Genomic DNA, 286284 nt, shown 5'->3' with positions numbered 1-286284 from the left:
CAGCTCGTAAGAAACCCTAAGTATAAGGCCCCTTTCACACTGGGGAGGGAGGCGCGGTGGCGGTATAACGCCGCTAAAAATAGCGGCGCTATACTGTCGGATTTGGCCGCTAGCGGTGCGGTATTAACCCCCGCTAGCAGCCGATAAAGGGTTAATACCGCCTGCAATGCGCCTCTGCAGAGGCGCATTGCGGGCGGTATTACCGCAGTTTCCCATTGTTTTAAATAGGAAGGAGCGGTATACACGCCACTCCTCTTACCGCTCCACAGATGCTGCTTGCAGGAGATTTTTTTCTCTCCTGTCAGCGCATCGCCTCAGTGTGAAAGCCCTCCGGCTTTCACATTGAGGTTGCTGGGCAGGAGTTTTTCAGGCGGTATAGCAGCGCTATTTTTATCGCTGTACCGCCTGAAAAACTCCTCAGTGTGACAGGGGTCTAAGTAGAAAGAAGCAAGGAATTGAAGAGAAATAGAGAAAAGAGGGGTAGAATTGTAGGGAAGGAGTGGGTTGTGGGTGCACCAAACAGATCTACCATTAAAGGAGCAGTAAAGGAAATTTTTATTTTTTGCTGAAATGACTGTTTACAGGGTATAGAGACATCATAGATAACTGATTCCTTTTAAAAATTATTAAAAATAGATAAAAATCAATCATATAATGTGCCTGCAGTTTAGTTTCGTTTTTATGTGAAGTACAGAGACACACAGAACAAAAACAAACAAACACAAGGCAGTGTTTGTTTTTAAAATGAATCTGATTGGTTCTGAGGAGTTTTAGACACACATAGCTAGATTCAGGTATAGTTAGGTCGGCATATCAGTAGATACGCCGACCTAACTCAGAATCTGCGCCGACCTATGTTTAAGTGTATTCTCAAACAGAGATACGCTTAAACATATCTAAGATACGACGGCTTGCGCCGTCCTATCTTAGGTTGCAATATTTAGGCTGGCCGCTAGGTGGCGCTTCCATTGTGGTCGGCGTAGAATATGTAAATCAGTAGATACGCCTATTCACGAACGTACGCCCGGCCGACGCAGTACAGATACGCCGTTTACGTAACGCTTTATCAGGCCTAAAGTTATTCCAACAAATAGTTGGAATAGTAATGTTAAAGTATGGCTGCCGTTCCCGCTTCGAAATTCGAAAATTTTACGTCGTTTGCGCAAGTCGTCCGTGAATAGGGATTTACGTCATTTACGTCCACGTCAAAATCAATCGGCCCGTGCGGCGTTCGTTGCCGCAATGCACACTGGGAAATGTAGGCGCACGGCGCATGCAACGTTAAAAAAAACGTCAATCACATCAAGTCAAGCTCCATTAACATAAAACATGCCCCCTTAGCTGAATTTGAATTAGGCGCGCTTGCGCCCGCCGCATTTACGCTACGCCGCCGTAAGTTAGGAGGCAAGTACTTTGAGAATACAGTACTTGCCTCTCTGACTTAAGGCAGCGTAGCGTAAATACGTTACGCTACGCCGCCTTAAAGTTGTGGCGATCTAGGTGAATCTACCTAACAGTAATCACACCTTCTTGATCATGGACCACAGTGAGAAGCTTGCATGAGTTTTTTCATAAGGAGCCCGACAAGCAGGAAGTGTGGAGATCAGAGAAGGATTACAGCTACTTCAAAGCAAAAACGAACAAAAAGTACATGAAACCAGGACTGCAGTAAGGTAAAGGAAGCTATTTAGCTAAAAAAAAAAAATCCTTTAGTGACCCTTTAAGGGGGTCTCAGATCCTTGTGCCAAAGGTTCTTAATGTGCATTCCCTCATTGAATAATCCCCCAAATGGGGATTTAGGCTGAACCATGGAGGGTCTTGCAATCAGCTGAGGTGATAAGCTCTCCAGTGATGACAGATAATTGCGGAACTCCTCCAGTCTCCTTCTGAGTATGTTGACTACTTCCTCATTTTTCCCCTGAGTCCATCAACCACCGTCTTCAAAGTGTGACTCAGACTCGCAGCATTTCCTATGCTCTGAAATCTAATATGCTTTCTACCTGAATGCCCTACAACAACCATTTCAAATGTAAGCATGTTCTTTAATCAGCATAAAGCGGAAACACGCAATAATAACAAACACCTGTGAACACACGGAAACATCACAAAATTGAAATTCCTTGTGCTAGTGGCTTAGTGAAAGCTTTTTCTCCTAGACACTGTATTAGAAAAGTCCTTTTAATATTAGATAATATGGATCAGTATAGATTTTATACAGTTGGTTAAAAGAATAAATAGCCAAAGGCAAGTGAAAAAAATACATCTAGCCCATAAAATGAGCTAAACAGATTACATAAAGTAAATTTTGTTATTTTCAGGTTAATTTCTCAATCAGCATTGAGTATTTTTAATCCTCATGCTGCCAGCATTAGTAAATTGATAGGAAAGCATATTATGTAGCACTACCCCCGTAGGAGCTGCTGATTTAAATTAGGGCCTGCCGTTACCTCACCGTTCACCACGTTCGTCTAAGGCTGCATTCACACCTAGGCGTATATACGCCTGAAGCGCGACGCCGCAGCCGCCCCTAATACGCTGGAGGGGTGATTTTACATGGTCGGCTATGGAGATGGTTCACATCTCCACGCCGAACGCCGAGACGCCTGAAGCTCAAAAGAAGTCCCGGACCCTTTTTTTCGGGCGTCTTTGGCGTTCGGGCATAGCCGACCATGTAAAAAATCACCCCTCCAGCAAAAAACAACGTCGCGTTTTGTCGCCGCAAATCGCGGGACAAAACGCCTATTTGATATCGCCGCAATACGCGGCAGATCACCTACGCTGAGGTGTGAATGGAGCCTTAGGGATCCTCCTTGAAGAGTTATTCACAAATGTCTGCACCAACACTTAAGCCTCGTACACACGATCAGATATCTGATAGAATCTTTTTTCGTCGGATATCCGATGAAGCTGACTTTCATCAGTCTTGCCTACACACCATCAGTCAAAAACCCGACCGTGCCAAAACGCGGTGACGCACAACACTACGACGAGCCGAAAAAAAATTAAGTTCAATGCTTTCGAGCATGCGTCGACTTGATTCTGAGCATGGGTGGATTTTTCTCCGAAGGAGTTCCACACAGACGATCAGATTTTTTTATCTTTTTTTTTATCCATAGGAACATTTTTAAATATGTTCTATTTTTAACCACTTAAGCCCTGGACCAAAATGCAGCTAAAAGACCAGGCCAGGTTTTGCGATTTGGCACTGCGTCGCTTTAACAGACAATTGCGCGGTCGTGCGACGTGGCTCCCAAACAAAATTGACGTCCTTTTTTTCCCACAAATAGAGCTTTCTTTTGGTGGTATTTGATCACCTCTGCGGTTTTTATTTTTTGCGCTATAAACAAAAATAGAACGACAGTTTTGAAAAAAATGCAATATATTTTACTTTTTTCTATAATAAATATCCCCCAAAAATATCTAAAAAACATTTTTTTCCTCAGTTTAGGCCGATACGTATTCTTCTACATATTTTTGGTAAAAAAAAATCGCAATAAGTGTTTATCGGTTGGTTTGCGCAAAATTTATAACGTTTACAAAATAGGGGATAGTTTTATTGCATTTTTATAAAAAAATAACTTTTTTACTACTAATGGCGGCGATCAGCGATTTTTTTCGTGACTGCGACATTATGGCGGACACTTCGGACAATTTTGACACATTTTTGTGACCATTGTCATTTTCACAGCAAAAAATGCATTTAAATTGCATTGTTTATTGTGGAAATGACAGTTGCAGTTTGGGAGTTAACCACAGGGGGCGCTGAAGGAGTTATGTTTCACCTAGTGTGTGTTTACAACTGTAGGGGGGTGTGGCTGTAGGTCTGACGTCATCGATTGTGTCTCCCTATAAAAGGGATGACACATTCGATGAAGCATGGGGAAGCCGTGTTTACATACGGCTCTCCCCGTTCTTTAGCTCTGGGGAGCGATCGCGCGGGGGGGTGGCTAGAAACGAATAGCCGCCCCCTCATCCTGGATCGCTCCCAGACGATTACCGACCGCCACATGTACCGGGGGGGGTCCCGATCGCACCCACGACCCATCTGCCTGTACGTGTCATTCTAGGGACGTATATGTACATGCGGCGGTCGTTAAGTGGTTAAACACCGATGGAAAAAAGACCGATGGGGCCCACACACGATCGGTTTGTCCGATGTAAACAGTCCATCAGTCTGTTTTTATCAGACAAACCGATTGTGTGTACACGGCTTTAGTCTCGTTTTCTTCAAGGTTTTATTAAAAAAACTCAGACAGAGGGATGGAGGGTTAGAAAAAGGTTCCTGTACGACTTCGGGGGCGGCTCGGGGCGACCTGCATTGACTTCTATACAGAAGTCGTTTTGCAAATCGCCTCTGAAGTCGTCCTCAGGACGACTTGCAGAGTCGCCCCCGAAGTCGTGCCGCTGCAGTGTGAACCGACTCTTAGGCAGTTATTGTAGTAGTTAATCCACAATGTTTTTATTAACTAATCTACCAATCTCTATTTTAAATACAATAACAGAAAAAAGGAAGAAGAAGCATGTAAATGTTGGTTCAAAATAATTTGTACTTGCTAAAAAATCCCTAGATTTAACAAGAATTTAACCCTTGGAGTGTAAGGGGATCCCCACTGAAAGGATAGTTTTTTCATGTTCCTGGCACTCATTTGTAATGCCGCGTACACACGATAATTTCTCGGGATCTAAAAAATTAAGGTTTTCAGGCTCTAGAAAAAACTATGTTTTTTCATTAAAACGGCCTTGCCTACACACGATCGTGAAAAAAAAAAAGCTCTAGCAAAGCGCAGTGACGTACAACACATACGACGGCACTATAAAGGGGAAGTTCCATTCCGATGACGTCACCCTTTAGCTGATTTCATGTTAGTAAAAGATGATTTGCGCTTTTCTGTCTGTTACAGCGTGATGAATGTGCTTACTCCATTACGAACGGTAGTTTTACCAGAACGAGCGCTCCCGTCTCATAACTTGCTTCTGAGCATGCGTAGATTTTTCACGTCGTTAAAGCCCACACACGATCATTTTTTACATCCCGAAAAACGACAACGTTAAAGACGTCGTTAAAAAATAGAGCATGTTCAATTTTTTTGGCCCGTTTTTTAGAACCCCGAAAAATGCTCCGAGGCCCACACACAATCGTTTTTAATGACATTAAAAAAAAAAACTGCATTTTTTAGAACCCGAAAAATGATCGTGTGTACGCGGCATAAGACAAACACTTTACTAACAAATATTTGATCCTGCATTTTTCTTTAAAAGGAAATTTATTTTTTTCTATTATCTCTTAGATATACATTTAAAAGAAATCAGACTGGTCTAACTAATCTATGAATCTACTGTATGTTAACCTTTCTTCTATGTATAGCTTGTAATTATGTTCCCACATTATATACACAGATTCCACTTTCTATAGGTGTCCCCTGCATTTCAAGGATTAAATGCTTGTTAAAGAGAAAGTAAACCCTGATGAGTTTTACTTCCTCTTTTTTTCCACTGCAAAGTCAAAGCATAATGGGCTTGTATGCATCGCATTCTAGCCCATTATGTTGCACTTACCTGCAAACAAAGCTTGCGAGGTCCCATCGGTTGGCCGCATCTGTCTTCACCCCTCTTCCTTCCGGGGGCCTTGGACTCCGGCTCTGTGACTGTCCGGAGGTGCGTGACGTCACTCCTGCGTGCAGGGACTGCCGGTCATGGCCACTTTAGAAACGACACAATAGTGCCATTTCTTCAGTGCGAGCCGGGATGAGTAGGAGGCACTCTGCGGGAGCAGTGACACTGGATATCAGATGAGGTGTAGTTCCTGGAAGACTTGTAGCAGGAAGTCGCAGGATCAAGTCGCAGACACTGGGGGGTTGCCAGGGCCCAGCACAGGAAGCAGATGCGGGGTCATACAGAAAGCCGGATCAAGTGGAAGGCGGGCAGCGAGGTACCAAGCAGCAGGCGGTAGCAGCGTCAGTTGAGTAGCCAGGATCAGAAACTGGTAGTCAGGGAATAACAGAGTTCAGGAACAGGGTCAGGGCAAGCCGGGTTCAGCAACAGGAGATCAGCAAGGTAACAGCAAGGTTCAGGGTATCAGGGTACAAGCTGAAGACCAGTCAGCGCCGCCTGATGGTCAGAGCTGTCTTTAAATAGGCATCAGGAAGGATCTTCCTGTCACATGATGAGCCTATGGCTCCCATTTCTTCTACTGGCAAGATTGCCAGTACTTCTTCTATGGCCATTTCTTCTACTGGCAAGATTGCCAGTACTTCTACTACGGACATTTCCCTGACACTCCGTCCTTTCCTTACACCATGGGAGTTGCCTAATACCAAAATCTTGCGATATTTCCTGATTGGAAATTACGCGAACAGGAGGAGTTGCTATGACAACGTGTCAGGAGAAAGGAGTGCGAAAGGAGTGCGAGGTCAGGAGGTGCATGCTGGGTAGCCAGCTGCGCCAAATCCCAGAAATAGATACAAGAGGGCTTCAGTTGCCCACAGTGGACATGGACCCTGATAGCTTCCGAGATCCAGGTAGTTTTACTTTATTTAAACATAAATTTAAAGGACTACATTATAAATTCTATCTAAATGTTGCATATAAAGTGGACCAAATTACAGCGGAGTAAAAAATTTGACTTGGGGGACTGGAACTCGCTGTAATGTGACCACTGGCTGGAGCGCCTTAGAGATTAGGCTTCATGCCATGTGCCCATGTAAGGTCATATTAGGGCAATAATGTCACGCGCATCCCAGCTCCTTTGTGTACCTCAGTTGCAGAGTGGGGAATTTCCCGCCCAAAGCTCATTGGCCCAACAATAACAGCTAACTTCCAGATTTGGACCAAACCCAAATTCATCCCTAGCAATTAGCATTTTCAGAAGGAAATCATCAATGGCAACCTCCATATTTCTTTCACCGCAGGTTACCTTTAATTTGAAAGTTTCACTAATAGAAGTGTCTCTGTTTAGTATACATTACATAAGCAGGTATGTTTTTATTTAAAAAATTCCTTTAAATGTTCCATTGAACCACATGACCAAATGTGGGATCTAACCAAGAGAACACTGCAGCAATTACGTAAACATTAGCGCAGTCGGTACATGTAATTAAATGCAGCTGAGGTAGAGACCTGATTTCAACAAACTCTCCACTCTCCCAGAATGATGTCAGTGCACTGACCTTGCCTTCTGCTTCGGATTAATGGTGACTTATTGAATTACTATTCCACTCTACACTGGAAAGGCACACCTCCTCGACTGAGGAAAACACGCATCTGGATGGCTCTTTCTCATGACTTTAAAACTGACAACTATAACTGATGGGAAAAATTTGTGCTTGCAGTTTTTTTTTTACATTTTTGCTTTTATACTTGTTGACATTGCTGAATTTCACACTGCTCTATTCTGAGAATGTTTAGTGCAGACCTTTCACGTCTGTAGCAAGGTCCATGAATTCAAGGTGCCCCCTTATCCTCGCTAAAACGCTGCCTAAAAATATCTTTGTAGGAAAAAATTGGTAGATAATATATTTTCTTTTCCGGCTTCTATAATGCACTTGGGGACTTCCTTCTCCTGACGATAAAATCCTGGGAATGCTGAGTAGTCCAAAGCATGCAAGATGTGGCCAATAGAAAGCTCCTGACATTTAGAGACGGTTCACACTGCGGCGGCACGACTTCGGGGGCGACTCGGCAAGGCGTCCTGAAGACGTTTTCAGAGGCGACTTGCAAAATGACTTCTGTATAGAAATCAATGCAAGTTGCCCCGGGTCGCCCCCGAAGTCGTACAAGAACCTTTTTCTAACGGTTCTGTTGAATAGAATGGGACGCGACTTGTCAGGTGGCTGAGTCGCCTGACGAGTCACCCCAGTGTGAACCGGCTCTTAGCAGTGTGTCCCATTGCCCCTCTCTGTGTCCTTTCAGCCTGCAGTGTTAGGTAGCACCCTCCCAGATAGGTGCTAGGTTAGGTACATTTAGTTCTGTATCACTGTAAAAAAAAACAAAAAACACAACAGTCACTGCCCCTACCTATAACTGGTCTTCACAGCAAGGAGCACTGGAAGGGGCGAACGCATGTAAAAAAAACCCACAGAATTTCCAAGCTCAACTTACCAACCAGTCAGCAACCAACCAAATTCACCTGTCTAACAGTGTGTTTAAAAATCAGAGACCCAGCTAGGCTAACTGGGGTCGCTTCTACTGAAAGTTGTTGAAGCTGACTGAGAAATTTTCATCAGGGGATCTAGTCTGGTACCATTGGGAAAGTGGTTGGAAGGAGGCAACCAATTAACCAAGGACAGTAGAGAGTACAGGCTGGTGTGAGAGATCCTCTTGAGGATGATGCCTACGGCCATCCCTCTTTTGCCAGTGTTATTCAAAGGGGTCATTGTCTATGGTGTCCTGAGGAGCTCAATCCATTACCTACTTGTAAAAGCCTGCCAGGCTGCAGGTCACTGCCCGAGGTCAAACCCACTTTTTGAAACCACCACTGAAGCTGCCTCCAGGCCTGTTCTAAATGAACACAATCTTCTACATCACCAGGCAGAGGGGTGAAAGGACTGGCATGTTAATCTGGTGTACCGGCTAATTGCCCTTCCTGAGGGACGTTAATTACTCCCTGAACAGCGTACTATGCATCAACGTTCTATATCTTCTACTGCTTACCATTGGCCAATAGTAAACAAGGTGTCTTTCTAGTAATTGTTTTTCTACCTCCTCATACCTGTGTTTTTATGGTAAGTTATGGTGTGCCCAGTTGGCACAAGTAATCCTCCCAGAGCATGCGGCTCCAGGGTGCAGAAGGGGAATGTCCTACTCCAGATGATGTTGGAGTCGCTTCCTGTACTCACTTCCAGGCTCGAAAGTGCTGTTTTAGTTGCACAAAATAGTTTATTACCTGTTACATAACTTTCTCTAGTGTATTATATCAACCAGAGACACTAAGACTCGGCTTTGTTTTTGGACACTTTAAGACTCCCATTTTGTAATCTGTATGAATCCTCAGTTTGCGTCCAGGCCAGACAGGTTAAAGTCCCCTAGATGAGGGAGTTTACATGCGGGATCAGTTTTACTGAAACCCCTTGCTGTACATTTTCTCAATTTTTGCCATGGCTGATATACCTTTGGTGTCCTGGAATGTTTGTGTAATGCATGATGCATTGAAATGTACCACGATCTCCTCCTGCATATGCAAATTTCCCCTCGGCTGTAAAAAGCCTTCAGGAGACTCATGGGTTTCCTAAAATACTCCTGGGTTGGTAAAACATATCACTCTACCCACACTCCCTACTCCGTTGGATGAGTGTCCTGATTAATAAAACATTGGCATGCCAGGAACTGGATTCCATGGTGGACTCGTGTGGACGCCATGTTTTTCTTTACTCTTACTATGGTTCTGGCATGTGTCTATATACTTCCACCGTTTTAGAGAGAGGTGTTGCAACTATCATTGTTGTACTTGGCTGTTAAACCTGATATCCCTTTATTGATCATGGGGGATTTTAACTTTTATCTTGAACCCAGTTTGGACAGGCATCCTCCAATCATTTCTCTTAAGTGGGTATTGCTCACCTGGCCTAGCAGCTGGGACCATGCACGGACAAGAATAATCTCAGTCTCTGCTACAGACTGGTTGCAAGTTCAGATGAGGGATTCCGGAATCCTCTGCCACAGGTTTTGACACCCGGAGATCCAGCCTTACAGTTCTAGAGCCTTTAAGCCAACCCGGCACTCTGTGAGGTACTGTAAACTACTGTGAATCCTTCAATAGGTTACCAGGCCTCTCCCAAAGTTCCAACCTTCCGCTCGGTCCTTTCCGGGACAGATCTTCCCCTAGTTTCCTCCATTGAGTAGCTTCCTCCCGCAGGACAGACAGCACAGGATCACCTCCATGGCATAGGCCCCAGTCAGGGTAACTGGGCCTACAAGGCCGAAATGCAGCCTCGGGCCAGCATGGTCCCGAGGCTAAAAAAATCACACGACACATACCTCGCGCCAAGAGGGCCACGAGGCGAAAACCCCCGAAAAATGGTGTCTGCCTCCTAAGTATCATTCCCCAGAATGCCCAGCGGGGAGACCACTCCCACTGGGCTGTTTCTGAGGAAAGACACCCAAAACACCATGACCTGCCTTAGTTCCAACAGTGGCCTGTGGTGGTACCGCCACCTACAGGAAAACAAAGGGAAATCCCTCCAGGCACAGCCATAGCAGGAATAGGCTGATCTGACACCAATTAACAAAGTCTGAGCTAAACTACCAGCTCAGACACCCTCTAAATTTGACATAGCGCCTGGTCTTTGGGAGCAGGGGGCTACACTAATGCCAGACAATTTTCCTGTTTTTCCAAAACTCATGGCCTCTCACAGATAAACCTTTGTATTGGTACCTCTCAAATCATCATATCGCTAATCTAACATCCAAAATCGAGTGCTTGCCCCGTGGGGTGTCATACCACTCTCCAGTGGTTCTTTGACTGATGACTCGGCCTTCTTTATCCCTGCCCAGAGCCCCTTGGAAGCTCAAAGCTTTCTGGTTACAGCTGTTTTCATGCCATATACACATAAAGATCCAAATTGACAACTTTTTTTTCAAAATCACTTGCATTATGGCAATGTATTAAAGAACGCATGTCACACCAGTGTGAACCGGACCTAAGATATAGAACTAATCAGAAATGACAACAGAATGTATAAAGCAACTAAATGCAGAAGGTACATAACAGTAGAAAAATGACAGCCACTCAGCAGATGCATCCGGTAAGCCTGCGGTCACACCGGGTACGATTTAAAGTGGTGCGATTTAAAGCCAGAATTTAAAGGGGTTGTAATGGTTCATGTTTTTTCACCTTAATGCATTCTATGCATTAAGGTGAAAAAAAATCAGACGATTAACGAAATGAAAAAAAATCAGACGATTAACGCCCTCCCCCCCCCCAGCCCCTCGTTTTACCTACCTTAGCCCTGGAAAGCCCCGCGTCGAGAACGCGCTCTTCCTTTGCCTGGGGTTCTCGGCCCTTCATTGGATAGATTGATAGCAGTGCAGCCATTGGCTCATGCTGCTGTCAATCAAATCCAATGACGCGGGCGCCAGGGTTGGGGCCGTGTTCTGCAATCGACAGCTATGGATGCGGAATGCAAGACTCGGAAGCACGCCCACAAGGTAAACCCCTTGGGAGAGCGCTTCCCAGAGGGGGTTATCTGAAGAGGGGAGGAGCCAAGAGAGCTGCCGAGGGACCCCAGACCCCAGGGGCCACAGTGGAGGTAAGTATTACATGTTTGTTATTTAAAAAAAATTGAAATTGAACTGACCCCTTTTACACTTATACGACTTGTCCCAGATTTGTGATGGAAAAGTAGCATGACAAGTCGTTTCCCATGATTTCCAGTGACAACCATTCATATTAGGACGACTTTAAGTCGCTCCGACTTCATAGTCCCTGCACTACTTTGGTCCGATTTTGATGCCACTTACACAGGCATTCCCTGAAATCGCGGATTCGAATCGGTGTGACCGGGGGCTAAATGCAAAACTTTCAAGTCTAACTGCAGGTAACCAATCACCTTATTCTGCCAAAGAAAATGTAACATATAATAAAGTGACATACAGTGTCTCATATAGGATTTCAATATATTCTGTAGTCAGAATTAAATTTAACCACTTCCGGTCCCGCCCATAGTCATATGACGTCCACAGATGGCATCTCCCATCCTGAGTGGACGTCATATGACGTCCTGGGCTTCCCGGCTGTCTAGGGGGTGCACGCGTGCCGCCGGCATCGCTTGGGACCTGGTGCGCGTGCCCGCAATCACGGCAGGACCGTGGATCTGTGTGTGTAAACACACAGATCCATGTCCTGTCAGAGGTGAGGAGACTGATGTGTGTTCCCAGTACAGAGGAACACACATCGGTCTCCTCCCCTTGTGAGTCCCCTCCCCCTACAGTGAGAATCACTCCCTAGGGAACATTTTAACCCCTTAAGCGCCCGCCCTAGTGTTAACCCCTTCCCTGCCAGTCACATTTACACTGTAATCAGTTCAGTTTTATAGCACAAATCACTGTATAAATGTGAATGGTCCCAAAAATGTGTCAAAAGTGTCCGATATGTCCGTCGCAATGTCACGGTCACAATAAAAACCGCAGATCGCCGCCATTACTAGTACAAAAATAAATAAAAATGCAATAAATCTATCCACTATTTTGTAGACGCTATAACTTTCACGCAAACCAATCAATATACGCTTATTGCGTTTTTTTTTTTACCAAAAATATGTAGAAAAATATGTATCGGCCTAAACTTTGGAATTTTTTTTTTTTTTTATAGATTTTTATTATAGCAAAAAGTAAAAAATATAGATTTTTTTTTTCAAAATTGTCGCTCTATTTTTGTTTATAGCGCAAAAAATAAAAACTGCAGAGGTGATCAAATACCACCAAAAGAAAGCTCTATTTGTGGGAAAAAAAGGACCTCAATTTTGTTTGGGAGCCACGTCACACGACCGCGCAATTGTCAGTTAAAGCGACGCAGAAAAGTGCTCTGGTAAGGAAGGGGGTAAATTCTTCCGGGGCTGAAGTGGTTAAAGTGAAATATACTTATTAGCAAAGAATTTATCATCTTGTTTTAACTCTTTTGGTACCACGGGAAAGCATTTAAGCAGATAAATTATGCAGGACAGTTGCCAGCATGGGTATTGTTCCAATGCACATTTTTTGGCCTATTTCCCACTTTGCAATAGGAAGGCAGCTGTATTCCGGGTGCAGAGGGGGAGGGGAAAGGTACAATGAAGGATTTAGCAGTAATTATTCATCAGTAATTCACAGGAAACAAATGGAACTCTTCCAAGAGCTGATAGAGGAAGTGTTCAAGTACAAGACTCATTTTCAATATTTCACAGCTATCTACACTTGTTATGCCCGTCTGTCATACATATAATGTACTGCTCCTTATTCGTTTCTTCTCGTGAACTTTTCTCGAGGTCAAGTTTTAAAATTAGTAAGCCAGTCCATTGACATATGAACTGGATTAAGCACATTCACAGATATCTGATACCTACAAATAAGGAGGGGCTCTCTAAGGACCCTGATGTAAGTGGGGGGCTCTCTGGGGACCCTGATGTAAGGGGGAGCTCTCTGGGGACTCTGATGTAAGAGGAGGCTCTTTGGGGACTCTGATGTAAGGGGAGGCTCTCTGGGGACTCTGATGTAAGGGGGAGGCTCTCTGGGGACTCTGGTGTAAGGGGGGCTCTCTGGGGACCCTGATGTAAGGGGGGCTCTCTGGGGACTCTGATGTAAGGGAAGGCTCTCCGGGGACCCTGATGTAAGGGGAGGCTCTCTGGGGACCCTGATGTAAGAGGGAGGCTCTCTGGGGACTCTGGTGTAAGGGGGGGGGCTCTCTGGGGACCCTGATGTAAGGGGGGTCTCTCTGATGTAAGGAGAGGCTCTCTGGGGACGCTAATGTAAGGGGAGGCTCTCTGGGGACCCTGATGTAAGGGGGAGACTCTCTGGGGACTGTGGTGTAAGGGGGGGGCTCTCTGGGGACCCTGATGTAAGGGAGAGGCTCTCTGGGGACCCTGATGTAAGGGGGGCTCTCTGGGGACCCTGATGTAACGGGGAGGCTCTCCGGGGACTCTGGTGTAAGGGGGGGGCTCTCTGGGGACTCTGATGTAAGGGAAGGCTCTCTGGGGACCCTGATGTAACTGGAGGCTCTCTGGGGACCCTGATGTAAGGGGGAGGCTCTCTGGGGACTCTGGTGTAAGGGGGGGGGCTCTCTGGGGACCCTGATGTAAGGGGAGGCTCTCTGGGGACCCTGATGTAAGGGGGAGGCTCTCTGGGGACTGTGGTGTAAGGGGGGGCTCTCTGGGAACCCTGATGTAAGGGGGAGGCTCTCTGGGGACTCTGGTGTAAGGGGGAGGCTCTCCGGGGACTCTGGTGTAAGGGGGGCTCTCTGGGGACCCTGATGTAAAGGGAGGCTCTCTGGGGACCCTGATGTAAGGGGGGGCTCTCTGGGGACCCTGATGTAAGGGGAGGCTCTCTGGGGACCCTGATGTAAAGGGAGGCTCTCTGGGGACCCTGATGTAAGGGGGAGGCTCTCTGGGGACCCTGGTGTAAGGGGGGCTCTCTGGGGACCCTGATGTAAGGGGGGCTCTCTGGGGACCCTGATGTAAGGGGGGCTCTCTGGGAATCTGATGTAAGGGGAGGCTCTCTGGGAACCCTGATGTAACGGGAGGCTCTCTGGGGACCCTGATGTAACGGGGAGGCTCTCTGGGGACCCTGATGTAAAGGGAGGCTCTCTGGGGACCCTGATGTAAGGGGGGCTCTCTGGGGACTCTGATGTAAGGGGAGGCTCTCTGGGGACCCTGATGTAAAGGGAGGCTCTCTGGGGACCCTGATGTAAGGGGGAGGCTCTCTGGGGACCCTGATGTAAGGGGGAGGCTCTCTGGGGACCCTGGTGTAAGGGGGGCTCTCTGGGGACCCTGGTGTAAGGGGGGCTCTCTGGGGACCCTGATGTAAGGGGGGCTCTCTGGGAATCTGATGTAAGGGGAGGCTCTCTGGGGACCCTGATGTAAGGGGAGGCTCTCTGGGGACCCTGATGTAAGGGGGAGGCTCTCCGGGGACTGTGGTGTAAGGGGGAGGCTCTCTGGGGACCCTGATGTAAGGGGGGCTCTCTGGGGACCCTGATGTAAGGGGGAGGCTCTCTGGGGACTCTGGTGTACGGGGGGTCTCTCTGGGGACCCTGATGTAAAGGGAGGCTCTCTGGGGACCCTGATGTAAGGGGGAGGCTCTCTGGGGACTCTGGTGTAAGGGGGAGGCTCTCTGGGGACCCTGATGTAAGGGGGGCTCTCTGGGGACCCTGATGTAAGGGGAGGCTCTCTGGGGACCCTGATGTAAGGGGGAGGCTCTCTGGGGACCCTGATGTAAGGGGGAGGCTCTTTGGGGACTCTGATGTAAGGGGGGCTTTTCTGGGGACTGTGATGTAAGGGGGAGCTCTCTGGGGACTCTGTTGTACAGGGGGGCTCTCTGGGGCCCTGATATATAATGAGGGGCTCTCTGGGGACTCTGATGAAAGGGGGGCTCTCTGGGGATTCTGTAAGGGGGGCTATCTGGGGTCCCTGATGTAAGACTGAGACTCTCTGGGGACTCTGATGTAAGGGGGGCTCTCTGGGGACCCTGATGTAAGGGGGATCTCTGAGAACCCTGATGCAAGACTGAGGCTCTATGAGGACTCTGGACCCTGATATAAGGGGGGCTTTCTAGAGTCTCTGATGTAATGGGGAGGCTTTTTTTGCGTAATTGCGTATAGTTTTTGTGCGTTTTGCAAAATTAAAGTGGGCCGGTCTGGATGAAGTCCAGGGCAAAATTTTTGTCCCAGTCCAGCTCTGTCTGTTGCTCATCACGTCTACTTTCTTTTTTTTCTTCTTTTTAAGGCCTCTTGCCCACTGTAGCTTGAAAAAGCTAGGTACAACTTTTTATTTTTACTGAGCTAAAATACAGTCCATTAATTGTAATGTGTCTATGCACACATGCGCGTAAACAAACACTGTGCATTCTTCAGTAGAAATAAATAAATATAAACATAATTTTTTTTTGGTAAGTAATTTACGCCTCATGCACGCAGATGCCCATTTACATACTGTGCAGAAAAAGAAAGCAATAATACGTTTTTGATATATGCGAAAATGCACGTAAATACTCGCAGATGCATACAAAAGAAACAAAGTCTGAAAAAGTAGAAGTTCAAACAGCAGTACCATGTTCAAGAGGTCTAAAAGGGAGCCTGACAGCATTTAAAATTTTGTTTTAAGGTCAGGCTACCAAAAGCACAGATGTCCTCTAAATTGTAGGCAGGACCGCCATCAGGGGGGTACAGGCAGTACACCTGTAAGGGGCCCGGTGGTCCCCAGGGGCCCATATGGCAACCCCCCCCCCTTTTATTTTATAAAAAAAAAATATTTTTTTTAATATATTTTTTTTTTATTTTTTATCAAAGGGCCAATTTTTTTTTTTTGTAGGTAAAGGTATTTTTTTTGTTTTGGGGAAGTTTCAGTAAGTCAACCACTTCTCCTTAGGTGGACGTCATATGATGTCATGAAGTTTGTGGTTAAATCTGCATGATGCCTGAAGATTTCACATATCATTCTTTATAGACCCCAGATCTCCCTGTAAAGAGGACCTTTCATGCCCTATTCCTATTACAAGGGATGTTTACATTTCTTGTAATAGGAATAAAAGTAATCAAAGATTTTTTTTAAAGGTAAAGTGTAAAAATAAAAAAATTAAAATTAACAATAAAACAATTATAATTTAAAGCACCCCGGTCCCTGTGTGCTCGCACACAGAAGCAAACGCATACATAAGTCGCACCCGCATATGATAGGTTAATTAGCTTCTGCCTAAAATTGGCCCTAGTATATGAATGTGAGTTAGGGACCTTAGATTGTAAGCTCCTTGAGGGTAGGGATTGATGTGAATGTACATTGTATATGTAAAGCGCTGCGTAAATTGACGGCGCTATATAAGTACCTAAATAATAATAATAATAATAATAATGTAAACAGCGTTCAAACCACACATGTGAGGAAAGCTAGAGCGAGAGCAATAATTCTAGCGCAATACCTACTCTGTAACTCTAAACTGGTAACCGCATTAACTGAACTGAACTGAACGAACTGAATAACTCAGCAGGAATACACAACACAGTTTTTCTTGTAGTTTACTTGAAGAAAAGTAAAATTCAGGTTAACATTAGTCAGCCAGGACCTGTGTAAGTACCCAGGACTTGGTTGAAACAGTTTAAAGAAAACAGTCAGGAACACTATGCAATAAACAAAAGCAATAGGTAACAATATGTACAGATTAAATAGACTCTCCAATAAATTTTGGTGTGTGTTGGATGCTGTGGCTAAAGGGGAACCCCAGGCCGGCCTACGATACCTCTAGTACACACCCAGTGACATGATATCAATACCCGTGGTGTGTCCCCTTTAAGAGCAACCACGGTAATGTCCTGGAAGCAAAGCTTTGCGCTTTATTATCTTCACCGGCAATGTAGGAGCTTTGTGGACAATATTTGGATGTGGTATTCTATGAAAGCATTAAAGGTTCCTGGGCAAAGCCCCCTCACCAAATCCTGTACACAGTCAGCGGTCCTCCCCTGAGCGATCAATCGATCTTAGATGCAGGTGTGTCGCAGTGGCATTCAGTTCTTGAGCTGTTATAGGGTGTCCTTCTTTAGCATGGACAGTCTGTTCCTCTGGGCTGGAGCTGCATGAACAATCTGTTCCTCTGGGCTGGAGTTGCAGGCTGTGTGCCCCTTGGTAGGCCGCGATTCCACACACACATAGAATGCAGGAGATGTTCTCCTGATGGGGTGCAGGCACAAAGAGGCTCTGGCCTAGTTCCTCTGGCTTTTTATCTCCTCCCCCACAGTTCTTTGCTGCTGCCTGATGATTGGCTCAGGTTCTTCCAATAGGGAGTTTACAGACAACTTCCAATAGGGAGTTTACAAACAAGCAGTTCTGAGAGTCTGTGTGTGAAGAGAGAAAGGGGGGGTGAAGAAGCCCCCGCTGCTGCAGCAGACAGCTGTCCCCTAATAGATTAGATCAGTCTGGAGAAGTACCTGCTACATAAAGTACCAAAGTTTGGTGCCATGCACAATTTTAAAGCATGACATGTTAGGAATCTATTTACTCGGGGTAACATCATCTTTCACATTATACAAAAAAATTGTGAAAACTTTAGTGTTTTTTTTTAATTCATGAAACAGTTTAAAAAAAAAATCATGTTTGAAAACTTGTTGTGCAAATACCGGGTGACATAAAGAATTGCAACGAACATTATATTCCCCAGGGTCTTTGATAAAAAAAAAATACATTTAGGCCCAGATTCTCAATGGCGTTACGACGGCGCAACACTATTTGCGCCGTCGTAAGTCCTAATCTGGCCCCGGGTATCTATGCGACTGATTCTTAGAATCAGTTATGCATAGATACCCATTAGATCTGACAGGCGTAAGGCTCTTACGCTGTCAGATCTTAAATGCAATTTTTTTTCCCGCCGCTAGGTGTCGCATCGTCGGTTTCCCCGTCGTCTATGCAAATTAGGTAATTACGCGAGATTCCCGAACATACGCGCGGTCGACGCTGAGATTTTACGACATTTCCGTAGCTTAAGCGACGCGTAAGGTTGCCCCTGCTATTATGAGGGGCAACCAATTTTAAGTATGGCCGTCGTTCCCGCGTCGAAATTTTAAAAAATTACGTAGTTTGCGTAAGACGTCCGTGAATGGCGCTGGACGCCATTTACGTTAACGTCTAAGCAAATGATGTCGGGGCGACGTCATTTAGCGCAATGCACGTCGGGTAATTTACCCGACGGAGCATGGGCAGTACGCTCGGCGCAGGAGCGCGCCTAATTTAAATGGTGCCCGCCCCATTTGAATTTGGCGGGCTTGCGCCGAGCGCTTTTACGATACACCGCCGCAAGTTTCCAGGTAAGTGTTCTGAGAATCAGGCACTAACGCTGTAAACCTGCGGCGGTGTAACGTAAATCACATACGTTACGCTGCCCAGGAGCAACGTAATTGTATGAGAATCTAGGCCACAATGTTTGGGGGTTCTGAGTAATTTTCTAGCCAAATTAATGATGATTTTTAAATATAGAAGAGGAGTGGCAGAATTGGCTCGGTGCCTGAAAGTGGTTACATTTTTATTAGGTTTTATGTCCCTGATGGTGACATTCACCTTCTTTGTTTTTTTTTCTGGCGACTATTGTCAATGGCACAGAACATAATGAGAATTACAATCTTCCAGTTAACACTGGAAGAGGCAATGAAGGGAAAGATCTCCCCTCACTTTGGAAACGTATTCTTTTCTTTAATTTCCTGTTCCACAAAGGCCAAAAAGAGAAAAGAAAACTGCCAGGGATTCCTTACCATATCTATATATATCTATAACACTTGGCCTTAGATACCCTTTAATGCGATCCTGTCACTAACTTAAAAAACTGCAAGTAAAAGCACAGAAAAATCCAGTATTTTACATTCTCGCTTGCAGTGTTTTTCATTTCCTCCTTAAGTGTCTAATTACTATTTGTGCTGGCCCAGCTCTTTTTTCCTTTCACGTCCCTTCTTACCATTTTTATAGCTGCCAGGGGAGGAATGAAGGGGAATACTAAAGATTGGTACTTGAGTGACAGCTCTGAGTCTGCTGGGACTGCTGACATCGCATCCAAGATGGCGGCACCCAGCAACAGTCTCTGGCTTTTGGATGTCAACACAAGGGAGGCTCTAATGCCTCGTTGAGAAAAATGCTCTGGAGCCTACACACGATCGTTTTTTAACGACCAATTTAAAAAACTAGAAAAATTCCATTTTTGAAATTGCTCGTTAAAAAACGATCGTGTGTAGGCTCCAGAGCTTTTTTCTCAACGAGAAAAATGGCCATTAAAAATTCAGAACCTGCTCTATTTTTTTTCTAAGTTTTTCACGTCAAAAATGGTCGTGTGTAGGCTTTAACGACAGGGAAAAAACGCTCATGCTCAGAAGCAAGTTATGAGAAGGGATATTTGCATAATCAGCCCAAAGGGTGGCGCCATTCGAATGGAACTCCCACTTGATAGTGCCGTTGTACGTGTTGTACGTCACCACGCTTTGCTCGAGCATTTTTTTTCACAATCGTGTGTATGCAAGGCAGGCTTGACAAGAATCACGTCGAGAAAAACATTGGGGTAGATTCACATACCTTTTGCAGCGGCGTATCTCCAGATACGCCGCCGTAATTTGAATTCCGCGCCCGCGTAGCGTTACACCGATTCTCAAAGGCAGTTACGCTGAAAAAATAGGCTTCCTCCACTGAGGTAACTTGATTGCGGCGGCGTAGAATTGTGTGCAATATAACTTTGTCCGCTACGGGCGCTTTCGTTGTTGTCGGCGTAGAATATGCTAATTTCCTAGATACGCCGATTCAGAAACGTACGTGCGCCCGGCGGTAGTTTTTTACGTCGTTTGCGTAAAGGCTTTTTCCTCGTAAGGCTGCTCCTGTTATTAGGAGGCGCAGCCAATTTTAAGTATGGACGTCGTTCCCGCTTCGAAATTTGAATTATTTACGTCGTTTGCGTAAGTCGTTCGCGAATAGGGCTGGACGTAATTTACGTTCACGTCGAAACCAATACGTCGTTACGCCGTACTTGGAAGCAATGCACACTGGGATACTACGCCGCCGTGACTTACGGAGCAAGTGCTTTGTGAATACTGCACTTCCTCCTGTAAGTTGCGGAGGCGTAGCGTAAATACACTACGCTGCGCCGCCCTAAATTATAGCGTAGCTACCTGAATCTACCCCATTGTTTTTTTCCATGACATTAAAAATGGTAGTGTGTACGTGGCATAAGAGATAAATAACGTGAATAAAATATCAAATGCACCTAGAATCTCATGGGAAAATGTTCGTTGAAATGGTATGGTGAACTGTAGTCAGACAAATTAAAAAGCCTTATGCCCCGTACACACGATCAGATTTCTCGTCGGAATAAACTCAGACGGAATTCCGCTCAAGCTGTCTTGCATACACACGGACACACCAAATTCCGACCGTGGAAAACACGGTGACGTACAACACTACGACAAGCCTAGAAAAACAAAGTTCAATGCTTCCGAGCATGCGTTGAATTGTTTACAGACAAACTGAATTTCCAGTGGAAAAAAAGAGAACATGTTCTCTTTCTAAAGCCCTGTACACATGATCGGTTTGTCCGATGAAAACAGACCGATGGACGATGGCGAAGTGGGCGTGAGCCATGCAAATGAGGCGTGACCCCATGCAAATGATGGGCTGAGTCTCAGACAGATACGTATAATGAACGGCGCATGCGCCGTCCCATGGACGCATCCCAGTGCGCATGCTCAGAATCATGTCGGATCTACTCCCTAAGATACAACAGATCACTGCCTACGGCGTGAACGTAACCTACGCCCAGCCATATTCACGTCCAACGTAAACGACGTCAAATACGACGGCTTGTGTTCCCTGGTGCAGCCCTTTGCATGAATGCTGCTGAGTTACACCTCCTTTATGAGGCATAACTTTATGCCGGACGTATGACTTTACACGCACTGCGTCGGACGGACGTACGTTCGCGAATCGGCGTATCTCCCTCATTTGCATATATGAATAGAAAATCAATGGGAGCGCCAAATACGTCCAGCGTAAATATGTGCCCACTCTATGCTGGCGTAGGCAAGTTACGTCGGTCGGATGAAGTCTATTTTCACTTACGTGGCGTATCTCGAGATACGTCGGCGCAAGTGCTTTGTGAATCCGGGCCATATTTTTTACATTTTATTTCATATGTTTTATAGAAAGTAAAACATTTTTTTAAAAATATTTATATATATCTATATCTATCTATCTATCTATCTATCTATCTATCTATATATAATTTTTTATTATTTTTTTTTTTATTGTCAGTCTATATTTGTTTATAGTGCAAAAAAAATAAAAACACAGCGGTGATCAAAAAACACCAAAAGAAAGCTCTATTTGAGGGGGAAAAAAATACATACATTTTGTTAGGGTACAGCGAGCATAACCGCGCAATAGTCAGTTAAAGTGATAGAGTACTGTATCGCAAAAAATGGCCTGGTAATGAAGGGGGGTAAATCTTACAAATCTGTTTTTATAATCAAGCATCACTGGGGGTTTCCTTATTTCTTCACTTTACAAGAAACAAGAAATGTTCCTGTTTTTTTTTTTTTTTGGATTATTCAGAATCATTTGACTACTAAACCACTATTCTTCTTATTATTAAAGGTAAGCCTCTCATTTATAGGAAAAGGGAAATCATTTTACTTGGCATCATGTGTTTTATGTAGTTCCCTAAATAACCAATGTATTTGTAACATTTGTAATACTAAGTCATGTGACTTCCCAACCACAAAGACATGTGAAATGACCACAGATTTGTTTGGGGAAAAAAAAGCTGTTTCCACGTGAGTTATGCTGAAAATAATGGTCAAAGGCTATTTTTAAGTTCTCAAAGGACATTTTAAACAAATGTGCAAGTGCGCAATGCGCTATTACAAAGGTAGCAGTACTTATTTAACCAGTAATTCTGAAATAACAAATACAAATCAGGTTTTGTAGAGGCAAGCTCCTAACCAGAAGCCTCATGCCCCGTACACACGATCGGAATTTCCGATGGGATAAAATCCGATGGAATTTTCCATCAGAATTCCATTCAAGCTGTCTTGCATACACACTGTCAGACCAAATTCCGAACCGTCCAAAACGCAGTGACGTAAAACACTACGACGAGCCGAGAAAAATGAAGTTCAATGCTTCCGAGCATGCGTCAACTTGATTCTGAGCATGCATGTTTTTTTTCTCTGTCGAAAAAATAAAACATGTTCTTTTTCTAAACTCCGACGTAAAAAAGTCCAATGAGGCCCCCACACAGTTGAAATATCCGATGAAAAAATTCCGTCTGACTTTTTTCATCGGAATTTCCGATCATGTGTGCAAGGCATTATTAGTGTGTATTCCTACCACGCTCCAAGCAAGAAATTTAAATTGAGAGAGATGGCTAAATACAGACAAAAGCTGAAAACATTTCCTTCAGGTTGCATGTCTTTAAATTAAACATGGAGGCCCAGATTCTCAAAGGCGTTACGATGGCGCAACACCATTTGCGCCGTCGTAAGTCCTAATCTGGCCCCGGGTATCTATGCGACTGATTCTTAGAATTAGTTACGCATAGATACCCATTAGATCTGACAGGCGTAAGGCTCTTACGCTGTCAGATCTTAAATGCAATTTTTTTTCCCGCCGCTAGGTGTCGCCGATGTCGTTTTCCCCGTCGCTTATGTAAATTAGCAAATTACGACGATTCCCGAACGTACGCGCGCTCGACGCAGAGAATTTACGACGTTTCCGTAGCCTTTGCGACGCGTAAAGTTGCCCCTGGGGTCTATGAGGCGCAGCCAATGTTAAGTATGGCCGTCGTTCCCGCGTCGAAATTTAAAAAATCTACGTCGTTTGCGTAAGACGTCCGTGAATGGCACTGGACGCCATTTACGTTAAAGCGGGAGTTCACCCATTTATTTATTTTTTTACCTTTTCCCCTTAGATTCCTGCTCATTTTGTCTAGGGGAATCGGCTAGTTGTTTTAAAATATGAGCATTACTTACCCGTTTTCGAGATGCATCTTCTCCGTCGCTTCCGGGATATGGGTCTTCGGGAGCGGGCGTTCCTTCTTGATTGACAGTCTTCCGAGAGGCTTCCGACGGTCGCATCCATCGCGTCACTCGTAGCCGAAAGAAGCCGAACGTCGGTGCGGCTCTATACTGCGCCTGCGCACCGACGTTCGGCTTCTTTCGGAAAATCGTGACGCGATGGATGCGACCGTCGGAAGCCTCTCGGAAGACTGTCAATCAGGAAGGAACGCCCAGTCCCGCAGCCCATACCCGGAAGCGGCAGAGAAGATGCATCTCGTAAACGGTAAGTACAGGCCATATTTTAAAACAACTAGCCGATTCCCCTAGACAAAACGAGCATGAAGCTAAGGGGAAAAAGTATATTGTACGGGTGAACCTCCACTTTAACGTCTAAGCAAATGACGTTGGTGCGACGTCATTTAGCGCAATGCACGTCGGGTAATTTACCCGACGGAGCATGCGCAGTACGCTCGGCGCAGGAACGCGCCTAATTTAAATGGTGCCCGCCCCATTTGAATTGGGCGGGCTTGCGCCGAGCGCTTTTACGATACACCGCCGCAAGTTTACAGGTAAGTGTTATGAGAATCAGGCACTAACGCTGTAAACCTGCGGCGGTGTAACGTAAATCACATACGTTACGCTGCCCAGGAGCAACGTAATTATATGTGAATCTGGGCCGGAATGTATTGCATGTAGGTGCTGAAGCTGCAGTCCCCACCCACCAGGACTGCTTTCCCTTTCTATAGTGCATATTGAAGTGCCATGAGACACAGCGATAGATAAATGTCTACATGCAGGTGGTCTATCTACATAACCTAACTGAAAAATAAAAATGGAAAGGGAACTGTTGATGTGCAGAATGTGGTAGCCCATAGCAATCAGGGCATTTTTTGTCAAACAATAGGTGCTGGAACTTAACCACGACCCCAGAAAACCCCTCCCCCTACACACACCCTCCAAATCACATCAAATAGTGGGTGTGGTCAGTCAAATTTCACGAACAGTAGAAGGGTCTTAAAGGGACATTAAATACCAGGATTGCATTACATACAGAGTGCAGAGTTCAGGGGGGTTACACACAGAGTGCAGAGCTGTCACTTGTAAACACAGAAACCAGACTTCTGTGTTTACAAGTGATTGTGGTGAGCAGGCCCCAAAGGGGCTGAGCCAGAGGGGGTGGAACTGAGTTCCACCAAGTTCCCCCTGAAAAAGAGCCCCCCGGTAGCAATCATTCTGTAATATTAGTAGTAGTTTGTCACATTCAGCTAAACTTGTTTTGTAGCTCCTCCAAACCCCTTCCTCAGACCCAACCTATTTTTGGATAATCAACATTTACAAATTCTATGGTGATCGGATTAGGGGGTCTGTGCTATCTGTATGGATATAAATACAAGGCTTTCTTCCTGACGCTCACTGAAACTGAAGAAGTGACCTGGGCAAGCTATGAAACGCCAATCCAGCGCTGAGCAATCCTCTTTTTTTATTTTTCAGTGAAATAAAACAGACTTCCAGATAAGGACCAAAGTCCTTGCTTGAGTGACAGGTTATTTACATATCTTGTGCACTAGCTTGCAGACATGCACAGCTTCTGTAAAGTGCACAATTCACATCCCCCCTCCCCTCTCCTCCTCTCCTGTCCAGCTCTCCCAGGATTGACTGTCTTTCCTGTGTTTTGATAAAATGTTTTCAAAATATGGGGTGATCCACAGTTCAGTGTAAACAGCCATCAGAATATACATAGACAAGAAGCTGTGCATGTCTGCAAGCTAGTGAAATTCGGATGAAAATGCATTCGGACGAAAACTAATGCACATGTCTAATGTGGATGTCCATTCGGAAAACCACCTCTATGTCTAGGATGCTATCATTGAGTGGCAAACTCAAAAACGGGACAACCCAAAGAGAAAAGAGTATCGAAAGAAGAGAGAGAGAGGGGGAAAGGAAAAAAGGGACAAGGGGAGGGAACTTGGTCACTGTTTATAGGAGGGCATGTGCACATAACAGGATCCTGGAAGTAAGTGCACACTCAAACAGTAGTAGAAATAAAAGTCCACTGTCCACAAACTGTCCACATGATTCTGTGAGATTCAGATTTGTCCTCGTCTCTGGCAACCATGCTCTCCATATATTCAATACTGTTCATTTCACAAGACAAAGCGGCCAAAGATGGTGGTTAAGGCTGACGCTAACATCTAGCAATGATAGATCGGCCTGCTGTCAGGGAGTGTCTAGTCAGACTTTTCTTAATTTGTTTGCAGGATCCCGTCAGCATAGAGAGTATCGTGATTTGGGGTTGATTTGGGTATTTAGGGAGTCAGGGAGTCATAAAAACATAGGGCCAGATCCACGTAGAACGGCGTATTTTTAAGCAGGCGTAGCGTATTGTAGTTACGCTACGCCGCCGCTACTTTGTCAGGCAAGTGCAGTATTCTCAAAGCAAAGTTGTGGCGGCGTAGCGTAAATAGGGCCGGCGTAAGCCCGCCTAATTCAAATATGGAACATGTGGGCGTGTTTTATGTCAATGTATGGTGACCCCACGTAAATTACGCTTTTTACGAACGGCGCATGCGCCGTCCGTGAAAGTATCCCAGTGCGCATGCTCCAAATTAACCCGCAAAAAGCCAATGCTTTCGACGTGAACGTAAATGACACACAGCCCTATTCGCAAATGACTTACGCAAACAAAGAAATCAACGGAAAATTCGAGGCTGGCCCGACGTCCATACTTAACATTGGCTGCGCCTCATAAAGCAGGGGTAACGTTACGCCGGAAAAAGCTTAACGTAAACGGCGTATCTGTACTGCGACGGCCGGGCGTATGTTCGTGAATTGGCGTATCTAGCTGATTTACATATTCTAGGCGTAAATCAGCGTACACGCCCCTAGCGGCCAGCGTAAATATGCAGTTAAGATACGACGGCGTAGGCGACTTACGCTGGTCGTATCTTGTTTTCTGAATACAGAAAAAAGATACGCCGGAGCATCCTAGAAGTTACGCAGCGTATCAATAGATACGCCAACGTAACTTCTTTGTGGATCTGGCCCTCGGTATTTCAACCCAAAAAGGAAAGATGCATAGACTTGTATCCTAGATATGGAGCATCGTGCAAACAACGCTCCATACAATGCTATATCGGAGACAGAAGGGCCAATTTTGTGAAGGGTGGTAGGACAACGATACCAACAATTGCATTTAAATGTTACCAAGAGCGGCCATACATGGATCGAAATTCAGCTGGTTCAACAGGGACCAATTGAGTTTCAATCCATATATGGGCAGGCTGGTTATACAGCAGTTGATATACCAATCAACTGATGTACAACCAGCCTGTTGGGTTTTCCCGAATGGTCAGTGCTTCCAGCTACAGCCAATGGCACTGATCAGTGTATTCTGATGACAGGGAAGTCCAACCACTGTCAAAATACAATAGTACAGTGGGGGCAATTCCCCATCCACCTTGAATGTGTGGATGGGGGAACCGGGTAATTACTTTTTTCTTTCAATACGCTGGTTAAATGAAAAAAATAAAATGATTAATGTATGGCCAGCTTAGCTACTACTAGCTATACTATGCCTTGAATAAAAGAGAATCTTCACAGGCAATCCAGATTGCACTAAACAGATTACATTAAACTGGAAACTAGAAACCTAAAGTGTATGTCCAAGCATTACCCAGATCACCCATTACCCCCAAACCTCCCTATCCCCTCTAGATCATGTTCCAGCATATTTTTATATTCCTTTTACAATGTTCCTGCAGGAAGAAACAGCTTTTATTATTCCCTGTGGCATTATCAACAGGCTTGTAAAATTATTCTTAAAGATATCGCCATACAAACACGTTTTTTTGGCGTGGAAAAGGGAGAGAGAACACAGAGGTGACTGCTCTGTAGTATCATTTTGATTGTAGCTAGAGGATCGAGTAAAACACTAGGGATTTTTATTTTATTTTTTTATATGTGTAGCGCCCTGCTCCATATGGGTGGGTCACTACTCACATCTGTGCAGTTACTTAAAACCATGTAACGGTCTGCAGCTGCTAGTCATGCTTTTGGAGTATAAATATGTATTTCCATGCAGACCTTTTAGTGGATCGCTCTCAAGACTGTTTGGGCCCGCAGACCCCTTCAGAAGAAACCAATGCTGTGCCCTTTCTCTACTTTGGCCCAGGTACTCTATTGTAGTTGGATGCTGAAATATAGGCCCAGATTCACAGAAAAAGTACGCCAGAGTATCTGCTGATACTCCGGCGTACGCCTTCAGATCTTAGGATGCAATACTTCGGCGCCCGCTGGGTGGAGTTCGCGTCGTTTTCCGCGTCGGGTATGCTAATTAGCTGTTTACGGCAATCCACGAAGGTACGCGCGGTCGTCGCATTCTCTTACGTCATCGCTAGTCGGCTTTTCCGGTCGTAAAGTTGCGACTGCTATTTAGGTGGTGTAAAAATAGACAGGCCATGTTAAAGTATGGCCGTCGTTCCCGCGTCGAATTAATTTTTTTTTTTTTTTGCGTAAGACGTCCGGGAATAGGAAAGGACGTAACGCACGTCGCCGTTCAAAAAATTACGTCGGTGCGACGTCATTTCGCGCAAAGCACGGCGGGAAATTTCAAAACGGAGCATGCGCAGTATGTTCGGCGCGGGAACGCGCCTAATTTAAATGATACACGCCCCATTTGAATCAGGCGGGCTTGCGCCGGACGGCTTTACTCTACGCCGCCGCAAGTTTACAGGCAAGTGCTTTGTGAATCAAGCACTTGCGCTGAAAACTTGTGGCGGTGTAACGTAAATGACATACGTTACGCCGCCGCAAATGTATGTGAATCTGGCCCATATTTTTTAATGCAGTACTTTAGGGACCAAACAATGCATTTATTTTGATGAATTACAACACTTTAAAAGCCCTGAATGGGCAAAGAAAAGCCAATAGCAGCACCATGGCTAAAGGGTTAGTACAGGGGTCTTTATACTACGGCCCTCCAGTTGTTCAGGAACTACAATTCCCATCATGCTTAGTCATGTCTGTGAATGCCAGAATTTACAATGCCTCATGGGACGTGTAGTTTCGCTGAAGAGCCAAAGTTTGAAGCTCCCTGGGTTAGCACTTCCGCCTGGCAGTACTAGGGTTGTTGGATGATCAAACCACAACCACAGCACTACCTGTGCCTGCCCCACTAGGTACTGATGTGCATGTACAATATACAGTGTATATATATATATATATATATATATATATATATATATATATATATATATATATGTGTGTATGTATATGTAAAGTACTGTGTAAATTGTTGGTTCTATATAAATACCTGTAATAAATAAGAACATGTAATATATTGCAGCTTACAAGTTATGGGAAGTGGTGGCTGCATTCATTTTCTCTTTTAATTTTTGAAGCCAAGTACATTATGTGTAAGTATCAAAAATATCAGTTTATCCTGTCAGAGGCCCAATGTCCATGTAGTTTCCTATAAACTGAACAGAAATCTGAAACCTAAGTATTTGTGAACTACAGCACACTTCCTCCTATGTTATAGCAATGAAGAGTGGGAAAGCTGTCCAGGAAAGCAGCCTACTGTGACAGCACTGCTTCTCTATAGATAGAGTGCAGAGAGTGACCCTGATTGTAACCCTAACCCTAAGGGTGCATGCACAATTGTGAATTGTGATTACATGTGAGAACCTAAGTGGGGATTCCTGTGATTATCTGCGAGTAGGTAGCCCCATTCAAAGCAATGGGAGGCTGAAACTCTCGTAGCTAATCCGTAGCTAATGTAATTGTTCATGGTGGGATCACATGTGAGTGATCGGCTCTGGACTGTTGGAACTGTTGTTTGAACTGCATGGACTTTTTCAACCCGATTAAAGTGTTACTAAATCCACAACAGTAAAAAACAGTCTGTATGTGCAGTAAAGTATGCTAATTATACTCACTGTGGTACCTAAGGAGTTAATCCTCCACATTGTGTAAGGAGGCTGTATGATCATGTCTTCTTTGATTCTCCCCTTTTTTTACTGTCCCCAATCCATCTCCTGATAAGACGGAACCTAAAGCCCTGTACACACAATCGGATATCGGATGGAATCTAATCCGATAGATTTTTTCGTTGGATACCCGATGAAGCTGACTTTCATCAGTCTTGCCTACACACCATCAGTCAAAAATCCGACCGTGCCAAAACGCGGTGACATAAAACACTACGACGTGCAGAGAAAAATGAAGTTCAATGCTTCCGAGCATGCGTCGACTTGATTCTGAGCATGCGTGGATTTTTGACCGATGGACTTCCACACAGACGATCGTTTTTTTCTATAGTTTTTTTATCCATAGGAAAAGTTTAAAACATGTTCTATTTTTTTTTCACCGATGTTTTCATCGAACAAACCGATCGTGTGTACAGGGCTTTAGAGTCACTCTGCACATGCTCAGTTTGGTGTGTATTGCTAGAGAGTTTTTTTTTTTTTTTTTTCTTGGGAGGGTGAATGTAATTGGCACAGGGCCAATCAGCACTGTCCAGACAGAGGGTCAGGGGTCCTGCAGCCTTGTAGGACAGTCAGAGAATAATGAAAACTCCTACAAGCATTAACCAGACACTGACTACTATATACTGCTGATGAAAAAAGGTATTTAGCAGTTTATATTTACTAAAAACAACTATATACTATACTATAAACTTTAACCCCTTCCCGACCGCCGCATGTAAATGTACGTCCACAGAATGGCACGTACAGGCAAATGGGCGTACATGTACCTCCTTGCCTTCTAGCAAGGGACCCCCCCCCCCCCGCTACATGCGGCGGTCGGATTCCCGCGGGGAGCGATCCGGGACGACGGAGCGGCTATTCGTTTATAGCCGCTCCGTCGCGATCGCTCCCCGGAGCTGAAGAACGGGGAGAGCCGTATGTAAACACGGCTTCCCCGTGCTTCACTATGGCGCTGCATCGATCGAGTGATCCCTTATGTAGGGAGACTCGATCGATGACGTCAGTCCTACAGCCACACCCCCCTACAGTTGTAAACACACACTAAGTGAACACTAACTCCTACAGCGCCCCCTGTGGTTAACTCCCAAACTGCAATTGTCATTTTCACAATAAACAATGCAATTTAAATGCATTTTTTGCTGTGAAAATGACAATGGTCCCAAAAATGTGTCAAAATTGTCCGAAGTGTCCGCCATAATGTCGCAGTCACGAAAAAAATCGCTGATCGCCGCCATTAGTAGTAAAAAAAATATTTTTATAAAAATGCAATAAAACTATCCCCTATTTTGTAAATGCTATACATTTTGCGCAAACCAATCGATAAACGCTCATTGCGATTTTTTTTACCAAAAATAGGTAGAAGAATACATATCGGCCTAAACTGAGGAAAAAAATAAAAACCGCAGAGGTGATCAAAAAGCACCAAAAGAAAGCTCTATTTGTGGGGAAAAAAGGACGCCAATTTTGTTTGGGAGCCACGTCGCACGACCGCGCAATTGTCTGTTAAAGCGACGCAGTGCCGAATAGCAAAACCTGGCCTGGGCATGGAGCTTCTGATTTTTGGAACCCCCCACCCCCTCCCTGGTGTCACATTTGGCACCTATCAGGGAGAAGGGGGGTGCAGATAGGTTTTTGCACCCACTTCCAGGAACAACCCGTGCGGCAGACACTCCCCAACCCCGCTGTCTCCTGGGAAATACACTGTTCCCAGGAGAGAGCGGGGACCAGTCAGGCGCAGCGTGCTACTCGCGAATGCGCAGTAGGGAACCGGGCAGTGAAGCCGCAACTCTTCACTTCCTGATTCCCTAACCGAGAATGGCGGCGGGTGCAGTCTAAGGACGAGTGATTGCTTGTCCTCGGCTGATGACATCGCGGGCACGCTGGACAGGTAAGTGTCCTTTTAAAAAAAAAAAAAAAAAAGTTGGCGGAACCTCCGCTTTAACTTTGTGGCTATGTGATTGCAACATGAGCGATTATATGTGAGTGATCGCGATTAGCTGCACGAGAAGGCAGGCTCATATCGCTTTCAATGGGGCTGCCTACTTTCAACTAATCGCAGGAGCCTCCAGTGGGGTTCTCACATGTAATTGCGGGCAGGGTGCATTTACAAGTGTAAAGGCACCTTTAAAGGGTCACTAAAGGATTTATTTATTTTTAGCTAAATAGCTTCCTTTACCTTACTGCAGTCCTGGTTTCATGTCCTCATTGTTCGTTTTTGCTCTGATGTTGCTGTAATTCCTCTCTGTTCTGGACACTTCCTGGTTGTCTGTTTCCTGATCACCACAGTACTGGGAGATTTCTCACTGTGGTGACTAATCAAGGAGGTGTGATTACTGTGTGTCAGCACCAATCCAGTTTCGTTTTACAAAGCATCACTGCCCTCTATTGGCTCTCTGGCTCTGTACATCAGAGAACCAGGAAACAACAGCAAAAACAAAACTAAACTGCAGGTACATTATATGATTGGTTTTTATCTATTTTTAATCATTTTTAAAAGGAATCAGTTAACTATTATTTCTCTATACCCTGTAAACAGTCATTTCAACAAAAAAAACATTTCCTTTAGTGACCCGACAGGAAATTTCCACCACATCTAAGGACTGGTAAGCTACCCTATAACACATTTTCTTCTTTGGCTTGTGAATACATTATGTTTAATAGCCTTTATATTTGACTGTTGTGTAGTCTGATAAGGTAATCCTATGTTTTATATGACGTGATCTAGTAATATATCTGTTTTATAACCAGTTTTTTGGTGTGGATCTCGTGCACAGTAAATGATGACACGATTGTTGCAGATTCTCGGGCAGAAGTATCTGAGCTGCTGTATGAAGTTACAGTTTGTGGTTATAGCACCTGCTTATGAATTAATAGACTCGGATGAAGTGACAGACACCATACATCACTGAGACATGGCAAATTACCAGAATGGCTTCTCTGCTTCTCCGCTAGGCAGCTTTTCAGTGTAGTGTAAAATCAGCTGCATAAACTCTTTTATGGTGAAGTTATATCACACTGATATTTCAAAATGCTGAAAGATACCCTAAAGATGGCGGTACACAGGGGAATCTCATCTTTCAGAAACCAACAGACCCTTGGATAAGCTTCTCTGCATCCAGGAGATGCATCTGCTATTCACTGATGGCCAAGTTTTGATGCATTACTCTGGAAGTAATCTGGAACACCGTTTTTTTCCCCCTGCCATAAAGGAACACTATCATCATTTTACATTAGACTGGCAGAGGCATACAATTTTTATTTAGTCAGGTAAATATCTATGTGTAGCGCTACCCCCGAAGGAGCCGCTGATTGATTTGGGATCGGCCTATTTAAGTTACCCTGGCGTTTGTCTAGGGGTGCAATTGTAGAAACAAACAGTGAGCGAAGGTCCAGACAGTGAATAAAGGTTTTTTTCCAATGCTTTATTTTCCAGGCCAACACTGCCAACATCAACATCAATTGGGAAGGACAAAGTTGATGAATAGAGAGAGAGGAAGAACCTTGCAGTATCAGGCCTGGATATTAAATAGAGCAAATCAGTACTGCTCTGCGTAGTACCAATTTGTAACACGTCGCCACTCCAACTGAGTGGGTAAAGTGCCCCCAGACCAGGGCTCAAGTCCTGCGGGAACGCGTGGGAACGGAGTTCCTGCACTTTTTTCACAGCAGGAACGCAGTTCCCTTTGCAGGACTAGAGCAGCCGAGCCACCCGAGCCAATCCTTCACTAAGAAGCGATGCCCAGCTCGAGTCACTGTCAGGGGCAGGCGAACCTTAGTAATCCTTTATGTTACTGGCCGCTTCCTGTATATGGATTCATCATTTAGTGTGCGGGTATTCCGTCACTTCCTCGATGCCGAAATGTCTCCTGGGAGCTTTTGTCATTGTTCCCAGGAGACATTGCGGAGGTCTGCCGCGAGTTATCGCGGGATTTAGAAAGAACATGCGGTTTAGTAATTATGCATATGAGCGTATCATTTTTTATTTTTTTTGGTAGGGGAGTGGATTTTGGGTGGGTGTTCCCACACTTTTTACCCCAGGACTTGACCCCTGCCCCAGACAGACCTCTCTTTACAGGCCTGGCAGCCGAGACGCCACTTAGGATTTTCTGGGAGGAACAGGCCACTCTCACAGGCCCGGCTCGGGCCTCTACCACAGGCCAATTACAATAACTGAGCTAGATAGATAGATGGAGCGAATCCTCCCAGTAGATTTCTGCATTGGTCACCAGATGACAGCAAACATACCTGTCAGTACTCTGGTCACCGGATGCCCAATTGGTTTGTTCAGGCTCTGTTGGACGACCTGCCTCCGGGTCCTCCTCAAACCGACTCCCCAATCGAACGGCACCCAGCCTGGGATCCTTTCAGTGGAATCGGGAACCCAGCCAGTCGCTGGGGTCCCCTGGTACCTCCGGGTGAGGTCCCAAGTAGTCTGCAATCATGGCCAGGTGGGCCACGCCGGCGGGGTCCATGGATGTGCGCACCCTGAAGGTGGATGCCACACCTGGAACGGGATTAGAACACATGACACCTGTCACAGATATACTCCTCCCCAGCACGCCCCGCGAGGTAAAAACTCCTCTGATTGGCTGCTGGAGAAACTTACTCTGCCAGAACCCCTCTGGCGCTAACTGCTGGCCAGGGATGATATTGCATCCCTGGACCACAGACTGACCCAGTGGACATTTCTGGAATGACAGAAGTCCCAAAATTTAAAAAATTGTGAATGGGAGCAAGGTAACTCTCCCATTCCCCACTAACTTTAGCATATTGCCCATACTGAAAGTAAAGGGGCGCTACATATGTATTTTAAAGGTATGTGTGTATTCTATATCTTGTGGTCTATCATTAAAATCAAAGACATTACGAGGCTTCACAGTAACATCTTTTTAAGGCTAAAATAAGGAATTGCACCCATATTTGCAGCAAAATATGTGCATTTATCCTTTTTTTGTTGCAAATCAGCCTGCCTCCTGCAACCTATGATCAATGGATCTTGGGAGCAATGCCAGCCTTCTGCAGACTCTTCCCTCAGCTCTATGTCTGAAGGTTCTGACTTTCAGTTAGAGAATAGGCATGTGCAATTCGTTTCGGTCCAAATCTAAAGTCGGATGAATTTTTTATTATTCGGAGATTCGGATGTATCCGAACCTCCGAATGAAATGGTAACAAATTTTGCTGAGATTCATTTATTTCATTTTATATGCTCGTTTCCTAACAAATGCCATATTTTCGGGAACAATTTGAATTTAGATTGGTCGAAAAATGATCGATGGACAGGCAAGTGTCCATCAGTGCCACCTCATCAGTGTCCACCAGTGCAGCCTATCAGTGTCCATCAGTGCCACCTCATCGGTGGCCCCCAGTGCGGCCTATCAGTGCCACCTCATCAGTGCCCACCAGTGCAGCCCATCAGCGCAGCTTATCAGTGCTGCCTCATCAGACAATCCACAGGCAGCCATCGCATTGGGGAGAAGGACCTACCTGCCAGTCAGCTCACTCCACATCCGATCCACGCTCTGGGGATGTCAGTGCTGCCGCTCTCACTCCCTGTGGACTACAGCTACCTCAATGATAGTGGCATTGTGGGTTGGCCCCCAATGTGCAGGCAGCATGGGCTCCAGGGGAAGCTCTTTTGGGCCCAAAAACAGTGCTGTCTGGGTCCCATGGCCCCCGAGGGACCCATGGTATGGCCAGCCCTGTCAGTATAGTATCAGTATAGTATCAGTATAGTATCCAGGGGAGGGCTGGCAGGGGGGGCAGGGTGGAAATCTCCCCCCGGGCTGGTGACACTATGCACAGCCACCGGCCGTCACTACCAAATGCTGTTTTTGCAGAGCAGGAATATGCCTGCTGGAGCTCTGTTAACACAGGTCACGGCCGCTGCTCACCTCTCACTGTGCAGCCGTGCCTGTGTCAGCTCCGAGGTAGATGGCTGCAGAGCTGAGCTATGTCTCGTCTCACACATAGCTCAGCCTCAGCGCACACCAGCGCTGACATCCCCTTCTCTCTCTGCACAGACACGAGGAGAGATGGAGCTCATCTGCTCCTCCTCCTTCTGAGTCTGCTCTGCCCACACTCCCCGGGCATGTGTGGGCACTGGACAGGAAGTTTGAACCCAAAAAAGCATCACACAGCATGCCTGCGCCTCAGCCTCCATCCTGGTAAGCTCACCCTCTCTAGTCTCTCCTGCCTCCCAGTGTATAAAAAGGGGTGCTCTGTGGACTTTGTTAAAGGGGAGGGGGGGCAGGCTTTGGTGAGCAGAGACCCTCAACACAACACAATAGTCCACAGCATGCACCCTTAAATCAAGTTTCCCAGAACACCCCTTACATCAGATCTTATATATATGGGGTCTGTGCGGACTCAGATGTAAGGGTGGCCTCTGTGCGGACTCTGATGTAAGGGGGGCCTCTGTGCCGACTCTGATGTAAGGGGGGCCTCTGTGCGGACTCTGATGTAAGGGGGGCCTCTGTGCGGACTCTGATGTAAGGGGGGCCTCTGTGCGGACTCTGATGTAAGGGGGGCCTCTGTGCGGACTATAAATGTAAGGTGGGCCTCTGTGCGGACTCTGTTGTAAGGGGAGCCTCTGTGCGGACTCTTGTGATCATGAAAAATCTTAGACTGTTTTCCTCGATCCATCACTTTTTCACGCTCTATGGGCCACTTGACTGGACTTGCCCCCCAGGCCTAAAGCTGCCAGCCCTCCCCTGATAGTATCAGTATAGTATCAGAAAGCACAGCAGTGACTTGTTGGCACCAATGAACGTAAAGTAAAAAAGAAAGAGGGAAGTAAAGAAATAAAAGAAAACAAAAGAAAAATGAGGGGGAGAGAAAAGGAAAGAAAATAAATCAGAAATAAAAAAAAGATGAAAGGTTCATTTAAAAATCTTTGAAGTGTGCAGTCATTAGTCAGTAGAATGCGCAGATCTCCTCAGCATGCAACAAGTCAGCAGGAATTTCTCCCTAATAAGTCAAACACTTATGATGACTTTATACTCTGCTGCTGAAGTGCGTCAGCGGACGGCTGGTGGGAGGAATATTGCTTTTTACATGTTGTCACACTTGTTTATACTTCCGAAAGGGATTACACAGATTAGAAGGGTGCTTATTGTAGAAATGAGTAGCAAATAATTGCTTAGGTGTGTTATGGATGCTGTGCAGTGTAGGATGGGAGGTTGGAATGGGTGTATCAGCCCTTGAAAATTCTTAACTGAGATGTTACCTTTTAAGTAAAACTGTGCTTTGACCATGGAGACAAGGCAGTGGATTCCCCTATTTTTTGCCCCCAACTTAAAGTGGAAGTCAATGCAAAAACTAAAATCCCTGCATCCATAGCCACCGACATTCTAACACTAACCTCTCTAGCCCTGAAAAGAAAAAATCTGTATACATACCTTTTCTGCAGGTGATCTGACCCAATCTCCAGTGGTGGAAGCTCTGCTGAGTACACGTCCGACAACGGCCTGTGAAATTAATGGGAAGTGACGTCACCCATAGACTTACTATGGGGCTTTCGTTTATTGGACGTGTCATCTGCACCTGCCTACACAGCGAAGCCCCGGCTCACAGCTCAGCGTGGGATCAGAGCTTTCGCCGCTGGAGATCGGGTCGGATCGATTGTAGAAAAATGTACAGTATGTATACTGATTTTTTATGTATACTGATTTTTTCTTTTCAGGGCTAGAGAGGTTAGTGTTAGAATGTTGGTGGCTATAGATGCAGGGATTTTAGTTTTTGCATGAACTTCCACTTTAACCACTCTATTTACCCACCAAAGCAAATATATAAAGACCCATGTAAGCTCCAATGCAGTCTAAGCTTACACAGAGCTATAAACGCTCTCACCGTTTCTAGTGATGGTTCCACAGAAAGGGACATCAAATGGTATCCATACCGGTTTACCGGGATTATGGCTGAAGATATCATTTTTTTCAGCAGGCGGCTGGCTTTCTCATGAAATCAGCCAGAGCGGCTCTTGAGCTGCTGGAATGGTTTCCGAAGTAGCGGAAGGGGACGCCCCCTCCTCCCACAGCTCGCCCCCCCTTTTTTTTTTGGGCTTACTGTTTCCGCCTGTTCACCCGAGAAATGATCCGACGGTACGGCTGGATGCTCTCATAGTCGATCAAAGACCACATAGCGTTCTTTCAGCAAAAAGTGCCGAGAGTATTTGTTCCATGTTGAGCAACCGACGGAATCTCCCCTGAGTACTGGGTGGATTGGGTCGCTGGAACAGTGACTGCGGAAGAAGAGGTTCCCTGGCCTGTGCCTACTTTCACTACTACTGCGGCTGATGCTGATGTCGTGACTGTCTCTCCTACGATCACCATGGCATCAGCTTTTACTCCGATCGTGTCACCCGAAGTAAGTGACTCTAAAGGCTAAAGAAAGTTTGCCTGCTGTGAAGCTGGATGCTGCCACCGAAACCGTATGCATTGCGGTGGTCCCTGCTTGGATCACCTTTGGAAAAATGGGCCCTGTCAAGGTCTCCCATGGCTGTGTATTTGTAGCGGAACGTGTTTGTCTGCCTGCAGAAGAATACAACACTTCTGAACTCTTCCTCTGATGTGGACCAATGGTTTGAGCCGGAGCTGCCCGAGTCACAGTGGGGCAGAATCTCCCTTGCTTCCAAACCCCGCAAATCTAAGAGACGTTCCAGGGATGCCGCGCCACCGGCGGACGTCCCGCAGCTAACCTGGGGAGTTATGGTGCCAAGCACCAGTAATGCTAAAGAGACTGCTCCCATACCAGCTGCATTGCCTGTTGTGAAAAGAGCCCCTGATGCAGTTGTTATGCCAGGACTTGGAAACCCCCATACCCTGCCGAAACTGGCATGCCTTCAACGCATTGTGATGAAGAAGGTGGCCTGGGACTATGGGTGGGAATTCCCCTATGCGCCCCCAGCTCTAATGATGCTGATTTGAGAAAATGAGGGAGGAGTGGTGCAGGAATGCTATTTGGTAATACTTGGAAGTACCAAAGGCCGATCGTGGCACCGAGTATGATTTTATTTGTACTGGCCACCGGTTTGAGGGTTGCCTGAAGGAATGGAGCCCTGATCGGTACATCTATAATGACAGAGTGGTCATCAAGAGTCCCGGAAAGGTGGATCGGGTCTATTCAGTTACTACATTGAATGACCAAGAGGACGTTATTACTCTTCCCAATCCCAGATTTTACATGTAGGACCAATGCCTACGGTGTCACTTTTGTTTTTGATGCTATTTGAAGGAATCAAGGACAGGAACGATCACCACTCCTTTTCAGTTTTTTTTTGTTTCCTTCTCCTGATCCACATTTTGCAGTGATGTGAAGAACTTCGGGGAGAGGGAAAGATAAATTAGTAAGATTAGGGTCCTGCGGATTTCATCACGGCAAGAAGAAAAAAAAAGAGAAGAAAAGTTTTTTCTCTCTCTCTGATTGCTCTATGTTTGAGTCTGGACTGCACTAAACTGGTAGTAACATCGCACTGACCACTAGGGGCAGTGTTCTGCAGCTTCTACCACTGCAGAAAGACAGTTTCAGAAAATCTCAGCACTTATTTCTAAAAGTGTCTCTTTGGGAGGAAAGGAGGCTTTGCCTTAGTTGGCAGAGGTGCAGCTTCATTTCACCCTCAGTGACTGTAATGTATATTTTTGTGTGTGTTCTTCCATTTTTGTTTTGCAGGTTGATTGATCATCTATCAAGACTGTCGGAGAATGGGGCAGGATAGATAGACAGGAATGTTTAATGTCATAATGTACCACTGTGAATATTGCAAAAAGTAATGGTTCATATTTTTATATTTCTTTATCTTTTCTATTTCTCCACTTTACTGTTAAAGTAGATTCAGGTCAGGTGTTCAGGCTTGAACACCATTTGTTCGGACACTGAGGAAAGTGTTTATTTAAGTGGGGGAGAGTGTGTAGCGCCTGGTTACTTCTAAGAACCAGTGCTAATTTAAATTTAGAGGGGGTCAGAGAGTTAGTTGGCTCTGACCAGGCTGATTTGTTTTAATTTAGGTCACTGTCTCAGCTTGGCTGTGCTGTGGGCTCATTCTGTCGCTGCTGGGGGGCTGATCCCACCCCAGGGCGACAGGTGGCAGCAGCGGAGTCGAGGTTTGGGTGCTTTTCCCCAGCAGCCTATCAGGAGGGGTTTTCCTCGCTGTGCATGCTGGGGGAGGGTATTTATGGGACAGACGCAATTTGGTTTGGGTCTTCTTCCAGTGTTGCGCCCACCTTCAGGGTGACCATACCAAGGCGCCCCGGCGAAATGGCCTTCCAGGCTGGGGTGCACGTGCCACGCGATGTTCCTGGTTTCAGGACCATGTTGGTCCGGAACATTTGAGCTGTGGCGGGGCCCCAGTGATCAACTGGGTCCCAACTCTTAAGAAGATCCCAAGCGTTGTTCCTTTGAGAGGAAGCTGTTCGTGGGGAGTCTGCCTGAGGAGAGCCAAGAGAGGCTGGCAATCCAATAGGGTCTCGACCATCCACCGGGAATCAAGGTAGCCAGGTACTGTGAGGTTGGACGTCGGTCACCTATCAGTCGGTAACCTAAAACTATCAGAAGGCGATCCAGGCATAAGGCCTATTAAGGAGGATTATCTCCGCTATCTCAATTCTAATGTCGGTCGTTTTTTGTGATGAAAAAAAACCGACGTTTTAAATCATGAAATAAAACGACGTTTTTGAAACATCATTTTCAAAGACGAAGTTGCCTACACACCATCGTTTTTTTTCACAATGCTCTAGCAAAGCGAGGTTACGTTTCACCACTTTTTTCCATTGAAGCTCGCTTCATAACTAGCTTCTGGGCATGCGCGGGTGTAAAAACGTCATTTTAAACATAGTTTTTTGCTACACACGGTCAATTTCTGTGAAGTAAAAAACGACGTTTTGAAAAACAACACAAAAAATTCAAGCATGTTCGAATTTTTTTTGTCGTTTTTTTGAAGACATAAAACTACGTTTTGCCCACACACTATCATTTTAAATGACGTTTTTTAAAACGTCGTTTTTTTTCATCACAAAAAACGACCGTCTGTATGCGGCATAAGGAGGGTCTGTGGCAGAGACTTTTCCCTACGTTCCTAGTGGCGAAGAAGAAAGTGTTATTGGAAGCAGGACTGTTTCCCTATTGCTACGCCTAAATCTGCTATTTCTCCTTCTTCTGAATCTTTACTCTTCACCACAAGTTTTATTGTTTTTACCCGGCTGGGTAATAAAGAGCACAGAAAGAGACACCTGTCGTGGACATTCCGTTACAACTACTTTCACCACACACCCCTAGATGGCGGAGGAGCCACGAGGTAACATGCCACCCAAAACAAACCAGCAGCTCCTTCGGGGGTAGTGCTACACTTACATTTAACCCTTTCTATGGAGGATTGATTGACCAATTTGTTGGTTTGACTTGCTGTTGTGGACAATCTGAACTCTAGCGCAAGGACTGCACTTATTTATGATTTGATCAAAAAGTTAACACTCTTTTGAACCCTATGGCTTTTTTAGGACCGGAGGGACGTTATTATGTCACTTCCGGTCCAGGCTGGAACGAAAATATATGTATATATATTTTTTTTTTCTAAAGCAAAAGATCAAAACATTGCTTTCAAATGTTAAAAAGAGATTTAGGGTCTTTTTGACCCCAGATCTCCATAAAGAGGAACCACCATCCTTATTTCTACTACAAGGGATGTTTACATTCCTTGTAATAAAAATAAAAGTGATAAAAAAAAAGATTAAAAATATTAGTGTAAAATTAAAAAGTAAAATAAATAATAAAAATAATCCTAAAAATAAATATTTAAGTGCCCTCATCCTTCCATGCTTGCGTGCAGAAGTGAATGCATACATAAGTCGCACACACATATGTAAACAATATTCAAACCACACAGCTATATTTTTTTATTTGTTTATTTCCTCAGAAAAAATACGTTTGCAAAACCGTTGTGCAACTACCGTGTATATAAAATAGCAACAAATGCCATTTTATTCCCTAGGGTCTCTGCTAAAAAAATGTTAATGTTTGGGGAATATAAGTAATTTTCTAGCAAAAAAAAATACTGGTTAAACTTGTAATCAAAAAGTGCCAGAAAAAGCCTGGTCTGTGTTTCTTGCTCTCATACAACTCATTCTGTACTCAAAGTATTTTTTAATATATGGCTGGTAAAAAGGGGCTGAGCAGTTATGTTGTGGGCACCTTAGGCTCCAATGCCCTGTTACAGCTGCTGCTGCACTCTCTGTTCCCTCTGTATTTTAAAGGCTTATGTGTAGGCAGGTGCAGTTAGCCTTCCCAGCTACAGAAAGCCAAGTGTCATTATTGAATGGGAAGGGGAGTCTCATAAGGGAATTATTCCCTTATGCTAGGTACACACGGGGAGTTTTTATTTACATTAACTCAGCAGGCTGAGCGAAAGAAAACAGAGAGGTTGCCATACTTGCTAAGTGATGTTAATGTGGCAATCTCTCCCTGCCCCTGCCAGAACACATTGACTGCGAGCACTGGTCAATGCTGTTTTTTCAGCATACCTGTTCGATAAAAGCCAGTTGTTAGATCGACTTCTGTCGGTCAGGCTGCTGTACACATGGGCCGAATGTTGGCCAGTTCAACAGAAAACTGGCTGGTGTTCAGCCCATGTGTGTACCAGCCTTTAAAGATTCTAAAAAGTACCTTGAGAGGTTGCTTTTAAAGGTTAAAACGAGTCTGATTGGATGCTGAACTCTTGAGAGACTTTGGAAGCCATCTTGGGTGGGGGAACCTTTTCAATAAGGGACCCACGTCATTTTGGGGTGCTTCCGGTGAGTGTGTGGTAGGGAGAGGAACCCACTTGTGAGGGATAGTTCTTAGCATAGGGTCAGGTCCCAGATGATTATGGATATCTCAGGGAAAGCTATTTTTTTTTACTTCAAACAGTCAGGTAAGTTACACAAAGGCATGGAGTCGGGTTAGACTGTAGAAACATTCTCTGCCTAATCAAAGAAGGGACAATTGGTAATGGAAGCTGTCCTCCTGTAACATATACTGTAAACACTGATGTAGCGCTCACCCCCGAAGGAGCCGCTGGTTGATTTGGGATCGGCGTATTAAGTTACCAAGTTCTTCTGTCTAGGGGTGATACTTGTGAGTGTGGATGAAAGAACAAGTGTCCAGCCAGTAGCGTGATTTTCCAATGCTTTATTCCAAAGCCAACAAGGCCAACATCAACAGGACACACAGTAGAGAAAAAGGTTGATGAATAGGAAGAACTTGTAGCATCAGGCCTTGGATATCAAAAGCATAGAGAGCAAGCCAGGGGTCAAGTCCTGGGGAAAAAAGTGTGGGAACTCCCACCCAAGATCCACTCCCCCGCCAAAAAAAAAAAAAAAAAAAATGATACGCTCATATGCATAATTACTAAACCTCAAGTTCTTTCTAAATCCTGCGATAACTCACGGCAGACCTCCGTAATGTCTCCTGGGAACAATGACAAAAGCTCCCAGGAGACATTGCAGCATCGAGGAAGTGACGGAATACCCGCACACTACCCGATTAATCCATATACAGGAAGCGGCCAGTAGCATAAAGGATTACTAAGGTTCGCCTGCCCCTGAGCTTGACTCGAGCTGGGCATCGCCGCTTAGTGAAGAATTGGCTCGGGCGGCTCGTCTGCTCTAGTCCTGCAAAGGGAACTGAGTTCCTGCTGTGAAAAAAGTGCAGGAACTCTGTTCCCACGCATTCCCGCAGGACTTGAGCCCTGGAGCAAGCCTGCTCTCGGCACAGATAATTCAACACGTCGCCACCCTCGCCAGGGTGGGTAAGTGCCCTTTGGACAGGCAATTAACTCGGACCTGGCAGCCAAAGGGTCGCTCACAATAATCAGATCACTGGGAGGGAACAATGCCTCTGCCACAGGCGTAGTAAATTTTCTTAGTATAATCGGAGTATAAGGATACCAAATCCTCCCAGTAAGTCTTATTCTGTAGGATCACCTACTGACAGCAAATATAAGGTACCTGTCATGTAGCGTGGTGATCGGATCCCCGCTGGTTCGTCCAGGCCTCGCAGACAACCTCTGTACTCAGGTTCTCCCGAGCCAATCCCCCACCGTTCAGCCTCCAGCTTAGGATCTGGAACCCAGCAAGCCGCTGGGGTCCCTCTCTTCATCAAAAGAAGGCTCCGCAAGGTGCACAGCCTCAACCGGGCAGGCCATGAGGATGGGGCCCGCGGATGCGCGCACCCTGAAGGTGGATGCCGCACCTGGATCTTGGGCCCCGCAGACTAACCAAGAAAAATGGCCGGTGCCCCAGATATACCCCTCCGCCAGCATGCCCAAAGAGGGAAACTCCTCTGATTAGCTGCTGGGGAAGGGTGGTTCCGTCAGAACCCCTATAGCGCCAACTGTCGCCCAGGGGTGGCAGCGCACCCCTGGACACACAGACTGACTCAGGAGGCAGTTCTGAACTGGCAACAGCACAAACTAACAATTAGTGAATGGGAGCAACTGAAATCTCCCATTCCCCACTAACTTTAGCGTAACGTCCCACTTATTTTAAAGGGGGGGCGTTACATACTCCCCCCACTTGAACAGACACTGTCCCAAGTGTCCTAAAGCATTCGTTTTCGAATGCAGGCCTGACACTAAACCAGACAGAAGAGATAAGAAAGAAAAGAAAATACACTTATCAATGTTATAACATCTCTATATATGACATACATACATACACAACCCCGCTATCTGACTGCCCATTCTCACAGTTATCGAAAGCAGGTGGGTCCAAAAAAACAACCTGTAATTGAAAAATATAAGACATATATGCAACCCCCAGTTTGGGGCCGAGACTGTACGCTCAGGCCTGAACGCAAAGTCTCCCTCCCTCGCCAGGGTGGATTCAAATTCAAGTGCAATAAGGAGAGAAATACTTAATGCAAGAAATATTCAGTAAAACCACGATACCATTCCTAGAAAGTCATGATGCAGAGCACTGCCCCTAGCCGTCAGCGCGCTGGTACTGCAATTAAGTACACACCAAAAACTCAAAGGTGTGGAAGTGACAGTAGAAGAAAAGAGAAAAAAAAATGATTTTCTTGATCAGTTCTCCTGATGCCAAAACGAAAAAAACGGCAATGAAAATAGTTCTCCTTCCTGATAAATCCCCCTAACTGACTGAACCCACCCCCCAAAGAGTCCTGCACATTAGTTCATGTGGCTATTGAGGAGCAGGGGGGAATAGAGAAACTGGGGAAGGAAATGTAGGAGGCAAAGTCCACGCCTCTTGCATAAAAAATCAACAGATCATGCAGAGTCAATAGGTAGTTCATTTATAGAATCGGGGGTCAGGCAACCAAATTGTCTCCCCCTGGGGTGTAGTAGATTTCACTGCGAAGGTCTGGTCTGCGTGTTCGGGGGTCCTTAACACAACCCGATCCCGGTAGATGTGTCGACCCTGGCTCCAGTCCCGATGACAATGTCCAAATCGCATCTTCAAATGGGGCACCCATGGGTTTGTCCCTTCCAATGCGTGGGGAAACCCCAGGTGTATCCAAATAGCTCTTTGGCACCAGGCTTCCCTCTCCAGGTCAATGTGAGAAAGGAGGGGAGTTGGTACATATGGGTATTCATACCCGTAGTCAGCAGCAACCCTCTGGTCCACCACACACTGCAAGTGGGCCAGTCTGGGCAAGATGTGCAGATCCCCGCATTCCGGCAACACTAGGGCGTCCGATGCCCTTTTCAAGGTCGGTGTAATGCGAAACAATGGGGCAGTAAGCATAATGACAAACACAGGATTTGACTCACTGTCTCCCCTGGTCAACTTTTGAGCATCTGCGGATGACGGGCAAACTTCACATAGTTTATGTAACGAGCCTTTCCCTTCTGAGTGTTTTCGGAATCATCGGATCCCTCAAAGTTCTGCGACCCCAAAGGACTAGGTTCCAGAGGGCGATCAGCGAGGTCACAGTCAACAACCATGGATTCATTCGGTAATAGGTCAAAGCCCGTTAGACGCCCCCTTCCGGGGGCGAAAAACCACAAGGCACAGTCGACGGGGAGCCCCCCTGCCTTTCTGACGAAACATACTTTACAGGTAGGCCTCTACCACGTCGGGAAAAGGCCGGAGTAGGTCCCTTTTTTCAGGGGTTATGCCACACGGAGGTCGCTGAAGGAGTCTCGGTCATCTCCGAAAGTGTGTCGCCCTGAGTACAGGTCACATCCGAAATCACCACGCCGGACAAAACGCTTTCCAAATCCGGGCTTTCCCCACGGCTTACCTCCAGTGAAGTAGGTGGTGAGGCAGCCGAGGGTAAGGTCAAGGTGGACGACACCGAAACTACGTCCCAATCCTGAGATTTCGGCTCCACAAGTATTACTGAAGGAGAAGGTGCTGGCCAGGCTGGCTCTTCCTCCGCGGTGAGAGTGGTGGTGATGAGATTCACCCTGTATTCCTTTGGAGCCTGTATGGGTGACATGGCCACAAATAAGTAAGCCCGACATCGTTGGCATCGGGCGAAAGGTTGAACTGTAACAGACAGGTCCCCACAGCGGGGACAGATCAAGCCCAACATCTCCGTTCCTCGACTAGATAAAAGGGCAAACTGTCCTTGTGCAGACAAACGAACACCCGTGTCAGTCACCGACACCCCAGACGGTGCAAGTATACTGAAAGCCCCCGCAGATGGGGTCGGTGACCTCGGTTGCGGGATAGCACCCCCTGATTGCAGGAAGGCAGACATTGTCATGTGGTTCCCCCTCTCGTTAGTGGGAGAGCGGTATTTTGCAGTTTGGCACGGAGTCACTCTGTGGATGTGAATTTTTTTGACCAGTTAACAGGGTTTTACCAATGTAGACGGTGTAGGGTTTGTTCCAATAATTCATGCAGGAGTAGACGTACTACCACGTTTGAATCTACTGTCACCAGGAAGGAACATTCTATAAAGCCTTTTATTACCTGTCGGACCACAGGTGTTGTCTATTTACTGCAGTGCCCATGTGGTCTGCAGTATGTGGGCCATACCAAGCGACCATTACGTGTCCGTTTGAACGAACATATCACCAATATAATCATGGGTTTTAAGAATCATTCGGTGTCTAAGCACTACCTTTTGAAACATAACAAAGACCCATCGAATACATTATTTTTGGGTATAGACAAATTTAAGCCCAATTGGAGGGGTAGCTCTTTGGTGAGGGAAATATCAAAGCTAGAAATGGCTTGGATACATTGCCTCAAATGCTACACACCCCACGGTCTTAATGTAGACACCGACGTTAATGCGTTCATTAACAATGCTTGATGGTATGTTTTTAACGTATCTATTGGTGTTTGTTTATTTAATGCCCTTTTAATGTATCTATTGGTGTTTATCTATATTAGCCTTGCTTTCGTCACACCAGGATGTGAGCCTTTTTTGTTTCATTACTTAATTGAATTTTCATTATTATTCATATTTTTTCCCTTTATATTTTTTATTTTTTTTACATATTTTTATATATATATATTTTTTATATATATTTTTATATAATTTTTTTATTAGAAGGCTTACTACTGTGGCCTAATAGCCGTATTAATAGTAATCTAATTCCGTTAATGGGTTAATACCCATTTATACACTTATTTTTAGCATGCTGTTCCTTTCCTTGCCAGGAGGGGGACTGATTGCCCCATGTCCGTCATTGTTACAGGCATTTTCTACACGTTTTTGGCTTTATTATAATGTTAATAATTTATGACACATTTATAATTTACTTTCGTAATCGATTTATCTTTCAAATAGATTTTTTGCAGTATTCCAATTGTCTGTGTCATTTTCATTTGGCATGGATCTCCCTGTCTTCCAGCTGTAGAGACCTACGTCTCGTTATGCGGCTGTATCATAGTTTCCCATTCTCAAAATGGAGTTTTTGTTATTTCCGGTTCCTGGCGATGAAAGCGAGGCTTGGTTATTTAAAGCGGTGAATCACTGCAGAGCCCAACCCCATTGAAAACGTCAACGTATGACGAAACGCGCCTGGGACAACGGCGTGCAGTGACGTCACCGCGTTCGTACGAGGAGGAAGGGCTCCTGTTTATGCCGGCCGGCACTTGTTCTTACATGCCCGTGTTACACTTTATTGATGTAAGTAGGGTTTTTTACTGTTTAATAAAATCTTTTGGACGTATTACGCTATGTTGCGGTTCTCTTCTTTATATGGCATATCGTTGGGCTCCTGATACGGTCTAAGAGGATCCTTCTATGCCAAGTCTGGTATATCCCTCCGTGGATTCTATGGTTTAAGATCTATGCTGCATTTCTGATCCATCCTGTGCTGTGACTACATTTTCCTTGATATCCTACTGTGGAATAATAGATAACGCTGTTATTTATTTACCTTCTGGTAAGCCTCAGTCCATGTGGTGGTGGCTCACTCAATCATCAGTGCACCGGGTGTTGTTTGTTCCAGAACTTCATTTGCTTTTTGGACTTTATTATCACAATTAATTTGTGTATTCACAAGGACTTGATTGTCGTTTAATTAGTTGGCGCGATTTTTTCTTTTTTCTTATATGCTTGTGTTAGGTCAAGTTATTGATGCCTCCTTATATATTCACTTATTTAATCACAATTGTTTTGGTTAGCGCAATTTTTTCTTTTTCCAAATGCCACTTACTCCCCCAGGGGCATGCAAACTGTAAAGATTATGTGGGTGGGAGCTGTTCAGCTTCCAGCATGTTAGGACTGTGGGAGGAAATCAAAGTATTCCTAGGAAACCTACAAGGACACAGGAAGAACATAAGATTGTGTTACACACAGTAAATGCACAACCTGCTTGTTCAGGCCATAATAGTCAGACATACAGCTATTAACAGTTCTTGTAATGATTTTAAAGAATAACTAAACCCAATATATTGCATTTTGTCAGTACTTATTTAGAGTCCACATTTTGCAAAAATAAATAAATGCACAAGTATTTGCAACAAAAAATGTGCAAATGAGCCTGCAAAGCATTGTAATCACTATCAATGGATCACAGGTGCAACGCACAAGCTCCTAAAGATCTTCTTCCAGCTCTTTGTCTGTAATGAGGTACTTCCAGGTAGGGAGTGAGAAGAAGTGTCAGTGGACTATGAGGGCGGCACTGACTGCACTTCCATTGGTTGCATTCTTGTGGTGGAAGACGGGACTTGTAGTCCACTCATTAACAGTGAATGAACAACATGACTGTGCAGCAAAGCCATACGTTCATTACAGCCTTTGTTAGAAACTGTTTCAAGATTGTTGCCATAGGAGACAGCGATCCTACTCATACAGATGTGGTGTTTCTTGCTGGATGCCTTTCCCTGCATGGCTGTCTACCTATAGATGTCTCAGAGTCTTCTAAATTAACATTGCAACTACTAAAGGGTGTCCTGGCCCTAAACCTCTCTCTAAAGCCCTGTACACACGAGCGGTTTTCCTGCCAAGAAAACTGCCACGAGAGCTTTTGGCCGGGAAAACCGGACGTGTGTATGCTTCCTCGCAGTTTTACCCGACAGCAAAACTGCCGGGAATCCCGCTCTCTTAAACCCGGCAGTTTTCCTATGAGAAAACACTGTGAGGGAGCATACACATGGCCGGGATTCCCGGCTAAAGCTCTCCCCACAGTTTTCCAGACGGGAAAACCTCTCGTGTGTACATGGGGAAAGGTTACAGAGCAGGTTCTCGGTTTTCCCGTCGGGATTCCCGGTGGACTTTATACCGCCGGGAATCCCGGTCGTGTGTACAGGGCTTCACAGTTCTGTTTAAGAGACAATAAATATTTCTGAATTCAAGAAGTTGCATTACATTACATTACACCCACCATGCCCCGTAACCCACTCTACACAGAAGGATGTTGGCTGTCCCCAATTCGGGAGGTCACCATTAGGCCTGGAGATGCCCGGGACTTTGCTACTCTACATACTCTAGTAAAGTACAAATTAGACCAATAGGATGATTGTTGTGCATGCCCAGTCAGTTTTGTATCTGTGTTTCATACAATTGAAATCACTGCTATTTGAATGATAACAGCCATTAATGTGAGTCAATATATACACAGTACGGCCTGGATGTGCGGGGAAAGTGTGAATTAGCAATGCTGACTGATGTCTATACAGGATGATGGGTCTTTCAGCAAAAACACAAAAACACGGGAGGGAAATAGGTCATGCTCCAAAGCAGACACACTCCACAGAAACAATATTTGTACGCTGGGAATTGTGAGTGGGATAACGCTCCAAAGGCCTTGAACAAATATGGCTTCTGTTTGGTTCACCTCCTTCACCTGAAGACAGGCTGAAGACATGTATTGATGTAAAAGTAAATTATAATGGTTTGGGGTCAAGTTTTAATCTGTTGTTTACTCTAAAACTGAGGTTTGTATCTTTTTGTACTGTATATGAAATCCTTATTTTACAAAAAAAATGTAATACAAGGTTCCCCCAGGCCACAGGTAAATGAAGCATAAAATCCAAGAGAAGCGCTAAGTCCCTACAGTGCCTTGAAAAAGTATTTATACCCCTAAAAATTTTCCACATTATGTTATGTTACAACCAAAAACGTTAACGTATTTTATTGGGATTTTATGTGATAGACCAACACAAAGTGGAACATAATTGTGAAGTGGAAGGAACATGATAAATGGTTTTCACATTTTTTTACAAATAAATATGTGAAAAGTGTGGTGTGCATTTGTATTCAGCCCCCCTGAGTCAATACTTTGTAGAACCCCCTTTCTCTGCAATTACAGCTGCAAGTCTTTTTAGGGATATCTCTACCAGCTTTGCACATCTAGAGAGTGACATTTTTGTCCATTCTTCTATGCAAAATAGCTCAAGCTCTGTCAGATTGGATGGAGAGCGTCTGTGAACATGAATATTCAAGCTTTGCCACAGATTCTCAATTGGATTTAGGTCTGAATTTTGACTGGGCCATTCTAACACATGAATATGCATTGATCAAAACCATTCCGTTTTATCTCTGGCTGTATGTTTAGGGTCATTGTCCTGCTGGAAGGTGAACATCTGCCCCAGTCTCAAGTCTTTTGCAGGCTCTAACAAGTTTTCTTCTAAGATTGCCCTATATTTGGCTCCATCCATCTTCCCATCAACTCTGACCAGCTTCCCTCTACCTGCTGAAGAAAAGCATTCCCACAACATGATGCTGCCACCACCATGTTTCACAGTGGAGATTGTGTGTTCAGGGTGATGTGCAGTGTTAGATTTCCACCATACACAGTGTTTTGCTTTAAGGCCAAAAAGTAAAATTTTGGTCTCATCTGACCAGAGCACCCTTTCCACATGTTTGCTGTGTCGCCCACATGGCTTCTCGCAAACTGCAAACAGAATTTTTTATGGCTTTCTTTCAACAATGGCTTTCTTCTTGCCACTCTTCCATAAAGGCCAGATTTGTGGAGTGTGCAATTAATAGTTGGACAGATTCTCCCACCTGAGCTGTGGATCTCTGCAGCTCCTCCAGAGTTACCATGGGCCTCTTGGCTGCTTCTCTGATTAATGCTCCCTTTTCACGGCCAGTCAGTTTAGGTGGACGGCCATGTCTTGTTAGGTTTGCAGCTGTGCCATACTCTTTCCATTTTTGCATGATGGATTGAACAGTGCTCCGTGAGATGTTCAAAGCTTGGGATATTTTTTTTTATAACCTAACCTTGCTTTAATCTTCTCCATATCTTTATCCCTGACCTGTCTGGTGTGTTCCTTGGCTTTCATGATGCTGTTTGTTCACTAAGCCCAGGTTCACACTGAAAGCGGGAATGAAATCGTACAAGTTCAGCTGAACTTGCACAATTTCATTCCTGCATGTCAGTCCCAACTTCAGAGACATCTGTATGGGTTGCTGCACAGATGTCAGTTGAAATCCCACCCAGAAGTCACCAAAAGTAGTACAGAAACTACCTTTGGGAATCGGTGTGGCCAACCAATCACCTGGAAAGTTAAATCCAGAAGCTCCCACTGTTTTATCAGCGTTGCCGTATGTCTCCACTGTGTTCTCATCTGGCTTTCTGCTCCCTGCTCCGCTCTGCTTTTACTTAAAATGTTCATGGGCCAGGTGCATTTGAATTAATCACGTGCACCGAAGGGCCGAACATTTAGTGGCAGCGGGCCAGGTGCGGGCCATAGGTTGCTGACCCTGTTGTAGAGGCTACACGACTGAGTCAGAGCATCTCCAAAACTACAGCTCTTGTAGGATATTACAGGTCTGCATTGGTCAGGACCTACCAAAAGTCATCAAAGGAAGGAAAATTGACAAACTGGCGTGGAGATCATGGATAACCAAGGCTCCGTGATGCATGTAAAGAGCAAATGCCGGCCCTTGCAGTCCAATCCAATAGAAGAGCTACTGTAGCTCAAATTGCTTAAAAAAATAATGCTGGCTATAGCAAAATATCAGAACACACAGTGCTTCCCTGTTTGTTGCGATTGCGGCTGCCTAGTCGCAGACCGATCAGGGTGCCCATGCTGACCCACGTCCACAGCCAAAAGCACCTACAATGGGCATTTGAGCATCATAACTGGGCCACAAAGCAATGGAAGAGGGCAGCCGGGTCTGATGAATTCAAGAATGGTTTGAGGAACAAAAAATCAAGCTTGAGGTGTTACATAGTTAGTCTGGTTGATAAAAGTCACAAGTTCATCTAGTTCAACCAATAAAAGGGAAAATATCTATATACACAATACTATACCCACAGTTGATCCAGACAAAAGCAATAAACCCCAGCAAAGCATGATCCAGTTTGCTCCAGAGGGGGAAAATAATCCTTACAGATCCCACAAGAGGCAATCAGATATTCCCTGGATCAAATCATTAATATCCAGTTATATTATGTACATTTAGGAAAGAATCCAGGCCTTTTTTAAAGCAATCTACAGAGCTGGCCAGAACCACGTCTGGAGGGAGTCTATTCCACATTTTCACAGCTTTTACTATGAAGAAACCTTTCAACATTTGGAGATTAAATCTCTTTTCCTCCAGATGTAAAGAGCACCTTCATGTTCTCTGTGATGACCTTAAAGTGAAGTTTCACTATATGGGCCACGAATGTTTTTCACATGTTTATCATACCTCCCCTTAATTTCCTAAAGAGAGAATACATTCAGTTCCTCTAACCTATCCTCATAGCTGAGCTTCTCCATGCCTCTTATCAGTTTGGTTACCCTTCTCTGCAGTTTCTCCAGTTCCCCAATATCCCTTTTGTGAACTGGTGCCCAAAACTGAACTGCATATTCCAGGTCTTACTCAGTGGCGTCACTAGAGTTGGTGTCACCCATTGCGGTAAAACATGGTGCCACCCCCCAGCAGGACAGGTAGTAGAGCACTGAGCAGGCTAGCGCATTGCATGCCTCTCATGCTACTCCAAACACCTCCCTCAGCCTGCCACAGTGCTATTTGATAGTGTCAGGTGGGTGCAGAGTTTAGGTGGGTGCAGGGTGCAGAGTTTAGGTGGGTGCAGGGTGCAGAGTTCAGGTGGGTGCTGGATGTAGAGTTCACATGGGTGCAAAGTTCAGGCGGGTGCAGGATGCAGAGTTCAGGTGGGTGCAGTTTGCAGGGTGAAGAGTTTAGGTGGGTGCAGGGTGCAGAGTTTAGATGGGTTCAGGGTGCAGAGTTTAGGTGGGTGCAGAGTTCCACCCCCAAATCGCCATCCTTGACAGGACTGTCTGCTCTCTCCCAGCACAGACACCCATCCCCTTTCCTATACAATTAGCATCCTTTAAAATCTGCCCTCTGAACCTCAGATACAGCGCGGATTAATGCAGTGAGTGAGATGCCCCTTCTCTTAGGCTCCTCCTCATGACCTGTAAGACACATCAGAGCCGAGGAGGAACTGCCTAACAAAAGCTTCACCTCCCTGACTCTAGTGTGATAGGCGGTGGCAAACGATGCTGCGAGAGTGTGGGCGGGTGCCCAGAATTCTTTGCCAGCATTAGTAGTTCCCCGTCCCCAGCTGCTTCCGGGGGTTCAGTGCAGCGGCTGGTCAGGAGCCGACAACAAATTCCAACAACAAATGTTCGATGTGAGCTTTTGGTCGGTTATTCCGACCGTGTGTACGCTCCATCGGACATTTGCTGTCGGAATTTCGGACAACATGTTTGAGAGCTGGTTCTCAATTTTTCCAAAAACAAAAGTTCAGAAATTCCGATTGTGTGTATGCAATTCCGACGCACAAAAATCCTACGCATGCTCGAACTTTTCTTGGCTCGTTGTAGTGTTGTACGTCACCGCGTTCTTGACGATCGCAATTTCCGTCAACATTTGTGTGACCGTGTGTATGCAAGACAAGTTTGAGCCAACATCCATCGGAAAAAAATCCACGGTTTTGTTGTTGGAATGTCCAATCGTGTGTACGCAGCATTACTGGTCAGATCACCAGTCGACAACAGAGGGGAAAAAAAGGCTAAAAAAGAAAACATCTAAAGCCTCGTACACACGACTGATTTTCCCGGCAGGAAAACTGCCAGGAGAGAATTTGGCTTGGGAATCCCGGCCGTGTGTATGCTCCCTAGCAGTTTTCCCATCAGGAAAACAGCCGGGAATCGAGGCGGGAATATAGAGAACCCTGCTCTGTATTTTCTCGTTGGATTTCCTGGCAGAATGTTTCCTGCCGAGAAAAACCACGCATGCTCGATAACACTTTGACGCATGCGTGGTAGCATACAAGGTTAGTGTGGGGTGTAGCGAGATGGCGGCGACGGCATCGAATGAGACGTTGTAGTCGATGACGTCACTGCGTTCTTCCCATTCAAAAGAACAGCGGGATTTTGTAAGGCCGTGTGTATACGTGGCTTTTCAAGTCAAGCCTGCCAGGAATCCCGTCGGGAATACTGATGTTTTTTTTCCCGACGGGATTCCCGATCGTGTGTACAGGACTTTGGGATTGGTAAGCTGCAATATATTATATATTTTTTTTTTTTTTTTTTTTTACTGCTTTAATTCTAAACTGCATGTTAAATATTAATCCCATGCTACTAAGAAAACGGATCTTTTGTTGACAATTGCTTTATTATATAATAGTCTATCTAGGACTATTACTACACCATGAATTTATACTTGACAAAGCAGGGCCAATGTTTCTTTAAGACAGCTACCATTAAATCTAAGCTGTATTGCACAGTATTGCTTTCTTCCAGAGTCCCTACCTACTGTCCCTTTACCTTTTCTTCAGCTGTCACCACGGTCTATGTTTTGCATAGCAATAAGTGTAAGGCATAGGTGTCTAAGTAAAATGTCATACACTTTAGATTGCATTAAACATGATGAGCTCTTCCCCAGTGATCTGAACTGTGTTCATCTCTGTCATCCCTTCAGCAGAAGCGGAATCTCGTTTCCTCAAACTGTAGAACAAAGAAAATCAGCACCGCCGGTAAGAATGAGATGATTGGTCCGTTTCACAGCTGGGTCTGCATCGCTGTCAAATATGGTGATAAAACGTACTAATTAATCTTTGAGGAGCTATGAGCACCTGGAAGGCTTATTAGTAATGTGACTAGATAGGTGGCACGGGTGTGAACTCAAAGGGACTTTGAAATCGGAAAGCCCTAAGGAAATACTGTATGTGCTCTGTTGTTCCTTGATATGTACACTGAATCTGGTGTATCTGCTGAATTCTGAGCTCATTGCTTTCATGTGGAGCATTAAAGAGGTTGTAAAGGTTTATTTTTTATTTTCTAAATAGGTTCCTTTAAGCTAGTGCATTGTTGGGTCACTTACCTTTTCCTTCCATTTCCCTTCTAAATGTTTTTTTTCTTTGTTTTCTTTGTCTGAATTTCTCACTTCCTGTTCCTCCTCAGTAAGGTGTTCAGTAAGCTGTTCTGGCTGACTTTCCACCGCTTGGATGATGGTGGAAAGCTTACTGAGGAGAAACAGGAAGTGAGAAATTCAAACAAAGAAAAAAAACATTTAGAATGGAAATTGAAGGAAAAGGTAAGTGAACCAACAATGCCTAGCTTAAAAGATATTTAGAAAATAAAAGACGAACCTTTACAACCCCTTTAACCACTTGAGATCCGCGCTATAGACAAAAGACGTCCACAGCGCGGCTCTCAAGTGCCGAGTGGACGTCTTTGGACGTCTTTTTCTGTGCATTACCCGCACGCGCCACTGGGGGGCGCGCAGCGGGTAAACACTGTGCCGGCGCATCGCTGGCAAGCCGATGCGTGTACCTGGCGGCCGTGATGTCCGCCGGGTACACGCGATCGGCGGTGACAGCAGGTGACAGCAGGGACTTGGAGCTCTGTGTGTAAACACAGAGCTCCACGTCCTGTCAGGGAGAGAGGAGACCGATCTGTGTCCCTTGTACATAGGGACACAGCATCGGTCACCTCCCCCAGTCAGTCCCTTCCCCCCACACAGTTAGAACACACCCAGGATACACATTTAACCCCTTCCTCACCCCCTAGAGTTAACCCCTTCCCTGCCAGTCACATTTCTACAGTAATTAGTGCATTTATATAGCACTGGTCGCTGTATAAATTTGAATGGTCCCAAATTTGTGTCAAAAGTGTCCGATACGTCCGTCGCAATATCGCAGGCCTGACAAAAAATAAAAATAAAAAAAATCGCAGATCGCCGCCATTACTAGTAAAAAGTAAATCATAAATCTATCCCCTATTTTGTAGGTGCTATAACTTTTGCGCAAACCGATCAAATACGCTTATTGCGATTTTTTTTAAACAAAAATATGTAGAAGAATACGTATCGGCCTAATCCGAGGAAAAAAATATATATAAAAAAAAAAATTGGGATATTATTATAACACAAAGTAAACAATATTGTGTTTTTTTTCCAAATTTTCTGTATTTTTTTGTTTATAGCGCAAAAAAAAAAAGACGCAGAGATGATCAAATACCACCAAAAGAAAGCTCTCTTTGTGGGAAAAAAAATGATAAAAATATAATTTGGGTACAGTGTTGTATGACCGCGCAATTGTCATTCAAAATACGTCAGCGCTGAAAGCCGAAAATTGGTCTGGGCACGAAGGGGGTTGAAGTGCCCAGTAATGAAGTGGTTAAGGACCTCAGACAAGGGAAAACAGTTAGGCCCCTTTCACACGATCGGACCGTTCAGGTCCGTCTGTCAGTTTTGACGGCGGACCTGAACGGCTGCTCCATGCAGGCCTATGGAGCATCGGATGTCCCCATATGTCCCCATCCATCCATGGCGGATCGGATCAGGTGAGATCTGATGAAAACAGACATGTTATCCGTTTTCATCAGATCTCCCCAGAGGAGACAGCGGCGCTGCACAAGCCCCACCCCGCTCTGTGAGCAGAAAGGGACTTGTCATCCGCCGGCTCAGCGGAAATCAGCAGAGAGATCTCCCGCTGAGCCGGCGGACTCCGTAGCGACGAAGTCTGCCTGTGTGGAAGAGGCCTTAGGCTGCATTCTCACCTGAGCGTATAGTTTTCCGGCGTTTTTCTGGTGTGTTTAATTTTGTAGACTAAAATATTTTTGTTGACTAAATAATACTATTTTAGTCGGCTACAATACAACTAAAACAATTGAGATGACTAAAATACAGCTAAAACTAAAATGGCATTTTAGTCAAAAGGCTATAACTAAAACTAAATTGAATTTTGATATCAAAATGAAAACTGCACTACCACATAAGAATATGTAGGGGGCATCTACTAAGCTGCTTAAATAAGAAAAAGGTCCCCAGAAATGTTATAAATTGAGTTTCAGTTCAGTGAGTAAAATAAGTGGTTGATCCCCAAGCAAAACATGACTTAGGATTAAGGTCTGGAGACTGGCTAGGCCACTCTATGTGCTTCTTCTTGAGCCACTCCTTTATGGCCTTGGCGGTATGTTTTGGGTCAATGTAATGCTGAAAAACCCATCCATGACCCATCTTCAATGTATTGGTTGAGGGAAGAAGGTTCTCATCCAAGATTTTACAATACAAGGTCTCATCTATTCAATGCGGCAAAGTCGGCCAGTACCTTTAGCAGAGAAACAGCCCCAAAGCATAATGGGGGAGATCCACAGAGCAAGTACGCCGGCGTATCTACTGATACGCCGGCGTACTTTCAAATTTCCTGCGTCGTATCTTTAGTTTGAATCCTCAAACCAAGATACGACGGCATCTGGGTTCGATCCGACAGGCGTACGGCTTCGTACGCCTTCGGATCGCAGATGCAATACTTCGGCGTCCGCTGGGTGGAGTTCGTGTCGTTTTCCGCGTCAGGTATGCAAATGAGCTTTTTCCGACGATCCACGAACGTACGCGCGGCCGTCGCATTCTTTTACGTTGTCTCTAGTCGTCTTTTTCCGGCGTATAGTTAAAGCTGCTATTTTGCGGCTTATAGATAGACTTGCCATGTTAAAGTATGGCCGTCGTTCCCGCGTCGAAATTACAATTTTTTTTTTTTTGGCGAAAGTCGTCCGTGAATAGGGATGGACGTAAGTCACGTCTAAGTTAAAAAAAATGATGTCATTGCGACGTCATTTCGCGCAAAGCACGGCGGGAAATTTCGAAACGACGTATGCGCAGTTCATTCGGCGCGGGGACGCGCTTTATTTAAATGAATCACGCCCCATACCCGCCGATTTGAATTACGCGCCGAGAGATACACTACGCCGCTGTAACTTTTCGCCGAGCAAGCTTTCAGGATTCGAACCAAAGCCGGAAAAGTTACGGCGGCGTAGCGTATCTCTGATACGCAGCGCAGGTGTAAAGGTATGTGGATCTGGCCCAATGTTTCCACCTCTGTGTGTGACTTTAGGGATGGTGTTCTTAGGGTCATAATCAGCATTTTTCTTCCTCCCAACACAGTGAGTCCCCCTCCTCAAGAAGGCACAGTGGTTCAAATGGAGTTTGCATGCTCTCCCTGTACCTGCGTGGGTTTCCTCCGGCTACTCCGGTTTCCTCCCACACTCCAAAGACATGCTGCTAAGTTAATTGGCTTCTATCTAAATTGGCCCTAGTATATGAATGCGAGTTAGGGACCTTAGATTGTAAGCTCCTTGAGGGTAGGGACTGATGTGAATGTACAATGTACAGTATATGTAAAGTGCTGCGTAAATTGACGGCACTATATAAGTACCCTAATAATAACAATGTACAGTCATGCCAATGAACATCTAAATCATTCAGAGAATTATTGGGAGAAAGTGCTGTGGTTAGATGAGACCAAAATTGAGCTCTTTGGCATGAACTCAACGCCTTGTATTGTGAAATCTTGGATGAGAACCTTCTTCCCTTAGTGCCCATTCACACCTAGGCGTATATACGCCTGAAGCGCCACGCCGCAGCAGCCCCTGATACGCTGGAGGGGTGAGTTTACATTGTCGGCTATGGAGATGGTTCACATCTCCACGCCTAACGCCGAAACGCCTGAAGCCCAAAACAAGTCCCGGGCCTTTTTTGCAGGTGGCTTTCGGCGTTCGGCCATAGCCGACAATGTTGATCACCCCTCCTGTGTATGTTACCGCGGCGTATTTTACCGCGTTTTGTCGCGGCAAATCACGGGACAAAACGCCGCAATTTGTCGCGGCAATTTGCGGTAAAATACGCTGCGTTGTAGTGTGAATGCAGCCTTAGCCAGAACACTGAAGATGAGTCATGGATGGGTCTTGCAGCATGACAATGACCCAAAACTAGGGGTGCACCAAATGGAAATTTTGGTGCCGAAAAGGAAGGATGTACTGAGCTGAAAACCGATACCAAAAATGACAGTTTTAAAAAATATATATATATTTTTATATATAATTGTATTATATTCAACTTTTAAATTAATATCATCAATTTAAATTAATATGAATTTATTGTTGGCCATTATTGGCACCTTAAGTGCAAGAAAGGTCAAGAAAAATGTCTGCAGTCTCTGACCATCTCTTGTATCATGTCCTCAGTCTCTGACCATCTCTTGTATCATGTCCTCAGTCTCTGACTGTTAGATGCCGGGGGGCAGGGGAGAGAAGAGGTGACAGAGATAGAACAGAGAGGACATAGTGGACATATGCCTCTAACAGGTGTCATGCGATGTGTCAAAACCTCTTCCTTCTCCAGGCGTTCTCTTGGTTCCAAAATATTCAGACATAGGTTTATTTCATTATACGATGTTTTATTCTTTCTACGATATGACAGCAAGATAGTTTAATGCTTACGTTGTTACGTTGTTACAGACATCATGGCAGGTAGGCAATTCAGAAACAGGAATTAGATGTTACATCTTTGGGTTCCAACTCCCATCTCATCTGCAGAGTCCGATGACCCCGAGACCCCCGTGGGTCGGGTGACCCTGAGGATTCCTCCCCACTATGCTTACCACGTGTACATTTATACAGGTTTAACAGCTAACTAAGCACAAATCTAGCTTTCCAAACAAGGTTGCGATGAGCTTTAACGCCCAGTTATGTATTTTTAAGTAACATCTTCAACCTTCATAGATGTGGCCTATGCTATAACAGCTGTTCTGTCGTCATAACTAACCTTGTTTGCCCTCAAAGCTACCATGTCTAAACCAAATGATTCAGAGACATTTATAACATAAAAATATTAATGAATTTAAAATCTAACACTGACCATCTCTTGTATCATGTCCTCAGTCTCTAACCATCTCTTGTATCATGTCCTCAGTCTCTGACCATCTCTTGTATCATATCCTAAGCCTCTGACCATCTCCTGTATCATGTCTGCAGCCTTTTGCTTAAACTTAAAAACATTGCTAATAGTATTAGCAACATTTTCATTTGGTGCACCTCTAGCAGACATGATACAGGAGATGGTCAGAGACTGCAGACATGATACAAGAGATCAATGCAGCCTCTCCAGTGCCCGTCATATGCAGCCTGTCAGTGCCCAGCAGCCCCACCAGTGCCCATCATATGCAGCCTGTCAGTGTCCAGCAGCTTTACCAGTGCCGTCATATGCAGCCTGTCAGTGTCCAGCAGCTTTACCAGTGCCGTCATATGCAGCCTGCCTGTGCCCGCATCAGCGTCGATCTCCGATGGTCACAGAGCTGGATTTGAATTGCACGGGCCGCAGTAACAATGTCCCTCCTCCTGTAATTACGTCACACTGATTTAATGTCCCACTGGATCACTGTGACGTCTATCACAGGAGGTGGGACACTGTTACTATGGCTGGGCAATTCAACATGAAACACAGAGATCGCAGCAAGGAGAGGAAGAGGAGGAGGGAAGGGAGGAAAAGGAAGTGGAGGATTGGGCGCTACAGGATCACCAACTACAAGAAATCTAACGTCTCTTCTTGTCAACAAGGATTTCTCTACCAAGTACTAAGTCATGTTTTGCTTGGGGATCAAATACTTATTTTACTCGCTGAACTGCAACTGCATAGCATTTGTGTTGTGTGGTTTTTTTTCTGGATTTTTGGATGATATTCTGTCTCTATCATGTAAAACACATCTATGATAAAAAATATAGACCCTTCATTTCTCTGTAAGTGGGCAAATTTACAATCTGCAATTTGAACTAATTGAAACTTTAAATAAAAATACATATTTTTTTAGACTCTAAAATTCTTCCAGCAGATTATTTACATGCTGAACTTGCCCAAATTCTTTAAAGAACAATTCCAAGCAGTAAGTTAAATAAATAAGTGAGTTGTAATCCGGGAACATTTCAATTTTGCTGTAGGTCAGAAAGTGCATTCAATGTACCTTAATCTGTACTTATACCCCGTGAGGCTCCCTATGACTCCAATACTAGGGCAGACAGACTGTACTTTACCACATTTCACCTTGTAGCAAGAGTTCATGAAAACAAATACAACTTGCAGGTCAGTGACTAATAACTCACAGAGCAGATAAAAAGCCACAGTCAGCAACACAACATAGAAAAATAGCAATGATTCATGTCTGGACGTAAACCTTACCGTAACACTGATGTCTCATATCTTACTGAAATAAAGGAAGGTTGTACAAGCAAACAAGACTGTGTTACTGAAGCCTTCATACACCGACCTAGGAATACCTCTGATGATCCTAGCTGGTTACACAAGGTCACAATGGTTGGAGGTATCAGGAATATCCATCTGTCCATTCTATGGTGACCACGTGTCCTGGATTGCCCGGGACAGTCCCGCATTTTGCAGGTCTGTCCCGGGCACATTCATTCCAGGACAATACAATCCCGGAATGAAACTGACACAGCCACCCCCCTGGGCCAATCTGATGCCCCCAAAAAAGGCCGCCGCATCACCGCTTTACTCACTGACAGTACTTGTCCTGGCCGGGAATGCCTGGAGGAGAACAATCCCCGCCCCCTGCTTGTGATTGGAGAAATCATAAATCCCGCCTCTTGTGTCCAATCACTGTGCTGTGATTCGTTACAGCACAAGCTGATTTTTGGGAAGGGAGGGTGTCCCTGAATGGTAGTTTGGAAATGTGGTCACCCTAGTCCATTCCCAGCAGCCCCCATCCTGATTTCAAGCTTTTGTGACCCCAAATATAACCTTTAACATGTTAATGTAATTTATAGCGGGAGTTCACCCTAAAAAAAATGTTTAACATTAGATTGATGCTCATTTTGTCTAGGGGAATCGGCTAGTTTTTTTTAAATCGAAGCTGTACTTACCGTTTTAGAGAGCGATCTTCTCCGTCGCTTCTGGGTATGGGCTGCGGGACTGGGCGTTCCTATTTTGATTGACAGGCTTCCGACGGTCGCATCCATCGCGTCACGAGTAGCCGAAAGAAGCCGAACGTCGGTGTGGCTCTATACTGCGCCTGCGCACCGACGTTCGGCTACTTTCGGAAAATCGTGACGCGATGGATGCGACCGTCGGAAGCCTGTCAATCAAAATAGGAACGCCCAGTCCCGCAGCCCATACCCGGAAGCGGCGGAGAAGATCGCTCTCTAAAACGGTAAGTACAGCTTCGATTTTAAAAAAACTACCCGATTCCCCTAGACAATCTAATGTTAAAAATGGTCATTTCCAGTTGAACCTCCACTTTAAAAAATAGTAATCAATTTATTTTTATATTTGAAGTTCTCTTTAATTACTTCCTGTCCATAGAACATATAAAAATGTGCCTGATTGAAGTGATTAAAACAAACTCATAGCTGACGCCATGAGCCTGGTATTTTTTGCCAGCTTACAATTGTTCAGCTGGCAATCTACAGCCACTCGATCACATTTACTATGGTAAGAAGGGGTGCCATTCCCCCCTCCGGGTCTCTTCTGTGCCTCTAGGGAACAGCCAGGATAGCGAGATACAGGGAAGATCAAGAAACATCCATTCCCTAATCTCCTCTGTGATTAGTGAATCTGAAAGCGATGATGATTTCCGTTTCAGAGCTGTCATTCCAAGACTACTGTAGCCGAGGATACAGCTAATCAAGCACAATCTGTGCTTGATTAGATGCAATGGAGGACAAGGGAGACATTACTTGTTAGCCCCATTGTAATAGAAATAAAGTAAAAAATATATTTTTTTTTAAATTAACTAAAAATGATAATAACTAAATGTAAAAGCAACATCCTGGATTCCATGCATGCTTTTTAGCTTCTCCTCTGCAGTTTACATTCAATTTCTAAGAATTATGGGCCAAATCCTCAAAAGGGATAGGCAGGCGGAACTGCTGTTCCGCCTGCGTATCCCTGTGCCTATCTTTGGAACTGATCCTCAGAAGCAGTTTTCCAAAGATAGGCAGAAGATCCGACATCTGTAAGAGACTTACACTGTCGGATCTTAGGATTCAGTACCGCATCCGCCGCTGGGGTCATTTCGAGTCGAAATGCCGCTTTGCGTATGCAAATGAGGACTTACGGAGATCCACAAAGCTTTTCAGCTTTGTGTTTTCTGCGTAAGTTTACGTTTGCATACGTAAAATTAGTTCTGCTTTTACAAAGTGTAAGCTAGTAACACCTTGTAAAAACAGATCTTTTTTTCGATCGCCGCGTTTTTTTTAAAATTTTTTATTTTTTTTTCCGGCGCGTAACTTTTTTTTTACCCGACGCAACTTTATTGTCCCGTCGCAATCCACAAAGCCCGACGTAACGTAATTTCGCGCGCTGCCCGTCGGGAAAATGACGTCATGAGCATGCGCAGTACGGCCGGCGCGGGAGCGCGCCTCATTTAAATTGTCATCGCCCCCTGCAGAAGAGGACCGCCTTGCGCCGGAGACATTTAAGTTACACGGCCTGAAATTTCTAGGTAAGTGCTTTGTGGATCGGGCACTTAGGTAGAAATTTTAAGTCAGTGTAACTTAAATGGGAAAAGATAAGTTAGGCAGGATTTTTGAGGATTTGGCCCTATAATCCCATGACCTTGCTGCCTGCACAGTGATACCTGTGTTTACTCCTAATTTTAGCACCTCGGTAGTTTAGAAGGCAGGCTCTGTGAAATGTATAACACAGCAGTGCCTACTCCACAGGTCATAGTAAATACACATGTAGGGATCTGCTGTCCTCTACTGTCTCTATTTTTAAATGCTTGGGCTACTAATAAATTATGTCAACCCTTCCTGTTTCTGGGTTGTTGAGTTAAAAACCCCAGAAGGAGAAAGTGGAGACCACATGCCCCCATGGAAGAACTGTTGCTAACCTAGACCAGAAACATGGATTCTATGCAAGTGTTTCTATAATTAATAGTTTACTATTGCTGCCTATAGCTTCTGTATATATATATATATATACACACAGATAGCCAGATTCAGAGACGTTTACGCTGGCGTATCAGTAGATATGCCGTCGTAACTCTGAATCTAAGCCGTCGTACATTTAAGTGTATTCTCAAATTAGGATACGTAATTTACATTCACGTCGAAACCAATACGTCCTTGCGGCGTACTTTGGAGCAATGCACACTGGGATATGTCCACGGACGGCGCATGCGTCGTTCGTTAAAAACGTCAATCACGTCGGGTCACGCGTCATTAACATAAAACACGCCCCCCTGTTCCTCATTTGAATTAGGCACGCTTATGCCGGCCCATTTACGCTACGCCGCCGTAACTTAGAAGGCAAGTGCTTTGTGAATACAGCACTTGCCTCTCTGACTTACGGCGGCGTAGCGTATATGCGTTACGCTACGCCGCCTCAAAGTTAAGCCAGTCTTTCTGAATCTGGCTAAGAGTATCTCACAAAATTAATTACACCCCTCACATTTTTGTAAATATTTTATTATATCTTTTCATGTGACAACACTGAAGAAATTACACATTGCTACAATGTAAAGTAGTGAGTGTATGGCTTGTATAAAAGTGTAACTTTGCTGTCCCCTCAAAATAATTCAACACACAGTCATTAATGTCTAAATGTCTAAGTGAAAATGGCCATTTTCCCTCCTCGTTGTCATGTGACTCGTTAGTGTTACAATGTCTCAGATGTGTTAAATTGGGTCTTATCGCTCTTACTCTCTCATAATGGTCAATGGAAGTTCAACATGGCACCTCATGGCAAAGAACTCTTTGAGGATCTAAAAAAAATAATTCTTGTGTAGCCCTGTTGTGATTTTCAGCCATTTAAGAGGATGTAGATATATATATATATATTGCAGCAGGTGGAGCCAGAGAGCACAGATTTGGAGGCTGCAGTACAGAACAGACATAGAGATACATTTCTACACCAAGGTGCTGGAGAACTGCTTTTCCCAGGAGGCTGTGAGACAGGAAGTTCCGGGAGAGAGGAGAGGGAGTCTGGAACAGTGACCAGGGAACACAGATCTGCATCACAGAGTGATTTAAGACAGCTTGTGTCAGAGCTGTGTGTTTGCCACTGAGACACAGGCTCTATGCAATAGTTCTTGGAGAGACTGATGTTCGTCTACTGAAACAGAGAAAGACTGTGTTTTGAGCGATCGAACTGAGGCCTGGTCGCAGGGCCGATCCAGCCACCGGAGTAATCCAGCCTGCCCAACTGAGTGAGTACAGCTGACGGAGGTTATTGCCAGATTCCCCAGACGGCCCCTAGACGATCTGAGATGTCCTGCCGGAGGCTTTAAAAGACTGCATCCATTTCACAGACGTCGGTCTGAGGAAAGAGGGACACTCGCTTGCGCAGACAACCATCCTCCTTCCCCAAAGAGACATTGGAAGTGGTGAGCGGCCTTTGGCCATTGCAACAAGTGTATTTCCTACATCTGTCATACATCCAGGGCCCCAACGTTGGCTAGCCTAGGACAGTACTACTGGCCAGTAGTTTAGGGTGGGGTCGATACTGCTAAGTATATAGATATATTACTGTTCATCGCATTCAATCTAAACGTATTATCTCATTCTGTTATTAGTTGTATTATATTAGAGTGGGGAGACATTAAGGGCTTTTGCTCTATCCCACAGTCATTAAATCTGTTATAAAACTTCACAAGGTGTGCTGGTGTGCTGTGGATTCATTGTTTGTGGTGTGTCACAGAGGTGAGACAGAAGACCCGATAATTCAGCGGCTCCTTCGGGGGTGAGCGCTACACTTGCTTTACATAAAGATGAGCTAGGCTATAGGAAGATTGCCAAGACCCTGAAACTGAGCTGCAGCTCGGTGGCGAAGACCATATAGCGGTTTAACAGGACAGGTTCTACTCTGTACTGGCCTCACCATGGTCGACCAAAGAAGTTGAGTGCACGTGCTCAGCGTCACATCCAGAGGTTGTCTTTGGTAAATAGATGTATGAGTGCTGCCAACATTGCTGCAGAGGTTAAAGGGGTGGGGTGCCAGCCTGTCAGGGCTCAGACCATACAACGCACACTACATCAAATTGGTCTGCATGGCTGTGGTCCCAGAAGGAAGCCTCTTCTAAAGATGATGCACAAGAAAGCCCGCAAACAGTTTCCTGAAGACAAGCAGACTAAGGACGTGGATTACCGGAACCATGTCCTATGGTCTAATGAGACCAAGATAAACTTATTTGGTTCAGATGGTGTCAAGCGTGTGTGGCGGCAACCAGGTGAGGAGTACAAAGACAAGTGTGTCTTGCCTACAGTCAAACATGGTGGTGGGAGTGTCATGGTCTGGGGCAGCATGAGTGCTGCCAGCACTGGGGAGCTACAGTTCACTGAGGGAACCATGAATGCCGACATGTACTGTGAGATACTGAAGCAGAGCATGATCCCCTTCCTTCAGAGACTGGGCCGCAGGGCAGTATTCCAACATAACAACAACCCCAAACACACCTCCAAGACAACCACTGCCTTGCTAAAGAATCTAAGGGTAAAGGTGATAGACTGGCCTAGCATGTCTCCAGACCTAAACCCTATTGAGCATCTGTCGGGCATCCTCAAATGGAAGTTGGAGGAGCGCAAGGTCTCTAACAGCCACCAGCTCTGTGATGTCGTCGAGGAGGAGGGGAAGAGAATTCCAGTGGCAACCTGTGAAGCTCTGGTGAATGCCATGCCCAAGAGGGTTAAGGGCAGTGCTGGAAAATTTGGACATTTTCACTTAGGGGTGTATGCACTTTTGTTGCCAGCGGTTTAGACATTAATGGCTGTGTGATGAGTTTTTTTGAGGGGACAGCAGATGTACACTGTTATACAAGCTGAACACTCATTACTTTACAAAAAAAAAAAAAATACATGATACATAAATTGAGTTGCAATTCAGTTCGAAATACGTATTTTGCTAGAAAACTACTTAGAACCCCCAAACATTATATATATATATATATATATATATATATATATATATATATATATATCCTGGGTGGAAGCGCTGTCCTGTCCTAGGTGGAAGCACTGTCCTATCCTAGCTGGAAGTATTGTCCTGTCCTGGGTGGAAGCACTGTCCCGTCCTAGGTGGAAGTACTGTCCTGTTCTGGGTGGAAGCACTGTCCTGTCCTGGGTGGAAGCACTGTCTAGTCCTGGGTAAAAGCACTGTGCTGTTCTGGGAGGAAGCAATGTCCTGTTCTGGGTGGAAGTACTGTCTAGTCCTGGGTAAAAGCACTGTCTTGTCCTGGGTAAATGCACTGTGCTGTTCTGGGAGGAAGCAATGTCCTGTTCTGGGTGGAAGTACTGTCCTGTCCTAGGTGGAAGCACTGTCCTATCCTAGCTGGAAGTATTGTCCTGTCCTGGGTGGAAGCACTGTCCCGTCCTAGGTGGAAGTACTGTCCTGTCCTGGGTGGAAGTACTGTCCTGTTCTGGGTGGAAGCACTGTCCTGTCCTGGGTGGAAGCACTGTCTAGTCCTGGGTAAATGCACTGTGCTGTTCTGGGAGGAAGCAATGTCCTGTTCTGGGTGGAAGTACTGTCTAGTCCTGGGTAAAAGCACTGTCTTGTCCTGGGTAAATGCACTGTGCTGTTCTGGGAGGAAGCAATGTCCTGTTCTGGGTGGAAGTACTGTCTAGTCCTGGGTAAAAGCACTGTCTTGTCCTGGGTAAATGCACTGTGCTGTTCTGGGAGGAAGCAATGTCCTGTTCTGGGTGGAAGTACTGTCCTGTACAAGGTGGAAGCACTGTCCTGTCCTGGGTGGAGGGACTGTCCTGTCCTGGGTGGAGGCCTTGTCCTGTTCTGGGTGGAGGTCCTGTCCAGTCCTGGGTGGAGGGACTGTCCTGTCCTGGGTGGAGGCCTTGTCCTGTCCTGGGTGGAGGCCGTGTCCTGTCCTGGGTGGAGGCCGTGTCCTGTCCTGGGTGGAGGCCTTGTCCTGTCCTGGGTGGAGGCCTTGTCCTGTCCTGGGTGGAGGCCTTGTCCTGTCCTGGGTGGAGGCCCTGTCCTGTCCTGGGTGGAGGCCCTGTCCTGTCCTGGGTGGAGGCCCTGTCCTGTCCTGGGTGGAGGCCCTGTCCTGGGTGGAGGCCCTGTCCTGTCCTGGGTGGAGGCCGTGTCCTGTCCTGGGTGGAGGCCTTGTCCTGTCCTGGGTGGAGGCCCTGTCCTGTCCTGGGTGGAGGCCCTGTCCTGTCCTGGGTGGAGGCCCTGTCCTGTCCTGGGTGGAGGCCCTGTCCTGTCCTGGGTGGAGGCCCTGTCCTGTCCTGGGTGGAGGCCTTGTCCTGTTCTGGGTGGAGGCCCTGCCAACTTTATTATCAAACACGCTCTTTCACAAAGCAAAAGGTTATTTTTCCTTTATTTACCTACATGTTTAGCACAATATCCTTTTTGAGGAGGGCCATTTCTGATAACTTCCCCCCCAGACGAGGGCTAAATGTGTCACAGAGTTCAAGGAAGTAAATGTGTGGGAATCTTCACATACTAATTTTACAAATGTGGAAATGAATATATGATTTTAACTTTTGAGCACAAACACACTTTTAATGCACATATAATCTCATGGGAAGATTTATGGTAAAGCAAATGATCTGGATACAGGGTCTCTTTAAAGTGAATGTCTCTTTAAGATGAAAAGGCCTAAAACTTTTTTTTTTTTGTTACTAATAATGTTAATTATTTTTCAATCATGATATAAATAAATAGATTAGTCAAGACTTGCTTGGCTTTATGCATATAAGTGGACAATGCAGAAGGGCTAATTAAGAATATAATATGTTAAAGAACAAAGAGGTTTGCAGCAATTTATGTCCCAGAAAATGGTGACACCTGGGTGATCCTCAATGGATTCTGGCTTGTGACAGATCTGGCTTGTGCTCTAACAGCTCTAGTATGTGTGAAATCAGCAACAGAGACAGCTGACGGCAGGCTCCCCGAGGCTTACATCACCACATTACACTGAATACGCAAGTTGGATTCCATGCCAGTGTTTAATATATCAATTTCACTATCATCTATTCTACACTATGGCAGCAACAGCTTCTAACATCCAAAGCAGTGCTGGGTTTAACATTCCACACCCCCTTCTCTTCTCCCGCAAAGATTTGTTTTGTTGGGTTCACTAAGGCAACCTGCACTTATAAACTTGTGTTTGGAGGAAAAGTCTGCCATTGCTGAGCTCCTTCTGGAATTGTTAGTTTTCTGGCTGTCCAGTATATTCGAAATCACTCACTAAGTTGGAACAAGCATGCAACTAGTGAAGTCAGAACTGATTGTTATGCTTGTTTTAGGTCAGTGACCTAAACTACTGGAGTCACTAGATCAGTATAACAGCCAAGAAAAAAGCATTTTCAGAAACAAAGGTAAGCAATGGTAGTGGTACATATTTTTCTCAGTATGGATGATTGTAAAGGTTTTTTTTTTTATAAAAATGACAAACTTACCTGCACTATGCACTGATACTGCACAGGTCCCAAACCTCCTTTTCTGAGGTCCTCTGTTGGTGATCTTGGCTCCTCCGCTTCTTGGTGTGTCACCATAGGAAGCCGCTTCTTGTGGGGGTGCACCTGCAGCCTTCGCTCAGGAGCCAGGCTGTGTGCATCTATAGATACACACAGCATAGCTCGGACCCGCCCCCCCACTCCCTTCTCACAGGATTTGGCTCCCTCTGATGCCTCTGCCCTGTGAATGCAGGGATAGAGAAGAGACAGCCGCTATAGACTGGCACAGCACTGGACTGAATGAGGACTCATAAGTAGTTGGGGGGAGGGGTGCAATACAAATGCTAGGACATTGTTTACATTAATGCAGACAATGCATTAAAGGGGTTGCAAACCCTTGTGTTTTTTCTCCTTAATGCATCCTATGCATTAAAGGGTCACTAAAGGAAAAACATTTTTTTGCTGAAATGACTGTTTACAGGGAATAGAGACATAAAAGTTAACTGATTCCTTTTAAAAATGATTAAAAATAGATAAAAATCAATCATATAATGTGCCTCTAGTTTCACTTTCACTTTTAAACTGGCTTCATGTTTGTGTGAAGTAAAGAGACCCACAGAACAAAAACAAACAAATCCAGGGCAGTGTTTTGTTTTTAAAATGAATCTGATTGGTTCTGGGAAGTTTTAGACACACAGTAATAACAGCTTAGACCACCGTGAGAAAGCTCCCAGCACTGTGGTTATAAGGAAACAGGCAACCAGGAAGTGTGGAGATCAGAGAAGAATTACAGCTACTTCAAAGCAAAAACGAACAATGAGGACATGAAACCAGTACTGCAGTAAGGTAAAGGAAGCTATTTAGCTAAAAAAAAAAATTTCCTTTAGTGATCCTTTAAGGTGAAAAAACACCTTTCACTGTTTGGCCCCCCCGAGCCCCGTTTTACTTACCTGACCCCCGAACTTCCATGGGCGCGATCCCACTTCGTTCTCCCCATGGCTTCTCTGCTCTTCATTGGATAGATTGCCATTGGCTCCCGCTGCTGTCAATCAAATTCAATGACGCGGCCGCTGGGGGGCGGGGCCAAGTCATACACTAGGCATCTATGTACGCCTAATGTATGACACGGGGCCGCGCCTGCAAGGTAACCCCCTTGGGAGGGAGCGTCCCAGAGGGGGTTAGCTATTGCAGAGAGGAGCCACGAGAGCCGCCGTGGGACCCTAGAATAGGACGATCGGAGCCACTCTGTGCAAAACGAACTGCACGGTGGAGGTAAGTATGACATGTTTGTTATTTTTATTTTTTTAAACAAGAACCTATAGTATCAGTTTAAGGTAAAACATGTAGTCTTTGTAATACTTACCCTACTCTTTGCTGTGTCGGGATCCACTGCAAGGAGTGCAAAAGCCTAACCCTTGAATATTAACCACTTCCATACCAGGCACTTACGCACCTTCCCGCCCAAGCTAAGTCGCACTTTGAATGGCAATTGCGTGGTCATGCTACACTGTACCCAAACAAAATTGGCGTCTTTTTTCCCCCACAAATAGAGCTTTCTTTTGGTGGTATTTGATCACCTCTGCGATTTCTGTTTTTTGCGCAACAACTAAAAAAAAGACTGACCATTTTGAAAAAAATTACGTTTTTTTTCTCCTTGTTAATTTTTTTGTAAATAAGTACGTTTTCTCTTTCAATTACGGGCACTGATATGGCGGCACTGATGGGCACCGATGAGGTAGTATGATAAGCACTGATGAGGTGGCACTGATGGGCACTGATTGGTGGCGCTGGTATGCGGCACTGATGGGCACTCATAGGCGGCACTGATGGGCACTCATAGGTGGCACTGATGGGCACTCATGGGCGGCACTGATGGGCACTCATAGGCGGCACTTTTGGGTGGCACTGATGAGTACTTATGGGTGGCACAGATGGGCACTGATAGGTGGGCACTGGGCATGGATGGGCACTGTGGGGTGGCACTGATGGACACTCTGGGGTGGCACTGATGGACACTGTGGGGTGGCACTGATGCATCCATGGTGCCAGTCAGTGCCCATTTGTGGGCACTGATTGGCATCTTTTTTTTACAGACTTTTTTTTTATTGCCCCCCTTTTTTTTTGCCCTTCTCTGGTGGTCCAGTGGGGGCTTCCCTGGTGGTCCAGTGTGGTGATCCGAGGGGGGGGCTGCACTGATAAACAATCAGCGCAAACCCCCCCCCCGCCGAACGGCTCTCCTCTACTCGCGTCTGTCAGACGCGAGTGAGGAAGAGCCATCAAGGCTCTTCCTGTTTACATCATGAACAGCCGTGATTGGACACGGCTGATCACGTGGTAAAGAGCCTCCCCCGGAGGCTCTTTACCGAGATCGGAGATGCAGGGTGTCAGACTGACACGGGCGCGCGCGGCATGAAATCCTGCAGGACATCCATAGACGTCCAGTCAGGATTGTGTAACCACTTCTCGTACGCAAATTTCCCATTGATCAGGCGGGAAGAGGTTAATATTCACCCCCCCCCCCCAAAAGGCAGTTATTCTTTGCCTTAAGTCATACCTCCCAATATTTTAAAGAGGAATTCCAGGCTTTTTTTATGTTTGATAAACAGACACTCACCTGCTCCACGTTCTTGACGAGAAACCTCAAAGCCTCGTACACACGCTCGGTTTACTCTGCAAGAACGCTCTGCCAGCAGTTTTCTTGCCGAGAAAACCGTGCGTGTGTACGAGGCTTCAGATTCCAGAAACGTCAGTGCAGCACTGGATAAAAGATGCAAGGGTCTGTCAGGAGTCCAGAAACTCATTGACCTTTTATACACACACTAATTAGAAGCAAACAGATCACATGTGATGATGGTTACCTTTAATAGTCATTCAAACCCCTTTGTGTCAACTTGTGTGCATGTTATCAGGCCAAAATCACCAGGGTATGTAAACTTTTGATCAGGGTCATTTTGATAGTTTCTGTTGCCATTATGATTTAAAAGGAGTAAACACAGTTAATTGATAATAAATGCCTTCAGCCAAACACTAAGGCCCCGTACACACGGTCGGACAAAACCGATGAGAATGGTCCGACGGACCGTTTTCATCGGTTCACCTCTGAAGTGGCCGTACGGCCTGATGTGCGTACACACCATCAGTTCAAAATCCGATCGTGTCAGAACGCGGTGACGTAAAACACACGACGTGCTGAATAAAACGAAGTTCAATGCTTCCAAGCATGCGTCGACTTGATTCTGAGCATGCGCGGGTTTTGAACCGATGCTTTTCTGTACTTACCATCGGTTTGGTCCGATGGGGCAGCGGTCCATCGGTTCGGTTTTGAAGCATGTTTTAAAATTTTGGACCGAAGGAAAACAGACCGATAGCCTATACACACGGTCGGTTTGGTCCGATGAAAATGAACTTCGGTTCATTCTCATCGGACCAAACCGACCGTGTGTACAGGGCCTAACCGTGAGTGAAAGAAACATTTTTGTGTTATCATTCATATGGGACAGCAGACGGGAAATAACCCTTAATACTTTAAAATAAATAAACGACAGCAGACAACTGTTGGATGTTAAAGGCCGCGGTTGTTTAATATTGGTTTCAAATTATTGTTAATAAATACTAATTTTCATAAATAAATAAGCATTCAAATAAGCCTAAGAGCCCATTCACATCTAGGCGACAAAACGCCCGACGCCGGACGCTTGTGCCGCTAGAGGGGAGAATTCCCATTGCTGTCTATGGAGATGGTTCACATATCATAGACGCCGTATGCCTGTCGCCTGAAAAAAAGTCCCGGACCCTTTTTTTTCAGGCGACATTGGCGTTCGGCCATACAAAGCAATGGGAAGGCTTTGTGAAAAAAAAAAAAAAAAAAAGTTACACACTCGCGGTTAAAGCTAGCCTAGCCACTACGGCTCAGGCTGCCAATACAACTACCCAGCTTCAAACCAAAACAATAGCGTAAGCTAATAAATAATAATAATTTTATTTATAAATAACATAAATTAAATAAATATGATATAATATATAGCTAGTCCCCCTTTGTTGCTGTAAAATCTTTTTTTTTTTTTTAAAACAAAGGTGACACTACCACATAATAAACACAGCGACAAAATATTATTAAAAAAAGGGGTGAGAGGGGGAAGAATACCACAGCTCCTAAGTCTTCTGAGGCGAATGAGCCTGAGCTAGCGGAACCCCGGTTTAAATAGCCCAAAACCGCGCTGGTTCCGACTAGTTCAAACTGGGTTTTCCCGGGCTTTCTAGCCCAGCACCTAAAGGTCATCTGTAGGGCAATGAGCCCGCCAAATTCTCCCACAGTGAGAGGTCATCTGTAGGGCAAATGAGCCCGCCAAATTCCCCTGAGGGAGCATAAGGCTCCCCTGGGGGACCTGAAACTGTTTAACCCGTCGCTTTCCCATGAGGAAAAGGGGGGCTAGAAACTGCCTTCCCCCTTTTCCCGTCATTCTCTGAAACATGGCCAAGAAATCATAAATTCTGCCAGGGTATGTAAACTTATGAGCACAACTGTATATGACGTCTCCGTGTGTACAGGAGCACTTCATGGAAAAATCAATGTAATAAGTATTTTGTTAGCCGCCTATTACTATAGAAACAAACTATATTTGCTGATCCAGTTACTCTGGCAAAAGTTTGGAAACAGGCCAAACGCTTTTCTTCTTTATTTTTTGTCTTAAGACACACCCAGTCTCCTGCCTAAAAAACCTGCGATCATTCGAAAAACAGGAGAAAAAAAAATAGATGTTCTGTAAAGCAATCTAGTAAGTGATAGCAGATGTCTTTTTCTGACAAGGCTTTCGGTTTGACTCGATTTATAAGCAGCCACAAAGAAGACTTACTGGAATACCACAACAGATCTGTAAGAGATGTGTACATGGATGTACTGTGCGAAAAGTTACAAGAGGTCAAACTTCATATTATAGGTCGCTGGCTCCCTCTGGTGGTTGTTGCTGTGCACTGCAGAACAGAAAAGGTTTCCTTTAAAAAATAAAAAAAATGTAATGCTGGGGCTGATATTTAACCCTTTTTACTACCAGGAACCATATTGCATTTTGCATTTCAGGTTGCACGCCCAATTTTATTTTTTATGTGCACATTGCATTTTTGCATATTGCAATTGAAAGTTTGCAATAACCATTTATTTTTGGAAGGCACAGTAATTTCCCACCTATGCGTGCAGCACAGATTGAAACATGTCACCTGATGTGTTAATGTGAGTTGCAGTACCGTATTTATCGGCGTATAACGCGCACTTTTTTCCCCTTTAAATCAGGGGAAAATCGTGGGTGCGCGTTATACGCCGATCCGCTGTCTCTGAGCGCCGCCGCCGACATATACCGAGTGCAGTACACTCGGGTACACTCGGCTATGCTCGGCCGCACTCGGCAACGCTCGCGGTCACGCCCTGTGCTGCCTCCTAGCCTTTATGCGAGAGAAGCCGAGCGTGGCCGAGCATAGCCGAGTGTACTGCGCTCGGTATATTTAGGCGGCGGCGCTCAGAGACCGTGCGGGAGAAGCAGGGAGGACACCACCGAGGCCGCAGACGGATGCTGGACCGGACAAGGCCGCCGTATATGCATTTCGGCATGCTTCATTAAGTTACATACTACCTCAATGCCTATCCATGCCCCACTTCACCCTTTTTTTTTTTGCTCACAGCAAGACAGTGCAGGGAGGTGCTTACTGGGGTGGGGTATTGAGGGTCACGTGCATTGCGTCGTGCATGCATGTTTGAGGGCCCATAAGAAATAATTTGGAGTAGCCCCAAACTGCATTCACAACACTGGAGCAATACATATGATAATGCACACATTTGTGTGATGTCTTCAGCTGCCATTGTGCTCTTGCTGGGCTTCTAATGAGTTCCTGCATGGTTAAAGAAGACTGGGCTGCCTCCAGGCATAGCTGCCCTTAATTTATCTATTGCTATATACAGTATCTCACTAAAGTGAGTACACCCCTCACATTTTTGTAAATATGTTTTTATATCTTTTAATTAGACAACACTGGAGACATCACACTTTTCTACAATGTAAATTAGAGAGTGAACAACTTGTATAACAGTGTACATTTTCTGTCTCCTTAAAATAACTCAACACACACGCCATTAAATGTCTTAACCTCTGGCAACAAAAGTGAGTACACTCCTAAGTGAAAATGACCAATTTGGGCCCAATTCATCATTTTCCCTCCCCTCTGTCATGTGACTCATTAGTGTTACAAGGTCTCAGGTGTGAATGTCCAGCAGGTGTGTTAAATTTTGTGTTATCGCTCTCACTCTCTCATACTGGTCACTGGAAGTTCGACATGGCACCTCATGGCAAAGAACTTTCTGAGGATCTGAAAAAAAGAAGGCCTAGGCTGTAAGAAGATTGCCAAGACCCTGAAACTGAGCTGCAGCATGTGGCCAAGACCATACAGCAGTTTAACAGGAGAGGTTCCACTCAGAACAGACCTCGCCATGGTCAACCAAAGAATTTGTGGCACATGCTTTGCGTCATGTCCAGAGGTTGTCTTTGTGAAATAGACGTATGAGTGCTGCCAGCATTGCTGCAGAGGTTGAAGGGGTGGGGGGTCAGCCCGTCAGTGCTCAGACCATACGCCACACACTGCATCAAATTGGTCTGCATGGCTGTCGTCCCAGAAGAAGCCTCTTCTAAAGATGATGCACAAGAAAGCCCGCAAACAGTTTGCTGAAGACAAGCAGACTAAGGACATGGATTACTGGAAGCATTTCTTGTGGTCTGATGATAAACTTATTTGGTTCAGATGGTGTCAAGCATGTGTGGAGGCAACCAGGTGCGGAGTACAAAGACAAGTTTGTCTTGCCTACAGTCAAGCATGCTGGTGGGAGTGTCAGTCTGGGGCTGCATGAGTGCTGCTGGCACTGGGGAGCTACAGTTCATTGAGGGAACCATGAATGCCAACATGTATTCATACTGAAATACATGAACCATGAATGCCACTGTGACATACTGAAGCAGAGCATGATCCCCTCCCTTCGGAGACTGGGCGGCAGGGCAGTATTCCAACATTAAAACAACCCCAAACACACCTCCAAGATGACCACTGCCCTGCTAAAGAAGCTGAGGGTAAAGGTAATGGACTGGCCAAGCATGTCGTCAGACCAAAACCCTATTGAGCATCTGTGGGGCATCCTCAAACTGAAGGTAGAGGAGTGCAAGGTCTCCAACATCCACCAGCTCTGTGATGTCGTCATGGAGGAATGGAAAAGGACTCCAGTGGCAACCTGTGAAGCTCTGGTGAACTCCATGCCCAAGAGGGTTAAGGCAGTGCTGGAAAATAATGGTGGCACCACAAGATATTGACACTTTGGGCCCAATTTTGTTGCCAGCGGTTTAGACATTAATGGTCGGGTGTTGGTTATTTTGAGGGGACAGCAATTGTACACTGTTATACAAGCTGTACACTCACTACTTTACATTGTAGCAAAGCGCAATTTCTTCAGTGTTGTCACATGAAAAGATATAATAAAATATTTACAAAAATGTGAGCGGTGTACTTTTGTGAGATACTGTATGCTCCAATATGGAGACTCTCAAATATAAGAGTTAGGACCACAGGATCCCCTATAGAAGGCAGTGCAGCTTCCACAAATTTTCACAACTAAAACCTCTGTTTTTAATGCAAATGCTTAGACAATGCATTTTTTACAGGCTAACTGGTACAAGTGCGCCGGAAATCTTTTGTTCGTTTTTGTCAATGGGCCTAAAATATAATGTTAAAGGGTCACTAAGGGAAAAAAATTTTTTTGCTGAAATGACTGTTTACAGGGTATAGAGACATAGGGCCAGATCCACGAAGCAGTTACGCTGGCGTATCTATTGATATGCCGCGTAACTGCTAGGTTGCTCCGGCGTATCTTTGTTTTGTATCCACAAAACAAGATACGCCTGAAGCTGGGCTAGATCCGACTGGCGTACGTCTTAGTACGCCGTCGGATCTAAGGAGCATATTTACGCTGGCTGCTAGGTGGCGCTTCCGTTGATTTCCGCGTCGAGTATGCAAATTAGCTAGATACACGAATCCACAAACGTACGTCCGGCCGGCGCATTTTTTTACGTTGTTTCCGTAAGGCTTTTTTCGGTGTAACGTTACCCCTGCTATATGAGGCGTAGCCAATGTTAAGTATGGACGTCGGGCCAGCGTCAAATTTTTCGTTGTGTACGTCGTTTGCGTAAAACGTTCGCGAATAGGGCTTTGCGTAGAATGACGTTCACGTCGAAAGCATTGGCTTGTTGCGGGTTAATTTGGAGCATGCGCATTGGGATACCCCCACGGACGGCGCATGCGCCGTTCAGAAAAAACTTATTTTACGTCGGGTCAAGACGTATTAACATAAAGCACGCCCCCATCTCATCCATTTGAATTGCGCGCCCTTACGCCGACACAGTTACACTACATCGCCGTAACTTACGGCGCAAATTCTTTGTGGATACGGGAAATACGCTGTAAGTTACGGCAGCGCAGTGTATCTGAGATACACTATGCCGGACGTAAAGAAGCGCCACGGTACGTGGATCTGGCCCATAATAGTTAACTGATTCCTTTTAAAAATGATTAAAAATAGATAAAAAACAATCATATAATGTACCTACAGTTTAGTTTCGTTTTTGCTGTTGTTTCCTGGTTCTCTGATGTACAGAGCCAGAGAGCCAATAGAGGGCAGTGAAGGTTTTGCAAAACGAAACTGGATTGGTGCTGAGAAGTTTTAGACACACAGTAATCACACCTCCTTGATTAGTCACCACAGTGAGAAATCTCCCAGTACTGTGGTGATCAGGAAACAGACAACCAGGAAGTGTCCAGAACAGAGAGGAATTACAGAAACATCAAAGAAAAAACGAACAATGAGGACATGAATCCAGGACTGCAGTAAGGTAAAGGAAGCTATTTAGCTAAAAAACAATTTTCCTTTAGTGACCCTTTATTGTCGTACATCCTGTAATAGTTAAACAAATGTTTTTCTAATCAAATTTTTTTAAATATAAAAATGCACTAAAATAGTCATTACCATACACACATAATACATTCAAACTGGAACTAAGCCCTCCTTTTCTTTTACACCTATAGCGCAGACCCGGGACTGGTTTGGCTCTTTGGTCCCGGGGTCCATTCCCCAAAAGACACACAGCCGCCAGGCACGCGGTATTTAACAGTCACTCGAGTCAGAGAATGTCTTTGTGTGTTTTTTTTGTTAGAGAACTGGGATAAGGTGAGAGTGAGCTTGAGATACATCAATAAACTTCAACAACTTGTAGTAGAGGACATTAAATCTGTACTATTGCTTCAGGGTGAAGGCACCCGCTTTAAAGAGAAGATGAACTGGTACTAAAACAGGGACTCCTAAACAGGAGTATAGTCCTGGATGTGCAAAGAATAGGCTCTCCCAAATCAAGCTAAAAGTCTCCAAGAGACTTGTACTTACTGTTTCCTGAATACTCTGTAGCCCAGTGGTCATCAACCCTGTCCTCAGGGCCCACTAACAGGCCAGGTTTTATGTATTACCTTGGGGAGATGCAGACTAGAATACTGCAATCTCTGAGCAGCAAATTATATAACCTGTGATGGATTTCAGTTATCTTGCAAACCTGGCCTGTTAGTGGGCCCTGAGGACAGGGTCGATTTGCCTGTGTCCTGGATCCTTAGATGATCTTTCTGCAATGTTCAGGAAGCTAGGCAAGAGGTCCCCCAGCCAAAGCAAGAGCTGGGAAATAGAAAAGGATTCTTTCAGCTGCAGGTGGTCTCCCAGGGATGCTACAGCCCTCAGGCTGAGTCTTACTCCCCCCAGGAACAAAAGACCTCTGTTCTGGGCTCCAGCCTATTTCTACTCCTTTCAGCCCCCCCCCCCCACTGATAACTCACTTACCTGACCAGGAATTGGCTGAGGAGGCATTAATATGCAGCTAAGGGTCTGCGTTCTTCCATCCACTATAAAGTAAACAAGTCTGCACTTGCAGAACCCAGAACAGACCCTAAACAATTGTTGCTCTCCTGACTACGCAGCTAAGGAAGCTACTATTTTAGCCTAGGTGTAAGCTGCAGTTGTCATGGTGTGGCACATATTATCGGGTATAACACCAGCCATTTGATGGCTTGACAGTTCAGATGAGAGCACAAGCAACTGTGAGTTATCATTCATGGCATGCCTTGAATGTAACTGTTTTGGGAAACTTCCAGTTTAGCCACTCCACGCCGTTTGGACGTACCCATCCTCAGGTTGAAGTGATTATACTGGGATCATGGCTGCAGCTGTAGCTTTGATCCCTGTTTCAAAATTTGGACTTTCCTATAGAAGTGATGAGACTGCCTTACCCAGATAAAGCTGCTCGATCACTTCCACAGGGCGCATAAGGGGGCCTCCCTCCTGACGCTGCCCACCGCACCGGGGAGCCCGGGAATACGAACTTGCTGCTGCTGAAAGAGAAAAGCCAGGTACATCTGTATTCGCCCCTCTATAGCGTCAGAAAAGCAACAAGGGTTGTGTCACTTCCAGTTTTGGTTTGTTGTTTACAATCCTTTGCCAGATTGTAAAGCATCTGATCAAACCGTTTATCTAAAATAACAACTATGGCCCAGATTCTGAAAGGGCTTACGACGGCGCAACGCCATGTACGCCGTCGTAAGTCCTAATCTGGGCCGTCGTATCTATGCGACTGATTCTTAGAATCAGTTACGCATAGATAAGCATTAGATCCGACAGGCGTAAGGCTCTTACTCCGTCGGATCCTCAATGCATTTTTTTTTTTGGCTGCTAGGTGTCGCCGATGTCGTTTTCCCGTCGAGTATGCAAATTAGCTAGATACGCGAATTCCCGAACGTACGCGCGGCCGACGCAGTGAAGTTACGACGTTTACGTTAGGCTTGTCCCGGCGTATAGTTGCCCCTGCTATATGAGGCGCAGCCAATGTTAAGTATGGCCATCGTTCCCGCGTCGAAACTTAAAAATTTACATTGTTTGCGTAAGTAGTCCGTGAATGGGACTGGACGCCTTGCGACGTCATTTGGAGCACTAGACCCTGGGATATTTTTCGGACGGCGCATGCGCATTACGTTCGGCGCGGGAACGCGCTTAATTTAAATGCTATACACCCCATCTACCCGCCTAATTTGAATTAGGCGGGCTTGCGCCGGGTGATTTACGCTACGCCGCCGCAACTTTACAGGCAAGTGCTTTGTGAATAAAGCACTTGCCTGTAAAACTTGCGGCGGTGTAACGTAAATGACATACGTTACGCCGCCGCAAAGATACGCCGGATATACAAGAATCTGGCCCCCTATATTCTCTTTACATGGCTTTTACTTTTAACATGAATTTTTCATCCATTGGGAAATGGCACTAGTGCACAGAACTGCTACTAGTGGGAATAAACTCTAACTGGCTGAGAACACACAGGAACATCTACATTCTTCCAATGGTGCAATCCTGCAGCAATTACATAAACTATAGCATCAAAGCCAATTAAGTGTACACACGGCTTCATAACTCCCTGTGGCTCTTTTTAGCTCACAGTTCACCTGAACAATAAGGTTAATTCAGTGTTATTAATAGAACAGCTGGTGCTAGGTTCTCTTTTCTGTTAGTAGCATTTAGAGTAAAAAAAAAAAGAAAAGAAAAGCTTTGGATAACTTAACAAGATATGTTAATGGTTTAAATTTATGAAATCATTACATAAGTGAAGGGATTAAGCATCAACTTTATCCAAAGTGGATAAAAGGAAGGAAGGGTTCAAACCCCAACCATGCGATCTCTAACGTTATGGACCCTATCAGCTGCCTCTGACTCTGGAATGGCTGTGACAGACCAAGTCACTGTTGTCATCGGTCTTTGTTCATGATGAACTCCTATCAATTATCTACTGTACTAGAGAAACCTTTCTCAACATTGGTACCCTGGAGGAACCCTTTGCAATAATTTTAAGCTCTCGGGAACCCTCTGCTAAGAATAATGATGTCTACAGTTCATTGTACATTTGTGTGATCAGTAAGTTGAAGATAAAGGAAAAAATTAAATAACATCTAACCTGAATAACATGTCATACCTAGAGTATCTGAGATCAGATCATTTTCAAACATCCCCTCATTTACAGGGCATCATTATTTTTAATAATAATTATGGCATGAAACAAATAATGATAATGGCCAAAAAATAAATACAGTCTATGAAAAGTTGAACATCCCCTTACACCAGGGATGGACTGGCCATTGGGACTACAGGGAGTTTCCCGGTGGGCCGATGGCTCAGTGGGCCGGCTTCAGTGACAGCGGAATGCCGCGTCCCTCCACTCCTCTGTCTCTCCCTCCCCGCAGCGCTCCCCTGGGGGGGAACAAAGAAGCAGGGGGAGGACCAGAGGAGCAGGGACGACAACAGAGGAGCATGGGGGGAGGAGACAGACAGCTGACTCAACAGCTATGGCCTGGGAGTTTCTCACTTCTGCTAATCTTGTCTCATAGGGGGGCACTGAATTGATTCTTTGCCCCGGGTGAAATAATGTCTAGCTTTCCCTATGGTACTACCAGCCATCCTACACTAATAAAGTAGAACGGCTAGTGGCTAGTGAAGGGGGAGAGGGGGCTTGGGTGGCCGGCGGGGGGGGGGGGGGGTGTGCGGGAGTTGTCCGGCCGCCATGGGAGAGACCTGTCAAAGTGGGCCAGTCTGGATGAAGTCCAGGGCCAAATTTCTGTCCCAGTCCAGCCCTGCCTTACACTAAATGACAGTAAAGACATGCCTCCTTACACTAGTTGTTAGCATAGTGTCCCTTTACAGTGGTAAATTGCTCTCCTACATTGATGGTCAAGGTAGGTCAGATATCAATTCAGCACCACCCAAGGAACTCCTAGAAACCTCTGGAGCATCCTAGCGTTTCAAGGAAAGGCTGGATTAGAAGGTTCAAGCCACAGACCTACTGTATCATGTATGAATTTGTTTATTTGCCATAGATATATATGGAGGATTCATAGGTCATTAATACAAGCAGTTCAGCCTGTCAACCGTTCTAGGCTGGGAAACAGCTTCCTGCCGAGGTCCCAATAGAGTAAAAGGGCAATATAAATTATTCAGCAGATTGGATAAAGAAAGAGAAAGAACAAGTGATTACCCATATTGTCTGTTATCATAGGCGTGCGCACAGGGTGTGCCGGGTGTGCCTGGGCACACCCTAATCACCCCATGTGAATTAGCATTATCCAGGGGCGGCACCAGGTGGGTGGTTGGGGGGTGCCAGGGGCCAGTGTAAATGCCACCATTATATTAAAGGCTAGGTTCAACTTTAGGAACACATTACACTCGTATTTAGGGTGTAGCGTAATTTGCTCCCAATCAACTGTCTCCCACCACCAGAGCCCCCTTCCTGTGACAGCCGAGGCATTCATGTGTGTTTGAGCTTTGGGGTGCACACCCTAATGCAATAGCTGCGCACATCTATGTCTGTTATATAAAATGGGTAGTGTGACATTTTAGAGCTCTACCCATACACACCATTTCTGAAGAAATTGGAAGGAAACCCTACAGCTATAGAAACATTTGAAGGTGTGCTTCGCATGCTATATGCTGTGGCAGACTGGACTTTCTGGGGGACATGAGGAAGCTACGACAATTTGGAAAGATAATGGGAAGACTATGTACTTTTAACCTGTGGTGCACATGGTGGTTGTGGTACTAGTCATCATGGCTTCCCAGATGGGTTTTTCAGGCCAGGTTCACACTGGTATGACACGACAGTCATACTACTTTGGATCCGACTTTGCCCTGCAACTTGAAGTCCGGCTTCAATGAACAGGGAACCGACTTCGATCTCCGACAATACCAGGCCCTGTGTCTGGTATGAATCTTAAGGGGGAACACCACGCCAAATAAAATCCATACCAGACCGAAAGGCCTGGTATGCTCTTAGAGGAGGAACCCATGCTGTTTTTTTTTAAGGTGAACCCCCTACACCTAAAAAACGGCGTGGGCGTCCCCCCAAAGTCCATACCAGACCCTTGTCCGAGCACGCAGCCCGGCCCGTCAGGAAAGGGGGTGGGGATGAGCGAGCACCCCCCCTTTCCTGAACCGTACCAGGCCACATGCCCTCAACATGGGGGGGTGGGTGCTTTGGGGCAGGGGGCACATTGCGCTCCCCCACCCCAAAGCACCTTTCCCCCATGTTGATGAGGACAAGGGCCTCTTCCCAACAACCCTGGCCGTTGGTTGTCAGGGGTCTGCGGGTGGGGGCTTATCAGAATCTGGGAGCCCCTTTAATAAGGGTCTCATGACCTCAATATCATTGAGCCACTCTGGGAGATCTCAGACGTGCAGTTCATGCAAGACAGCCCAATAATTTACAGAAACTGGCTTTTTGTCAAGAGGAATAAGCAGCTTTACCATCTGAGAAGATAAAGAGCCTTATCAACAAATATCACAAAAGACTTCAAGCTGTCATTGATGTTAAAGGGGGCAATACACGGTATTAAAAACTGGGGTATGTAAAATTTTGATCAAGGTCATTCAGGTAGTTTCTGTTGCCATTATGATTTAAAAAGAGTAAACACAGTTGATTGATAATAAATGGCGTCAGCCAAACACCAACCACGAGTAAAAGACAAGTTTTTGTGTTATTTATATTCTCTGAAAAATGGCCAAGAAATCATAAATTCTGCCAGGGTATGTAAACTTATTGATTGATTGATTGATTTTTGAGCTTAATTAGGCGCCAAATGCCCACTGTGGGCAATGTATATATATATTGTGACAAGTTGGGGTTTTGTAGCTCAGTGGTACTGCCAAAACAGTGAGTTTACTCCATGCCAGAAATAGTTTTCAGGGCCTTCCTGCCCACTTTTATTTAAAAGAATGTCGAAGTTCATACAGGTATGTCTTCTCACACAGGGGGTTCCCACCATTAATATGAACAAACCATAACATTCAGCCTCCTAGCTCTCTTGGCAGCTTTACTGCTTAGCATCAGAGGCGGCTCTAGGCTTTGTGAGGCCTTAGGCAAAACTTGACATCGGGCCCCACTCACACCCATGATGGGAAAAATTATTCAACGACAAGAGCCTCTTCTTCACAACCCTGGCCGGTGGTTGTGGGGGTCTGCGGGCAGGGGGCTTATTGGAATCTGGAAGTCCCCTTTAACAAGGTGGCCCCCAGATCCTGCTCTTTATCAACTAAGGGGTGGGCGTCGCCCGGTGATGTCACGGAACTACCAGGGTCGCAACAGTCGCACTTGCACTTGACACTCCCACCACCATGCTTCACATGGGAAATGTCAAAGTGTAATTAAAAAATGTGGAAATGTACATTTTCAATTGCAGCTACACAGAAGATACATACTGTCTAAAATTGCAGGTTTGCTACCAGTGGCCGAACTACCAGGGTCGCAACAGTCGCACTTGCACATGACACTCCCACCACCATGCTTCACTGTAGGCAAGACACACCTGTACTCCTCACCAGGTTGCCGCCACACACACTTGACACCATCTGAAGCAAATACGTTTATCATGGTCTCATCAGACCACAGGACATGGTTCCAGTAATCCCATTCTTAGTTTGTTTGTCTTCAGCAAACAGTTTGCAGGCTTCCTTGTGCATCATCTTTAGAAGAGGCTTCCTTCTGGGACGACAACCATGCAAACCAATTTGATTCAGTGTTCGGTGTATGGTCTGAGCACTGATATGCTGACCCCCCACCCTTCATCCTCTAAAGAAATGCTGTCAGCACTTATACATCTATTTCCCAAAGACAACCTCTGGATATGACGCTAAGCGCGTGCACTCAACTTCTTTGGTCGACCATGGCGAGGCCTGTTCTGTGTGAAACCTGTCCTATTAAACCGCTGTATGGTCTTGGCCACATGCTGCAGCTCAGTTTCATGGTCTTGGCAATCTTCTTATCTTCTTTTTTTCAGATCCTCAGAGAGTTCTTTGCCATGAGGTGCCATGTTGAACTTCCAGTGACCAGTATGGATGAGTGAGAGCGATAACACCAAATTTAACACACCTGCTCCCCATTCACACCTTAGACCTTATAACACTAACGACTCCCATGGCATCAGGGGGGGGGGGGCAGGGGGTTGGCTAATTGGGCCCAGTTTGGACATTTTCACTTTTTTGCCAGCGGCTTTGACATTAATGGCTGTGTGTTGAGTTATTTTGAGGGGACAGTAAATGTACACTGTTATACAAGCTGTACACTCACTACTTTACATTGTGGCAAATTGTCATTTCTTCAGTGTTGGCACATGAAAAGATAATAAAATATTTACAAAATGCGAGGGGTGTACTCACTTTTGTGTGATACTGTAAATACATACATATACACACACACACAGTACATTTTGTACATACACTACGGCAATAACAGTATCAACTTAAATATGTAAAATACAATTTATTTAACAAATCAGATTTAGTTTAGAAATTATGCCAACATATAAGGCACATGCTTAGGACCAAAACGTTTTAAAAAAAAATTGAACACATAAAAAAATGAATAAGAAAAGCCTGGCAGCAGAACAGATGGGCATATACTGTACATCATAATGACAATTATGGCTTCAGACAGCTTTGAGCCTTTTCCAGTATTTCCTTTCTAATTCTGGGATATGTGGGGTGATCTTTGAGAACCTAGAATAAAGTAAATCTTTAAATTACACACTGTACAATACCAAGTTTTTCCAGAATACAAATTTATTTTCCATGCTTACCTTATGACAAATATCTATGGCATCCACATATTTCTTGTCCTTTAAATAGTTAAATGCAAGCCTAAAACCTATAAACATGGGAAATGTCAAAGTGTAATTAAAAAATTTGCAAATGTACATTTTTATTGCAGCTACAAAGAAGATACATACTGTCTAAAATTGCAGGTTTGCTACCAGTTGCGGAACTACCAGGGTCGCAACAGTCGCACTTGCGACCGGGCCCTGTCATTCTGCCGGGTTGCTAGTCGCATGGCTCTGAGCTGAGAGTGTGTCTCTTATACAGCTCAGAGCCGGTGTTCTATGCAATACTTCCTCCCGTCCTCCCCTCCACCTCTGTCTTCTCTCGCACGGGATGAGAGAGGAGACAGCTGATCTGCTCATTCTCCCCCCCCCCCTCACTAAAAGACACCATTGAGGTGGCACTAATGGCCACTGATAGGCGGCATTGATGAACACTGATAGGCGGCACTGATGGACATTGAACACTGATAGGCAGCACCGATAGGTGGCACTAATAGATATCATTGAGGTGGCACCAGTGGGCACTGATAGGCAGCATTATTAAGGGATGATAGGTGGCACTGATAGGCGGAATTGATGAGTACTGATAGGCAGCATTGATGAGCGATGATAGGTGGCACTGATAGGCAGCACTGATGGGTACTAATAGGCAGCATTGATAAGCACTGATAGGCTGCACTGATTAGGGCACTAATTATCAGTGTCTCTCTTTTCCTCACACAGACACAGCGTGGAAGGAACGGGCTGCTGATAACCAGCTTATCACATGGTAAAGACTCCCTGTGATTGCGTTGGATGCACATCCCAGGGGACACATGGGAGGTAGGATTCTGGGAGGATGTCCATGGATGCCCTCCCAAAATTTGGAGGGGCTCGGATGGATAGGGGGGGGGGGGGTCAGGGGTGCCCATCATGGTTTCTTGCACTGGGGCCCTGAGGGTTCTAGTTACGCCTCTGTTTGCTAGTATCACCTATGAAAGTTAAATTAAAGCGGAGTTCCACCCAAAAGTGGAACTTCCGCTTAATCCACTTCCTCCTCCGCTGAGGGGCCGCTAAGGCGATATGTCATATCGCCTTTTGGCGGCCCCTCCCTGTAATTAGACAGGACAGGTCCCAGGCAATCGCCTGCCCAATCAGAAAGCGCAGCGCCGCTCGCGCATGCGCAGTGAGCCCCCGGCCATGAAGCCGAAAGCTGTCATGGCCGGGTGCCCACAGTAGCAATGAGGACGCCGGCCGGAGAGGGTGGGAGAGGAGCGGAGCTCCGGCCGGCACGTCGCTGGAGAGTGGAGCAGGTAAATGCATGTTTATTAAAAGCCAGCAGCTACACTTTTTGTAGCTGCTGACTTTGAATAAACATGAAAAATGTAGAAAATAGAAAAAAGTAAAAAATATTGAATTTTTTTCAAAACTGTCGCTCTATTTTTGTTTATAGCGCAAAAAATAAAAACCGCAGAGGTGATCAAATACCACCAAAAGAAAGCTCTATTTGTGGGGAAAAAAGGACGTCAATTTTGTTTGGGAGCCACGTCGCACGACCGCGCAATTGTCTGTTAAATCGACGCAGTGCCGAATCGCAAAACCTGGCCTGGGCCTTTAGCTGCATTTTGGTCCGGGGCTTAAGTGGTTAAAACAAATAGAAAATCTGGAATATGAGTCAGAAAAAAGCAAAAAAAAAACAAAACTGTCCTACTATATCCAAACCTGAACAAACCAGATGCACATGTAAAATAGCCAATACATTTTCATTTAGATCATTACACTCACCTACAACTGCGCTGGACTGACTGCTATAATTCCAGGCAAGATTATAATTAAGTGCAGCATCCTTATATGACTGTTCCTTCTCCATAATAAAACCCAGGTATTCATATGCTTTGCAGCAAGACTAAAAGAAGCATACGTCAGTTATTTTACAGTAACATACCATGAACATATTTACAATACAGTAAAAGACAGAAAATTCAAATGAGTATATGTAAATGAAAATCAAATTCATGTGAATAAATCAAACATCTGGCACCGTCATTTAAGCATTTAACACTATTTACAGGCTTACAAAAAATGAGATTTCTAAACAGTGGAAATACAGAAGCCCATCAGAACCTTTTTCTTTGGCCCAGATTCAGTAAGAATTGCGCATAAATTACGGAGGCACAGGGCAACAATTTTGCCCTGCGCCCCCGCAAATTTGCGCCGCTGCCCTCGATTCACGGAGCAGTAGCTCCGTAAATTGCGAGGGCGCGCCGGCAAAATTGCCCGGCGTAAGCGCGCGCAATTTAAATGATCCCGCAGGGGGCGGGAATCATTTAAATTAGGCGCATTCCCGCGCCAATCGTAAAGCGCATGCGCTGTCGGGAAACTTTCCCGACGTGCATTGCGGCAAATGACGTCACAAGGACGTCATTTACTTCAAAGTGAACGTGAATGTCGTCCAGCGCCATTCACGAATCACTTACGCAAACGACGTGAAATTCAAATTTCACGACGCGGGAACGGCGGGTATGCTTTAGCATTGGCTGCCCCTACTATTAGAAGGGGCAGCCTTATGCTAAAAACGCTGTACGGAAACTCTGTAACTTGCGTACGCAGGGCTCGCGCAACATTGTGAATCGGTGTTAGTATGCAATTTGCATACTATACACTGAGCACAATGGGAGCGCCCCCTAGCGGTCATCGCAAGAATGCAGCCTAAAATCTGCGTGGCATAAGAGCCTTATGCCATGCAGATTTTAGGCTGCAGTCGGCGTTACGATGTTCCTGAATCAGGAGCATTCGTAACGCCGGCGCAAGCAAGCAATTGCGCTGCGTAACTATGGTTACGCAGGCGCAATTTCTCTCTGAATCCGGGCCTTTGTTTTTAAAAAACAACAGCAGTCACCAAGACAGGAAAGGAAAGTGAATCTCTCCAGTGGATGCACAAGCAATTCTATAATGCTAGTAGAGGTTCTGACCCTTCCCCACGCTGAAACACTTTAATGCACAGTAATAGTACTGCAGCTCTGTATTGTGAACTGCTGTGTGGAGTTTCCTGCAGTGAGCACTGTGCTGGGCCTAGTGTGTGCAATCGTGTAATGTTTGTGGCAGACAGGTTTGCCTCTGACCACATCGTGTCTTGAGGGTTTACTTCCGCCATCCTCAGTGGACTTCATTAGAAATCAGGAAGTGACATCAGACGTTTCTTATGAGAGGTAAAAGTGGGAATGTGTGAACACACCCTAATAATTCTACTAACTAGGGTTGCCTCCTTTTCCTCAAGTCAAACCTGAACACTTTAGCGGCGCACAGCAATTTTTTTTTATACATATATTTTGCTAATAAATAACATTTGTAATCATATGAATTTAATAACAAGAGTCCTTCTTTACATCAGAGTCCACAGTTCCCCTTTTACATCTGAACTAGCAGAGTTTACTTTCACTGTAAGGGAGGACTCTGATGTAAGGCAGAACTCTGGGGACTCTAACATAAGGGATACTCTGGGAACCCTGATTTAAAGGGGAACACGGAGAACCCTGATGTACAGAGAGGACTCTGATGTGAGGGGGGAAACTGTGGCCTCTGGTGTAAAGGGGGCCTCTGATGATGTAAGGTGTGCTCTGAGAACCCCGATTAACCCTATATTAATTTTATTTAATTTTTCCGTCCCTTTCTCAGTTGGGGAGATTCACCCCTTTTTTTGTTATGGTGACCATTGCCCCGAGACAGAAAGTGAGGGAAAATCCAAAATGTTGTTACCAGAGCAAGAGGTAAGGGTAAATAGGGTTGACACCTTTACTTCAAGTCAAACCCAAATACTTTAGTGGCACACAGCAATATTTTGTTTAGAGTATAGACTATACATATATTTTGCTATTAAAGTGGAGGTTCATCCAAAAAGTTAATTTTTAACATTAGATTCATGCTCGTTTTGTGAAGGGGAATCGGGTGTTTTTTTTACAATCGAAGCAGTACTTACCGTTTTAGAGATAGATCTTCTCCGCCGCTTCCGGGTATGGGCTGTGGGACTGGGCGTTCCTATTTGATTGACAGGCTTCCAACGGTCGCATACATCGCGTCACGATTTTCCGAACGTCGGTGCGCAGGCGCCGTATAGAGCCTCACTGACGTTCGGCTTCTTTCGGCTACTCGTGACGCGATGTATGCGACCGTCTTCGGAACTGGAACGCCCAGTTCCGCAGACCATACCCGGAAGCGGCGGAGAAGATCTATCTCTAAAATGGTAAGTACTGCTTCGATTTAAAAAAAAAAACACCCGATTCCCCTTGACAAAATGAAGTTAATAACAAGAGTCCTCCTTTACATCTGAGTCCACAGAGTTCCTTTTACATCTGAATTCACAGAGTTCCCTTTTACTGTAAGGGGGGACTCTGCAGGCTCTGATGTAAGAGAGAACTCTGGGGGATGCTGTAAGGGATGCTCTGGGAATCCTGATTTAAGGGAGAACACTGAGAACTCTGATGTACGGAGAGGACTCTGATGTAAGGGGGAACACTGTGGCTTCTGGTGTAAAGGGGACATCTGATGATGTAATGAGTGCTCTGAGAACCCGGATTTACCTTAGTGTACTCACTCCGAGGCAGGAGAGAGAAGGGGGAGACTTCAGTCTCAGACAGGGATGGATGGTGAGCTCACTTACCCCTTGGCAGTCAGCACCTCTTATCCAGATGTATCTGAGGCTGCTGGACTTCAAATTTCCAGCCCGCACTTTCCTTTTCTGAGGCACAGCACCGGGGATTGAAGTGTGAGCAGACTGAGAGAGGTAGGGGTGGGAGGAAGAGGTGCAGATCAAGCTCTCTCTCCTCTCCCATCTGTGTGTGTGTGTGTGGGCGGGGGGGGGATTGTTAGTGCTGGCTTTAGGAAGCATGAAAGTGTAACAGACACTCTCAGCTTAGACAACTGCAGCTAGCAACCCTGCTGGGAAACCATAGTCCAGTCTGAATAATGTGTCCGTGTTTCAGGCAGTCTGAAACCTGGATGAATGATTCCAAACCCGAACTGTCTAAGTGAATCCCGGACAGGTGGCAACCCTACTTGTAACATGCTTGTACCATCAGCTGTAGATTTCCACTGGGGGGGGGGGAGGGTGAGCAGGTACCCGCTCCCTTTGGTTGGACCGCTGCACCGATCCACCAGAAGTCCACCCCCCCCCCGCAACCTTCTGGAACACATCACAGGTCCCAGAAGGCTGCAGGACCATTTACAAAGCTCAGCGTGGCTCGGGGCAAAAGGATGTGAAACTGTAAGGAATCACAGCTGGCTGCTGAAAATAAACATGCCGGTGATCTGCCGATATGGTTCCGGCTATCGTGAAAGTTCCTGCGCAGGCGCAATCTGATATGCCGATATGGTTCCGGCTAACGAGAAAGTTCCGTTAAGGACTGCGCAGGCGCAAACTTGCCGACGGAAATCTCCGAACCTCGGCCGGCATCCAGGGCGACGTGGATTTCGAGGAAAGTGGCCAGTCGGCCTCACTTCCTCGCTTCGCTCGGACGGCTCGCTCCGCCTCCTGGCTCTTTTTTTAACATCCTCCAATCCACGGGAATGTTAAAGAATGAGCCTGGATGCCGGGCGAGGTTCGGAGATTTCCGAGTAATGGGAGGGAACACTCTGTAACCCACACAGTTTATCAAAAAGTTTACTAGTTTGCAAATAACGAACCTTATTGTAGTTAAGGCAGCGTTTCAGCAGTTCTGTAGCTATGTCATACTTTCCTGATTTGATATAAATATCTGCAAGCAGCAACCAGCTCTTCTCAAGATCTTCAGCGTCGTCCATTGTCCAGGTAGCTTTGGTCAGAAGCTTGAGCTGGTTTCTTGCTCTGGGTGTTTGCTTTAGAATCATGTATGCTTGGGCCATCGCTAGAAGGACTGAGACATTCCCCTTCTGCAAGTACAAGGAATGTAATATTCATATCACCTTCAGCTACATGGTGAGTACATGAGACAATATAACAGGACAAGATAATGAAAAACAGTGAAGTTACTTCTTATTATTCAGAACTAAAAGAATTTAAAGGTACATCACAGTTACACATAAGATTTTGGGGCAGATCCACATACATACGCTGCGCCCGGCGCATATGTAAGATACGCTACGCTGCTGTAACTTACTTGGCTTTGGTTTGAATCCTCAACGAATTTGCGCCATAAGTTACGGCGGTGTAGTGTATCTCTTGCGGCGTAAGGGCGCAGAATTCAAATTGGGCGGGTAGGGGGCGTGTTTCATTTAAATGAAGCGCGTCCCCGCGCCGAACGAACTGCGCATGCGCTGTCCATAAAAACTCCCCGGGTGCATTGCTCCAAATGACGTCGCAAGGACGTCATTATTTTCAACGTGAACGTAAATGGCGGCCAGCCCCATTCACGGACGACTTACGCAAATAACGTAAAAAATTTTTAAAATTAGACGCGGGAACGACGGCCATACTTAACATTGAGTACGCCACCATATAGCAGCTTTAACTATACGCCAGAAAAAGCCGAACGGAAACGACGTAAAAAAATGCGAGGCCGGTCGTACGTTCGTGGATCGTCGGAAATAGCTAATTTGTATACTCAACGTGGATTACAACGGGAACGCCACCTAGCGGAAGCCGAAAAATTGCATCTAAGACCCAACGGCGTACGAAGACGTACGTCTGTCGGATCTAACACAGATGCCGCCGTATCTTGTTTTGTGGATACCAAAACAAAGATAAGATGCGCAAAATTTGAAATTACGCGGCGTATCAATAGATACGCCGGCGTAATCCTTTTGTGGATCTGCCCCTTTCTGTTTAACCCTTTCATGCCTACTGCCCTACACACGATCGGGTTTCCTGGCGGACATTTTACCACCGGGAAAGCCGAGAACCGGCTCAGCAGCTTTCTCCCCCTACACACGGCTGGTTTTCCTGGCAGGAAAACTGCCATGAGAGCTTTGGTCAGGAAACCCGGCCTTGTGTATGCTCCCCCGCAGGCTTTCCCAATAGGAAAACTGCCGGGTTCAAAACCGCCGGGAATCCCGACGGGAAAAAAGAAACATGTTTCTAATTTTTCCCGCTGCTCCCATGGAGCATACACACGGACAGTTTTCCCGCCCAAAAGCTGTCATGGCAGTTTTCCCGACGGGAAAACTGGTCGTGTGTACGAGGCTTAAAGGGGTTGTAAAGGTACAATTTTTTTTCCTAAATAGCTTCCTTTACCTTAGTGCAGTCCTCCTTCACTTACCTCGATTTTGCTTTTAAATGTCCTTATTTCTTCTGAGAAATCCTCACTTCCTGTTCTTCTGTCTGTAACTACACGCAGTAATGCAAGGCTTTCTCCCTGGTGTGGAGTGTCGTGCTCGCCCCCTCCCTTGGACTACAGGAGAGGCAGGACACTCTATATGTTGCAGATTGAGAAAGGAGCCGTGTGTTAGTGGGCGTCCTGACTCTCCTGTAGTCCAAGGGAGGGGCGAGCACAACACTCCACACCAGGGAGAAAGCCTTGCATTACTGTGTGACGTTACAGACAGAAGAACAGGAAGTGAGGATTTCTCAGAAGAAATAAGGACATTTAAAAGCAAAATGGAAGGATGAGGTAAGTAAAGGAGGACTGCACTAAGGTAAAGGAAGCTATTTAGGAAAAAAAACCCTTAGAGACTACTTTTATTTGTTGCGCTATAAACAAAAAAAGAGCGTCAATTTTGAAAAAAATTCAATATTTTTCTACTTTTTGCTATAATAAATATCCCCCCAATAATATAAAAAAAAAAAATTCTTCCTCAGTTTAGGCTGATATGTATTCTACATATTATTGTTAAAATAATTGCAATAAGCATTTATTGATTGGTTTGCGCAAAAGTTATAGCGTCTACAAAATAGAGAATAGATTTATGGTATTTTCTTTACTATAAAAATGCACTGATTACTGTGTAAATGTCACTGGTAGGGAAGGGGTTAACACTAGGGGGCGATCAAGGGGTTAAATGTGTTCCCCGCTAGGTGTTTCTAACTGTGAGAGGATGGGACTTACTAGAGGAGGAGCCAGATCGCTGTTTCTACTTAGTAGGAACACACGATCTGTCTCTCCTCTCCTGACAGAGTTTTTACACACACACATATCCCCGTTCTGGCTCTTGTGCCCACGATCGCGCGTGGCCCGCGGACATTGCGGCCGCCAGCCACGTAAATCATGCAGTGCAGCAACACGCACACACCTGCTAGAGCTGTTTAAAGGGTCGACTTACAGCTACGGCGATTCGTGGGAACGTGCCGGCCTGCCACCATATAATGACGGCAGCTGCTCGGCAAGTGGTTAATTGATTCTATTATTTATTGCTATTTTTCAAAATAATTGTGGTTCTATCAACAGCTCGCTGAGCTGTAGACTTGAACATTATTTCAGGGATTCAACGAGATTTCAAACTTTTTGCCAAGGTTGCTTTAAGGTAAAAAGGTTGCAAAACAATAATTTAGAGTCAATGGTTCACTCTAAACTGGTTGACACAAATACATAGTAAGGTTTATTACCTACAGTTATTGTTTAAAGTGGTTGTAAACCTCTGAAGTTTAAAAGGAAGAAAGCATATCTTTCTATAGTGTGTACTAGCTTCTATCCAAAGCACCTAGTGTGATTTCTGGCTGCTCTGCCATCTCCATGAGTCATTTCTGACAGTCTCTATGCCAACACCAAACAATATCAGGAAATGCCCCTCCCCTTCAGTACACAGCAGGTGATTGACAGCCACAGCTGTGCTTTTTCCCCTCTGAGACCTCCACTCAGGTCTCAGATTACACTCAGCTCTCTGCTGTGTAATGTGTGATATTAGATCCCCACTCTCTGCCTTCTGGAGCTGAGAAACGCTGTGTAAATTCTGTACTTTGCATGGCTGTAGAGTAGAGATGCTGCAGATAAGCAGGTACAACTTATGTAGAAGAATTGAAGCGTATTAAATGCCTAAAATCTTGATCAAGTAACAGCAAGTACTCACGTTAAGATCCGTATTTAATAATTATGGGGGTTATCCTCAAAAGAGATACTCCGACTTAACTGCTGTTCAGTCTGTGTGTAACTTTGGAAACGATCCTCAAAAGGCTTTTTCCAAAGTTACACAGAAGATCCGGCATGTGTAATTGAATTACACTGCCTAATTTTAGGATGCAGTACCGCATCCGCCGCTGGGGGCATTTCGAGTCGAAATGCCGTTGCTAGTATGCAAATTAGCACTTAAGGCGATCCACAAAGCTTTCTAGCTTCCTTTTTGCGCCGTAAGTGTTATTTTGCAAGTGTAAAATTAGGGCTCGTTTTACAAAGTGTAAAGTTAGTCACACCTTGTAAAGGCCCATTCCAGCGACGGCATTTGGTATGCTTTCCCGAGGGAGAACTCCACGTCAATTTGTAAAAAACAAAACCGGCATGGGTTCCCCCCCAGGAGCATACCAGGCCCTTAGGTCTGGTATGGGTTGTAAGGGGACCCCCCCTACGCCGAAAAATTGACGTAGGGGGTCCCCCTACAATCCATACCAGACCCGTATCCAAAGCACGCTACCCGGCCGGCCAGGAAGGGAGTGGGGACGAGCGAGCGCCCCCCCCCTCCTGAGCCGTGCCAGGCCACATGCCCTCAACATGGGGGGGTTGGGTGCTCTGGGGCAGGGTGGCGCACTGCGGGCCCCCCCACCCCAGAGCACCCTGTCCCCATGTTGATGAGGACAGGACCTCTTCCCGACAACCCTTGCCATTGGTTGTCGGGGTCTGCGGGCGGAGGCTTATCGGAATCTGGGAGTCCCCTTTAATAAGGGGGCCCCCAGATACCGGCCCCCCACCCTAAGTGAATGGATATGGGGTACATCGTACCCCTATCCATTCACCTGGAGGCAAAAAGTAAAAGTTAATAAACACACAACACAAGGCTTTTTAAAATATTTTATTATTCTGCTCCGGACGCCCCCCCTGTCTTCGTTATTAGCTCAATTACCAGGGGGGGGCTTCTTCTTCCACTCTCCGGGGGTCTTCCGCTCTCCGGGGGTCTTCCGCTCTCCGGGGGGGCTTCTCCGGACTCCGGGGGGGCTTCTCCGGACTCCGGGGGGGCTTCTTCCATCTTCTCCCCTCTTCCGCTCTTGACTCGGCGAACCCCGGTTCTTCTGCAGCTCTCCGGTGCCTTCTTCTTCAGCGCTGGCTGCCTGCTATGTTTGTGTGTTAGCTCGATTTCAAACAGGCAGCCGGCGCGGTCTTCTGTGGCGTCAGGGTCTTCTGGTCTTCCGATGTTGCCTCGTCGCCTGTTGTCGCTGTAATGATGGAAGCGCGCCTTGCATCACATTTATATAGGCATCACCGTCCCATCATGCTCCGGTAGGTACCCACGTGGTGGGTGCCTACCCACGTGCACCCACCACGTGGGTACCTACCGGAGCATGATGGGACGGTGATGCCTATATAAATGTGATGCAAGGCGCGCTTCCATCATTACAGCGACAACAGGCGACGAGGCAACATCGGAAGACCAGAAGACCAGAAGACCCTGACGCCACAGAAGACCGCGCCGGCTGCCTGTTTGAAATCGAGCTAACACACAAACATAGCAGGCAGCCAGCGCTGAAGAAGAAGGCACCGGAGAGCTGCAGAAGAACCGGGGTTCGCCGAGTCAAGAGCGGAAGAGGGGAGAAGATGGAAGAAGCCCCCCGGAGTCCGGAGAAGCCCCCCCGGAGTCCGGAGAAGCCCCCCCGGAGAGCGGAAGACCCCCGGAGAGCGGAAGACCCCCGGAGAGTGGAAGAAGAAGCCCCCCCTGGTAATTGAGCTAATAACGAAGACAGGGGGGGCGTCCGGAGCAGAATAATAAAATATTTTAAAAAGCCTTGTGTTGTGTGTTTATTAACTTTTACTTTTTGCCTCCAGGTGAATGGATAGGGGTACGATGTACCCCATATCCATTCACTTAGGGTGGGGGGCCGGTATCTGGGGGCCCCCTTATTAAAGGGGACTCCCAGATTCCGATAAGCCTCCGCCCGCAGACCCCGACAACCAATGGCAAGGGTTGTCGGGAAGAGGTCCTGTCCTCATCAACATGGGGACAGGGTGCTCTGGGGTGGGGGGGCCCGCAGTGCGCCCCCCTGCCCCAGAGCACCCAACCCCCCCATGTTGAGGGCACGCGGCCTGGCACGGCTCAGGAGGGGGGGGGGGCGCTCGCTCGTCCCCACTCCCTTCCTGGCCGGCCGGGTAGCGTGCTTTGGATACGGGTCTGGTATGGATTGTAGGGGGACCCCCTACGTCAATTTTTCGGCGTGGGGGGGTCTCCTTACAACCCATGCCAGACCTAAGGGCCTGGTATGCTCCTGGGGGGGGAACCCATGCCGTTTTTTTCTTTGAAAATGGGCATGGAGTTCTCCCTCTCAGGAATGCATGCCGCTGTCATTTTTTTTATCCCCGACGCAACTTTAAGCCGTCGCGATCCTCAAAACTCGGCGTAACGTAACTTCGCGCATGCGCAGTACGGCCGGCACGCATGCGCAGTACGGCCGGCGCGGGAGCGCGCCTCATTTAAATGGGACTCGCCCCATTTGAATAGGAACGCCTTGCGCCGGCGGAATTTTAGTTACACAGCCTGAAATTTCTAGATAAGTGCTTTGTGGATCAGGCACTTAGGTAGAAACTTTAAGGCAGTGTAACTTAAATTGGATTTTTTAAGTTACGTCAGGTTTTTGTGGATCTGGCCCTATGTTACAAATTTGGTGGTTAACGTAAACCATACACATACTGTGGGGGAAGTTAGGACAGGATGTACATTACCTCTTTAATTGCCATTTCAGCGAATGTACTAAGTGCTGTTTCCACATTGGCCTTGTCTTTCGTGGCCACCAGGCAGGAGCACTGCAGCATTGTCAGTCGTTTCTGTCCCAGCATAGTTTGGGGGTAAAACTCCTTCAGCAATTTCTCAGCTGTCCGAATACCCAGCTTCTCGGAATCTTTCCTTTCTCCTGATAGGCTGAATACAAAAGGGAAACATACTTTACGGGGTTCTGTCTCACAACAGGCATTATTCAGTGACAGATCCAAAGGATGAACTACGTTAAACATTCAGGGTTGCCCACAGCAACAAATCAGGTTTGATATTTCACTTCCTCCACTGTAAGGAGGAAGCAGAATTTGATCTGTTGCTATGGACAACACATGTTGTTTGTGACATTTCTTCTTTCGCTAACTGACAAATATGGACTTTCAGGACTTATTTATTAAATGCAAGTACATTAATTTAGAGGTGATGCCCAATTGTGAGTTTTATTTTTTATTAACCCCTTAAAACAGGAACAATATAATTGGTTTAATATAAACTATGGGGCAGGTTCACATAGAAATACATCGGCGCAGCGTATCAGAGATACGCTACACCGCTGTAACTTACTTTTGGCTTGTTCGTATCTCTGGCGGCGGAATTCAAATCGGCGATTAGGGGGCGTGTTTCATTTAAATGAAACGCGTCCCCGCGCCGAATGAACTGCGCATGCTCCGTTTCTAAATTTCCCGCCGTGCATTGCGCAAAATGACGTCGCAAGGGCGTCATTTTTTAAACTTAGACGTGACTTACGTCCATCCCGATTCACGGACGACTTACGCAAAAAAAAGGAAAAAATAAAAATTTTGACGCGGGAACGACGGCCATACTTAACATGGCAAATCTAACTTTACGCCGCAAAAAAGCAGCTTTAACTAGCCGGAAAAAGCCGACTAGAGACGACGTAAGAGAATGCGGAAATAGCTAATTTGCATACCCGACGCGGAAAACGACGTGAACGCCACCCAGCGGACGCCGAAGTATTGCATCTTAGATCCGAAAGGCATACGAGGACGCATACCTGTCGGATCTAACCCAGATGCCGTCGTATCTTGTTTTTTTTTTTTATAAGTGTATTTTTGTGCGTGTACTCGAGAGAGGAGCCGGACTGCAGGAGTTGGGAGTAGGCAGGCCTCCCCCAGAGGCAATCTGCCACCTTTCTCCATGCCCCGGGTGGCAATGGCGGGTGTGTGAGGGGGTCCTCCCACACAGCCCACCCTACCTGCTCCACTTTGAAGCCCAACGGGGCAGAGGGACTCCCTATAAGGAAGTGAGAGGATCTAGCCCGCTCAACCAGCCCCGTTAGTCCTTCGCCTCTCTTTTTTTAGAGACCGCGTGGTCAAAGTGCGTGCATGTTAACCCAATTTAGAGTGCGTGTAAGTGTGGTAGTTTTTGTGGGAGGGGGGTGGGCGTACTAAGCGCAGGCTTACCTCGCATAGCACACCCAACTCAATTCACATGTAGCCGAGACTGGGATCCGAACCCCTGGTTGCAGAGGTGAATGGCTTGTCAGCGCAGTGCCAATCGTGTTGAGCCACCGCAGCTCCCTCGTATCTTGGTTTGAGGATTCAAAACAACGATACAACGCAGGTAATTTGAAAGTACGCCGGCATATCAGTAGATACACTGGCGTACTCTGTCTGTGGATCTGCCCCTATGATGCTACATTTACACCTAAGCGTCACGTTTGTCCTCGGAGGAGGACAAGGGGGACAGTCGGTGCCGCAGAGGGGGCAGTTACAAGCATCGATCTCCCTGACAGCCGCTAGAGGGAGAGGAGGAGAAGCGGCTGCCAGAAAAGCTATATAGGGAGATCAGTGCTTTTAACTGCCCCCACCGCCGCACTGATCATGTCTGAGGCTGCCCAGGTATCGGCTCAAGCATCAAAGCATTTGCATGAGTACAAGTACTCGTAGAAATGCTCTGTATCGGTGCATTAACCCTTTGCTTTGAAGCCTTTTCAAAATTAGTTTTAGATTAGCGACAGAGTCACTAAAAAGCTGTCCATAACATGTCAACTGACTAGGTAAAAGGGAATGTACTTACTTGTTATCTTCATTTAGGCTGTCAAACACCTCTCCTCCTATGATCTCATTGTCTGGATTCAGACATATCTGGATCATGCTTGTAACAGACTTCTCACCCCAGTCACTGTCTTTACGAGCCTTGTTAAAATATTTCAGGGCCTCGTTTGGCTGCCCTAGATACCTAAAATTAAAAATACAGTAAAAATAGTATTAGCAATTATTGTATTTACATATTAACATAGAGAACAGAAAGCTGGCATTTAAATATATGTTTTTTTTAAGGATTTGTTATGCTGCAAACACATTCATATACGTCATCTATAGTCGTCGGCTACTAGTTTTAGAGATTTTGGGGCAGATCCACAAAGAGAGTACGCCGGCATACTTTCAAATTTCCCACGTCGTATCTTTGTTTTGAATCCTCAAAACAAGATACGACGGCATCTGGGTTAGATCCGACAGGCGTACGGCTTCATACGCCTTCGGATCTTAGATGCAATTCTTCGGCGTCCGCTGGGTGGCGTTCCTGTCGTTTTCCGCGTCGAGTATGCAAATTAGCTATTTCCGACGATCCACGAATGTACGAGCGGCCGCCGCATTCTTTTACGTCGTCTCTAGTCGGCTTTTTTCGGCGTATAGTTAAAGCTGCTATTTGGTGGCGTACGCAATGTTAAGTATGGCCGTCGTTCCCGCGCCGAATTTTAAAAATTGTATTTTGTTTGCGTAAGTCGTTCGTGAATGGGGCTGGATGTAATTTACGTCCACGTCAAAACCAATGACGTCCTTGCGACGTCATGTAGCGCAATGCACGTCAGGAAATTTTAGGGACGGCGCATGCGCAGTTCATTCGGCGCGGGGACGCGCTTCATTTAAATAAAACACGCCCCTATTTGCCGCATTTGAATTGCGCGCCATTACGGCGCGAGAGATACACTACGCCGCGCCCATGCAATTGTTTGTGAATCTGCCCCTGAGACTGTCAAGATATGTGGTTTCATAATCCAAAAATCTCCTTAGCAATAAAATGGACACCTTCAAGGTAAGTAGCTGTGAGGGGATGCCCACGCAGGCATCCGAGTACTGAGTAACAGGTCAATGGGCTGCACTAATGGAAACAGGCACCAACATAGTGAAAAAATATATATGTTTATTAAGTTAAAGCACACGTGAAAAACAATCAATGAAAGCAAGCGTGACACAGCAACCAAAAACCACTAAGCAGGTAATGCAGGGATAAGACATAAGCAAGTCCGAGGTCCAAGCCAGGGGTCAAGGATAGGAGAGAGCAGCAAAGTCCAAAATACAAGCCGGGGTCAATAAGCGACAGGGTCCAGGGCAGGGAGCGAAGCAGGAACAGATGGGCAACAGCTAACCGGTCAGGCAGGGAACAGGCTGACAAGCAAAATACTGAAGCCCTGAACTCCAGTTTAGGGCGGGCTTAAATACCTGTGCAAATCTGTATTGGGCGACACCTGCTGGAGGCCACCAGAACTGCACCCCTGTTACTGAAGAGAACAGTGCCACCAGCAGGTGACCAGAGTCATGACACAGATCATGACAGTTCCCCCCCCCAAGGGGTGGCCTCTGGACACCCCATTCTGCCCTTGCCCTGGTAGTGCATGTGGATGCAGAAGAGTCCCAAATAGTCCTTCGGTCCCAGCCCTTTAACCCATTGGGAGACCAGCCCCCCAAGTCCGGAAACGGAACCTGCATCCTACCACCACCAGGGTCTGGAAGTTGGTATCTAGAGGTGGAAACAGGCCAGGCAGCGAATTTAGGGTCATTAGGCTGGGAAAGTGACACATCGAACTGAAAGTCAGGCACGTCAGGCTGGGAGCCCGTACCCAGGACGTCGGGGTGGACAACAGGAACCAGGCCGCCAGACTGGGCCGCAGATGGTGGCAGATCAGCAGACGGTGGCAACTCCGGCTGGGCAGCAAACAGGAACAACTCCGGCTGGGCAGAAAACAGGAACACCTCCGGCTGGGCAGCAGACAGGAACACCTCCGGCTGGGCAGCAGACAGGAACACCTCCGGCTGGGCAGCAGACAGGAACACCTCCGGCTGGGCAGCAGACAGGAACACCTCCGGCTGGGCAGCAGACAGGAACACCTCCGACTGGGCAGCAGACAGGAACACCTCCGGCTGGGCAGCAGACAGGAACACCTCCGGCTGGGCAGCAGACAGGAACACCTCCGGCTGGGCAGCAGACAGGAACACCTCCGGCTGGGCTGCAGACAGGGGCTCAACAAGTTGGTATGTTGGCATTGCAACGTCAGGCTGGGCAACTGGCATGTCAGGCTTGGCAACTGGCACGACAAACTTGGCAACTGGCACGTCAGGCTGGGCAACTGGCACGTCAGGCTGGGCAACTGGCACGTCAGGCTGGGCAACTGGCACGTCAGGCTGGGCAACTGGCACAACAAACTGGGCAACTGGCACGTCAGGCTGGGCAACTGGCACGTCAGGCTGGGCAACTGGCACAACAAACTTGGCAACTGGCACGTCAGGCTGGGCAACTGGCACGTCAGGCTGGGCAACTGGCACGTCAGGCTGGGCAACTGGCACAACAAACTTGGCAACTGGCACGTCAGGCTGGGCAACTGGCACATCAGGCTGGGCAACTGGCACGTCAGGCTGGGCAACTGGCACGTCAGGCTGGGCAACTGGCACAACAAACTGGGCAACTGGCACGTCAGGCTGGGCAACTGGCACGTCAGGCTGGGCAACTGGCATGTCAGGCTGGGCAACTGCCACAACAAACTTGGCAACTGGCACGTCAGGCTGGGCAACTGGCACGTCAGGCTGGGCAACTGGCACGTCAGGCTGGGCAACTGACACGTCAGGCTGGGCAGGTGGCACTGGAACAGACTGAAGCAGGTTGGCTGAAGTGGATGCAGATTGGGTTAGTGGCAGGATCGAGTGGGTTGGAAAAAACTTTTTCTTCTTCTTCTTTGGTTTCACCACTGAGGGTTTGCATATGGGTATAGGGTTGGAGGTAATGGATACAGTTGGTAGGGGTGAAGAGCGGAGGGGTGGTGAAACAGAAGGTTCCGAACTTGAAGAGGATTTTGGTGGAACAAATGGAGGCAGTTGAGAAGCAGCAGAAGGGTTAAAGGCAGGGTAAGTGCAGCAGGAGGAAACAGAGGACTGGTACTTTGTTGTTAGCAGGGTGTATTGTTCAGCAAAAGTGGGAATTGGGGGTAAAGAAAAAGACATCCCAGCAGGTTGGTAACTAGAAATGGATGGTTGGAAGCTGGCAGGGGCTGAGTACAACAAACTGGACCAGGCTTGTAATAATGGCTGTACAAAATCAGATTTGCACACGGCTTGTCTGACCAGAGACTGCACAGAATTAATGCATGCTGCAATCACCTGTTGAGGACAAGCTGAGTACTGCTCATGAAAAAAGGCTGAATCATCCTCCAACAGCCACACCAAAGACTCTACCTGAGCTGCACTAAAAGGAGGTGTGTAATCATCACGTCCATTAGCAGCATCAGACTGAGCCAACTCTGTGCAGATCCGAATCAATGGCTGCACATCATCAAACAAAACACTGCCATGATCAATAAAAACATGAGCCATACGGATACATTCCAACAACTGCTCACTAGTGTATTCACTTAATTCCTGATAGCAGAAATCTCTGTCATCTGTTGCCAAGAGTGACAGGTACACAATATCTTCTAGATGCATTTTTATAAAAGCAAATGCCCAGAGCCAATTTCCCAAGTGCAGCCGACCTGTTTATATGGCTTCAGTATTATGTGAGGGGATGCCCACGCAGGCATCCGAGTACTGAGTAACAGGTCAATGGGCTGCACTAATGGAAACAGGCACCAACATAGTGAAAAAATATATATGTTTATTAAGTTAAAGCACACGTGAAAAACAATCAATGAAAGCAAGCGTGACACAGCAACCAAAAACCACTAAGCAGGTAATGCAGGGATAAGACATAAGCAAGTCCGAGGTCCAAGCCAGGGGTCAAGGATAGGAGAGAGCAGCAAAGTCCAAAATACAAGCCGGGGTCAATAAGCGACAGGGTCCAGGGCAGGGAGCGAAGCAGGAACAGATGGGCAACAGCTAACCGGTCAGGCAGGGAACAGGCTGACAAGCAAAATACTGAAGCCCTGAACTCCAGTTTAGGGCGGGCTTAAATACCTGTGCAAATCTGTATTGGGCGACACCTGCTGGAGGCCACCAGAACTGCACCCCTGTTACTGAAGAGAACAGTGCCACCAGCAGGTGACCAGAGTCATGACACAGATCATGACAGTAGCTCACCAAAGACTGAATTCCTAAACAATAGGGTTGTCCCGATACCACTTTTTTAGGACCGAGTACAAGTACCGATACTTAGTAGTCGCCGATACCGAATACCGATACTTTTTTTTAATGTCATGTGACCGTTTTCAAACCACAATACAGACCAAAGATATTTTCTTTAGAATTATGAAGAACTGGTACATCATGGTGTGGGGCTGTTTTTTAGCATACGGTACTGGAAAACTACATATCATTGAAGTAGTGATCACTGTCAGTGCAGCTCATCGGTGCCAGTGCCCAAAAGTGCAGCTAGCCAGTGCCACCTATCAGTGCAGATCAGTGCCCATTAGTGCATCAGTGCAGGGAGGCAGCTTATTAGTGCATCTCATCAGTGCCACCCAATCAATGCCAGTGCCACCTATCAGTGCCATCCATTTATGAGTGCCATTCAATCAATGCCAGTGCCACCTATCAGTGCCATCCATTTATGAGTGCCATTCAATCAATGCCAGTGCCACCTATCAGTGCCATCCAATGGTGCCATCCAATTTGTGTTCGATGTCACAAAAAAAAAAAAAAAAGTATTCTATTTTGGTATCGGGAGTATTTGCGCGAGTACGAGTACTCGCGCAAATACTCGGTATCGGTCCCGATACCGATACTGGTATCGGTATCTGGACAACCCTACTAAACAACATTGTGAAGATGCAATATTCCATTAGCCAGCTGCCTGTAATATGACCTGAAGCTCAGTGTAAACTTTTAGCAGAACAGGAAATGGGAAATGTGGGAACATTTCTTATACAAACCGAAATCTGTTTCTTTGGTAAACATATAGGATAAATGTAAAATTGTCTCAGCAGGATATCATTACAGCTTAATTTTTACCAATATCAAGGTACACAATGGCTTGTGTATGAACCATGCAATTTTGCAGTAATTGTATTTAACAAAACTAAAGTTTTATTTAGATTATATAGAGATGTTGTCTCTTTACCAACAATGAAGACCTTTACAGTAATTATAGCCAGGTTCTAGTGTGGTCCTTGAAGATGCAGTCAACGCGGTATCAAAAAACTTCGGAGCATCATCCAGCTTTCCACTTCTTCTTAGTAAGTCAATCAGTTTACTCAAGACTGTAAAGTTATCTAAAATACACACAGAATAGCATGGCACTAGCATTAGCATTAGAGCTTACACACGAAGACTGATAATAAAATGATACTATTGGGTATAGTAAGCAAAAATACTCTATGGTCAACTACCAGTGGCCGCGAGACCAGGAAGACTGTTTGTAGGGGCTTCCGTTTGGCCTAGTGGACAATTTTGAGAAGTCCTGATTGGATAGTGGAAGTGTAGGTGGGTGGAACACGTGATTATTTTTGTAGTACAAGTGTCAATGAAATACTGCAACGGTTGTGAGTGTGATACACAAATAAGCAAGTATGGGAAACATTGAATTATATCAGTAAAAGATATTCAGACCTGGTGTTTTTTCCAGAACCCGTTGAAAATGTTCTATAGCTTTGTCATACTGCTGTTTCCGGAACATGATGTCTGCCATCATCTAATGGGTAAGAACAGAAGATCAGTTGAATTTGAGGGCTAATAATGATGATGACATTATTTGTATTCTAAACCTAATTCTAATGACTATTAAGCAGAGCCTGCAGAGGTACCGTATATGTATTAGTGACATGAAAATGTATAATGGCCTGAATGTTGGGTATATGGCCTGCCCTTCATACAAAATGACATCATTGTGGATGCTGCATGATTACGTCATTATCAAACTTAGTGCTAATGGATATCTGGAGACTGCACAAAGGTAACAATGCACAAATATATTATGATTATTATTATTATTATTATTATTATTATTATTATTATTATTATATGGTTTATGTTGCTAACGACATGTTTTTAATTACGTTTCTACAGCTTTCTGAATATATGGGCATGTGAATTTTGTGGGTATGTTTAAATCTAACCCATCAGAAAGACCATCTGGCACTGAAGCCTCCACTTCAGCTCTTTGCCATTCCTCGCCGACAGCCAGGGTCAGTGCTAGACTATTTTGTGCCCTAGGCAAGACCAGCTACTTTCACCCCCCCCCCCATCATGAGGTGGGTGAGGGGTAGGTGGGGCAGTATGGGGGGGGTAGGTGAGGCAGTATGGGGAGGTAGGTGAGGCAGTATGGGTGGGTAGGTAAGGAAGTATGGGGGGGGTAGGGTGAGATAGTATGAGGGGTGAGTGAGACAGTATGAGGGGTGGGTGAGACAGTATGAGGGGTAGGTAAGGCAGTATGGGGGTGGGTGAGGCAGCATGAGGGGTAGGTGAGGTGGCAAGCCATTTTTACAGGTACCACCAGCAGGATATTCAGCTCACCTGAGTCCCTTAGCGCCACTGGTCAGCCTGGAAAATCTGTGCAAAGCCCGCCCTGTGTCTCAGTTTCCTGCCTGCAGTGGTGTCACTCCGTGGCCAGGTAGGTCTGATGGAGGAAGTTCTGTCCTTGCCCTCCTCATTCTCTGAAAGTCAGGGCCTGGGGGTGGGGCAAGAACAAGATTGGTTGCTAGGACCACCAATGTTCTAGCAACCAATCACCCCCCAGAGCATTTGTGCAGGGTGCTTTGGATGGGGTTCACACATCCCTACCCCCCTTATCTATGTCACTGTGGTGGAGAGAGGGAAATCAGTGGCTGCAGCTGCGCCCTAGGTGGTAGTGTGCCCTAGGCAGCTGCCTAGTTCTCCTAACGGTAGTGCTGGCCCTGCTAATAGCCCACATTACAAATACCAATCTTTTCCAGGACAAAGAAAGGGAAAATCAAGAAAAAATGATAATGAGAAATAACTGTTTAGCCTCTTGCTGACCGTGCTATAGCCGAATGATGGCTACAGTGCGGTCGCACATTTCCGGGAGGCCCTTCCAGAACCCTGCCCCCCCCGCAATATCCAAAGGAGGGGGGTAGTTTGGCGATCCCCAACCCTTAAATATACTATTTGGCTGCACAGCTGCAGTACTTGGCTCCCAGACCTGCTGGTTCATCAGCTAAACTCCAGCTTATAGGAGGTCCTGGAAGCACAGCTGTTTCAACGGTCCAACAAACAAATGTCCACTTACACACTTCTTCAAAAGGTGTGGAATAAGGTCAAACAATTGCAGCAATTAACAGCATACAGCCCACTTTTGGGGGAATAAATCACATGAGGAATTGGCCAAACTCCAACAGGGACCCAGGTGGAGCTCCCTAGGGATAATTTACCTCATGCATGTCTTTCATTATGGGAGACTGCTCTCTTTCCCGGACCTGCAATCTAAGTTTCCACTGCCTTCCAACATACTATTCTACTACTTACAACTAAAGTTGTGGGGGGCAGGCAAAGCTGAAGATAAGCCACTATAAATGTATTATGTTCAGCTCCAAATCATGGGCTCCTTGGGGGCAGGAAGAGATATTTGCTTGGTTTTACAGCTGCTTACAGACATCTTATTGTACTCATTAATATTTGCTACTTATGTCACACTGTGTGACAAAACAGTCAGGTTGGCAAATGGCTAATTAAGTGTTGGGTAGAAAGGGAGCAGCACAGGAGGAGTTCCTGAGACCAGTGAAAAGTGGTGGCCAGATGGGAGAGAAAAGTTTGTGTATTAAACAAAGAAAACTGTTATACTTATATATACGGTGCCTTGCGAAAGTATTCGGCCCCCTTGAACTTTGCGACCTTTTGCCACATTTTTAGGCTTCAAACATAAAAATATAAAACTGTAATTTTTTTTTAAGAATCAACAACAAGTGGGACACAATCATGAAGTGGAACGAAATTTATTGGATATTTAAAACTTTTTTAACAAATAAAAAACTGAAAAATTGAGCGTGCAAAATTATTCAGCCCCCTTAAGTTAATACTTTGTAGCGCCACCTTTTGCTGCGATTACAGCTGTAAGTTGCTTGGGGTATGTCTCTATCAGTTCTGCACATCGAGAGACTGAAATTTTTGCCCATTCCTCCTTGCAAAACCGCTCGAGCTCAGTGAGGTTGGATGGAGAGCGTTTGTGAACAGCAGTTTTCAGTTCTTTCCACAGATTCTCGATTGGATTCAGGTCTGGACCTTGACTTGGCCATTCTAACACCTGGATATGTTTATTTGTGAACCATTCCATTGTAGATTTTGCTTTATGTTTTGGATCATTGTCTTGTTGGAAGACAAATCTCCGTCCCAGTCTCAGGTCTTTTGCAGACTCCATCAGGTTTTCTTCCAGAATGGTCCTGTATTTGGCTCCATCCATCTTCCCATCAATTTTAACCATCTTCCCTGTCCCTGCTGAAGAAAAGCAGGCCCAAACCATAATGCTGCCACCACCATGTTTGACAGTGGGGATGGTGTGTTCAGGGTGATGAGCTGTGTTGTTTTTACGCCAAACATAACGTTTTGCATTGTTGCCAAAAAGTTCGATTTTGGTTTCATCTGACCAGAGCACCTTCTTCCACATGTTTGGTGTGTCTCCCAGGTGGCTTGTGGCAAACATTAAACGACACTTTTTATGGATATCTTTAACAAATGGCTTTCTTCTTGCCACTCTTCCATAAAGGCCAGATTTGTGCAGTATACAACTGATTGTTGTCCTATGGACAGAGTCTCCCACCTCAGCTGTAGATCTCTGCAGTTCATCCAGAGTGATCATGGGCCTCTTGGCTGCATCTCTGATCAGTCTTCTCCTTGTATGAGCTGAAAGTTTAGAGGGACGGCCAGGTCTTCGTAGATTTGCAGTGGTCTGATACTCCTTCCATTTCAATAGTATCGCTTGCACAGTGCTCCTTGGGATGTTTAAAGCTTGGGAAATCTTTTTGTATCCAAATCTGGCTTTAAACTTCTCCACAACAGTATCTCGGACCTGCCTGGTGTGTTCCTTGTTCTTCATGATGCTCTCTGCGCTTTAAACGGACCTCTGAGACTATCACAGTGCTGGTGCATTTATACGGAGACTTGATTACACACAGGTGGATTCTATTTATCATCATTAGTCATTTAGGTCAACATTGGATCATTCAGAGATCCTCACTGAACTTCTGGAGAGAGTTTGCTGCACTAAAAGTAAAGGGGCTGAATAATTTTGCACGCCCAATTTTTCAGTTTTTTATTTGTTAAAAAAGTTTGAAATATCCAATAAATTTCATTCCACTTCATGATTGTGTCCCACTTGTTGTTGATTCTTCAAAAAAAATTACAGTTTTATATCTTTATGTTTGAAGCCTGAAATGTGGCAAAAGGTCGCAAAGTTCAAGGGGGCCGAATACTTTCGCAAGGCACTGTATATATATAAAGAAGACATTAAAAAAGCTTTGTACCCCAGCTAGCTATTTAGCACCAAGACATCAGTCTGGCCTACAAATGAATGAAAACATGTGGATCAACCCAACGTTTCTATTTAATTCTAATGCCTTTCTTTGTGTTGTGCATACGTATATATTATACAGTATGGGTAATACAAATACAGTAAATAAATATAGTTTTTTTTGCAGTATACAGAACATGAATGACAAGCCAACATTCAGTTTACCATGGTAGCTTCATCTTTATATCTTGGGTCCTGAAGTAGGACATTGCACTGCATTTCACAGCCATCCAAGTCATCCATTGTAAGGAACAGATGTGAGAACTGTAGCATTACCTGTTAAATGAAATGGGATCAGTAGGTTTCTGAAACATTTCCAAATACTTTTATTGAACATTCACTTTAAGAACCAGTGACTGAACATTGGCCAACCTGATACTACCCACTCCTCGATTATTCTGGCTTTTCTATGGAGCCAGTCATTTTTAATATACAGAGTAAGCACACCATGTAGTGCTTTTGCAATAAAGTTGTATTATGCATACAAGTACAATTATACAATAGGTACAGAAATCCAAGTATGTCGTATCACAGCAAACATAATACAACAAAGGTATTTGCTCCGCTGTCAAACAAAAAAGTATAAAACAAGTAAATATGATATGCCTTCCTGTCTATTTACTAATGCTAAGGAATGGATTAAAAATAGTTCTCGTTGATTGAGAGAGTTTAGTTTAACTTTAGGTACACTGTAGCTTCACTTCATATGGTAACCTCAGAAAGTCTACAGTCTACTGCATGGATTTGGAGAACATGAAGCTATACAGTATAGTGAAACCTCGGATTTCTTGTAACGCAGTTAACACAGTTTCGCAATACGAGCCTTTTTTTTTTTAAGTCCTGATTCGGTTTGCGAGTGTTGTCTCGCACAACGAGCAGAATTCAAGGCACAGCGATGTGTAGTACAGCATTTGGCCAGAGGTGTGGGGGTGCCAGAGCCGAGCAATTCAGAAATACTCAGTTCCCGACCCTTTCCAAGTTCAGCCAAGCTGTCCCCGAGCCTTTCTGAGGCTCTCCGGTGCCCCCCCACCTCTGGCCACATGCAGTATTGCATGCCATAGAAGTCAATGCGGAACAAAATATTTTAGTTTCTATTGACTTCTATGGGGAAACTTGCTTTGATATGCAAGTGCATTGGATTACGAGCATTCTCCTGGAACGGATTATGCTTGTAATCCAAGGCTACACTGTATATATATATATATTAAATTCTCTGGGTGGATGATGTGAAGTACTTACTTTATTGTCTGCATCGTAGTATGATATTGCATCTTTGTAGTATTTTAGTGCATTTGTGTAATCCTTCTCCCCTAAGTAATATTCAGCAAGTTGTACACAGATTTTGGAAGCCATTTGTAACTGTTTTGTGATCATATCTGGCTGTTCAAAGGGAACTCGCTTCAATATTCTCATCTGAATATCCAGTGCCTGAAATGAAATCCAGTGACAGATTCAGGGAGAAGAATAATTTTAGCAAGGTTAATAAAAGAGTTACCTACAGTTGTGTTCAAAATAGCAGTGTGTTTAAAAAAGTGAATAAAGCTCAAAATCCTTATAATAGCTTTTTTTCCCCTACACGCAAATGCATTGGGAGCACTGCACAGTCTATTGCAAATCAAAACATGAACAAAAAGGTTTCAAATTTGTTATTACTTTACAAAAAGTGAAGAAAAAGGAATATTATGCCGCGTACACACGATTATTTTTCGGCATGAAAAAAACGACGTTTTTAAAAAATGTCATTTAAAATGATCGTGTGTGGGCTTCACATAATTTTTCGGGTTCTGAAAAACGAAAAAAAATTTCCCCCGAACATGCTGCATTTTTTAACGACGTTTTAAATGATGTTGTTTTTCGGGTTGTAAAAAATGATCGTGTGTGGGCTAAAACGACGTTAAAAACCTGTGCATCTTCAGAAGCAAGTTATGAGACGGGAGCGCTCGTTCTGGTAAAACTACCATTCGTAATGGAGTAAGCACATTCATCAGACAGAAAAGCGTGAATCGTCTTTTACTATCAGGAAATCAGCTAAAGCAGCCCCAAGGGTGGCGTCATCCACATGGAACTTCCCCTTTATAGTGCCGCCATAAGTGTTGTACGTCACCGCGCTTTGCTAGAGCATTTTTTTAAAACGATCGTGTGTGGACAACGTCGTTTTAATGATGAAGTTGAAAAAAAACAACATTTTTTCTACATGCCGAAAAACGTCGTTTTTTTTCATGCCGAAAAATGATCGTGTGTACGCGGCATTAGGCTGTTCCTAAAAATAGCAGTGTCTGCATTTTTCTTTGTTGTGTACAGAAATTTGGAATAAACTGTTAGCGCAAACACTGTTACTACCGAACACTTAAAAAATGGGCAATGTATATGTCTAGAAAACAGTCACAGTTTTATAGTCCATATAGTGGTACAAAATGACCAATCCTAAAAAGGAAGGAGATAGGAAGATGGTGGGCGGCAGCTGTCCTCAGAGAAAAGCCAACTCTGTTAGGGGAAGACCAGGAAAGAAAAAGGGAGGCGTCACCTAAGTGCAATATGTCAGATAGTGGGCCAGATTCAAGAAGCACTTGCGCCCGCGCAACCATAGGTTGCGCGGCGCAAGGGCTTACTTGCTCCGGTGTAACGAGTGCTCCTGATTCAGGAACCTCGTTACACCGACTGCAGCCTAGGATATGACAGACATAAGCCTCCTTATGCCTTCACATCCCAGGCTGCATTCTTGCGTTGGCCGCTAGGGGGCGCGGCCATTGTGATCGGCGTATAGTATGCAAATTGCATACTACCACCGATTCACAAAAGTTGCGCGGGCCCTGGGCACGCAAGGTACGGAGTTTCCGTACGGCAACTTTAGCGCAAGGTTGCTCCTGCTAATAGCAGGGGCAGCCAATGCTAAAGTATAGCTGCGCTTCCCGCTAGTGAAATTTAAATTTCACGTCGGTTACGTAAGTGATTCGTGAATGGCGCTGGACGCCATTCACGTTCACTTAGAAGCAAATGACGTCCTTGCGACGTCATTTGCCGCAATGCACGTCGGGAAAGTTTCCCGACGGAGCATGCGCTGTTCGCTCGGCGCAGGAGCGCGCCTAATTTAAATGATTCCCGCCCCCGGCGGGATCATTTACATTAGGCGCCCTTACGCAGGGCTAATTAGCATTGCGCCCGCGCAATTTACGGAGCTAATGCTCCGTGAATCGCGGGCAAAACGAAATATTTGCGTGGGCGCAGAGAAAAATCTTTGCTCTTTGCCCACGCAAATATTGCCCCGATCTACCTGAATCTGGGCCACTATGTTTAATCTCAAAAGAAATGCATTTACAATACACAATTACAAAACAGGCTCATCAGGGTCTCATGATGCACGGTGCAGTCCAGTATCAGGTCCATCTAGATCCACGGATCTGCTGGCAGGGAGAGAAATCCATCCTGTGGCCACCAGGAAACAGCCAGGTTCAGCATGGAGGCGCAGATGATGACATTACCAGAGAGCGGGACCAGGGAGAGCACCGGAAGGAAGGTGAGACTAGAAACAACAGGCTACGCGCTCGGAGACAAGGTCCATCTGAGGCCTGTAGAAGGAGCTTATTACAACCTCTTTAACATCTGTGTTGCATGGAGTCGACCAACTTCTGGCCAGGACGATTGCAGTGCATTCCACAATTCCTCTGCATTTCTTGGTTTCACCTCAAAAACAGCATTTTTGATGTCACCCCACAAGTTTTCTATTGGATTAAAGTCCGGGTTTGGGCTGGCCATTCCATAATGTTAATCTTGTTGGTCTTGAACCAAGATACTGCTTGCTTACTGGTGTTCTTGGGTTAGTTGTCTTGTTAAAACACCCATTCCAAGAGCATTTCCTCTTCGGCATAAGACAACATGACCTCTTCAACTATTTTGATGTATTCAAACTGATCCATGATCCCTGAATAGGCCCAACACCATAGTATGAGAAACATCCCCATATCATGATGCTCGCGCCACCATGCTTCACTGTCTTCATAGTGTACTGTGGCTTGAATTCAGTGTTTGGGGGTTGTCTGACAAACTGTCTGCAGCCCCTAGACCTAGACTCAAAAAAAACAATCTTGCTTTCATCAGTCCACAAAATTTCTTATTAGGCCAGTAAGAGCCGGTTCACACTTCCGCGGCACGACTTTGGGGGCGACTCTGCAAAACGACTTCTGTATAGAAGTCAATGCAGGTCGCCCCGAGCCGCCCCCGAAGGCGTGCAAGAACCTTTTTCTAAGTCGGAGCGACTTGCGTCGCTCCTATTAGAACGGTTCCATTACATTGAATGGGACGTGACTCGTCAGGCGGCTGAGCCGCCTGACGAGTTGCCCCAGTGTGAACCGGCTCTCAATGTGTTCTTTGGGAAATTGTAACTTCTTCAGCATGTCATTTTTTCAACAGTGGGACTTTGCGGGGGCTTCTTGCCGATAACTTTGGACTCATATAGGCATCTTCTAATTGTTATAGTACTCGCAGGTAACTTTAGACCTTCTTTGATCACCCTGGAGCTGATCATTGGTTGAGTCTTACCATTTTGGCTATTCTTCAATCCATTCAAATCGTATTTTAACGGTTTCTTTCACGTCTTTCTGGTTTTAGTTGACATTTTAGCTGAGCAGCCTATCAGTTACTGCACTTTTTGTCCCCTCTCCAATCATCTTTTTAATCAAAGTACGCAGTTCTTCTGAACAATGTCTGAAACGACCCATTTTACTCAGATTTTCAGAGAGAAATGCACTATACCCAGCTTGTACAACATTTGCTGCCTTCATCTTTAAATAAGGGCCACCTGTTTGACACCTGTTTTTTCAGACTGATTGACCTCACTAATTGAACTCAACACTGCTATTATTTTGAACACACCCCTTTCAATTAACGATTCATTTACACAGAATCGGCAGCATGCATGTTATGACTGTTGGGTCTGTTGGTTTTCTATTACTCTACAACACCTACTAGTAAATTATTTGCCATGTAGAAATATAATTCATACCAAAAACAGTGATTGATCTGGTTAGTAATGTTGGCCTCTATTATTTTGAACACAACTGTACATTTTTTTGAAGTTGGGTGACAGTTACCAATCTAAATACTTAACTTCAGCCTTATTTTGAGTCCTTTGCTGTGTGGTGCCGAGCACCCTTTGCAAAATGGAACTCCCAGCTTCACCCTGCTCCTACTACATGCCTACACAGCTCAGCCCATTATTCCTATGGGTAAAGCCAGAGTCTGGATGGTTGGGGTCCACCATAAATAGAAGCAGCCAAAGGGATGAATGAGCCAAGCAGCGTTCATGTGCAGTAGGGATGAGCCCGATGTTCGAGTCGAACGTAAGTTTACCGAATAGCGAACAATTTGGGGTGTTCGCGGCAAATTCGAAAGCCGCGGAACACCCTTTAAAAGTCTATGGGAGAAATCAAAAGTGCTAAAAGGCTTATATGCATGGTATTGTCATAAAAAGTGTTTGGGGACCTGGGTCCTGTCGATTTTCGGGAGCAGTGATTTTAATAATGCTTAAAGTGAAACAATAAAAGTTTTTTTTTTTTGGTTTGAGGTTTCCCTTAATATTCATACCACACCCAAATGGCCTGGTAATGGATTGGAGGGGAACCCATGCCATTTTTTTCAATTCTTTTATCTGTATTACCGGGACCCAACAATTCATTATAGCCGCGAGTAGTTTTAAATTACTTTTTTTCCTTTACAAATTTCATTTTGTGCAGGGACAAATGTGCCACTTTACAGGCATACTATAGACACCACCAGTACGAAATTTAAAGGAATATTTCACTTTTATTGTTTCACTTTAAGCATTATTAAAATCACTGCTCCCGAAAAAACGGCCGTTTAAAAAAATTGGCATTGATACATGTCCCTTGGGGCAGGACCCGGGTCCCCAAACACTTTTTATTACCCTATAAAAATAGCACTTTTGATTTTTCACATTTATGTCCCATAGACTTTAACGGTGTTCACATGTTCAAACACATTTTTTGTCTGTTTGCATTTTCTGCTGCGAACCAAAGCAGGGGGTGTTCGGCTCATCCCTAATGTGCAGTAGAAGTTGGAAACATATTGAACTTCTTTCTGTAAAAGCTGTTGGTGCCAGGTGGGGCTACACGGTGAAGAACTTGGGAGCAGGTAGATAAGTGTTTTGAAAAGTAGCTGCCACTTAGGAGTGAGGGGAACACTAAAATAACAATTTCACTAAACGCAATGTTAGTTTTCTTGGCAAGTATATTACGGAAACAAAACCACATACAATATAAAGAGATTACGGTGTTAAAGCGGGGGTTCACCCTAAGAATTTTTTATTTTTTTTCTAGCATGCCATCAAGCATGCTAGCGCGAGCTAGAGTATGCCTTTATTTTATTTTTTGGCCCCGTACTCACAGTTTAATGCCGTAGTGAAGTTTCAGACTCTTTTGGGGAGTAGGCGTTCCTATCAAGAGGGGAACATGATTGACGGCCAGCTATGGCGCGTCACGTTTCTCCGGAAATAGGAAATAGGACTTGGCTCTTCACGACGCCTGCGCCTAGTCTGTGCGCAGGCGCCGTATAGCGCCGTGAAGAGCCGAGACCTACTCCGGCTATTTTCGGGAATCGTGACGCGCCATAGCCGGCCGTCAATCATCTTCCCTCTCCATAGGAACGCCCATTCCCCGCGGGGAGTCTGAAACTACACTATGGGATTAAACTGTGAGTACGGCACCAAAAAAATAAATAAAGGCATACTGTAGCTCACGCTACTATGCTGTATTTTATGGTAGAATGTTGTTATTTAGGGTGAACCACCGCTTTAAAGCTTCACGTATGCATTTTTTCCCACATTGGCTGCAGAACGTCGGTGGCTATTTTACCTTGTTTAAAGTGTCAACCATTTCTTCTGTTTTATAGTTTTTGTATGTACATCCAAGTAAAATGAGATACTTCACATCATTAAACAGTGATGGCAAATCAGAAACTGAAAAGAAATATAATGCATTGTGTTAGAATTTGTCTCGCTGATATTATAGAATAATATTGAACATAACCTACCTATTCAGTTCCAGGAAAGTTTCTAAATATGTCCTTGCTGGTTCAGCACAGATACAGGTTTAAAGCTTAGTTCTTGGCAAAAACACAATTTAAAGGAGCTGTGTATTCCTTTAAAAATAAGTTAATATATTTTTTATACACAGCTAGCTACATCTGATTTGATTTCAACTTTCTGCCATCCCGTGCACAGCAGCACTTTTCCTGGGAAAAGGAGAGGCAGCGCTAACAGCCAAGGAGGAGAGAGCATACTGAGCTGAGTTGATGACTTATCAGCGTAATGCTGTTCCTTTATTGTCAACAGACTGTTAAAGTACAACTAAATGAAAGAATGTACAAGCCTCATAAAAGGTAATGAAAAACGTTCTTTACGTTTCCCGGCTGAGCCAAATCCTCCCTCATTTGTGGCTCAAATGCTTCCCCTCCCAGACACTGCAGCTCACAATGGGAGGGTCTCAGCAGCAGAGACAGTGCTGCCAATACTGAAAGCATTGAGTAGGACCATGCGGGGCCAGATGCTGATTGACAACTTATAGTCCTGGTGCCCAACACGCAGAAGGTGGACCACATGCGTCCTGTCAGCCCAATGCGTGCAGCCTGTGGGATGTTGGGCACCATGTAAAAAGCAGAGTGTAAGCAGGGTGTCTGGCGCTAGAATACACTCTGTGTTCCAGCATCAGCTCTGAGAGCGAGCCTGTACTGTGGGCAGAGTTGTCTCCTGGGAAACGGAAGAGCAACATGGGAGTGTGTAATTGGTACGTCATCAAGGGGGGGATTGGGGTTAACTTTCATTGGCACTGACCACCATAATGTCCATCAATGCGGGGGAGGTTTACATTTCATTGTCATGACCACCAACGCAGGTGGGAGGTTAACTTTTATTGCCATTGACCACCAATACAGGCAGTGGGGTTAAATTTACCTGCCATAACTACAAATGTGGGGGGGGGGGGGATGGGGGTTATTACTGCATCCACTGACACTAATGCTGGGGGCTATTATTGCATCCACTGACACCAATGCTGGGGGGCTATTATTGCATCCACTGGCACCAATGCTGGGGGGCTATTATTGCATCCACTGACACCAAAGCTGGGGTATTATTGTGTTCATTGACACCAATGTTGGGGGTTATTACTGCATCCACTGACACCAAAGTTGGGGGTTATTCTTGCTTCCGCTGACACCAATGTTGGGGGCTATTATTGCATTCACTGACAGCAATGCTGGGGGCTATAATTGCATCCACTGACAACAGTAATGGGGATTTTAATTGCATTCACTGACACCAATGCTGGGGCTATTACTGCATTCACTGACACCAGTGCCATGGGTTGTTACTATTGTGTCCACTGGTACCAATGCTGGGGGTTATTCCTGCATTCACTGACACCAGTGCCAGGTGTTGTTACTATTGTGTCCACTGGTACCAATGCTGGGGGTTATTATTGTGTCCATTGACACCAATACTGGAGGTTATTACTGAGTCCACTGAGACCAATACTGGGGTTATTGTACTCCAAGTTCTTCAGTGTGCATTGTGAAATGCTGAAAATTGAGTCAGGACCAAAATTTCTCGACGCTGAGATGCTGCCCTTGAGGCCCTCTATAATTTTCCAGTTGACCACCATTGACCTACAGGCTTGTGAATCAGCAGTGACAATGCTACCAGCCATACCCCCTTTACATTTTTCAATCCCACTGTAGTGAAAGTAGACACAGTCTACGTGAAAGTAGCAACTCTGAATTCAGAAGCAGTGCATAATCAATGCCATCACAGGTAGCTGAATTAGGTAGACTTCTCTGGCAGGCTCAACAGGTATTTGTGGAATTTTGCAGGGGGGCAAAGAAAAAAACTGTAAGTGCAGTTATATAAAGTGGTATTAAATACAAACAATACAAATTGAATATGTTGCAAAAAAGTATAAATGTAAAAGCTGCATTTTATCCTTTATTTTCACCTAGTGATCTGGCCAGTAACACACTTCCTGTCTTGGGGTTTCTCCACTCTACTGGACAAGCAACAGAGACACCTTTACACAACAGTATTGTCAGCTTGGGAAGAGTCTATGGCGTCCCAATCTTGACTGCCGTCCGGGTGCTGCTCTCTCTTGGGTAAGCAAACCCGTGACTCTTTTCCCCTTACTACAATCCATTGACATGTTATTATAATAGAATTTTTGTTTTGTTGTAGATGATAATATATATATATATATATATATACTATGCCCTGAAGAAGCTGCCTCTGCCACGAAACATGTAGAGCAGGGGTCCTCAAACTTTTTAAACAGGGGGGCCGGTTCACTGTCCCTCAGACCGGACTATAAAAATTCATTTCAAGCCATCATTTCAAGCCCCCCCCTCACCATTACAAGCCACTCACGATCATTGCAACCCTCCCACTTCATCATTATAAGCCCCCCCTCACAATCATTAATTGCAAACCGATCATGATCATTGCAAGCCCCCCCACCTCACCATCATCACCCCCTCATTGCAAGCCCCCCTCGCCATCATCATTGTAAGCCCCTCATTGCAACCCCCCCTCGCCATCATCATTGTAAGCCCCTCATTGCAACCCCCCCCTCACAATCATTAATTGCAAGCCGATCAAGAACATTGCAATCATCATCATCCCTCATCATCCCTCATCATCATCATCCCTCATCATCATAATCCCTCATCATCATCATCATCCCTCATCATTATCATCCCTCACCACCACCAGCTCCCCATTATCATCATCATCCCTCATCATCATCCCTCATCATCATCATTATCATCCCTCAACCACCACCAGCTCCCCATCCCTCATCCATCAACCACCACCAGCTCCCCATCCCTCATCCATCATCCCTCAACCACCACCAGCTCCCCATCCCTCATCCCTCAATCACCACCAGCTCCCCATCCCTCATCCATCATCCCTCAACCACCACCAGCTCCCCATCTCTCATCCATCATCCCTCAACCACCACCAGCCCATCATCCATCATCACAAGCCAGCCCCCCGAATGTAAGCCTCCTTACTGTGCTGTGTCACGGTCGGTCCGGCTGTATGCTCCCCCACTGTAACAGTTCTGGCGCGCTGATAAATGTCCCGCCCTCCTAGACAAGCTTGTGTGACAGACAGCACACTGGCTCTATCACACAAGCTAGTCTTCTAGGAGGAGGAGGGCGGGACATTTATCACATGTGACACATGCGGGATTGCGGTGTAACCGGCCGGCATTGCCTGTCAGGGACGGGCGGGCCGGTTTAAAGTCCATGCTGAGGACCACTGATGTAGAGTATATACAGTGCATCAAGAGTTCATGTGTCCTCAGCAATTGTCTGAGGCTACAAGGTAATTAGCTAGACTTGTCTGTATAGTTTATTGTTTGATGATGTTATCATGAATTGCTGTTTTATCAGAACTGTGGATTTGTGTCCTTTTAACATATTTGTATAAATACAATTTTCATATTTCAACTCATTTGTTCAATATTTGGGTACCAAAATTCAAATATGTTCATAGACATAGACAGTTCCTTTCACATAAAGGCAAACATACCAGGGTCATGGTTCAGAGCATGTTTCAGAAGCTTTTCTGCATTTTCATATTTCTTGAGTTTAAGAAAAAGTTCAGCAAGATCACAGCACAGAAATTCCTCTGCACTCATCTTCAGAGCTGCTTCATAGTAATTTACTGCCTAGGAATAAGATAAAGGTGAGACGGCAATCACATTCCATGAAACGGTCACAGGTGAATGGAGAACAGCAGGCTGGAGGCAGAGGTCTACACTCTGATAATAGCAGACTGCACTGGTGGTAGAACGGAGGTATTATTCACATGACATACATCTTCTAATATTCAAACTTTCATAACAATTGAAAGTACACTTTGATAAATTACTATTTTATTTAGGGTCCTATGAATTTAAATAACGGATCTAAAATAAATGATCTTGTATAGTGTAAACCACCAACAAAGGACTCCAGCAACCTTCTGCCAACACTGCGATCTCCCATATACAAGACACTGAAAGGGAGAGGGAATTGTCAAGGGCTACTCCAAGTGTTGCCCTAGGACACCAATAGTGTTGAGGACTATCTCGGTAAGCAGAAATTGAACAAAGTAATTATAAAAATACATTTATTACAAAAAATACAAAGATCCATAAATTACAACAAAACTGGACTGTGATTGTTGCAAGGGATTCGGTTAAGTTCACACTTAACGAACATAAAAGCCCCACAGATATGTGGAAGCGCAAAGATGTAGGTACAGACGCGGTCCTCCTACATCTCCTACATCTTTGCGCTTCCACATATCTGTAGGGCTTTTATGTTCTCTGTCGGAATTTCTGACAACAAATGTTCGATGTGAGCTTGTTGTCGGAAAATCCAACCGTGTAGTGGGCTCCATCGGACATTTGCTGTCGGAATTTCCGACAACAAAAATTTGAGAGCTGGTTCTCAAATTTTCTACAACAAAACTTGTTGTCGGAAATTCCGAGCGTGTGTAAACAATTCCGACGCACAAAGATCCATGCATTTTCGGAATCAAGCAGAAGAGCTACATTGGCTATTGAACTTCATTTTTCTCTGCTCGTTGTACGTCACCGCGTTCTTGACGTTCGCAATTTCCGACAGCATTTGTGCGAGTGTGTGTATGCAAGACAAGTTTGAGCCAACATCCGTCAGAAAAAAAAACATGGTTTTGTTGTCGGACAGTCCGATCGTCTGTACGCGGCATTAGTGTGAACTTACCGGAATCCCTTGCAACAATCACATTCCTTTTTTGTTGGAATTTATGTATCTTAGTATTTTTTGTAATAAATATATATTTATAATTACTTTGTTCAATTTCTGGGTACCGAGATAGACAGTCCTCAACACTATTGGTGTCCAAGGGCAACACTTGAAGTAGGCCTTTACAATTTCCTCTCCCTTTCATTATCTATTAATAGGATGATGGTACCCATCCCTGCATACTATACTGGTTTATTGAGTGAAAAAAAAATACCCTTTAATCATATACAAGCCATAACGTGTTTTCAATAAACGGCAACATTTCTTCCTCATAAAAATGGCCATTGGAATTGCAGGTTACACAGCCCATTATCAATATACTCAGGGATACAGCAAAATATTGTTATATCAAACAGGTACAGTCCCTATGTTTCTTAGCGACTTCGGGCCAGATTCAGGTAGGGGCGCGCAATCCAACGGCGGCGCAGCGTATCGTATTTACGCTACGCCGCCGCAACTTACAGGAGCAAGTGCAGTATTCACAAAGCACTTGCTCCGTAAGTTGCGTCGGCATAGCGTAAATGGGGCCGCCTTAAGCACGCGTAATTCAAATGTGTAAGGGGGGGCGTGTTTTATGTTAATGTGTGTTAACCTGACGTGATTGACGTTTTGTACGGCATGCGCCGTCCGTGTACATATCCTAGTGTGCATTGCTCCAAATGACGTCGCAAGGACGTCATTGGTTTTCGACTTGAACGTAAATTACGTCCAGCCCTATTCGCGAACGACTTACGCAAACAACGTAAAAAATTCAAAAATCGAAGCGGGAACGACGTCCATTCTTAACATTGAGTGCGCCTCATAGAAGCAGGCACAACGCTACGCCGAAAAAGCCTTACGCAAATGACGTAAAAAACGAACGCCGGGCGCACGTACGTTTGTGAATCGACGTAACTAGGTAATTTGCATATTCAACGGAAGCGCCACCTAGCGGCCAGCGTGAGAATGCACCCTAGGATACGACAGCGTAATAGAATTACGCCAGTCGGATCTTAGGCTAATGTCGGCGTATCTAGCTTTCTAAATACAGAAAGTAGATACGCCGGCGCAGCTTTGAATTTACGCGGCGTATTTCTTTTCTGAATCTAGCCCTTCATGTTTGTTTTCTGTGACCACAACACATGGCTGGATGATCCTGGCACATCCCAGATAGCAAGGACAACTTGCCACATAATTCAACAGTGTTGAATTGTAATTCTGTTAACTTGCTGCACATTTTCACTGGCAAGTTGTACACTTGCAGAGCACTTGAAGCACAAGTTCTAGTTGACATTTTTTCAATTTGTAGCAAATTTTAGTGGCAAGTCTCTAGCAAGAGCAAAGTTGCAGTGGGGAGTCTACAGCAAGAGCTCTGCAAGTCTACAGCATTAAAATTTAGCCACAGTGCCCCCTGTGGTGGGATGACTATTGTACAACATAACTGAACCAGAACTTGCAGCAGACTTGAATGTTTGCAAAGAAAGTTGATCTGGAGTCATGCAATGAGAACTTGCTGCAGTTGTGCAACAAACTTGTGAAGCCTGGCAAGTATAGCAATAGCTTAGCAAATCATTTTTAAACTTGCAGCATAATTGCTTGTTATATGGGATTGTCACACTCCATATTTCCAAAGCTCTTCTGAAAATTATAATTGTTAGTATTATACAACACTAGGTAAGCCATGCAACACTCAGGCCCCATGAACACTGGGCGCTTGCCCAGTTCTTCTAAACCTGGCAGACACGTTTTTGCAAATGTGTTTAGATACACCAAGTACTTGGGTATTCATTCATTTCATTGGCCAGAATATTCATTTATTTTGAATGAAGTGCTAAACGAGCTTAGGGCTTAAGCATGTTCAGGTGCTTTGGGCATTTTTTTGCAGCCAAACGCTCCTCTCTTGAATATGTTGGCCCTAAATGCCCCTGCTGCTAACTGCCTGTAAACACCAATATGTGGATACTTAGGGGCAGATCCACGTAGAATTGCATGGGCGCAGCGCATGGGAGATACGCTACGCCGCTGTAACTTACTTTTTGATGCTTCGAATCCAGAAAGAATTTGCGCCGTAAGTTACGGCAGCGTAGTGTATCTCTCGCGGCATAACGGCGCCTAATTCAAATCGGCGAGTAGGGGGGCGTGACGTACGCCTGTCGGATCTAACCCAGATGCCGTTGTATCTTGTTTTGAGGATTCAAAACAACGATACGACGCGGGAAATTTGAAAGTACGCCGGCGTATCAGTAGATACGCCGGTGTACTCTCTCTGTGGATCTGCCCCATAGGCTAAAGCCCTGTATGCAGGGGCAGAATGTCGGGAGACATTTGCCGGTTCAAAAATAAAAATTGTGGCCGCATTTCTGCCTCTGTGTAACTCGGTCTGTCCGATAGGAGGCGGCTGTTTGGGCAGCTTCTGTTGGACGACCATGCTGGAAAACCAGCATTCGACCGACTCCCAATCAATTGTTCGTTGAGCTGTCAGTTTTTTTTTCCGCTGGGTTGCATGAAAAAAAAAATTGTGTGTACCCGGCTTAACACAAAGGAGCGTTTACAGGCAGAAAAAAGTCAACTTCTTAAAAGACTCATTTTTGATGCTTAGTGTGCATGAGGCCTTATTTTTTATTAACATCACTATTCCTTGTTGTTCAGTGAATGGGAAAACTTTGCAGTAAAGCCTATTAATAATTGTATCTCAGCTGATCAAAAAAGCAAGCAAGCAATACATGTTGATATACTGAATGTGCTGATGGCATAAAAATACAGAATAAATGAAAATCTACTACAACCTTTTTATACTGATGGGTTCTCATGAGCGACAGTCCAACCCTGCTTGTAAGTGTTGCATCCTTTGGCTTCTTTCTTTGTGCTTGATCATAGACCTCTAAGGCTTTCTCTGGCTAATACAAGAAGAACACAATCAATAATTCCTTTAAGAAACCATAAAGAGAAAAAAATATTATTTTAATATAATCTTTAAAGTAAACCTTTTCCTAATAGAAATATTGAGCTGCCATTGCAAACTTAAAAATGCTAATTGCTTGGCTGTTATGCGGATCCACTGGCTTCACTACTTTCCAGCTCATTAGCTAGGAATAAGTATTGCAATCAGGAAAGTCCTTATCTACATACTTGTTCTGTGTCATTGATTCAAAGTATTGAAGCAAGAGGATCAGATTGATAGACACTTCGGGGGAGATCCACGTACAGCGGCGCATATTACCGCCGGGCGTAGCGTATCTAAGATACACTACGCCGCCGTAACTTTTTTTTTTCCGAATCCTCAAAGAATGCGCGGCGTAAGTTACAGCGGCGTAGTGTATCTTTGGTGGCGTAAGGGCGCGCAATTCAAATCGATGTGATGGGGGCGTGTTTTATGTAAATACGTCGTGACCCGACGTAAACAGCGTTTTTTTTGAACGGCGCATGCGCCGTCCGTGGGGGTATCCCAGTGCGCATGCTCCAAATTAAACCGGAACAAGCCAATGCTTACGACGGTGACGTCATTCTACGCAAATCCCTATTCGCGAAAACGACTTACACAAACAACGTAAAAAAATAAAAATTTTGACGCGGGAACGACGGCCATACTTAACATTGAGTACGCCACCATATAGCATAGCAGCTTTAACTATACGCCGGAAAAACCCGAACGCAAACGACGTAAAAAAAAAGCGCCGCCCCGGACATGCGTTCGTGGATTGCCGTATCTAGTTAATTTGCATACTCGACGCGGAATTCGACGGAAACGCCACATAGCGGGCAGCGTAAATATACACCTACGATCCGACAGCGTACTAAGACGTACGCCTGTCGGATCGATCACTCATTCCGTCGTATCTTGTTTTGTGGATACAAAACAAAGATACGACGCGGGAAATTTTAAATTACGCGGCGTATCAATAGATACGCCGGCGTAATTTCTTTGTGGATCTGGCCCTTAAAGTGGAACTTTACTCATAACAACTTGATAAAAAAAATAATGTTCTTTACCAAGGAACATACAGTATCTCACAAAAGTGAGTACACCCCTCACATTTTTGTAAATATTTTATTATATCTTTTCATGTGACAACACTGAAGAAATGACACTTTGCTACAATGTTGTGTAGTGAGTGTACAGCTTGTATAACAGTGTAAATTTGCTGTCACCTCAAAATAACTCAACACACAGCTATTAATGTCTAAACCACTGGCAACAAAAGTGAGTACACCCCTAAGTGAAAATGTCCAAATTGGACCCAATTACCCATTTTCCCTCCCCGGCGTCATGTGACTCGTTAGTGCTACAAGGTATCATGTGTGAATGGGGAGCAGGTGTGTTACATTTGGTGTTATTGCTCTCACTCTCTCATATTGGTCACTAGAAGTTCAACATGATACCTCATATCAAAGAACTCTCTGAGGATCTGAAAAAAAAATGTGTTGCTCTACATAAAGATGGCCTAGGCTATAAGAATATTGCCAAGACCCTGAAACTGAGCTGCAGCACAGTGGCCGAGACCATACAGGACAGGTTCCACTCAGAAGAGGCCTCGCCATGGTTAACCAAAGAAGTTGAGTGCACGTGCTCAGCATCATATCCAGAGGTTGTCTTTGGGAAATAGACGTATGAGTGCTTTTTTTGTTTTTCTTTTCTTGGGTTGTATTTTGTTTAATGTGATTTTGTTTGTATAATTTGTCTGTATTGTCTTAATGTTGCTTGCATATAAAAAAAAAAAAAGGATTTGATTTAAAAAATAAAAAAAAGACGTATGAGTGCTGCCAGCATTGCTTGAAGGGGTGGATGGTCAGCCTGTCAGTGCTCAGACCATACGCTGCACACTGCATCAAATTGGTCTGCATGGCTGTCATCCCAGAAGTAAGCCTCTTGTAAAGATGATGCACAAGAAAGCCTGCAAAGTTCGCTAAAGACAGACTAAGGACATGAATTACCGAAACCATGTCCTGTGATCTGATGAGACCAAGATAAACGTATTTGGTTCAGATGGTGTCAAGCATGTGTAGGGGCAACGAGGCGAGGAGTACAAAGACAGGTGTGTCTTGTCTACAATCAAGCATTGTGGTGGGAGTGTCATGGTCTGGGGCTGCATGAGTGCTGCCGGCGCTGGGGAGCTACAGTTCATTGAGGGAACCATGAATGCCAACATGTACTGTGACATACTGAAGTAGAGCATGATTCCCTCCCTTCGGAGACTGGGCCGCAGGGCAGTATTCCAACATGATAACGACCCCAAACACAACTCCAAGATGACCATTGCCTTGCTAAAGAAGCTGAGGGTAAAGGTGATGGACTGGCCAAGCATGTCTCCAGACCTAAACTCTATTGAGCATCAGTGGGGCATCCTCAAATGGAAGGTGGAGGAGTGCAAGGTCTCCAACATCCACCAGCTCTGATGTCATCATGGAGGAGTGGAAGAGGACTCCAGTGGCAACCTGTGAAGCTCTGGTGAACTCCATGCCCAAGAGGGTTAGGGCAGTGCTGGAAAATAATGGTGGACACACAAAATATTGACACTTTGGGCCCAATTTGGACATTTTCACTTAGGGGTGTACTAACTTTTGTTGCTGTGTAAAAAAAAAAATAGTAAAAAAAAAAATACTGCCACTGTCACATGACATAAAAAAAAAGTATCGGTAATCGGTATCGGCGAGCACTTGATAAAAAGTATCGGTACTTGTACTCGGTCTCAAAAAAGTGGTATCGGGACAATCCTAGTAAATACTTAGAGCTAAAGACCCTTACTACACCCTCACCACCTCCTTTTACAGGTGTCATCTTCATGCTGATGGTTCAAGGAACACGCATGATTACACCATTATTCTCAACGATGGAAAACAAACTAGACAAATCAATAGAGCCCTGGAGGATTTGGCAGAAGATACCTCCTGAATGTTCATGTAGGCATCTCCCAGAAGAAGACTTGTCTGTGGGCCAGGCAGCTTCTCGCTCAGCTCTCTGTGGAAAGAAATTAACAGTTTTGTTTATACTATGGTTACCACAAAAATAATCTACAAAGTGGAAAGTGTGTTGTCCTTAGCAACCATTAACTGTTGGATGTAATTGTACAGAAAAAGAAAACACTATGGGCAACACAGACACTTATTTCTGATGGAACATTAAATGGTCACGTGACTTCTGATTCACCACAATACCAAACATGTTTATTGTACAAAAAAGGTTCAAGTGCTAACAAAAACATCTGATTTGATAAAGATAATGGGGCAGATCCACATACATCTGCGCCGGGCGCAGCGTATCTTTTTTAATTTGAATCCACAACGAATCCACGCCATAAGTTACGGCGGCGATGTGTATCTCTCGCGGCGTAAGGGCGCGGAATTCAAATGGATCTAATGGGGGCATGTTTTATGTTAATACGTCGTGACCCGACGTAAACAACGTTTTTTTGGAACTGCGCATGCGCCGTCCCTGGGGGTATCCAAGTGCGCATGCTCGAAATTAAACCGGAACCCGCCAATGCTTATGACGGTGACGTCATTCTACGCAAATTCCTATTCGTGAACGACTTACGCAAACAACGTAAAAAATTCAAAATTGTACGCGGGAAGGACGGCCATACTTAACATTGAGTACGCCTCAGTATAGCAGCTTTAACTATACGCCGGAAAAAGCCGAACGCAAACGACGGAAAAAAAAAGCGCCGGGCCGACGTACGTTCGTGGATCGCCGTAAATAGCTAATTTGTATACTCAACGCTGATTTTGACAGAAACGCCACCTAGCGGCCGCCGAAAAATTGCATCTAAGATCCGACGGCGTACGAAGACGTACTCCTGTCGGATCTAGCCGAGATGCCGTCGTATCTTGTTTTGAGGATTCAACAAAGATACGACGCGGGAATTTTGAAATTACGCCGGCGTAATTTCTTTGTGGATCTACCCCAATGTTACTAGAAACATACCTGTAGCAAGCAATGTATAATTTTTGATCCTTTCGATTTTTCAGATAAATTTCTGCCATCTTCTGCTTGACCTCAATATAGTATGGCTGGTTTGGTGTGACATCTCCCAGCATTATCAGCGCTGACTCGATATCGCCTTTACTGAGGGACATGTCTGCATTAGCTATAATGATTCTAATCTCTTCTGGCGTCCCACGAAATGCATTGACTGCATCTTGTATTATCTTCGTAGCTTCATGCTAAAACATCACAAGAATGCATAATCAGATGAGAAAAAGGTCATTGTAAATGTACAGTCAATGCTAGCCAGTGTTAATTTCATCAACAAAAACATTTTCGTCAGCGACATGTTTTCAGGGATGAAAACTAAACTGCAATTACCCCACATTTTCATCAATTGACAAAAACTATGATGAAAATCAATTCCCATTTTTGTCAGTGAACGAAAACGGAACAAAAATATGAGGGAGGGACGTTTACCCACGTGACTTTCCAGTTTCCTCAGAGCACTTCCTGTAAAGCCCATGAGTTTTTCTCCTCCCAGCAAGCAAGGTAGTGAGCATAGTGTGCTTAGTAATGTGGCATGCTTAGCACTGTGCAGCATTACAGGCCTCCTCAGACCACCATCCAGAGCACTGTGCAGCATTACAGGTCACCTCAGACCACCATCCAGAGTACTGTGCAGCATTACAGGCCACCTCAGACCACCATCCAGAGTACTGTGCAGCATTACAGGCCACCTCAGACCACCATCCAGAGTACTGTGCAGCATTACAGGTCACCTCAGACCACCATCCAGAGTACTGTGCAGCATTACAGGCCTCCTCAGACCACCATCCAGAGCACTGTGCAGCATTACAGGCCTCCTCGGATGACCATCCACAGCACTGTGCAGCATTACAGGCCTCCTCAGACCATTGTCCAGAGCACCGTGCAGCATTACAGGCCTCCACAAACCACCGTCTAGAGCAGGGGTGCCCAACCTTTTGAAGAGCGAGGGCCACATAAGCGACTTGGTAACTGGTCGCGGGCCACAATAAGTGGAGCGGACAGAAGACAGATCCGTGTCTGCTCAGTATATGCAGAGCGGACATGGACACATCCCACTCTACTCTGTGGGTACTCCCATCCGATCCAACCAGATGGAAGGGGACGGATCCCCTTCTGTTTTTCTTTAGTGGATTGGAGGTAGGTGGGTGCAAATAAACACAAGTCCGTTTACATCTGCCGCTCCATAGAGATGAATGGAGGGTCTGTGTGGGTTGAACCAATCATATGAAATGGGCCTAAGGCTGCTTTCACACTGCTGTGCTACAGTTTACAACCGATATCTATTATATCCTGCAGGTGCAGTGGACATGTGGCTTTCCTGGATTAGCTGCCCTTTGCAATCGATATCTATTATATCCTGCAGGTGTGGCACATTTTTCTGAAAGCACACCAAACCTGCAGGTAATAACAGAAGTCTATGACTTAGTGCAGGTAAACCGAGGGTGCACTGCGATGCACCTGCGGATCAGCTTAAATGCAGCCCAGTAACCATTGCAGAACAGATATGCCCAAATATACACGGTTTTTAGTAATAAACTTACCTTTAATAACAGTCTTCTATTCAGATATCCCCTGCTGTTGCTGTCCCAGGCAGATAGCATTTGGTATTACTCCGCTTGTCACAGGATCCGGCGCTATACTGGAAGCATCCGCTTATGTGGCTCTGCTTCCTCTGCAGCTGCTTGCTTCCTCTACCGCGGGCATAATTCAGAAGACTAAAGGTCTGGAATGGCTTACCGGCAATATGCGATCTGAGCTTGCGAACCTGCTATCCCAAAGCAGGAAGTCGCGGGCCACATCCGAGGGTTCCCCGGGCCACTGGTTGGGCACCCCCGATCTAGAGCATTGTGCAGCATTACAGGCCTCCCCAGACCATTGTCCAGAGCACTGTTCAGCATTACAGGCCTCCTCAGATGACCATTCAGAGCACTGTGCAGCATTTCAGGCTTCCTCAGATGACCATCCAGAGCACTGTGCAGCAGTACAGGCCTCCTCAGATGACCGACCATCCAGAGCACTGTGTGCATTACAGGCCTACTCAGACGACCAAATTACACAAAGTTCTTTCAATATCATTTACTCTTACAATGACTTGTATTGTAACCATATAATGCCTCAGCTCTTGCTTTACCTGCTCTCCATTTAAACGCAAATGTTTGGCCAGTTCCAGGTATATGGATACTCGGTCACTTATACTAAGGCTTCCTGTTTTATCTCTTCCAGCCACTCCACTTTTCATCTCTGGGAGGCTCATAGCCATTCGTAGCATCTGTATAGCTTCTGCTCGGTTCTCTGTCTTCTCCAGAACCTTAGCCTTGATTAAATAATAAAGAGGATGTTCTCGCACCTACATCATGAAAAAAGGAAACATGATTATTAAGAGATATGATAATGATCATAAAGGATTTGGACACGAATATAGAATATTATTTATAAAGCAAATAAAGAAACACAACACATACTGAAATATGAGAAAATCTGGGAATGATAGGTAACACTTCACAACAAGTATCTCAAGCAGTGTCTCCACTTTAAGGGCTCATTCACACTAACGACTGAGGGGTGGTAACCCCCCCCCCCAGTTGAGCAGCATTTTTACTGTCCACTCTCCCTTTAGCTAGGTGTACATGTGCTGTAGCCATAGTTCTGGCAGGAATCATACTCCCTGTCAAGTGAATGAGGCATTAGTGCAGTTAAAGAAAGTGGAAAGGAGGTGATACAACACCTCCTCTAAATCTGTTAAATGATCCTTGAAGAGTGATCAAAGCACATGTGAATGAACTCTTCTGATGTTATGTATTCCTCTGTAAAATCAAATATTTCCCAAGTAGCCCCTGGTGTGTGTCAGTGTACCCCAAGTACTCTTTTCACTGAGCCCTGGTTCACATTGGTGCATTTTAACATGCGATTTGACATCTTAAATCCGCGGCTATTGCCAACAATGGCACCTCCTAATCGGTTGCTATGCTGCATTTGCCGCACCGATTTCAAAAAAGTAGTTTATGTACTAATTTTTGCGATTTCGGGGGGCGATTTTCATTGACATCTGTGCAGAAACCCGCACAGATGTCGGTGAAATCGCCATCGAAATCGGGACTGATGGGATGAAAGACAAGTAGAGTACAATTTAGTACACGGGTATTAAACTTTAGTTTGCATAAAAAATTACATTATTTGTAAAGGCATTGGATACAGTTTCACAACCACCAAGCAAGGAATTAAAGTGGATCTTCGCTCACAAACCCTCCTTTAACCACTTCTCTACTTTGGGTGTTTTTCAGATTTGGTGTTTACAAGACTAAAACAGTTTTTTTTGCTAGAAAATTACTCAAAACCCCCAAACATTATATATTTATTTTTTTCTAATACCCTAGAGAATAAAATGGCGATCATTGCAATACTTTTTGTCACACCATATTTGCGCAGCGGTCCTACAAGCGCACTTTTTTTGGAAAAAAATCACTTTTTTGAATTAAAAAATAAGACCGCAATAAATTTTGCCCAATTTTTTTATGTATTGTGTTACGCCGAGTAAAATGATACCCAACATGTCACGCTTACAAATTGCGCCCGCTCGTGGCATGGCGTCAAACTTTTACCCTTAAAAATCTCGATAGGCGACGTTTAAAAAATTCTACAGGTTGCATTTTTTTGAGTTACAGAGTAGGCCTAGGGCTAGAATTATTGCTCTCGCTCTAACGATCGCGGCGATACCTCACTTGTGTGATTTGAACACCGTTTTCATATGCGGACGCTACTCACGTATGCGTTCGCTTCTGCACGCGAGCTCGTCGGGACGGGGCGCTTTAAAATTTTTTTTTTTTTTCTTATTTTTTCTTATTTATTTTATTATTATTTTACACTGGAAAAAAAATAAAAAAAAATAAATGATCACTTTTATTCCTATTACAAGGAATGTAAACATCCCTTGTAATAGAAAAAAGCATGACAGGTCCTCTTAAATATGAGATCTGGGGTCAAAAAGACCTCAGATCTCATATTTAGGCTTAAATGCAGAAAAAAAAAAAAATTGAAAATGTCATTTTTTCAAATGACAAAAAAAAAAATGTTGCTTTAAGAGGCTGGGCGGGACTGACGTTTTGACGTCACTTCCGCCCAGCAGAGCCATGGGGACGGGTGAAGAAGATTTTTCCTTCACTCGTAACCCCGCTCAGCTGCCGAGCGGTTCCGATCTCCTCCGCCGCTATCGACGGCTCCGGTAAGCGGCGGAGGGCGCGGGAGAGCGGCAGGAGGGGGGGCCCTCTCCCGCCGCCGATAACGGCGATCTCGCGGCGAATCCGCCGCGGAGACCGCCGTTATCGTTAACAGAACCGCTGACACTAAACATTGATACCTCGGTTGTGGCAGCAGCTGCTGCCGTTACCGAGATATCAATCTTTAAAGTGTGGACGCATATGCATGCGTACAGCGGTCTGGAAGTGGTTAATATGTCACATAAATCTATACCATCTTTGGATAGTCCATATTTTTTTTAATCAAATTTTGCTGCTGCTACCTGCTTACACCTAGGTGATTGACGTGTCCCATTGACTGTTGGGATATTGGCGTCGGCAATCCCAAGAGTCTTCAGGTATTCTCTGCTTATCATATCATGGTATTTTGTTATAGGAAATTACAACTGTGTGCGCCGTGCTGTGTGATTACTGCGCAGGCACAAGAATTGGATGTGCATTCTGGGTAGCCAGAAGTAAGCGGCCCTTTGGTGCCCTTACTTGGGTGCATTTTACTTGACCATTTGCTTGATATGGACTTTGAATCATCACTGTTTGCTATAATTATTGGATAGCTGTACTTTGTCTAGCAAAGCTGTACTGACCCAAACCTTTGTTGAGTTTTGCAACCTTTGCAATATTTCATATTTAGATAACTAAAATTTTTTTTTTTCTTTGTTTATTCCTGGACAAAGAGAGTTGAGCATTCCTAATGTTATAACCACACTGTGGATTTTTGCTCTTCCTATTATAACATATTCTTTATACCAGCCTTTTTCAACCAGGGTGCCCAGGCACCCTGGGGGTGCTTTCAGTTTTTTTCATGGGTGCCTTGGCAAATTGCCTAAATATTGGCCAAAAATTGTTAAAAGCCAGTGGGTGGATCAAGCCTGCGTTTTAGTTACACAAAGCCACAAGTTTTCAAGGGGCACCATTACAACCTTCTGACCACTGGCGCCCTTAGAACCAATGATGTCATTGGTTGATAAGCAGCACGTTGGGAGCCTGCACAGCATCCTTGCATCCTGGTTTGTCCCTCCCCTGCCCCTCTTCATCAACACTGAGATCACATTAAAGTGTTACTAAACCCACAACAGTAAAATCAGTCTGTATATGCAGCAAAGAATGCTTGTTCAACTCACTGTGGAACTTAAGGGGTTAATCCTCTGCATTGTGTAAAAAGGCTGTTTTATCCTGTATGCACAGATCCTTCCCTCCTGCACTGTCTATCTGGGGAAAGCCAGCTAACACAGACAGGGTAGCCAACCTGCACATGCTCAGTTGTGTCTTTTATGCTGGAGAGAATAATTACTTGTTCTCAGAGCTAGCCAGGTCACATGATATTGGCATCACACATGTGGGCGTGTATACATGCTGAAGTGGAAATCTCCTCCTTCCTGAACTCTCAGCATTAGAGAAACCGTGCAGTTTATCACTGACTGTGGTATACAGATCAGCCAAAAGGGTATATAGTGGCAATAGTTTATTGTAAAAAGAAGATTTATAAGCTGTGTGAATGGGGGGGGCGGGGGTTGGAGTCAATTGAACTATTTTCATATTACTGGGTTTAGTAAAACTTTAACTGAGTGAGGTGGAGAAGTACCAGTTTGCAAAGGTATATTGCTTTGAAAGAGTAAAATCATTTCTAATGCTGGAATCCTATATGTGTGGATGTTGCTGCATTATGTAAAACTATTAGTTTAATTTTTTAGATTTTACAATGGGATGCCTTGAGATTGTGAATCATTTTAAAGGGTGCCTTGGCCAAAAAATACAAATGTACAAATACATACTTACCATAATCCCCAAGTGAAATTCTGGAACAAGCATGGCTACGCCCCGATCTACCATGTACGTAATTCCTCTAATTACTCTAATTATATAATAATCTGTACCATTATTTGGACTGTTGGCAAATATAATATTCATGTTCCTTATTAAATTTAGGATAAATATTCACCTTAAAGTTGTGGCTGACTCCAGTCTCTAGAGACAATGAACACTCAGAATACTGTTCCTGTGACAGGTGAATCTGGGCCATAAGAAGGTGAGCGTCAGACCACTCAGGATTCAGCTCTATGCAGCGCTGCAAGATTCCTTGTGCTCCATCAAAATTACCTACAAGTGGAAATAATTAGTTGGCATGAATATAAATATTTGTTCAACAAATATGAAAAACAATACAACAGGAAGATGCTATTTAAAAAAGTATTTAAAAAAATTAATGTTAAAATTAAAATACTACTAAAATATTACTTCTAATATTCATGTATAATGGTGGACCACTGTCCAGATCCAGGACCCGGCAGCCCCCTGCTCTTGCCCTCCATCAAGTGCTGCTGTGCCTCCCAGCCACTCTCCACTCTGTGTAAGGTAGGCAAGAGGACATGGTTGTGAAGGGGGTTAGAGGGGGGAAGGGGGTGACATCTAAACGGGGGAGTTGAAAACTTCACGCTTAGGGGACGGAGGACTTCCCACCACAAGGAGTAAAGACCTAGGCTGGGTTATAGCCATCTGCCTGAAACGTTCGCCTTCTGGTAAGCGGCCTCTCTGGTTGGTGGAGGGTCACTTCATGTATTAGTATCACTGGGGTGGTGTGGACTGCATGAACTACCATTTCCAGGACATCACGCAGAGGGGAAGAAGGACCCCCTACTATAAGGAGTAAAGGCCTAGGCTGGGTCATAGCCATTTGCCTTAACCGTTTGCCTTCTGGTAAGCGGCCTCTTTGTTTGGTGGAGGGTCACTTATGTTTAGTTGTCACTAGGTGGTGTGGACCTTAAAAGTTACCATTGCCAGGATTTGTATGTCCCAGTATCACGCTATGTGTGCTTCTTCTCTTGTTTGCATTTAAAACGGTGGAGCTGAGAATATCATACTCAGAGGACGGAGGGCTTCCTGGTGAAAACTTCAAGGAGTAAAGGCCTAGGCTGGGTTTTAGCCATCCGCCCTAACTGCTTGCCTTCTGGTAAGCGGCTTTCCTTTTCTTTTCCGGGGGATGGTCACTTCGTATATTGCATCACTGGGTTGTGGACTGTAGGAGCCATCATTGTCAGGATTGATCCGAACCTATCTATGATTATACAAGCACCATTCTATCAATTACGGACTTACTACACTCTCACAGACTGTACACTAATAGGCTGTTTTTTTGTGGCGCGGCTTTTCTTTGTTTATACAGAGCACATTATTGTAGCAAGAGGGGGAGGGTGATGTGAAAGGGGAGCAGTGCTGTGGGGAGAGGGAAATTTGAAGGGGGGCGAGATGTAAAGGGAGCAGTGCTCTGGGAGGTGATGAGAAGTGAGGAGGTAGAGGTAGATTTGTAGATGGGCAGTGCTGTGTGTGATGGGGGGGATTGGTGATGTGAAGGGGGCAGTGCTTTGGGGGGGAGATGTAAAGGGAGGTGCATGTGCTGTGGTGAGGAGATGTAAAGGGGGCAGTGCTGTGGTAGGGGATGTGAAAGGCGCAGTGCTGTGATGATTAGATGTAAAGGGGGCAGTGCTGTAGTGGGGGTGTGTGTGTGAAGGGGGCAGTGTTGTGGGAGGGAAATCTGAAGGGGGTGGCAGCGGTAGGATTGTTTGACGCATCCAATGCATTAAGGTGAAAAAACACCTTGCCTTGTCTGGCCCCCCGTTTTACTTACCTGAGCTCCGAATTTCCGTAGGTGTGTCCTCCCCATCGCTCTCTCCATGGGTTCCCGGCTCTTGATTGGATAGATTGATAGCAGCGCAGCCATTGGCTCCCGCTGCTGTCAATCAAATCCAATGATGTTGGCGCCGGGGGGCAGGGTCGAGTCATACATTCGGCGGCTATGGACGGAAAATGAATGACTCGGGAGCGTGCCCGCAAGGTAACCCCCTAGGGAGACAGCTTCCCAGAGGGGGTTATCTACTGCGGGGAGGAGCTGCAAAAGCCGCCGTGGGACTCCAGAACAGGAGGATCGGGGCCACTCATTGCAAAAGAACTGCAAAGTGGAGGGAAGTATGATATGTTTGTTATTTAAAAAAAAAAAACCTTTAGGCCCTGTACACACGATCAGTCCAAACTGATGAAAACGGACTGAAGTTCAGTTTCATCGGTCCAAACCGACCGTGTGTGGGCTCCATCGGTCCGTTATCCTTTGGTCCATAAATTTAGAACTTGCTTTAAAATTAAACCGATGGACGCCTGACCGATAGGTCATGGTTAGTACGCAAAAGCATGGGTTCCAAACCCGCGCATGCTCAGAATCAAGTCGACGCATGCTTGGAAGCATTGAACTTCATTTTTCTCAGCACGTCGTTGTGTTTTACGTCACCGCGTTGGACTCGACAGTTTTTGAACTGATGGTGTGTAGGCACATCAGACCATCAGTCTGCTTCATCGGTTAACCGATGAAACGGACCTTCAGTCCGTTTTCATCAGTTTGGACTGATCGTGTGTACAGGGCCTCAGTGTCACTTTAAGCCGGGTACACACAAACAGACTAAACTGACAGCTCCATGCAAGGTTAATCCAGCGATCTCCTCCGCTGAGCTGTTGTGTTCTGAAAGCGGCCTCCCCCACCAGAACACTCCGATCAGCACTCTCTGTCATTGGCTGAGAGCACTGATCAGGAGTCGTCAGCTGCTGGTTTGCCAGCATGCACGTCTGACAGATGCCAGCCGAACGGCCGGCTTCTGATGGACAGACCGACATACACACAAGCAGAATGTCGGCTGTTTTTTTTTTTTTTTACCGGCAAATGTCTCCCCACATTCTTCCTGTGTGTAAGGGTCTTTAATGTGAGCTATTGTATTCTGTAAGAACACACTGATCAGCATTGCAAGCTATAGCCTGCAGCACTGATCGAGTGAGGAAAACCCCCGAGGGTGATTGCACAGAAGTCAACTAATAGATCGACCTCTGTACAACCTCCATTCCTATACAAGGATCAGAATGCAGCCGTCCCCTGCTGAACCATACACATCTCGATCTATATATAGGTGGCTTAAGAAATTAATACTGATGCAACAACAGTTAGATGAAGCTTAACCTCCTGGTATGTTTTTGCACTGTTGTAGTTAACATGAGAACCCAGAGGTAATCCATGCAAACACAAGAAGGACATACAAACTCTAAGCAGACAATGTCCCATTTATAGGTTTTACAATACAGTAAATGTTTACAGATCAGATAAATGTGTTTTTCTCACAAATCAGTTCTTTATATTCCCCATGCAGTCATAGCAATTAAAAACAATTCCTGACCGCAGTTTGAAGAAATACCACTAGATGTCAGCAGAGTTTCTGCCAGAAGCTTTCACGCTGCTAACAAAGCTCTCAACGCTAAACTGTAATTAGGTCTATGATGATTCAGGGCTTGTTCAGTTTTGGGGCACCTTTGGAAATTGTAATGCATTCTCCACTGCAGGATAAATACTTCTCAAGACCTGAATGTATAATTCTTCACACCAATGCACTGCAGTGAGATGGAGAGAAACTTATTTGGACAGTTTAAAAAATGGCATGTAGCAAAGTCAATGAAATTGTACAGCAACAAACACCCTGGAAACTTTTCTGCTCGGCAAGGTCTCAGGACTGTCCACCCTCCCGCCTCCTTTCTACAATCAGTTCATGTGCAAATCCAGATAATTTGTTTTTTAGTTTTGGATGGAGTGGGGAAGGGTTAGAACACCTACTACCATTAAAGGGGTTGTAAAGGTTTGTTTTTTATTTTCTAAATAGGTTCCTTTAAGCTGATGCATTGTTGGTTCACTTACTTTTTCCTTCCATTTCCCTTTTAAATGTTTTTTTTCTTTGTCTGAATTTCTCACTTCCTGTTACTCCTCAGTAAGCTGTTCTGGCTGACTAACCCCCATGGATGATGGGGGAAAGCTTACTGAGGAGAAACAGGAAGTGAGTTATTCAGACAAAGAAAAAACATTTAGAAGGGAAATGGAAGGAAAAGGTAAGTGAACCAACAATGCACTAGCTTAACCACTTGCCGCCCGCCATATAGCAAATTGACGTCGGCAAAGTGGTTTCAATATCCTGACTGGACGTCATATGACATCTTCAGGATATTGAGCCGCTGCGCGCCCCCGGGGGCGCGCATCGCGGCAATCGTTGTTGCAGGTGTCAGTCTGACACCCCGCAACATCGATCTAGGTAAAGAGTCTCCATCGGAGACTCTTTACCACGTGATGAGCCGTGTCCAATCACGGCTGATCACGATGTAAACAGGAAAAGCCGGCAATCGGCTTTTCCTCACTCGCGTCTGTCAGACGCGAGTAGAGGAGAGCCGATCGGCTGCTCCTCTGACAGGGGAGGTTTGTGCTGATCGATTATCAGCGCAGCCCCCCCGAGGATGCCCACACTGGACCACCAGGGATGCCACCAGACATTCAGGGATGCCCACCACAGGTATGCCACCGTAGACCACCAGGGATGCAAATCAGAACTAAATAATGGATGCCAATCAGTGCCCACAATGGGTGCCAATCAGTGCCCATAATAGGCATCACTGATTGGCATCCATTAGTACAACACATTACAGTCTATCAGTGCCCATCCATGCCACCTATCAGTGCCCATCTGTACCACCTATAAGTGCCTATCCATACCGCCTATCAGTGCCCATCCATGCCGCCTATCAGTGCCCATCCATGCCGCCTATCAGTGCCCATCCATGCCGCCTATCAGTGCCCATCCGTGCCGCCTATCGGTGCCCATCTGTGCCGCATATCAGTGCCACCTATCAGTGCCGCATATTAGTGCCCATCATCAGTGCCCATCAATGCCACCATCAGTGGAGTAGAAAACATACTTATTTACAATGTTTTGTAACTGAAACAAAAAAAACATATTTTCTTTCTAAATTTCGGTACATTTTTTATTTTTATAGCAGAAAATAAAAATCGCAGAGGTGATCAAATACCACCAAAAGAAAGCTCTATTTGTGGGAACAAAATGATAAAAAAATGTAGTTTGGGTACAGTGTAGCACGACCGCACAATTGTCATTCAAAGTGCAACAGCGCTGAAAGCTGAAAATTGGTCTGGGCAGGAAGGTGTATAAGTGCCCTGTATGGAAGTGGTTAAAGGAACTTATTTAGAAAATAAATAACAAACCTTTACGACCCCTTTATGGTCTCAGTTAAAGAGATTGCAAAATAATGTATGTCACAGTAAAAATGGTTTCACCAGAGAGGAAGTTAAAGTGGTTGTAAACCCTTACACATAGAATACCCAGTGAAGTGACTATCCTCAGGTGATACAGAGAGATGAAACAAATCCCCCTACATACACTTTACTTGTTTATCTGAATACTTCTCTTCTCTGCATCCCTTCAAAAGTGCAGAATTGTGATGAAACCCATCTTCATCTGTTAGGAGCACAGAGGAGGGGGCGGAGAGCTGCAGTTAGAGCTCTTGTACAGTGTGTGAGAGCTGATTGGAAGAAAGGGACACCCCCCTCCCCCTTCACACACAGCATTAAGGAAGGATACAGAGCTGTGTTATTGAATAGACAAGTTGTGTGCTGAGCTCCCTCCCTGCCACAAATTGTATTTCATATGTTGGAAAAATTTGTCAGAAGCGAGACATGCTGATAACAGAGGAACAAAGCACCAGAAAGAAACAACACTTAGAGATTCGGAGATAAACAAGTAAACACGACAGATATACAGTATGGGCTAGATTGAGGTAGAATTACGTTACGCCGCGGAGGCGTAACGTATCCCATTAATGTTACACCGCCGCAGGTTTACAGCGTAAGTGCCTGATTCACAAAACTCTTACCTGTAAACTTGCGGCGGTGTAACGTAAATCCGCTCGGCACAAGCCCGCCTAATTCAAATGGGGCGGGCACCATTTAAATTAGGCGCGTTCCCGCGCCAAACTTTCTGCGCATGCTCCGTTAGGAAATTTCCCGACGTGCTTTGCGCAAAGTTACGGCGCCCCGACGTTTTTTTGAACGGCGACGTGCGTTACGTCGTTTCGTATTCCCGGACGTCTTACGCAAAAAAAAACAAATTTGAAATTCGACGCGGGAACGACGGCCATACTTTAACATGGCTGTTCTAAAGATAAGCCATGATAAAGCAGGCAGAAGTTTGCGACGTGAAAAAACGACTAGTGACGGCGTGAGAGATTGCGGCGAACGCGCGTATCTTCGTGAATCGCCGTAAGTAGTCATTTGCATATTCTACGCCGACCGCAATGGAATCGCCACCTAGCGGCCGGCCTAGAATTGCATCCTAAGATCCGACGGTGTAAGTCAATTACACCTGTCGGATCTTAGGGCTATCTATGCGGAACTGATTCTATGAATCAGCCGCAAAGTTAGGACGGGCGGATCACAGAGATACGTCAGCGTATCAGGAGATACGCCGCCGTATCTCTTTTGTGAATCTGGCCCTATGTGCTTTGTTCAGACTTCATGACCCAGATTTACAACCACTTTAGGCATGGTTCACATATGCGCCGCATGCGGCTCACAGCAGGGGTCCAGTGCGTGCTAGTTCACTGTTACAGGTCCGATTTCAGCCTGAATTTTGGGCTGAATTTGGACCTGAAACAGACCAAAAGACGCACAGCGTTTTTCTGCAAAATGCACTGGACCTGCTGCGGAGATATGTGAACCGGCTCCAGAGAGAGCCGGTCAAAATCTCCTGCTATTGCAAATTGGATGCAGCGATCCCGCATCCAATTCGCAATGGTGTGAACCCAACCTTAGGGAAAATTTGCAATAGGGACAGCAGTAAATACTCAACAGGGGTTCTAATCCTTCTACACTATATCCAAAACAAAACATAAAAGTGTTTGCCCAACACTTGCATGTCTATGGCTATCTTTCAAAAGAAAAAAGGTGACATACCTGTCAAGTAAATGACCCGTGACTTTAAAAAGAGAGGCTCTGGTAAACACGGAGCTACCGAGATTACAGGAGACAGAATGGTTGCTGCTTTTTCTAGCAGTGGGGATATGGTTTGTCCCGGGGATGCAGGCTGCAAAAAAATAGACAATTATGTCGTTATTCTTTGGCAAACAATGAAAAAAATATAAGTTTTCATTAATCAATATGTAAAACATTATTATTAATCACAGATATAAATATACAAGTTTGAGCAGCTTGTGAATATAAAATGTATTTAAAATTAGATATAAAAGCCCAGATTCTCAAAGGGCTTACGACAGCGCAGCGCCATGTACGCCGTCGTAAGTCCTAATCTGGGCCGTCGTATCTATGCGACTGATTCTTAGAATCAGTTACGCATAGATATCCATTACATCCGAAAGTATCTTACGCCGTCGGATCTTAAATGCAATTTTTTTTTGTCCGCTAGGTGGCGCGTCCGTCGTTTTCCCCGTCGAGTATGCAAATTAGCTAGATACGCGAATTCCCGAACGTACACGCGGCCGACGCAGTAAAGTTACGACGTTTACGTTAGGCTTGTCCCGGCGTAAAGTTGCCCCTGGGTATATGAGGCGCAACCAATGTTAAGTATGACCGTCGTTCCCGCGTCGAAATGTGAAAAGTTACGTCGTTTGCGTAAGTCATCAGTGAATGGGGCTGGACGCCATTTACGTTCACGCCGAAACCAATGGCCTCCTTGCGACGTCATTTGGAGCAATGCACACTGGGATATTTTACAGACGGCGCATGCGCAGTACGTTCGGCGCGGGAACGCGCTTCATTTAAATGCTACACGCCCCCTACCCGCCAAATTTGAATTCCGCCGGGTGATTTACGTTACGCCGCAACTTTACACGCAAGTGCTTTGTGAATAAAGCACTTGCCTGAAAAACTTGCGGCGGCGTAACGTAAATCAAATACGTTACGCTGCCCAGTTTTACGCTGATCTACGAGAATCTGGGCCAAAGTATACAGTACAGTATATTTAGTGAGTACATATGTTGAGGTATTAATATTGATCTGCTTAACCCTCTGTACTTGTGAACGTTCTCTTACGTAGTTGGGAATGTTATTTAGAGTTCTTTTATGCAATTTTTATTTTATTCTGAATTTTGTTTTATGCAATTTACGCTTTAAAGGACAACTGTACCTTAAAATATTCCCCTTATTCCTCTGTGTGCTTCTCACCTGTACAAATACCTACCTTCCATCCTCAGTCCAGTGATCCTCGCTGTATGGCTCTGCCTAATGTTACGCAGCCTTCCTTGCAAAAACATCGCCTTGGTTGTGCACATCTGCGCCATATTAAAACATCGGAAGGACAACTGTACTACCTGCGGTGGTCCAGCAGAGTACAACTTGCCTACAGAGATGAATGGAGCATTTCTGCTGGACTACGGCAGGTAGTACAGTTGTCCTTCTGATGGTTTAATATCTTGCATGTATATATAGTTTGTGATTAAATACTTACAGAACAGCTCCCTCAAGTTGTGGAGATGAGGAGAGGGGGAGGTATTCTGTAGTTAAGCAATAGACAACTGGGCAGGACAGAAATCATTACAGTAAAACCTTGGTTTAAGAGCATTTTGCAAGACAAGCAAAATGTTTTCATAAATTTGGACTTAATATACAAGCGATGTCTTGATATACAAGTAGCATCAAGTCACAACTGAGTATAAAAGAGAAGGGAGTGTAGCAATATGGTTACATTTACTGAAGGTACAACATTTAGAAACTCACATCCTCCCAACTCATCATCCTCCACACCGCCATCAATGTCATCCCTTCCACGCTGCGCTCCACAAGGTCTTCAAGCCTTGCTTTCAGATCGCTCTACTGCAGGGTAGTCTTTCTGGTCACGATTGCAGACTGACAGCGGTGAGAGTCAGCGGTGATGAGGATGGTCTTTGTCAGGAATATGCAATTAGTTGACCTCCAGCTTTTGCAAAACTACAAGTTCCATCATGCCTCTGCCTCTGGGTGTCATGCTTGTGGCTGTCAGAGTCTTGCTATGCCTCATGGGACTTGAAGTTCCGCAATAGATGGAGGTCCGCTAATTGCATATTCCTGGTCTGTGGACAGCTTTACCCCGGATCCCTGCATACTTAGATGTGCCGCTTTTATTTATCAACCACGTGAGTTGCTAAATATTGTACCTTCATTAAATGTAACCATATTGCTACACTTAGAGGCGCCTCTCTTCTCTTTTATATCCTGTAGCTCCTGATGGATTTTGCTTCTAATCCCCTCGTAGAGGCTTCCATTTGTGGATGGACATTTTATGGTTACACAACCTATCACATTTCTATAACCTTTTTATATGGACTATAAATTGAAATACTTATGAATAAATGGTTGTGGAATGAATCATCTGAGTTTCCATTATTTCTTATGAAGAAATCCGCTTTGATAAACAAGTGCTTTGGATTACAAGCACGTTTCCGGAACCAATTATGCTCGCAATCCAAGGTTTTACTGTACTTGCGGTTTCTTTTCAGTAAAGGCTCTGTGCTTTCAGCTCACAACAGGAAATTAGTAACAATGGCCCGGATTCAAGAAGCAATTGCGCCTGTGTAACCATAGGTTACACAGCGCAATTGCTTACTTGCCCCGGCGTTACGAATGCTCCTGATTCAGGAACATCGTAACGCCGACTGCAGCCTAAAATCTGCGTGGCATAAGGCTCTTATGCCACGCATATCTTAGGCTGCATTCTTGCGATGGCCGCTAGGGGGCGCTCCCATTGTGCTCAGTGTATAGTATGCAAATTGCATACTAACACCGATTCACAATGTTGCGCGAGCCCTGCGTACGCAATTTACGTTGTTTCCGTACGGCGTGTTTAGCGTAAGCCTGCCCCTTCTAATAGCAGGGGCAGCCAATGCTAAAGCATACCCGTCCCCGCGTCGCGACGTTCGATTTTTACGTAATTTGCGTAAGTGATTCGTGAATGGCGCTGGACGCCATTCACGTTCACTGTGAAGCAAATGACGTCCTTGCGACGTCATTTGCCGCAATGCATTTCGGGAAAGTTTCCCGACGGAGCATGCGCTCTACGCTCGGCGCGGGAGTGCGCCTAATTTAAATGATTCCCGCCCCCTACGGGATCATTTACATTAGGCGCCCTTACGCAGGCCAAGTTTACACAGCGCACACGCAATTTACGGAGCTACTGCTCCGTGAATCGCGGGTAGCGCAGGAAATTTGCGGGGGCACAGGGCAAAAACGCTGCCCTGCGCCTCCGTAACTAAGGGGCAAATCTACCTGAATCCGGGCCAATGTGCATTTGTAACAAGATCAACAGGTATTCTGTACTTGCAGGGTCTGTGAAGGAATAACACGCAGACACGTACTGCATATGTTTTTATATTTATTTTGCCCTGACACTAGAAAATTGGGGGAGTAGGGAATAATTAGAACTAGACAAATCTTGTGATTTCCATTACAAATAGTGATGAAGTTCTGTGAAAGCAACTTTTTTTTACCTGCGTTGGACAAAATTCCAAGTACTTTTTAACAACATCAACAATAAAAGTCGGGTCCAATTTTTCTAAGTATTCCACTCCCAGGGGAAGACTGTTTAATGTGGCAAAGTGCAAGTCCAATGATTCTCTCAGATGGTCTAATATAATCTTCCCTTCTCTTCCCTTCTTGGATGCAAGGACAGCTTCCACATAGCATAATTCCTGCAAAAAGAAGCACATACTTTATTTGAGGTAACCACTGGTAGGTACCGTCTTCGGTATACAGTAGTAACTACAACTGCTTGCTCAAAAAGTGTACAATATGTGACACAAAACACAGCTACTCCTGCCAAATGTTAAATGGTCAGCAGCTTAAAGGGCTCATGCAAACTGTACAATGGGCTGTACAACGTGTAAGAACATACTGAAACGGCAGAAATCCTTCCCCAGAAGCAGTGGTGTATTTAGGTTATGTGCTGCCTTAGGTCTGACTAAACTCGTGCACCCCTGATTTAAATACAACCCCTACCATGCCCCACCCCCAAACACACCCTTGTAAATTAGCTCATGAAATGACACTGTTAAATGTTTTATGCAAAATGAAGTTAAAAAAAATAAATATTAACAACAACTTTTGAACAATATCAACATAAAGCTTATCAGTGCCCATCAGTGCAACCTCAGTAGTGCCCATAAGTGCAGCCTATCAGTGCAGCTTAACCCTCCTGGCGGTATTCCCGAGCGTGACTCGGGGTGGATTTTTTGTGCCAAAATCGGTATCCCGCGCTGTGTGAGCGAGCGGGACCTCGCTCGATTCACACAGTGTTCTCATGTGCCGCCGATCTCCGTTCCCTGCGACGTTACGACGCACAGGGGCGGAGATCGGCGCCAAATTCAAAAATGTAAACAAACACTTTACATACAGTATACTGTAATCTTATAGATTACAGTACTGTATGTAAAAAAATACACACCCCCCTTGTCCCTAGTGGTCTGCCCAGTGCCCTGCATGTCATTTTATATAATAAAAACTGTTCTTTCTGCCTGCAAACTGTAGATTGTCCATAGCAACCAAAAGTGTCCCTTTATGTCAAAAATGGTTTTAGATCAGCTAGAAAACAGCGTTAATAAATTATAATCACTTGCAGAATTGTGCGATAGCGATTTGTGGGGAAATTCGTCATAAAAAAAAAAAAAGTAATGACAGCGACAATTCTGCAACTGAGCAAATTTCAGTGATTTTGAGTTGATTACATTATTGAATAATTTTTATTAGAATTATATTATTATTTGTTATAATTATTTATAATTATTTATTATATTATAATTTATAATTTTGTTTTTAAAAAAAATTCACACCCGGGATGCCTATTAGACTCTTGTTTGGTCAGATTTAAGTGAGTTATTCCTAAGAATTACAGGCCTACAGTATAAAATGCCAAATTTCCTTGCAAATAATGGTACCGCTTTCAGCACCTTTTTTCTGAAAGAATCATACCGCCAGGGAGGTTAAGAGTGCTGCCTCATCAGTGCCCGTCAGTACAGTCCCATCAGTGTAGCCTCATCAGTGCAGCCCCACTCTGCTGGGAACAGAGAGGGATGCAGTGAGATGAGGACAGATAGGGACGCTGGGGACAGACAGAGAGGGATGCAGTGCGATGAAGAGAGAGAGGGCCGCTGAGAACAGAGAGGGATGCTGGAGACAGACAGAGGGACACAGTGCGATGATGACAGAGAGGAACGCAGTGCAATGAGGACAGAGAGGAACGCAGTACGATGAGGACAAAGAGGCACGCTGGGGACAGACAGAGAGGAACGCAGTGCCATGAGGACAAAGAGGGACGCAGGACAGAGAGGGACACTGGGCACAGACAGAGAGGGACGCCAGGGACAGAGAGGGACACAGTGCAATGAGGACAGAGGAAGCTACCAAACTGACCTCTCCATCTGAAAAAGAGAGGGAAGCTGGGGAGAGACAGAGAAGGATTCCAGGGATGCAGTGTGATGAGGACAGAGAGGAACGCTGGGGACAGGGAGGGAGGGATGCAGTGCGATGAGGACAGAGAGGGACGCAGAGGACAAAGAGGGACAGACAGAGAGGAACGCAGTGTGATGAGGACAAAGAGGGACGCCAGGGACAGAGAGGGACGCTGGGAACAGACAGAGAAGGACACAGGGAGACACTGTGGGGGGGGGGGGACACAGGTGCACACTATGTGGGGAGGGCAGGGGGACACTGTGGGGGGAGGACACAGGGGGACACTGTGGGGGGGGGGGACCAGGAGAGTATTATGGAGCCTCCTGTATCTGTTCTGGCAGAAGCCACAGCTGCCAAACAGCCATCCATAGAAAACAATTACAGGTTGCTAGTTGTACACAGATGTATGCCGATACTTGCACAAACACATGCACAGACAGACATCCAAACATACTGGGCCAGATTCATCAATAGATACGCCGGCGGATCTCCTGATCCGCCGTCGTATCTGTGAGAGCCGACGGTCGGATCTGTGAGATCCCACGGTCGGAGCTATGCGACTGATTCATAAGTATCAGTTCCGCATAGATCTCCCTTAGTTCCGACTGGTGTAAGTGACTTACACCAGTCGAATCTTAGGCTGTAATCTCCCGCCGGCCGCTAGGTGTCGTCGCTTTTTTTTACACGTCACATATGCAAATGAGGAGAACCGCCGATTCACGTCCGTACGCCCGCCCGTCGCTCTTTTTCAAGGTCATTTGCGTTCGGCTTTTTCCGGCGGATAGCTACACCTGCTAATATGAGGGATAGCTAATGTTAAGTATGGCCGACGTTCCCACGCCGATTTTTTACGTCGTTTGCGTAAGTCGATCGGGAATCCCGATGGCCGCAATTGACGTACCCGCCGCTAACAATGACGTCTTAGCGACGTCATTTGGAGCATGCGCACTGGGCATTTTCGCCGGCGGCGCATGCGCAGTTAAAACGGCGCGGGAACGCACCTGATTTAAATTGTACACTCCCCCTAGCCGCGGAATTTGCATTCCGCCGGGGGAGTTACGATCCAACGGTGCAATTTGCGAGGTAAGTGCTTTATGAATCATGCACTAGCCTCGCTAAATTGCACCGGCGGATCGTAAAACAGGTAGATCTAGCGGATCTAAAGATCCGCTGAGCTACATGAATCCGGCCCTTTGTGTCCAGGGTCGTACATCCTTGAATGTCTTTACTCAAGTATCAATATATTCCGATGTACAGCTGCATCCTGTAATTGATTTCTATGGGCTTCTGTACACAGCAGTTGTGGCTCCTAGAAAAGATTTTACTCGGGTACTATACACTTTTGCAGCGGAGGAAGCTACCAAACGGACCTCTCCATCTGAAAATACCGCTTCAATACTGTTAATCACTGACCTAAAACAAATATTCAGGTCTTTATACTTTATTCAGGCTGAAAACTTGCATTATTGAAACCAAAATGTTAGCAAAAAAGTCAGGCAACTATCGTTTTCAGAAGGAAAATGTACGATTGCAACACCTATAAATCTGCCATGAGAAGTGCACTTCAAGGTCCGGATTCTCAGTGGAGATACGACGGCGTATCTCCAGATACGCCGTCGTATCTCTGCGTTGTGCCGTCGTGTCTATGCGCCTGATTCTTAGAATCAGTTTTGCATAGATATCTGTTAGATCCAACAGGCATAAGTCTAAGTTTTAGGCCTCAGTGTTAAAGGGTAAGGTGTTTTTACAGCGCTTTCAATTCCTTTCAATGGAGAGGGGCGTTTTTGGAGCGTTTTTTTCAGCGCCCAAAAGCTGCTTCAAAGATGCCGCTTGCAGGACTTTTCTCAATGCCCCGACAGTGCAACGCCTCAGTGTGAAAGGGTAAGACGTTTTTACAGCGCTTTCAATTCATTTCAACGGAGAGGGGCGTTTTTGGAGCGTTTTTTTTCAGTGCCCAAGAGCTGCTCCAAAGATGCTGCTTGCAGGACTCAGTGTGAAAGGGTCCATTGAGATGCATGGAGAGCGTTTTATGAGCGTTTTAATAGCGCTATTTTTAGAGCTAAAACGCTGTAAAAACACTTCAGTGTGAAAGGGGTCTAATGGAACCCCCATGGAGAAAAAGGTGGCTTTGAAATCTAAGGGCTTGTGTGAACAACTAGGTCAGAGCAAGAAAAAAACATGCATATTGTCTGTTCCCACCAATGCATTCCAGTACATTGCAGTGAAGTTCAACATGCTGCATTTTGGGTGGACAGAAAAACAGTTTCCCATTCAAGTCGTTTAAAAGGTAGTCCTTCAAAAACAACACGTCACTGCACCTTTAAGCCCACGCCTTCTGGAAACGAGCCCTCAATATTAAAAGTGATTATTGTTCATCCTTGAGACTAGTATATACAGGCATATGCTTCTGGAGGAGCGCACATTTGTGTGCTGCTATTGACATGCATGGGGGGGGGGGTTATTTACGAAAGACAAATCCACTTTGCACTATAAGTGCGCTAAATGTGCACTTGGAAGTGCAGTCGCTGTAGATCCGAGGGGGACATGTAAGGAAATAAAAAACAGCATTTTAGCTTGCATATTATTGGATGATAAAATCAGCAGAGCTTCCCCTCATTTCAGATCTACCCCTCAGATTTAGAGTGACTTCACTTTCGGTGCACCTGTAGTGCAAAGTGGATTTGCCTTTTGTAAACAACCCCCATGGTGTTGCTTTTCCCTTTTTTTTTTCTCTATGTAATTCCATGTTAATGCAACACAAACACATTGCAAACTGGCCTCAGAATGATCTCAGATGTAACCCTTTTCCCCTGCAAATACATGACAGCATGCTGTGTTTGACCAGTCACTGAGTCTGAAGCCCATGTATACCCACTTCCATACCAGGCACTTACGCACCTTCCCGCCCAAGCCAATTTTCAGCTTTCAGCACTGTCACACTTTGAATGGCAATTGCGCGGTCGTGCGACGTGGCTCCCAAACAAAATTGACGTCCTTTTTTCCCCACAAATAGAGCTTTCTTTTGGTGGTATTTGATCACCTCTGCGATTTTTTTTTTTTGCGCAACAACTAAAAAAAGACTAAAAATTTTGGAAAAAAATTACGTTTTTATTTTTTTCTGTTAATTTTTTTGTAAATAAGTACGTTTTCTCTTTCAATTACGGGCACTGATATGGCGGCACTGATGGGCACCGATGAGATGGCACTGATGGACATCGATGAGGTAGTACTGATGGGCACAGATGAGGTGGCACTGATTGGCGGCGCTGGTATGCGGCACTGCTGGGCACACATAGGCGGCACTGATGGGCACACATAGGCGGCACTGATGGGCACACATAGGCGGCACTGATGGGCACACATAGGCGGCACTGATGGGCACACATAGGTGGCACTAATGGGCACTCATGGGCGGCACTGATGGGCACTTATGGGTGGCACTGATGGATACTTATGGGTGGCACAGATGGGCACTGATAGGTGGGCACTGGGCATGGATGGGCACTGTGGGGTGGCACTGATGGACATTGTGGGGTGGCACTGATGGACACTTGGGGTGGCACTGATCTACCCATGTTGCCAGTCAGTGTCCACTTGTGGGCACTGATTGGCATCTTTTTTTTTTTTTTTTAAGACTTTTTTTTTTTTTCAATGCTTTTTTTTTTTGTTTGGCCCACCCTGGTGGTCCAGGGTGGGCTTCCCTGGTGGTCCAGTGTGGCGATCCGAGGGGGGGCTGCGCTAATAAACAATCAGCGCGAACCCCCCCTGTCAGGAGAGCCGCTGATCGTCTCTCCTCTACTTGCGTCTGTCAGACGCGAGTGAGGAAGAGCCATCAACGGCTCTTCCTGTTTACATCGTGATCAGCCGTGATTGGACACGGCTGATCACGTGGTAAAGAGTCTCCGCCGGAGGCTCTTTACCGAGATCGGAGATGCAGGGTGTCAGACTGACACCCCGCATCACCGATCGCCGCGATGTGCGCCCCCACGGGCGTGCGCGGCATGAAATCCTGCAGGATGTCCATGGACGTCCTGTCAGGATTTCAGAACCACTTCCCGGACGTAAATCGGCCATAGACTGGGCGGGAAGTGGATACTAAACCAAAATCTGCACTGCAACACTTATGTCGCGTACACACGATTGAAAATTCTGACAACAAAACCGTGGATTTTTTTTTGACGGAATTTTGGCTCAAACTTGTCTTGCATACACACGGTCACACAAATCTTGTCGGAAATTCCGAACGTCAAGAACGCGGTGACGTACAACACTACGACGAGCCGAGAAAAATGAAGTTCAATGATTCCGAGCATGCGTCAAATTGATTCCGAGCATGCGTACAATTTTTGTGCGTCGGAATTGCATACAGATGATCGGAATTTCCGACAAGAACTTTTGTTGTCGGAAAATTTGAGAACCAGCTCTCATATTTTTGTGGTCGGAAATTCCGACCAAAAGCTCACATCGAACATTTGTTGTCGGAATTTCCGATCGTGTGTACGCGGCATAAGGTTACTCCTTGCTTCATTTATTTACTATTGAATAGCCTTTGTAAAAAAAAAAGTGGGCAGTAATGTGGATGTTTATTCACCTTTGATCTTCCTAGTGATTGCTGCACCTCACGCAGGAAATCCAGCTGCTGTTCTGCATCTTCCAGGTTGTTTTGAAGTATCTGGCACCATATAATGCCTAGGATATATAGAAAGAATATGGGTTCTGCTTACCTACAAAAACACCTGAAATGGTAGGTGATGGGTTTTGTTATCTCCCCAAATCCTTAGAAGGAAAGATGTACACATAACTTTTATGGCAACTCTCCCATAGTGGCAGGTAGTAGCTCTACTTCTATTTTTGCTCTTATTCCCTCTTCATGACCTTATGTTATTAAACTGAAGCTCAGCTTGTTCTTATCTATATATAATACACTCCAAAATAAAATTTCTTTAGCTACGACTTATAAAATACTTGCTATAAGCTGGCCATACACTTACAGATTTCTTTCGCTCAGCCTGCAGGCAAAATGAAAGAAATCAAACAGATTCCTCCATCCAGGCTATACAGTGTGGATGGACGAATCTCCCCTGCCAACTATTGTAATCTGACCGCCGACACCAGCTGCTGTCAGAATGCCCAAACAGTGGCTGTCTGCATGCAGTCACTATTTTCCACCTGGCTCTTTTTACAAAAGTCAATTCGGCCGGATTCAGATACATTGCAGTATCTGTCGGCGCATATACGGTACGCCGCCGGAACTTAGGGCGCAAGTTCCGTATGCAGAAAGAACTTGCGCCCTTATTTACAGCGGCCTAACGTATGTGTGGCGGCGTAAGCCCGCCTAATTCAAATGGGGATGATGTGGGCGTGTTTTATGTAAATTCACTGTGACCCCACGTACTTGACGTATTTTACGAACGGCGCATGCAAACGTAACGTAAACGTAACGTAACTTACGTACAGCCCTATTCGCGAACGACTTACGCAAACGACGTAAAAAATTTAAAACTCGGCGCGGGAACGACGTCCATACTTAACATTAGCTTCGCCTCATATAGCAGGGGTAACTTTACGCCGGAAAAAGCCTAATGTAAACGACTTAAAAAAATGCAGCCTAAGATACAACGGTGTAAGACACTTACGCCGGTCGGATCTTAGGGATATCTATGCGTAACGGATTCTCTGAATCAGTCGCATAGTTACGACCGCCCGCACTCAGAGATACGACGGCGTATCCGGAGATACGCCGTCGTATCTCCTTTCTGAATCTGGGCCCCTTGACTTTTGTCAGGCCAAGTGCTGCTGTCAGGCTCACCCATGGTTCGCACTTCATCCAATTCAGCGAGGATGAAATTCGAGATGTGTATGGCAGACTTTACTGTACTATTTACTATTCAACTCGTTACTTTTTTCTCTCATTTGTATCTTAGAGAAAAAAAAGGTAAATAAAGTCTACATCCTCGACACAGTTTGTTCCCACTCGGGGTGTCTGAAAGGTTCTGGACTGCACCCCTAACCTCCCCCATAGTTATCAATTATGCTTATAGATAGGAAATTCCATAGCTGCTTATACCAGGTTATGTCAAACATACCCTTGCATCGATACGCATTCACCTAACAGCTCCAGCAGCCTCATTCTTTATCCATAAGATATTCAGTTACCTTTTTATACGATACTACATGATGTATTCATTGTAAACCATTTTATATATTTAATAAAAATGATTTTTGAAAAAAAAAAGTTAAACAAAGCATAAATAATAAAGAAGGAAACTAAGTGGAGAGATAGGATGCCACTGCTGACTTCCTTTTATAAAAATGCCAGTTACCTGGCTGTTGCGCTGGTCCAACGGCTTTGACACTTTTGCAGTAACTGGCCTGGAACAAAAGGTAATAAATCCACTGGAGCAATATGACAGCCAGGTAACTTGCATATGAGGTCAGCAATGGCAAACAGTTGCTTCAACTGCTCAAGCACCCCTCACTATAAAATTTTCTTTCGATTTTTTCCTTTAGACTTAGTTCACACTATTGTGAATTAGATGCAGGTTTACCGCATCTGATTCCCAATAGCAGGAGGTTTTGACCGTCTCTCTATGGAGCTGGTTCACACATCTTCACTGCGGCTCTGGTGCGAATTTGCACAGGAGCCCTGTGCGTCTTTTGGTCCGAATTCAGCCAAAAATTTGGGTTGAAAATTGAAATCGGACCTGAAACGGTGAAAGGGGATGCATTGGATCCCTGCTGTGTGCCGCATTAGTATTAGGTGTTAACCCAGCCTAAGATTTACCAAAACCATATAATATGGGGTCAAACCAAGTATATTGTACTTATGATTACATACAGCTACACACCTGTAAGGGCTTCTACATGGTTCACATCCAGCTTCATAGCAGCAGAATACCAGTTAGCGGCTTCAGATACATTGTCTTGATACATGTGCAGTTTGCCCAGATCCGCAGCGAGCTCAGCATGTTCAGGAGATTTTTTGAATGCGCGCTCAAAGAACTCAGAGATCTCTTGTAGAATTGACCTGTTTCTTCCACACTGTAGAGGAAATTGTACTTTTAGAAGGAAGAAAAGAATGATTGGAGAAGACAGCAGTTCACTGATTTCGTTTGTTAGGCCTCACTCACATGGGCACCAGTAAAAACAGGTAGTTGATCTGTGCTTTTTCCTCCCCACGCTTTGCAATGGTGGCAGGAGGGTGCACATTGCCAAAGCTGTGATGCTTTGCTTCACAGAGTAACAAAAAATGATACAGCCTTATTCACATGTACGGCACTTTCTACCACCACTCTAAAAAGACTGCTTTTCAGATGGGGGTAGAGCAGCAGCCTGTCAGGCATTTAGGAGGAGATCTTGTCGCCTCTTAAATGCCCATGCTCTTTTTTCAGCTGAACAGGGATTTTCTATTAAAACACGATTGTGTTGGGTGGCTGAGGGGCTGTAAAAATAAGAATCAAGCGCCTGTTTTACCTCCCCTGATCCCCGTGTGAACAAGGCCTGTCACGGTTGGCAGGCAGTACCACTGTCAAATGCGACTCATGCAAGTAAAATGAGCCGGGCATCAACCCACATGCTTGGCTTAGGGTTGCAGCATGGTAAATCCATAAAAATTCCCTGTTCAGCTGAGAAAAAAAATTGCATTCAGGAGACAGCAGTATTGCTCCCTGAATGCCTGGCAGACACTGTTCCACCCCTTCTGAAAAGCAATCCACCAGCACATGGTGGTACCCCTTGCAGAGTGCCATCCATATAAACAAGATGTCACAATGTAATAGTAATTTCAATGTGGGCAGGCCATGTTGAATAACCATCTGCAGTGTCCAGGAAATAAATTTATGTAAAGCGCTCACAGTTTTATAAAGCTTACATAGACTAAGGGCTCTTTCACACTGAGCGCCCGTACAGGTCCGTCTGTCAGTTTTTTTTGCGGACCTGCACGGGCGCTCCGTGCTCCTCTATGGAGCCGAGGATGTCAGCGGTGACATGCCCGCTGACATCCGACCCGCTCCGATCCGCCAAAGTGTGACGGAGGAAAAACTTACTTTTCCTTCCGTCTGGCGGATCGGATCGGGTGAACACGGACATACGGTCCGTGTTCATCCGATCCCCCATAGGGGGGAGCGGAGAAAAGACAGGGCGGTCCCTGCACAGTGTGCCGGGACCGCCCTGTCATCCGCCGGAGCGATCCCCGCTGAGCAAGCGGAGGTGCACGGGGCGGATCATTACTGATCCGCCCAGTGTGAAAGAGCCCTAACACTGTTCAGATGGCTTATTTTTCTCTTCTGATCAAATAGATCAAATAGCATATGTTTACTAATGGGGCCACAGGGGCACCTGCCCTGAACTAACAAAACCGCCCAGCCCACCATCCATCTTGTACGGAATGAAGTACAGATTGTGGTACTATAAGGCAGCTTTTTTCTACCAGGGTGCCCAGACACTCTGGGGTGCCCTGAGGTTTCTTCAGGGGGGCCTTGGCAAAATGCTGAAAAATTGCCCAAAATTGTATACAAGCCGATGTGTGTATGAAGGCTGGCTTTTTAGTTACACTAATGCCGCGTACACACAATCGTTTTTCGGCATGAAAAAAAACGTTGTTTTTCAGCATGTCCAAAAAACAAAGTTTTTCCAACTTCATCATTAAAAACGATGTTGCCCACACACCATCGTTTTTGAAAAATGATGAACAAAGGGCGGTGACGTACAACACGTACAACGGCACTCTAAAGGGGAAGTTCTATTCGCCTTTGGGCTGCTTTTAGCTGATCCCTTGTTAGTAAAAGACGATTCGCGCTTTTTTGTCTGTTACAGCGTGATGAATGTGCTTACTCCATTATGAATGGTAGTTTTACCAGAACCAGCGCTCCCGTCTCATAACTTGCTTCTGAGCATGCGCGGGTTTTTTACGTCGTTTTAGCCCACACATGATCATTTTTTACAACCCGAAAAACAACATTGTTTAAAACGACGTTAAAAAATGCAGCATGTTGGAAAAAAATTTGGGTCGTTTTTCAGAACCTGAAAAATGATGTGAAGCCCACACACAATCATTTTAAATGACGTTTTGGAAAAATAAAGTTTTATTCATGCTGAAAAATTATCGTGTGTACACGGCATCAGTCCTAGGTTTTCATTGTGCACCATTACATAGGGAGAATGTCAGTTGCCTGCATGGCATCCTTGTTTGACCCTCCTCTGCCACGCTCCATCAGTGTTGAGGGCACATTAGCTGAGTGATGGAGAAAAACAAAGCGAGGAGAGAAACATTGGAATACTAGTCAGTACCAGTTTGCAAATGTATATTTGCTTTGGTAGAATAAATCACCTCTAACGTTGGGTGTCCTACTTGGACTTGTCGATGCTGTTGCATGATGTAAGGCCTCGTACACACGATAGGTTAACCAGAGGACAACGGTCTGATGGACCGTTTTCATCGGTCAAAAAAACAATCGTGTGTGGGCCCCATAGGTTATTTAACCATCTTGCTTTAAATTTAACCGATGGATTCCTAACCGATAGGTCAAAACCGATCGTTAGTAGGCACGACCATCGGTTAAAAATCCACGCATGCTCAGAATCAAGTCGACGCATGCTTGGAAGCATTGAACTTCATTTTTTTCAGCACGTCATTGTGTTTTACGTCACCGCGTTCTGACACGATCGGTTATTTAACCGATGGTGTGTGGGCGCTACGGACCATCAGTCAGCTTCGTCGGTTAACCGATGAGAACGGTCCTTCAGACCGTTCTCATCGGATGGACTGATCGTGTGTACGAGGCTTAAAACGATTAGAATAGCTTTTACATTTTAGAATGGGGTGCCTCGAGACTGTCCATAATTTTTAGGGGGTGCCTTGACTGAAAAAAATTAGAAAAACACTGATATAAGGGCTCATGAAAAAGGGCATTAGTTACCTGTTTGACATGCAATATTGCCTGATTACACTAAATGGTTGAGGTGTGTGTATCACAAGACTGACTGAACAGTTACAAACCATTTCACAGGTAAAATGTTTCACATGGAAGCATTTTCAACTGTGCGTTTAGTTTTTACAATGAAATCTTCACTTTGAAATGCTAATATGTTTAAAATGTAGATTCCCTAGGCAGTTGTTTTCTTCTCAATCAGACAACTGTATTCAGGTGGTAACAGAATACTCATCCGCTTGCTCCTGTAACCAACAGAACGTTGTATGGAAAATGTCTTTCTTGGGTTTATTGCACTGGACGTTCCATCTTGGATTTAGGCTGATTTGTGGAGAGCAATATTTCCTTCTACAACAAGGGACTGATCAAATGATTATGGGAAAGGTAGATGCTCACAGCAGAAGTGAGTTTGAAATATTTCCATGAGTGTACTAAAATAACTTGCTTTAATATCTACCAAGCAGAGAAAGTTAAAACTCTGGAAGTTTTGTCAAATATTTGCAAAATGTATAACTAAGTTGAAGGGTAAGCAAAATTGTAGTTTTTCTTTTATTCTCACTATATGCCATTCCTCCATACCTTGAAGAAGTCCAGCCTGAGATTTTTAGGCTCTTCTGGGTTGACTCGTTTTTCAGCGGAGAGCGGTCTGAAATCCTCTCTCTGCTGACGTCAGTTGAGGAAGCGCGTCATCCCGACTTCAGAAGTCCGGATCCGCCGGGTGCCTTGACTGATGGCAATCTCAGTGAGTCGCTGAGATGGCCGCTTCCCACCCCTCCACAGCTCGGCGCTCCAATTAGCGTGAAAGATCAGAGTAGGAGAACTGCTGACTGACAGGCAACATCTCTGCTCTTGGGGAGGAGTGAGAACCGAGCCATCGGCGGTGTTCGATCGCTCGGTTCTCAGTAAAGAGACGCCGGGGGAAGTATAATTTAAAAAAAAACACAATTCTCTTTTAAATTATATTATTATCAACAGGGCTTTTTTTCAGGGGGAACTCAGTTCCACCACCTCTGGCTCAGACCCTTTGGTGCCTGCTCACCACAATCACTTGTAAACACAGAAGTCTGGTTTCTGTGTTTACAAGTGACAGCTCTGCACTCTGTGTGTAACCCCCTGAACTTTGCACTCTGTATGTAATGCAATCCTGGTACTTAATGCCCCTTTAAGACCCGTCTACTGTTTTTGAAATCTGAACGGGGTCGTGGTTGAGTTCCTGCACCTATTTTCTAAAAAAAAAAGCTCTGATTATCGACATTTATTTAGTATCAACAATCTTCACACAGAGCTTTACATACTCTACTGTACATTTACATCAGTCCCTGTCCTCAAAAAGCTACCTACTGTATCTAAATGTTTTAAATGCCCATTCAGGGAAAAGCAACAGGTTTACTTTAATTCCAGCCACCATGGCAGCTTTTAATTACCTTTCCTTTATTCCCCCACTGCTCTGCTTGTGGGCCGCAGGGAGGTGGAAAAAGCCCTGTGCAAGCTCCAAGGTGCAACTTAAAGCTTACACAGGGCAGAGGAATCTCTCCTCACCTCCTTATGATAGAGCTGGGCATCCAAGCAGCCATTCACCTAGTATCAGCACTAAAGGAAGGGGGCCGAGTCACAAGCTCTTCTATAGTTAAGGAGCAGGTATATATCTTTTCCGTCTCAAAAAGCCTTACAGAGCACCAGGGGATCAAAGGGGTCCTGAGTATTTACTGTTGTGGGAGCAAACAAAAAAGCAAACGTGTTTCTTGGTCCTGCACACACTGGGCACAGGTTCGCTTTAAGTACTTACAGATTTCTAAGTTTTTTTCTCAAGGACCTTAAAGTTAGTATAAACCTTTTTTTTTTAAATAATAAACATGTTATACTTACAGCCACTGTGCACAGAGCAGTCCCGAACCATCTTTTCTGGGGTCCCCACCTGTGTGCCTGGCTGAACCTCTTAAGCAAGTGCCCAAATAAGAAGCTCCTTCCTAAAGGGACACTTGTGTGGGCTCGACCTTGAGCTACAGACATCAGACAGTAGACACAGACAGTGTGTCTCTAATGCTCCCTCGTTACAGGATTTGATTGACAGCAGCAGGTGCCAATGGCTCCCACTGCTATCAATCTACCCTGTGAGGAGGGAGAGAACCGCTGCTCTCGGGCACAATGCTGGATTGAGATCAGGCTCATGTAACTATAGGGCTGGGCTGGTGGGAATCAGGGGGTTAGCACAGAAGGATTTTTAACTTAATGCACAAAATGCAGTAAAGTAAAAAAAAAAAAATTAAAGTGGAGTTCTACCCACATATTTTACTCCTCACCATGCAGCACTAATGTGCATCCTTAAAATGAATTGGCAATTCATTTATTTGTTTTCTGTTCACTTACCTAATTTAAGCCTATATCTAATCTCACGTATTTCTTTAGCAGCCGTGGACATCATTTTCCGTTTTGCATTGGCTCCTGGAAGATACTGGCCAGCTTGGCATGGCACTGCTCCCGTTTTATGTAACATTGGCGTCTATGGAAATTCTAGGTCAGCTTGGCACGGCGCGGCTCCAGTAACATTTAACATTGGCGTCTAGGGAAAATCTTGGTCAACTTGGCATGGCAAGCTGACCAAGATTGCATCGAACTGCACATGCGTGAGATTGGCAGGTGCATGCTGGGTAGCCAGCATGCACGGAATCCAGGAAGGACACTGTGGCTTCAGATGCCCACACTGGAGATGGCCGCGCTGTACAGGAACTTCACAAAGACAGAAAACGATGCTGCACAAATAGACCTTTGTTACATTGCATGAGGCATGAGTATCCTAGGGGTATTTCAGTCAGAACTCCGCTTTAAGCTTTTAGAACCACTTTAATGTTAAAAAAAACTGTCATACTTCCCTGCTTACATGAGGTTGATTCACTAAAACTGGAGAGTTCAAAATTTGGTGCAGCTCTGCATAGAAACCAATCAGCTTCCAGGTCTTTTTGTCAAAGCTTAATTGAACACGCTGAACTTTGGAAGCTGATTGGCTACCATGCACAGCTGAACCGGATTTTGCACTCTCCATTCAACCCTATTGCTTCACTTCTGTGCTTAGCTGTCCAGGACTGCTAGTCACTATCAATTTGGGATAAGTGTAGCAACCATGTTACTCTGTACATAAAAGGCCTCCATGGGCACAAAGATTATCACAGACATGCAGGTCATTTAAAAAAGCATGGACAGAAAATAAGCAACACAAGGAATTATGAAACTGGGTAAAGATATCTAATAACAAATAAGGATAAATTAAAAATGTATCCAACTTTACAAGACAATACATCTTACTCTATAGGGTTACAGCTCTCTGAAAAAATAAAATGTGTCTTATTTTAAAATTATTTGGTTTCATTGAAAGCAGAAAACAAATCCTTTGCTCAACTATCATATGTCTCCAGTGAAAGAACACAGCTTACCAAGTTGCAAATGACGCGGAATTTCTGAACGTGAAGGACTGGGTTTCGGGGCTCCATCATCTCCAGAGCATTGATCAGGTCTTTCACGTAGGTTAGAGCCTAAAGCAACCCATACCATGAAAACTATTAGCATACTCATTAACATAAAAGCATTATTGTTCACAACGTCTTGGAATAACACATGACTCCGTTATTCTATGCTGCACCTGTACTACAAAACGGAAATTCTAGATTCACATTTGGTCATAAAGGAAACATTACCAACAATTTCATAATTGGAACCATTGTGGGAACCATTGTGATTGGCACCTGTTCACAGACCAAGACTTAAAGCTTCAATGAAAAATAAACTTCTTGCTTCTTGAATTTGAGAAAAATAAATTCTTTTAGTGTAATTAAAGGTAAAACTGCAGCTCTGCAATAGATCTACATGATGTGCAGCTATACATCTGGTGTAGCTGTGCATAGAAACCAATCAGCTTCCAGTTTTTTTTGTCAAAGCTTAATTGAATAAGCTGAAGTTAGAAGCTGGCTACCATGCACAGCTGCACCAGGTTTTGCACTCTCCAGTTTTATTACCATTCGCTGACACCGCACTGTACATATACTGCGACAGTGCGGGCCGGTTGAGCAGAATCACGTATATATAAGTGATTCTGCATTTTCGGGTAAGGGGTGCGCTCATGTCTGTGCTGTGATTCACCACAGCACACGCCAATCACCGGGTACCAGTCAGTGATCGGCTCTGAGGTTCATGGAACACAGCTAAACAGTACAGAGCTGTGACAGGGGATCTTGTTAAAGCGGAGGTTCACCCTAAAACAATTATATACCATTCCATCCAGCATACTGCCAACATGTACAGTATGCTGTTTTTTTTTTTTTTTTTTTTGCTGTACATACCATTTTATACTTCTTTTTTGACTCCCGCAGGGAATAGGTGTTCCTATAAAGAGGCGTAGATGATTGACGTGCGGATAAGGCGCGTCACGCGTTCCGAAAATAGCCGAACTGGGACTCGGCTATATACGGCGCCTGCGCAGTCAGCTCCTAGTCTGTGCGCAGGCGCCCTATAGCGCCGTATAGAGCAGAGTCCCAGTCCGGCTATTTTCGGAATGCGTGATGCCCCTAATCCGCACGTCAATCATCAAGCCTCTTCATAGGAACGCCTATTCCCCGCGGGAGTCAGAAAAGAAAAAGAAGTATAAAACGGTATGTACGGCGAAAAAAAAAAAAAACAGCATACTGTACATGTCGGCAGTATGCTGGATGGAATGGTATATAATTGTTTTAGGGTGAACCTCCGCTTTAAGTAGGGAATGAAAACAACTAGATCCCCAGTAAAAGCAGCACACAGTACACACATAAACACTTGTTAGGCACATTGGGCCAGATTCACATACTTTTGCGGCGGCATAACGCATGTCATTTACGTTACACCGCCGCAAGTTTTCAGCGCAAGTGCTTGATTCACAAAGCACTTGCCTGTAAACTTGCGGCGGCATAGCGTAAAGCCGCCCGACGCAAGCCCGCCTAATTCAAATGGGGCGTGTATCATTTAAATTAGGCACGTTCCCGCGCCGAACGTACTGCGCATGCTCCGTTTTGAAATTTCCCGCCGTGCTTTGCGCGAAATGACGTCGCACCAACGTAATTTTTTGAACGGCGATGTGCGTTACGTCCTCTCCTATTCCTGGACGTCTTACACACAAAAAAAAAAAAAACTTCAAAATTCAACGCGGGAACGACGGCCATACTTTAACATGGCCTGTCTATTTTTACACCACCTAAATAGGACTCGCAACTTTACGACGGGAAAAGCCGACTAGCGACGACGTAAGAGAATGCGACAACCGCTCGTACCTTCGTGGATCGCAGTAAACAGTTAATTAGCATACCCGACGCGGAAAACGACGCGAACTCCACCCAGCGGGCGCCGAAGTATTGCATCCTAAGATCCGAAGGCGTACGACAGGCGTACGCCTGTCGGATCTTAGCCAAATGCCGTTGTATCTTTGTTTGAGAATACAAAATAAAGATACGACGCAGCAAATTTGAAAGTACGCCGGAGTATCAGCAGATACTTCGGCGTACTTTTTCTGTGAATCTGGCCCATTGTTTTTTTAAACGCCCTAGATGTTAACCCCATCCTGTCCAGTGTCATTAGTACAGTGCATATTATCATCACTGACCAATGTAATAATGTCAATGGTAGTTAGCTCCCACAAAGTGTCAGTTAGACCCCTTTCACACTGGAGGTGTTTTTCAGGCACTAAAGGGCTAAAAATAACGCCTGTAAAGCGCATGAAAAATGCATCCCCTGCAGTCCCAGTGTGAAAGCCCGAGTGCTTTCACACTGGGAGGCGGCGCTTACAGGATGTTAAAAAAAGTCCTGCAAGCAGGGTCTTTGGCACGGTTTAGAAACAGTGGACACACCGCTCCTCCACCACCCCTGCCCACTGAAATGAATGGGCGCCGCTGCTGAAGCGCCGGCAAAGAGCTTCGGCAGCGGTGCTTCTCGGGCGCATTTAACCCTTTCTTCGGCCACTAGCGGGGGTTAAAAGCGCCCCACTATTGGCCCAAAATCTCCGCTTAGACTAGCAATGCTTTACCGCTAACTCGGCCGCACTGTGAGTGTAAAAGGGCTATTAGTGTCAGATCGCACTCTTTTTCCGGTATAAGTCACTGATCACTGCCATTACTAGTATTAGTTTAATCAAAATTCCAGTATACTGTATATCCCATAGTTTGTAGACGCTTTCATGCAAACCAATCAATATACACTTATTGGGATTTTTTTTTTACCAAAGACATACATTTTGACCAAAATATATTAGGAGGTTTTGTTTTATTTTTGGATATATTTTATAGCGGAAAGTAAAAAATATGTATTTTTTATTTTTTAATTCTCAGGTTTTCTTTATTGTCTTTTTTGTATAATAAAAAATAAAAAACCCACAGGTGATCAAAACCACCAAAAAAAAGCTGTGTGGAAAAAAACAACATACATTTCATTTGGGTACAGCGTTGTATGACCTCACACAATTGTCAGTTAAAATAGCACAGTGGCGCATTGCAAAAAATGGCCTGGTCATGAAGGGGTAAAACCTTGTGGAGCTGAAATGGTTAAATCAACCCCAGTGTTTACTTCCTATAGTGCCCACTATGAGGTGAGGCAGGAAACAGACTCCAAAAAGAAGAAAGGGCAGAATTTTCACCAGGCCAGCTTATAGTATATAATGGCCCTTCTTCCCTGTACCAAATCCTTATTGATCCTAGTTGTCAACAATGACCTATTTGATTTGGAATTTGGAATATTGTATTCAGCAGCAAAGGATTAATAAAAAAAAAATAGAAAACACTGTGCCAACCAAGTGCAATGGTACAATAAAGATGACAGGTCCTAGCTGCATCTACAGAAGATGACCTGGGAAAAGACCATAGGTCATATGGGTACATGACAACTCAAGATGGTTCCCTACCCCATCACACTATACACTAACCTTTGGTATATTTCCTTCCCTTGTGAGTGAGTATATGGCTAACATCTGAAAAGCATCAATGTTATTTCCATCTATTGATAAGATGCTAAAAAAATAAAACAAAAGCAATTAAATCAGGAAAATTATACATATATACAAATAAAAATAGAGGGAGAATCTGAAAACTAAAAATTACACCCAAGACTTGACCCATTTGGCGGCCTGCAGCTACTGACCCCATTTGGTCTACACTCCATTGGCATGCGAGTATCCATTGGGGATGAGTGATTCTCTCTCTTTCCCCACATGTATACCCTTCCTTTTATTAATGCACACTGCACTCCATTTGTTGATCTATCTATCTATATATATAAAAAAAAAAATATATATATATATATATATATAAAAAAATTCTAATAAGGTCTTTTATACCAATATGGCTCCATCCAGCAGTTTTGTGACTATGTGCATTCTAGAATGGTTTTATCATCTATTAAGGATCATTGCCCTGCATCACATATGGGTTCTTACCCTTTCCACTATGTGTCCACCATTGTGTATACAATATGTGACTGTTATCCTACAATTGGATTGTTATCATGTTATCATGTCATTATTTATTTTCTACCAATAAAAAGTTTTTTTACAATGGTGACTGGTCATTTGGCCCCACCTGCCCACCTCATTTAAAGTCCCAAACCTCTTCTTTTCAAGTACCGAATAGGGATGGAGACCCGGGTCTCATTTAAAGTCTCAAAACCCTCTTTTTTAACTTTTAAAAAATTACACCCAAAGTATCAACATTTTCTGACCCACCCATTTCACCACAAACTGAAAAGCAACTGAATTATTTTACAACAGCTAGTGGAATAAAGCTGGCTGGCTTATAGCAGAGTTCCAGACACACAGTGTGGGGTTGATTTACTAAAGCCTGAGAGTGCAAAATCTGGTGCAGCTCTGCATGGTAGCCAATCGGCTTCTAACATCAGCTTGTTGAATTAAGCTTTAACAAAAAAAAAAAAAAAAAATGGAAGCGGATGGGTTTATGTGCAGAGCTGCACCAGATTTTGCACTCTCCGGTTTTAGTAAATTAACCCCACATAAATAAGACATAGCCAAAAGCAATGTCTAGGTTTAAGGTTAGGGAGCAAAGGGCTACCTCCAATGTGAGCCTGCTCTGTGTTTGTGCATTGCTATACATGTCCCATAGTTGGGAAGGTAGTATGAGTTGGGGGACCACACTTTTCAGAGGTGCTTTGACTCAACAGTGTAGCTTCACATGTATTTGTATATGTTTGTTGGTGTACGTTTGTATTCTTTTATATATTGACCTCCCTATGTTCTCCTTTCCCCCTTTTTGCTTTTTTTCCCCTTGACATACCCTTGAATATAAATATTTCACGTAAGTATACTAGTAGTAATGCGCAACCAAATTGGATTACATTTCATATCTTCCTATAAATAAATGTTAATGAATTTGAATTAGTGTGCAACTGGCATAAAAGGTGACTTTAACATTTGCCTAGAATCTTGGTTTGAAGACTATTATGTCCCTACCGTTGTGCTGTTTCAAGGCTTTGGTCCCAGTCTTGCTGTGCTAGAACATATCTCATCTTTAAGGTCAGTGCTATTAGAAATTTAGGAAAATTAACAATGATCTGGTTAATTATATCCAGGGCTCCAGAATAATTCTTCTGCATCATGAAACATTCAGCCTGCAAAGTAAAGCAGCATAGTTTTAATTATGAAGGACGCAGTACAAAACAATATTTTCAACCAAATTAATTAATGAACATTTTATTATCTGCACAAAAAAAGGAATGACTGGTCACTTTGGCCCGGATTCTCAGAGGACTTACGACGGCGTAGCGCCATGTACTCCGTCGTAAGTCCGAATCCGAGCCGTCGTATCTATGCGCCTGATTCTTAGAATCAGTTACGCATAGATTTCTATTACATCCGACTGGCGTAAGTCTCTTACGCCGTCGGAGCCTAACTGCATTTTTACGCTGGCCGCTAGGGACGTGTAAGCTGATTTATGCGTCAAAATATGTAAATTAGCTAGATACGCGAATTCCCGAACGAACGCGCGGCCGACGCAGAAAAGATACGCCGTTTACGTTAGGCTTTTCCCGGCGTAATGTTGCCCCTGCTATATGAGGCATAACTGCGGCGTACCAATGTTAAGTATGGCCGTCGTTCCCGCGTCGAAATTTGAAAAAGTTACGTCGTTTGCGTATGTCGTCCGTGAATGGGGCTGAACGTCATTTACAATCACGTCGAAAACAATGACGTCCTTACGGCGTACTTTGGAGCAATGCACTTTGGGGAAATTCCACAGACGGCGCATGCGCCATTCGGGAAAAACGTCAATCACGTCGGGTCACAGTACATTTACATTAAACACGCCCCCCTGATCCAAATTTGAATTAGGCGGGGATTACGCCAGCCGATTTACGCTACGCCGCCGCAACTTACGGAGCAAGTGCTTTGAGAATACAGCACTTTCCCATCTAAGTTGCGGAGGCGTAACGTAAAGCGGATACGTTACGCCCGCACAAAATTACGCCGCTGGAAGAGAATCTGGCCCTATGTGTATTCCACAGTGAGTTATGAAACCCTAACAATGAGCTTCTCTTATTTGCTCCCTTTTGATCTGTTAAATAAAAGATTGAAAGTGTTATTTTTGTTTGATATGTGTTGATCCTGACTGAAACTCAGTGCTGTCCTGTAGTTTTATTTTAGAAATATTATAAATCTGCGTACACACGATCGGATTTTCAGTCGGAAAAACCTTGGATCGTTTTTCCGACAGAATTCCCGCTCAATCTTGGCTTGCATACACACGGTCACACAAAAGTTCTCTGAACTTTCGTCCGTCAAAAACACGGTGACGTGCAACACTACGACGAGCCAAGAAAATGAAGTTCAATGCTTCCGAGCATGCGTTGAATTGTTTCCAAACATGCGTCGGAATTTTGCGCGTCGGAAGATTTTTAGAACCAGCTCTTAATCTTTTGTTGGCGGAAATTCTGACAACAAAAGTCCGATGGAGCATACACACGGTCGGAATTTCCATTCAAAAGCTCACATCTGACTTTTGCTGTCGGAATTTCTGATCCTGTGTATGGGGTATAAGCTCTGTTTAGATCCCCTTTGTGAACACCCCCTATATTATGAAGATGTCCCTATCTATTTCTTGGGACCACAGAATACTCTCCATGTTATGGAGCAGAGGAAAGGAGGAAGTGTCCTGTAGTCCTGTCCTAGGGTGGCAATGCTGCTGTGTTACTAATACAGCCTGAAAAAGAACACTAATTGCAGCCACCACATCTAATGCTGCGTACACACGATCGTTTTTCGGCATGAAAAAAAATGTTGTTTTTCAGCATGTCCAAAAAACGATGTTTTTCCAACTTCATCATTAAAAACGATGTTGCCCACACACCATCGTTTTTGAAAAATGATGAACAAAGCGCGGTGACGTACAACACGTACGACGGCACTCTAAAGGGGAAGTTCTATTCGCCTTGGGGCTGCTTTAGCTGATTTCTTGTTAGTAAAAGACGATTCGCGCTTTTTTGTCTGTTACAGCGTGATGAATGTACTTACTCCATTATGAATTGTAGTTTTACCTGAACGAGCGCTCCCGTCTCATAACTTGCCTTTGGGCGTATGCGTGGGTTTAAAAACGTCGTTTTTGCCCACACACGATCATTTTTTACAACCCGAAAAACAACATTTTTTAAAACGACGTTAAAAAATGCAGCATGTTGGAACTTTTTTTTTGTCGTTTTTCAGAAGCCGAAAAACGACGTGAAGCCCACACACCATCATTTTAAATGACGTTTTTAAAAACGTTGTTTTTTTCATGACTAAAAACGAGCGTGTGTACGCGGCATAAGGACTGGAAAACTGCTATATATAAAATGTTTGTTTTTTGGTTCGGATACACATACAAACATTTTTGTAATGAGTGTTTACAATGAGATTGTTCAGACCCCTCATTTAATATAGTAATTGATTGCAATTATTTTTTATTATGCCTATATAGTCCAGTCCCCCAAATCATTTTGAAGGAAAAAAAAAAGCTCTTCCTTGAAAGCATATCTTGCTGAAAATACTCGGCTATTGTGAAGTTTTTATTCCTCTGGCTTTGTTATACGAGTCTCAGATGGATCACTTATTACCGTTTGAAACTAAACTCGTGGTGATTTAATGGCTCACAATCTTGGAAACATCCTACTATTACTGTTCCTGTAAGGAACACTGACATACCGTATATACTCGAGTATAAGCCGAGTTTTTCAGCACATTTTTTTGTGCTGAAAATGTCCCCCTCGGCTTATACTTGAGTCACCTTTTTGCGCCTGATCTCCCGGATTTGGGGACCCAGTACCGGCCGGCCGTAGGTCCCCTGGACGCCAAACTTGGCACACATGTAGCCCCACTCTTCTTCTATAAGTGTACAATGGTTGTTTTCCTGGGAACCTACGGGTGGGGAGCACCGATTTTTCAAAGACGGGCACCCCTTCCATAAATTCCCATGTTAAACGGTAATTTCTCCAGTGAATTTGGGGACCAGGTACCGGCCGCTCGTAAGTTCCCTGGACCCGGATCTTGGCACACATGTAGCCCAATTTATTCTCTACAAGTGTGCAAACTTTGTTGTCTGGGGGACCTGCGGCTGGGGAGCACCGATTTTTCAAAGGCGGGCACCCCTTCCATAGACTCCCATGTTAAACGTCAGTGGTAAAATTAGGTGCCTCGGCTTATATTCGGGTCGGCTTATACTCACGTATATACTGTATATCAAAAGATTTGCACTTGTTTATATTCATTTTATTCATGAGAGAAAAAAAAGGCAACTTAAAAAGTGTTGTGGTACGAACATAGGAAGTAAAGGGAAATCCCAGGGCGATGCAGACAACCATAAACCTGCACAGAGCAGCCCCAATTATCTTATTTTCGAGTCCCCCACAGGCGCTCCTGGCTACTTCCCCTCAAGTAGTGCCCCCAGAGAAAGCCATGGGGGCATCGCTGCATGCTCCCTCGCGAGCCGCTGCTCTATATGTCCATAAGACACATAGAGCTGTGGCTCGGCCCACACGCCCCCTCGCTCTCTCCTCATTGGCTCACTGGCTGTGATTGAAAGCAGCGGGAGAGTCCTGGGACAGCCAAGGCTATTGTAAAAATCGCTGGATCGGAGGGAGCTGGTAAAAAACCTTCAGCCTTTAGAAACACTTTAAAACAGAAAATATTGTATTTGGCCTTACGCAGTGCTAAGTTTCATAGGACCAATGCCCAACAAAATGCAGTATTTTCCGTTTTAAGTTTAAAATACTCAACCAGCACATGAAATAGCCCTATTAGCACAGACCAAATATACGTTTCCTAGACAAATTGCTATGCAAATCCTTTATATAAATGCACCCCTTTAAGTTGTGATGGATCAACCCTAAGGCCTAGTACACACGAGAGGATCGATCCGCGGAAACGGTCCGGAGGTCCGTTTCCACGGATAAATCCTCTGGCGGATTTTGATCTCATGGTTGTACTAACCATGAGATCAAAATCCCCGCGGAATTTCCTCCGCGGTGACGTGTTGCGCCGTCGCCGCGATGATGACGCGGCGACGTGCGCGACACTGTAATATAAGGACTTCCACGCATGCGTCGAATCATTACGACGCATGCGAGGGATGGATTCGGACGGATTGATCCGGTGAGTCTGTACAGACCATCGGATCAATCCGCTGGACTGGATTCCAGCGGATCGATTTCTTAGCATGTCAAGAAATTTTGATCCGCTGGAAATCCATCGGCCCGAAAAATATCCGCGGAAAAATATCCGCTGGATCGTACATACCAGGGGATCTATCCGCTGAAACCGGTCCGCGGAGAAATTCCAGCGGATCGATCCTCTCGTGTGTTACCTAAAAAAATTGAAGGATCCCTCCAAGGGTTTTTTAGCAGCTAGGTATTCTCATCAAGAAAGTTTATATAGTTTATAATATTGTAAAATCTCTATTGGACAAGAATGGGAATATGATTTCCAGGACTTCTCCAGAGCCTCTCCAAGCCTATGGAACTCCTTACCCCAATCTATCCGCCTATCTCCTTCTCTATTAGCTTTTAGAGGATCCCTGAAAACCCTCCTCTTCAGAGAAGCCTATCCTACCCACACCTAACAACTGTATTTGCATTTGAGTCCATCTGATCATCCCCCACAGCTACTACCCTTTGTTCCACTTGACCCTCCCTTCTTAATTGTAAGCTCTAACGAGCAGGACCCTCTGATCCCTCCTGTATTGAATTGTATTGTGACTGTACTGTCTTCCCTGATGTAAAGCACTGCGCAAACTGTTGGCGCTATATAAATCCTGTATAATAATAATAATAATAATAATAATAATAATGATTTAAAATATGAGTTCTGGCTACAGGTGTGTACAATCATGTTCCATTACAGCTGTCAATTATTACACAGTACAACTATCAATTGACAGTATATTACAAGAATGATATCCACACATGAATTTTATTCAGTCTATGGCCCAGATTCACAAAGCACTTACGCCAATGTATAACAAGTTACGCCGACGTAAGTGCAAATGTGCGCCGTCGTATCTGTGTGCCAGACCCACAAACTTATATGCGCCTAAAAACAGGCTACACGCCGCCGACGTATCTTGCTTACGCCGGCGTAGAGTGGGCGCACATTTAGGCTGGGAGCATGGTGCCGCTCCCATTGATTAGCCATTCAAACATGCAAATGAGGGAAATACGGCGATTAACGAACGTGCGTGTGCCTGGCGCATGCTACACTAGATGCGCGTAAGTTGTACGTCCGGAGTAAAGTTATTCCCCATATAGGAGGTGCAACCCAGCAACAGACATGCTCAGGTCTGCACCAGGGAACACAAGCCGGCGTATTGTGCATTGGACGTGTGTCTGGCTGGGCGTACGTTATGTTCACGGCGTACGCAGTGATCTGGCGTAGCTTAGGCAGTTGTGCCGGCGTGGTTATGAGTAGTGTTGAGCAGAATACGCCATATTCGATTTCGCGATATATCACGAATATATAGCCGAATATTCGAGAAATATTCGCTAAATTCGAATATTCGTGATATTTTATCGAAATGAAATGTTTGCGAAATTTCGCTATTGCGAATGCGAAAATAATTGCGAAATTTCGACAACTGCGGTAGGAGCACTCTGATTGGCTCAGAATATTCGTGATATTTTATCGAAATTTCGCAAAATGCGAATGCGATATTTATTGCGGAATTTCGACAACTGCGGTAGGAGCCCTCTGATTGGCTCAGAATATTCGTGATATTTTATCGAAATTTCGCAAAATGCGAATGCGATATTTATTGCGGAATTTCGACAACTGCGGTAGGAGCCCTCTGATTGGCTCAGAATATTCGTGATATTTTATCGAAATTTCGCAAAATGCGAATGCGATATTTATTGCGGAATTTCGACAACTGCGGTAGGAGCCCTCTGATTGGCTCAGAATATTCATGATATTTTATCGAAATTTCGCAAAATGCGAATGCGATATTTATTGCGGAATTTCGACAACTGCGGTAGGAGCACTCTGATTGGCTCTGATGCAAAAGAAAGGCGGAGAAAATAATCGCGCAATATTCCTATTGCCGAATATTCGCATTGCGAATATTCGGCAATATAAAATGATCGCTTCAGCTACTCGGCCCAAGGTCTCTAATCATACCAGCAATGCTTTTAGACGTCGATGGAGATCACTAGGATGTGATCTGTTCTAAAAATAAAATAAAAAAAATCTGAATATTCGGAATAGCGAATATTGACCGCGAAATTCGAGATATTCGCGAATACTCGAATATGCCATATTCGAGCCGAATATTCGCAATACGAATATTCGTGAGCAACACTAGTTATGAGCAGGCGCAGGGGGGTGCGTCCACGTCACGGCGCATGCGCAGTTTGTGATACATACTGTACCTGTCTGGCGCTCAGCCCATCATTTGCATGGGGTCACGCCTCATTTGCATGGGGTCACACCCACTTCCACCTACGCCGGTGTACGCCTTCGAAACCCACGCCACGCTGTCGCAGCGTTGGGAGCACTGGCTTGCTGAATACAATGCTTGCCTCTCTGCGCTGCGTTGGCGTAGCGTACAGTGTTTGCTCTACGGCGGCGTAATGTGCACCTTGCTTTCTGTGAATCTGGGCCATAGTCTTCTTCAACCCCCTGAAGAAGACTATGAGGCCCCGTACACACGACCGGTTTTCTCGGCAGAATCCAGCAAGAAACTCGATGGGAGACGTATTCTGCCGAGAAAACCGGTCGTGTGTACACTTTTCGCCGAGAAACTCGTCGAGCCAAAAAGAGAGCATGTTCTCTATTTCCTCGTTGGGCAATGGGAAAATTTGGCTCGACGAGTTTTTTGACAGCCGAATAAGGAACTTGACGGGGAAAACTATGTGTTTCGCCTGTCGAGTTTCTCGTTAGTGTGTACGCGGCCTGACTGAATAAAGTTGAAACGTGTTGGAATGTTCGTGTGGATATCATTCTTGTAATATACTGTCAATTGATAGTTGTACTGTGTAATAATTGACAGCTGTAATGGAACATGATTGTATACACCTGTAGCCAGAACTCATATTTTAAATCCTATTCCCATTCTTGTACTAATTTTGTCCAATAAAGATTTTACAATATTATAAACTATATAAACTTTGTTGATGAGAATACCTATCTGTTAAAAAACCCTTGGGGGAATCCTTCCATTTTGTTCAATCATTTGGGGTGTGCAGCCCTTCAGACTGTCAGCTATGCGTTTTTCTATTCTTTAGTAATGTGTTACCTTTCCGATCATTCCTAACAAGTCTGTGTTGCTTTGAGTTCCCTCTTCAAAATACTTAACACACTTTGCTAAAGAGGTTTCTGGGGTTAAGAGAAGCCATCCTTTCAGCACCAAACCCTAAAAAAAAAAAAACAATTCAGCAGATCAGGAAGCAGATCATGTAAAACAAAAACACATTACAATAAAATTGAAAACTCATATTTATGTCCCACAATAAAAGTTTATGTCACATTTTTAGAAAGTGTTTTCCTCCAAACTAAACTAAGCTTATGCTTTAAAGGAGATATGATATACCTACCTTTCCAGGGGCCCATGTCTTCCAACTGCACTGCTTTGCTGATCACCGGCCACTGCAGGTGCCAACACATACAGTAGTGATGTATGAGCCAGCAAGTGGAACCATAATGTGAGGCAGAATGCACAGGTATCTACATACTCAGAAGTGTTGGATACCCAAAGTGGCCAGGGAACAAGGAAGAAACAGGCCACCAGAAAGGTATGCCAGGGGCAGCCCCATTGATAGCAATGAGAGGCTGCCATCTTATTGCCAGGAACCCCCCACTAAGGTTCTCATATGTAATCAGCGTTTGGTGCATTCACAGGTGTAAATGCACCCTAATCCCAACAGGGAAAAGGGTGTTACCCTCCTGGCTGTGCAAGAGTATGTACAGAATAACAAATCCTTTATCAGTTAAGACCAGGGCCGGGACAAGGGTGGGCAGGAGGTATCTTGTGATGTGGGGGGAGGAGCGGCTGCTCTGGGCACTGTGGTATCATGTGAGGTGGGGGGGGTGACACCATGAGGAGATTGATGGGGAGAGGATTTGCATTGGGAGGGGGAATTTGGGGGGCAGCAGGGGGTAAGAATTGTTTTAGGAGAGGAAATTCCACGGATGAACTTATGTAGGGTTCAGGCGTGCAATCAGCTTGTCTGACCTCCATCTTGCTGCTCCAGTTCACTGTTGAAGCTATGTGTGTCGGTGGGCTGTGCGCGCGTGGCGTCATTCCATCGTGCCAACGCATCACGCATGTGCGGTAGGGACGGGGCGGTGCACGCGCAGCTCAGGAGGCCAAATGGCTATCAGCTGTGATGTGCGATTGAAGATGAAATCACATTTATATCACACGGCAGCACACTTCTGGCATCCGCTCCGAGGAAGCTGGATGTCAGGACGTTGTGCTCTTGTGGCTGAACAAATCACCAAGGTATTAACCAAAACTTTAATCATTGTTGGTTACAACCTCTGTTTCTCTTTCTGTTAGAAACTATATGAATGTGCGTACTCAGTGGAATTCGATTCCCCATGACCTCTGCTTTTTTACCATAGCTATTAATACTCTTACACATTTAGGCTTTGGTTCTGTATTACTAATTAAATGGATTGAATGTGACAGCTGGTTGGCTGTTCCACCCTGTCCACCAGATATATGAAGTCTATGTATGTAACACTTTTTTACATTGTTGATAGCGCTCTCATGTGTCTCTTTGGGGGATATACGATCCCTTTTAGGGATACATGAAACCAATCTAATCTAATTTAATTACTGTTTAAACTTCACGGACCCTCAGATGGCCATATAGCTCACTTGCTGGTTTTTACATAGGTCATCTTGCAGCCTCAAAAGATCTCTATATACTCTATAAGAGCTTCTATGGCCTCGTACACACGACCAAGGAACTTGACGGGCGAAACACATCGTTTTCCTCGTCGAGTTTCTTGTTAGGCTGTCGAGGAACTCGACAAGGCAAGTTTCTCCATTCCTGTCGAGGAAAAAGAAGACATGCTCTCTTTTTGGCTCGACGGGATCCTCGACAGTTTCCTCGTCGAAAAATGTACACACGACCGGTTTCCTCAGCAAAAAAAAAAAAACAGCAAGTTTCTTGCTGGTTTTTGCCGAGAAACTCGGTAGTGTGTACGAGGCCTATGTCCTCATCTTGGACAACTACATGACTCAGGTAGAACGTCTTCATTTTTTAATTAACACCTTGGTATTTTTTGCCTGAAGTGGCAGGATACATATTATCACTCTCTCTTATTTTTAGGTCATCTTTTCCATCCTTTGGCCTCTTATTTGTCCAGGTCGGGGGAACTCGGCATCACCAGATATCGCCCTTAATATAATTTTTCTAATGGGCTATTGAGATGTAACTTTGAGACACAGTCCTTTTTATGTTCTCTTTGATTTTAAAAAGATATTTCAATGGAATGTTCACCCGTGACACCACCACAATATATGTAAGTCTTCCAGATACTGGATATTGTGCATACTATAATCACTCTATTGGAAAAGAACTCTGTTATTGGACACGTATATTTTTTATAATTATGTTATAGACGTACAATCTGTCTCTTAACCTCCCTGGCTGTATGATTCTGTCTGGAATTATGTACCAAAAGCGGTACAATTATTTTGCAAGGAAATTTGGCGTTTTATACTGTAGGCCTGTAATTTTTAGAAATAACTCACTTAAATCTGACCAAGCAAGAGTCTTGTAGGCATCCCGGGTATGATTTTTTTTTTAAAACAAAATTATAAATTATAATATAATAAATAATTATAAATAATTATAACAAAAATAATAATATAATTATAATAAAAATTATTCAATAATGTAATCAACTCAAAATCACTGAAATTTGCTCAGTTGCAGAATTGTCGCTGTCATTATTTTTATTTTTTTATGACGAATTTCCCCACAAATCGCTATCGCACATTTCTGCAAGTGATTGTAATTTAGTATCGCTGTTTTCTAGCTGATCTAAAACCATTTTTGACATAAAGGGACACTTTTGGACAATCTACAGTTTTTAGGCAGAAAGAACATTTTTTATTATATAAAAGAACATGTAGGGCACTGGGCAGACCACTAGGGACAAGGGGGTGTGTGTATTTTTTACATACAGTATTATTATTATTATTATTATACAGGATTTATATAGCGCCAACAGTTTGCGCAGCGCTTTACATCAGGGAAGACAGTACAGTCACAATACAATCAATACAGGAGGGATCAGAGGGCCCTGCTCGTTAGAGCTTACAATCTAGAAGGGAGGGTCAAGTGGAACAAAGGGTAGTTAGCTGTGGGGGATGATCAGATGGACTCAAATGAAAAAACAGTTATGTGTGGGAAGGGTAGGCTTCTCTGAAGAGAAGGGTTTTCAGGGATCCTCTAAAAGCTGATAGAGAAGGAGATAGATGGATAGATTGGGGTAAGGAGTTCCATAGGCATGGAGAGGCTCTAGAAAAGTCCTGGAGACGAGCATGGGAGCAGGTGATGAGAGAGCTAGAGAGTAGGAGGTCTTGAGAAGAACGAAGAGAACGTACAGGTTGGTATTTAGAAACTAGGTCAGTGATGTAGCTGGGGGCAGAGTTGTGGATGGCTTTGTAGGTAATTGTTAGTATTTTGAATTTAATTCGTTGGATGAGCGGAAGCCAGTGGAGGGATTGACAGAGAGGAGTAGCAGAGACAGAGCGGTTGGTAAGGTGGATTAGTCTGGCAGCAGCATTCATGATTGACTGAAGGGGGGATAGAGTATGCAGTGGTAAGCCAATGAGGAGGGAGTTGCAGTAATCGAGGCGAGAGATGACCAGGGAGTGAATTAAGAGTTTTGTGGTGTCATTGGTTAAAAATGGGCGTATTTTGGAGATGTTGCGAAGGTTGAGGCGGCAAGATTTGGACAGTGATTGAACGTGAGGCTTAAAGGAGAGTTCAGAGTCCAGGACTACTCCTAGGACCTTGACATGTGGGGATGGGCAGATAGTTGTACCATTAATTTTGACAGAGAGATCAGGGGAAGAGGCACGTGGGGGAGGAAAAATTATAAGTTCCGTTTTGGATAGGTTGAGTTTGAGGAAGTGGTGTGACATCCAAACAGATATATCCGATAGTAAATTAGTGATACGTGAGGAGAATGAAGAAGTGAGTTGAGGGGTAGAGAAATAGATTTGAGTGTCATCAGCGTAAAGATGGTATTGGAAGCCGTGGGAGGCTATCAGCTGACCCAGGGAGGAGGTGTAGATAGAAAATAGGAGAGGTCCAAGAACAGAACCTTGGGGGACCCCAACAGAGAATGGAAGAGGAGAGGAGGAAGTAGAGTTGTAAGCAACGCTGAAGGTGCGGTTGGATAAGTAGGTGGAGAACCAGCGAAGAGTACAGTCACGGAGACCAAAATTGTGGAGTTTTTTGAGGAGGAGTGGGTGGTCAACCGTATCGAAGGCGGCAGAGAGGTCCAGGAGTAGGAGCACAGAATAGTGTCCCTTAGTTTTGGCTGTTAGTATATCGTTTGTTAGTTTTAGGAGAGCAGTTTCTGTGGAATGTTGAGGACGAAATCCAGACTGAAGGGGATCATGGAGGTTATTTTTAGCAAGGTGGACGCTCAGTTGGTTGTAGACTAGACGTTCAAGGAGTTTGGATAAAAAGGGGAGCAAGGAGATGGGGCGTAGGTTGTCAAGATTGGATGGGTCCAGTGAGGGCTTTTTAAGTATGGGGCTGACTAGTGCATGTTTCAAAGAGTTAGGGAAGATGCCAGAAGAGAGGGAGAGATTGAAGATGTGGGTTAGAGAGTGTAGAATCGAGCCAGAGGGCGAACGTAGCATTTGCGAGGGAACAGGATCCAGAGCACAGGTGGTAAGATGGACGTTAGCAAGTAATTTAGCGACCTCGTCTATAGTGGTGGGGTTGAAAGAGGGAAGTAATGACTGTACCTGTAGGCATGAGGCGTGAGGCGTGGAGGGTATCTGAACAGTAGAGATCTTGTTGTGAATTGTATCAATCTTCCGCTTGAAGTGATTGGCGATCTCCTGGGCGGTGAGTGAGTTAGTGGGTGGAGGCAATGGAGGACGAAGGAGAGAGTTGAAGGTAGAGAAGAGTTGACGGGGACGGGATGATAAGTTTTTAATAAGGGTGATAAAATAGATCTGCTTGGCAGTGAAGAGGCTAGAATTGTATATTTGGAGGGCAGATTTATACTGGGCGAAGTCTTCCTGGGACTTAGTCTTGCGCCACAGGCGCTCGAGAGCACGGCTATGTTTTTTCAGACTTCTAGTATCATTTGTTTGCCAGGGTTGAAGGGGACGGGGCCTTATTCTGCGTGTAGTGAGAGGGGCCAGTCTGTCCAGTGATGCTAGAAGTGAAGTGTTGTAGACTGAAGTGGCTAGGTCGGTGCAGGACAGGGGTGCAATTTTGTCATAGAGGTGGTCAGTCTCAGAGTATAGAAGAGAAGGGTTGATATGGTCCAGGTTTCTACGAGTAACTGTTAGGCATTTGTGGGGGAGAGGATGTGGAGGAGAGTGAGAGAGTAAAATTAATAAGGTAGTGATCAGAGAGGGGGTAAGGATAATTGGAGAGGTTGCATAGAGTGCATAGGTGGGAAAAGACAAGGTCAAGAGTATTGCCTTCAGAGTGAGTAGGAGCATGTATCCATTGCTTCAGGTCAAAAGAGGAGGTTAGACTGAGAAGTTTGGAAGTTGCAGGAGTGTTAGCATTAGTAGGGATGTTGAAGTCGCCAAGAATGATTGTGGGGATTTCAGAAGAGAGAAAGTAGGGTAGCCAGGCAGAGAAATCATCAAGAAAGGAGGATACTGGACCGGGGGGGGCGGTAGATGACAGCTATCCTTAGAGAAACTGGGGAGAAGAGACGAATGCAATGCGCCTCAAATGAGGAGAGTGACATAGAGGGAGGTGGCTGAAGCACCTGAAAGGTGCTATGTGGGGCCAATAGGATTCCAACACCCCCTCCTTTGCGTCCACTGGGTCTGGGGGAGTGAGTCCAAAGAAGACCACCGTGAGATAGAGCAGCAGAAGACGAGGTGTCGGATTCATGAAGCCAGGTTTCAGTAATGGTGAGAAGATTAAATGAGTTAGCGATAAAGAGATCATGGAGGGGGGTGAGTTTGTTACAGACGGAGCGAGCATTCCAAAGGGCGCAAGAGAAAGGGAGTCTGGTCTTGGGAAGAAGGGAAATGGGAATTAGATTGTGTGGATTGCGACTGCATCCAGAGGGTGTAGGGCAATGGGTGCGTTGAGCACAGTTAGATGGAGGGCCAGGGTTTGGGGAGACATCACCAGAGGATAGGAGAAGTAGAAGGGTGAGGGAGGTAATGTGAGAATGTGATTTATATGAGGGGACATGCCCCAGCGATTTGGAGCATTGGGCATTTGGTTTTAGAATTAGCATGAGTTGGTGAGTGCAGTAATAAGAAGAGGACAGAAGTGAGGGTGATATATACAAGGTGTGGGGTGGCGAAGAGGGGTGAAGGGAAGACAGTTTAAGGATAGAAGACACAGCTGTCAGAAGTAGTGGTAGACAGTGCATTTTAGAAAGGGGAGGAAAAGTAAAACCTCCCATAAAAAAGAAAAAAAAAAAGAAAAGAACTGATACCTGTATTATAAAAGACAAGTCATTTAATACTTCCCCGCCTTGTACAATCGCTGAAGTGCAGAGCCGAAGTGCTTCCACTTAAAGAAACGCCCCACTTGAAGAATGAGCACCAGACGCTATGAGCCCCCTGCTAAAGATTACAGTATACTGTATGTAAAGTGTTTGTTTACTTTTTTGAATTTGGCGCCGTTCTCCGCCCCCGTGCGTCGTAACGTCTCAGGGAACGGAGATCGGCGGCACACGGGGAGACTGTGAATCGAGCGAGGAGGTCCCGCTCGCTCACACAGCGGGGTGGCATCGCTGGATCCAGGGACAAAGTAAGTAACTTGCCTGTGGATCCAGCGAGAAGGTAAGCCGCGCCGCTGCACACTCTGCACGTCCAGCCCGAGCGTGACTCGGGGTTACCGATCCTAGCATAAAAAATCAACCCCCAGTCACGCTCGGGTTTACCGCCAAGGGGGTTAAGAAACACCCCTGAGTAAAGGAAGTAAACTGAAACGCGTCGGGTGAAGGACAATACAGGCAGTTCCCGAGTTACGAACGCATAAGGAACTGTAGGTTTGTTCGTAAGTGGAATTTATTTATTTATTTATTTATTAAAATTCTTAAAAGTACAAAAAAGTACAAAACGCAGTCAGTTACCCGTAGGCCTCGGTGCGCCGAGAACAACAATACAGCAACAACCAAAAAAACACACACAGGCAGCGGAACAGATCAAATTTAAAATAGTAGCAGATCAAAGAACTATAAAAACCTATGTAATTCCATAGGCTAGACTGAAAAGCTCAGTTTTTAAAAGCTTCCTGAACTTAAAAAGATCATTCTCAAGCCTTAATTTTAGAGGCAGGGAGTTCCAAAACTGTGCTCCCTGGACCGCACTCGTCCTCCCTCCGCATTTTTTCTTACGAAATTTAGGAATCACCAAAGTTTCCAAATTAGCCGACCTTAAGGTACGGTTGGGCACATACTTGGTGAATTTTTCCTGCAGGTACACTGGCCCCTTGCCATGGGTAGCCCTGTGCACCATGCATCCAGTCTTAAACAGAACCCGTTCCTTCACGGGTAGCCAATGCAGGGCTCTCAGCGATGGCGTGATGTGGTCACGACGACCAACACCCGTGAGTAGCCTCGCAGCGGCATTCTGAATAAGCTGTAATTTGTGCATGATGTTATTAGGTAAACCCAGGTACAAAGCATTACAATAATCTAATCGACTTCCAATAATGGCATTGACCATGGAGATCTTATGCGATTCTTCAATGAAGCGAAAAGTCGACCTCAGGAGTTTCAAGTGGAAGTGACAAGAACTCACCACCTGGTTTACCTGTGGTCGTAGCGTCAATCTCTCGTCCAAGATGATTCCCAAATCCCTGACCTGGGTGACTGGCACTGGGACCGATGAAAACGAGTCCGGCCAGGTAGGGAAACCGCCCGACCATGGCTGATTGCATAAAACCATGCACTCAGTCTTGGAGCCATTGAGCATAAGATAATTGGCCCCCATCCAGGCTTGAATTTCCTCCAGGCAGGTGGCCAGAGTTATCTGTGCCCCCCCATCCCTGGGCAGAGGAATGTAGAACTGGGTGTCGTCAGCGTAGACATGAAAAGATAGGTTGTGGCGGCGGATGATATATAGCAGAGGCCTCAGATAGATGTTGAACAGGAGCGGCGATAACGCCGACCCTTGAGGGACTCCACAGAACAGGGGACTATCAGAAGAGCAGTGCAGTCCCAGCCTTACTCTCTGAACCCTGTCCAGCAGAAATTAGGTCATCCATGCCAATGCTATACCATCAATGCCTGCCACAGTCCCTAATCGATCAAGCAGTCTAGAATGATCGATGGTATCGAATGCTGCCGACAGATCCAGCAATACCAAGGCCGAAGCCTCATTTCTGTCCAGGGCCCAGAGTAGATCATCCTGGACTTTGGTCAAGGCGGTTTCAGGACCTCTTCCTGGTCGGAATCCAGATTGAAAATCATCGAGAATGGAATTGGACTCGAGATGGGGCTGAATTTGCCACACTGCGGCTCGTTCCATGATTTTTGCCAGAAATGGTAGAGTTGAAATGGGACGATTATTGCTCAACACGGAGCGTGCCAGGTTAGCTTTCTTCAGCAGGGGAATAATCACCGCCCGCTTCAGAATACCCGGCACTGTTCCAGTGGAGAAGGAAGTATTTACAATGTCGGCAATAAAGGGGGCCAATGTCTCTGCGGCGTCCTTCACTAGTTGCGCAATGCAAGGATCAAATGATGAGGACGAGGCTCTAAGAGACTTGAGGATATTCAGAATATCTAAAGTAGAGACGTCCACAAAACTAGAGAATCTTGTACCTTCATAGATGGGACAATATTCCTCAATATCTACTACTTTGATATTGTTCCTAATAATTTCTATCTTTTCATTAAAATAATTTGATAAAATATTACAAAACTCTGGTGAAGCTTCTTCTTCCGGCTGTCTACATGCTGGATTAGCTAGATTTTTCGCAACTCTAAAGAGTTCAGCTGCTGCATTTTTAGCATTAGCAATTTTTTCAGAGAAAAACTGCTTTTTGGCAGTTTGTATCCCTAGTTTATAGTTCCTCAGGGCTGCGGTATATACCTCCTTGGAGGCAGGCACCGGATTTTTTCTCCACGCTTTCTCCGCTGCTCTGCACTTCCATTTTAAACTTCTGGTCACCTGGGTAAACCAGAGGGGATTATTATTTGCTTGCCTAATGCAATGATTTCTCTTTAGGGGGGCTAAGTAGTCGAGCGCTTTTGTAATAGCCGTATTGAAAAAATTAATTTTCTCAGCTGCGACTTTAGTGGACTCAAACGATGCCTTATCAATATTCAACAGGAAGTGGTTACTAAAAGCCTTAACAGATATTTTAGTGAGATTTCGCGAAAATTTTGGAATACTGTTCCTATTAGGAACATGAGGTAACTTTTTGCGAAATTTATGGCTGTGATCAAATAATATTAATTTGTGATCACTCCATATAATCTCTTTCGGGGGATGTACTTTCTCTATACATCCTGACTGGAAAAGCCAGTCCAGGGTGTGGCCCGCTTTATGAGTAGCCCCTATGACATCTTGGCTATAGCCAATGGAGTTTGCAAATGCAATCAACTGCTGGGCTTCCGAATTATTTACATCGTCAGCCCAGCAATTGAAATCTCCCAAGACTATAGATTGGGCATATCGCAGGGATTGGGTCGTTAGGAGTTCGCACATCTCCTCGCCAAACCTAGCTTTAGCGTTAGGAGGATGATAAATCACTGCCATTCCTATGGTTACTTCAGGGCTCAAGTTGCACTGCAGGAAAAGTGTCTCCATAGACGCATAAGAATCCTGCGTGCAAGTTTTTATAATTTTCAACTTAGCCTTGTATATGCAAGCAGTTCCTCCACCTCTCCCCGAGCTACGGTCACAAGATAGTAGCTTATACCCAGGCGGGACCAATTTGTTCAGTCTGGGCGGGGAAGCAGGAGAGAACCAGGTTTCCGTGATTAGCAGGTAATCTAAATCATACTCTAATAAGGTGTCATAAATGGCTGTCGCGTTTTTTACCGCAGACCGCGCATTAAGAAGTCCTCCTTTTATTGTAGAATTTATTTGTTTATGGGCTAGGGTTTTTTCATCTATCAAAGTATCTGCATTAGCAACTTTTGGTACTGACAAGATTTTCTCAGCTATAAGATTAAAATTAAAATCAAGCAAATTATATTTATTCAATTTCATCAAGGTTCTAACGGGAACATGTCCTTCCATATTAAAGGTTTTTAATTGGACAGAAGAGTACACAATTCTGCTCTGACTTTGAGGACTATAATGGATGGTCGATACCATAACGTCCGGCCTACCACCAGTTTCCATTATAAATAAATGTAAAAAATACTAAAACTCTTACCAGGAAGACTAAGCTGTTATAATTAGCCGTACTATGTCTATAAAAACAACTGCTACCAAGAATCACAATCAAAGGCTCACCTCGACTGCTGCATGGTAAAATTTGTGCCCAACTCAAAAAAAGGGGGGGGGACCCACCCGACCCACCCCGGACGGGCACAGACGGGCTTCCCTCCGGCGCGCCGCCGGCGCCCGCTGCGCTCCGCACAGCGTCCCGCCGCCTTTGAAGGCCTGCTAGACCCCGCCCACAGTGGGGAATTAGTCCCAGCTTCTCCCAGAGAGGGAAAGCTGATTGCTGATGACACTGCACCTGTGCGGCCTCTCCAGAGGCAACTTTACACAGCAGTGGGAAAGGGGCTGTTTGAAGAAAGTCACTCCAGGGGACACAGTCAGGTACAGTCAGAAACTGAAATTAAAATAATGCTGCCCTCCGCTCACCAGTGAGCCGTCTTGGTGCTGCTGATTGTGATGAGTTCGTAAGTTGGAACACTGCTTGTAAGTGTAACTTCCGCCTGTGCAAGGATGTTGGATGTTCCGGTTTCCGCCTGTGCAGGGATGTGGCATGTTCCGGCTTTCTCCTGTGCAGGGATGTGGCATGTTCCGGCTTCCGCCTGTACAGGGATGTGGCATGTTACGGCTTCCGCCTGTACAGGGATGTGGCATGTTCCGGCTTCCGACTGTACAGGGATGTGGCATGTTACGGCTTCCGCCTGTGCAGGGATGTGGCATGTTCTGGCTTCCGCCTGTACAGGGATGTGGCATGTTCCGGCTTCCGACTGTACAGGGATGTGGCATGTTCCGGCTTCCGCCTGTGCAGGGATGTGGCATGTTCCGGCTTCCGCCTGTGCAGGGATGTGGCATGTTCCGGCTTCCGCCTGTGCAGGGATGTGGCATTTTCCGGCTTTCTCCTGTGCAGGGATGTGGCATGTTCCGGCTTCCGCCTGTGCAGGGATGTGGCATGTTCCGGCTTCCGCCTGTGCAGGGATGTGGCATGTTCCGGCTTCCGCCTGTGCAGGGATGTGGCATGTTCTGGCTTCCGCCTGTGCAGGGATGTGGCATGTTCCGGCTTCCGCCTGTGCAGGGATGTGGCATTTTCCGGCTTTCTCCTGTGCAGGGATGTGGCATGTTCCGGCTTCCGCCTGTGCAGGGATGTGGCATGTTCCGGCTTCCGCCTGTGCAGGGATGTGGCATGTTCCAGCTTCCGCCTGTGCAGGGATGTGGCATGTTCCGGCTTCCGCCTGTGCAGGGATGTGGCATGTTCTGGCTTCCGCCTGTGCAGGGATGTGGCATGTTCCGGCTCCCGCCTGTACAGGGATGTGGCATGTTCCGGCTTCCGCCTGTGCAGGGATGTGGCATGTTCCGGCTTCCGCCTGTGCAGGGATGTGGCATGTTCCGGCTTCCGCCTGTACAGGGATGTGGCATGTTCCGGCTTCCGCCTGTGCAGGGATGTGGCATGTTCCGGCTTCCGCCTGTACAGGGATGTGGCATGTTCTGGCTTCCTCCTGTACAGGGATGTGGCATGTTCCGGCTTCCGCCTGTGCAGGGATGTGGCATGTTCCGGCTTCCGCCTGTGCAGGGATGTGGCATGTTCCGGCTTCCGCCTTGTGCAGGGATGTGGCATGTTCTGGCTTCCGCCTGTGCAGGGATGTGGCATGTTCCGGCTTCCGCCTGTGCAGGGATGTGGCATGTTCCGGCGTCCGCCTGTGCAGGGATGTGGCATGTTCCGGCTTCCTCCTGTGCAGGGATGTGGCATGTTCCGGCTTCCTCCTGTGCAGGGATGTGGCATGTTACGGCTTCCGCCTGTGCAGGGATGTGGCATGTTCCGGCTTCCGCCTGTACAGGGATGTGGCATGTTCCGGCTTCCGCCTGTGCAGGGATGTGGCATGTTCCGGCTTCCGCCTGTACAGGGATGTGGCATGTTCTGGCTTCCTCCTGTACAGGGATGTGGCATGTTCCGGCTTCCGCCTGTGCAGGGATGTGGCATGTTCCGGCTTCCGCCTGTGCAGGGATGTGGCATGTTCCGGCTTCCGCCTTGTGCAGGGATGTGGCATGTTCTGGCTTCCGCCTGTGCAGGGATGTGGCATGTTCCGGCTTCCGCCTGTGCAGGGATGTGGCATGTTCCGGCGTCCGCCTGTGCAGGGATGTGGCATGTTCCGGCTTCCTCCTGTGCAGGGATGTGGCATGTTCCGGCTTCCTCCTGTGCAGGGATGTGGCATGTTCCGGCGTCCGCCTGTACAGGGATGTGGCATGTTCTGGCTTCCGCCTGTGCAGGGATGTGGCATGTTCAGGGTACTTCTGGGGCTCTTCTGGCCATGCAGTACATGAAGTACTGCAGTGTGAAATGTGGCAAGTACTGCTCGGGGGTATCTAGGACCAGCGTGGAGCACAAGCAAAAGGTATTAAGGCCGTTCGTAAGTAGGAGTCGTTCGTAAGTCGTTATGCTTTGATTATGGTGTTTCTGGACACAGATTTGTATACATTCCATGTTTTTGTTTATGTGCAAGTGTTTTTAATATATTCTGTTAAATAAATATCCTTTTCTACAAACATAAATTTACCTATACTTTTTTCAATATATAAGTGCCTAAAAAGTCCACCTGGGGCATTTAGTTATTTTCTAACAATTTCTGGATGTGGCACTACTCGGGATACACTCACCGATTTCATCCTTATAGGAGAGGAAATTTGGGGGTGTGTGCTAGGAGTGGTGATGCAGGGGGATTTTAGTTGGATGGGGGGGTTGGAGAAGAGAAGGGTATATTTTGGGGGCTTGTTTTAGAAGAGGTGATATGGTATAGAGGGGAAGGGATTTTTGCTAGAAGTTTTTTTTTTTTGGTGGCGGGGGGAATTGTGCTAGTAGGGATCATTGGGGGGAGGGGTGATATTTGCGCTTGGACAAGGATTTGGCGTGGGGTGGCAAAGAATGTGTGACCAAAAAGGAAATTTGAGGGGTGGAGGATTCATGCTAGGGGGGTGATTTTTTTGGGGTGCGGCATTTGTGCTGGGGGAAATTGAGGGATGGAGGGGGCAGAGATTTGTGCTGGGAGGGGGGGCGGATTGTACTGCGAGGAGGGGGATTTATGCCTAGGGGGTAATCCTGCATATTAGTGCCAATTTGTTTGGAGGGGGGGGGGTGATTTTTGCTGATACATAATGCTCATACATCCCGCAGTTTGACATGTTCACCCTAGACTCTAGGTGACCTTGTACCAGCACTGGTTAAGACAGTTCACATTTGTTTACTTAGGCCCCTTTCACACTGGGGCAGGAGGCGCGGTGGCGGTATAGCGGCACTATACCGTCGGAATTGCCGCAGGATTCGGCCGCTAGCGGTGTGGTATTAACACCCGCTAGCGGCCGATAAAGGGTTAATACCGCCCGCAATGTGCCTCTGCAGAGGCGCATTGCGGGCGGTATTACTGCGGTTTCCAATTGTTTTAAATGGGAAGGAGCGGTGAAGGAGCGGTATACATACCGCTCCTCTCACCGCTCCAAAGATGCTGCTTGCAGGAGATTTTTTTCTCTCCTGCCAGCGCATCGCCTCAGTGTGAAAGCCCTCTGGCTTTCACATTGAGAAGGCTGGGCAGGAGTTTTTCAGGCGGTATTTAGGCCATATTTTTAGCGCTGTACCGCCTGAAAAACTCCTCAGTGTGAAAGGGGCCTTATACAGTGTATTTAGATATTTTTCTGGAGTTTAGCTTTAAAAGAATTTTGGCACTATTCCAACTTGCATTGTTGGATCAAGTCTGAACAGACCACTTAGCAGCACTGCATACCTCACTTGACCTGTTGGACATTTTGAGCATCCTGTCAATGTACTCCTGTGCCTTGTCACTTCTTCCAAGCAGCCATAGAAGTAAGCCTGCATAGTAAAGAGCTTTAGGTCCTGCTGACCTTCGGTTTTCTTTTAACTTACTTTCCAGGCCAGAAACTTCCTCACGATCTGTGGGAAATATGAAATAATACATAAATGACATAATATATACCACACGGGACTGGTTTTGTTGGCGTCCGCATGCTCAGCAAGGGATTTCCCCGCTGATCCCCACTGAGCAGGCAGATGGCTGATCCGTGTCTGCTTCTCTATTACGCGTTACGTCCCAAGGGGCCGGGGCTTTGTCAGCGGATACGGAATCACGTATTACACCCGCCTAATTTATGTTCTCGGGCCAGTGCGCTTTGGATGTTGGAGCCTTCCACACACAATCAATTACTATGGAAACTAAACGCGCTTCCGGCATGGCCAGGAGGACATTTCCTTTGTTTACGTATTGCTTTAGAAACTCCTTACTCGCCCAGCACAGCCAGGAAGTCTCCCTACGCATCAAATAGGCATTTAAAACAGATAACAAAATGTACACTTATTATATAAGAGGGGGGAAGAAAAAGAGAGAGAAAACTTTCTAAACACACCTTATTATAAGTGCAACATATTAAATTGAACACTATGGCCCGGATTCACGTAGCACTTACGCCGACGTATCTCGAGATACGCAGTGTAAGTGCACAGATGGGCCGTCGTATCTATGCGCCTGACTTTGAAAACAAGATACGCCTGAAATTAGGCTTCATCGGACAGACGTAAGTTTTCTACGCCGTCGTATCGTGGGCGCATATTTACGCTGGCCGCAAGGGGCGCTCCCATTGATTTACGCTTCGAATATGCAAATGACTGAGATACGCCGATTCACGAACGTACTTGCGCCCGTCGCAGTAAGATACGCGGTTGACGCAAGTCGTACGTCCGGCAGCAGCATCAATGCACCAGGGAACAGAGCCGTCGTATTTTACATCGTTTACGTAGTACGTGAATAGGGCTGGGCGTAGGTTACGTTCACGTCGTAGGCAGTGATTCGACGTATCTTAGGCGTTCGTTCCGACGTGATTCTGAGCATGCGCATTGGGAAGCGTCCATGGGACGGCGTATGTGCTGTTCGTTCGGCCCATCATTTGCATGGGGTCACGGTTCATTTAAATGGATCACGCCCACTTCCACCTACTTTGAATTAGGCCGGCTTACGCCTAGGAATTTACGTTTCGCCGGCGCAACGTTGGGAGCAAGTGCTTTGTGAATACTGTGCTCGCCGCTCTGCGCTACGTCGGCGTAGCGTATATTCGATACGCTACGCCGACATAACTATGCGCCGAGGTATGTGAATCCGGGCCTATAATTCATAAAATGCATAATATTAAAACATTTAAATAAACATGCTTGGCCATCCTGATAGATGTATATGCAATACATAAACATATACAATACATAAATGTATACAATACATAAAATAATATATTAACGATCAGAAATTAAACAATTTAAGTCAAATTCGTCATTCAAGCCTGGAGGAACTGATACTTTGGTTTTGTATATCCAATATGATTCTCTACGGCTCAGCTGTCTGATAAACCCCCCCCCCCCCCCATTAGTATTTCTTAACCCTTTCAATACCCCAGAATTTTAAACCCCTTTCGGGTGCCTATTATGACAGAGCCTATAGTGTTTATACACATTATGGGTTTTTATTGCTGTCTGTGTTTTTACCATTATCACCAAAACTGAAAGTAAAATAAAATCCCAAATTTTGGGTTGTCACCAGGGATCCCCCCCCCTATTTTTGTGACCCGGGGTCACAGGAAGAGGGGAAGTGTTCCAATGGGGACACTGGCTCTGGTGACAATCAGGGATTCCTTCACTTTGGAGAAATCTCCTCTCACTTCATGTTTTCATAATGAGACAGGAAGTGATGGAAAATTTACCTAATGGGACACAGATGGCAAAAATAAAATGACAGTTGTTATAACCCTCCCTAACTCTGTCCAATAATTGAATTTTTTTTATTTATTTTGCCTTTAGCCCTCATGCACACTAAACACGGGTTTGAAATCATGCGAGTTCAGCAATTTTAAACCCGCATTTCAGTGCAAGTTCAGGGGGGAATTTGAAAGACATCTGTGCGGGTTCATGCACAGATGTCTATTAAAATCGGCCTCACTTTTTGCTTTGTTTGGTTGTTTGATTGTTTTTAAAAAGTCAAAACCTCTTAATAAAATGATTTGCAAATTCATAATCGCACCGTATGGGACAGTGTCTTTGTCAGCAATAGGCTGTGATTTGGCATGCGATTTGACATGTCAAATCGCTTAGATGTAAATGGGGGTTCTACTTTAAAATCACTGCAACATCCAAACATGTACTCCCAACCGAAGAAACACTGGACCAAAGATATTTCAGACCTTAAAGCGGAGTTCCGGCCACAATTTCACTTTTTAAATATAAATACACCTGTAATACACAAGCTTAATGTATTCTAGTAAAGTTAGTCTGTAAACTAAGGTCCGTTTTGTTAGGTTGTTACAGCATTTAGACACTTTATAAAATAGAAATTGACTGGGGCCATCTTAAGTGTGGGCATCATGAAGCCAGACTGTATGACTTCCTGGATTTCAGCCTTGCAGATCTCGCACATGCTCAGTGCTGCACAAGCAGTGTAATAGGTTTCAGATCAGCTTTCAGCACCTGTGCTGTCCAAGTCACATGATTCTTCGAGACTGGGGAGTGCACAGACTCCTGGAAAGTTACACCCACTACATTCCCAGGAGTCTGTGCTGTGTAGGTTAGGAAGCTTAAGCACCTAGGTGCAGGAAGTGGGAAGATTAACTATTCTGCCTAGCAACAACACTTTGAAGGTATCTAAAAAAAAAAAAAAAAATTCTTAAAGGACGAATGACATTTTTTTAAAACTACTGATGTAATGTTATATTTATGGGTGGAACTCCACTTTAAAAAAACTCAATTGAGTTTAGTAAAGCCTCATTCACACAGGTGTATCTATGCGTAACCCCATGTGAAGGGCCGTCTTTGCCCGTATGGGATGCATAGGTGTTCCGAACAGGCAATCGCATTCACGTCTATTGGGATGTCGTGGCTGCACAAGCACAGGAGCTGGTCCCAACTAATGCATCCATCGCATCTAAAAATTGTTAAAATACAATGTAATAAATGTTTGCCTTTGGGTTTCATACTTTTTTAACTGTTGCTGGGCATGGTTCAGAGAACTCACACTATGAAAAGGAACCTGACCAAGAGGGTAAACCATGCCCGGGCTCCATTAAAACTGCCAGTGTGCTTGCACCCTACTGTGGCTGCCCTGCTTCTACTAAGATGGCCGCATTCACACAGAGGCATAGTACACAACAAGACATGAAAAGACCAAAGGCAATACTGTTGACTAGTGCTTGCCCTATGTCTGCCTTTTTCTTGGGCACAGCTGCCAGAGTTCAGCTCCTCTGTAAATATGAGTGTAGAATGTTTGTGATGAGAATTAAACCTTACCAAAGGTACCATTTTTCTTATGAGCATAAATTAGAAGCATGAGGGCGCATAACGAGACATCTGGAACTTCTCTGATGGACTCTAGCTCTCGAATGGCCTCCTGCACTCGGTCTGGTGACAGAAGAAGGAACATTATGACAAAAGTACACACTATCATGTTCACTAATCAGAAAACAAACTAAAATGTACAGTAAAACCTTGGATTGTGAGCATAATTTGTTCCAGAAATATGCTTGTAATCCAAAGCACTTGTATATCAAAGCAATTTTTTTACAGGGTATAAAAGAGAAGAGAGTCGCCTCCAAGTGTAGCAATAAGTTGCTAAATGTTGTATCTTCATTAACCACTTAAGCCCCGTATCTTTAGGCAGCTAAATGCCCAGGCCAGGTTTTGTGATTCGGCACTGCGTCGCTTTAACTGACAATTGCGCTGTCGTGCGACGTGGCTCCCAAACAAAATTGACGTCCTTTTTTTCCCACAAATAGAGCTTTCTTTTGGTGGTATTTGATCACCTCTGCGGTTTTTATTTTTTAATAAACAAAAATAGAGCGACAATTTTGAAAAAATATCAATATTTTTTACTTTTTGCTATAATAAATATCCCCCAAAAACATATCTTCTACCTATTTTTGGTAAAAAAAAATCGCAATAAGTGTTTATCGATTGGTTTGCGCAAAATTGATAGCGTTTACAAAATAGGGGATAGTTTTATTGCATTTTTATTATTATTTTTTTTTTTTTTACTACTAATAGCGGCGATCAGCGTTTTTTTTCGTGACTGCGACATTATGGCGGACACTTCGGACAATTTTGACACATTTTTGGGACCATTGTCATTTTCACAGCAAAAAATGCATTTAAATTGCATTGTTTATTGTGAAAATGACAGTTGCAGTTTGGGAGTTAACCACAGGGGGCGCTGAAGGAGTTATGCTTCACCTAGTGTGTGTTTACAACTGTAGGGGGGTGTGGCTGTAGGTCTGAAGTCATCGATCGAGTCTCCCTATAAAAGGGATGACTCGATCGATGCAGCCGCCACAGTGAAGCACGGGGAAGCCGTGTTTACATACGGCTCTCCCCGTTCTTCAGCTCCGGGGAGCGCTCGCGAGGGGGCGGCTAGAAACGAATAGCCGCGCCCTCATCCCGGATCGCTCCCTGAGGCTTACCGACCGCTGCATGTAGCGGGCACGTCGTTCTGCCTGTCCGTGCCATTTTGCCGACGTATATGTACATGCGGCGGTCGTTAAGAGGTTAAATGTAACCAAATTGCTACACTTAGAGGCTCCTCTCTTCTTTTTTATACTCAATTGTGACATGAAGCTACTCTTATACCAAGACATCGCTTGTATATCAAGGCAAAATGTATTAAAACATTTTGCTTGTCTTGCAAAACGCTCTCAAACCAAGTTACTCTCAAACCAAGGTTTTACTGTACTAAACAAACCATGAACTGTGATCAGAGAATGTTTTTTTTGCTCCTCTGATCAACTCTAGCAAAGACTTTTTTTTTTTACCATGAACAGACTGTGAAAACATCCTTCCTCTGGACAAGTAATAAAAGGTAGTGGCTATCACTGGGATAAAAAGACCAGGAAAGGATAACAACTCAATTGAAGTTCTAACCGTTGCATTGTTTCAGTCTTTGACTGTGCTGGAGAGATTTTCTCAACAATTTTGCAACAGGAAAAGAGCAGAAATCTCTCTTATGCCGCATACACACGGTCTGAATTTCTGATGGAAAAAGTCCAACGGAATTTTTTTCATTTAATATTTAGACCGTGTGTATGCCCCATTCAGACAGACTAAAGCCTCGTTCACACGACCGAGTTTCTCGGCAAAAAACGCTGTTTTTTTTTTTTTGCCGAGGAAACCGGTCATGTGTACACTTTTCGACGAGGAAACTGTCGAGGATCTCGTCGAGCCAAAAAGAGAACATGTCTTCTTTTTCCTCAACGGCAATGGAGAAATTTGGCTCGCCGAGATCCTCGACAGCCTAACAAGGAACTCGACGAGCAAAACGATGTGTTTCGCCCGTCGAGTTCCTTGGTCGTGTGTACTAGGCCTGAGAAAGAGAACATGTTCTTTTTTTCGACAGAAAAAAATTATATCGGAAATTCCGTTCGTCTGTATGGAATTCCGACGGAGAAAAAAACATGCATGCTCTGAAACACGTAGTGTTGTACGTCACACGTTTTCGAAAGTCAGACCTTGGTGTGTCCCTGTGTATGCAAGACAAGTTAAGAGAAATTCCGTCGGAAAAACCCGTTGTAGTTTCCGATCGTGTGTACGGGGCATAACAGGGTCAAAAACTGCAGTAAGAATCTGCAAAAAGCTCTGGGGGTAATCCACAAAGATCGTGCGTAACTTAATTTTTTCTATTTAAGTTACACTGCCTTAAAATTTCTACCTAAGTGCCCGATCCACAAAGCACTTACCTAGAAATTTTGGGCTGTGTAACTTAAATTCCGCCGGCGCAAGGCGTTCCTATTTTCATGGGGGCGATTCCCATTTAAATTAGGCGCGCTCCCGCGCCGGCCGTACTGCGCATGCTCGTGACGTCATTTTCCCGACGTGCATAGAGCGAAATTACGTTATGCCGAGCTTTGTGGATTGCGACGGGTCAATAAAGTTGCGTCGGGAAAAAAAAAAGATACGGCGCAAATTTTTTTTTTCAAAATTAAAAAAAAATCGCGTCGCTGGACAGAAAGGTCTGTTTTTACAAGGTGTAAACAGTTTACACCTTGTAAAAGCAGCCCTAATTTTGTGTTTGCAAACTAAAACTTACGGAGAAAAAACGAAGCTGAAAAGCTTCGTGGATCTCCGTAAGTGCTAATTTGCATACCCGACGCTGGATTTCGACACAAAATGCCCCCAGCGGCGGATGCGGTACTGCATCCTAAGATCCGGCAGTGTAAGTCCCTTACACATGCCGGATCTTCTGCCTAACTATGGAAAACTGATTCTGTGGATCAGTTCCATAGTTAGGAACAGGGATACGACGGCGTAACAGCAGTTACGCCGTCGTATCCCTTTTGTGGATTCGGCCCTCTATCCCTACGTTGCCAAAAAAAAATTGGGCTGGAGTAGGATTCTATCTAATTTAAAGGTTAATATAATTCTTCCCCTTCTCCCTGGGACCCATCTAATTTAGCAAACATAAAAGCATACATACCTTTATTTTACCAGTCTTGTGTCCGGCTTCGCGATGTCAGAATCCTTTTCTATTGGTGGCAGTGGGTGGCCCTTACTTCTGCAGTAAAAGGCGCTCAGTGCTGTTCAGGGCAATAGTACAATGGGGGTTATTTACAAAAGACAAATCCACTTTGCACTGCAAATGCAAACTACAAGTGAAATTGCACTGAAAGTGCACTTGGAAGTGCAGTCGCTGTAGATCCGAGGGGGACATGCAAGGAAAATAAGAAACAGCATTTTAGCTTGCACATGATTGGATGATAAAATCAGCAGAGCTTCCCCTCATTTCAGATCTTCCCCTCAGATTTACAGCGACTGCACTTCCAAGTGCACTTTCTGTGCAATTTCAAGTGCACTTTGCACTTGTAGTGCAAAGTGGATTTGCCTTTCGCAAATAACCCCCAATGAGTTACTATCAGAATATGTACATGTTCATGGACTCAACCTGTCCAGGGGCTTTGTTTTATCATTTTGATACTACATGAGTTCACTAGGTCACAGAGCGGTTTCTAATCCTTTCATTTAGGTAGATTCAGAAAGAGTAAGGCCGGCTTATCAGTAGATAAGTCGACCTAACTCAGAATCTACGCCGACCTAAGTTAAGCGTATGCTCAAACAGAGATACGCTTAAACATATCTAAGATACGACGGCTTGCGCCGTCCTATCTTAGATTGCAATATTTTGGATGGCCGCTAGGTGGCGCTTCCATTGCGGTCGGCGTAGAATATGTAAATGAGGGGATACACCAATTCACGAACGTACGACAGGCCGACGCAGTACTTTTATGCTGTTTACGTAAGAGATAGGCCGCGTAAAGTTAGAGCTAGGCTCTAGTGGAATAGTAATGTCAAGTATGGCCCCCGTTCCCGCCGCGAAATTCGAAATTTTTACGTCGTTTGCGTAAGTCGTCCGCGAATCGGGATTTACGTCGTTTACGTCCACGTCTAAATCAATAGGCCCGTACGGCGTACTTAGCCGCAATGCGCACTGGGAAATGTAGGCGCCCGGCGCATGCGCAGTAGCCGGAAAACGTCAAAAACGCGAGGTCAAGCCTCATTACCATTAAACACGCCCCCCTCCAACCCATTTGAATTAGGCGCCCTTACGCCCGCCGCGTTTACACTACGCTAAGTAAGGAGGTAAGTGCCTTGAGAATCATGTACTAGCCTCTCTTACTTAAGGCGGCATAGTGTAAACACGCTAGGCTACGCCGCCGCAAATTAGCGCGCCCCTACCTGAATCTACTCAATTGTCTCTGAGAACACCTAGTTCTGAGCATTCCATTTTATAAGCCAAGAATCCTCAACGCCTCTAACAAAAGTCTTTGGGGTTGATTTACTAAAGGCAGATGTACTGTGGACTGCAAGGGCACTTGCTTCCGAGCTTAGTAAATGAGGTGACACTTCATTTTGCAAAAAATACCCAATCACGTGCAAGGAAAATTAAAAAAAAACAGCATTTTTGCTTGCACATGATTGGGTGATAGAAATCAGCAGAGCTTTCCTTCAGATCTAGAGCAACTGCAGTGCACAGTATATTTGCCTTTAGTAAATTAACCTCACTGTACGGTTTAATTATGCACAACCATAAGCTGAAGTATTAACTGCAGGAGTAAATCTAAAGGAGAGGGATTGGGCAGAATGAGAGGTCTGCACCACTGTCTACAGCAGGTAGTGTAAACATATGAGGTGGCCAATAAAAAAGGTAAAAACTATTCTAATAGTTTTACATAATGCAGCAACATCGATACATGTAGGACACCCAACATTAGAGATGATATATTCTTTCAAAGCAAATACACTTTTGCAAACTGGTACTGACTAGTATTCCCGTAAAAACAGGGTACCCGCTCCCCCCTCAAAAAACTGACATGCCAAATGTGGCATGTCAGGGGATCTTCTACACTTAGAACACCTGATGGGTTTTACTTCCTCTTTGTTTCCCTGCAAAGGTAAAGCATAATGGGTTACTATGCAAGTGTATCACTTACCTGAAACCGAATCCTGCGATGTCCCTGATTTCCTCGCTGGCTGGAAGCGTCCATTCTTCTGGCTCTGTGACTGGCCGGAGTCGCGTTACGTCTCTCCCATGCATGCGCGCGGGAGCCGCTAGTCACGGCATGACCACATCTAGAAATGGCACTGTGTGCCCTTTCTAAAGTGCATAGAGCATATAGAAACTTATAGCCAGATTCATAGAGAGTTACGCCGGCGTATCAGTAGATACGCCGTCGTAACTCTGAATCTACGCCGCCGTTAATTTAAGCGAATTCTGGAAACCAGAGACGCTTAAATTAGGCTAAGATACGATCGGCGTAAGACTCCTACGCCGTCGTATCTTAAAGTGTAATTTTTAGGCTGGCCGCTAGGTGGCGCTTCCATTGAGTTCGGCGTAGAATTTCGTAAATGACTAGATACGCCGATTCACGAACGTACGTGCGCCCGTCGCAGTAAAGATATGCCGTTTCCGTAAGAGATACGCCGCGTAAAGATAAAGCTGCCCCCTAGGAGGCGTAGTCAATGTTAAGTATGGCCGTCGTTCCCGCGTCGAAATTTGAAAATTTTACGTCGTTTGCGTAAGTCGTCAGTGAATGGGGCTGGACGTAATTTACGTTCACGTCAAAACCAATACGTCCTTGCGGCGTACTTTGGAGCAATGCACACTGGGATATGTACACGGACGGCGCATACGCCGTTCGTAAAAAACGTCAATCACGTCGGGTCACCCCCCATTAACATAAAAAACGCCCCCTCATCCTCATTTGAATTAGGCGCGCTTACGCCAGCCCCATTTACGCTACGCCGCCGTAAGTTAGGAGGCACATACTTTGTGAATGCAGTACTTGCCTCTCTGACTTTAGACGGCGTAGCGTAAATACGATACGCTGCGCCGCCTTAAAGATACGAGCCCCTACCTGAATCCGGCTAAGGGTGTACAACCACTTTAAAGCAGAAGTTCCATTTTTGGGTGGAACTCCACTTTAACTGGACAAGCTGAAGCTAGAAGCTGATTGGTCGCCATGAACAGCTACTCGAGTTTTGATAAATCCCCCTCTATGGGTGTATTGAACAGGAATTGCCTTTAGTTGTACTATGAGTAGGAGGGATGTCACAGACATAGGCAAGAGATGGGGGAGTTTTGAGGATGGCAAAACCTTATGGATAACATATGTTGACTTACCTTCCATCAGGATGCCAAAAGCTTTGAAAAAGAGAAGCGCAGGATCATTGTAGTATTTCTGCAGACCTTCTCTTGCTATATTTTGCATATGACGATAGTATTTCTGATTACAGTAGAAAATAATAGAGGTCTGGAAAACAAAAATAATATATTTTGCATCTTTGGCCAACAGGCAACTAATAAAAATAATAGGAAGAAATAGAAAAACACGAGGATCAAGAATAACATCTACGAGACATCCCCTATCCTTAAAGTGGTTCTAAAGGCTCAAGGGCCCGGATTCAGGTAGGACTTGCGCATTATTTGCGGAGGCACCGGGCAACGATTTTGCCCTACGCCCCCGCAAATAATTTGCGCTGCCCTCGATTCACGGAGCAGTAGCTCCGTAAATTGCGAGGGCGCGCCGGCAAAATTGCCCGGCGTAAGCGCGCGCAATGTAAATGATCCCGCCGGGGGCCCGAGCGTACATCGCATGCTCCGTCGGGAAACTTTCCCGACGTGCATTGCAGCAAATGACGTCGCAAGGACGTCATTTGCTTTAAAGTGAACGTGAATGGCGTCCAGCGCCCTTCACGAATCACTTACGCAAACGACGTCAAAAATTCGAACGGCGCGACGCGGGAACGACGGGTATCCTTTAGCATTGGCTGCCCCTGCTTTTAGAAGGGGCAGCCTTACGCTAAAGACGACGTACGGAACCGACGTAACTTGTGTACGCAGGGGGCGCGCAACATTGTGAATCGGCGTAAGTATGCAATTTGCATACTATACGCTGACCACAATGGGAGCGCCCCCTAGCGGTCATCGCAAGAATGCAGCCTAAAATCTGCGTGGCATAAGAGCCTTATGCCACGCAGATTTTAGGCTGCAGTCGGCGTAACGAGTTCTCTGAATCAGGAGAACTCGTTACGCCGGCGCAAGTCAGCAATTGCGCTGCGTAACTACGGTTACGCAGGCGCAATTGCTACCTAAATCCGGGCCAAGGTTTTTCTTTAACTTCATGCATTCTATGTACAAGAAAAAACAGTCACTTCCAGCGCTAAGGAGTCTTCTGATGGGGAAATCCAATAGAAACTACAAAGACAAAACAAAATGGAAGGCGCGCACACAGTGCATTACCAAAAATATTTATTGGGCACTCACAATGGGCACTCACAGGCCCGGATTCACGTAGGAGAGCGCATCTTTGTGCGGGTGTAACGTATCCTATTTACGTTACGCCTCCGCAACTTTGACAGGCAAGTGCAGTATTCTCTAAGCAAAGTTGCGGCGGCGTAGCGTAAATAGGCCGGCGTAAGCCCGCCTAATTCAAATGTGGAAGATGTGGGCGTGTATTATGTAAATGTATTGTGACCCCACGTAAATGACTCTTTCTCCGAATGGCGCATGCGCCGTCCGTGAAAGTATCCCAGTGCGCATGCTCCAAATTAACCCACAAAAAGCCAAGTCTTTCGACGTGAACGTAAATTACGCACAGCCCTATTTGCGAACGACTTACGCAAACGACGTAATCGACGGAAAATTTGACGCTGGCCCGACGTCCATACTTAACATTGGTACGCCTCATATAGCAGGGGTAACTTTACGCCGGAAAAAGCCTAATGTAAACGGCGTATCTGTACTGGGTCGGCCGGGCGTACGTTCGTGAATTGGCGTATCTAGCTGATTTACACATTTCTAGGCGTAAATCAGCGTACACGCCCCTAGCGGCCAGCGTAAATATGCAGTTAAGATACAACGGCGTAGGAGACTTACGCTGGTCGTATCTTATACAAATTCTGGCGTATCTGATTCTTTGAATCAGGCGCCAAGATACGACGTCTCAGACTCAGAGATATGCCGTCGTATCTCCTACGTGAATCCGGCCACAATGTTGGAACTCTCAATGAGCCATAAAACTACACAAAGTTGATTGGTGGAGACACATGTGTGTCGAATCACATTAAAAAAGGGGGTAAAAGCTGATGCATTTCAGGGGTGCACCCCCTTCCTCAGAGCTAAGCTACTCTTAGCTCTGAGGAAGGGGGGTGCGCCCCCCAAAACTCGTCAGTTTTAGCCCCTTTTTGATGTGATACGACACACATGTGTCTGCACCAATCAACTTTGCGTAGTTTAATGGCTCATTGAGTGTTCCAACATTGCGAGTGCCCATTTTCTACTGATATTACTATCCAATAAATGTTTTTGGTAATGCACTAGGTGTGCAACCTTCCATTTTTGTTTTGTCTTAATGCATTCTATGTGAATAGACAGGAAGAGCAGTAGCTTGAGAGCAAGCCTGCCTGGGTGCCCCCATAGCAAGCTGCTTGCTGTGGGGGCACTTCAAGGGAGGGAGGAACCAGGAGCACCGGCGAGGGACCTGAGAAGAGGAGGATCTGGGCTGCTCTGTGCAAAACCACCGTACAGAGCAGGTAAGTGTAACATGTTTGTTATTTTCATTAAAAAAATCCAAAGCCTTTATATCACTTTAATCTATTTCAGTATCTGGCCAACACTATCATGTGTTTCCCACGTTCTATAAAGTATACGCTATATCAGTGCAGCGCCACACTGATATATACTATACCAATACCATGAGAAAACACTAAACTATTTTATTATATACAAAGTTCCCTGTATGAGGAAACAAAACAAAGGATAAAGGAAGCTGATATCCTGGAGTATACGTTATAAACTGTAGGCCTGATGTGTTCAATAACTAATATAAGTCTCAGTCTTGAGTCATTAGTCATGCACTGATCTATAGAAGAAAGGATGAACACACATTTTATCAAATCCTTACCATCAGCTGTGGATCTGTATCCGCCATTGTGGAGTATATCTCAGTATTCTTGTCTTCAGAGAAGTTGTATGTCTGCAGAGGAGACAGAAGAGGAAATCTCACATCAGCTCTTGTCTTCCACACTTAATCTACCCAAAACTGACCTAACGTGATTTAACCGAACCTGACCTAATCTACCCTAACCTGACCTGGCCTGACCTAACCTACCCTAGCCTGACCTAACCTACCCTAGCCGGACCTGACCTACCCTAACCTCACCTGACCTATTCTACCGTAACCTGACCTACCCTAACCGAACCTGACCTATTCTACCCTAACCTGACCTGGCCTACCCCAACCTGACCTGACCTACCCTAACCAAACCTGACCTAATCTACCCTAACCTGACCTGGCCTGACCTAACCTACCCTAACCTGACCTACCCTAACCTCACCTGACCTATTCTACCCTAACCTGAGCTGGCCTACCCCAACCTGACCTGACCTACCCTAACCAAACCTGACCTAATCTACCCTAACCTGACCTGGCCTGACTTAACCTACCCTAGCCTGACCTAACCTACCCTAACATAACCGAACCTGACCTACCCTAACCTGACCTATTCTACCCTAACCTGACCTGGCCTACCCCAACCTGACCTGACCTGACCTACCCTAACCGAACCTGACCTACCCTAACCCAACCTGACCTACCCTAACCCAACCTGACCTATTCTACCCTAACCTGACCTGGCCTATCCCAACCTGACCTGACCTACCCTAACCGAACCTGACCTGCCCTAACCGAACTTGACCTATTCTACCCTAACCTGACCTGGCCTACCCCAACCTGACCTAACCTACCCTAGCCCGACCTAACCGAACCTGACCTATTCTACCCTAACCTGACCTGGCCTACCCCAACCTGACCTAACCTACCCTAGCACGACCTAACCGAACCTGACATATTTTACCCTAACGTGATGTGACCTGACCTAACCTAACCTACCTTGATCTGAGTTACCCTACCCTAACATACCCAAACCTGACCTACTCTACCCAAACCTGACCTACTCTACCCTAACATAACCTACCCTAACCTGATATACCCAAACCTGGCCTAGCCTACTCTACCCTAACCTGATCTGACCTACCCTAACCTCCCAAGGTTTCTGATTTCCTGGCATGTTACTTTTACTGATAACTATTTCTGATTTCTTCCACTGGCATTTCCCAGATTTCAGAGTTCCCAGTCTGTCTGTCATGGAGAGATCTGATCTTACAGAGATGTTTTCCTGTGCAGTCTTCCTGCTGAGATCTGTCTATCCTTCTCTGTGTCCTCCTGTGTATGCGATCTTTCTATCCTTCTCTCTGTATGAGATCTCTGTGTCCTCCTGTGTATGAGATCTCTGTGTCCTCCTGTGTATGAGATCTTTCTATCCTTCTCTCTGTATGAGATCTCTGTGTCCTCCTGTGTATGCGATATGTCTATCCTTCTCTCTGTATGAGATCTCTGTGTCCTCCTGTGTATGCGATATGTCTATCCTTCTCTCTGTATGAGATCTCTGTGTCCTCCTGTGTATGCGATATGTCTATCCTTCTCTCTGTATGAGATCTCTGTGTCCTCCTGTGTATGAGATCTCTGTGTCCTCCTGTGTATGCGATATGTCTATCCTTCTCTCTGTATGAGATCTCTGTGTCCTCCTGTGTATGCGATATGTCTATCCTTCTCTCTGTATGAGATCTCTGTGTCCTCCTGTGTATGCGATCTCTGTGTCCTCCTGTGTATGCGATCTTTCTATCCTTCTCTCTGTATGAGATCTCTGTGTCCTCCTGTGTATGCGATCTTTCTATCCTTCTCTCTGTATGAGATCTCTGTGTCCTCCTGTGTATGCGATCTCTGTGTCCTCCTGTGTATGCGATCTTTCTATCCTTCTCTCTGTATGAGATCTCTGTGTCCTCCTGTGTATGCGATCTCTGTGTCCTCCTGTGTATGCGATCTTTCTATCCTTCTCTCTGTATGAGATCTCTGTGTCCTCCTGTGTATGCGATCTCTGTGTCCTCCTGTGTATGCGATCTTTCTATCCTTCTCTCTGTATGAGATCTCTGTGTCCTCCTGTGTATGCGATCTTTCTATCCTTCTCTCTGTATGAGATCTCTGTGTCCTCCTGTGTATGCGATCTCTGTGTCCTCCTGTGTATGCGATCTTTCTATCCTTCTCTCTGTATGAGATCTCTGTGTCCTCCTGTGTATGCGATCTCTGTGTCCTCCTGTGTATGCGATCTTTCTATCCTTCTCTCTGTATGAGATCTCTGTGTCCTCCTGTGTATGCGATCTTTCTATCCTTCTCTCTGTATGAGATCTCTGTGTCCTCCTGTGTATGCGATCTCTGTGTCCTCCTGTGTATGCGATCTTTCTATCCTTCTCTCTGTATGAGATCTCTGTGTCCTCCTGTGTATGAGTTCTTTCTATCCTTCTCTCTGTATGAGATCTCTGTGTCCTCCTGTGTATGAGATCTCTGTGTCCTCCTGTGTATGAGATCTCTGTGTCCTCCTGTGTATGAGATCTTTCTATCCTTCTCTCTGTATGAGATCTCTGTGTCCTCCTGTGTATGCGATCTTTCTATCCTTCTCTCTGTAGGGGATCTCTATATCTCTATGGTGTCTCACCTCCTCCGGCGTCCTTGGTTACCCGGCACTTCCTCTGTTACCATGTGACATCAGTTGTCCTTCCTCCTCCAGGCCGATCAGCCGATCCCCGATGTGCTGTCCCCCTGTGTAGGTGTCGGCGGTTGATTGGCAGTCCTGGCGGTGTCTCAGCTGTGTGTGTGTGTGTCCGGCGGAGTGTTGCCGGTGACCGGTGATGGGATTGTCTCTGAGCTCCGAGTCCGCTGAGAGCGGCAACGAGGGATACCATGTCCATGGGGTGAGGAGAGGGTCCGGTGTGTATGAAGGGGTGGGCGGCTCTCGGTGACATGTCCTGCCGGCTGCAGTGTCCGCTGTGGGCCGGTGTCGGGGTGACGTGTACGGACGGTGATGTTTCTCACCATTGGCCACAGTGGAAATGTCACCGTGGCGATCTCCTGTGATTGCACACACACCATACAATCTGATTGTACAGACAGGGCTCCTTACACCCCAATCTCAATTATGTGTATGGGGCGTTTTCATTTATTTCAATGTATTTTCCTGACTCGGTTAGAGGTGTGTGTACATTAACAGTGTGTACTTTATATGAATCGCCCAATAAAGCGGTACAATGGTGTCGTGTCTGCCATCGGAATCCGCTCATTATTCCAGTCTGTGGTCATTGGGGCCCATTCACACCGTCTACATATGCGCAGTGACCCGCATTCATGTTTTTTATGCGTATTTGCCTGCATTTGTGGTGCGTTTTTCCTAAGCTTGCGTTCCCATTGAGATCACTACTGTCTTCTTTGGACGTTTATGTGCCCTGCGTTGTATTTTTGTGTATTTACATGTGTTTGTGTCCTTAGCTGTGCATACTTACCTGAGCCCCATCACTATCCAGTGATGTGCACGAGAGCCTCGGCTCTCCAGGGACTCTCCTTCCTCACTGGCTCCTGCTGCTGTCAGTCACAGCCAATGAGAGAGAGAGGGGGCAGAGCCAAGCCGTGGGGCACATGGCAGGAGCATACTGCTCGGGTGCGTTCACAGCAAGCTGTTTACTCTAGGGCAGGGAAATGCAATTAGTGGACCTCCAGCTGTTGCAAAACTACAAGTCCCATCATGCCTCTGGGTGTCATGCTTGTGGCTGTCAGAGTCTTGCTATTAAGGATGAGCTCTGGCGTGTTCGCATAGAACACGTGCAGAGCCCGCCAGGAAGTGAGCACGGCGCTGTGCTAGTCACAGCCAGGGAGACACTGGCCCGGATTCAAGTAGCAATTGCGCCTGTGTAACCATAGGTTACACAGCGCAATTGCTTACTTGCCCCGGCGTTACGAATGCTCCTGATTCAGGAACATCATAACGCCGACTGCAGCCTAAAATCTGCGTGGCATAAGGCTCTTATGCCACGCATATCTTAGGCTGCATTCTAGCGATGACCGCTAGGGGGCACTCCCATTGTGCTCAGTGTATAGTATGCAAATTGCATACTAACACCGATTTACAATGTTGCGCGAGCCCTGCGTACGCAATTTACGTCGTTTCCGTACGGCGTGTTTAGCGTAAGGCTGCCCCTTCTAATAGCAGGGGCAGCCAATGCTAAAGTATACCCGTCGTTCCCGCGTCGCGACGTTCAAATTTTACGTAATTTGCGTAAGTGATTTGTGAATGGCGCTGGACGCCATTCACTTTGAAGAAAATGACGTCCTTGCGACGTCATTTGCCGCAATGCACTTCGGGAAAGTTTCCCGACGGAGCATGCGCTCTACACTCGGCGCGGGAGCGCGCCTAATTTAAATGATTCCCGCCCCCTACGGGATCATTTACATTAGGCGCCCTTACGCAGGGCAAGTTTACACAGCGCACACGCAATTTACGGAGCTACTGCTCCGTGAATCGCGGGTAGCTCAGTAAATTTGCGGGGGCGCAGGGCAAAAACGCTGCCCTGCGCCTCCGCAAATAAGGGGCAAATCTACCTGAATCCGGGCCATTGTCCCGATGCTCGGCTGCAGGGATCGTGAAATGTCTCCCTGGCTGTTATTAGCGCAGCGCCGTGCACACTTCCTGGCGGGCTTTGCACGTGTTCTATGCGAACACGCCAGAGCTCATCCTTACTTACTATGCCTCATGGGACTTGTAGTTCTGCAACAGCTGGGGGTCCGCTAATTTCATATCCTTGCAATAGGGCATGGGTCTCCAAACTACGGCCCTCCCAGTTTTTCAGGAACTACATTTCCCATCATGCCTAGTCATGTCTGTGAATGTCAGCGTTTTACAATGCCCCATGGGATGTGTAGTTCTGCAACAGCTGGAGGGCCGTAGTTTGGAGATCCATGCTCGAGGGGCCAGGAGATCCGGTGTTTTCCCGAAAACTCCAACCATGACACTTCCGTTGACTCTCCAGCATCAGTAATTGGAGATTTGGACGAGTCGGCTGTTTTCACAGAACACCGGCAGCGTATACGCTATGGTACACGATATGAGTGGACATTTGTTAGTCCGCCCGCTGGTAACCAAGAAGGCTCTCCTCCAAGGTCAGCGACAACTTTTTTCAACCTTACGCGGCGTTCTGTCCAAACAGCTAACTCGTCATGTAAATTAGTTTAAACTCTGCCAGTGTTCTGTGAAAACAGCCAGGGCATCGAAATATCCAATTATTGCTGCTGGAGACTCACCGGAAGTGACGTGGTTGGAGATTTTGGTGAGTTGGAATTTTCGGCAGAACACCGAGACCCCAGGAGAGGAGAATCCGGGCTTCTTTGTGTTTATTTTTTTGTAAACTTGCCTTTAAAGTGCTTCTAAAGGCTCAAGGATTGTTTTACCTTCATGCATTCTATGCATAAAGGTAAAAAAAAAAAATTCTGTGCAGCATTTTTAGTGGGTGTGCAGAGCAGGGTGTGACAGGGTATTACTGGAATTTAACCACTTCCATACAGGGCACTTGCGCACCTTCCCGCCCAAGCCAATTTTCAGCTTTCAGCACTGTTGCACTTTGAATGGCAATTGCGCGGTCATGCTACACTGTACCCAAACAAAATTGGCGTCCTTTTTTCCCCACAAATAGAGCTTTCTTTTGGTGGTATTTGATTACCTCTGCGATTTTTTTTTTTTTTGTTTGTTTTTTTTTGTTTTTGTTTTTTTGCGCAACAACTAAAAAAAGACTTAAAATTTTGAAAAAAAATTAAGTTTTTAGTTTTTTCTGTTAATTGTTTTGTAAATAAGTAAGTTTTCTCTTTCAATTACGGGCACTGATATGGCGGCACTGATGGGCACTGATGAGATGGCACTGATGGACATCGATGAGGTAGTACTGACGGGCATAGATAAGGTGGCACTGATTGGCGGCGCTGGTATGCGGCACTGATGGGCACACATAGGCGGCACTGATGGGCACACATAGGCAGCACTGATGGGCACACATGGGCGGCACTGATGGCCACTACTGATGGGCACTCATGGGCGGCACTGATGGATACTTATGGGTGGCACAGATGGGCACTGATAGGTGGGCACTGGGCATGGATGGGCACTGTGGGGTGGCACTGATGGACACTGTGGGGTGGCACTGATCTACCCATGTTGCCAGTCCGTGCCCATTTGTGGGCACTGATTGGCATCTTTTTTTTTTTTAAGACTTTTTTTTCAATGCTTTTTTTTTTTTTGGCCCACCCTGGTGGTCCAGTGTGGCGATCCGAGGGGGGGCTGCGCTGATAAACAATCAGCGCGAACCCCCCCCTGTCAGGAGAGCCGCCTATCGGCTCTCCTATACTCGCGTCTGTCAGACACGCGTGAGGAAGAGCCATCAACGGCTCTTCCTGTTTACATCGTGATCAGCCGTGATTGGACACGGCTGATCACGTGGTAAAGAGTCTCCGCCGGAGGCTCTTTACCGAGATCAGAGATGCAGGGTGTCAGACTGACACCCCGCATCACCGATGGCCGCGCGCGGCATGAAATCCTGCAGGACGTCCTGTCAGGATTTCAGAACCACTTCCCGGACGTAAATCGGCCATAGGCCGGGCAGGAAGTGGTTAAACAGTATAGACTCTTATTAGCTTTACCTGCATAAGGCACCAGCCTGAAGGGATCTAGCAGGATTTAGGCCCCTTCCACACGGGGCGGATCCTTTGCAGCGGTCCGCCAGCGGGAGATCTCTCTGTTGATCCCTGCTGAGCCGGCGGATGACAGGTCCCTCTCTGCTCACTGAGGGGCTTGTCGAGCGCTGCTGCTTTTCTATGAAGAGATCGGATGAAAACGGACAGCATGTCCTTTTTCATCAGATCTCACCCGATCCGCCAGGACGGATGGCGACGTATTGCCATACGTCCGATTTTATCGGATCGGATGTCAGCGGACATGGTCACCGCTGACATCCGACGCGCCATAGAGTTGCATGGAGCTCCTGTTCAGGTCTGCCGAAAAAACGAACAGGCGGACCTGAACGGGGCCTTGAGGCTGCATTCACACCTGAGCGTTTTGTCGCCTGATGCGCGACGCTCAAAAACGCTAGAGGGGAAAAAAAAATACATTATTTCCTATGGAGATGGTTCACATCTCCACTCCAATCACGTGAATTGGGCGTTTTTGAGCGTTTCCATTTCCCATAGAAAGTAATGGAAACGCTCGATTCAAGCGACTAGCGCGACAACGAGCGTTTGCTACGGGCGTTTTGTCGCTTTAATCAATAGAACATTTCACCCAGGCAGAAGATAAAAAAAATCTACCAACATAGCAACAAGTGATGAAAAGATGATAATTTTTCCTATTGGCTAAAATAAAAAACGTTGAAGTAAAAAAACGTCGGACGACGCTGTATGCAAACGCGCAAATAAGCATGAATAAAGTACAACTAAATGTTGGTGTAAAGAGCCAATTACAGCGGCTCTTTACCATATGATCCACTGTGTCCAATCGCAGCTGATCAGTGTAAATAGGATTTGACAGTTATCGGCAGTCTTCTCCTCACGCTGAAAGCACGTGAGGAGACTCGTTAAGTGGCGATTCACACGGGACATCTACACTGATAATCAGGGCACTGATCATCAGTGCCTATCAGCGCACATCAGTGAAGGAGAACAATTAATTTTACTCGTTTTATAACAGAAACAAAAACTTTTTTTTTTTTCCAAACTTTTTGTTTGTTTAGAAAAAAAAAAACCCCAGCGGTGATTAAATACCACCTAAAGAAAATTCTATCTGTTTTAAAAAATAATAAAAATGACGTTTAGGTACAGTGTTGCATGACCGTGCAATTGTCATTCAAAGTGTGACAGCGCTGAAAGCTGAAAATTGGCCTGGACAGGAAGGGGGTGAAAGTGCCCGGTAGGCAAGTGGTGTTGCTGTCAGACATTGGCTTTTATGTGTCAGTACAGAGCAGCTCAGACGCCATGTTTGGTGTGCTTAGTCTGGAATGCACACGCCTCTCTGATACATCCAGAGAGTATTCCATGGTGATAATCAGGAATCTTCTGTTTGATGTCCTCGGGTAGACAACTGACTATACGGTCTGATTCATAATCCCTGTTGATCTGCTGACAACTCTCTTGTGTAGTGAGTGACTAGACACACACTGCACTGGGGTCGTTTTATTCAGGAATAAAGTAGATGTGAGGTGTGTTTAGTTTGGATCTACTGTGTACACCTTCCTGTCTACATGCACATTATTCACTGATAGACAAGGGTGGACCATGCATGAGCAACGTGTGCCAGCATATGGGCATGGTGGCTTGTAGTCTCCACCATGTAAAGGGTGACAACGTAGAAGCAACAGTATAAGACAGTTGTCACCCCATTACAGGGCGTGCCTGAATAAAGACAGGGATATTTTAATAAAAGCTGAATATTTAGGAGGATGACGAGAAACATTTGTGATTACTTTATATTTTATAGGACATGTTTACAAATTTGCAAAAATCTCCCCAGCCCTTCTCTGTGGTCCCCCCCCGTAGGTCATAGTTTCTGCAATACAGGCGTGTCCCATTTTGAAGCGGAGTTCCACCCAAAAATGGAACTTGTGGTTGTAGTGTAGGTCAGGGCTAGACAAATCCCAGTCGCCAGGTCGCCATGGCGACTAGAAATAGCGTCCTGGCGACTTGGCTTTTTTTTGTGAAGTCCCCAGCTCTTCCTTGTGTGAGCTGGCGCCATCTGGTGGTGGCCGTTGGTATTACAAGTTAAGCATTACAAGTAAGAGCCCATTCACACCTTGGCGTTTTGTCGCCTGTAGCGCGACGCGCACAAACGCCAGAGGGACCAAAATACATGTAAGGCTATGGGCATGGTTCACATCTGCACGCTGATGCGCCTGACGCGCATCGCCTGTAGTCAAAAGAAGTTCCGGACCCTTTTTTGTCGCGCAATACGCGCGATATGCGCGTATTTGAGCGTTTTTGGTTTTCCATTGAAATCAATGTAAAACGCCAGATACGCGCGTATTGCGCGACAACAAGCGTTTGCTATGGGCGTTTTGTCAATAGAACTTGTCGCCCATGCAGAAGATTAAAAAAATCTACCAACATAGCAACAAGTGATGAAAAGATGATAGTTTTTCCTATTGGCTAAAAAAAAAAACGTCTAAGTACAAAAACGTCGGACAACGCTGTATGCAAACGCGCATATTAGCATGAATACGCGCGACAAAACGCCGAAAAAAAACGCCGATAAAAACGCCGCTATTGCCTACGCCTAGGTGTGAATGCAGCCTTAAACAGCAATTCTAATGCCATTTTTCACTATTTTTACTGCCATCTTCTTCCCTCTAATTAGAACCCCCAAACATTATATATATTTTTTATCCTAACACCCTAGAGATCGTTGCAATACTTTCTGTCACGCTGTATTTGCGCAGCGGTCTTACTTTTGGGAAAAAAATTACACTTTTTTAAATAAAAAAATAAGACAACAGTAAAGTTATCCCCCTTTTTTTTTAATATTATGAAAGATAATGTTACGCCGAGTAAATTCATACCCAACATGTCACGCTTCAAAATTGCGTCCGCTCGCGGAATTCCGACAAACTTTAGAAAAAAAACCTTTTAAAATCTTCATAGGCGATGTTTAAAAAAAATCTACAGGTTGCATGTTTTGAGTTACAGAGGAGGTCTAGGGCTAGAATTATTGCTCTCGCTCTACCAATCGTAGCGATACCTCACATGTGTGGTTTGAACACCGTTTACATATGCGGTCGCTGCTCACGTATGTGTTCGCTTCTGCGCACAAGCTCGTCGGGACGGGGCGCGTTTTCTGGCTCCTAACTTTTTTCGCTGGCTCCTAGATTCCAAGCAAATGTGTCAAACCCTGGTGTAGGTGACCCCCTGACATGCCACATTTGGCATGTCATTTTTTTGGGGGTGGAGCGGGTACCCTGTTTTTAAAGGTACCCAGTTCCCACTTCCTCCCTGGCGCCACGGCACCGGAAGGAAGATCACCTCTCCCTCCACCCTCCCTGCAATTTTCTGGGACATTTCGCAGGTCCCAAAAGATCGCCAGGCCTATCACAGTGCGCGGCGCGCCTGGCTGTGAAGCCACAGCCGGGCGCCCACAGTAACAATTCTGGCACGGCAGAGAGGAGCGAGGCTTTGTGCCCCCGCATCGCTGTACCGTGGGACAGGTGAGTGTCTGATCATTAAATGTTAGCAGTTACACTATTTGTAGCTGCTGACTTTTAAATGGGCGGAGCTCGGTTTTAAGTCTAAAGCTGGCTATACACTAATATAGCAATTCGATTCTCTAATCATTAGTGGGGTCAAATCAGTGTTGAGGAAATTTGATGGAACCAGATGGAAAGTTTTTCCAGACTGGGCACATTTTTAACCGAGTATGTGGTCTTTGTTCTGGAAATGACATTTGTTCCAAAATCGAATGTTAAAAGCAAGCAAAGTTTTGAAGTACTTTCGAATGACATTTGTCCAATCATCAAATGTGCAAACATTCCTTCAAATGTTCTTTTGAAAATCTTTGAGTGTATAACCAACTTAAAGGATAAGTTCACTTTTTGTAACGTGTTACACCCTGAATGTGGGTGTAACATGTTAACCACTTCACGCCCGCACTATAGCCGAAAGACGGCTACAGTGTGGGCTTAAATTGCCGGGAGGGCGTCCATGTACGTCCTCACGTGCCACCTGCGGGGTGCGGGCAGTGTGCTCTGCCATCCCGGTCCTTTACCACGTGATCAGCTGTCAGCCAATGACAGCTGATCACATGATGTAAACAAGCCGGTAATTGGCTTGTTTGCATAAAAAATAATAAAGCCAATTTCCGGCTTTTGTAAGAGGGGCATAGGTCCTACACAGCAAACAAAAGTACTGATAACCAGTGCCACCTATCGGTGCCCATGAGTGCTGCCAATCAGTGCCCAATCATCGGTGCAGCCTCATTGGGGCCCATCAGTGCAGCCTCATTAGGGCCCATCAGCGCAGCCTCATCAGCATCCATCAATGAGGAAGAAAAATGACCTGTTTGCAAAATTTTATAACAGACTATGAAAACATTTTTTTGAGGATTTTCTACATTTTCGCCCTTTTTTTGTTTGTTTTTCAAAAAAATAAAAACCCAGTGGTGAATAAAAACCACCAAAAGAAAGCTTGATTTGTGTAAAAAAAAAATATATAAAAATGTTATATGGGTACAGTGTAGCATGACCGTGCAATTGTTACTCAAAGTGTGAGAGCGTCCTGGAAGGGGGTATATGTGCCCAGTAGGTAAGTGGCTACAAATGCACCGGCCTTAATTAAACAACTATAACAAATATGAGTTTAAAAGCTGAACTCCTGGTATAAATACTTTTTTTTTTTTAAATAAATGAATCAATAGCTTCAAAGGACGTAGGTCCTGTTTGCCTTTACAAACCCAGATATCATCTTGTAGAAGTTGCAGTGACGTCATCAATGTGCTGTACATAGCCTGTGCAGAGAGCAGAGCTATGGGAGGGACCAAGCAGGCCCCACCCATCATCCGTGTACAGTGGGACCTTGGTTTATGAGTAACTTGAATAACAACAAGCAACTTTTTTTAAATTCCTGACTCAGTTTGCGAGTGTTGTCTCGCAAAAAGAGCAGGATTCAAGCTAATGGGGTGTGCAGTGCCGCATTTGGCTAGAGGTGCGGGGGCGCCAGTGACCCTTAGAACGGTTCAGAATCGCTCGGAAACGCTAAGTTTCCGAGGATTTTTTTAAATCGGCCGAGCTGTCCCTGAGTATTTCAGAGGCTCTCTGGTGCCCCCTCCTACCTCTGGCCACATGTGGTATTGCATGTCAAAGAAGTCAATGCAGAACTAATTATTATCGTTTCTATTGACTTCTATGGGGAAACTCGCTTTGATATGCAAGTGCTTTGGATTGCAAGCATTCTCCTGGAACGGATTATGCTCATAATCCAAGGTTCCACTGTAGTTGTCTTCACATTGTTTACATCATTACTGTGTAAACAGGAGCTTCTCATGCACAGCAATGATTTTGCCAGGGGTCAGGCCTCGGCCCTTTCAGACCTTGGAGCCTTGGTACGGTTGCTTTTAAGGGCTGTGTGCACATAATTCGGGATTTTCCTAGTTATCATGACGGAAAATCTGAGTTATATGATGACAGGAGGCGAATATCTTGCATTAATCTTTCTTTTTAATGCTCATAGCAGAAAAACATAAACATTTGTTTCTTTAAATTTTTGAGAAAAAACTTCATAGAACTACAGTACCCAGATGCCCCATGGACCCCTCCCCCATGTCCTTGACTCTATATAAGGGGCTGTCTGGGTCTCCTCCTCCTCTTTCTTTATGCGACGTTGGTAAATCCAAAATTTCTCGTAACTTTGCCGTAGTAGACAACACGTTCCACTGTGGTCTGGAGATCTGTCCCCGACGCTGGGAGTAGGCCAACCTGGCCTCGTCGACAGTAATACCTGGAGGATGCTCCGACGGTCATAACAGTGCTCAACTGGAACAAAAACAAAATAACCGTCATACTGGAACTCCAGAAACTTTTCTTATCTTCCGCATAGGCGTAGACTCCACCCCTCAATAACCTGAAACGAGAAAAGACATCGTGATAGGGTGGGTAGGGTGGGAAGATATTCGCCTCCTGTCATCATATAACTCAGATTTTCCGTCATGATAACTAGGAAAATCCCGAATTATATATCAGACAGGAGGCTTCATATCTTGCATGTTTAAAGCTAACAGACTTAGTATGATACATGCAACAATGTTAAAGTATTGAAGAGGAAACATGACTTTGAGGTCGGAAGTAATAGCGACGAAACGTCGTTTCTGACGACCAATCCGCCGCTAGTAGGAGGTCTGAGAGAGAACCGCCCGATGTGACCACCTTAGTAGCCATGGCCCCTCTGGTGGAATGAGCTCCGAAGAGCGAGATGTCGATCCCAGCCATTTCCATGGCCGTTCTCACCCATCTGGCCAATGATGCTGAAGACACTGGTAGGTGGGGTTTCACATAAGAGACCAGTAATTGAGTACAAATGGGCGACCTCAGGGTTGCGGTCCGATGTTCATATTGCTGTAAACATCGCACCACGCAGATGTGTGGGTGGTCAGTGAAAAGGGGATAGAATACTGTCTGTATTCCCGTTTTCGTCCGACGAACCACAGAGAATCTAACTCCTTCTGGCAGGAATTGGCGTCGGGATATGTCTAGAGCTCTAACATCCGAGACCCTTTTTATGGAAATAAGGCATAAGAGGGTAGAAAGTTTGACAGAAAGTTTCTTCAGAGAGAGGGCCTCATTGTCCCCCCACGAAGTGAAGAGTTGTAGAACCCGAGAGACATCCCAAGTGGATTGATACCTTGGTCGGGGAGGTCGTTTGAATCTCACTCCCCGTAGAAGTCTACAGACCAGAGGGTGTTTACCCACCGGTGCTGCGTCAACCTGACAGTGATAGGCCGATATGGCAGACCTATAGACATTCAGGGAACTGTAGGATCTACCTGTCTCATACGCGTCTGCTAAGTAGTTCACTACCGCTGCTACAGGTGCATGAACGGCATCAATTTGCCGTTGATCACACCAACGAACCCACATGGTCCAGGCAGATCTGTACGCCGACCTAGTCCCGGGGGCCCAGGCCAGGGCGAGGAGATCTCTAGCCGATTGTGAAAAGTTGATGTCAGTGGTTCCGAACCCGATACTAACCATGCTAGCAGTGGGAGGTTGCCCTCCAGCAGCAATGGATGGCAACCCTTGGACGCGTTTGATAGGAGCTGAGGTGAGAAGGGAAGCAACCGGGGGTACTCGATTGACATCCCCAGCAGAAGGGGAAACCACGGTTGCGTCGGCCACCAGGGGGTGACCAACACCACCGTCGCCCCTTGAGTCACTACCTGTAGAAGGGTTCTGGTGATCATATTGAACGGAGGGAACGCATACTGTGTCCCTCTCGTCCAAATTTGACGGAATGCATCGACTGCTAATGCTTCCGGATCCGGCCTCCAGCTGTAAAAGCGGAGTAGTTGTCTGTTGAGGCGGGAAGCGAAAAGGTCCGTATGAAAGGGACCCCACATTGTTTGCAAAGTCAGGAAAACTGAACGATCCAGTGACCAGTCGCTGGAATCCGTCAGATAACGCGAGTTCCAATCTGCGACTGTGTTGGAAATCCCGGGGAGGTATTCCGCTACCGGGGTGGTATTTATTGACAGACAGAATTGCCAGAATTCTGACGCGATGTCTGCTAATATCTTGGATTTTGTTCCCCCCAAGCGGTTGACATATTGAACCGCTGCTATGTTGTCCATGCGTAAGAGTACGCATTTGTTGGACGTATGTGGAAGAAAACTTTTGATCGCAAAGAATGCTGCCAAAAGTTCCAAAGCATTTATGTGGAGACGAGTTTCCTCCACTGACCATTTCCCCCCGGTGGTAATTTGTCCGCATCGAGCGCCCCAACCTTGGCGACTCGCATCGGATTCTATGATCACATCTGGGTATGAATTGAAAATTGTTCTGCCGTTCCATTCTACTGCGTGGCGGAGCCACCACAGCAATTCCTCCACTGCGTCCGAGTCTAACGAGACTTCGTCTGCGTATCGCAAGCCCTGGCGCAGATGGAGTGTTTTTAGGCGCTGTAGAGCGCGATAGTGTAAGGGTGCTGGGAAGATTGCCTGAATAGACGCCGATAGAAGGCCTACTATGCGAGCAATCAACCGCAGGGATACCTGTCCTTTGCGCAACGTGGCTCTGATTTCTTTGCGAATCAGAGCTAGTTTCGCCTTCGGTAAGAGGAGCAAAGCCTGTTTGGTGTCTACCAGAAAACCCAAGAATTCCATCTCCTGAGATGGTACCAGAACGGATTTCTTGTAGTTGATAAGGAATCCGAGTTCCCTCAGCAAGGACACCGCCCATTGGCTGTGTAGGGTCGCTTGTGTTCTGGAACGTGCCATGATCAGCATGTCGTCCAAGTAGATGATTAGGCGTACCCCCCTGCTCCTCAGAGCAGCTACTACTGGTTTGAGTAGTTTGGTGAAGCACCAGGGGGCTGATGACAATCCGAATGGAAGGCAGGTGAACTGCCACATTCGGTCCCGCCACAGAAATCTTAGGAAAGATTGAGATTGCTTGTGCATAGGGACCGTAAGGTATGCGTCTTTTAGATCTATTTTTATTAGCCAGTCTCCCGGCCACAGGAGGTCTCGTAACAGGTGAATACCTTCCATCTTGAAATGGCGGTAGGTCACGTGTTGGTTGAGTTCCCTCAGATTTATGACGGGGCGGTAGCCGCCGTCTTTCTTCTTTACTAGAAAGATGTTGCTGACGAAGCCATTGGAGAGGGGATCTACCTCCTGAACCGCTCCTTTGGCCAGCAGTTCTTTGAGTTCTTCGTCTATTAATTCTACGTTTTGAGTAGCAAAATGAATAGGAGGGGGTATGACATTCAGTGTTGGGGGAGACACGAACTCTATCCGGTAACCCGTTACCGTCGAGAGGATCCATGCGTCCGCCGAGATCGTGGACCAGGCGTGGGAAAAATACATCAGTCTCCCCCCCACCTGTGTGTGTGGAATCGTATGTAGAGATAAACTCACCGGTCGGTGGTCTCGATCTGGGGAATCCACGTCCTCCGCGTCCTCTCCAGGGGCGTCCGCGAGGAGGGAAGAAGGGTGGTGGTTGAGCCATAGGCATGGTGTACGGCTGTGGAGCAGGAGCATACTGCTGGTTTGGTCTTGCATAGGGCCTGTACTGAGCCATGCGGCCGGTAGATCGCCCTCTGCCTCTACCGGCCTTGCCAAAAACCTTGCCCGGTTGAGATTTCCGTAGCGAGGTCTGTGCCTTGTCTAGGCTTGAAAATAAGCTGACAAACTTATTTATATTCTTTATTAGGTCATCACCGAATAGAAGGCCATCGGCGGATGGTCCCGGTTCGTTCTCAGCGAGATGGCTTAGTTGGGGGTCCAACTTCATCAGTATGGAACGTCGGCGCTCCACTGAGCAGGTCGTGTTGGCAGTGCCCAGCAGGCATATAGCCCGTTGCGCCCAGCCTCTAAGCTGTGTCAGGTCAACAGGTTGGGCTGCTGACGCCGCCTGTTCTGACAAGTTTAAGATTTTGGTGAGCGGACCAAGGAGGTCCAAAATGCGGTCTTGAATGACTTTAAAGGACCGCTCGATGCCTTTTTTGGCGTATTTCCCGGATCTCGTGAGATATTTAAGTAATACCGGGTCTATCTCTGGGGTGATAGCCACTTTGTTTGCCACCTGAGGTCTGGGGCATTCTGCCCGCAATTTATTGCGGTTGCCTCTATCTAAAGACCGTCTGGTCCATAATTCAAGATATTGGGCCACATGAGGTAATGGGGTCCAGTCCCCTGAACGAGGATGTGAAATCTCGTCCGGATTAAACAGGGATTGCCCCTGGGCATCCAATATGGCATTTTGCAACACTTCAGTGTTGGCATCCGCCGTAAACCCCGTCTCCTCTTCCTCACTTATGTCAGAGTCAGAGGTCTCGGCGTTGTCAGACAATTCAGATTCGTCTTCAGACGTGTCAAATGAATTTGGTTTAATGCGCCTAGCGGCTCTTTGCCCTTTTATAATCTCCTTGGGGCCCAAGGGTCGCATGTGGTCTGGCCTGTGTGAGGCCTGGCAGGTCTGGTCAGATCCTGCTTGGGGCACATTATAAACTTCCCCTGCCGGGGAGTCGAGGTGCACTGACAAGTGCTTCAACTTTTGGGATGCCTTGCCCTTAGTAGGGGGGCAGCCCGAGGTGGATGGCACTGGTAACTGGTGTTTTGCATTGGCTGTCAGCGCTGCATGGATTGATTTTGAAATCGGTTCTTGAATTTGGGCTGTGGATAGCAGATGCGTCGCATCCATATCCACTACCTCTTTTGCCAGTCCATCAGTATTTGCCATTTTTACCACTTTTAAATTTTTAAATATATATATATTTTTTACAATATTTCTGGATCCAGAGAGCTTGTCAGGGATAAATCACTGACACTCTCCCACTATTAGTTAATAGGCAGGGAGGGGGGGGGGTTAGATCACTCTATTCCCGATTGGTCTAGTCAGGGATAGTGTGTCTAATCGTTCCCCCCAAGCTTAGTAAGGTACCTGACCGAGGTTATCTAGCAGCAGCCGTATCGCCCAGCGCTCCCCTGTGCTCTCCGTCCGTACAGTGAGAGTCAGGGGACGGCGCGCTGCTAGAAACTCCTCGGCCGTAATCTCGCGAGATTACGGCCGAGAGTGTTCTGATAGGTCGGCTGACGGTGCAGAGGCGTGTCGAGGACACTCGTCGCTCGGCCACGCCCCCGTGCAGGAGAAAAAGCCCGCGAAGCGCGGCTAAGTGAAGGGGGGGGAAGGTGGATGAGGAGAGGGCCGTGTATTATGGAGCCTGACTAAGCCAGGAGGTCAATCAGGGTAATACACGGCTCGGAATCGCGGGATTCCCGCGGTAACCTGTAATAGAATTACATATAGACCTATACCAAAATTTACATCCAATACACATATATAGGATTAATAAATAAATAAATCAATAATTAAATCAATAATGACAATCAATATGACACAAAGAAAAATTGTACTTATCTCTATGCCATGAGCAGAAAGAAAGAGGAGGAGGAGACCCAGACAGCCCCTTATATAGAGTCAAGGACATGGGGGAGGGGTCCATGGGGCATCTGGGTACTGTAGTTCTATGAAGTTTTTTCTCAAAAATTTAAAGAAACAAATGTTTATGTTTTTCTGCTATGAGCATTAAAAAGAAAGATTAATGCAAGATATGAAGCCTCCTGTCTGATATATAACTGTAAATTATTGGATACCTACATTTGTAAAATGTGCCCTCAAGAGCGTACTTATGAAAACTAATGGTTAGGTACATCCGTAACAACATATTCTGCAATACTTGTGTAGCACTACCCCCGAAGGAGCTGCTGGTTAGACCACAGACCTTCCCACGGATGGAGATATGTTCGATCCAAAATCCTCTCAACACAGGATTCAGCACCCGGATCTCTCCCGATTTAAAGCGGTAGTTCACCCACAATCGCATGATTTTACCATCGAGACAGGCATTGTAGCGCGAGCTACAGTATGCCTGTCCCGATTTTTTTAACCCCGGACTCACCTTGTAATCGTACATTATAGATTTCGGCTCCCGCGGGGAATGGGCGTGCCTATGGAGAGGGAGGATGATTGACGGCCGGCCCTGGCACGTCACTCTCCCCGAAGACAGCCGGAGTAGGTCTCGGCTCTTCACGGCGCCTGCGCACAGGCTATGCGCAGGCGCCGTAAAGAGCCAAGCCTATTTCGGCTATTTCCGGAGAAGCGTGACGCGCCAGAGCCGGCCGTCAATCATCCTCCATCTCCATAGGCACGCCCATTCACCGAGGGGAGTCGGTATCTTCGATGTACGAGTAAACGGTGAGTACGGGGAAAAAAAAATCGGGACAGGCATACTGTAGCTCGCGCTACAATGCCTGATTTTATGGTAGAACAAAACATTTTTTTTTTTTTTTTTGGGTTTATAGGGTGAACCCCCGCTTTAACTTCTTGCAAACTTAGAACTGACAGGCGACCATCATTTAGCCTTTCAGTAATGGTGCGTCCTTCCATGAAGTTCAAGGCCTCTCCTGAGATACCAGCCTCGTGCTTGGTGCTCTCCAAGATAGGTTCTTCTTTGAGTTGCTTCCTCCCTCAGGACGGAAAGCACAGGACCACTCTGCAAACGTAGACCCAGTCTGACTACCGGGCCTACAAACCACAACCCCAGACCAACATGGTTCCGGAGCCAGGAACACGCACCCCCGGCCAGGAGGGCCGCTCACAGGGGGTGGTGGGACAGCAGACCAGCGATCGACGACCTTGGTCCAATAGTGTCTGTCCCTTAAGTACTTCTCTCCAGCATGCACAGTGGGACGACCCCCACTGATTGGCTGCCGAAGGGGAACACCCAAAACACCTTGACCTGACTGCTGCCACCCTTGGCCTGGGGTGGAAACGGCACCCCAGACAACAATAGTGGGCACTCACAATACAGCCATGGCCCAAAATTTGGAAAAAATAATACGGTCTGAGTCAACTAACTCTCAGACTCCCCTCTAAATTTAAAGCAGCGCCGGCTAAAAAGTAGCAGGCCGCTACACTTGTCAGTGGGTTAAATGACACTATAGCTGTGGCTCCCGGGCACCACCACAACAGGCGGATTTTACCTTGTATAGCCAAGTGCAAGAACCAGAATTTGGTGCTCTAAAGTGCAGTGGTGATCCATTATATGCAGGTTTTTACTGTTGTGACGCTGTTGGCATTGTGAGGAAAAAAAAATTAATTGGTGCCTGTGTCCTGATTGAGATATTATTATTATTATTATTATTATTATTATTATTATTTTGTCAAGTTCTGGCAATTCGGCACCCCCGTGGATTTTTTTTAACCTACTGATATTAAAGCGGGGGTTCACCCTTAGAGGGCACTTTTCCCCCTTAGATTCCTGCTCGTTATTACTAGGGGAATCGGCTATTTATTTAAAAATAGGTGCAGTACTTACCCGTTTACGAGACGCATCCTCTCCGTCGCTTCCGGGTATGGGCTTCGGGAATGGGCGTTCCTTCTTGATTGACAGGTTTCCGAGAGGCTTCCGACGGTCGCATCCATCGCGTCACGATTTTCCGAAAGAAGCCGAACGTCGGTGCGCAGGCGCAGTATAGAGCCGCACCGACGTTCGGCTTCTTTCGGCTACGAGTGACGCGATGGATGCGACCGTCGGAAGCCTCTCGGAAGACTGTCAATCAAGAAGGAACGCCCGCTCCCGAAGACCATACCCGGAAGCGACGGAAGAAGATGCAGCTCGAAAACGGGTAAGTACTGCACCTATTTTAATACAAATCGCCGATTCCCCTAGACCGAACGAGCAGGAATCTAGGGGAAGAAAAAAATTTTTTTTAGAAATGGGTGAACTCCCGCTTTAACAGAATCCTCTGGAAAATGTGTGTTTACAAACGTCCCATTTAAAAAAGGCATGCTTCTACTTCTGTACCTACAAGTCATGCAATAATTGTGAATGGTGTTTGAATACGTAAGATCAGAAGGCACTGCTGGGATATCAGGTATACACAGTACAAGGTCGGGATATTGCACAAGCTCCGGGGCTATCACTTTCTGCTTGCTGCACTCTCTAATAAAACACTGGCTTATCCCGATAGGAACATGGTTCTTTCAGGTCATAACCCACCATGTGGATAAAAAGACAGCCCCCAAAGTTGTCATCAGTGACAACGTCCCCTCCCCCATGTGACAGCGCCAGTTGATTGAGCGGCGGACTGCCAGCACCAGTGCAGAAACACAAAGAGAAGGCAAGAATGTGAGGCAGGTGGGGCATTAAAGTGAACCTGTTGTTTTCCCTGCATGGGCAAAGCTCAGGGTCACTTTAAGTGACGTGACTATCCTCAAGTGATACACAGAGATGAAACAAATCCTCCTACATAAGTTGTACCTGTTTATCTGCAGTCTTCTCTTCTCTACAACTGTTCAAAGTGCAGAATTTATAAATTGGTCTGGGGGTTCCGAAAAAAGGGGGAGGAGAGCTGAAGTTACACTCTGCAGAGCTCAGTGAGGAGAGCTCTGAGAGCTGATTGGAGGGAAGAGACACACCCCTCTCCACACAGGAACAGAGCTGAGGCTGTCAATCAGCTGGAGGTCTCTCCCCTGTCATTATTTTTCTTATGGTGTCGGTAAAACTTGTCAGAAGAGACTCGTGATGATAGCAGAGGAACAAAGCAACAGACAGAAATGTCACTTAGTGCTTTTAAATGAGACAAGTTCACACTATAAAGGGATATGCATTGTTCATATTTCATGTCTGAGGTTTACAACCACTTTAAGGTACATTTTTTTACATTTGGGCAATATCTTTCCAGCCTATCCAAAGTGAGTCACACACAATGTCAACAGCAGCGCGATAGTAAAAAGCTGGACAAAAAGTGTAGCTGCTGACTTTTAACACACACTTGCCTGTCTCACGGTCCAGCGATGTGACCGCCTGGAGCCTCGTTTCTCTCCCTCGCCTCTCGCAGGGCGCCGGCATTGCAAGTGTGGGCACCTGGCTGTGACAGCTTGCGGCTTCACAGCCAGGCGCACACTGTGCATGCACGAGTCGCACAGCACCTCCCCATTGCGCGAGCAATCTTCTGTGACCTCTGACGTGTCCCAGAAGATTGCAAGGAGAGAGGGGAAGAGGGGAACTCCTACTTGGAGTTCAGAAAAAGATTTGGACTTTAAGTGGTTAAACTTCCTGCATTTACACGGAAGTTTGCTTTAAGAAGGAAGTTAGTTACAATGTTTCATGTTATTACAAACTTGACAGGGATTTTTTCACACACAGAAGTTTATCCTTTTGATCTAAGAAGGAAGCATTAGTTACAATGTTAAAAACGTGGCAGACGGAACAGAGGGGGGGGGTTGAATCGAGATCACAATTTTTTATCGATTAATTGTGCAACTCTGGCATTAAACCTTCTGGTCCTTTTTCTTTAAAATAACAAACCAGTTATTATTACCTGCTGATATTCCACAAAGTAGCCCCGATCCTCCTCCTTCTGGGGTCCCCTGCCGGTGCTCCAGGCGCTGCCTCTTCGAGTGCCCCATAGGAAGCTGCTTCCCATGGGGGCACTCCTGCAGGCTTGCTCCCAAGCCGCCTTGTCTGTGTCCATTGACACAGGGCGGCTCAGCCCTGCCCCCCGCTTGTCACAGAATTTGATTAGCAGCAGCGGGAGTCAATGGCGCCTGCTGCTATCAATCTGTGCAGTGAGGAGGTACAGAGTCGGGAGAGCTGCGGCTCTCATGCATATCGTGGGATCGGGCTCAGGTAAGAATAAGTGGGGACTGGGGGGGACACATGCAATATAGAAGTTTTTTTGCCTTCATGCATAGAATGGTAGAATTTACAACCACTTTATGTATATTTGAAGGACCTTATGTGACAGTGCTCACATGACTGAAATGACTTGAGGATAGACACTTGCCAGATTTAGCAGCATGCTTATTTCTGATACTGGTCACACAGAGGTGACACTAAGAGTTTCAACTGGTAAAGCCAAACGTGTTCTTTGGCTCTACAATGTATTTTTTTAAGATGGCCCTGGATGACCCGTAATACAAAAATGTATGGATTCCTCCATCTACACGACCAACGTGAAGACATTGTGGATTTATTACAACTGGAGAGTGCAAAATCTGGCGCAGCTCTGCACAGCAACCAATCAGCTTCCAGGTTATTTTGTCAAAGCTTAACCACGAGCCGAGCAGCCGCCGCAGTTATACGGTGGCAGGTCGGCTCGGCTGCGCAAAATCGCGTAGCTATACGTCATTTTGCATTGCAGCCAATAGGGACGCGTGCGCGCCCCCTGCTCGCCCCTGGTGCCGACGCGAGTGCCCGGCGGTCGCAATCACCGCCGGGCACCCGTGATCGTCGCTCGTTACAGAGCGAGAACCGGGAGCTGTGTGTGTAAACACACAGCTCCCGGTCCTGTCAGGGGGAGAAATGGCGGATCGTCTGTTCATGCAATGTATGAACAGCGATCAGTCATTTCCCCAAGTCAGTACCACCCCCCCTAAGTTAGAACACACCCAGGGAACATACTTAACCCCTTCCTCGTCCCCTAGTGTTAACACATTCCCTGCCAGTGGCATTTTTACAGTAATCAATGCATTTTTATAGCACTGATCCCTATAAAAATGCCAATGGTCCCAAAAATGTGTCAAAAGTGTCCGAAGTGTCCGCCATAAGGTCGCAGTACCGATAAAAATCGCTGATCGCCGCCATTACTAGTAAAAAAAAAAAAAAAATATTAATAAAAATGCCATAAAACTATCCCCTATTTTGTTGACGCTATAATTTTTGCACAAACCAATCTATGGACTGCTTTAGATTGTATGTTTCTTTCAGACGGACCTGACAAAATCATATACTATCCATAGAGGCTGTAGGATGTGGAAAGAAAACCCTTATCGCTATAAGAACATCATTCATGTAAGACCGTGTAAAGAGCAGTGGCATGGACTACTGCTGTAGTGAGCAGATCTTTCCTCGGTTTAGCCCAGATGGCATAGTAAAATTCAGATTTCTGTTCTGCGATGTACCAGCGCACGGCTTGAAAAATTTGCTTGGAAGATTCCAAGCAAATTTTTTAAGCCGTGCGCTGGTACATCGCAGAACAGAAATCTGAATTTTACTATGCCATCTGGGCTAAACCGAGGAAAGATCTGCTCACTACAGCAGTAGTCCATGCCACTGCTCTTTACACGGCTAGAAAAGTTAGGAGCCAGAAACGCGCCCCGTCCCGCCAAGCTTGCGTGCAGAAGTGAAAGCATAGGCGAGTAGCGCCCGCATATGAAAGCGGTGTTCAAACCACACATGTGAGGTATCGCCGCGATTGGTAGAGCGAGAACAATAATTCTAGCTCTAGACCTCCTTTGTAACTCAAAACATGCAACCTGTAGAATTTTTGAAATGTCGCCTATAGAGATTTTAAAGGGTAAAAGTTTGTCAACATTCCACGAGCGGACGCAATTTTGAAGCGTGACATGTTGGGTATCAATTTACATGGCGTAACATTATCTTTCACAATAAAAAAAAAAATTGGGCTAACTTTACTGTGGATTTTTTCCCCAAAAAAGTGCGCTTGTGTAAGACCGCTGCGCAAATACGGTGTGACAGAAAGTATTGCAACGACTGCCATTTTATTCTCTAGGGTGTTAGAATAAAAAAATATATACAATTTTTGGGGGTTCTAAGTAAAGGTAAGGAGATGGGCGGGCAGTGAAAACAGGCAGGGCTTGCTCTATCAGCATTGCTGGTGGTCTTGTCATACCAATGGCCACCACAAGAGGGTTCCAGATTCCAGAAGGAAGCATAGAACTGCAGAAGGCCGCAAAGGAGCAGCCTCAATTACCGGCTGGCGCGATCCAACGCGATCGCGTCGGGGGGGGGGGGGTATGCACACGGAGACAGGATACCCCAGCTGTGCCGCCCCAGGCGCTAGGTCGCAAATGTACCAGAGGGTACACGGTTCTGTTGTAGAACAGGTTGTAGAGCAGTTCCATATCTTCTTTTGTTTAGTTGGTTTCTAGTAGTTACCAGGTCTGTTAGGAGGAGGCAGCTATTAGTCAGATTTCTCAGGTGTGACCAAATATTGACATGGCAGGTTGTCCTCCTTTTATATTTTTACACAATTAACGCTTATTGAAGATAGAAAAGTACCAACCAGACAATTGGATCTCATTGCCGCAGTCAATCTCAGGCAATATTATACATAGTACAAGAATTATAAACTGCTTTTGGTCTCTATGTCTAAGTGACCGGGGTAGGCTTTCCAAAGCAGGTGAGTGATTCCAACAAACACTCCATATGAAGTGGAAAAAGAGCGGGAAGAGAGATGTATTGGGAAATGTATAAAAGAAGAGGGTGGTAGATGGGGAAATGATGGGTTAAAGGTGGTAGGCCCACCCCAGAAACCAGGTATGGCTACACACAATAGGACATTTGTTTGCTAATGTGCCCATGAAGAAGATCTGAGGTCCACCAAAACTGTTGTATTGATCGTGTGCTTAGAGGAGATATGCGGTGAGATTCTCCAGTTCTATGAGATAACAGAGATCCTGAACCTAGTTCTTGATGTGGTGTTGAGGAGAATCCCTGGTGTCTGGGTGTAGAAGTGGATCCCCGGTGTCTGGGTGTAGAAGTGGATCCCCGGTGTCTGGGTGTAGAAGTGGATCCCCGGTGTCTGGGTGTAGAAGTGGATCCCCGGTGTCTGGGTGTAGAAGTGGGTCCCCGGTGCCTGGGTGTAGAAGTGGGTCCCCGGTGCCTGGGCGTAGAAGTGGGTCCCCGGTGCCTGGGCGTAGAAGTGGGTCCCTGGTGTCTGGGTGTAGAAGTGGATCCCCGGTGTCTGGGTGTAGAAGTGGATCCCCGTAATATTCTGGTCAATAAAATGAATGAACGCCCAAACACTTGGCGTGCCTGAAAAAGGCAGCTTTTTTCCTGCCAGGAGACAGGCGTTCAGAAGAGCTGGGCAGACGGTGTGTCATGAGGCCTATATTCCTTTTTCTTTTAGTATAAAAACTGTATAATACAGGAGAGTCATGCGTTTCATCTGTGTGTTTGTTTTCTATTCATTATGTTCATTTCCAGTGTTTTGCGTTCCTTCTGCATGCTTGCACAAAGCTCTCTATAATGAAGAGATCAGCAGAATGTGCGACTCCATGTGATGGTTTATTCTGTACAGGTCAGGAAGAGGAGCCTATAAAACCAACCTGCGCTATCCAGCAGTCGCGGGCCTCATACACACTGCAGCTTTCCAACCATTGTTTCACAGGCAGTCCACCATTTTTTTTCTGCTTCTAAATGCCCCCCGTATGTTGCCCTATGGGGGTTATTTACGAAGGGTAAATCCACTTTGCACTACAAGTGCACTTGGAAGTGCAGTCACTGTAGATCTAAGGGGGACATGCAAGAAGAAAAACAGCATTTTAGCTTGCACATGATTGGATAATAAAATCAGAAGAGCTCCCCGCCCCTCATTTCAGAGCTCCCCGCCCCTCATTTCAGAGCTCCCCGCCCCTCATTTCAGAGCTCCCTGCCCCTCATTTCAGAGCTCCCCGCCCCTCATTTCAGAGCTCCCCGCCCCTCATTTCAGAGCTCCCCGCCCCTCATTTCAGAGCTCCCCCCCCTCATTTCAGAGCTCCCCGCCCCTCTTTTCATAGCACCCTGCCCCTCATTTCAGAGCTCCCCCCCCCATTTCAGAGCTCCCCCCCCCATTTCAGAGCTCCCCGCCCCTCATTTCAGAATCCCCCCCCCTCACTTCAGAATCCCCCCCCTCTCACTTCAGAATCCCCCCCCCTCTCACTTCAGAATCCCCCCCCTCTCACTTCAGAATCCCCCCCCCTCTCACTTCAGAATCCCCCCCCCTCTCACTTCAGAATCCCCCCCCCCTCTCACTTCAGAATCCCCCCCCCCTCTCATTTCAGATCTCCCCCCCCCTCTCATTTCAGATCTCCCCCCCCTCTCATTTCAGATCTCCCCCCCCCCTCATTTCCGATCTCCCCCCCCTCATTTCAGATCTCCCCCCCCCCTCATTTCAGATCTCCGCCCCCCCCCTCATTTCAGATCTCCGCCCCCCCCCTCATTTCAGATCTCCGCCCCCCTCATTTCAGATCTTTCCCCCCCTCATTTCAGATCTTTCCCCCCCTCATTTCAGATCTTTCCCCCCCTCATTTCAGATCTTTCCCCCCCTCATTTCAGATCTTTCCCCCCCTCATTTCAGATCTTTCCCCCCCTCATTTCAGATCTCCCCCCCCCCTCATTTCAGATCTTTCCCCCCCTCATTTCAGATCTTTCCCCCCCCTCATTTCAGATCTTTCCCCCCCCTCATTTCAGATCTTTCCCCCCCCCCTCATTTCAGATCTCCCCCCCCCCTCATTTCAGATCTCCCCCCCCCCTCATTTCAGATCTCCCCCCCCTCATTTCAGATCTCCCCCCCCCCTCATTTCAGATCTCCCCCCCCCCCCCCTCATTTCAGATCCCCCCTCATATTTCAGACCCCCCCCCCCCATTTCAGACCCCCCCTCATTTCAGATCTTCCCCCCCCCTCATTTCAGATCTCCCCCCCCCCCCCCTCATTTCAGATCCCCCCCCCCCCTATTTCAGATCTCCAATGGGGATTTGCCTTTCGTAAATCTAAATCTATGCACATAGAGGCAGAAATTTGAATGCACCAAAATCGCATTCAGGAGAAGAACGCTCAATGTGCCTAAGCGCGTCAAGCACTTGGGCGTTTTTCTAAATGCCCCTAGGAGCGGCAAGCGCTTGGGCGTTCTGTTAATTTCATTGGCCAGAATATTAATTTGTTTCAGTTATTGAAATGTAAACACGTTCCAACGCATTCAGCCCTTGCACGTGTTTTCATTTCAGTGGCCAGAACCAATGAATGTTCTGTCCAATGAAATAAACAAACGCCCAGGCGCTTAACGAAACGTAACCTTTGTAAAAGCGCGGCTTGGGTGCAATTTTGAAGCTGCTTTTTTTCTACTAGGAGAAGGGCATTTACTGAAGCCCCAGAGGGCATGAAGCCTTATGTACAGAACGGGTCTGAATGCTACTCATTGGCCACATATAGGTACACACAGAGGTTAGACCAGTATGTGTGTGTATATATATATATATATATATATATATATATATTTCTGCAGTCTGCAAATTGTTCCAGTGGAATCCTTGTATGATTTACCTGCACTTTGGATTGATGCCATATGAGGCCCTAAACCTCCTGGCAGAAATCCTCCGTGAAACACTTGCGCTTCCTATGAATTTTCTTCCTGAGGTCCCTGACATGGGATCATGCAGGATGTCTGGATCAGCGCCGGGCGGGCCTCTCGTACTTTTGCTGGCGTGGCTCTCAAGTCTGAACAGACAGCTAGCGTCTCCTCCCTAGTAAATGAGTGTGTGAAGGTTGGGCACAGCGAAGAATCATCTATTAACTCTTTCTGGTGTTGCTAAAAATACAGAATGAATATGCAGATCTGACTTATGAATAGTGCCAACGTATATGGAATATGTGTGTTTATAAGATATGGATGTTATATTTCTACTGTGTAATTAGTTGTCTGGAGTTCAACTGTAATGCCTATTAGTATGTTTTTACATTAACCACTTCCGGGACCGCCCACCGCACATATACTGCTGCAGGGCGGGCCGGCTGCATGAAACGGCGTACCCGTACGTCACTTCATGCATGAGATGCTGTGGGGGCGAGCGTCGTGGGTTTGGCGGACTCTGTCTGCCAGCCACCCGCGATTGCTCCGCAGAGAGGCAGAACGGGGATCTGCCTATGTAAACAAGGCAGATCCCCGTTCTGACTGGAGACGACACTGAGATCGGTTGTTCCTAGTGATAAGGAACAGCAATCTCTGTGTTGTCCCAGTGAGCCCATCCCCCACACAGAATACACACGGAGGGAGCACGGTTAACCCTTTGATCGCCCCTAATGTTAACCTGCCAGTGTCATTTATACATTGATCAGTGCATTTTTTTTTTCTTTTCTTAGCACTGATCACTGTATTGGTGTTGCTGGTCCCCAAAAAGTGTCACTTAGTTTCAGATTTGTTCAACACAATGTCGAAGTCCTAAAAATCTCAGATTGCAGCCATTACCAGTAAAAGCAATAAAAAAAAATTAAAAAGTCCCTAAATCTATCCCCTATTTTATAGACGCTGAGGGCCGGATTCACAAAGAGTTACGCCGGAGTATCAGTAGATACGCCGACGTAACTCGGAATCTGCACCGTCGTAAGTTTAAGTGTATGCTCAAACTGAGATACGCTTAAACCTAGCTAAGATACGACGGCCTGCGCCGTCGTATCTTAGGGTACAATTTTCCTGCTGGCCGCTAGGTGGCGCTTCCGTTGATTTTGGCATTGAATATGTAAATTACTAGATACGCCGATTCACGAACGTACGCTTGCCCGTCGCAGTAAAGATACGCCGTTTCCGTAAGAGATACGCCCTGTAAAGATAAACCTGCCCCCTAGGTGGCGTAGCCAATGTTAAGTATGGCCGTCGTTCCCACGTCGAAATTTGAAAATTTTACGTCGTTTGCGTAACTCGTCCGTGAATGGGGCTGGATGTAATTTCCGTTCACGTCGAAACCAATGACGTCCTTGCGGCGTACTTTGGAGCAATGCACACTGGGAAATTCCACGGACGGCGCATGCGCCGTTCTGGGAAAAGCGTCAATCACGACGGGTCACCAATAATTAACATAAAACACTCATCCTCATTTGAATTACGCGCGCTTACGCCGGCCCCATTTACGCTACGCCGCCGTAACTTAGGAGGCAAGTGCTTTGTGAATACAGCACTTGCCTCACTGACTTACGGCGGCGTAGCATAAATACGATACGCTGCGCCGCCGTAACAATGCGCGCCCCTACCTGAATCCGGCCCTAAAGCTTTTGTGCAAACCAATCAATAAACGCTTATTGGGATTTTTTTTACCAAAAAATATGTAGAAAAATACGTATCAGCCTAAACTAATGAATAATTTTTTTTTTTGGATATGTATTTATAGTAGAAAGTTAAAAAAATCTGTTTTTAATATTATTGAGTGAGTGAGAAACTTATATAGCGCAACACATGCGAACTGAATCGCCTCTGGGCGCCTGGTATCCGTTTCCTACTGTCCTTTTGCCTTCAGAAAAGATGGGTTTTGAGTTTTTTCCTGAAGGCCAGGTGATTCACCTCCAATCGGATGCTGGTTGGTAAAGCGTTCCATAGTCTAGGTCAGTGATGGCGAACCTTGGCACCCCAGATGTTTCGGAACTAAAATTCCCATGATGCTCATGCACTCTGCAGTGTAGTGGAGCATCATGGGAAATGTAGTTCCAAAACATCTGGGGTGCCAAAGTTCGCCATCACTGACCTAGACTATGGAACGTCTAGGTCCTTGGACTGCAAATCTTCGTTCTCCTTTGGACTTGTATCTGGCTTTGGGTATCTGGAGTAGATTTTGGTCGGTGGATCGGAGAACGCGATTGGGGTTGTGACTTTTTAATTTTTCGCATAGATATTGGGGGGCCTTTCCCAGAATACATTTATGCATTAGACAGAGTGCCTTAAAAGTAATTCTGTCTTTTACTGGCAACCAATGAAGGGATCTCGGGAAGGTGAGATTGATTCCCATGTTTTTTTTCCCAGTCACGAGTCGAGCGGCCGTATTTTGAACGACTTGCAGGCGAGTGATTTGGTATTTTGGGAGTCCTAGATAGAGGGCATTTGCATAGTCAAGTCTGGAGTTGATAATTGTTCCCACCACGACTGCAATGTCCTCTTTTGGGATAAAGGGGGTGAGTCTATGTAGAAGGCGCAGCAGATGGTGCAATCCGCTGACTACTGACCCTATTTGTGCGTCCATTGTCATGTGGGTGTCAAAAATGACTACTTCAGCCCGAACCATTTGGCTGCCAAATGACCGGGCCACTTTTTGCGATTTGGCACTGCGTCACTTTAACTGACAATTGCGCGGTCGTGCGACGTGGCTCCCAAACAAAATTGATATCCTTTTTTCCCACAAATAGAGCTTTCTTTTGGTGGTATTTGATCACCTCTGCAGTTTTTATTTTTTGCGCTATTAACAAAAACAGAGCGACAATTTTGAAGAAAAAGCAGTGTATTGTACTTTTTGCTATAATAAATACCTCCAATTTATTTTTTTATTTTTTAAAAAGCAAATTTTTTCTCAGTTTAGGCCGATACGTATTCTTCTACATGTTTTTGGTAAAAAAATTGCAATAAGCATATATTGATTGGTTTGCGCGAAAGTTATAGCGTCTGCAAAATAGGGGGTAGTTTTATGCCTTTTTACTGCGACGTTATTGCAGACACTTTTGACACATTTTTGGGACCATTGTCATTTATACCGTGATCGGTGCTATAAAAATGCATTGATTACTGTAAAAATGACACTGGCAGTGAAGGGGTTAACCACTAGGGGTGCTGAAGGGGTTAAGTGTGTCCTAGGGAGTGATTCTAACTGTAAGGGGGAGGAGCTACCAGTGACACATCAGCGATCACTGTTCCCGATCACAGGGAATAGTATATCCCTGACGTGTCACTAGGCAGAACAGGGAAATGCCCTGTTCTCCCTTTGCCAACGGCAATCGCAGGCCGCCCGGGAACATCGAGTTCCTTGGACCTGCGGGCGCACTCACGAGGCGGCAAATTTAAAGGGACGTACAGGTACGTCCATTTGCCTGCCCGTGCCATTCTGCCGACGTATATCGGTGTGTGGTGGTCGGCAAGTGGTTAAATTGTCGCTCTTTTTTTGTTTTATAGCGCAAAATAATAAAAACGCAGAGATGATCAAATACCACCAAAAGAAAGCTCTATTTGTGGGGAAAAAAGCACATCAGTTTTGTTTGGGTACAGCGTTGCACGACCGTGCAATTGTCAGTTGAAGCGACGCAGTTCCGGGCCGCAAAAAATGGCCTGGTGATTAAGGGGGTAAATCCTTCTGGGGATGAAGTGGTTAAAGAGTATAGGCATAGTTAAAGGGTCACTAAAGGAAGACATTTTTTTTGCTGAAATGACTGTTTATTGGGTATAGAGACATAAAAGTTAACTGATTCCTTTTAAAAATGATTAAAAATAGATAAAATTCAATCATATAATGTGCCTCTAGTTTCACTTTCACTTTTAAACTGGTTTCATGTTTCTGTGAAGTAAAGAGACCCACAGAACAAAAACAAACAAATCCAGGGCAGTGTTTTGTTTTTAAAATTAATCTGATTGGTTCTGTTAAGTTTTAGACACACAGTAATGACAGCTCAGACCACCGTGAAAATCTCCCAGTACTGTGGTTATAAGGAGCCAGACAACCAGGAAGTGTGGAGATCACAGCAGAATTACAGCTACTTCAAAGCAAAAACGAACAATAAGGACATGAAACCAGTACTGCAGTAAGGTAAAGGAAGCTATTTAGCAAAAAAAAAAATTCCTTTAGTGACCCTTTAAAGGATAGGTTCACCTTTCTGAACATGTTACAGCCTAAAAATGGGTGTAACATGCAACATGAAAGGCACACACCCCCTCCCCACACATGCAGAACATGCCTGTGAATAGTTCAGCTTTGTACTAATCTATTTCTAGCTCCCTCCCTGACACACGCGTCAGGCTCTTGTCTCTGAGAACGTCTCAGAAGTTATTATGCTGATAACAGAAGAACGGAGGAGGAGACAGCTACGGGATGTAGTGCTTTGAAGCGAGATAAGAAAACACTGCAGATGTATGTGCCCAGCTCAAATTTCATGAATCGGGTTTACATCCACTTTAATCTCCTACCGTTCATAGCAGAGGGCGGGAGGTGCAGTCAGTCTGGATGGAAGGCGGGAGCTTCCCAACTTCCTGTTAACAAGTCAGTGATTGGTTGCTAGGACCGCTCTGTGTCATAGCAATCAACCGGCGGCTTTTTAACTTGAAAGCAGGACAGCTCCCACCCTTCGTCCAAACCGATCGCACCTCCCGCCCTCTGCCCTGCTGTGAAAATGACGGCAGCGGCAGGCTGAAGAAAGGACACACAGGCAGCTAAATGGCGAGGCTGTGGCGGTCCGGACAGAAGTGTCACTGGGCCGCAATCCTCCATTCAGTGATGGCTGCTCCAAAAGGAAGATGCATATACTTGCCTATTCTCGAAACGCTCTGGTCCGGTAACGTGATCTCCTCAGCGGCCGGCTTCAGGGGAGAGGAGAGAGCATTGACAATGGATGGAATGCCTGGGCGGTGACGTCATCCATAGGCTTACTATGGGGCATCCATTGTTGGCTGTCCCTCCTCTCCCAGAAGCTACTGATGGGAGCCGATCACATGACTAGACTGGAACACCCTGAGATGATGTAAGTAATGCGGTTAGCGAGCGCTTTGCAAAACAAGCAATTATTTAAAAAAAAATCCTGACTCAGTTTGCGAGTGTAGCCTTGCAAGACGAGCAGGATTCAAGCCTCTGTGGTGTGCAGCACCGCATTTAGCCAGAGGTGCGGGGCGCTGGTGACACTCAGAGCCATTCGGAAATTCTCAGAAACACACGGAAATATTCAGTTTCCGAGGGTATCCGAGTGCAGCTAAGTGATCTCTGAGTATTTCTGAGTCTCTCTGGCTCCCCCCCTACTTCTGGCCACATGCGGTATTGCATGCCATAGAAGTCAATTTGGAACACATTTATCTTGGTTTCCATTGACTTGTATGAGGAAACTTGCTTTGATATGCCATTTCTTTTTGATTACAAGCATTCTCCTGGAACGGATTATGCTCCTTCTTCAAGGTTCCACTGTATATGCATCTTTCTTCTACATTGTAGTTGGTATAGTTGTTGGAAGACGTTTTAACCTTAGTTCTAGCTTGGATGTCTACCTTAACATACATTAAGCAAGCATTTTTCCAATGAACACCAGTATAAGTGGGCCCATGCCAACTCGCCATCAGCATAATACCACCAGTGTAAGGGTGTCCTCCATGTTTAAAAGTTTGTGAAAGGCTAGTATATATTGTTTATGTTAGGGTTGTCCCGATACCACTTTTTTAAGACCGAGTACTCGCAGTTTACTGATACTTGTTTTTAATGTCAGGTGACAGTTTTAAGGCACAATACAGATTAGGTGGCACTGATTAAGCAGCTCTGGTGAGCACTGATGGGATTAGGTGGCACTGATATGCAACACTGATGAGTACTGACAGGTGGTGAGCACTGATGGCTGGCACTGATAGATGGTACTGACAGGTGGCTGGCACTGATAGATGGCACTGACAGGTGGATGGTACTGACAGGTGGCTGGCACTGATAGATGGTACTGACAGGTGGCTGGCACTAATAGGTGACACTGATTAAGCAGCACTAATGAGCACTGACAGATAGCGGGCACTGACAGATGGCGGGCACTTATAGGCACGAGAGGATTTATTTTTCTATGCTGCCTCTGCGACGCCCATCTTGGTACACCCTGCACTCGGCCTCAATAACGCAGCAGCGGACATCTTGTTACACCCAGCCCGAACTACATGGGCTGAGTGTAACAAGATGCCCGCTGCTGCTTTTATTGAGGCCGAGTGCAGGGTGTACCAAGATGGGCGTCGCAGATTTTCAAGCACTGACAGTGTAACTGCAACACGGAACGTCGCTTCCTTTATCGAATGTGACGGCTCTGGTCGCTGATGGATCATGATGCTGCTGCAAGCTTACCCGCCTGAGGACTCTCCGCTCTGCCCCACTCGCCCTCCGCTTGCCCACTCCGCCCGCTGACTTCTCCCATCCCAGGTATCGGCAAAGGCATCGGGAGCATTTGCACGAATACAAGTACTAGCGCAAATGTTCGGTATCGGTCCCGATGCTTGTATTGGTATCCGGACAATCCTAGTTTATGTATATATCATCAGGAACATTACCTGTCCGGTGCTTTGCTGGTGCATCCTATGGAAATGGCTACTTGTGTTCTCTTTTGCGTTGAGTTTTGTGTTATTTTTAGTAGATGACGCAAAATGATTATTACCCTACCAACCAAACATTGCATCATGCATCTGACATGGATAAACAGATCAGTTGGGTTGCAGATCATTTAATCATTTGCTCACAGAGGGAAGCAGTGCTCCTTTCACAGGGCTGGTGTGCCTCACTTTTGGCCACAATCACATTGAATCGAATGTTTTATTTTCGTAAGAAGATTCCTCGGACTGGCATTAGTCATTCTCGTCTGTTTTATTAGATGAGCTGTGCTAGATTCCTGGCAAAGTGCACCATATGCATCACACACAGGAAACTATGAATGGACACAGTGGTGATACCTTCCAACTTATTGAGTTTGGAACGAGGGACACCTATCAGCAAAAGTATGTCGGTATACTGCCTCTCCCTTCCCTCTTAAAGGAACACTTAAGGCAGAAATATGTATTTTTTAAAAATAACAAACATGTTATACTTGCCTCCACTGTGCAGCTCGTTTTGCACAGAGTGGCCCCGAATCCTGTCTTCTGGGGTCCCTCGGCGGCTGTCTCGGCTCCTCTTCGCAAAAGCTTTCTACCTTCATGCGAGCAAGCATGGTGGAAAGCTTTTGCGAGCTCGCTCCCGTGATACAACGGCGTCGATAGCCACCGACTGTATCACTCGGGCCCGCACCGTGTCATCCGCTGTGATTGACAGCAGCGCCAGCCAATGGCTGCGCTGCTATCAATCCGCCCAGCCTAGCCAATCAACGGCCAGGCTGGGAACCGAATAAGATGACAAGCACGCGCCCGGGACATTCGAACGGTGAGGTAAGTAAAACGGGGGTTTGGGGGGGGCGGTGCTGTCAGATGTTTTTTTACCTTAATGCATAGGATGCATTAAGGTAAAAACACTTTTACCTTTACAACCCCTTTAAAGGAGAGTCAAATGGAAAATATATTCGCTAAACCCACAAGTGCTTTTTTTTTTTTATTCTTTTGCTTTTTTACCACTACTATTTCTTTATACTAGCTTTTGAAACGTACAAATGCAACAGTTTAGAAATTAAATAGGGTTGTCCCGATACCGATACTAGTATCGGTATCGGGACCGATTCCGAGTATTTGCGGGAGTACTTGTACTCCCGCAAATACCCCCGATACCAAAATAGAATACTTTAACCCCCACCCCCCCCCCCCCCCGCCGCCGACGCATCCCGCCGCTACGCCGCATCCCCGCTTGGTTAATACGGGCGGGGAACATTACAGCATTCATTTGAATAGCTGTAGTCTTTCCCGCCGCACCGCGTATAGACACTCCCCCTTGCTCGGGTGAACTGTCCAATCCCGAGCAAGGGGGAGTGTCTATACGCAGCGCGGTGCGAAAGACTACAGCTATTCAAAGCTGTAATGTTCCCCGCGCGTATTAACCAAGCGGGGATGCGGCGCAGCAGCGGGGATGCGGCAGCATGTACGGTAAGGGGGACATGGCTGCTTTTTTGGGGGGGGACATGGCTGGATATGGGGAGAGACATGGCTGCATATGGGGGGGACATGGCTGGATATGGGGGGGTCATGGCTGGATATGGGGGGGGACATGGCTGCATATGGGGGGGACATGGCTGGATATGGGGAGGACATGGCTGGATATGGGGGGGGGGACATGGCTGGATATGGGGGGGGACATGGCTGCATATGGGGGGGGACATGGCTGGATATGGGGGGGGACATGGCTGGATATGGGGGGGGACATGGCTGGATATGGGGGAAGGGACATGGCTGGATATGGGGGAAGGGACATGGCTGGATATGGGGGGACATGGCTGGATATGGGGAGGACATGGCTGCATATGGGGGGGGACATGGCTGGATATGGGGAGGACATGGCTGCATATGGGGGGGGACATGGCTGGATATGGGGGGGACATGGCTGCATATATGGGGGGGACATGGCTGCATATATGGGGGGGACATGGCTGCATATATGGGGGGGTCATGGCTGCATTTGTGGGGGGACATGGCTGCATTTGGGGACACATTTAAAAAAAAGTATTGGTATTCGGTATCGGCGAGTACTTGAAAAAAAGTATCAGTACTTGTACTCGGTCCTAAAAAAGTGGTATCGGGACAACCCTAAAATGAAATGAAATATTTAGCATTGGGAAACACTTTTTGAAAGACAAATATCGCCTTTTATGTACAACTACAATGCCTTGAAAAAGTATTCGCACCCTTTAAAATCTTCCACATTTTGTCATGTTGCAACCAAAAAAACGTACATTTATTTTATTGGGAATTTATGTGATGGACCAACACAAAGTGGCACATAATTGTGAAGTGGAAGGAAAATTATAAATAGTTTTCAGATATTTATTTGTAAAAAAAAAAAAATGAAAAGTGTGGCGTGTATTTGTAATCCCCCCCCCCCCAAAGTCAATACTTTATAGAACCCCCTTTCGCTGCAATTACAGCTGCAAGTCTTTTTGGGTATATCTCTACCAGCTTTGCACATCTAGAGAGTGACATTTTTGCCCATTCTTCTTTGCAAAATAGCTCAAGCTCTGTCAGATTGGATGGAGAGCGTCTGAACAGCAATTTTCAAGTCTTGCCACAGATTCTCAATTGGATTTAGGTCTGGACTTTGGCTGGGCCATTCTAACACATGAATATGCTTTGATCTCAACTATTTCATTGTAGCTCTGGCTGTATGTTGGGGGTCGTTGTCCTGCTGGAAGGTGAACCTCTGCCCCAGTCTCAAGTCTTTTGCAGACTCTAAGGGCCCTTTCACACGGGGTGGATCAGTAATGATCGGTCTCCGCGTGTTTGTAAGCTCAGCGGGGATCGCTCCGTTGATCCCCGCTGAGCCGTCGGCTGACAGGGAGGTCACCACACACTGTGCAGGGACCGCCCTGTCTTTTCCCTGCTCTCCCCTATGGGGGGATCGGATGAACACGGACCGTGTGTCTGTGTTCATCCGATCCGCAGACAGAAGAAAAAATAGGGTTTTCTTCCGTCTGCAAAATCGGATCTTAGCTATGACTAAGCATCGAGGTTCAATATGAAACGCGTCAGCTGTTTATTTCCCACCGTATACTGTTTTTTGTAGTGCATTTTCTTTTTACCCAATAAAGGGCACGTCTTTTTTAGACATTGGAGTGCGGCTGTCCATATATATTCCTTCCTTTGCATGCTTCGTGCATTGCCGGCACCCGTTGGTTCTTGAGTGGACAGTGATTTCCTTAGGTGTGCTCACCTGGAGCGGCAGTTTTTCCTATCTAAACCTTGTGGACAGTCTTCCCAGAAGAGTTGAAGCTGTTATAGCTGCAAAGGGTGGCTTAACTCAATATTGAACCCTACAGACTAAGAGTAGGATGCCATTAGACCCCTTTCACACTGAGGCAGCTTTGAGGCATTTTAGCGCTAGAAAAATAGCGCCTGTAAAGCACCTGAAAACTGCCTCCCATCCATTGCAATTGACTTCAATACAGAAGTCATTTTGTAAGTCGCCTCTGAAGTCGTTGGCAGATCGCCTTGCAGAGTCGTGCCGCCCTAAATTGGCACTAATTATTCCCTCACATTTTCACACCTATGCCTGCTGAGTGAGGGTACAACACGTCTCGAGTCTCTAGACCTCATCCCTTTCTATTTTTAAAGCTGAACTCTGGGCAAATATAAAACAACAAATATTAGCAGTTCTGTAAATCATTATATGTGTGTTTTTTTAATGCAAGCCGTGTAAGTTCCTGAATTTAAAGTGGTTGTAAACCCAGAATTTTTTTTTTTAATTTTTTTTATAAAAACCTGTAAGACAAAGGCATAATGAGCTAGTATGACTAGCATTAGGGCCGAAACAACTAATCGATAACTAATCGATTATGAAATTAATCGATTACAATTTTCATAATCGATTAATCGGCCAGTAACATAATGGCGTTAACAAAACTCAAATTAGCCCTTTGAACCCCTTAGGCCTTGTGCACACGATTAGTCCAAACTGATGAAAACGGACTGAAGTTCAGTTTCATCAGTCCAAACCTACCGTGTGTATGCCCCATCAGACTTTTGTCCTTCAGACCAAAGTTTTAGGCCCCGTACACACGGTCGGACAAAACCGATGAGAATGGTCCGACGGGCCATTTCCATCAGTTCACCGCTGAAGTGGCCTGATGGTCTGAAGTGCGTACACACCATCGTTCCAAAAACCGATCTGGTCAGAACGCGGTGACGTAAAACACACGACGTGCTGATAAAAACAAAGTTCAATGCTTCCAAGCATGCGTCGACTTGATTCTGAGAATGCACGGGTTTTAAACCGATGCTTTTCTGTACTAACCATCGGTTTGGACCGATCGGTCAGCGGTCTATCTGTTCGATTTTAAAGCAAGTTTTAAAATTTTGGCCCGAAGGACAACAGACCGATGGGCTATACACACGGTCGGTTTGGACCGATGAAACTGAACTTCGGTCCATTCTCATCGGTTTGGAACGACCGTGTGTACGCGGCCTCAGAACTTGCTTTAAAATCAGACTGATGGACGCCTGACTCATAGGTCAAAACCGATGGTCAGTACGCAAAAGCATCCGTTCAAAACCCGCGCATGCTCAGAGTCAAGTCGACGCATGCTTGAAAGCATTGAACTTCGTTTTTTTTCAGCACGTCGTTGTGTTTTACGTCACCGCGTTCTGACCCGATCGGTTTTTGAACCGATGGTGTGTAGGCACATCAGACCGTTTTCATCAGTTTGGACTGATCGTGTGTACAAGGCCTTACAGTAGGGATTATTTGCTCTTTTTGTACTTTATTTTTGTTTTTTTAACCCCATTATGTTACTAAACATCTCAGGCCGGGGTCACACCTCTGTTTTTTGGTGCTTTTTGCAGAAACACACTACAGTTCATTTACATGTTTTTCTATGGGACACGTTCACATCCATGATTTTTTTTCAGGTGCTGCGTATTTGGAAACGGCAAGGACTTTTTAACGCAAAACGGTGCTATTTTGTTTTTTTTGGTTCAATATACTTCAATGGAGAAGCTGCAGAAAAGCGAGTAATGTGTTTTTGCGGCAATTTGTGTTTTGTAATCTGCCCAACAACAAATTGGCCCAAAAAAAATGTAAAAATGCAAATTTCTTTTTTTTTAAGGCTGTTATTCGATTAATCGAAACAATAATCGGCCAACTAATCGATTATGAAAATAATCGTTAGTTGCAGCCCTAACTAGCATACTAACTCATTATAAATTACTTACCTTAGATCGAAGACGTCCTCGTCTCCCCCTTCGGCCGCAGACATCTATCTGAAAGGTTACTTCCGGGTATCGCCGCTCCGATGCTGTGATTGGCCAGAGCGGCGATAACGTCACTCCACACATGCACGCGGGAGCCTTCAAAGCTAGCGTTATCGATTCATAAAACCGTCATTTTCAGTGCGCCTACGCCGTCTATGGTGCGCATCGGTGTATTCTTTTTGGCAAATATCTCCTAAACCGTGTAGGTTTAGGAGATCTTGCAAACGCCCACAGGTAAGCCTTAATCTGTAACTTCCCCCAGAGGGTTTACAACCACTTTAAGGTTAAAAAAAAACTTGAGGCTTTAAAGTGTCACTAAACCCAGGACCCGGCATTCACTATATCTGGTCGCCCACAGTACACAGAACATGGAAATGCAATTATTTTAGTAAATATAAACTGCTAAATATCTTTTCTCATCAGCAGTATATAGCAGTCGTATGACTTCCATCAGTGTCTGGTTAAAGCTTGCAGGAGGAGTTTTCATTCTCCTCTAACTGTCCTATCAGGCCGCAGGACCCCTGACTCTGTCTGGACAGTGCTGATTGGCCTTGTGCTGATCACATGCACTCTCCCAAACAAAAACAAAAAAACTCTCTAGCAATACATAACAAACTGAGAATGCTCTGTACTATCAGCAGATGAATTGGGGATAGTAAAAGAAGGGGAGGATCAGAGAAGACTGTATCTAACAACCTTTTTACATAATGCAGAGGATTAACCTCCCAGGTTCCACAGTGAGTATATCTGCTTTCTCAGTCCTCACAGGGCAGATTGATAGCAGCACCTGCTGTTGTCAATCCAATCCTATGAAGGGAGGGGGGGGGGGGCAAAGCCCCTCTGTCTGTGTTAATAGACGCAACCAACGGAGCTAGGGATTGAGCCTGCAAGAGTGCCCCCCCCCCAGAAAACGGCTTGCAGGGGAGGCACTCGAAGGTGGGAGGATGCCAAAAGCGCTGGCAGGGGACCCAAGAAGAGAAGGATCGGGGCTGCAAGTAAGTATAACATGTTTGTCTTTAAAAAATAAAAGAAAAAGCACCTTTAATATCACTTTAACCTATTATCAGCCTCCTACAGTCCCTGTACAGCACAGCTCAGACTGGGTTAGGGGGAAGCAGCACAAGAAGCCAACCATTTGTCCTGCAGGTGTGTGAAGCATGCAGGTGTGAGGAGAGAACAAAGTGACAAAGGCATCAATGTTCTGCTTCTCTTTTCACTGTCTAGTCACATGGTGGTGGAGGAAAAAATGTTACCGCAATAGAGAAAATCAGGTCTCCATCCCTGCCATGCAGGGCTGTGCTGTGTAAATCTCAGAAATACAAATCCTTTGGCAGGTAAAACAAAATGTCATTTGTGAATTTACCTGTTTGCCTGGAAATCTGCTGAAGGCGACATTCACACAGACGATTGTCACACCCTGCGAGTTCCAGTGGCAAGAATCTGCGGCTGGAATGACAGCTGTGTCTGCTCAGCCCATGCAATGTAATGACAGGCTATATGTGGCTGCCTAGCACAGCCAGTGATTACCTGCAGAGGTCTTGGCTAGACGCTCACAGAGTGTGTCCATCCATGATCATCTGTCCCTAAGTGCGGGTAATAGCTGGCTGTACCAACAGTCTTGAAAAGCTGCGGCCAGGGCCAGATTTTCCTCTAGGCACGTGCCTACAGGAGCCCTTCCTAGAGGGGCACCCGTCAGTATGAGGGTTTTTTTAACCCTTTTGCCGCCGCAGACTTCTGCCTTTTAAGAGGAAGCATTCGGGCGACTACTCTACCACCAGATTGCCTCCGCACACCTCCGGCACCAGCACCCAACACCCCCTAAAAAAAAACCACACGAACACCCCTGCCATGGATTACAGGTTCTGTTTGCCCATCTGCGGGCTTGGGACAGACATGGTGGGTGGAGGGGAGGGAGGACACCGTCCGCTCTCCTCCCCTTCTTGTTGGTGACCCAGAAAGCAACATATATGACGTCCCTTCCGGGTCACCCTGTCACTTTCCCCGGCTAGCATCGCCCGGAGGGGATGTATTGCAATGCGATGTCTATGTGATAAAAAATAAAAAGTTACACAAAAATAAAAATTCTTTATTTTGCTAAAAAATAAAGTTACACCCAAGCACAACCCCCCCCCCCCCCCAAAAAAAGCCCCCCACATATACGCACATACAAATGTAAACACAGGCATCAGGGGCGCCTACACATGAAAACATTGCTATACACGTGTTACATATCGCTGTGCACGCCAGAGTGAGAGCAATAATTCTAGCACACAACCTCCTTCGTAACATTACTGATGACCTATTTGGGGCTTTTGAAGCCTCACCTATAGAAAATAAAGGGCACTGAAGTATGTCACCATTTCACGGGCACACACAAATTTAAGGTTTGACATGTTGGGTATCTATTTACTCGGTGCAACCTCGTCTTTTTTATTTTACAAAACACGTGCGTAGTTTATTGCGATTGTTTGCCCTAACATTTACTTTAGTGTGTTTTTTACAGAAATGTTGTGTTTCCTAGACAATTGCAATAATAATAAAAAAAAAAAGGGTTGGTCTTACTGGGGGGGGGCTCTTCGGAATTCTCTGCCTATAGACTCCTGAGACGTAAATCTGGCCCTGCCTGTGGCTGCCGTCAGCCGGTCATTGCATTGTATGGGCTGAGGGCCGGCAGCTCTATGCACACATCTCTCATTTCAGATGCAGGAATCTGCCGATGGAATTCATATGCTGATCTCCCTTGTGAATGTAGCCTTAAGCGTATTATGTCTGTGTTTATTTAGTTGGAAGTCATTATCAGCGTTGTCCGTGTGTTCTCTATTGTAGTTTTTGTTTTTGTAAGGATAAACCGGTAGATCTAGAACACGGTGGCGGAAAAGCTTCGTACACCTGTTGTTCATGTAACTGCAAGTGTAGCCACACCTTGGCTATCTGATCTTCCAGATTATCGCACACTGCAGGTTTCTTCTCTCTTAGCTTTGTAATTGGATCCAATCCTTTCATGTAGGTGGAGAAAAGAACGTTGTCAGGCAGTCGGCTTACCATACAAGTTAAAGTGGTTGTAAATTTTCCTTATTTTTTTTTAATAAAATAAACAAACATGCATATATTTACCTGTTCTGTGCAATGGTCCTCGATCACCGATCCTCCTCTCCTGGAGTCCCCCGGCGGCGCTCCAGGCCCCTCCACTTTATCGGGTGCCCCTGCGGAAAGTCGCTTTCCCTAGGGGCACCCGTGCTGGGGCGCTCCCGAGTCCCACTGCTGCGTCCATTGACACAGACTGCAGGACTCGGCCCTGCCCCCATCTCCTGTGTCACAGAATTTGATTGACAGCAGCAAGTAGGGTGGTTCCGATACCACTTTTTTAAGACCGAGTACAAGTACCAATTACCGATGATACTTTTTTTAATTTCATATATTTTTTTTAATTTATTTTACAATGCTTTTTTTTTTTTTTTTTTAAGGGGGGGGGGGGGGGGTTAGGTGGACAGCATCAGTGTGTTTTTTTTAATTTTATTTTTTTTCAATACATTTTTTTTATTATTTATTGCAATTCTTCTTTTTTTATCAGCCCTGTTGGGGGGCTTTGGTGAGATATCAGGAGTCTTAACAGACCCCTGACATCTCCCCTTTGAGACAGGGAAAGAGACTAGGGACACAGATTCCCCAGTCCCTTTGTCAGCAGCCTCAGCTGCGCTAAAAATGAATGGAGAGAAGACAGCGGCTCACCTTGATTCATAAACTGAAACATTTACCGGCTCCTTCCTATGCTCTCCATCCTGACAGATCGAGGGGGACACGGCAGCATGGAGGGAGACACGACAGCACAGAAGGGGAGACGGCAGCACAGAGGGGGACACGGAGGGAGACAAGGCAGCACAGAGGGGGACACGAAGGGAGACACGGCAGCACAGAGGGGGACACGAAGGGAGACACGGCAGCACAGAGGGGGACACAGAGGGAGACACGGCAGCACAGAGGGGGACACAGAGGGAGACATGGCAGCACAGAGGGGGAGACGGCAGCACAGAGGGGGACACGGAGGGAGACACGGCAGCACAAAGGGGGAGACGGCAGCACATAGGGGGACACAGAGGGAGACACGGCAGCACAAAGGGGGAGACGGCAGCACAGAGGGGGACACGGAGGGAGACACGGCAGCACAAAGGGGGAGACGGGAGACACGGCAGCACAGAGGGGGACACGAAGGGAGACACGGCAACACGGAGGGGGACACGGCAGCACAGAGGGGGACACGGCAGCACAGAGGGGGACACGGAGGGAGACACGGCAGCACAGAGGGGGACACGGAGGGAGACACGGCAGCACAGAGGGGGACACGGAGGGAGACATGGCAGCACAGAGGGGGACACGGCAGCACAGAGGGGGACACGGAGGGAGACGGCAGCACAGAGGGGGACACGGAGGGAGACGGCAGCACAGAGGGGGACACGGAGGGAGACGGCAGCACAGAGGGGGACACAGAGGGAGACGGCAGCACAGAGGGGGACACGGAGGGAGACGGCAGCACTGTGACAGACTCGGACCCTCTTATGTCTAAAATTCATCCTATGCCCCTAGTGGACCTAGGATGACTGAGAAATTATATCTTGGACTATGTAATTATTATCCACAATATATCCCAGGATATCTGTAAATATATTTACTGGTAGTTGATTCTGAACTCAACGGGTTAATTGTAAGAGTGACTCATTCATAATGTTATATGCTAATGCTGTCCCCTCCAGCCAACTCTCTGTTCTCTGTGCTAATTGACCCTGCTATTGTGTGAAGATGTCCTGTGTTTACACTTATGATAATGTGTATTGTATAGCAGGTGAGAGGAGACAGGACATCTACCATGAAAAGTTCATATCTATGAGTCGCCTAGTCTGGGTAAATGATTAGTTAATTAGCTCATGTTAATTTATATTCTGGTTAGATCCTCTTTTAACTGTATATAAGGTTGCATTCTTGGTTCTATTAAACACTCCATGTTTAGCACACAAACAAGTCTCGTCTCGTTGTGTGTTAAGGGCAGCTGGAATATCTGATATCTATATCCAGACTGATAGGAAGCGGTATATGACGGAAGCACTCAATTGGAGTGTGGGACGTTGCGTTACAAGCACAGAGGGGGGCACGGAGGGAGACGGCCGCACAGAGGGGGACACGGAGGGAGACGGCCGCACAGAGGGGGACACGGAGGGAGACGGCCGCACAGAGGGGGAGACGGAGGGAGACGGCCGCACAGAGGGGGACACGGAGGGAGACGGCCGCACAGAGGGGGACGGCAGCACAGAGGGGGACACGGAGGGAGACGGCAGCACAGAGGGGGACAGGGGCAGAACAGAGGGGGGCTGGAGGAGGATACGGGGACAGTCAGCTGTAATCGTGTGTGGGAGATTTACAGGCACCGATCACCGCTGATTTCACCAAAGCAGCTGAAAGCCACAGGGGGTGGGGAGAAGCGGCTGTCCAGACTATATACAATCTATGCAGCGGTGATCGGTGCTTGGAACTCCCCCACCGCACTGATCACCATGACTGCCCAGGTATCGGGTGAAGCATCGAAGCATTTACCCGAGTACAAGTACTCGGGCAAATGCTCGGTATCGGGAAAACCCTAGCAGCAAGAGCCAGTGGCTTCTACTGCTATCAATCTGTCGAATGAGGAGAGAGACGGCATTTGCATTTATCATTTTTTGGGGAAAGGTGAACTTCTCCTTTAAGCTGGCCACATACTGTTAAGCTGGTTATACACTAGTAGAATTTATTTTATACTTTTTTTGCTTAAAGAATGTTCATTTGAGTTTCGAATTATTAGTTGAGGTCAAATAGACGTTTGTTTTCGACCACAGTGATGAGAATATTCGAAGGAGCAGCAGGAAAATCTTTCGTTTCAAAATGGAATGTTTAAAAGCAAATTAAGTTTTTCAATATTTGTGAAAGACGTTCTTTAAAACATCAATCAAATTGATTGAGAATTTTCGTATGAATATTTGTATGAATATTTGAAAACCTACTAGTGTGTATAGCCAGTTGTTTTTTTTGTTTTTTTCATTCAGCCAAACAGATTTCTCCATCCACACAAACGAGGTGTATGGAGGAATGTATTTTGTTATTGTAGGCATGACTACTTTGTCCACTCAGCTAATCCCCACCAATTGCCTTCCCCTGTGCTGTAAGTGTCACTATTGATCACCAATGCATGCCAAGAAGTCAGGGGGTTGGGTTAGATATAAGACCTTGGTAACAAAGCAAAATTAGTTTTAAGGGAGGGAAAAGGTTTTATTTTTATAGAGAAGATCATAGCAAGCATCTTTTTTTTTTTTTTTCTAATAATTCATCTATTTATCTTTAGTAATTTATAATGTATCTGTTTTATTTTAGGTTCAGGAGAATTCTCCAGCACAGAAAGGAGGACTTGAACCATTTTTTGATTTTATTATAGCAATTGGACATACAAGGCTGGTAAGTGATTATGAATAACATAAGTAACTTATTTTATGCAAATTAATCTTGTTTTAAAAAAATATATCCAGTTAATTTTTTTTATTCAGTACATTCAAACTATTGTCCAGTGTGACTTTACATGCAGTCTCTTGTGCTGGGTTTAATCACTCCTGTGCATATGTGAACACACTCTGTGCTCCCCTCTTGTGTCCACCTCACCAAATACGTGTGAAATGAATGCACTATTCCAAGTAGCGAGGTGTCTGTTTTTTCCCCTGATGGTCCTTCCTCCACTCCTGTGTCTCCAATTGCCTCCAATCTCTATCAGTGTTTCTCAACTTTACTAGTGCCGTCACCCCTTGATAAAATGTCCCTAGTTGTGGGGACCCCTAACAGTAAAATCAGGAGATGGGGTCCCTTCCAGCCCCTCTGACTTCACATTCCTCACCAGTCAGCTGACCTCCAGCCATGCCACAAACTGAATGGGTGGCTGCGAAGAGGCTGAGTGGGCGGCCGCGGGTTTCGGGGACAGCCCAGCTTGGCAGCCGCGAAAAGGCTGGGAGAGAAGTCGGGGCTTCAGGAACAGCCCAGGATTCAGTGACCCCTGGCAAATCATCATTCGAAGGTTGAGAACCACTGCTCTATATAGTCTCGATGTGACTCGGTGAGTCACCCAATAACTGGAGACCCCAGCTTCTGAAGGCGCCCAGAGGGAGGGGCAAAACGCGCAAGGCGGGGTTTACTGGTGACGTCACACATGACCTGAGGGGCGCACCTTGACTTGGTGTCTACGAGACATACTGATCCATGCTTGTATAACTTTGCAAACAAGTGAGTGCAATCTGTCGGTCTGTAACCACGTTTAATAAAACAGGTTTACACTATGTGAGCATTTCCTTGCTTATCTTTCCACCTATCAAGACTATATAGAGAAATATAGAGGCAATTGAAACCTAGAGCAAAAGAAGTGGAGGAGAGACCATCAGAGGAAAAATGGAGACACCTGGCTACTTGGAAACTATAGTTCATTCATTTCACATGTATTTAGTGAGTGGGGACAAGAGGGGAGCACGGAGTGTGTTCATATATGCACAGGAGTAATTAAATCCAGCACAAGAGACTGCACTCAAAGTCGCATTGGACAACAGTTTTTGAATGAACTGAATAAAAAAAGTTTCTCTTTCGTCCATGGACGGTTACAGCTTCCTTATAATCTTGACTGTAGGGTTATGTTCCTTTAGAGAAAAAGATTTTACGGTGAGTACAAAAATCCTATTTCTCTTTCGTCCATGGACAGACACAGCTCCTTTAGTCTTGACAAGTGGGTTATGTTCTGTCTATCAGGAGAGGACGCCTAGTCCTCTCCTGGTAGACGGAACATAACTCTACAGTCAAGATTATAAGGAAGCTGTGTCTGTGCATGGACTTCAGAGAAAAAGATTTTACGGTGAGTACAAAAATTCAATTTTTTGGGATATATATGCATTGAAATAGCTATTTTCTAACAATATTGAAAGGAGGAGGAATTTATATTTTGCTCTATTCGTATTGTTTAATAGCACTCAATTGCATATAGGCATTATTGTACTGGAGAATAAGGGGACGCGCTGTGAACCTTGAGATACTAGTTTATAATATTGTTTATTAGCAGCACACCCAACACATTTTGAAGGTTATTCACAACACGCGGGGGCAGTGCTGGCTTTTTTTAGTTCTAAAACCTGGAAGATTGTTTTAATTTTTTGCACAGCGGCACAAGATTTAGCATGCTCTAATTTTAGTAAATCGGTACCAATATGTCTTCATCTTTCATGGATATCTTCTTGGGGATGTCAGCATAAACTGTTAGGAAAAAAAAGTTTGCTCTTTCGCTCTAAAAAAAAAGTAGAGATCGGCTCCGAGTCTTTGGACCAGATTCTCGTAGAATCCGCGGCGGCGTAGCGTAAGCCATTTACACCACGCCGCCGCAATTTACTGGAGCAAGTGCCGTATTCTCAAAGCACTTGCTCCGTAATTTGCAGGGGCATAGTGTAAATGGCCCGGCGTAAGGCCGCGTAATTCAAAGGGGGCGGCTTGTATTTAAATTAAGCGCGCCCCCGCGCCGATCGAACTGTGCATGCGCCGGCCGTAAAAATAGCCCAGTGCGCATGCTCCAGCTCACGACGGAAATCGTCAATGAAGCCGACGTGAGCGTCATTTGCGTAAAGCCCTATTCGCGAACGACTCAGTAAAACGACGGAAAAAGACGACGCTGTCCCGACGCCATACTTAACATGGCATACGACGGACCTTCGTAAACTTACCCCTCATATAGCAGGGGTAAGTTTACGCTTACGGAAACGACGTAAACGACGACGAGGCGGCACAAAAACGTTCGGGAATCGGCGTATCAGGCTCATTTGCATAGACAAATGAGAAATCATCGTAAACGCCATCTAGCGGCCAGCGTGGAATTACATCTAAGATCCGACGGTGTAAGTGACTTACGCCAGTCGGATCTACGCCGTATCTATGCGTAAATGATTCTAAGAATCACTCGCATGGATACCCGGGCTCAGAAACAGAGATACGACGGTGTATCTGGAGATACACCGTCGTATCTCTTTTGAGAATCTGGCCCTCTGACTCCGCTCAGAGGTGCTCTGTCGGCATCAACACCGCTCATTTCCTCCCGCCACACTCTATAATGCCCCCAATGCTTCATCTCCTTTCCTAATTAAGATGGAAAACATATTCTTTATGCAAAACCTGTTCTGTAGCCACACCAAAAGTTCCCATTCATTTCCTACTTTAAATGGAGGGTCTACAGAAGAGCCATGAGTACATTTCCATGCTATATTATGCTCGCCAGGTAATTTATTAATGACATTGTAAGCTGCTCAGGTTCTCAGGTCTTTGTAATCCTCCCAATAGACTAATTGCCAGGCATGCATGCCAGCTTACTGCAGGTCCTGATGAATTGGTTGACATTCTGGCAGCTGCTGCTGGCACCGGTTACCAATTACACTGAATTGTTTGCTCAATTTAGTGTTATGAAAGAAGCGCAGGCAAAATACTGTAATTTTAAAGGGAAAATTCACATAATTGTGTCTGCTTGTTTGTTTCCAGATAGGTGATTTGAAAGAAATGATACGTGTACCCACAACATCTTGTTTCTGGGGATTCCAGATAACACGGTGGCCATTACACTCAATGTAGTTTGATGACACACGAAATCTGTCTCCATCTGTCGCTATTCAATGCTGCTGCAGCATATAATAAGACATAGAAAATCCATATAAATTGAGATTAAAAACATGGACACTTAAAGCGGGAGTTCACCCATTTATTTATTTTTTGCCCTTTTCCCCTTAGATTCCTGCTCGTTTTGTCTAGGGGAATCGGCTAGTTGTTTTAAAATATGAGCCGTACTTACCCGTTTTCGAGATGCATCTTCTCCGTCGCTTCCAGGTATGGGTCTTCGGGAGCGGGCGTTCCTTCTTGATTGACAGTCTTCCGAGAGGCTTCTGACGGTCGCATCCATCGCGTCACTAGTAGCCGAAAGAAGCCGAACGTCGGTGCGGCTCTATATTGCGCCTGCGCACCGACGTTCGGCTTCTTTCGGAAAATCGTGACGCGATGGATGCGACCGTCGGAAGCCTCTCGGAAGACTGTCAATCAAGAAGGAACACCCAGTCCGGCAGCCCATACCCGGAAGCGACGGAGAGGATGCATCTCGTAAACGGTAAGTACGGATCATATTTTATAACAACTAGCCGATTCCCCTAGAAAAAACGAGCAGGAATCTAAGGGGAAAATGTGTTCTCTATGGGGGAACCTCCGCTTTTAATTAACCACCTTTTAAGATAAGAAATGCTAGATGCTTGGCTGTGTTGACGATTCTCTTATTTCAGTAATTTGAATCATATATGCATGCAGCTTGATGTATGTTATACATCATTCGAACCTCCATAAGAATGAACTAAAAACGTGTAAAATGCATGAAAACTGTTGTTTAAAGCCTTTGTTACCAGGGATGTGGTGTAACATGAAAGGGTCTGTGCAGGGTGTAAAACGTACGCAATGTGTTACAAAAATGCCTCAAAACCCACTGCAATGCATTGCCATTTTTTAGTGTCAACAAGGTTTTCGTGTGTTGGAAATTATAATTTCTTGAAATATACCCGTTGCAAACCTTGATAATACAGACTAAAATGTATAGGAAGTTGTTACTTTAGTAAACTCATTTATATAGATTTTATAATGATCAGAAGATTGCAAAATATAGGTGAATATAGCTGAATTAATATTTCAACTGTTCGTTTATCTTTTGCCTGCCCCCCCCCCCCCCATTGGCTCAGTTGCACCAATGACTAATAGGAAGGATTGACAGCTAGAAGGGGGGGCATGGCTTGTATATTATTTTTTTTTAATGTCATGTAACTGTGGCGGTATTTTTTTTACATTTTTTTTTTTTTAGTGATTTTTTTTTTTTTTGTTGTTTTTTGGGGGGGGGGGGTGAATTTTCATGTGTGTTTTTTTTTTTTTTTTTTTTTATTGCAATTTTTTTTTTTTTATCAGCCCTGTTGGGGGTCTTTGGTGAGATATCAGGGGTCTTTAAAGACCTCTGAAATCTCCCCTTTAATACATAGAAAGGGACTTAGGACACCCCAGTCCCTTTCTCTGCAGACTCAGCTGAAATGAATGGAGAGAAGCTCCTCTCCATTCATAAACTGAAGCATCGTAAACACAGGTTACGATGCTCAGTTATGTGAATGGACAGAGTCAGTGATCACTGACTCTGTCCATTCGTAAAAGGTAGGAGCCGGGTTTAGCGGCTCCTACCTCCGCTCTCCATCCTCACAAATTTAGGGGGGAGAGAAGAGCGGCACGGACGGGGGGGGAGAGAAGAGCGGCACGGACGGGGGGGAGAGAAGAGCGGCACGGACGGGGGGAGAGAAGAGCGGCACGGATGGGGGGGAGAGAAGAGCGGCACGGACGGGGGGGAGAGAAGAGCGGCACGGACGGGGGGAGAGAAGAGCGGCACGGACGGGGGGGAGAGAAGAGCGGCACGGACGGGGGGGAGAGAAGAGCGGCACGGACGAGGGGGAGAGAAGAGCGGCACGGACGGGGGGGGAGAGAAGAGCGGCACGGACGGGGGGGAGAGAAGAGCGGCACGGACGGGGGGGAGAGAAGAGCGGCACGGACGGGGGGGAGAGAAGAGCGGCACGGACGGGGGGGAGAGAAGTGCGGCACGGACGGGGGGGGGGGGAAGAGCGGCACGGACGGGGGGGGGGGGAGAAGAGCGGCACGGACGGGAGGGGGAGAAGAGCGGCACGGACGGGGGGGAGAGAAGAGCGGCACGGACGGGGGGGAGAGAAGAGCGGCACGGACGGGGGGGGAGAAGAGCGGCACGGACGGGGGGGGGGGGGGAGAAGAGCGGCACGGACGGGAGGGGGAGAAGAGCGGCACGGACGGGGGGGAAGAAGAGCGGCACGGACGGGGGGGGGGGGAGAAGAGCGGCACGGACGGGGGGGGGGGAGAAGAGCGGCACGGACGGGGGGGGGGGAGAAGAGCGGCACGGACGGGGGGGGGGAGAAGAGCGGCACGGACGGGGGGGGGGAGAAGAGCGGCACGGACGGGGGGGGGGGGGGAGAAGAGCGGCACGGACGGGGGGGGGGGAGAAGAGCGGCACGGACGGGGGGGGGAGAAGAGCAGCACGGACGGGGGCGGGAGAATAGCGGCACAGAGCACGGGGGAGGAAAGACTGCACGGAGCACGGGGGGAGGAAAAACTGCACGGGGGGAGGAAAGACTTCACGGAGCACGGGGGGGGGGAAAGACTGCACGGGGGGGGAGAAAGACTGCACGGAGCACGGGAGTGGAGGAAAGACTTCACGGAGCACGGGGGGGGGGAAAGACTGCACGGAGCACGGGGGGGGAGGAAAGACTGCACGGAGCACGGGGGAGAGGACTTGCAACTTGTCCCGATACCAATACTAGTATCGGTATCGGGAGATCCCTAGTTTTTAGCAGGTTAATATCCCCTTTTTTGTATGTGTTCAAGCTGTTTTCGGTTCGGGTCCATTTAGACAGGCAGTAAGCACACCCTGCAAGTTCCAGCTGCAAGAATCTGCAGATTTCTGCTCCTAGAATTACCGGGGTGTGCAAAGAGCTGTGGCTGCCCAGCACTTACATTGCAATGACAGGCTGATGATGGCCACGGCTATCGGTGACTATTTGGACAGCCAGCAATTACTTGCTGTGGTCATGGCTGGAAACCGCCTGCGCCCAGCCTCGATCATCTGTCCCTAACCACAAATGATTGCTGGCCTTATAAACAGGCACAGTGAGCCAGGGGCGGACTGACCATTGAGGCACTCTGGCACTACCCGAGGGCCCCATGCCACTAGGGGGCCCTATCAGGGTTGCCAGGCTCAGTAAAACCAGGGACAGTATGTAAAAATCTGTGTTGTTGTTGTTTTTTACACCTGTCCCTGATATATGTCTGAAACCGACATGCTTTTGATGTGAAAATCCCGAGATTTTAGCTGCCCCACCTCTGCACTGCCTCCTGGCGTGGTGACCATCTGTAAGCCCAGGGGCCCCATAATCTTCTATTGCCCGGGGGCCCCATGAGTTGTCAGTCCGCCCCTGCAGTGAGCTGCAATCACCATCGGCCTGTCATTGCATTATTTGGGCTGAGCGGCTGCAGCTCTTGGCACACACTGGTTATTCCAGGTGCAGGGGTCCACAGATTCTTGGTGCTGGAGTTTGTGACATCATCCATGTCAATGGGCCATTATTTAGCAATACCAGAAGATTCGTTTGAAAGAATGTTGGGTTTGATGCTATATACAGAAAAGTCTGGTATACCATGTGTTTTGTTAACGCACCCAGTGTGATTGGGCCCTACTATTTTTTGCTGCAGTATGTACAGTGCTTTATTTCATTAGTTTATCGGCTGTATGTGATGTTTTTATCTCTTCAGAATAAAGAAAACAGCATGTTCAAAGATCTCTTGAAAGCCAACATGGAGAAGCCTGTGAAGCTGGAAGTTTATAACACGAAGACAATGAAAGTGCGAGAACTGGAAGTCACCCCAAGTAACATGTGGGGGGGTCAGGGACTTCTGGGTGCAAGCGTCCGATTCTGCAGCTTTCAGGGTGCCAATGAGCACGTGTGGCATGTCCTGGTAAGTGAAGTACCAGTGCACAGGGCAGGAAGATATGCTGGTCTGAAATATTCCCTACATTCATATTCTTCTGTTTTTAGGACGTGGAGCCAAATTCCCCAGCAGCTTTGGCCAGGCTGCAGCCTCATACGGATTACATTGTTGGGTCTGATCAGATCTTACAAGAGGTACGAGCAGCTCTGTTTATAAAGGTGATGTAGGATCAAATGGTAATGGTAAGAGAGGCTGTAGATATATTGCAGTGAAGAAGTAGGTTTGTGTTATGCCAACATACCTCCCCTGACTAGCTGAGTTCAAAGGTCTTCGTCTGTCCTATCAGGAGCCTGTTTTTCAGCCTAGCTCTCTGAAATGGCTAAAATACAAAGTACAATTAGATTTATATTTATCTGTTAGTTTTCAATGTGTAACGGTATACTGTATTTTTTGCTTGTATTGTTACAGTCGGAAGATTTCTACGCTTTGATAGAATCTCATGAGGGGAAACCATTGAAGCTGCTGGTCTACAACACTGAGACCGACTCCTGCCGGGAGGTGTTTGTAACCCCCAATGGGGCATGGGGAGGTGAAGGAAGGTATACTGAGCTGTAATTTATTCATATAAGGTAGACAAGTGTGTGCATCATAAAGGGGATTTCCCCTCTTGAATACCTGGATACTTAAAGTGGAAGTAAACCCTCCTATTGTTTTCAGCCAAGGAAGCTGCCATCTTGGCCTCTGTTTAATCTTCAACTGCCACGATGCTGCACATGTGATCAGTTATGAAACCAGCCATTGGATGGTTTGACAGTTTGGTTGAGAGCACAAGCAAATGTGACATCTAGCATTTCCGGCATGCCGGGAATATTAACTGTTTTTTTAAACTATCAAATAGATGGATTTACTTCCGCTTTAATAAAAAGATTCCCGATTCAGAAGCATTCAGGATTTCGTGCTCTAACCCCCCCCCCCCCACCCCCTTTGCTTGTGTAGGGAGTAACCGCTCTAGGTGGGTGTGTTGGGAAAATCAGCAACGGTTCAGGAAATCGAGGGTGCTGGCAATGCACAAAGCAATTGACACAAGGAAAGACGGGATGGACAGCCGCACTCCAAAAAAAAACATAAGGTTGTCTTTATTGTAAAAAATAGATATAAAATGCACTACAAAACAAGCAGAACACAGGGAAAACAGCCTACGCGTTTCACACGCCATAAGCACTAATCGGAGTGTGAAACATGTAGGTTGTTTTCCCTGTGTTCTGCTTGTTTTGTAGTGCATTTTATATCTATTTTTTACAATAAAGACAACCTTATGTTTTTTTTTTGGAGTGCGGCTGTCCATCCCGTCTTTCCTTGTATCAATCCCTTTGCTTGTGTATTGAGGTGCACCGAAACAGTAAAGGATATTTAAACCCTGGATCTATCAATAATATATATTGCAGCTTACCAGTCCTTGAATGTGGTGGCTGCGTTTGTTTTTATTTTTCATGCTAGAATTTTTTTTTGGCAAGTACAGAAAATACCTGTTGATTTTGGTTGAAATGTAGTGTTCTTGCCACTTACTTTGAACTAAACTGAAAGCTCAAATCATGTTATCTTCCTTCTGTAAACGAATCCCCCTTTCCCCCCACGTGATGGAGGTGAAATGAGGATGACATGTTTGAAGTCCAGCCTGGGTGACCACAATGGCTTCCTCCATAAGAGTGTGTGATTATAACTAGCCAGGTACAGGGAGCATGTTACCAAAAGGATCGTTTGTTTTTAAAATAAAACATGAAAAATAAAAAGTCATGCAACCACCTCCTCTAATGACTGGTAGGCTGTAATATGTAAAATGGGTTTTTGTGGGTTCAGATACACTTTAAAGTCTATTTCTACCCTTACGGTTAAAGTGGTTCTAAAGGTAGAAGGTTTTTTATCTTAATGTATTCTATGCATTAAGATGAAAAACTTTCTGTGTGCAGCATCCCGGCTAATACTTACCTGAGCCCATCTAGATCCAGCGACGTTGCATGAGAGCCTTGGCTGTCCGGGACTCTCCCTCCTGATTGGCTGAGACACACAGGGCTAGATTCAGATAGAAGCGTCTATCTTTATGCCCGGCGTAACGTATATCAGATACGTTACGCTGCTGTAATTTAAGGCACAAGTTCTGTATTCAGAAAGAACTTGCGCCCTTAGTTACGGCAGCGTAACGTATATGTGTCGGCGTAAGCCAGCTTAATTCAAATGTGGATGATGTGGGCGTGTTTTATGTATATTAACTGTGACCCCGCGCATTTGGCATGCGCCGTTCGTGAAAAATTCCAGTGCGCATTCTCGAAAATCCGCTGCAAAACGTCATTGCTTTCGACGTGAACGTAAATTACGTACATCCCTATTTGCGAACGACTTACGCAAACGACGTAAAATTTTCAAAACTCGACGCGGGAACGACGGCCATACTTAACATAGGATACGCCTCATATAGCAGGGGTAAATATACGCCCGAAAAAAGCCTAACGTTAACGACGTAAAAAAATGCGCCGGCCGGACGTACGTTTCTGAATCGGCGTATCTAGCTCCTTTGCATATTCCTCGCTTAACTATACGGAAGCGCCACCTAGCGGCCAGCGTAAATATGCAGCCTAAGATACGACGGTGTAAAACACTTACGCCGGTCCTATCTTAGGGAAATCTATGCGTAACTGATTCTATGAATCAGGCGCATAGATACGACCGGCCGGACTCAGAGATACGACGGCGTATCCGGAGATACGCTGGCGTATCTCCTCTCTGAATCTAGCCCCCAGTGGGCACTATTGGCTCCTGCACCTCCACACATCTTCACCTTCATTTCTATGACTATAGCAGCAAACATGACTGTTGTAACTGCAGAACATATCTGGTACAGAAGAGAGACACTTTAATGCTTCAGATAACGGTAAGAAATGGGTGCCTGGTAATTCATCCTTTCCTTACAGGGACTTGGTATCCGCTGGAATTCCCCTTTAAAGTGCCCATACATCTACAATGATTAACGCACAATAACTTATTTCAGCAGGATAGCATTTTATTCTGCTGTTTGTATGGATCTTCTTTTTTAGATATAAAATTACAGGATGGTGTCAGGAAACATCACTTGGTCATTTCTTATGTTTTTGTATGATCGATCTTCTGATTGTTTTTTTTTTTTTTTTATTATTGTTGTTGCAGTTTGGGATGTGGCATTGGTTACGGTTATTTACATCGGATTCCTTTACACGCTATGAGGCCGGATCAAAAGTATGAGATAAAACCACCCTCACCGTTGCCATCAGAATATGAGCCTGTGCTGCCTGTTGTGCCACCAACAAATGGATATAGCGAGGTATGATGTGGGATTCAATAATTCATCTATTATTTTACTATAATTTTGTGCAGTCACTTTTTACTTTGTTACTTTTGTCATCTGCTGTTTTCTCTACAGAGACTCTCATTTGTGTCAATATATTAAGTTTACTAGATTTTGTAGCACATGAAACAAGCTGTATACAGTGGAACCTTGGATTACGAACATATAGGTGGATTCAATTAGCCCGCCGCATCTTTGTGGCGTATCGTATTTACACTACGCCGCCGTAAGTTAGCTAGGCAAGTACTGTATTCACAAAGTACTTGCCTTCTAAGTTACGGCGGCGCAGCGTAAATGCGGCGGGCGTAAGCTCGCCTAATTCAAATTAGGCTGAGGGGGCGTGTTTTATGTCAATGGGGGGTGATTGACGTTTTTTACGAACGGCGCATGCGCCGTCCGTGTACATATCCCAGTGTGCATTGCGGCAAAGTATGCCGCAAGGACGTATTGGTTTCGACGTGGACGTAAATTACGTCCAGCCCTATTCACGGACGACTTACGCAAACAACGTAAAATTTTAAAATTTCAACGCTGGAACGACAGCCATACTTAACATTACTAGTCCAGCTATTTGATGGAATAACTTTACGCCTGAAAATGCCTTACGTGAACGGCGTATCTTTACTGCGACGGGCGGACGTACGTTCGTGAATCGGCGTATCTAGTGATTTACATATGCTAGGCCGAACGTAATGGAAGCGCCACCTAGCGGCCAGCCTAAATATTGCACCCTAAGATAGGACGGCGCAAGCCGTCGTATCTTAGATAGGTTTAAGTGTATCTCAGTTTGAGAATACACTTAAACTTAGGTTGGCGCAGATTCCGAGTTAGGTCGGCGTATCTACTGATACGCCGGCCTAACTCTTACTGAATCTAGTTATTAGTCTGTTCCAGGAGAATGCTCGTAATCCAAAGCACTCGCATATCAAAGCAAGTTTCCCCATACAAGTCAATGGAAACAAACATAATTTGTCCGCATTGACTCTATGGCATGCAATACTACATGTGGCCAAAGGTGGGGGGTGCCAGAGAGCCTCGGAAATACTTGGGACAGCTCGGCTGAACATGGAAAGGCTCCAGAGCCTTTCCGAGTTCAGCCGAGCTGTTCCAAGTATTTCCATTCCAGAATGGAGTTTTTCTGAGTATTTCCGATCGGCTCCTGCACTCCCGCACCTCTTGCCAAATGCAGTACTACACACTGCTGTGGATTGAATTAAAAAAAAAATTGTATTGCGGAACGCTCGTTAACCGCGTTGCTCGCAATCCGAGGTTTCACTGTAATTGGGTATAATCAGACCAATTCAATGCAAATGGTTTGGCAGATTTGAACATCCCACAACAGACTAATAACTTGTGGTTCTATGCATAAGATTTCCATTCATTTTCCAATTGTGTCTTTTGAACATGCATCCAGTATTTTAATAGACTAAACTAGGGATGCACCAATACCGGTTTTTATTGGCGAGTATGAATACCGATACTTATGCTCAAGTACTCACCAATTACCGATACTTTTGTGGTGCAATTTAAGCCCATACAAAATAAATGGGCTCAAATTTCACTGCAAAGTATCGCATGCGATTTGAACAGGAATGCGGCGTGATTTCTGTCTGAATTGAATGCCGTTTCCCACACCTCTTCTGTGTGAACCCAGGCTGAAGTCTATATGACAATCCTGGGTTCATACAGGAGCGGTGGGGGAAACCGCATGGGATTTGGGCAGGAATCACACCGCGTTCCTGTTCAAATCACATGATTCTTTATTGTGCAATTTAAGCCCATTCATTTTGTATGGGCTCAAATCGCACCACAAAGGTCTCGGTTTCAGGTATCTGAGCATTTGCACTTTTGCAACTGGCAAATTAGCACTTATAAAAAGGGGTTATTAGGCTGCTTTCACACTGATCCGCAGTGCACCTGCGGCTTTCCTGGGGGTTAGCGGCGATGAGCCATAAAATTCTATTATATCCTACAAGTTTGGTGTGTTTTCAGAAAGTGCCCCACATGTGCAACATACATTAGAAGTTTATGACAAAGCACAGCTAACCTGCAGGAAAGCCGCATGTGCACTGTGCTGCACCACTAGTGCAGGTCAGCCGCAGTGCATCAGTGTGAAAGCAGCCTTCTAGGGCGCTCAGGACAGTAAGGGCTCATTCACATTTGTGGTCTGGGGGGCTGGTAAAACCCTGTCATTCATTGTGGCCCGCAACCGGTTGCCAAATCACTTAAAGCGGGGGTTCACCCAAAAAAAAAAAAAAATTTAAATTGCATCTAGCAGATCCAGCATACTAAGGACAATACATTTCGGCAGTTTTTTTTTTTTTTTTCTCGGTACATACCTTTATATCCTGATGTTGTCCAGGGCTTCTGGGTTCCGATGACTGTGTGACTGGGCGTTCCTATCCTTCCGTTCGATGATTGACGTCTTGTGACAGGTGACCTGTCGCACAACGCGTGTCACCAGACGTAGGGAAAGAGCCGAGCTGCGAGTCGGCACTATACGGCGCCTGCGCAGTCAGCTCTACACGGCGGGCGCAGGCGCCGTATAGTGCCGACTCTTAGCTCGGGTATTTCTGGAAATCTGGTGATGCGCGTTGTGCGACAGGTCACCTGTTTTACAAGCCGTCAATCATCGAACGGGAGCATAGTAATGCCCAGTCCCGCAGTCATCGGAACCCTGAGGCTGGGATAGGAACGCCCAGTCTCGGAGTCATCAGAATGCGGAAGCCCTGGACAAAATCCGGATATAAAGGTAAGTACAGAGCAAAAAAAAAAAAAAACTGCCAAAATGAAATGTCCTAACTATTGTACTTTTAATGTAAAAAAATCGTTTTTAGGGTGAACCTCCACTTTAAGTGGCCCTTGCTCTTCAAAAGGCTGAGCACCCCTGCTTTTTCATGCAAGATTCTTTACCTCTTTTCTGGATTTATTTCCTTTTTTAGCTTTCTGTAGATTTCCCAAAGTTATAAACGGCTTCCTTGAGGATCAGTCCTCTACCACTTTCCTTTCCTTCCTACCTTATTCTGAGCATATAAGTGATTTACATCATCTTCTTCCTTCCACATATAAGCACTGTGTCCTGAGTTCATGGCCGTACAAAGCTGAATTTGGCTTTTAGATAAGCTGCTGCTGTTAATGGTTGAGAATGTAACATGTGTGTCGTGTTCTTGTTTTTAGGCTCCTCTGCTGGCACCAGAATCTCACACTGATATGGCTGATGAAGCTGTCACACTGGCTGAAATGCAAACGCCCCACGATGCTGGAGAGCATACGCTGGTCCTACCGCCACCGATCCAGAGAGTGGTAAATCCAGGTATTACAACGCGAGAACACCCCTTATCCTCTCTTTATGTACACTATGGTATTTTTTGTTTCACACAATCCCCACAGTACAGCCATCAAAAAATGTCCATACGATGGCTTCACTTTTCTGAGAACTCCTGTTTCCTGCATAACAGCATGCAAGCTTTTGAGTACATCCTATTGTACTCTGTAAAAAGTGCATCTGGGAGAAGTCCTACAACCTCCTAGATCAGGGGTCTCCAAAGATTCTAAACAAAGGGCCGGCTTATTGTCCTTCAGACTCTTGGAGGGCCGGACTTTGGCCAGCGGGAGTGGAAATTTTCCTGGCATCATTGTTGGTAAACATCTGGTATTAGGGGGAGGAATAGTGCCCCATTGCTGGTATCATAGGGAGGAATAGTGCCCCATTAGTGGTGTCAGCGGGAGACATGGTGCTCCATTTTCGGTGTCAGATGGCAGAATAGTGTCTCGTATCAGTGGGAGGGATAGTGCCCCAAGGGCCGGATAAAGGCTAGCAAAAGGCAGCAGTTTGGAGACCACTGTCCTAGATCATTGCCTGTTATTTACAATTTACACTTTCATTGAGCGCTGATAATATAGCTTTTGCTGTACTTTCAGCATTCCAACAGGAGACTTACACCTCTTCTACACACAAGCCATCCTGCCCTTTCGCCTCTTCTCTCCTCTTGTCCAATCACAGATCACTTTGTATTCTGTGAACCGATTTATAAAAGAAAGAATTTACCCCCTTCCTGACCAGAGCACTTTTCTTTATCGTTACATCACGGGACACAGAGCGACATTCATTACTATATGGGTTATATGGAGTACCTTCAGGTGATGGACACTGGCAATCTCAAACAGGAAATGCCCCTCCCTATATAACCCCCTCCCATAGGAGGAGTACCTCAGTTTTTTACGCCAGTGTCTTAGGTGTTGGTCATGGTTTAGCTTGCCTCCGCATCCTTGGGATTAGGTGAGCTAACCGGTTCTGTCCAAAGGCCTCAGCGCTAAAGTGGTCAGTAACCGGACCCCAAACCCTTGGGGTATAGCCCATAATGCTTTTCTTTTTAGAGAGCTGGACCCTGGGCCCAGAACTTAGAAACCTTTGGGTGCCTAATGTTTCTGTTGCCAGAGTGCTATATGGGCCCAGGACAGTGGATCCTTCATAGGAACCCAGGGCCTGAAGGTCTAGACATCCCCACGGAGATGGGGGAAGATTGGGCCTCTTGCTTGGCAAAGTCCTGCGGCATGGAGCAGGTAAGTGAGGGGAAAACTTGCGGAACTTGGTTCTTAGCAGGTTTTTTCTGGGGGGTCACAGGGGACATGCCTAAAGTTATGCGCTGCATCTGGCAAACTAGTCACATATCTTAATGATAGGATGGCTCTATGTGTATTTTTTCCCCATAAGAAGTGACCTCCCTTGTAGTGTTGGAAAAGCATTTGAGTAGGGCCTGTGTAATATAAAATGTATGTGTGTGTCAGAGAGCTATGCTTACCTACAAGCCTCCAGGCGATGCTCCATCAGTCTTCCTCCTCAGAGCCTGCTAAGCAGGCAAAACGCCGACCTCCTCGTGGTTCCAGCTGGAGCAGAGAGGCTCCCTTCCCCCCAACCCCCCCCCCCCCCTATCGGCGCGCGCGCGCGTTCACGTGTTATAGGCGCAATTCGCGCCGTTTAGCTGAGGGGGGAAGGGCGGGTCAGTGGTTTAAGGAAGGGGCGGCCCTTTCTTTTTCGTTCCAAACAGCATTCGATACATTGGAACTGGGGAGGAAAGACCAGAGCGGCAGCACGGGGCGCCAAGGACACACAGTGGCCAAAAAGAATATTGCAGTCTTCAGAAGACTGTTTTCAAGCCTAGAAATAGGCTGTTTCTTTCCATCTCATAGTTTTTCTTGCAATACTACTCAGGGGGACAGAATGATTTTTCTTTCCTGGATTTGAAAAAAAAAAAAAAAAAAAGGTCATCTAGGGGAGAGGAAGCATTTTTTATCCCCCAAACAGGTGTTTGGGCAATTAACTTTTATAGTTCCAAGTACCAATAGGTAGCAGGTGTACCTCGGTATTGTACCATGGCATCCGGGTCAGAGGGTACAAGAGGTGGGGATTCCCCCAGAGAGTCTGAGGTCTCGGACAAAGCTATGCCGCTGCTTTCCCCTCAGGGAGCCTTGGGGCCATCGGGATCTGGGGCTGGAGCTGGCGCGGGTCAGTCCAACCCTAAGATGGTCACGGACGAGGTATTACTCACCTCTTTAAGAGAGATGGAGAAAAGAATGGGAAAAATGATAGCCACAGCTATGCGGGGCAGTAAACGGATTAGATCTCCGTCGCCCGAGCGTGGACCCTCAGAAGAGGAGGTCCTTTCCTCAGGGGAATTGGACGATCTCTTGGACAAGGACCAAGTAGGTTCAGGGATCGAAGATCCGGATACAGAGGAGTCTGGAGCAGTCTCCCAAGGGGAGGGCTGGTGGATTCAAGCCTTAACGGACTTGGTCCATAATGCATTCAACTTGCCAGTACCAGATCTCCAGGTATCAACGGTTTCAGCTTTGGGCTCACTGAGGGCGCCTCAAAGCAATGCAGTGTTTCCGATCCACCCTCTATTAGAGGGAGTTTTGTTCCAAGATTGGAACAAGCCAGATAAAATCTTCTTACCACCTAAAAGATTCTCTGCCCTATATCCTATGGAAGATAAATTTTCCAAGAAATGGGCTACTCCTGCAGTGGACGCAGCCATCTCATGTGTTAACAAGTCGTTAACATGCCCTGTAGAAAACATACAGGTATTCAAGGATCCAGTTGATAAACGCTTGGAAGCACTACTTAAGAACTCCTTCACTACGGCAGGGGCAGTAGTACAGCCAGCGGTGGCTGCGATTGGGGTTGCTCAAGCATTATCGGATCAAGTTAAGCAGATGCTTAAACTTATTCCTGCCCAGCAGGCAGAAGAATTTTCGGATGTCCCTAGGGCCATATGTTTTACAGTAGACGCAATTAAGGATTCTATCCAGCAAGCGTCACGTTTATCGTTATCCCTTATCCATATGAGAAGACTCTTATGGTTAAAGAGCTGGGAGGCCGAGCCCCCATGCAAGAAGCTCCTGGTAGGGTTTCCCTTCTATGGAGGACGACTCTTCGGAGAAGACCTAGATAAATACATTCAGACCATTTCAAACGGCAAAAGTACTCTCTTGCCAACTAAGAAGAAGTTTCAGGGGCCTGCGTTTAAACGACAGTACTCCCCTGGGCAGGGGCCCTCTAATGCCAAACAGTATCGACGGCCTCCTGCGAAAGCAAACTTCGGCTTCAACAGCAAGTCTCAAGGACAGGCTGCTAGAGGCAGAAAGCAGTGGTTTCGCAAACCAGCAAAACCAGCCCCCAAGCCCGTATGAAGGGGCGCCCCCACCCACGAAGGTGGGGGGAAGGCTGCGACTCTTTTCAGAGGTTTGGGAAGCCAGCATTCCCGACGAGTGGGTACGGTCTTCCGTGGCCACGGGCTACAAATTAGATTTCCTAAAGTTTCCTCCTCCTCATTTCCAGGAGTCGAGGATTCCAAACGATCCGGAGAAAGGAGCCGCATTAATGTCGGCATTAAATCATCTACTTTCCCAGGAAGTAATAGTAGAGGTACCAGTCCTGGAACAGGGACTAGGTTTCTACTCCAACCTATTCATCATCCCGAAGTCCAATGGAGATGTCAGGCCAATTTTGGACCTAAAGATGGTAAATGCATACCTAAAGATCCGCTCATTTCGGATGGAATCCGTGCGGTCAGCAGCTGCCACACTCCAAAAGGACGACTTCATGGCGTCCATAGACATAAAGGATGCCTACCTTCATGTTCCAATTTATCAGCCACATCAAAAATATCTACGCTTCATGGTGGCTTTGCGTCACTTCCAATTCGTGGCGCTTCCCTTCGGGTTGGCTACGGCCCCCCGGGTGTTCACGAAGGTCCTAGCTCCAATCCTAGCCAAACTAAGGATCCAAGGGGTCACGATCCTAGCATACCTGGACGACCTCCTAGTCATAGATCACTCGTCTCCCGGCTTGGAGCGAGCAGTGGCCCTCACGGTCCAATACCTCGAGAAGTTCGGCTGGGTCCTAAATCGAGAAAAGTCAGCTTTCCTGCCCACAAGGCAGTTGGAATATCTCGGCATGAGATTAGACACAGAACAACAAAGAGTGTTTCTACCTCTGAGGAAGGTCAAAGCCATCAAGGAATTAATCCTACTGGTTCTAAGCAAAAAGGAACCGACTATTCGCCTATGTATGAGGTTACTAGGCAAGATGGTGGCCACATTCGAGGCGGTACCATACGCCCAGAGTCACACTCGCATCCTGCAGGCAGCCATCCTGTCAGCATGGAGCAGAAGGCCACAGGCCTTGGATATCCCGTTGCCGCTCTCATCAAGAGTCCGACAAAGTCTGTGTTGGTGGTTAGACCCTCAGAACCTACTGAAGGGGAGATCTTTCAGCCCAGTGGCTTGGAAGATAGTGACCACAGACGCCAGCCTGACAGGCTGGGGAGCAATTTTGGATGGTTGCACTCGCCAAGGTACTTGGGCAAAGCTAGAGGAGCAGTTGCCCATCAACATCTTGGAGCTCAGAGCTGCTCGACTAGCCCTCAGGGCTTGGACGTCAAAATTGCAGGGGTTCCCGGTGAGAATTCAATCAGACAATGCCACGGCTGTGGCATACATAAATCACCAAGGGGGAACCAGGAGTCAAGCCGCTCAGAGAGAGGTGAGCTTGATTCTCCTATGGGCAGAGGCTCATGTGCCCTGCATATCGGCAATATTCATTCCCGGAGTGGACAACTTTCAGGCGGACTTCTTAAGCCGCCAGACTCTATGGCCGGGGGAATGGTCTCTGCATCCACAAATCTTTCAAGCACTCTGCCAAAGATGGGGAGTGCCGGACGTGGATGTCATGGCATCGAGACTCAACAAGAAGCTAGACAGGTTCATGTCCCGCTCAAGGGATCCGATGGCCTGCGGAACCGATGCGCTGGTTTGCCCTTGGCATCAGTTCAAACTTCTTTATGCGTTTCCCCCGCTTCAGTTACTACCCCGCCTGCTGCGCAGGATCAGGGTGGAGCACATACCAGTCATCCTGGTAGCTCCAGCATGGCCCAGAAGGGCATGGTACTCACTAATCTTAAGGATGGTAGTGGGAGACCCTTGGACTCTTCCTCTACGGCCAGACCTGCTATCGCAAGGTCCGATCCTCCACCCTGCCTTACGGCATCTAAATTTGACGGCCTGGAAGCTGAATCCCTGATTCTCAGGGGTAGAGGTCTGTCTCAGAAAGTAATCTCTACCCTAATCAGAGCCAGGAAACCGGTCTCTAGGGTGATTTATCACAGGGTCTGGAAGGCCTATGTAGGTTGGTGTGAGTCCAAGCTATGGCTTCCTCGCAAATTCACCATTGATAGAGTTTTAAGTTTTCTCCAGCTAGGAGTGGATAAAGGATTGGCATTAAGCACAATCAAGGGACAGATTTCTGCTCTGTCAGTGTGGTTTCAGCGGCCGCTGGTCACCCACTCGCTGGTTAAGACCTTCCTTCAAGGGGTCTTACGTATTAAACCTCCAGTTAAATCCCCGCTTTGCCCGTGGGATTTAAACCTCGTTCTGTCAAGTTTACAGAAACAACCGTTTGAGCCGTTGGCTGAAATTCCTTTGGTTTTACTGACAAGGAAGTTAGTATTTTTGGTCGCCATAGTTTCCGCAAGAAGAGTATCGGAACTGGCGGCCTTATCCTGTAAGGAACCATATCTTATTTTTCATAAGGACAGGGTCGTTCTCCGCCCTCATCCTTCCTTCCTACCGAAGGTTATATCCAGTTTTCATTTGAACCAGGATTTGGTATTACCATCCTTCTTCCCTAAACCTACTTCCAGAAAGGAAGGGTTGCTGCATACCTTGGATATCGTCAGGGCCATGAAGGCCTATCTTAAAGCTACAAAGAAGATCCGGAAAACGGATGTGCTGTTCATATTACCGGATGGACCCAAGAAGGGGCAGGCAGCTGCAAAGTCCACCATTTCTAGGTGGATTAAGCAATTAATCACTCAGGCCTACGGCTTGAAAGGGTTGCCTCCTCCAGTATCATTAAAGGCTCATTCTACTAGGGCCATGGGCGCCTCCTGGGCAGCACACCACCAGATCTCTATGGCTCAGGTTTGCAAGGCGGCAACCTGGTCTTCTGTCCACACGTTTACAAAATTCTACCAGTTGGACGTAAGAAGGAATTCTGATACAGCCTTTGGGCAGGCAGTGCTGCAGGCTGCAGTTTGAGACCCTCGGATTCCGGGGGCTCCTCTTTTTTGAGTTAAATTTAAAATTTAAGATTATTTTTCTCAACTAAGTTGGATTTATTATGATTTGAGTATTCTCTAAATTAAATCCTTTTGTCTTGGAGATGTTCTCCCTCCCCTCATTGTAAGCATTGCTTTGGGACATCCCATATAGTAATGAATGTCGCTCTGTGTCCCGTGATGTACGATAAAGAAAAAGAGATTTTTAATACAGCTTACCTGTAAAATCTTTTTCTTGGAGTACATCACGGGACACAGAGCTCCCACCCCTCTTATGGGGACCATTTTGGGAGGCATACTGCTTGCTACAAAACTGAGGTACTCCTCCTATGGGAGGGGGTTATATAGGGAGGGGCATTTCCTGTTTGAGATTGCCAGTGTCCATCACCTGAAGGTACTCCATATAACACATATAGTAATGAATGTCGCTCTGTGTCCCGTGATGTACTCCAAGAAAAAGATTTTACAGGTAAGCTGTATTAAAAATCTCTTTTTTGTGATTCGGCACTGCGTGGTTTAGCTGATAATTGCGCGGTCGTGCAAGTTTTGTACCCAAACAAAATTGACGTCCTTTTTTTCTCCACAAATAGAGCTTTTTTTTTTTTGTTGTATTTGATCACCTCTGCGGTTTTTATTTTTTGCGCGATAAACAAAAAAAGGAGCGACAATTTTGAAACAAAAAAGCTATATTTTTAACTTTTTGCTATAATAAATATCCCCAAAAATATATATATATAAAAAAAAATGTTTTTCCTCAGTTTAGGCCAGAATGTATTCTTCTACATATTTTTGATAAAAAAAACGCAATGAGCGTATATTGATTGGTTTGCGCAAAAGTTATAGCGTCTACAAAATAGGGAATAGATTTATGGCATTTTTATGAATATATATATATATATTTTTTACTAGTAATGGCGACGATCTGCGATTTTTATCGGGACTGTGACATTATGGCGCACACACCGGACACTTTTGACACTATTTTGGGACCATATAAATAGCCACTGATTACTGTATAAATGACACTGGCAGGGAGGGTTAAACACTAGGGGGCAATCAAGGGGTTAAGTGTGTCCTAGGGAGTGATTCTAACTGGGGGGGGGGCTACCACTGAAATGACAGCGATCACTGCGCCCAATGTCATGTCGCTAGGCAGAGCAGCGAAAGGCCTTGCCATTCTGCTTCTCCTCACCGCAATCGCGGGTCGCCGGTGAACATCGAGTTTGCCGGACCCCCGGGCACACTCGGGTACGCCCATTTGCCTGCCCGTGCCATTCTGCCGACATATATCAGCGTACGGCAGTCATGGAAGCAGTGAAAGAAGAAACCCAGAGAAAATCTGCTATTAAATCAAATGGTTAAATCTCAGGAGGTTTGTGTCACCTCCTTAGATCGTTGCCTGTTAGTAACAATTTACACTTTCTTTGAGCGCCGGTAGTATAGCAGTAGACTTGTGTCTCGCCTACACATAAGCTGTCCTGTTTGTCTCTTCACAGAACACTTTGTCCTATAACAGCAAGCCATAATAGAGCACACGTATAACTTGCATATGTACTACAAACAGTAAAACAAAAATTGAAACATCAGACCTTATGCCTTGTGCGCAATTTCCAATAGTAAATAGAGACACAAATGTGTATCAATCAGTATTGCAGGTGCAATCCCACCAGAACGCACTGCATCAAAATGACCAGCTGTTTCATAGTAATTTAAAATGCACTTCATAATCCTCCCCTCCATGGACTCCAATTTGCACCCCTCTATGGTCTTAAAATGGATATCCTATTGACAAATCGGCACATTCTTGTTCCAGCATGTAAGTATGCAATGCTCAGGGAAGAGGCTGCCCATTGGTTTGCCTTAATTACATTATAGGGCACAGACTATTATAGGCTGATCATTTCAGGTGGCTGGGCACTGGCAAAGCTTTGCTGGACACCACCCCTGGACCTATAACCCTACCCTGCCCCTTGAGAACTTTCTTTTTTGCTAGTGTCCTAACATAGTAGACCCCTTTTTCCTTATTAAGAAATCAATTACTTCAGTTTAATATTTTAATTTGGATTATTTAACCAAATCTTCAATCAATTCCTCACTGTTTTCCAATGCAACAACATAAGCATTGTATCCAGATTGCTGGAACCTCGGTAAAACCTTGGGGACTGTACCTGGACCCCAGGCTGTGGGAATGGTCTGTAATGTTTTCAGACATTGGATCCTGCTTGGGCACTCACCTTGACACTTAGGGCTTGTTCACACGTATCAATACCCTGTGTTTGTACAGCATTTATTCAGCATTTTTAAAGCCTCATAACCACCCTTCAGCGCCTGCCATGAATATTATAATGGCACCACACAGTGTAGTACACACAAGAGCGGTAGCATTGTGCTGTGGCATGTTGCTTTCATTAGGCATAGAAGAAAATGGGTTATTTTTTCTTCTATATACACAGGGATGTAGAAACAACATACTGGTCTGACATAGTGATGCATCGACACTGGTCAGCCACCTCCATTGATTTCAATGGTAATGCTTTGTAACAGTATCTTAAAGCGGAGTTCCGGCCACAATTTCACTTTTTAAATATAAATACCCCTGTAATACACAAGCTAAATGTATTCTAGTAAAGTTAGTCTGTAAACTAAGGTCCGTTTTGTTAGGTTGTTACAGCATTTAGACACTTTATAAAATAGAAATTGACTGGGGCCATCTTAAGTGTGTGCATCATGAAGCCAGACTGTATGATCTCCTGGATTTCAGCCTTGCAGATCTCGCACATGCTCAGTGCTGCACAAGCAGTGTAATATGTTTCAGATCAGGTTTCAGCACCTGTACTGTCCAAGTCACATGATTCTTCGAGACTGGGGAGTGCACAGACTCCTGGAAAGTTACACCCACTACATTCCCAGGAGTCTGTGCGGTGTAGGTTAGGAAGCTTAAGCACTTAGGTGCAGGAAGAGGGCAGATTAACTATTCTGCCTAGCAACAACACTTTGAAGGCATCTAAAAAAAAAAAATGTTTTTCTTAAAGGACTAATGACATTTTTTTAAAACTACTGATGTAATGTTATATTTATGGGTGGAACTCCACTTTAAGAGCACCTATAGAATTTATGGTGTGTTGGTGAAGAATTTATAAAATGTTAGCTGGGTGCTGAGGAAGAGGCTGTGGAGGTTCCTGTATCCCAGAATGCACTGGCAAATAATGAAGAACTAGGACAGAGCCGCTCCAGCCACTTCCTGTTTGCACCGAGCAGCCATGTGTGCAACAAAAGCATCAACCAGCAAGGAATGCTGACAGTGCCAGGCAGGAGCAGAGGCATTGAACATTATTGCTGGTGGCAAAGCTTTTTGTTTCAGTGAAGTTGAGCTGCACCAAGCCAAGTGTCAAAGAGATCACAGTATACAAATCCATCTTGCAGGGAATTCACAAAAATGTCTACTATCACACCACAACCTGACCATGCCTCAAAGTAGATAATTTCCTCCACATCACTTCCCCTTTAAGCACTAGAAAAGCAACACTTTCATGGGAATTTTTAAGAATTTTCAACGCTTCATAAACCCAACGAAAACGCAATATGAACACATCATAAATGCTATAGGTGCGTTAACGAGAATTGCTTAGTCCTTCATAATCAATACGCATGAGAACAATCCCTTAGTGCAATGCTTGTAGTTAGCCGCAGGGTGCTATACAGGTCCAGGACTGTGGTCCATTCCTATTGAAATTGACCCTGAAGACCTCTTCGGGGGTATGCCCACTGTGACGGGCAAAGCCTGGACCCTGATTAGGGACCAGAGTCATGGACAAGTAAGACCGGTTTACCCTGTACTGGAACAATACTGTAGTTTCATTTTATTACAGGTTTCCTTAATGGTATTCATTCTTCTGTACATAAAACTGGAAACCAGGAATTGTGTTGAAATCATTCATGTATGCAGTGTTAACTTTTCAAACTTGGCAGTAAAAATTCCACATTTCAATGCATAGTTTCAAGGGGTGACTAGGAGGTTGCATTATTGCCATCACTTCTGCCTAGAGCCCATTATAAGGTACTGATTCACTTCCTACTGCCTTTTTTCCATGAGGACTTTACTACACAGCAGTCTACACCCGGGTTTCCATATATTCCTTTACGGACATGCTTTCCCCTTATGGGATAGCAGAGGTGAAAACCAGGCACAGGGAAACTGCAGCAAAATTTTAGATGAACATTCGCTCTGCTGAAGGCCTGCGAAGCGCTAAAACTACCACTTCCTTTACATCACAGTAGGACCCTATTTTAACAAGCCGAATATCTGTCCAAGGCAGATTTTTCTGCAGATAAGTTAGACTTTCTTGGACAAATAATGGCTTTAATACTGCAAAAGCTGCTAGCCATAATCACAAGAGAATCTGGCAGACTGGTCGATCAACTTGGCACATTCAGCCTGCCCATTAACGGTTCGAATCTCGGGCGGTTCAGCAGGAATTCTAACCGTGTATGGCTGGCCTAAGAGACTCCTTGGTACACGCCTGATTCTGAGTGAGACATTGGAGATTACTGTCATGGCTGTTATCTGATATTGCCATTATCTATAGCCCTGGGTGCATGCATGTTATCTCAGTGTTACCTGCTGGTTTACCTTGCCTTTAAAAACCTATCACACTACGATAAGCCTCTTTCTGGAGCATTGCAGACGCATAGGCTGGTACAAGAACCAACTGGTATGTCCGTGATATTGAGGCAAGCGAAAGGATATTATGAAGTACGTTTTGAGTTGCCATCAAACAGGTGGTTATTATGTGGTGCGTTTCACTCCAGTAGGGGGTGGGATTGCCCCTGGCGTACTGAGTGATACTTATCAGTGGCTTTATTGACTATTAAAATTGCATGTACATGAGGATATGGACTATAGTTTCATGTTTTATTTTTGCTTGATTCACACATTTTTTTATTTTTTTTTTATGTGGCTACATGCGCTGCCTATTTATTCATTATTTATATAAGATATGCATATATTTTGGGTATCTATGTACACTGGTTACATAATAGTGTTTTTTTTTTATATATATATATATATATAATATATATATATATATATATATATATATATACTCACCATATATATACTCACCATATATACTCGCGTATACGCCGAGGACCTACTTTTACCTGAAAAAGCAGGGAAAACCTATTGACTTGAGTATAAGCCTAGGGTGAGAATGCAGCAGCTACTGTAAGCAGAAAAGAGGGTCAACAATGCCCATTTGCAGCTTCACTGTGCCCAAGCTCACTATGCCCATTTGCACGCCTCACTGTGCCCATTTTCACACCTCACTGTGTCATACCTTACTGTGCCCATTGCAGTCTCACTGTGCCATACCTCACTGTGCCGAGTACCTGAATTCTTGACAGGCATCCATTTTTTAAAAGTCGCAGCTTCCTCCTGACGTTCCGTTCCGTGATAGGCATTTGACACTGTGTTCCACCTATCACGGAGGTCCTCTCATCCTCGGACTCGGTTTCCCAGCAGACACTGTGTTCAGTGTTCCGCCAATCACGGACATTCTTTCGTCCTCGGACAAGAGGACGTCCGTGATCGGCGGAACACTGAACACAGTGTCTGCTGGGAAACTGTCCGAGGTTGAGAGGACCCCCGTGATAGGCGGAACACAGTGTCTAATGCCCATCACAGAATGGAACGCCAGGAGGAAGCCGCGACTTTTAAAAAAACTAATGCCTGTCAAGAATGCAGGTACACTGACTCGAGTATAAGCCGAGGAGGGTATTTTCAGCCCTAAAAGAAGGGCTGAAAAACGTGGCTTAGATTCAAGTATATACGAAATTTCCCGGCGTGCATTACTCCCACTGACGTCGCTAGGACGTCAGTGGTTTCGACGCTTACGTAAACGACGTCCATCCGTATTCGAGAACGACTTACGCAAACAACGTAAAAAAATTTACGGGAACGACGGCTATACTTAACATTGGCTGCGCCTCATAGAAGCAGGGGTAAGTATACGCCGGGAAAGCCGCTACGGAAACGTCGTAAGAACACTGCGTCGGGTCCGCGTACGTTCATGAATTTGCGTATCTCGCTGATTTACATATTATTCAACGTAAATCAGCGGGAACGCCCCCGGCGCCATTTTCAAATTGAAAATAAGATCCGACAGTGTATCACAGTGTAACACTGTCGGATCTTAGCCATATCTATGCGTAACTGATTCTATGAATCAGACGCATAGATAGGACCAGTTTAAGTCAGAGATACGACGGTGTATCAGGAGATACACCGTCGTATCTCTTTGTGAATCTGGCCCAAAGCGTCTAGTCTAACATTTAAAAGTTCTCTCATACAATTAAAAAAACATAATCAACAGCTGCATTAATGATTATACATTCAAGTGCAAAAAGAGTGGGGGGCAGTAGGGGTTACTTCAGGATCGGCTTAATCTTATAATTTATACAAAAACGCCACCCACCAAAAACTCCAATGAATATAGAAAATTATGGCAGTGTCGATCATAAGTCATATAGGTAGTAAGCAGGCGAGGGGACACCTCAATGGATCCCGCCAAATAAATCCACAAGACAAAAGCAAATATCAAAACAGGGGAGAGAAAAAAAAAAACATCAGTGCCCAGCATCATGGTATGGTACCACATCAGAAAATATGAAAATAAAATCTCAACCCTCACACGAAAAAAAAAAAAATAGTAGATGAAAAGCTGACCGGGAGCGTCCACAAGTCACAATCCAAAACATGGTGTCAACCGTGTTGAAGCCATTTTTTGGAATTTTCTTTTTTGTTTTTTTGTATACATAGTTGGCTACAACCATTTTTGCTTCCTTTTAAATCGGTCGTGACCTAAAACTTGTCAGTTAAAGGGATCATTCACATTTTTTAAATGTTAGATATGTAGAATAGTGTGTGTTAGGTCTGTGGGATTACAACGATTGACTTTGTGTTTCACTATAGGGTTTCCAGATAATTCGAACATCCAAGTGTCTGAAATTCCAGATGTAACCAAACTGATAGATGTAACGTCACCAGAATTTCTCAACGTGACTCCGGAGCTTCCTATAGTAACAGACAAGATTCTGAGTGCTGAAGAGCTCAGTGCATACATTGGTATGTTTAAATTGCTGTAAATGCCTGCATGGGCAAATATTTTGTATGCTCAATATGTCCTTTACTACTTGTGGTCAGTGCTTCAGTCTTCTGCTTTCAGAGATACATTGATAACAAAACATTGGGTCAACTCCTTGAACTGTAAATGTAAAAAGTGAATCCTAACTTTTATAGGAGTTACTGATTTCTAAATGCTCAAATTTGTTTTATTAAAATAACAAACAAGTCATACCAGCTCTGTTGTATAGTTTTGCACAGAGCAGGCCCCGATCCTCCTCTTCTTAGGTCCCCTGCCAGTGCTTTTGAAGCATTGTTACAAGTACCTTCTTTCACCACAACTGTACAACTCCAAGACTTTTTTTTTTAATCACTGCTGGAAACAAGTTTCAGCACATAAGTGGCTAAATTATCTTGGTGATCAGCTGTGAAAAGTAGCAGTGAAATATCACTATGATGTGCAGAGAGAAGGGTGGGGAAGGCTTTTCAAGGATGCACACAGGTATCTGTGGGAGGAAACCTATGATTCTGATAGAAAACATCATAGCTTATTCTTCCCACACGTGTTAATTACCTAAAAAAAAAAAGAAATCACTTTGGCTTGGTTCACACTTGTGCGATGCAGGAACCCTGCGAATCCACTGCGAATTTCAGCTTGCATATCGCACTGCAAACTGTCAGTTCGGACATGAATCAGATCGCATGGGTGTGAACACCCATGTGATCCTGATACAGGTGCGGGCCAATAAAACGGTCCTTCGCGAGTTTTGTCCGAATGCCTTGCGATTACAGCCATATAATCTGTATGACTAAAATCACATTGCACAGACAACAAATGTGATTTGCACTGCGGTGCGAATCACATGCAATCTTTCAGAGCGCAGTAGTGTGAACCGGCACTTAGTCCCATATCATCATCATCACCATCACCATCAACTTTGACCAGTTGGCATTGGATGGAGGTATCTCTCCTGCCAAGCGATTGTATTCTGACAGCCACCGCCTGCAATAGCCACTGCTCTGCCTTCTTTAATAGCAATGTACAGACCGGTTATGGTGTCACTACTGAGCAATATCTATGTTTGAAAGGATATTTGGGGCAAACAAGATGAATTTATATCTTTTGTAGTTATTGAGGAATGTGTTTTAAAGGATAACTTCACCTTTGGGAATATGTTGTATGTTCCACCCATATTTAGGGTGAAATGTAACATGTACCCAATGCTGCAGCCGCTGCCCGATTTCCCCCCCCCCCCCCCCATGACAGCAGAACAAGGAGAAATTCCCCTTTACTACCTGTCACTTTTTGAAATTAGCGTGGCTCCACCCACAGGACTGTGTCATTCATTTACACAGCTCTGTGTGTGAATAAACTACAACCTCCGACATCTTTTGTGGCTGTCGGTTTGTAGTTCTCAATGAACTACCACGCTATGGAGCACCGTGGTGGTTCATTGATTCCTGTCTGTATATCTGCTTGCCCGTATGGGATATACGCCACCCAGGTACACTGACCGATCTGCAGTTCATTGATTCTTCCTGTTCGTGTATCTGCTCGCCCGTATGGGATGTACGGCACCCAGATACACTGACCCATCTGCATGGCACCAGTGATCTGCTGACCAAACTTATCATTGAAATTAAGGTTTTTGTGTCCAGTGTTCGGCTTTAAACCGCCTTTTAGACTATCTAGTGGGGGAGATGTAGGTTGTTGTGAAGTGCTCTTTGCAGGGCTTTACAGTACAGTCTAAATAACTGTCATGTCTGCACTTCTAGAAGTTCTAGCTATTCACCCATAACAACCAGTGAATTTTTAAATATATGAGGCCAGAAAATCGAAAACTAAAAAGGGGAAATAAATTAAAGCGGGCGTTCACCCGAAAAAAAATGTTTAACATTAGATTCATGCTCATTTTGTCAAGGGGAATCGGGTGTTTTTTTTAAAAACGAAGCAGTACTTACCGTTTTTAGAGAGCGATCTTCTCCGCCGCTTCCGGGTATGGTCTTCGGGACTGGGCGTTCCTATTTGATTGACAGGCTTCCGACGGTCGCATACATCGCGTCACGAGAAGCCGAACGTCGGTGCGGCTCTATACGGCGCCTGCGCACCGACGTTCGGCTACTTTCGGAAAATCGTGACGCGATAGATGCGGCCGTCGGAAGCCTGTCAATCAAATAGGAACGCCCAGTCCCACAGCCCATACCCGGAAGCGGCGGAGAAGATGTATCTCTAAAACGGTAAGTACGGCTTTGATTTTAGAAAAACTACCCGATTCCCCTTGACAAAATGAGCATGAATCTAATGTTAAAAATTAACATTTCTGGGTGAACCTCCACTTTAATTATTTTTAACTAAAATAATAATGCACAGTATGTTACAGGTAGAGAAAATGATGGTGAAATGCAAAAAAAAAAAAAAAAACGTGTAGATATAAGGAATGGGCACGAAGATGGTCATTGCACAAACCTGCAGGAGCTTCTAAAGCCGTTTATTGGCAGCTGAATGCTGTGTCTCTAGCATTTCACGATGGCACCAAAGCTTGGCCAGCTTTCTATACATTCCTATGTGCAGATTTTGTCTGTGCTTTACACCCTCAGCAGTTATTTTCAAAAACTGACAGGTACTCTTCAAACTATTTCTCATATTCCTTAAATTGTGACTTTACATTTCTGTATTTTTTTTATCTTTACAGAACAGGTGACAATTCCAGAGGTGCCACCACTTGGAATGCCCATATCACACACTATCTTGGAGCAGACACTCGCTGAGCACAGCACAGCCACCTCCGAGGACCTGGCCAGTACCCCGGCACTGGACAGTCTGGAGAATGGATCACATGCTCAAGAGGACAGTCCACTCCCGACTGCTGAACTGCAAACCACAGAGGATACAGCCACCCTCAAAGCTGAAACAAAATATGAATAGAAAGTAAAAGACCTAGAATTTTATTTATAGTTGCCAAGTTTTATCAGCTTTCCACTATGCTGGGTTACAACATGCATGGTCGCTAATAAGACAATTAAAGGTTTTATTTTTTTAAATCTTTTCACAACAAGCAATTTTATGCAATGGATAGATTTTATTGTATTATCTATTTGTTCTTCTTATGGACCTGCCTCTCAGGATTATAGAGCTTAAAATCTTCATAAGCACTAGCTAGCATATTACTGGTATGATGGGCATGTCAGAGGTGGTGGGTCACTTGCATTTACCAGCAGGATTTCTGTTGAATGTATTGTATTGGTTGTTTGGTTTGCATCAGGGATGTAGAGATCAGCCAAGACCGGATACCTTCCCAGCTCTAGATGGTTTGAATCAAAACTTCTATCAGAATTAGATGGTTGTAAGCAAAACATCACTTAACCAATTATGTAAAGGCCAAGTTCACTTTTTATTAACCACTTAAGCCCCGGACCAATATGCTGGCTAAAGACCCAAGGTGTTTTTACAGTTCGGGACTGCGTCGCTTTAACAGACAATTGCGCGGTCGTGCGACATTGCTCTGAAACAAAATTAGCATCCTTTTTCCCCCACAAATAGAGCTTTCTTTTGGTGGTATTTGATCACATCTGCGGTTTTTAGTTTTTGCGCTATAAACAAAAATAGAGCGACAATTTTGAAAAAAATTCAATATTTTTTACTTTTTGCTATAATAAATATCCCCCAAAAACATAATTTTTTTTTCCCTCAGTTTAGGCCGATACGTATTCTTCTACCTATTTTTGGTAAAAAAAAATCCCAATAATCGTTTATCGGTTGGTTTGAGCAAAATTTATAGCGTTTACAAAATAGGGGATAGTTTTATTGCATTTTTATTTTTATTTTATTTTTTACTACTAATGGCGGCGATCAGCGATTTTTTTTCGTGACTGCGACATTATGGCGGACACTTCGGACAATTTTGACACATTTTTGGGACCATTGTCATTTTCACAGCAAAAAATGCATTTAAATTGCATTCTTTATTGTGAAAATTACAGTTGCAGTTTGGGAGTTAACCACAGGGGGCGCTGTAGGAGTTAGGGTTCACTGTGTGAGTGTTTACAACTGTAGGGGGGTGTGGCTGTAGGTGTGACGTCATCGATCGTGTCTCCCCTTTAAAGGGGATGACGCGATTGATAAGCCACCACAGTGAAGCACGGGGAAGCCGTGTTTACACACGGCTCTCCCCGTTCTTCAGCTCCGGGGACCGATCGCCGCACTCGAGCGGCGATCGGGTCCGCGGGACCCGCGGTCCCGGTGCTTCGGACTGGGTCACGGGAGCGCGCCGCAGGCGCGCGCCCGCGACCCACGGCTGGGTACAAGTACAGGACGTATATATACGTGCTTGTGCCCAGCCGTGCCATTCTGCCGACGTATATGTGCAGGAGGCGGTCCTTAAGTGGTTAAAAAAAACAAAAAAAAAATGTATTTTATTTTTCTGCAGCGTGTAAGGCATTGCACCCTGCAGACTTCTCAGTACACTGTCGGCCCGTATTTCTGATTCAGGTAGGCAGATATTGAAGTGCAGGAAAATTCTGTGAACTACAAGAGGGCTCACCAGCGCCCTTGCAGTTCGTTGAGAACTACAAGCTGTTGGCCCCAGGGCCCCAACAGTACTTCTAGGTAATTAATTCATGGAACTCTGTGAATGAAAGACACAGCAGTGTGGGCAGAGTACTGCGTGGCCGAGCTGTTTTTAAATTGTGACAGTGGGTGGGGGAGAAGATCACTGCTTGCTGTCACAGGGATAGCGGGAGGAAAGGAGGTAGAAGCTGGAACATGTTACATGTCCCACCCTAAATACAGGTGGAACATGTAACATGTCCCAAAGGTGAACTTGGCCTTTAAGGCCACCCATGTTACCCCACTGCTCTGTCCTAATCAAAATGAAGGAAAAAGAGTCGTGTGCCTCCTTCCTTGGGACTCTAGGTGCTGTGCTTGCACTGTGAGGGGATATATCAAGCCCCTAACAGTGTGACTTGGGTAACCATCTAGAGCAAATTAGGCCCATAATTTTTGTCACTGAAATTTTTCAGTTCCATTCCCTCTTCTAGAATTCAGAGGTTCTGAAAGCCATCCTCAATATTTTCATCAAAATTTACCATAATTTATGTGATGCTTTCAGACTTTAAAAAGGAACATTTCTTAAGCAGACCACAGGTGGCTGGATAAAAGTGATTCTTGCAATGATTGAGGATGGCTCGTCTCCCTTTTTGAATGCCGAGTGCTTTTGGAAAGTGGAGGCTCTCATTATCGGGTAAGCACTGCAGTGGCTCAGAGTGCTTGCTTATACAAAGGTAGCCAGATATCTACTTCAATAATAGCAGATTACAGTGTTATTTTCTCATTTAAAAAGAGCTTCATATTTAAGTAAACCTAACCTATAATAAACCATCTGCCTGCTATCCTGTAACCTACTTACAAGTCAGCAATTACTATCATCAGAACGCTAGTACCTGGACCCAGCTGTGGATTCAGGTTTTGTCTTCAGTGTCCGAAGGCAGGATCTGTGTTCAGCCAGAGCCCCTGATTGGCTGCTCTGTCTAAACACCACCCTTTGACGGAGAGATCATGTGACCTGTCATTTTCAGGGATAGGCAGCAGGTTTTAATAAGCTTTAGGTTTGTTTTATTGGTATATATGGCTTTCAAGTGTTCATAGTCCCTTGCCAGTCCCCTGAGAGCTGATCAGTTTTTAGTAGCAGCTCATAGTTGTTTTGTAGGGGGGCTTAAAGGCATAGTCCAACTTTGGGACCATATTTCAGGTAACACCCATATTTAGAGTGTAACATTATTCAGAGTCGCATTCCCCAACACCCTCAAACTGCCCCCAACTTACTTAATCGTGGGGATGCATCTCCTTGGAGCATACTATTGTGGAATTTAGCACAGATGTTTGTAGCTCTGCCTCCATAGCCAGATAATCTATTCAAAGATCTATTTACAAGAATCTGCGAATAGGAAGACTACAAGACCCTTCTGCCACCAAGGAAGAGGGGGGCTTGAAGATAGCACTGGCAAAAGGGTGGTGAGGTCAACACACTTGTAGTCCATTGTTTACTTACTCCAGCCTTATTACAGAAGGTCTGTATGGACCTGGGGCTGGGATGTATACAATACAGGAGTCTGTACAAGTTCACCCATGATACACCGATCACAGTAGCAATGTTCTGCAGACTTCAAAGCAAAAAAAGAAAAATGCACATGCTTTAATTAATGTGGGTGCATTTATAACATGTTTGCAAAAAATGGACTATGCCTTTAAGCATTAGGAGATGTTTAGGACCCAGGCTTGCCCATTACTTTAAACAATGACAAGCCTTTCTGATGACTTTGTTACACTAGACGTGTCACTGAAAAAAGGGGATTAAGGCTATGGATTGTGGTGGGCTGATCTTGCATCAAGAGTGACCAAAAGAAACAAAAATGTTGGTGTTTCACCCAGGGCTGGTCCGAGGGGTAGGCAGACTAGGCCGCAGCCTTGGACACGTCGACATGAGGGGGGTATAAAAAAAGGGCAAGACCTGAAACCAGGGTCTTGTCAACAGAAAGAGAACAAGGATTGCTTTTGTCCTGACTGACCCTTTGTGGACAGTATGTACACCCTGCTGCAGTGCCTACGGGAGTTCTAATGTATTTCCTTCACACATGATTTCCAAATCATTTCTCCACATTTTATTATTTTTATTTCACACTACAGCAAAACTGAATTTTTAGCATTTATATTAATGGGAAATACGGGTTGTAGAGACATGCATCTAAGTGCATGCAGTTGCATAGCAAATAACATGGAAAACATTTTTTATTTTATTTATTTTTTACAAAGCAACTGCATTCACTAAGACACTGCGCTACAAAGGAAAACGCACCTAAAGCTACAAATAAAAAATGTATGTGTGTAGATCGCCCTGGATATTTATCAAAGTCTTTTTTTACTTTTTAATGCAGTGAATTTCAAAGCATTAAATTGCATTTTGAAGACCATTGGGCCTTTCCTTATGTTGTTAGAACATGTTCTAGCGCATAATAAAAATTCATGTAGCTTCATTTCAAAAGTAGATGCATTTAACCAAAGCATTATTTTGAATGAACTTGCATGCTGGGAGCCAAGCATAATGTCTATTTCAAAATGCATGTGTGTGAACTGCAATAGAAATCAGAAAACGCATGCAGATACAGAGGCAGCAGTATGTACATACCACAAAACAAAGGCTCATCTCTTAAGGCCCATACACACGATCGGACGTTTCGACAACAAACTTCAAAATGAGCAGGTTTAAAAAAAAAAAAAAAAATCCAATCATGTGTACGCTCCATCGGACAAACTTTTTCGGTTTTCATTGGACAAAAGTTCGCTCTGCAAACGGACAAATTTTCGGCAACAAAAGTCCTACGGTGCAAAGTCCTATCGTGTGCACAGAAGTCCATCAGACTTTTGGCCAAAGTGCAAACACGCATGCTCAGAACCATTGTTAAAATCAACCAACAATAGCAGAAGTTGACCAAAGGGTGGCGGTAAAGAGCAGAAAAAAGCTGAAAAATCACGTTATTTTGGGAAATTTTGCTGAAAAAATCCTGCGGTGTGTATGCATACCAAGTTCACGGCATCGCCCTTCAAACAAAAATCCACGGAAAGGTTTGTTTGAAGTCCGACCGTGTGTATGAGGATTAAGGTTCAGATGTCTAGATTTGTGTCTGAGTACTCAGGAGATATCAGTTATAAAATACGGGTTTGATTTTTGGCTGTGTGGAATATCCAACAGGATACAGTTTTACGAAGGTCCGGATTTAGGGGGATTTTGTTTTTTGATGTCTTACATTTTAATTTAATATAATTTTAAGGAAATTGCTGGGGGTTAGTAAATGTAACCGTTCTTAATATTTGTGATGTATTTTACAGAAAAAATTATATATTCTATACGTAAATATATATAATGCAGAATCAGCAGCACAATAAAGTATGTTTTGCTTTAAGGTTCACACCTATGCGTTTTGCAGAAGTGCAATATAGGCCATTTAACATGATTTTCCTATGGGTCCCGCTCACATCTGTGCATTTTCAACCAGTACATTTTTTGGAAAAGGACTGAGTTTTTTTCTTTGCTTGCAGCAGGTTGCGTTTTTGGTTCCATAGACTTCAACGAAAACGCTTCAAAAACATGGTACTTGCGTTTTTGCTGGTTTCTCTTGTATGACAACAGACGGCTCCCCAAAACGTAAAATGTATCAAAAACACATAAAAAAAAGCTTCAAAAACATGTGTGAAAAAAAAACGCAAAATGCATCAATCGCAACCTGCATAGGTGTGAACCTAGCCTAGAATTGCAGAGGTAGCACAGTGAGAGTGCCTGTAACCTGGAAATTGAAAGAATGCTCTTGTCCCAACAAATTCAACAGTACATTTAAAATTAGAATGTTTAAGTTGCACACCATTAAATCAAATTTAATTAATAATAAATATATAAAATATTCAATTAGGAATACTGAAGCAGCAAGATCTGTACAGAACCCTGCTGGCCTCTCCACCGAGCCATGATCTGTGTGCATTGCACAGTGAAGCAGAATTAAAATAGGTGGTGTGAAATAAGGCATTTATGGTAGGTTCACATCTGTGCAGGTGGTTCATATCTGTGGGTTTATTCCCGCTGCGGATCCCCACAGAAAAGCGCACTGGATTCCTGCGGGTGCCATTAATCCTAATGGCACACCACATGCATTAAGACCGCACATGCAATAGTGTGAACCTAGCCTTAATGAAAGCGAAAAGGTTTATTTTAAAATGTAATTAGCATATTAATAGGGGAAGGAACCAGAGCAAGCTAAATATAAGCAGGTTAAATATCAGCTTTAACGCTAGGTTCACACCTTAGCGTTTTTGCGGCACGGCAGCCTATTCATTTTAATGGGATAACGTTTCTGCGTTTCCCGCAGAAAAAGATGTATGCGCCTTTTTCAAAACGTGGCCTGCAAGGAAATCGCATGGTCATCTTGACCACGAGATTTCCCTGCGGTCCCTGAACATGCACTGGGGTTGTATATGCATGGGGGTGCCATTTACAATGAATGGCAGCCCTGCCTGTTATCACTGCAGGTGGGTGCGGATATCGCTGCTATTCCCGCACCCGCATAGGTGTGAATTGTCCCTGTTGGAAAATAAAAAATTAGAATAAAAAAAACAGTTTCCCTGTATAGAAGCGATATTTGGATTCTGCAGGCACTGTAGCTTTTGAAAATAGAGAAGATCAGAAATGTAGGTGGTGGGACAGGTAAATTATATATTTTTCTTTCTTTTTGAGACGGGATCACAGGGACAAGATTTTTATTTATTTTTGGCAAAATTCTTTAACATTACCCTTAGACATTTACAACCTTTGAATCTGCACTTCATTATACAGGTACACAAAGAGATTAGGTGAGTTTTGTAAAAGACAAAGGTGTTGTGTTCTCTTTCCAGAAAGTGGCGTCTTCAAGCACCTGTATCATGTCTCCGGGTCATTCCATGTCTCTCTGCTGCCCCTTGGGTTCTAGGACCAAGATATGCACGGGGTCTTGTCTCCAGGCTCAACTTCTGCTTCTTGCAATAGCTAAAGCCTGTTATTGAGAGGTTCAGTGCAATTGCCTTAGCAGTAAAGGTTTAAATATTTGATGAATGACAATGGGCAGGGCTTAGTGCCAACTAGGGATGGAGTTTAAGCAGCTTTCTATGATTTTGGGCTAGAATCCAAGGTTCCCAACAGAGATACAGCAAACAATATGAAGACCGACACAGGCACTTGCAATTAAGCACTGTTACATTAGGCACTTGTCCGGTCCATAGGTACCGCTATGCATGTTAATGTGGTTGTAAACATGGTTACTTCAATGAACACTAACTTGAATTACATGGCCTTAAATAAAAGATTTTGTACAAAAAAAGTTTTGTATTCCTTGTCCACTTTAAGCAGGTAGCAAAACAAAAACGGTGTAATGGTTATTTTGTAGAAATCTGCCAGCACACATCATAACGGGGGGATTTATTAGAACGGAAGCATCTGTGCATGGCAACCAATCGACTTCTATCTTCATCTTGTTCATGTAAACTTTGAAAAGCAAAGCTAGAAACTGATCGGTTGTCGTACACCACTGCTCCAATTTTTTTTTTTTTTTTATTATTTGTATTCAATTTCAAAAAGTTAGGGTATAAAACAGAGCCTATTAGGCGCACCCAAGCTTGGAACATACTGTATACATATAAAACATCATACAACAAACAACTCCTCACGTGCCCTAACTGGCATTAAACCGCTAGTACACTCAATTAACTACTTAAGGAATTATTTTTTTCCTAAATAGCTTTCTTTACCTTCGTGCAGTCCTCCTTCACTTACCTCATCCTTCCATTTTGCTTTTAAATGTCCTTATTTCTTCTGAGAAATCCTCACTTCCTGTTCTTCTGCCTGTAACTCCACACAGTAATGCAAGGCTTTCTCCCTGGTGTGGAGAAAGCCTCTTGAGGGGAGAGGAGGTCGAGCAGGCAAGTCAGGACACTCTACTTTGCAGATAGAGGAAGGAGCTGTGTGTTAGTGGGCGTCCTGACACTCCTGCTCGCCCCCTCCCCCCCTCAAGAGGCTTTCTCCACACCAGGGAGAAAGCCTTGCATTACTGTGTGTAGTTACAGACAGAAGAACAGGAAGTGAGTATTTCTCAGAAGAAATAAGGACATTTAAAAGCAAAATGGAAGGATGAGGTAAGTGAAGGAGGACTGCACTAAGGTAAAGGAAGCTATTCCGACGGTCGCATACATCGCGTCACGAGAAGCCGAACGTCGGTGCGGCTCTATACGGCGCCTGCGCACCGACGTTCGGCTACTTTTGGAAAATCGTGACGCGATAGATGCGACCGTCGGAAGCCTGTCGGAAGGCTGTCAATCAAATAGGAACGCCCAGTCCCGCAGCCCATACCCGGAAGTGGCGGAGAAGATCCATCTCTAAAACGGTAAGTACAGCTTCGATTTAAAAAAACGATTCCCCTTGACAAAATGAGCATCAATCTAATGTTAAAAATTAAGTTTTTGGGTGAACCTCCACTTTAATCAGAACAATCGGGGTCTGTGTTAATAGAAGGGGCATCAACCCAGATATCTCATACTTTGTGCACTTTTTTTTAGGACATCCCCTTGATAGGTAAGTGACCTTGTAGCAGCTGCTCCAGTTTTGGTAGATTGCCCTCAATGTGTACAGTGGGCACTGGCCAAGTGAAAGATATGGTAATTAAAGCTAGCCATACACATGGCCTGAATCCGAGAAATCTAATCGACTTCTCCATCCATGTTAAATGGCATGAATGGAGGAATCTCCCCTACCAGCTAAAATATGCTGACCGCTGCAGTTATCTGAATACCTGAACAGTGACCACATTTGATTGGACGCACTCGCTGTTCAGCCGACAATTTTCCAGCTGGCTTGATCTTTCAGTTGAAGTTTGTTGAGCTTGGAGGTGACAACAGGACCACCCACAACTCAAATTTTGGCTGATTCAGCTGGAATCAATCAAAATTCAAACCTTGTAGGGCCAGCTTAAATGTGTGTTTAATAGAAATCTCGGAGGATAGAACTATGGGAGTTGCCAGGGTTAAAATGTTTTTAACCACTTGCGGACCGCCCACTATAGATATACTGTGGCAGGGAGGCCACTCTGTGCCAGATAGCATGCCTTGTATGTGATTTGACACTTCTGGGTCTGGGACACGCACCCGCTGTGAATATACACAGCGTGAGCTGTTTGGTGGACTCGGTGTCCGCTGGCACATGCCAATCCTTTGGTACAGAGGGGCAACAAGGCAGATTGCCATTCTGTCAGTACAGAAGACATGGATCCTGTGTCTGCAAAGCAGGGGCACCGATCCATGCCTTCTCCTAGTACAAGCATCTCCCCCACAGTAAGAAAACACCAGCTAGGCACACAGTTAACCCCTTTTATCGCCCCAGATGTTAACCCCTTCCTTTTCTCATCAGCAGTATATAGCAGTCTTGTGACTATCAGTGTTTAGTTAAAGCTTGTAGGAAGCGTTTTCACTATCCTATGTGGCAGCAGGACCCCTGACCCTCTGTCTGAACAGTGCTGATTGGCCCTGTGCTGATCACATGCACCCTCCCAAAAAAAAAAAAAAAAAGACTTTCTAGCAATACATACCAAACTGAGCATGTGCAGAGTGCCCCCCAAGGCTCTGTACTATCAGGAGATGGATTGGGGAGGATCACAGAAGATAAGATCCAACAGCCTTTTTACACAATGCGCAGGATTAACCCCTTAGGTTCCACGGTAAGTATAACAAACATGCTTTACTGAATTTTTATTTATTTTTTTTATTAAAATTTTTATTTGTTTTTCAACATTTCCATTTAACAATATATTACATTATATCACACCCTTGTACAATAAACATCCTTATCTGTTTTCAACACACCCCCCCCCCCCCCCGGGGAAAATAAAGAGAGAAAAAAAAAAAAAGAGAAAAAAAATAAAAAATAAAAAGGGGAGAAAAATTATCCCCCCCCCCACCCTCACTTATTCCCTGTGGCTCTCTCCCCCCCATCCAAACACCAAACAGAAAATAAAATAAATAAATAAAAATAGTGATACCTTAGATATGAGGCTTCTAAAAAGCCATTCTATAGCTTATCGCTCCTTATTCCTTGTTACCCCCTCCCCTAGAAACACTTTTACCAATTGTTTGAAATCTGAGGCCTCTGTCAGGCCATAAAGCCACTAATGACTTAACCCCCCCGCTTTTTTATCTCACCCTTTCTCCCTTCCCTATTCCACACACCAACCCCGAAAGAAAATAAGTAAATGTATATAATAACAAACAAACAAAAAAAAAAGGGGGACCCCTTATTATGTAGTATATCCCAATCCCACCCTCTGTGCCCACCCTCTCTTAAACCTGTACAGGTGGGGGTTAGGAGCAGTGCCGCACGGGATTTCATATTGAGAGCTACAAATAAATAAATAAGTAAATAAATAAATACAAGAAAAAAAGACAAACAAGTTATTCTCCACCCCCCCCCCCCCCCCCCCACAGGCTATCCACTTACGTTTTCCTACAGCTCCTTAAAATTATTCAATCTCTAGCGAGCATTTTTCCCATTCTGACCATATTACTCTAAACTTTTCCTTTCTATCTTTAACCCTAGAAATCCATCTTTCTGCCTCCATAATTAAATTCACTTCTCTCTTCCATTCAAGAATAGTTGGCCTTTTATCCTGTTTCCATAATCTAGGTATTAATAATTTTGCCGCATTTAATAAATGAGGCGTAATACTCTCCTTATATGATCCCATGGACCTCGCTGACCCGTGGAATAGGAAGTTTAAAGGTGTCAGTTCTATTTCCTCGGGAGATAGCCTTCCAACCCAAGGGGCAATCTCTTGCCAAAATCCTCTGATCTTTGGGCATGACCACCACAGGTGGAGTAGGGTACCCTCCTGTCCACATCCCCTCCAACACCTATTGTCCGCAAGCCTATACATCTGTGCCAATCTTACTGGGGTTCTATACCACCTAGATAGAAATTTATAAGACATCTCTTGAATCTGTGAGCTTACAGATGTATAGTGTGTGGAATCAATAAGTTTTTTAATTTGTTGCGTGGTAAACCTGTGATTTAGCTCTCCTTCCCAGTCTCTAATATAGTATGGTGTTGTTTTTCTCCGTGTCCCTAGGATTAATCTATACATTTGAGACATTAAGTGTTTGGCCCTCCCAATCTTTACACATCTGGTTTCAAATATAGTAAGCGAATTAAGAGGCCTTATCCTGGTTTTCCATTTTTGAAAGAAGCACCCTAATTGATGATACCTCCACTCCACCATTGCGGCTGTTCCCAAGCTCCGTCTCAATTCAGGTAAGGGGGTCAGGGTTCCACATGGGGCAAATTTGCCGCATGTGGTATCCCTCCCCCAGGCCTTCATTGATCCTACTTCCTCGCCTGGGGGGAACCACGGGAATCCCTCTAGGGGAGCCAAGGGGGATATCCCAGGGGCATAATCTTCTGATTGGT

General features: G+C 45.5%; 2 protein-coding genes across 3 annotated transcripts; one reads left to right on the top strand and one right to left on the bottom strand.

The window, feature by feature from the left end:
- Positions 1 to 85559: 85559 nt before the first annotated feature.
- Positions 85560 to 201922, bottom strand: TTC21A (tetratricopeptide repeat domain 21A). 2 transcript variants are annotated; one of them, XM_040352773.1, is made up of 30 exons: positions 201846 to 201922; positions 199199 to 199270; positions 196417 to 196546; positions 190044 to 190154; positions 186490 to 186656; positions 172430 to 172546; positions 165130 to 165287; positions 163594 to 163678; positions 160091 to 160189; positions 153582 to 153774; positions 151325 to 151422; positions 144777 to 144977; positions 141253 to 141382; positions 134377 to 134534; positions 130316 to 130531; positions 128134 to 128372; positions 127095 to 127167; positions 123998 to 124108; positions 119992 to 120130; positions 116264 to 116367; positions 110637 to 110825; positions 109563 to 109673; positions 105488 to 105569; positions 105000 to 105150; positions 99750 to 99911; positions 97661 to 97856; positions 91575 to 91799; positions 87681 to 87801; positions 85896 to 85963; positions 85560 to 85815 (listed from the first exon to the last, which is right to left on the bottom strand). In XM_040352773.1, the coding sequence occupies exons 2-30, from the start codon at positions 199223 to 199225 to the stop codon at positions 85738 to 85740; spliced, it is 3939 nt and encodes a 1312-aa protein (XP_040208707.1). In that variant the 5' UTR covers positions 199226 to 199270; positions 201846 to 201922; the 3' UTR covers positions 85560 to 85737. The 2 variants fall into 2 exon arrangements, with proteins under 2 accessions (XP_040208707.1, XP_040208705.1); XM_040352771.1 differs by lacking the exon at positions 201846 to 201922 and adding an exon at positions 200460 to 201836.
- Positions 201923 to 201946: 24 nt separating this feature from the next.
- On the top strand, positions 201947 to 275334 carry GORASP1 (golgi reassembly stacking protein 1). Its single transcript, XM_040352774.1, has 9 exons — positions 201947 to 202101; positions 244936 to 245016; positions 251968 to 252171; positions 252252 to 252338; positions 252613 to 252743; positions 255343 to 255496; positions 258698 to 258833; positions 272111 to 272263; positions 274954 to 275334. The coding sequence occupies exons 1-9, from the start codon at positions 202039 to 202041 to the stop codon at positions 275184 to 275186; spliced, it is 1242 nt and encodes a 413-aa protein (XP_040208708.1). The 5' UTR covers positions 201947 to 202038; the 3' UTR covers positions 275187 to 275334.
- Positions 275335 to 286284: the final 10950 nt, after the last annotated feature.

Source organism: Rana temporaria, chromosome 5, assembly GCF_905171775.1.
Source record: "Rana temporaria chromosome 5, aRanTem1.1, whole genome shotgun sequence".
In the NCBI taxonomy this organism is placed as follows: Eukaryota; Metazoa; Chordata; class Amphibia; order Anura; family Ranidae; genus Rana; species Rana temporaria.
The sequence above is the reverse complement of the archived record's forward strand: the minus strand, read 5'-3'. Positions and strand labels throughout refer to the sequence as shown.

What these genes read in the sequence shown, in the direction of transcription:
- TTC21A (XM_040352773.1), bottom strand. Translation starts at nt 199,225, where the DNA reads ATGGCGGATACAGATCCACAGCTGATG. An exon ending in TAAGAAAAATGGTACCTTTG is followed by an intron (nt 186,657 to 190,043) that starts GTAAGGTTTAAT and finishes TATTTCCCACAG; the next exon opens with ATCGTGAGGAAGTTTCTGGC. An exon ending in ACTACGATGCAGACAATAAA is followed by an intron (nt 109,674 to 110,636) that starts GTAAGTACTTCA and finishes TTCATTTAACAG; the next exon opens with GTAATGCTACAGTTCTCACA.
- GORASP1 (XM_040352774.1), top strand. Translation starts at nt 202,039, where the DNA reads ATGGGATTGTCTCTGAGCTCCGAGTCCGCTGAGAGCGGCAACGAGGGA. An exon ending in AGGGATACCATGTCCATGGG is followed by an intron (nt 202,102 to 244,935) that starts GTGAGGAGAGGG and finishes GTTTTATTTTAG; the next exon opens with GTTCAGGAGAATTCTCCAGC. An exon ending in AGAGCTCAGTGCATACATTG is followed by an intron (nt 272,264 to 274,953) that starts GTATGTTTAAAT and finishes TTATCTTTACAG; the next exon opens with AACAGGTGACAATTCCAGAG.